A 288,358-nucleotide genomic window follows, 5' to 3' on the forward strand; every position below is an offset into this window, starting at 1 on the left:
TAGAATTTTGTATCTCTAAAATTTTCTTTTCATGTAAGTCTAATTCAGTCCAATGTGGTTCAAATTCAAAATGTAAACTTCTTTGACAATTTTTGTTTTTGCATAACTGTCAAGGAATATTAGCTAAATAAGCTGCAATAAGACAAAAGCAGTGAGCATAATAAAACTCATTTCAAGATAAATCATATAAACTGATCATAAGGAATGTTTTAAACTGAAACTATTATTTCTATTAAGGTTTATTCTCTACCGAAAAGGGCTTTTTAATAATAACATGTTGTTCAGTATGTGAAAAAGAGTGAAAAAGATCAAATTAAAATCTTCACAGACTATTTGGTTTTCTTTCTGAATGTCTTCTGGGAAGGAAACTTCAAGAATATATATGGTTTTTCCATTAATACAAAGTCAAACATACAAATTAAATCTGAAAAATAAAGCATTCACAAACTTTGTTTAGATAAAACCAACCTATTCGATGCTTTTAATTATCTAGTTTAATTTTGTTTTATTTTTTAGTTCAATAAGGAACATGATATAGTACACCTTAATCGATCTTAATAGAGAAGCCAAAGTTATAGTAAACGTTGATAATTTTTATTTGATCAAATGTTAAAAGAAAAATTTGATAATTCAACATGCCAGTTAGAGTAATATGATGAAAAATATGTGAAAAATATAGACAAATTGAAAACATACCACAGTGAGGTAAATGAGACACATTTTCCAAATTAACATCAATTAAACATCTCCTTTAAGGAAATTTATTAGGCTGATAAGTCTATGTAGGATTTAATCTTTAAGAGAAAAGATTGAGAGCATCATTAGTTTTCTTTATATCTATCTGGTCATATTCCTTGACAAAATTCTCATAGCCTTGCTATAATATTTAATATAATTTTATGTTAATAAATTATGTTACTTGTACTATCTAATAAATTTATAATATTTAGAATTTTATATTAAATTTACATATATACATTTAGTATAAAATATAATAAGTAAATTATATATAAATTAATGAGTGTGTTATCATTTCAGAACTTAATCTCTATAACACTAAAGTGTTTCTAACCCAAAGACAGGAACATATATAAATTTTGAACAAGAGATCCTATTGGTATACAAGGGGACAGAGTCCTTGGAGTACTAGAACTTCTACTTCTCTTATCAAGGGAGTAGAAACATCCTTAGGAAAATTAAAATCTTATCTATTTCACATATATATCAATATGATTAGCAGGAACAAGCAAGTATCAATCCCTTCTAGAAAAGAAATGAGTGGATTCATTAAAACTTGAGCCAAAGTATCAACTGTTACACATAGATCCAAATATAGTGACTCTTGGCAAAAAAAGAGCACACAGCAAGAGACAGAGCTGGTGGACGGACACCTGATAGCATTGCCATAGTAATCTGAGCTGAAGTTTTACTTGTTGTGGAGACAGATACACTGAAAATCTAGGCAGCAAACGAATCGTATTACCTCAATTTTTAGAAAGTTCTTAGATTTTAAATCTCCTGATATGTCTCTTCGTTTGTTAGTTTTACTTTTTATTGTAGAATTTTCAAACATACACAAACTAGAAAGAATAGTACAATCAACTCCCAATGTATCCATTACCCAGCCTCAGCAATTATCATCATTAATATAATTTTAAAGTTTTAGACATAGTTTTAAACAAAGATAAGTTTTGTATGTGACAAAATGTTTTTTCAGGTTATATAAAGGAAAGTGGGTTTTCATTCATCCATGTTGCACTTAAAGATTTGGTAAAAAAGAGAGCACTTGGCAGATTTTTTTCAAACCAAAACTGTCTGGACAAATAAATCTTTGTGAGACCTCCATAAATTAAAACTGAGCATATTCAGAAATTCACTTTTACTAGCTCAACCACAGATTAGACAGACTCTCAGGGGCTCATTCCACTAGCAATAAAACTCACTAGACGCTGATGAAAAACCCAGAAGTTCAATTTGTTAATTTATAATGAAGGGTGCTTATGAAGCAATCTGAAATGTTCAGCTCATTTTACTTCCAGGAAAATCTAATTGAAAAATAAAATTTAAGTTAAAAGTTTGCTCATCAAGAATAGAATCAGAGTAAAAGAGGGAGATAAGATTAAGGAGAACCGCATTCTGTTGGGGACATCTGACGAGGCAACCCCTTGCTGGGAGATTCCTTCTCAGATGACTTCGGGTCCTCATAATATACCATCCCCAGGCCTGATCGACAAACGCTAACAAGAGCTTACTTTCAAATTCTTCTTTGTTAAAGTTCTTAATTTCCATTTTTAAAAATTACTAAAACATTTCACTATGAAGATAGCCAATTTCTAAGACTGTAGCTTACCTACCTGGGTAACATTTAAAATTAATGTCTTCCATTTGGAGGAAAAACTCCTAGGCCCCTTGCTGACCTTTAGAAAGCAATCTACTTAGAATCTGTTGACTCTTGGACATACTGTCTACTATCCCTGAGGTCATTTAGATTTTAACACTGGCAAAACATAAATATGTACAGATTTTTCCTGTTTTTCCAGCTTTCAGAGAATGGACTTTGGCTTTCTTTTTCTTTTTCTTTTTTGTATTGTTAAAGACAGACTGGCCTCTCACCCAATCTCCACAAATGGTTTCCAAAGACTCAAAATTGTCGCTTAGATTTTCAACTTGAACGTTAGGAAAAAGTTTTTTCCATCTTTTTGCAAGCCTGTTGCTTCTGTTAATATTCGTTTCTCTATAAGATTAATAAAACACTGTTCCTCCTTCGTGCATGCACTTGCTACCAACTTATCACTACTATGTTAGCTTTTCAAAGGATTAAGGATTGAAACAATCTCGAGTTCTCAGATTATAGGATTAAAATTTCTGTTTCATTAGCTCTCTTTCATACTAACAAAGGAGTAAATGAGACACTTTAGTCAACAGAGCCAGAAGTTTCATGATTTCCTTCATTTGTTCTATGCGGCTTCCTTTTTAACCCAACCCTAGCCAGTCCATAAGAATTAGACTTAAACAGCCTGTCAACTGACATGAATTCTTAAAAATCAATTCCAACCAAAAAAAAATAATAATATTAGAGAGCATTTCATTGTACCCTTATGGATTGCCAACACATTCTGATTCTGTCATTTGTAAGGAGCAGTCGCCTCCTCTGCTAGTGTCTTCTAAAATAGTTGACTAGTAAACCATGTAGTGACAAATGGTAGGGATGCTGAAGAATTTTCTTGCTGTAGAATTTAGGTGTCTGAAACAATAACACTTGATATCTTATATGCAAATACTCTCTTGGGTGTAAGTAATTTTACCAAAAATAATGTACTTCTTAGTTTTGAAGTTGAAATAATACACTCGTTAGTTCCACAAAGTCTAAAGCAATCTGTTTTTTTTTTCTTCAGACTTATTTGTGTTTATTTTCTTATCTATATGGATTACAACCATATGGATTTACTTTGAAGAGTGCCTGCAAAATGACAGCAAAATTATTTGACAATATAGGAGCATAATATGTTTAACTCAGAGTGGCCTACATATTGAACATAAATGTAATGCTTACTATTCTTCATATTTCTTGCCTTAAAAAACAGTAAGTTCCACTGTGTGAGTGCTAGAATACTACTTTCTTACAAATGGAACCTTGCAAGTAGTCCTGTATAACATGAAGAAAGATCTTTAGGTGTAATTTGTAGACAAATTTGCTATTGTATTATGTGGTTATAACAACTGATTATAACTTTTAAGGCTTTTATTGAAATGCACTTCACTTTGATTATTAAAGATTTTAACTATGATTGTGTTCTTGTGGAGTGAAGCAATCGAAAGGGGATAGTAGACAGTAAGGAAAAAGAATGTAAGAGAGAAGGCAAGGAAAACAAAGGAGAAAGGACAAGGAAACTGAAAAGGGAAGTATGGAATGTGAGGGAAAGGCAGAAAGGAAGAAAAGAGAGGATGAGAAAGAGAAATTCTGAGAGAGTAATGAATAGTTTGGTTGACTCTCGTAGTAGTGTGATTATTACTGGCAACAGAACCCCAAGCACCATTCATCAAATAAAAGACTGCAATGTAACCACAAAGATAAATATTCAGTTCCCATCATGTCCTTTTTATGCTCAAGTTAACTTTGGCTCCTGTTAGTTATTTATTCCATTACTGTTACCAAAAGCTGTTAATCTTTTCTTTATTTCTCTCTCTCCTTTTAATCTTAAGGCAGTGAGATTCCTTGTCCTCTACTGTCATAAAGCCAGAAAAGAGCAAACAGATGTTTAGGTGAAAGAATATTAAGATTTCAGGAACCCTTTGACCCCAAGCCATATCATCACGTCATCTGAGCTAACAGTGCTCCTCTACTAAGCCTCTGTAATGCAGAGCTTTTGTAAGTAATATCCTCTTTTACAAGAGAGGAAGCTGTACTTTAAATGCCTTGCCTATGGCTCCCCAGTGAGGGAATAAAAGTCAGAAATAGAACCCAGAGCTCCTGACGTCAGATTCAATGTTCTTTCCACTTCACGATGTCTAAAAATATAAACAAATAAAAAAAAAACTCCCCAAAGCAAATAACACCATATTCATTTCCATGTTGTAAATTACATCTTGAAAGCCTGAAGTAAGATTGATTTTTTAATTCTAGCTTTTTAAATATACACCTGAATTTATAACAAATTGATCAATTTAAATATCTTTTGCTAAACAAAATTTTCTTAATTTTCACATTGAGTTTAATAATCTAGTAATATGTTATAATAATAGTTTCAAACTGTAAGACTGCTTCAAAAGTTATTTTCTATCATTGTTAAATAAAAAAGTCTTTAGCTAAAATGAGATCTTTTCCTGGTTTTATTTATATATTTGAATTACTTCATTATATCCCATCAGTGCTGTCTCTACAAATCTGTCTTGTTGACTAGATCTCAGTTTAAATGTCACGTCCCTGGGGTAGCCTTCTGTGACTCTTCAGAGTAAGTTATCCACCCCCACACTCTGCATTTATATTTTTATAGCACCTGCACTTTCCCTTCAGAGCCCTCGTTGTGATAGTAATTATATAGTTATTTGAGTAATTACTGTTATTTTATTTAGATCATTGGCTTTCTTTCTTTCTTTCTTTCTTTCTTTCTTTCTTTCTTTCTTTCTTTCTTTCTTATTTATTTTTTATGGTGACATTGGTTAACTAAATCCAACGTTTTGAATAATTATTGTTTAACATCACTGTTGCCTTTCAGATCATAATTCCATGAAGGCAGAATTTGTTTATCTCGTTCACTATTACAGCTTCAGCACCTGACAGCGATTGACACATAGTAGGTGTTCAATAAATATTTAATTAATAAGTGAATAGATGTGTTTCTCGGTATAACCTCATAAGTTTTTATTTCTCTGGAGTATGAAAAATAACAAATAACTATGGCTCTCTTTATTGTGTACCTCCTGTGTGCAATGCACAAGGTTAGGTGTTTTATATGCATATTCTTACAACGACCCTGTGAAGTTGCTATGATTTTAAATCACACTGCAGGTGAAGACAATAAAGTTTAGAAAGATTAAATAACCTGTCCAAAGTTACCTAGCTAGTGGTCAAAGTTTGGCTGATATAGAAATTTAGGAAATAAAAAATGGAAGAAAAAAATTATGTCTTTTTCCCCAAAAAGTAACCTCTCTTAATTATTTACTAATGTTATACCAAGAGTGGAAAGAAGTGGGAAAGGGAAACCCCCACTTTTCCCAATAATCACTCAGCATCCAATTCTTCTACTTTGATTCCTGTTTAACAGATCCCAATTTTAGTGCATCTGCTTTGATGTCTATGGGTTTAATTAAAAGATTTCAAATTTTTCATTCCCATGTCCACGTATTACCTATATAGTTATTTTAAATAATATCTGAATTTCTATGGCTTCAAAGAGACAAATGGTATTTTTGCTGTTTGTTTTTTCTAAGACTACAAAGGAAAACAGAAAAGGAAGCAATAAAAGAGAATGAAGTTATAGGGAGAGCAAAGAGGGCTCCAAGGAACCAAAGAAGGTGTTGTGCATTTTGTAACAGTAACATACAAAATTTATCAAAATCTGTGATTTCTGCTCTCGCTTCGGAACATCAGCATTCCCTCAGGAAGATAACTCGTATATCATTTTTGAAAAATAGTTTCAAAAATATTATTTCTGTTTAATTTGAAATCAGTTTGGTTAAGAACCCAGGGGTTTTCCATAAACATTTTATGGGCTGAGAGGCTCCAACTTTATATCTATGAAGTTAATCTCTTACTATTAATCCATTTTGTAGAAGGGCCTAGCTCACACTCTTGATCTTTTATTATCATAGTCTTCAATAAGATCTGTGGCTTTCATATGGTTTGGCCTTTTTTGCCTCTGAAATCTGTAATAAAGTGTTATGACTATTAAGCAAGATATCGTATCATTGAATTGCTTGTATTATTTATCACTTGTAAAGTTAGTATATAGTGCAATTGCATTTGCTCACATAAAGAAGCGATTTTCACATATACCCAGAGGTTCTTAAATTAATGACAAAAAAATACAATCATTGATCAACTAAACCAAACTTTTCTTTTTCTTCAGACTGATTCCTTCTTTTGAGGCCTGCCGAAGAATTCCAAGCGATACCCACAACTTGATCTCTAAAAGCTGCAAGAGCCCTTGAGATAAGAACAGGAAAACCTTGTTAGAAGAGAGGTAATGTGCTGTGCAGTAGAAAGTACGTATATATATGACCAAACTTGAGGGTTTTTTCACATGAAATTATTAAAGTACTTTAAGATAATATAGCTAAGAATCTTTTCATTGTAAATCTACCATGCCACTAAATAAATTTTCCTTTTATTTCCTTTGAAATTTGTAAACAAGCTTGTAATGAAAGCTATACATATCGTAACAGAGATACTCAATAATAAAAGCTTTTCTATATGTTCCATTTATTGTGTTGCACTCCCTAGTGACTGTAAAATAATACAGTATAGAATCCAAACTTGAATGAAAGCATCATTTCAGAAATTAGACAACATGGCATATAAGCCGAAAGAAAATGGGATTTACTGAGTGTCTATTGTATGCTTTGCTGAGGGAGAAACCCTTAGTTTTGTTACACAGTTTCGTCAAAACCTCAGACATTTCCCAGGTTAAGGAATAGTCTACATAAGCCACAACCAGGAGAAAGATGGATTAAAGAAGACATTCAAGCTAACCTCACTCCAAATGAGAGTACTGAATAAATACAGCAGAACTTAGCTTTAATAAAGCCTATTATTAAATAAATTTTGACATGAAACCAATTGACAAGTCCACGAATATAACAATTGTTTCCAGAAAATAGTCTGGTATTTTTAAATTAACATTTAAGCCTATTATGGGTAATCCCCATGGATTTTTTCAACTGTGGCAGGCTCACTTCCCACCAGTACTATCACTATTTCCACTTTAAACAGATTTCATTATATTTTGAACTCAAGACAAAGTTTACAACCCAGATTTTGGTAAATCCATTCTTTCTGATCCCGGTGCCTTTAAACCCAAGGGTTTCAAAATATTATGTGTCATATGTCAATATCTGATTACTAGATTAAATTACTAGCATATTTGAGGTTTATATTATTTTTCTTAGTAAGTGAGGACCACTTGAGTGTGTGTAACCTGCCAACAACGATCAAATCAAGACATCTTTTCATTAACGCAGCCTTAGATATTTTAGCCTGAAGCCTTAAATTTATTTCAACATCATCTATATTTCACTAGAAACAATAAACAGAGTAAAAATTTTCTTTTAATTGCTGTTTTACCTGACTAGTAGATATCATCTTACCAAATGAATGATGGGACCAGAATAATGAATTAAATTGTTACATACCCTGGGAGAGAACTAAGATTTGTTGGTGGTGATTTTGAATCTCATATTTCCTTTGTTTAAATTGGAGAATGTAAAAAGTGATTTCAGTTTTTCTTTCTTAGTTATATGATATATTCTTGTACATATAAATAGATCAAAATCATCTATTAAAAATGTTGTGCAGTTAAGAAAGATCATCATCTCTATCATAAAGAACAGAAACAAACTCTTAGAGAATCAGGCTCCACCCTGTAATTTTAAAAAGACCTTTGAAGATGTCCATAGCTTTGGCAGTGTTCCAGAGCCAGCTGGATCAGAGTGATGCAGTTGAATATATAACTCTACAGCCATGAAGTCTTGTGAAATCCACTGTAGTGTCTGGAGCAAATGAATGTGTGATTAATGCTAATGAACCCAACCTTCCATTGGGAGACATCTGTCAAGATTTCCTGAAGAATAAGATAATGCATCTAAAAAAAAAAAAATAGATCGATTGTCTCTGAAACACTTAAAAGTTAACACTGGTTTCTTTGTTTATTAACATATAATTAATCACCCAGTCTAGTGTATTACATTATTGATAACATAGTGAAAACCATTACTGGACTTCTTCAGTTATTTTTGGTTAGCTCTTTCTTTGCATCTCTGATGGAGAGAAACAACAGATATTTCCAGTTGATTTGTGCTTGGTGACCACGGTTTAATGAAATAGGAAGGAGGACTTCAGATAGCTAAAGATGTTGAAGGTCCGTTCATTCATTCAAAAAATATTTATTGAGTGCCTACTCTATGGCAGGATCTGTTCTAAGGATAAAACTTTTGTGATAAACTAAGTCTGTACCCTCATGGAGTTAACATTTTAGTGTGTCAGATAAGCAACAAAACAGGTATTTACATTATTTTCAAGTGGTGATAAATGATATAAAGATGCACAAGAGCCTTTTGAGGAGGTGACACTTAAGCAGACTGTTGAGTGATATAAAAAAGTAAGCCACACAAATATCTGAGAAAAGCATTTCAGGCAGTGTAAAAAGCAAAAAACAAACAATATCTTTAGAAGAAAATGCATTCAATTTGTTTTCAGAGCAACAAGAAAGCAAGTTTTGCTGGAGTTAAAAGAACTAAAGGGAAAGAAGTTAGATATGAGATCACAGAAGTAGCCAAAGGTCAGTTTTGTAGTTCATGGAGAAGTCTGTATTTCATTCCAATATCCAGAAAATCACTGGAGGGCGTTTAACAGAGATTAGACATAATTCTATAAACACAGACTTAAAAAGATAAAAGTAGAATCATTGAGATCAGTTAAGAGAGGGATGATGGCTTGAATCTAGGTGTAGTAGTAGTGAATATGGCAAGAAATTGTGGAATACTGTAAATATTTGGGAAGTGGATTTGAAGATATTTGCTTGTCACTTAAATACGAAGTTTAATGTTTTTTGGTTTTTGTTTTTTTTAAAGGAGGCATCAAGAATGAGTAACTTTGAGCATATGAAAGAATGAGAGGCTGTTTACTGAGATGGAGAGGGGTCAAGGAAAATGGGAGAGCAAAGGTTTTTAAGGGGAAATCATGGCGATGCTTGATGACATAAATATATATATAATAATTAGAAATAAGAAATCTCCAAATCTTAGGTGCTACAGCATAAAGATCACATGTATATAAAAGTCCGAAGACTTTAATATGACCTATGTTTCTAGAAGGGAATAGGCATGGGTATTGGGAAGACATGCATTCAATACTCTTTTTTATACATTTCTGTGCTTGTTCAAAACTTTTGTAAAATTTTGTTTGTATATTATTTTTATTTTTAAAAAATTTTATGTTGCAATTATTTAATAAGATTAAATAGTTGAATGAGAGATCACATAGTGAGCAGGCAGAAGAAAAAGTCAAGTCAACTGTATTTACCTGCTTAGAGATGTTTTAAAACTATTCAACCTTCTAAACCTTTAATGAGACTTAGAAGCCAACAGGTGCATCTTCAGCTCCCCCTTCTAGCTTTACATTTGGCACTAATGTCAATTTGTTCCTTAGTTTAAAGTTTACTTTCTTTCCCCAGTTACGCCTTACACTGCTCCACTTGTAGTATGATATGCCCTGCCTCAGGCTCTAAAATGGTTTATACACATCTATCTCAAAAGCATTTGTCATCTGTCCTAATCCAGTGACTGCTCAGGACCAAACCAGTTGGCCTCAATTAGCTAAATGAAGCCCATTTGTTTGCTCTTTGGAGCTATGTAGCAAATACAAGGGTATTCCAACTTGCTGTATTACCTGATGCTTTCAGCATGAAATCAGTTAGCATACTAGCTGTCATGAAGTCACTGTTTCTGTTTAGATAAGGGAATAGCCAAATCTCTCAGGGATATTTTAACAGACTCCTATAGAGAAGGGATTAGGGCCTCTATTAATACACTCAGTCCTGAGATTCCTGGAACATGGGTTATTCTACTGAGCTTTTCCCCTCACATTCTTCCAATGAGTTATCCTTCTTTCCACACTGGGGTCTTATTTCAATGGCGTTCACTAGCTCATTTTTAATGTCAACTTGCTATTTTTAAAATGTGATTGTCAAATCATTAATTCATTTCAATGCCAGTTTTATTGAGGGGTAATTGTAAATAAATGTTACATTCAACGAGTCTTTACAAATGCATACAGTTATATAACCCCCATCACAATCAAGATATACAATAATTGCATCACCCTCCAAACCCCCCGGCAAAGTTCCTTCACTGCCCCTTTGTAGTCAATCCTCTTCTTGAGCCTCCAGCTTCTAGCAACCACTGATCTGCTTTCTGTTGCTATAATTTTGCCTTGGCTTTTCTGGAACTTCATATAAATGGAATCATATAGTATGTAGTTTTTTCTGGATGGCTCCTTTCCCTTAGCATAATACTTTTGAGATTCACTCATGTCTTAACATGTAAAAGTAGTTTATTCCTTCTGTTGTGGTATTTTCTTGTATGGATATACATATGTTATTCATTCATTTACCAATTGTTGGATGTTTGAGTAGTTTATAGCTTATATAAGCTTATAAAAAGTTAATAAACTTGGTTACAAGTTTTTGTGTGAACGGATGTTTCATCTCATTTGAGTAAATACCAAGAAATAGAATGGCTGAGTTGGGTTTAAATCTACCTTTTTACGGTTTGTTTTCTATATGTCTCATTTGTTTCTCATTTCTCCACTACCCTTTTCATGAATTCTTTTGCATTAATTATTTTTAGTATTCTATTTATCACCACTATCTATTTGTTTACTAGCTTCGGCTTTTTATTTTTTCATGGTTTCTTGAAGGGTGTACAATACACATGTTTTTAAACTTACCACAGAGTTTATTCAAATAATATTATACTGTTTGTCACATAAGAAATTGAGAACAGTATTCCTTTATCTCCTCCTCCTTTATGCTATATTTATAATATATCTTATTTCTACATATATTATACACTTTACATCATTATTTTTGCTATAAATAGTCAATATTCTTTTAAAGAAATTTAAAATATAAAAAAATACCTTTTATAATTTCAAATCTTGTAACCATTTCTGTGGATCTTATTTTTTTGTCTGAATCTCAATTTCCATCTGGTATTATTTTTCTTTTGTTCTTCTTTTGGCCCTTTTTGTAGTGTGGGTCTGCTTACAATGAATTTTTTTGGCTTTAATTTGTCTGAAAATGTCTTTATGTCACTTTCATTTAAAAAAAGATTTTCACAAAGTATCAATCCTAGGTTGGTAGGTTTGTTTTTTTTTCTTTCAGTACTTCAAAGATGTTATTCCATGTCTTTTGGCTTGCGCAATTTCTGACAATTAAGTTTCTGTTATCCTTCTTATCTTTGTTTCCCTGTATTTTCTGCTTTTTTTCTCTCTTAAGCTATCTTCAAGATTTTAGTCTTCATCAGTACTTTTCAGCAGTGCATTTCTGATGTGCTGTGGAGTAGTCTTTATGTTTCTCTTGCTTGGGGTTTGTTGATGTTCTTTCATCTATGGGTTTATATTTTTAATTAACTTTGGAAATTTCTCACCCATTGTTTCTTCAAACAGTTTTCTGCACTTCTCTTCCCATTCTGGGACTCCTTATACATGTAATAAATTAGTACTAAAGTTGGGTTTCTAGAATTTTTATTATATGACTAAACTGAGATAGGAATATCCATTGATGAGCTCTTAAATATTTAAGTTGATCACTTGAAAATTAAAGCTCAAAGTCATTTTTCATTATGACCATCCAAGACCTTTAATCTCAATTAGTAAGTTATAACATAAGGTAATGTAAATAATGTCTTCACAGTTTACAGAAATAATAAAGAAAAATTCTCTCATTTTCTTAATGGAAAAATCCAAAGATCTTAAAAAAGAATCTTAGTTCTTTATGAGAACACATAAATAAAGTACTATATTATTCAGGATTCTCCAGAGAAACAGAACTAATAGGGTGTGTGTGTGTGTGTGTGTGTGTGTGTGTGTGTGTGTTATGAATTTATTATACGGAATTGCTTTACATGATTATAGAGGCTAACAAGTCCTAAGATGTGGGTGGAGCTGGTAAGCTAGAAACTCAGGAGAGTTGACGGTATAGTTCCAGTCCAGGGGCTAGCAGGCTGGAGAAGCAGGAAGATTCGACGTCCCAGTCAGATAGGAGGAATTTTCTCATACTCCTGGGAGAATCAGCTTTTTTTCCCTCCCCTAGTCAAGCCTTTGACTGATTGAATGAGGCCCATCCAGATTAGGTAGGGCAATCTGCTTTACTCAGCCTACTTATTTAAATGTTAAGTTCATCCAAAAATACCCTCACAGAAAGATGCAGAATAATGTTTGATCAAATGTCTTGATACCCTGTGGCTCAGTTAAGTTGATACATAAAATTATTCCAAGTATGATGAGTAGAGTTGTTGGTCACATTTTCTCCGGTCGAGCGTCCCTGTGTTGAAATGGTAGTGCAGTGCAGAAGTTATAGCATGCGCTAAGTCAAAATGCTTGTGTTAGAATCCTCTTTTAATAATGTATTTCCTCGGTGACCTTAGATAAGCTATCACTACATGCTTCTGATTCTTGATTAGTACATTAGGGATAATAACAGTCTCTACTTTATACTATTATTACTACTACGAAGGGTAAATGAGATATCATATGTAAAGTACCTAGAAGAATTACTAGTACATTGTGAGAACTTACCAATAATACACTATATTACACAAAATTCATGGAAATAAAATGCTTTTTAAAAATCATTGTTCTATATATTTTTCTTTTACGCTTGATTTTTTGAGTTTCATACAATGATCCATAATTTTTCACTTGCTCCAATAGTTTTTCCTTCTAAGTGTCCATAACACATATAATAAAACTCTTCTAAAACATTTCGACTTATTTATAACACAAGTATATCTTATATGTACATTGACCAACCAGAATTGAGAGGCTATTATCTGTCATCAAAAGAATTCAGAGAAAAATTAGACATGTTCTTTTTTTCTCAAAAAATCCTTAGCCTGATTGAGGAAATAAATTAATATATAGTACTTGAAAAAAAATTAGAAAACAATTCAATACATTATTAAAGTACAAGGGTGCAAGAATTCCAGCCTTTCCCTCCTTCTCTTCATCTAAAACTGGATTTGAGGTTTTGTTTATGTAGAGGGGAATGGGTAAAGCAGACAGTTTAAAAACAGCAAAAAAAAAAAAAAAAAAAGCCAGACAAGCTGGTAAATTAACACAATAAAGAAGAGGGAGAGGGTAGAAGAAAAGAAGTGGGGGAAAAAATTATTTTAATTAATTATCCGGATTAAGTGGGTGGTGGTGAAAAAAAGGTCTAGAGAAGCTACAAAGTGTAGGGTAGTCATGGGTGGGCTGGCCATGTGCCTTTACAACTTATCCCATCTTTTCCTGCTTTATGGCTCACCTCTTGTTTCATCCTACTCTTTGATTTTACTGAAGGCTGAGCTCAAGTTTTGATGTTTTGATTCTCTTGTGTTTGTCCCCTCATTTCTTTGAACAGACTCTTAGCTGGACTCCCTCCTGGCTCAGTGCAGTCGCTGCTCTGTGTTACTGCATGAACCATCTCTGGTGTGACCCCAGAAATGAGCTGCCTTATATGGCCCCTCCTCTGGGACCAGCCCAGGCTGAGATGGAAGTTGAGTGCCTATGTCTCACCTTCTAAGCCCTGGGCTCCAGATGTGTTGGGCGTCAGAGAGTAAGAACAAACATTAGTTGGTGTTAGTTACTTATAATAGTAATATAATAACACCTTACATTAATTGTTAACTGTGGCTTACAGTTAGAATTGTTTTCTTATATATTACTATAAGACATACAGTACTTAGGATGATTAAAGGGGAGAAAAGCCAAAGGGCACAAGATTATAATAGTCAATTGGTGAGTTACAAAGGCTTGTAAAAGGAACTGCTCTGAGTGGAAATTGGTGTGTGTCAGAGAGATGCTTATAAAGAGAATCAGTAAAGTCTAGTAACCACAAGGATAATATAACTAGGGGTAGTTAACTGTGACTTTGAGGTCTTACAATGGGTAATGGCCAGACAGTGATATAACTGTCAATGTGAAGGCAGAGGGTGGTAGATTTTGTGGAGACTAGAATTGATACGACAAAGTTTATTATTGCCATGGTCAGCTTGACTCGATGGTGATATCTTGCCAAATAGGGATTATGCTGCAGATAGAAAACAAGACAAGTAGAATTATTTGAAGACCTTTTTAAATGTTTGCTGAAACCACAAGATGAGAATTAGTCCCTGAGTTAAGGGAAGCTGAAAACAATTTAATTACAACAATGCAATGCCTCTAAAGAGACATCTAAACAATTCCTGATTTATGAAGTGCTACATGAAGACTTATAAAAAAAAGATATGATGGTTTCTAAAATTCCCACACAGGGAAGAAAGTAAAGTTAATTCTAAGTTGACCTTTTGCTGATACTGTCACTTTAAGATGTTTCTGGACTTCTTGGTTGAGGACAGTTTGTTTATATAAGAGAAACGACCATAGACCTTCACCTACTGTGTGAACGAATGTTTATTTTTTATTCGGATTTCAGGAACAAACTTTAGCTCATGACTAATAATGTTTCCTACAAAGTTCAATAATCTAGGTCAGGGGAGGATCAATTTCACAAACTAGGAAAAATCAAATGTTCTGCCAAATCAGGACCAACTTTTATGAAATGCTAATATTGATTCAGTGCATTAGTGGACTGAGTAACTTCTGTGTTAATTAAAGTAAAATTTTCAAGAGTTTAAATTTTCCACTCAGAAACCACTCAGGTGCTTTCTGATGGTACCAATTTTATAATAAAGAATCAGTTGCTGAGTTTAACTTTGAGTTATTTTAGTGATAAAGGAAATTCATAAAGGAATATCTATTTTAGATTTTCAAAATGACATTTATGACATGCCCTTACATGCAAATATCTCTATTGGGTACTTTTACTAAGGGGGTAAGATTTTTTTTTTTTTAAATACCATTCTTTTACAGTATAAACAGGAAAGATTTGGAGTGGGTGGATTAGTCAGAGCATGAAACAGGGGAAAGCGTTTGGGAATGGAGACTTATTATGAGAGTCTGAAGTGAAATAAATGACATTTCTTGGCTTGGTTCCCAGTATTGTTTGCTGGACGCAGTTTGCGTGTGAAACAATCAGTATTCACACCCGACAGGATTGTTTTCTAATTAATTTGTAGTGCATTTAAGTTTGTATGTGACGGTGCTTTTGAAATTAAAATTTCGAAGGGCTTGTTAGCCTTTGGTATTCTTGCCAGAAGCAAACGTAAAGAACAGAAACTACACTGATGAGCCTCACTACTTTCCTCTTGTCATCTATATAAAATGAATGGGTTTCTCCAAAAGCAAACCAGCAACTTTCACTTATTCTATTTTGAAGACTAACAAAGCTCACTCTAAATTATCAAATGTGCCCTAAAATAATTGGCAGCAAGTTATAAAATAATGTTCTTCAACTGAGTCTATGTCACTTGAGTAGTGTTTCCAAATCATAAAGCTAATTTTCCACATCCCTGGCCTACAATCTTATTAAATGAGGCTACATAAAAAAATGGAGAAAATAAATTACATCCAGCTGTGATCATTCTGCATACCTCTGCATAACCCTGGAGATGTTTATGAAGCTCAGAGGTTTCAAAGAACATGTTATGAAAATCACTGCAAACTCTTTCTTGTTTACATTGAAATTCCCAGTATTAATTTGAAACTGCAGTAACTGTGAGGAAAACAGGAAAAGGGGCCTTTTGTCAACATCTAATATCTTTTGTAGCTTTCGGTAGCAAAGTATCACAAGACATGACATGGATCATTTGTTGAAAGAATTTTAAGAAGGATGTTTTTACATTAAAATTTAGTGTATTCTCTAAAATTTCTAGCTAAGATTACCTCTATTGTTGTAACTAGTAAGCAATTGTGAGTGTAGAGGAATAAAGACAATTGGAATATAAGAGATACTTGCAGGTTTAATAGATAAAAATTTCTATTAGCAAGGACAAAAATGCACACTTTAAGACATGGGAGAATATTGTCTGTGTCTAAAGAAAATACAAATGATGTTGCTTTCGAAAATCAAAAAGACTAAAAAGAAGACTTTAAGTTAGGCCTTGTTCCTACTCCTGGGCTCTGGTCTGTCTTCTTGTTCCTCGTTTCATTCCTGAATTTAGGCTTAAACGAAGGGCTAAAGTCATTCTTCTGAGGGAGTTGAAACACATGACACTTTGAGAAGCTTTACAATGTTTAAATTTATAACCAGTTAAGTAATTGTCCAACTAATTGGTTTTTCATGTACATGAATATTTATCTTTCATAGTAAGTTAGGAGTCCTCATGATCAGATGGTCATTAAATGTTGCCAACTAAAGTCTTAGTTTCTTTTTAGCTCTTTCTCAAATTAATGTGGGAGAAGGCTATCAGAGGTCGCAAAGCCTCCTCTTCATTATCGTGGATGCTGCTGCATTAAGAAAAACTGCCGTGACCAAGTACCATATTCCTTACATGGACTCGGATAGAGTGCTCCTCAGAGATCTGTGCTTGGGAGTATTGTGCCAGCTCAGCGTTGGCTGTTCCCAAGGGAAAAAATTGTGAAACTTCACAAACCTGAGTTAGGATTAGACATCATAGCTGCCAAGTCATAGTTCATGGTCAAGTGCCGACAGTTGACACACAGGGAAGCCTATATCAGGATGAAGAACATCTTATTGAGATGGATTACCAGCGTCAGAGGTAAAGTCCCCCCCTCCCAACACACCACACCCACTGAAATGTTTTTTTCCTAAAAAAGAAATTGACTGGACGTGGAAATTTGAAATGTAAAAGGGAAAGTTTCAAGGATAAGGTAAAAAATTCCACACCTTGGAACATTTAAAACGATGAATGATAATAAAATTCGGGACAAAGAAAATCTAGGATATAAAAATGGAAAAAAGTTAGAAAATTATAGAAAAATACACAATATAACAAACAAAATAATTTGTTAAATTTAAATATTGCTATAATTCTTTCTATTTGTGCTTTTTAGGTATTAACTAAGTTTGAAATATTTTTAACGATAGTCAATATAATATTTTTACTGGCAGCTTAAATTTTTGGCTAAACTTCCTAGAACTATTTATGGACATTTTCCTTCTCCTGCCTATAAAAATACATCACTGGAGTATTTTTAACAGCAAAGCCTGGACGAGACAGTCTACTTTCTTGACTTGTCAAATACTTGTGGCTGCTTCTAAGTAGCTTCATTTGTAAGCCCTTGGTTGTGGTCCCCCCATCCCATACCGGCATCATTTTCATTTATTTTTTAAATGTAGTAGTGCATACATTAAGAATATACTACATATGGCTAAAACTTCACTTTACATAATTTCATACCACTCAGGCATTTTGGTTGCTTCCAGAAATAATTTTTAGATTAAGTGATTCTGCTTTCTCTTTGATACAAACCAAAGCTGCTGCTATAATTTTTTTCTTCAAGCTTTAACACAATTTATAAGTAATAATAAATGGGAATCAAAAAAAGAAATATTACCTTATCTTTTTTATAAAATGAGCTATGGGCGAGGGGGTGTTTTGAGAGATTATGAAATGCCATTCTCTGTCTCCAAGGGGGAATGTACTCATATAGATCAGAAATGGCAAATAAGTTTCATTGCATGTGCCGATCAATTCTCGATCAATTGCTAGTGGCCACTTGGAGAATCATATCGACAGGGGTTCGCAGATTTAGTTCAGGCTCAGCAAGAAAGAGCGTTGTGATTTTTGAAATCTTTGAGCATTTTTCCCCCCAAAATGTTAATGAATGTAGAGGAGTTATGGTTGTATTTGGCAAGAAGAAATGTTCTAGTCAGGAGATATACACAGAGATGCATATCTCCACTCACTGAAAAGACATTTGGAAGAACTGTTAGTTTAGTGGTAACTAAGTAATCAAACTCCGTGGTGAGCTCAATTGAGCTTTGGGAATGAAACTTGATAACGGGAGAAGAGAAGGAGTAGTAATTTGTGGACAGGAGACACTAGAAGGCTTCCTAAAATGTAAAATTCTTTTGACAGATTTTGGCCCTCTAGGTTGCCAATGTCTTATCTAGGTCACTGACGAAAATATCAAACAGAACCAGGCCTTGGTTTGACACCTGCTAAACATTATTTATGTGTTAAGACTGACATCAAACCATTTGCAACCACTCTATTTATAACTTTCCTGAGCACGCTTCTGAGTTTCCATATATAGAGTGTAGTAGTGCTCTTGGTACTTAGCTGATAGCTTTGCCTGAATGTATAGTTCTCTGAATTGGCATAGGAACTATCTTTCAATGACTCTATGTTCTTTTATAATTTGGGAGTAGTGGAAATTATAGGAAATGAAGATGGAGAGGTTTGCATTTTAGCTCTGGCTAACCCTAGTTAATTGTGTAATTTTGTACAAATTGCTTCATCTCTCTCTGGACTTCAGAAAATGAAGATTAGCCCAGATCAGCATTTCCCAACCTATGGTCCTCAAATTCTAGAGGATTCTATGTACTATCAAGGGCCCACAAAAGCATATTCAGCCCAGAATTATCTGACTGAGTGCCACCAAAACATGTGAGATATTGTAGAGTTACAATGTTCCAAAGAGGACTTTGGAAAAAGGAGAGAAACACTGGCGTAGGTTATGGATAAACTTCTCTCTCTCTCTCTCTCTCTCTCTCTCTCTGTTAGCTTTTGACTCATAGGCCCCTTGTTCTACATTTGCCAAAAGTAAGAATATTTATAAACTTGTTAGTGCAGAAAGATATAGATATATGAATATAAATATAGATATAGCTTTGGATATGGATGTGGAAACACATACATTCATTAAAAAAGTAAGAATATTTGACAAGAGTAAGAAGAATCACTTCTATTTTACAGTAAAATAACCTTGAGGTATAGAAAACTATAATCAATTAATAACCTCCATATTGCATGATGGCTTCTTAATGCTGTCTTTTAAGTAAGTTTGTTTTTTTAAGTTTAGTACCATATACTCTTTATTTTATTTGGTAACTTTCCCTGATAATAATTAAACAAGCATGGATATGTGATTATGTATTTGATTTAATTAAAATGTCCTTCAGTTGACAAATTCCAATAAGAAGCAGGAGCTGAATATACAATAAGTTACTTTTATAAAAGACGCAATTTAACTTTTCCCAGAATTGAGTGGTGGAATTTTACTGTCAGCTAACATGAGCTATGGAATCCTGGCTCTCTGCAGAGCTACATGATGCCAGATACTCTTTTAATAGTGCCAGGAGATAGTTTATCTATGATGTCAAAACTCGCAGGACATTTGAGCTGAGAATGCATGTTACGTACTCAGTAGGACACCGAAGAAAGTTGCTCAGGTCATATAGACAAACTGTACTTGGAACTGATGTCTTTGAGAGATCAAGCTTCCATTGATATTTTTAAAACTTTAACCTTTGTAAGTCTTCACAGGTAGAACACATGTAGGGAGCTATATTCACACTTATGTCAGGTGTGTATTCATTGATGAATGCCAAGAACTGTGGCATTTCTTAACCGTATGCAGAAAGATACACTTTCTAAGAGTTGGTGAGGTTTAAAAAAGAAATCTAACCAGAAAATATGGTGTTTCCAACCTAAAAGTGGAAGTTGAGTGGGATTATACAAAAATTCAGTGATGCTCTTCTTTCAGAACCCCGGACCTTATGTTGTAGGTAAGGGGGAACACTAAGGGTTTATTTTAAGAGGTTTATAAACTTATGTAGGCAAAGATCCTTAATTGTTTACTGACTAAATAACATATTTTTCCTATTTCTACTGATATCTTTTAAATATACATTTTTGTGACTAATACAATATTAATTCATTAAATTGTATTACTGAAGTTATAGAATCTTTTTAGTAGCTTTTAATGTAATATTTATATATTTAATCTACTAATTTTAAGAGTCAAGAGTTATCACATGGGGGTTATGAAATTTTGTTTGAAAAGGGCCCTCACTTTGAAAAGGTAGGGAACCACTATCTTAATGGAATTTAGGTAGAGTGACAGGCTGGTGGAAAGCTATTTTTGGCAAAGAGGCTGTCTTGAAACTTCCTGTGTGCTAAGATAAAGGGCAAAGTGTGCCTTGAGAAGAAGCAATCTTAACTAGCATTCAACAGGCCATATATTAAATTTTACTTGTAAGAATAATGCTTAGTGTGAGAAATGATTTCTCTACCAAATCGAAGGTATCACTTTATTTTTGCTAAACCAAAATAACAATAAAAACAACAGAGTATAAATGTTTTATTCTATCTCACACTCCTAGGTATTATACCTCTATATTCCTGGGATTTCAAAGTTAGTGAAACTGCATAACAGATATTTGCTGTGGGAGGAAAAACTTATCACGTATTAGCTGGAAGAAATCCCAAACAACTGTAGATACAGAAATTTGTGCTTACGTGAAACTTCAATTATGGCAACTGCGGTGGGGCGGCTACCGCCCTCTAGTGGTGCCTTCTCTCTCTCACCTCAAGTGCCTTAGACATTTCCCTGGGAAGTTTCCTCTTCTTTATTCAGAGTATGACCATTAAGAAAAGCAAAGTTTGCTATATAGTGCCAATATGATCTTTATATCCCCAAAGGTTTCATCTCCCTTGTTGAAAGGCACACACTCATACATATTTTTATATATTAATGGGTTTTGTTTGTTGCTATCATAGATTTTTACATATAACAAAAATATTTGTTGAATATCTGTTATGAAAATATCTACATGCAAAAGAAATTCCCTGAAGAAACTTTTAATAGGGGAGGATCTGTAAAAATATGAAATTTATGGTAATTTTTTTTACCATAAAAGCAAAAAGTAATAATGTTTTACTTACTAGAAAAATAATTCTTTGATCTTATGTGCTTGACTTATTGGTCATTGAGATGAGATAATTTTCAGTGTTATCAAATTTTTGAGAAGAAAAGGATATGCTACAGGAGTTATAATATTAAAATTGCCATAGGTACGCGTGATGGAAGAGGATGAAGAAGGGGGAGGAGTGCACCTTTGTTTTAGCAGTGTCCCTTATTTACTCCTGTGCTTTAGCTGTCATATTTATTTGTTGCCCTGCTTGTAAGAAGATGAAAGGCCAGGAAGCTATCACTGATCGTTTTCTTTCCCTTTCCAGGTTATTCAAAGAACATCATGGGACTAATTGTTATTGCAATGCTGCGTTTAGTAATGAGCACATTGTCTTGTACATGAGTGTTCAGAAATATCTGGCTTCTCAGTGGACCTCATGACTTCAGATTCCTTGCTGTCTAAGGATAACATTGTATGTTAAGAACAGGAATAGACGGTTTAGAATCATTTCTATAACCATGTTCTATAAACACGCAAGTAAAGGCGTATAGTTTGTACTAAATATTGCATTTGATTATGAACTCACACATTTGTTACAGGACTATGGAATGGCAGTCTGATAATACTGAAAAATATTAAATACATCCCTAAAGATTTTAAAAAGTTTTCCCATGTTTAGAATAAGTCTCTTTTAAATTTCAGTAGATATACTGAAATTTTAAAAACTTAAAAAAAATTTTTTTAATTGGAACATAACCTATAAAAATATTTGAAAGAATATTGACTTAGAGGTTAGCCTGACTTTGAATGCCCTCATGTAAAATTTGAGAAATTTGGTTGATTTTATAGGACAAATATGACATATCATGATATCATGTAAAAACTATTTCATGTTGACATTGACTACATTGACATAAGTATGATATTCAGAGCAGCGCTGTACTCCGTCTTGGTTAGGCTCTATTCTGGGTATCAGAGTTTAACGATATCAACAAATTACAGAGTATTCAGAAACAGGAAATGTTTGAAGCTATATAGAGAACAGCTAAACATCCGGGGCAAAATACTAAAGGTGCAGTTATTTAGCTCTTTTCAAATATATGTAACACTATGATGTAGAAGGAGAAAGAATGGGAGAGGAAACAGACATTAAGCCTAAATCCGTAGTTCAATAATTTCACAGTTTTCTATATAAAATATATTTCAAAGTTACAACTTCTTTTCATTTAATATGTCTCCTAGATTTGCCCTGGTCTCTTTATTCTCAATGGTAGTACTTTAATTTGGATTACTGTAATAAATAGGTATCTGGTTTTTTGCACTCACTCTTGACCTTATCCATCTTAATGCTATTACTAAATGATTCTCCTTAAAATGTTGTTGATGTCATGGAGCTACCACAATTCTGAACCATGGCTAAGCTCTAAATACCCCCATTTATAATCTATGCTGATTTTACCTATTTAATCTTGTTTTCTATTATTTTTAATGGGCCATCTATTCAACTTAAGTTTGTTCCTTCACTATCCTACATATATGTCATGGTGTCAGCTCCATGCCTTTTCTTAAATTATATCCCTCATTTACCCACTGCTAATGCTCTGCCCATAGCTTCCTCCCTATGCATCCAATTTCTATTCAATCTTGACCAGCCATCACATGCCATTCTTTCTTTGGGTCTTCTTAAACTATTCTAGTCCCATAATAATTTTGTATCATAATTCCTGTAGTGTATTTCACCTATCCTTTAGTAGTTGATTTTTTAGTAAAGTGTAATTATAAAATAATACTTAATCCATGATATTACACATCGATCTCCTTCTAGTCAAACTGTTGGGATAGATTGTTACAGTGATGACCCTAATTTATTCATATTTCCTTGTATCTGTGCCCTTGGACAAATTCTCATATGATGACTCTGAACTTGGCCATTCTATGTAATTTGACCTAACAGGCAATAAACAAATGCAATATAAAAGAGACTTGAAAACTGTTGTGCACTGGGAATTCCCTTCTTTTGCTGCTCTTGGTAACCCTGAAACCAAACATGTGAAAGAATGAAGGCTATCCTGATGGAGACATGAGGCCCAGTTATTCCCACTCCCTAGTTCAGGGTCAGTACCAACCAACAACCAGTATAAAATTCCAGATACATGAGTATGGCTATCTGAAAACAATTAGCCCCCAGCCAATACTGCAGTTACAAAACTGAGCCCAGGCAAGACCAAGAGAAGAAATGGCCATCTGACATTGCCAGCTGGCATTGCCAACAAACAGAATTGCTAGCTAAAAAAAATAAAATAAAAAAAAAATAAAATGTTGTTTAAACTCATTGCATTGAAGGGTGGTTTATTTCGCAGCAAAGCTAATGGATATAATGGTTATTTATTAGCCAGTTGTCACTTGGGTATTAGATCTGCTTTAGCATTATACAGTGAGTTATTTGAGAGCAAGAACCATGAAATCTTTTCTAAAATCTTTAGTTTAGATAGTGCTAGATACACAATCTGCATTGCATAGACAATTTGCTTAAAATTTTCTTCTAATAATTTTAATATTGTTTTATTGGTACCATAAGGATGAGATTACTAATCTTTATACACAATGGCTTGCCTGAATTTTCTAATTTTAGTTAGGATAAAAAAAATTATTAAATATAGAATTCATGATAAGTATAATCCTGGATTGAACTTTAGATTTTTAAAAAATTTCTATAAACAATAGTACTGAGACAAATTCCAAGATCTGAATGTGGACTGTATATTAGATAATTTATCAATGTAAAATTTCTTAAATTTTATGATTTTATTGTGGTTATATTGAAGAATGATTCAACAAAAAAAAAACTCCTATAAAATTTACTACTAATAAGTAACAAAATTACTACTAAGAAGAGTATGAAGGGAGGGGAAAGAAGAAGTAGAAAAAGAGTCAGAGAGAACAGGATAAGGCAAAATGCTAAGCATCCAGTGAATCTTAGGTAAAAGTTAAAAGGAGATTCATTATACTGTTCTTGTATCTTTTTGGTATATTTGGATTTTTTTTTTTCAAAATAGAAAGTAAGAAATAAGGAGTTCCTTATTCACCAAGTAATTTAGACATTTTATTTTATAAAAGATGTAGATCACTTGTTTAAAATGGAAGGTCTATTGGACACTAAGAAGGAGCTGCCAGTTCCTCCGTCAACTTCACTGTCATCATTCATTATCCTCAGGAATGTGTTCTTTAGTCTGTGATGAGAGATCGGGGAGGGAAAGTGAGAAGTGTCCAATTGATGTGGTAGGTTGTATGGCCAGGAAACTACTTGGGACTCTTCAGGCTTACTAAGTCTTCTAATATATGCAAAATCGACAACTAGATTCTAAGAAGAAATTACTTCCAACATTATTCCTAAAAATATTGTAATATTAACATATTTCACTCTAAGAGCATGTCTCACTGCATTGGAGAGCTGTTTACTTTGCAATTAGTAACTGATAAAAGAGGAGAGCAAATACACTGCAATATTTTTCTTTGGGTAGAAGACCCAGAACTGAAACCTAAACCACTCAGTGATGTAAATGTTCAGAGTACTTTACTATGAGCTATGAAATCCTCAGGAATTTACCACAGTGACCCCTGTTAAAATTTCTCTGAAATTCCCTGACTTCTTTACTATTACATATGTGTGCAAATAAGAAAAACCACCATTTTCTGGATAAACTCTAGAATGCTACAGTATAATTTGAAATATTTACTATTTCAGGGAAATTTTTTACAGCAGGAACTTTAATCTTTAGCTACAAGCTGTTAAAAATACTGTTTTATTAAAATACACAACTAAAACAAGCAAAACAGTCTAAAATTAAACTCCACATGCTTAGTTCGTAATGCTGTAAGATGGTGAATTCTTTAGGCATTTTAGGTATTGATTTAAAAATCTTTTTCAAAGTATTGATTTTTGTTAAGAAGTACAGCTAAAAAATGTGAACTAATTTCATGCATATGATAAGTTGGGCAAAGTTAAAAATAGTGTCCCTTTTCCTAGATATCCTTAAATGAATGCATGAAATTCAAAGATAGAAATATAAAGCTTTGCTGTAATTCACACTATTTGGGGATAAGGGATAAATACATAGCTTGGTAATCAAATTATTAGTTAAATAAAGATCAAAAAGAAAATTCTGGCTGAAATAGAACTTTCTTTAACGGTATGCTATACTTCCCATTGCTGATGAAAAATATGGCCACAGATAAGATAAAATCTTCCTGTTCCCTCTCTATCTACCCAGTGTACTAAGTGCAAAGGCAAATGGCTCTCAAAGTTCCGGAATTGCTACTCAGCATCAGTTAACAAATCATGATCAGAACACACTTTCCTGAGAACTCTCTTAACATAGGCAAGTCCAAAGCATGCAGCTCTAGTAAGCATAACAGTATACAAAGTACACAAAGAGTAATATTCTCTTAAGAAGAAAAAGTTTCCCATTTAGATTTTAAAAAACATTTGCCCTTTAACTTGAACCGGGGTAAAGAGGGGGAAAATGTTTATCTTGAAATGCTCAAAATCAAATTTTTTATGTGTTTCGTGGGGTTTTTCTTGTATAAATGAGATAACTGGGTCATAATACTTGTTATTTTAAAATATGTTTCACCCTTTCCAACTGAGCTCAAGTGCCATACAATTAACTTGTTCCTGGTTCAGCTCCATTCCTTAGCACTCTGTCCTGTCACTGAGATGGAAGTGGCGTGGGTATGCCTTGGTTTATTTTTATTTATCACAGATGTATGACCAGAAATGACAGATGGGGCTAATGCTAGTTAGGATTTAGATGAAAGTCTTAAGCTCCGGGCTTGTGTATAAACTTAAAGAACAAAGAGTTAGCTCTTTATTAACATCCCCTTTTCCTTTGCTAATCAATTCTTATTAATTAACCATAAATATACTTAGCAACTGGCAAAGGCAAATTATCTTCTCTTACCTACTAAATAAGAACTTCTAAATAATTGTAAACTTCCAAATAAATGAAGCTTAGTACATTCTTGTATTTATTATTGAGGGAGCTTCCCTACTCTGCCACCATTCAGCCTGAATCATTAAGTTTTAATGTCTTATATTTACTTAAGAAAGAGGCAATCCATTATCCTGCGCAAATTCATTCATATCTTACTTAGAGGTATACCATCTTTTAAATGAAAGAATACAAGTTCATTAATCTCAATTGGTTAAATTTTATAAAAGTCAAGATTAAGTACAAGGTGCTATGAAAGCATATAGAAGAGCCAACAATCAACCTCAAAGAAATTTTCCAGAGAAAGAAATTTCTGAGCTAAAAACTGAAGGACCAGAAGTGAGGGGGGAAGAATGAGGCAAGGGAAAGATGGAAAAGTATTTTAGTGAGAGGTACCAGCATGAGCAAGACCCCAAAGATTAGAGACAGCAAGATGTGAGCCTTCATCCTGGGGTGGAATGAGAAGACATGGGATTGTCCATCTCAAATATTGATGGTAAATCCCTTCCTTGTTAGGTTTTGGAGCTTTACCCTGAAGGCAATTTGTAGCCACTGTAGATTTTTAAAAGTAGGATGCAAACAATGTAGAAATCACTCTGCGCTTGGAAATGGATCAGAGCAATGAAATACTGTTAGAAATATAGCAGTCAAAAATCCATGTATAACTTTTGACTCCCCCAAAATTTCCCTCAGCATCTTCAGGGGATTTGTTCCAGGACCCCCATGGAATCAACATCCAGGGGTGCTCAAGTCCCCCATATAAAATGATGTAGAACAATGCATACAGTTGTCTTTCCACATCCATGGATGCCCAACTGGAATAAAAAATTCTGTTTTTGATCTGTAGTTGGTTGAATCTGAAGATGTGAAACCTAGGGGTATGGAGGGACTATCTGCATATTTATTGGGAAAAGATCTGCATACAAATGAACCAGGGAAGTTCATGCCCATGATGCTCCAAGGTCGACTAGACAGTTAAGAAGCTGTTGCAATGATCCAAGCAAGAATGATAAAAATTAAAATCAAGAAACAGAGAGAAGTTTACAGATTTGAGATTTCAAAAGTGGACTCTAAAACACTTGGTAATTATTTGAATATAGAAAGAGATGCTCACAATTCATACCAGGGCAACTGGTGGATGGTAGACATATTAATAACGATATATGTGGATTTGGAGAACAGGTGAGAAATTCATGTTCCAGATAAAGAATTGAAAGTCATCAGCATATAGAGTGTAAACAAAACCCTGAACATGTGTGAAACCTTCTGGGGGCTATGTAAGTAACAAGAGAAGGCCTGATACATAACCATATGGGAAACCAACGTTAAGGGAATGAACTGAGCAAGACAAAACTGTAAAGCAAACTGAGATGGAATACTCAAAGAAATATGAGAAAAAGCTAGGTTCCATGGTGACAAGAAAATCAACAGAAGCCAGTGTCACCAATGTCAGCATCATATGGGGTTAAGTAGTATAAACACAGATGGGTATCTTCATGCTTATTAATGGCCCATATTTTGAAGATACTGCTTCTCCAGCTCGCAGTACCTTTCCTTTCCTTTCCTTTCCCCGACCACCTACTTGGCCACTTCTAAAAAAAAAACAATATTGGAAGATTTAAAAAATATATTCCATTAGCGAATGTTTCAGTAACGATTCTGCAATATGTGTATTATGAATTTTTTTAAAAATAATAATTATAGTGTTATTTTCATTTCAGTGACCCATTTTACCTCCCTCTCCAGATCTCAAATTATAATCAGAGACATTTTATTGCCCAGTGCTAGTAAAAAGTGGTACTTGACCTAAACAACCAGAATATTTTAATTTTATGGACGCTGTATTTTGAATCCATCATATTTTCTTCTAGAAAATCAAGAAATGTGTGGTTTAACTCCAGCATTTGTGTAAGAACTTAAGATTTCCAGATATTCGTTTCATCCTTGCCTACACCATACTACCCTACTTTTTCTTGCACTGATTTAAATTTCTGATTTATTTTATAGTCTGTCATATGCACTTATTTTGCTAAGTGTCAGTTATCTTTAATAAAGATGTTGTATGTGTGTATATGCATCTAAATACATACATATGTAATTAAATTCCATTTTGTCATTGCAAATCTGTGAGATAATAATCATGTCCATTTTACAAATAAGGAAACTGAAGTCTATACCTTGCTGTATATTTCATATGAACTACTTTCTAGAGAGAAGTACATTCTTATTTCAGTAATCAACTTACACTTATTTCAGTAACAGTAAATATTTAATAGAAATGTTTTCCACTTAGTACTTTGATTTGAGTAATTCCTTCAGGAAAGGTGAAGACACTAAGCAGACTATCGGTGGTAAATTATTTGCCCTCCATTCCATCTCTACTTCTCACTTCTGCAATCGGCCCTGAAATTGCTGCTCTACCTTTGGCACAAACTCCTCTTTTCCAAGCTTTGTCTCCATTAGCCTTATTGTCACTGTGCTGCTTCCTAGGAGCCCAGTGGGGTGGTACATGTGATTCTTCCAGATCCTACAGACTTCACTCTCTCGAGGCAAGATTGGAATCCTTTCTGCTTCTCATTACATCTCCTAGATTTTTACCCACCCAATCTCTTATAAAAGCAATCTTACTTCTTTGAGGCTTATGCCATTTAGCCTCTACAGCCTGCTAATTTTCTTTGTCATTGTCATCTGTCATTTGACCATTCTCTTTTGTTCATCAAAACCTTCAGCACCGGACTCACAGTCTTTGCTCAGCTCCAATCCTGTCATCATTTCAGATGGCTTCAATATCCACAGTGTCCTTTCAACACTCTGACTTCTTATTTCCTTACCCTCCTCATTGCTACGGCCTTTTCTGCTCTACCTCAGCTACTTCTTCCCATGAGCACACTCTGGAACTTTTAATCATCAAAATCATTGATTTTCCAAATTAATGATTGAGCACTCTCACTACCATCTCTCATCTTTCTGGCTTGATTCTTCAACTACTTTCACCTTGACAATTTCTTGATCTCTTTGGACCCTCTAATGAGAGACAAGTCCCCATATCTATATCATCCCCTCATTTTTAAATTTTTTTCCCTATTCGGTTTATCTCCCATGCTCTATAATTTTAAGAACAATTTTTTTAATCTTATCTCTTCTATCTGGCAGAAACCGCTGCGGTGTTAGCGCAACTCTACTTTTTCCATTTCCTTATCTGGATGACAGAACAATTGTGAAAAAAAAATCACAAGACACCATATCAGTACCACCGGAAATTTATGATCACCAGCTTCAACTGGGCTCTCAGTATAACCCAGAAATTCTACTGTTTCCCAAGACAACTTTCTTATTTCCTTAACTATTTCACACTTCTCTAGTCTCCTAAATTTCTTAGACTATTATCTCATCTTTCCTTTCCACCAAATAAAATCAAAACAATTTTCCAGTTCCTTCCCAACTCACACTTACTCTCCTCATTCTTGCCTGATGCATCTGAGGAAAATCTTCATCTCTTGCTCTGACCGGTTTTCCATCTGTGCTCAGGAATCCTTCCCTTGCCTTTCGAGGACCTTCAGAATGGATTCTTCCTCCTCCCTACTGTCTCTTCAGCTTCTCTGCTCTTAATGAGGTTTTCTTGTCACCATTTCAATTTAATCTAATCATTCTCAGCTTTCAAAAAATGCCTTTCACTACATGATACATTTTAACATTAACATTTTCAGTTTCATTGATAGTATTACTATTGATAAAATCTATAAAAAGTTTTGAGGTACAGACTCATCAACTGTACTTTTCCCCTGTACACTTGAATGTAATTATTTTCCAAAATATTTTCAAGGTTAACTCTGTACTGCCAGCAGGTGGCTCTGTGTTGAAAAGGGAAAAAGGAAGCATATGAATTATAAGAGCAAGCAAGATTTGGACCCAGATTCTTGTCATTTACTACTTATTCTGTTTCTACCTTAATAGTTACCACCTGAAAGCTGTTTATTACCCAGAGCTGAGTACTCATGAAGAAAGAAATAAGTAAAACACTAAAATGATATTTTCTCAAAATTTCAAATGAATTTCAGACCTATAATGAGTGTTGTTTTTTTAAAGTATTTTATTTATTTGTACTTTTTATTTTATTTTATTTATTTTATTTTATTTTTTTTATTTATTGATACAACCCAAAAGATAAATGGGAAAGAAATGACAAGTACATTAAAAGGAACTATTGCCTTACATTAGTTTTCTGGGGCTGGGGCAAAAAGGCTTTGAGTACCACTCAATGTCCAACAAATACATATATTATAAAATACGAATAAAACAAACATCTGTGTATACCACCCATCCCAACAAATAGAACATTATCTAGCTCTTGAAGGCTATGTGAACAATTTTCCATTTCTCCCAGAGGTAATACTGTTTTGATTTTGATGTTTGTAATTTTTCTCACTTCCTTTCTTTTCAGTATAGTTTTGCTACACATATTACTCCTAGATATATATTGTTTAACTTTGGTGTAAATGATACCATACTATGTAATTCTTCTGTGACTTACTTTATCATCAACATTTATATTTGTGAATTTCATTCATTTTGAGATATGTATTCCAGTGTATAATATACCGGAAGGTATTATTTCCATCATATTTGATTAACAAAGAACTTAGATAAAGCAAAGGCAAGAAGAATATAAAATGAATGTTGGATAAAGAAGGTATAAATACAAATTTTGGCCTTCGATCAGTTGAAGAAATGGGGATTATTGTACTTATTTATATTTCATCCTGCCTTATCATACATATGTTGTGTGTATATATAACCAATTACATTTTTCTTCCTTTTCCGCTTCCCTCTATTGTTTTATTTGGTGTGGTTGGTAGTGGTTAACTTTACAAATGAGTCTATATGGAATAGGGTATCAAGATGCTATTGTGAATGAAACTAGCAGAAGAATGAACTGTCAAAAACTGCAAAGGGTGTGAGACTGACCCGACTTGCAAGTTAACCTGTCAAAGTTTCATGGATGCTAGCACAAGAAACAAGACTCCTGGGTCACAGATGAAGGACAGTTTATTATTCACTCCAATAGCAGTAGCCAGAGAATCGGCATATTTTTGATGTTTGTTCCCTGAACCCCAGTTTCCACAGGGCATCTCCAAGAGGGTCAGATAATACCAGCACATGCAATGGGTTGTGTTTCAGAAAGGAACTTGAATCTTTTAAAATGAGCAGAAAGCATGTTTGCTCTAGCAGAAATCGTATATAGTGAACAGACACCAAGGCAGTTCACTGTATAAACGTTCCTGAAATGAATGGACATTAAAGATGAGAAACGTTGTGCTAAATTCTGACCCTGACCCATGGCATATAGCAGAGGTGTTTAGGTACCTCTGAGTTAGTACGTATTACTAATGTATACTTGAGTGCTAATGGTATATCTATATCCACTAAGAACCTCTTTCTCCCTTTAGACATCAAAACACTTTCACTTAATGTCATTTATAGCAAAAAATGCAGCCCAGAATCACATGTCATGCCTCTTTAGTTTCTTTTGATTTGGAATTACCTTTGATCTTTCCTTGACTTTCATGAACTTCACACTTTTGAATAGTACACCAGTTATTTTTTAGAATATTCTGCTTTTTTTTTTTAATCTCTCTCATGATTAATTTCTGGTATCTTTGGCAGAATCATGACGGAAGTGACGCTACGGTCTTCTGACTGGAAGGGAAGGGAAGGATAAGGGAAGAGAAAGAGGCAAGTATTAGTTTTGTAGAGTTTGGTGGGCAGAGAATGTGTTTCCTGAGACAAGGAGTTCTAGGTAAACTTCTCCCACAGAGTTTCCGAGATCTAGTTCTGACTTCTCCAATTACTAAACATGTGCCCTTGGGCAAATTATTTGACTTATTTGGGTTATACTTTATAAAACAGGAATTTACTAAGTTCTCAGAAACATTCCTAAGGTAATAGGTATGGAAAGTTCTTATAGCCAATACTCAACATGACATTTTTGTATAGGCAAAAAAGATTCCCTATTAATGTCCTAAATTATATAAAAGTTCATTTGTTAAAAGAGTAACAACTGTAGTCAATATATGTCGTCTCCTTAGAAAATTTATTATTGGAAATTAGATGTTTAATTTTTCCTGCATACATATGCATGAATAATAAGCCTCACACTTACTTGCCTTGTCTGAGTTACTCAGATAAGAAGAGTAAATACACAGTGCTAAATTCTAACGCCTAGGGACACAAAATAGTTATCTTCTTTTCTTTCAAATGAAAAATAAAGGCTTAAGTACATGCAAACTGAAGATGAAACACCATTTCTTATAATGCTGTGAGTCACTCACATGCCTCTGTTTTGTTGTCAGTTGTAAATATCTCCACTATGTGAAAATAGACTGAGGGTCTCTAGCTGTAGAGTGATAACAATCCTGGAGCAAAAACTGTCAGCTCTCTTAACACCTCCTAGTGAGTGAAGTGTTTAATTGTCTGGAAGTCCCACAGGCTGAACTACTTTTAGAGACCAGTGAAAATAGGCCACATATATTTTTAAATGAAGTGAAGAAAATGTTTTTAACTTCCATAGAAAACATGTGGAGTAAAATTCTTGATGACTGAGATATCACTTCTCAAAGAAACAAAACAACTCCCCTTCCCAGCTCCCCGCCCCAAAACAGAAGAGATGGAAATCTGCTTGAGTGAAAATGTCTCATCAGATTATATTAACTAATAAAGACAGGATTTGAGTTATCACCTATTCTCTGCATCTCCGTAGTTGTCTGTAGATGGTAAAGCAATTTACGTTCTTAAGAGATATCCAGGGAATGGTATTCTATAATGCCTCTCAGGAATTCGTTTAGTACTTTACAATCTTTGCTGTCAGGAAACTATTCTTCACATTTAACATATATCCCAGAAGCCAAAGTTTAGACCTATTTCCTTTGGTTCAGTCCTCAGTAGAGATGGAGAACAGCTGGTCACAATCTGCATAATATTCCTTTATAAATTAGAAGGCCGAGGTCATCCCACAGTCTTCTCTTCTACTGGATAATGATCCCATTCATTTAACCTGTCCTCTTATCACCTATTTGCAAACCCTCAATTATTTTAATTCATGCCTGTGAATTCTGAGTTTTTCATGTCTCTTATAAACTGTGTACAAGACACTTTAATATTTGTACCAGCATTGAGAGTAATTCCTTTTCTCTGTTCAAACTATGGCCTTAAAGTCTTTGTATCATATGCACTTCTAAACAATATTATGCATTTCTAATACATTATTTGTATTCTCTGTGATTTCTATCTCCTTTTTACCTAAGCCACACATTCTTTAATTAGTGTATTGTTTCTTCTGTATTAGATCACTTTATTAATGTGAATCTTTTAACTGAATTTCATTTTTTTCTGACTAGGATAAAAATCTGATTATAGTGCCAAATATCTAATTACTCTAATTTGAAATTACTTATGATTTTAATGTTTATGTTCTACATTCCATTAATATGATCATCAAATAAAATGTGAAAAAATAACTAGATTCAATTTAAACTCTACAAATAATTTGGCTTATAGGTCAATGTTACCATTGAGGACTGCTTTTGTTTTTGTTTTTGTTTTGTTTTGTTTTGTTTCTGGGAAAATATTTCCATTGAGCAATAATATTAGCTAAGAAATCTTTGGGGCAGCACATATACTAAGTCTGTTTAGGATGTTGAACTGTATTGATGCTGTATTGAGTTCATTTTTCAGGCATCATTTTCTTTGCCTTCTGTAGACAGACCACAAATGACCCGCCGTGAGCTTGTGCCATTTGGCTTTAGTGCATGCTGACCTGTTCTGTAGCATGATTTTGTTGGAGTATCTGATTCCTTTGCATGCCACCAAACTACAGCTATGAGGCACAAAATTCTTACCATAACCACAAAAAGCAGTATATGCAGAAAGCTCACTTACAGTTGACTAGAAACCGACTGAAAAAAGGAACTGATATTCATGCAAGATTGCATTTTTCTGGGACCATGATTTCCATTCCTACAGTAATCCTATTCTAGTCAAGATAAATTATACCTATCTTACCAGTTCTGCCATTCCGGTCTGCAAAAATCTATATTGGTCCCACAGGATATTTTTTCCCAAAGTCATATTGCTTATTCTTTTGTTATTCCTAAGGTATTTGTTAATTGATTTTCTAATAATTAAATTTAACTATTTAGAGGGAATAGTTGTTATATTTTTAAGCCTATAATCTCTAAGGGGCCTTTGGAAGAAAGAGCCTCTTACTGTTTTCAAGAAGACAGGCACTAAATTGGCTCTTACAGAATTTACAATTAACAAAGAAATACTAAAGATTGTTAGTTAAAAACTAAGGCAATAAATCAATTCTTTATTTTATCTTTTAAAAAAATGTATAACTACATAGTATAAAACTTGAGTAATTCTCCATTCTTTTTCAAAATCAGACTTACAGAGAATGTCCTTTTTAAAGTAGGTTGTGATTTAGGTAATACTTCTTCATTGCTCTGAGTTGAAAAATAGTCTGTATCTTTTAGTGTTCATTCAGAACTGTGTTTTACAAAACAACTTAAAAGTTTCCAAATTTAAAAATGTTGAATTAAAAAAACGGAAACCATAATTTAAAGCTAAAGTATTTTATTCAGACATGTCTCATTTGAACATATAGTTCCCTTATGAAATCAAAAATCATTGTAATGGTTTTCAAAATTTTTTGTGTATCCCCTAAAGAATTTTTCATTCATTTATTCAACAAATATTTTTTGAGCACCTTCTACAGACTGGTACTATTCTACGTTTTGGGATAAATCAGTAAACAAAATAAATCAAGACTCTTTTGGAGCTTTCAGTCTAGAAACAGATAATAAGCACAACTGAATTAAATAGTACGTTAGAAGGTGACATGTGCCATGGGAAATATAAAAAATAAAAGAGAAAAAGGGAAGTCGGGAATATAAAAGTAGAAGAAAAAAATTGGGTAGTTTGTCATATTAATAAGATTTGAGCAATGCCTTAAAAGAGAGGAGAAGATGGCCAAGTGTGGGAAGAGCATTTCAGAAAAAGGGAACAGCCTATGCAAAAGCCCTAATGTAGGGACCTGCCAGGCATGCTCATGGAGGCCAATGTTTCTGGAGTCTGGCAAAGGGGGGAGAGGAGGGGTAAAGAGGAATTCAGAAAAGCAATGAGAGGCCAGAAACTGAGGGCGCCTGGCAGCCATTATAAAGACTAGTTTTAACTCTGCATAAGATCGGGGAATGAGCACTGGAGGATTTTAAGCAAAGAAACAAGATGATCTCAACTACATTGTTCATGGATCATTCTGGCTGCTTTGTTGAGAATAGACTGTATGGCAGCAAAGGTAGAAGTAGGGAGACCTCTAAAGAGGCAATCGAATAATAATAACTGAAAAATAATGGTGTCTCAGAACAGGATATTGAAAAGTGGTCTAATTATGGTTTTTTTTGAAGATGAGTCACAATTTCTAGATGCGTTGAATATGTAACATGAGAGAAATAAAAGAGTAAAGGATGGTTTGGCTTTTGATATAAATATATATACATATATATGTTTATGTGTGTGTGTATATATAACATAAAAATCTATAGATAAGCCTGAAGTTCAGGAGAGTAGACTGGGTTGGAAATATACATTTGAGAGTTGTTGGTAATGTGCACTCTGTTATTTAAGGCCACAAGATTGAATGAGATCACAAAGGCTCTTGGTGTTGAGAACAGTAGCAGATGAAGGACTGAGCCATGTGGTAGACCAACATTATAAACTTGGGCTGAAGAGGAAGAAAAAACAAAGGAGATTGAGAAAGAAAGACTAGTGAGGGAAGAGAAACACCAAGAGTGAAAGTTTTTATATAAAACTTTATATCAAGGAGAAAAGATCAATCAACTATACTAAATCCTGCAAGTAAGATGAAGAAGAATTGATCATTGGATTTAGCAATCGTGAAAATCATTAGTGAACTCTATAATACACTTTGGATGTAATGATGAATGAAAGTCTAATTTCGTAGCATTTAACATATTAAGGAGAGAATGGGAGGAGTCAGAGAAAGCAAGTATAGACAATTTTTTGAGGCATTTTATTAAAAATGAGAGCAAAAAGAAGGATGGTAGTTTTCAGAGCAAGTATGGTTAAAAGAGGATATTTTTAAGACATGAAAAATAACAGCATGTTTGGATACTGATAGAAAATATTTGGCAGAGAGTGAAAAATTGATAATGTAGGAAGGGGCGGAATTGCCATTCTCAGTGCTTCAGTAGGGAGAGAGAGGGTGGGATCTTTGTCCAAGTAGAAGACAGTTACCGTAGCATGACAGTTATCTATACCAACAAGTGGAAAAGCAGAGTATATGGTTACATTTATCTGTGGTGGTGGGAGACTGTGGAGATGCTGCAATTATTGGACATGACAAAGTCTAGTCTGTGATCCTAGAAATTAATGGCTAGGGTAGGGTGAAGCACAAGATCATTGGAGGAGAAGAATTTAAAAACCAGAATTTGCTGACTAGATGAAATCAAGTAATGTCACCTATAGTATGCAATACTGATACTCTCTTTGCTTTGCTCTCATTGTACTCTCCCACGGATGAAATATATTTTTGTCACCAATAATTAGGGGAGAGGAAAAAATGATTATTAAACTAAAATAGTCATCACTCTTGCTACTCTTATTCTAAAATATGCCTACATTCGGAACATTCCAACGTGGGCAAAATTACCCCATTTCTAACACCAGGCACAGAAATATATACAAGACATGGAAATACATAAACTCACTGTAGATTTATGGAGCTTTGTTTAAATGAGGTTTCACTGATAGCAAATTTTGAACTTTTCCTATATTTGGCACTTTCAGAGATGTTTACACATAAAATGTGCATAGTAAAATTTGGAATAGCTGAACTGTTCACCTCACTTTTATACAGTAAAAGGGAGGTGGGAGAGGAAAATTGGCACGACGTCTTGAGCACAGTCATATTTTAGGGAAGATCAGTTTTAAGGAAAAAGACATATAAAAACTGAGAATAAGGAAATTGATTCCCTTAAAACTTTCCATGTGCACACCTCCCATGAAAAGTTCTTGTACGCTCTAGTTTGTAGACTACTGATAGAGACAATTGAAAATTTAAAATAATCTGGTTCATTAACATTCTGTCTGGGAAAAAAACTATTGCAGTTCAACATAATCAAGATAAATATTTAGTTCAATTAAAGCAGAGGGCAAATGAAACAAAACAACTTAGAACTCTTCAGAAAGGAAATGAAGAACTGTGTTATCTTTTAGAGAACATTTCCACTTGGCATTCATTCTTGAACTTTTAGGACACTGTATGGCACTGAACAGTAGATCTAGGAATGGCAATAAACTCATTCACCAGAGTAGGGCAGACTCAAGAAAACCCACCTCAATTGTAGCAGTTGACAACACAAATTTAGATTCGCAGGAGAGGCCTGTATTCATGATATTCAACTGTCTTCAAATACGGTTCAAGCAAATGCCAAAAGGGCATTAGTACAAACGGAGGCACCTGAATCTCCCAACAGGCCAATGGAGCCTACAACAGAAACTGAAACAAGGCTATTTAGAATCTGAGTCATACAGATAATCACCATCAAGGAAACTTATTCATGGGAATCTGAGCCTCCAGTCAACAAAACCAATAATCTGTAACTTGACTGAGAACTTACCTCCGCATCTATTACCTAGATATGCTGGTCTTCAGAAAGAAAGGATGCCAACTCTCACTGATAAAGAGAAATATCTAGTGCAGATAATTTATTTCAATGAAAATAGAAATTTCTGGACATCGCAGGACATCTCTGCTGTCAGCCAGATGCACTCTTCCTCTGATTGTCCTCTGTTAATGGGTCTAATGCACATTTCACTTGAAAGTAACTGGTGGGGAACAGACAGTGGCAAAAGCAACGATGAGTTCAGCAACGGTTTGACATTTTACTACTTTTAAGAGCATCTATGTAAAACAGAATTATTAATACATATATTTGCTTTATTTATTTATTCTGAATAAAGTTAGCATTTAATGTGCATGTAAACTACTTCCTTGGTTTCAAAATTTCCAGCAGTCATATGGACTAGAGACTGAAAGCCATTGTTCTAATCCAATTCCTTCCTACCTTCTTGTATTATCTTGCTTCGAGAAAGCCCCATTCTCCAATGATCAATCTTAAAGTATGCCATTTATATTCATGATTCTTACTCTGAAGTTTTTATTTTAGAAAGATAATACAACATTTATGAAAACATAATTCTAAGGATGTGTGCATTAAAAGTGTTTTTTCAAGAGTGTCAAAAAAACCTATAAAGATTACTCTGATAATGAGTGCTTTAAAAAATCAGAATATAAATTGGTTTGAATGGCACAATATATAAAAATAAGTATTTCTTCAGCTAAAGCTACAGTCTCATAAAAATGTTTTCCTTTATAGAAAAGAGCAAAGTTATAAATAAAGTACTGAAGGGAAAAATGATTACCAGCATTTTCTCATCTTGAAGCACCACCAGAGAGCTATAAAAGTTTCTTTTGTGCTTATCCAAGCATTGGTAAGAATGTTCGTGATTGGAAAAATTCATTTCCAAATACTTTTATATGTTTGTTTTGCCATATGTTTAAAACTAGGCTTCTAACTATCTCCCTGGATACACCAGTGCACTCACAACAGTGCTTATTTCCAAAAGAATCTTGGAGAAATATAAGAAAAATAACAATAAATGAAACACATGCGTATGTGGTTTTCAAATGCAGACAGATTTAATATCTATTGAAGTGCTTGGTTTATTCTCCTTTTCTTAAAACATTCAGAATCATTTTAATTGTAAAAAAATTAAAAACAACATTTAATCATGTGTATTAGCAGTAAGACATGTATGATAGTCCACAAAGTATCTAAGGTTAATTTACAAGTAGTGTTTACACAGGAAAACCTGTCGTGGAGTGCTGAACAGAGATTCTCATTTCCTTCCAGCTGCCGATCTTGAGCCATTTCTTTCTCTTATCCCTCCTTCTCTCTCCTACCCTCCATTAGCCCTTCATATTTATCCTGTGAGTACCACTTTACTGTAGAGTCTGCGGCAAGAGATGCGTGAGGGCAAAGAAAGAAGGGAAGCTACTCTCGAACAGCTTCTCTTGTCCTCCTCCCCATTCCACCACTGGGCTCATCTTATTTGCAGGCTCTCTAGGACTAGTCTAAGATCTACTGCCTCATCCAGAAGTCTGCATCAAGTCCTACTGCATAACTTCCACTTTCACTCCAGGAGTGAAATGCTTAGGATGGCTTTCCTTTTTAGAAAAAGAAAAATGTGATGAAAAATTCTCAATTTTTCTTTGAAATATAACGATCTCACTTTAATTCAATATGAGCAGTACATAAAATGCCAACATTTTCACTAAAGTGGTCTATATTTTCTTATAGTGTAAGTAAATGCAAATAAAGAAGAGGCAGAGAAAGGAGTCTTCTTTACAAAAAAATAAAGTATGTATGTGGGGGGAACATGACTGTCGAAATTTGTAAAGTTGTAGATGAGTTAGAATAATCACTTCAAATAAAATAAGGGATGAATAAGTTTATCTGGAGATAATTTTTCCCACCTTCATTTCTTCCTTTCTTCCTTCTTTGTCTTAACAAATATTTATAGAGATATACTATAACCCAGGCGCCGTGCTCTGTTCTAGGTTTATAAAGTTAAGAAGAAAAGAATTATGCTATATTGGTCAAGACAAAATTTTCAATAACTTAACACAATAATTATTTATTTCTTGCTTATGTCAAAGTCTGACTAGGTGTTTCGGATGTGCTAATTCAGAGCTCCTTGTCTCCTTGGAGTCCAACCCTGCATACTCCACATTTAGCATGCTCATAAGCAAAGAGAGCAAAGGAGGAGAGGCTAGCACAGGATGTGTTTTGCCCAGGCTAGAAGTGGTGCACATTATTTCTACTAGTCCACTAGCCAGAATGCATCTCGTAGCTCTAGTGCAATTACAAGAGAGGCTGAGGAAAGTAAACTCCCCAAATGAACTGGAAGAGAAAGTGAGATTGCCAGAGACTAGCTAGTGTCTGCTACATATGCCCTCAAGAAATTTGTGATGATATAATCATAAGACAATGCAAAGCATAGTTCCTGGCACCTAATATTGCTTTCTGTAACTATTTGTTGGATGAAAAAGTGAATTCAGAGATTTACTAGATGATAGCGTGTATTGAGGGGAGATGGAGAAAAAATAATGGGAATAGTGTAAAAACAAAGTTAGATAGGTTTTTAATGTTTTTAAATGGGGGACTTTCTTGGAAATTTGTCAGATAATCCATTGTCTTAACTCCTCTTTGCATTACCAGAGGTAGCTGTAGGGTACTATAATAGCGACAGTTACATTGCACTTATTATTGTCATGCATTGCTATGAATGCTTTCTATATATTGAACTCATGTAATCTTCACAACAATCTCATGAAAATATTATCATTTCCATAGAAATAAGGAAACAGATACAGATGAGTTAGGTAACTTCCCACTCACACTTCAGTCATTGTGACTATAAAAACACTTTCCCATATTTCCAAATGTCACATAAGGATAGAGAACTAATTTAGTTCACAGTGACTAAATATTCTACTATCATCTGGCTTTCATTATTGCAGTTGAGAACTCAGTAATCTGTATATTAAGATGAGCTCACCCCTTCTAAGATCTTCCCTTTGGTATTTTGAAACTTCACTACACTGTGACAAGGAGTATATTTCTTTTTATATATTCTTCATTGGATTCATTAGTCTTCTGAATCCTGAGGAATGATATCTTTAATTTATGGAAAATTTTTAGCAATTATCTTTTAAATTTATTTTTAAAATTTTATTTTTTAATTATAGTTTACATACAATATTATAGTAGTTTTAGGTGTACAACATAGTAATGAGGCATTTATATACCTTATGAAGTGATCACCACAATAATTCTAGTACCCACCTGGCACCATACATAGTTATTATAATATTATTGACTACTTTCCCTATGTTGTAATTTATACACTTGACTATTTTGTAACTACCAATTTGTACTTCTTAATGCCTTCGCCGTTTTCACCCAACACCCTCCCTATCTGGCAAACATCAATTTGTTCTCTGTATCTGAGTCTGTTCCTTTTTATTCATTTATTCATTTTGATTTTTAGACTTCACATCAGTGATATCATATGGTATTTGTATTTCTCTGTCTGACTCATTTAACTTAGCATGTTACCCTCTAGGCCTATCCATGTTGTTATAAATGGAAATATTTCATTCTTTTTTTTTTTTAATCAGCCTTTATCTCTTTAAATTTCCTCTCCCATTCTCTGCATTTTCTCTTAGTGAAACTTCATTATGTATATATAGGTTTCTCTCCTTCTATCCTTTACGTCTTCATCTTTTCTGTCATATTCTTGTGTCTCTAGTTTACATTTTGGTAATTGCTTTAGCTCTGTTATTTTCCAGTTTACTAATTATCCCTTCAGCCATTTTCAGCCTGCTATTCAGCCAAAACATTGAATTTCTAATGTCGATATTACATTTTTTATTTTTTGAAATTCATTTTGGTACTGTTTACATATTTTCTTAATCAATTTTGATAATCATTTGTTTTTTCATTATACTTTCAATGAATTATTTTGTATCTTTAAACATACTTATTTCAGTCTCCTTTGTTATTGAGTCTAATATTTGTAATTTTTAAGATATAAATATTATTGCTTGTTGTTTCTATTGATTCTCACTCACAGTGTCTTGTTTTCATGTGTATTTGGTAATTTTTTTATTTTGACCTGATTTCCCTTGGAACTTTATCTGTGAGAATTCTTTGACATCGAAATTTAATGTGCTTTTTTTCAGAGAGCACTACAACTTGGAATTGCTTTAAATTAAATTTTTGATCTGTTTTTTTGGGGGGTTTGGGGGTGGAGGTGAAAAAGTGAATGTGAATTTTAGGCAATAAACCCAGGTTAGTGCAGGCCTGAGATTAGAAATTATTAGAACTTTTCTTTTTCGTTCTTCTCAGAATATGGCAGGTATCTCTGTAAAGATGGTTAATTTTTTCCTAATTCATCTAAGAATATTTTTCCTTTAAGTGTCCATACTTTATGCCAAGGTCTCAGGTCTAAGTTTCCAACCTGGAAAGGGCCCCAGCTTTTTCTCTTTCCCACATGGGTGGTCCATTAAAACCCAGGGCTCACTTTCCAACTTCTTGTTGTTTTTGGCCTCTGAAGATTCCTTAATTCCCCTGCCAGCAGTAATCAGTAATCCTTTTGAAAAATATTTTGTACAATTTTGTTAGGTGTGTCTTACTAGGAAGGATTTCTCCAAACATCAAACTGTCATATTTCCAGAAACAAAAGTTAAGACTGGATATCTTAATCAGGGACAAGACCTTAAAGTCTTTGCATGCTGTACATTGTATGACCCTCTGATGTGAACTGATGAGTTTTACAATATATTTTAAACAATTGTAAGTGGAAAACTCGTGAAAAGATTTCTGCAAAGGAACCATGAATAGAAAATAGTAAAGTGTAAGCATAGACGGACAAAAGAATATCACAAAGCTGACTTTTCCCCTGTCCATCTTTGACAACTATGTTAAACAAATGATAATGTAATTGGATATGAGAGGTAGTCTAATAAAATTAGTCAAACATTCAAGAAGGCCATTTGAGACATGAATTTAAACCAGAATGATTAGCCATAAGTTCCGTACTGAGAGAGAATTAAACTTTAAGATATTAAATAATTACAGCATATGCTTACATACTTTTATGTAAAGGAAATAGACATTTGCATGCTTAATTTTTTTTTTGGACATCTCTGCTATAATCAACTACCTTACCTTTTTGTAGGCAATAAAAAGATGCCAAAGGTTTTAAGCCAAAGAATAACATGGTTATATTGTTATTTAAAAAGGTTAATCTAATTGCAAAATTTAGATTGAACCTGAAGGAGCAAGACTAGAGGTAGGAGACTGGTTTCTTCTTCTTCTTCTTCTTCTTCTTCTTCTTCTTCTTCTTCTTCTTCTTCTTCTTCTTCTTCTTCTTCTTCTTCTTCTTCTTCTTCTTCTTCTTCTTCTATTATTAGTTTCAAGTATACAGTACATTGGTTAGACATTTATATAGTTTATAAAATGATCTCCCTAATTGCTCTTTCTCTCCTCTGGCTCTCCACCTAGCCAAGTGCTTTCCCTATGCTGCGCTCCCCATCCCAATGACCAACTATCAACTACTAATTTGTACTTCTTTAACCTTTTATTCCATTCTTCCAGCCCTCCAATCCACTTCACCTCTGGCTGTCCCCAGATCATCTTCTATATTTGTGAATCTGTGTTTGATTAGTTTGTTCTTTTTGTTCCTTAGATTCCACGTATAAGTGAAATCATCTGGTATTTATCTCTCTCTGTCTGACTTATTTCACTCAGCATAATAATCTCTGGAGCCATCCATGTTGTTGCGAATGGTAGGATTTCATTTCTTGTAATGGCTGAGTAATATTCCTTTGTATATATGAACCATACTTCTTTATCCAATCTCTGTTGATGGCCATTTAGGTTGCTTCCATATCCTGGCTATTGTAAATTGTGTTGCCATGAACACATGAACACAGAGGTGCATAGGTCTTTATGAATTATTGTTTTGGTTTTCTTTGGATAAATATACAGAAGTGCAATTGCTGGGTCAAAAGGTAGATCCATTTTTAAATTTTTGAGAAACGTCCAGATTGTTTTCCACAGTGGCTGTACCAATTTGCAATCCCACCAACAGTGTATGAGTGTTCCTTTTCCTCCACATTTCACCAATACTCGTTCTTTGATTTATTGATTATTGCCATTCTGACAGGTTTTAGGTAATATCTCATTGTGATTTCTCTGATGATTAGTGACCTTGCGCATCTTTCCATAGTCTATTAACCGTCTGTATTTCTTCTTTGGAGAAATATCTGTTCAGGTATTCTGACCACTTTTAAATTAGATTGTTTGTTTTTTTGTTGTTGAGCTGTTGAGTTCTTTATATATTTTAGATATTAACCTCTTATCAGATGTATCATAAGTAAATATCTTCTCCTATTTAGTAGGATGTCTTTGTTTTGTTGATGGTTTCCTTTGTACGCAAAACCTTTTTAATTTGATATAGTACCATTGGTTTATTTTTTCTTTCATTTTCCTTGCCCGAGGAGCAATGTCAGAAAAAAAAATTGGTGTTAGCAATATCAGAGAGTTTACTGCCTATGTTTTCTTCTAGAAGTTTTATGGTTTTGGGCCTTACATTTAAGCCTTTAATCTGTTTTGAGTCTATTCTTATGTACGGTGCAATAAGGTGGTTCAGTTTCTTTTCTTCCTTCCTTCCTTCCTTCCTTCCTTCCTTCCTTCCTTCCTTCCTTCCTTCCTTTCTTTCTTTCTTTCTTTCTTTCTTCTTTTTGCATATATCTGTCCAACTTTCTCAGCACCATTTATTGAAGAGACTGTCTTTACCTCATTGTATATTCTTACCTCTCACCTTTGTCATATATTAAGTGAGAGTACAAGTGTGGATTTATTTCTGGGGTCTCTATTATGTTCCATTGATCAACTATCTGTTTTTTTATGCCAGTACTATGCTGTTTTGATTACTGTAGCCTTATAGCATAGTTTGATTCAGTAGTGTTATACCTCCAACTTTGTTCTTTCTCAAGATTGCCATGGCTGTTGGAAGTTTTTTATGGTTCTATATAAATTTTGGGATTATTTGTTCTCACTTTCTGAAAAATGCCAATGGTATTTTGATAGGAAATGTATTAAAGAAGACTGGTTTCTAATGATCTGACTTAATGTTCAAGACAGCTTCTTTGTTTTGTGTCCTCAAATATACCTTGATGGGAATTCCCACCAAACCTAAAAAGTCAGATTGACAGTTACACTGAAATTATCATTAATCATGGTGTGCCAATGATGTGGCTTCCCTAATATGTCTTTTAAATCATGACCTAAAATAATTTATATCAAAAAATTAACTATGCTTCATAATCATGAGCAAAAACAATTAATCAAATATTTTAAAGTTCAAACATAACTTCAGAAAAATTATTATCAGCAGGCCCAAGACACAGGATATTCTAATTAATTAATGTTAACTGCACTTTAAAGTTATAATTGCTGCAGGCATTGTACTAATTAAGAAAAGAAAATTTCAAGCAGAAAATTTAGTAGGTTTTTTTTTTTTCTTTTTTTTTTGGTTCCTGTATGGTATGTTTCATATTCACTCACAAAATACCTTATTCTTATTCTTTTCTTTCGAGGAGATTCAAGTCAGGAAATTAAGGACAAGTTTACCATATTTGTTCTCATTGCAGTGAGGTAAACAATTATAAGTTCAACATCACAGTATCAGGCCTTCTTCCCCATTATGCTTTTTTCTCCAGAGCAACCCAGAAGAGATGTGAGGTTACATTGCTTTTTATCACCACAGTGTTCAGAGACTGAAGATGTTGCTAGGAATCTCTGTCTTTTCTCCAGATCAATAGCTATAACTGATAGAAGGCTTAGAATTGGAGAGAGAAGAAAAAGTAATATTACTAAAAGAAACTGAATCTAGAATTGGGTTAAAAAAAAAAGATGATAAAAAATAAAGGGGCATTAAAGAGGTCTTGGCTTGACTAAGCCTGTGTAACATGGAGACAAGGAAGGTGGCCACATTCTTGGTTAGTCATTAGGTGTTTTGGAACACTAAAAATTAGCAAAAGCAAACACAACCAACTAAGGCAATCAAGAGGATGATTAACTCCTCTGCGTGCGCATGTGCACGCACACAGACACACACACAAAATGTCAGTGATTCTCAGTCAATTAAATACACCCAAATGTGTAGATCCAGGGCATAAAAGTTAAGTGTTAGTTCTACAAAAGAGTGATGCTATAAAGCAAAACTTTGGACTACCCAGAAAATCAATAAAAGTAGAAAGGAAATGTCCAAGGGTCTAATAATGGCCCTTACTTTGGAAGCCAAACTGGTTACTGTATCTTAATGTATTGGCTAAGTGTATTAATGTGAGCATATGATTTCCCCCCCTAATATCACCTGCTAAGAGTTATGCCCTTTGTATGTTCTGTGGCTGGGTTTTCTTTATGGGGAACAAAAAATGAATGTTTTAATCATCATTTCCTTCTAACATGTGGGCAAAAACCATATTTCATTTATATCTTTATCACTAGAGATTGGCACAGAGCCTGACACACAGGAGTAGTGCTTTATAATTTGCCTTTAATGAATTATAACTTTTTCCATTATAATATTTCTCTCAGCCAAAACAATTATTCAATAGATATATTAACCAATTATTTATAAAAAGTAAGTATTTTGTAAAGGAGAGACCCTTTAAGGTCTCCATGCAGACATGAGGAAAATAAGGACCTTACCAAATTCTAGCAGTTGATATGTATAAAAGGAAGAGGTCTGGTATGTTTAACTTAACTGCATAACAGTTTTTTTAAAAGATGGAAATAACAAAAGTCAACATTCATTACACAACTGATGATGAAAAAAGCATTTTATTGTCTTTCCTATTTCTACTTTCTAAATGGTGACCTTGTAGAAATTATTCTTTCTGTGCTTTGATCCTCTCATGTATAAAATGCAGATTATGTATGAAAATCTGCATGAAAACTTTTGTTTCTATGAAAGTAAGGCAACTAAATAACAAATTATTATATCTCAGTGTCTTTGAGTTTCTAGTTATTGTGATTAAAAATTCAAAGTGCTATTTTGTGTTTAATAATCTGATTTATTCATAATTTATTCAAAGTAAGTGTTCACAATTATTTTTATTGAGAAACAAATAACTTATTAACTACAAAAAGTGAATAAAATAAATATTATAATAGCATTAATTTCCTGGGGTGGTTGTGAGGATCAAATGAGAAAATACATTTGAAATATTTATAATATTATCTAACATGTAATAGACAATTAATAAATGTTAGTTACTACTGTTATTCCTGAAACAATGGTTTAGATGAACTCACCAATGACCACATTATTTATTAGGTTCAAATGCCAGAAGAAACTTCTAAGCCAGTTTGTACTTTATTATTTATGCAAATTATTTTTTCAAGGACGCTGGGAGTATAACTTCAGAACACTGTATCAAATTAACTTTCCCCAGAGAGAACTGACTACCCATCATGCTCTTGACAAAACTGCATAATAGAACCTATGATTCTTTCCTTCTCTCGACTCTTTACATGTTCCTCACTTTCTTAGTAAACTTTTGACATCTGAGAGACAAGGATGGGCTCTGTTTTGACTCACCTCTGAATTCTCAGAGCCTGTCACAATACCTGGCACTTTATAAATGCTCACTGTATGTTTATTGAATGCATTATTGACAAATTGCCACATTTCTATCTCTTTTTTGAATAGTCTTCTGAGCACCAGATTCCCTGAAGCATATACCAACTAGATGTCTCTACTCAAATGCCTCACAATCACCTCAAGATGAACCTTTTAGTGTGCTCCTTATTCTGCATTTTTGACTTGGTGTCATGCAACAACACATTCTCCTACCAGGGCACTCTTTCTAAAATGCAATCCAATCACAATGCTTCTTTGTATAAAATCCTTCAATGTCATCTCGAAAGATTTGGCTAAAATTTTAATCCTTTAGTATGGCATAGGAAGCATTTATTTTTTTTCTTCTATCTCTATCCAGCCTCCTCTTTCCCATGTTCCACCTTACCCAGACATCTTGAGAGAGTTGCCATCTCTGACCATGTCCTCTACTCTCAAAGATCTGGGACTTGTAAATGGTGCTCTCATGCTTGGGATAGTCTTCCTTTCTCTTTATCTAGTCAGCTCTAAGATTCTGTATCATCTCCTTTCAGAACCATTTTCTAGTCTTTTCTTTTGGATTTCATGTACCTTTCTGTGCTCTCCTTAACACATACTCAGTTTTATCATTGTCTTTTTAATTTCCCCACACCCACTGTAAGACGGTGAGTTCTTGAGGGCAGAGAGGAAAGAGCACTAAATGGAGAATAGGGAGAATTAGTTTCTATTCTCAGCCTTGCCTCCAATTCTCAGCTCCATCAGAGACAAATTAGAAATGATGCTGGACCTCAGATTTCGTTTGATTTATTACAGTGCTCTTCTAAATTATCTTTATATGGAATCTCAATAATCCCATAGGAAATGCTTTAAAATATATTTGTGATATCTTTTATTCTATCACATTTCTACAAAAGCTGATTTCCATATGGCCAAGTCGCTTTAGCAATCCTTACTGACTGCTAGTCATAATTGACAAAATGGATACCCAGCAACTCAGAGCAAAGCAACTGAATCAGGAATATTCTTCTACCCTCGCCATATAATTTTTACTAAGTAAAATAAGTACTGTAAAGGCCAAAAAACTCAAAACAAAACAACCAAGGGTCTTTTAATATACAAGTATAAGGTGTAAATAGGTAAATCCAAGAAAGGAAGTAACTGCCGGTAGAAAATTTATCAAAATGTGCCTGTGTTACAGATTGAGGATTAAAAACAACACCTTTAAAGACAGACTACCTAGATTCAAATCCTAACTCTTTCAATTATTAACTGTAAGTGTGGGCAACTTATGAGCCTTACTTTTCTTAGTATCAAATAAAGATAATAATAACACATACACCACAGTGGTGTTGTGAGGATTAAATAAATTAATTTGTATGAAGTGCTTATAAAATGCCTGGTGCCAATAAGTTATGTAGGCTATGAGTATTATTAAGGGAAAATAAAGGACGATAACTTAATCAAACCATAAAATGTGGCCACTGTATTTCAAAACAAAAAGTCAAACATGATTCCTGAAGAATTAATTTATTTGATTAAAGATCATTAGATAGTAATTGAGCAATTAACTAGAATCATCATCAATGGTGGTATTCTGCATGGTATGCCATTAATTAAATATATGCCATAATCTACACTGGAGAAGAATATAAGATATTTCTTTGGGGGAAAGAAACCCATTAAGTATCACTGATGAAGAATTGAAAGATGACTTTTCCAACAAGCCTTTTGAATTTATTTGGATAGTAATCTCTTTACATATGAGCAAATTAAACACACATTTAAATTAATAAAAATACCCATAATCAGCTGGAATTATATTGTTCATAACAGAATGTTGCTCAAATAAAAACAAAATGAACCCAAAAATTTCAGTAGTGAGTAGTTAAACTTACTGCAGAATAGCTTATGTCCTATCATGAAAAAATCTGGGAAAACAACATCCTGAGTTTATTATGGATATAAATCTGGATCAGTTTTACATTAAAAATACATAGCCATTTGGCTTAAGAATCCTACTTGAGATATTTGACAATAATCTCCTGATCATAGGACCATCGACTCTGTATAAAGCATCGATCCCAATGAACTAGAACATAATTTGAGCTGTGTACATACCTTGGCCTAAAGATGAACACTGAGCCATTAGCCAGTTTTCCATACAAATATTTTTCATATGATTTGGACATCAGAAAAGGCAGTCCAACATGTTTCAATTAAAAGCAGTCATATGGTATCTCTGGAGGAATGATTTCTGGCAAATATAAGTACAAATATTGAACACATATGCTAGAAAGGCAATAAGCATTTTCTTGGAGCTAGGGATATGACTTTTAATTCAAAACTGATCTCAATTTGACTGTGTATTTATTTACTTATTTTAATGAATCTGTAAGGACACGAGTTATATTTTATGTATTCAATAAATGTTATCCCTCAAAACTAAGCCAATTACACTCAGAAAGATTTTGGCAGTGACTTAAGAAACACTGGTTTGGTGGTCACTCAAGGCTTAAACCAAATAACAAACAATGAAAGTTCAAGCTCAATTTGGAGAATATTTTTGAGTGGGTTTTATTCAGGATGAATGTTTTTTTTTTTAATTTATTTTGGTGAAGTATATATAACATAAAATTTACCATTTTAGCCCTTTTTAAGTATACAGTTCAGTGACAGAAGTACATCCACATAGTTGGGCCACCTCACCATGATGCATCCCCAGAAATTTTTCATCATCCCAATGGACGAGTAGCTTCAGAATATATACAGGTTTGGCTTTTTTTCCAAATTGACTTCCTAGAAATGTTTTTTTGGAGAAACTTTTGGATTATTTCACAGTTTCTTAAAAGAATGTGTATCTGAGTTCACCATACGAGTTCAATTAGTTCAAATGCATGCTTTGCTCTTTTTGTTTGTTAATTTTCTGCTTGGGAGCACTAGAAAATAGTCCTGCTGAGAATAAGACATAAAGCAGGCCTGATGGGCAGAAAGTTGCCTTAGATTTTATTTTCACCCACTGTAAAACAGTGTAAGAATAAAAAATAGTAATAGCATTTACACACATGAACCATTAGCATTCTACTTTATCAAATAATTTTTGTAGCTACTATTACAGGAGTCCTCTTTTAAAAGAAAGTTTACTTTAGAATTTTATTGTATTGTCATCTAATTTTTAAAGAAATTAAAATATTTTCTTGGGTGCCTTACTGTACTTAATAGAATTATTGGTCCTGCAGTCAGCCAGTAAGATTATAGGTGTATTTGCTAGGCTTCTGGGAAACCTAGTAAAAGGTTTGTTGGCAAAAGACTTTTTGGATTACACCTGAGCCGATATTTTCAATCAGAAGAGGAAATCTGGGAGCAGCTGGGAGCCTGAGAATGGAGTGAACCTAGAGGAAGCGGAGCTGAGGAGTAGACGTGATCTCAGCACTGAATCTAACGGCCTCTCAAGCAGAACTTCTCATGGACCCACACAGTTCCTTTTCCCCATAAGCCTGTGTGGTTTAGGGTTTCTGGTAAAGAGGGCGCTCACTGAAACCAAACTGCTAAATTAAAAACTTTAAAAAAACTTAAAAACTGAACAAATACTTTGCTTGTGTTGTTACTATGGGCCCAGGTAGATTCACACAGACACGTAATACTAAAGAGGAGCCTTCATAATTCTATTTAGCCTTTGCAATCACACTGGTTTCCTCAGATTCGTTTTCTTATTTCTCCAGTCCATACTGACCAGTGATTGGTCACACACACACACACACACACAAAATATACTCCTGTTACATCACTACTTAAAATCCTTCAGTGATTCCTCACTGCCTTGAGGCATAAACTCCCTAGAATTTTAGTCTGGTGTGTTAGGTCCTCTCAGACAGGTAGACCTCCACCCTGGTCCCACAAGCCTACCAGGCTTCTGTGGTTTACTAAGTGTGGTTTATTAAGCGTCTTCACTCTTACTTCAGTGTTTTCATTCAATCTTTCCCTCTGCCTGGACTGCTTTTCATCTTCACCATATGGTGAAGTTTGGCTAATTGTGCTCAATAGAGGGCTATCAACTTGGAGTACATATAAACTCAAAAAGAGGGAATCTAAAGGGGTCTCTCATTTGCCCTAAATGATTACTAATGCACTAAAGATGCAAATATGCTTGCCCCCTCAGTCGTGTTTAAATATAAAATCAAGGCTTAATCCTATATGCATACTCAAACAGTCGTAGAACATGGTATTAGCACCTCATGGAGTTCTAAAGGAGAAAGGGATACATAGAGTTTTCCCGAGCCCTTTATTTTCTTTCAGTCAAGCCAGTGAGAACTTTTGTGGGCTGGCCTCTGTCCCACTTCAAGCTATGTACTAATGACCTAGGTCTCTGGCCCTGATCAAGACTAACTTAACCCAAAGGTGTCTTTCTTAGAGTATACTTCCTTCCATCCTTGGCAGTCAAGTACTTTTTCTCTCTGTAATTCTTTAACTTTTAACTAATTGCTACTATTACAGATACTAGCAGATTAAAGAAATAACTTTGAACAAATTTGAGTCTGGTGCAGGCCATATGATTTTCAAATCCAAAAAATAATTCAAAAATAATTCAAAAGCTCTAATTGACTTTCTTCAGTGTCCACTAATACAAACATATTTTACTTGCACAAAATGTTCTCAGTTACTGCTATTCACTCTCCATCCTTGCAACTGCACATGTACGTATTGCAATTTAGCAAGACCAGTTTTTATCCTGCTGTTTTGTTTAGATTATTTTTTTTTCTTGGCTGATTCTTTATTTTCATTTCCCCCATCTTAATGTTCTCAAAGAGAGCTTTCACTCTCAATTTGCATTTTAAATATTAATAAAGTTTTCTTTCTTCTCATTTTTTTTAGTTTAAAGATGTAAATAAATTTCTTTCCACTTCCTAGTGTATTGTCTCATGCATCCCTTGGGTGAATGTACCACACCTTGGGGATCATGATTGTGATGGTCGCCCTTACATGCCAACTTGACTGGGCCACAGGGTATTAGATATTTGGTCAATCACTATTCTGAGTGTTTTTGTGAAGGTGGTTTTGGATGAAATTAACATAAATTGGTGGACTTTGAGTAAAGCATGTTAACCTCCCTAATGTGTTTGGGTTCATCCAATCAATTAAAGGTCCAAATAGAACAAAAAGACCAGCTTCTTTGAGCAAGAGAGAATTCTCCAGCAGATGGCCTTTGAGTTTATCTGTAGCATTGGCTTTTCTTGGCCTCCAGCTTACCGGCTGAACCCATAGACTTTGGACTTTGTAGCCTCCATAATTGCATGAACCAATTCCTTCTAACAATTCTCTCTCTCTCTCTCTCTCTCTCTCACACACACACCCCTTAAAACTCTAGTAATAGAATGACTATTAGATATTTCTTGAAAAAAATGTCAATTATTCTGACTTTGCCTCTTAAATGCTCCACTATATTGGCTGGTTTGCTGGAAGCTGCTACTTATCTTGTCAACCTTGGCAACTACTTGTAGGCAAAGTGTTCATAGGATACATCCTTTCTTGAAAAGAAGCAGTATATTTTATATATGTTTTTATTTATTTTAAAAACTCTCCCCTTCTTGTAATTAGCTGACAAGATCACATCGATAGTTAGAGAAAGCACTCACAACAATATTAGTCACCTATTGCTGTCATACTGCTGCATAACAAAGTGGTGGCCAAAAAAAAAACATTTTAGTATTCTCATTCATAAGTAGACTACAGGGAAGTTGGGCAAGCTCTGTTTCAGGCTTTGTGGGTTTTCATTCTGAGACCACAGGCTATGCAGGACATGTTCTTCTTATGGCAGAACACGGGGCACGAAAGGGAAATCCAAACTGCAAGCATATTTAAAGTCTCTGGTTGTATCATGTCTGCTTGTGTTACACTGGGCACAGGAAATCACACAGCCAAGCCATAAGTCAAATGGTGGAAAAGTACACTCTTAAAAAAAAGACTGTACAATGGTATTTACTATAGAGGAAAAGGAAAAATGCCAAATAAATTGAAGAAAGTTCTTTTGTTCTTTGGCTTTCACCTGAACATTATCATTATATTCAGAGCTAAATTGATTGTTTCACCTATAGCATATAAACATAAATTTTGCACAGTGACATAGTAAATTTGATTTGCCAATAAAGTAACAAATTTATCACCACCAACTTAATGAAGTTCTTTTTCTCACTGAACATATGCTTTTACTTTGGAATGTTAAAAAATATCTCTACAGGAAGGAGAAAATGAGATAGAAACAAAAAGATAAGGGAGAAAAAAAATGAAAAGAGAAAGGTTATCAAGCAATTCCTTTTAAAATGCTTTCTGAATTTCATTGTTGGCCTTTTAAAAGGTTGAATTTTATAGCATTTTATGTAAATTTGTAAACCTAAACACGTAACATGCTTTGTTTAGCAAATATTATGAAACCGGAATGGAAGGGAAAGATGTGCAGCATAATTGATGTGGAGCATTTTCAAGCAGTTTCTAGTAAAAAGTGCCCTGGGTGGTCAACCCTCATAATTTTGAGAGCTTTCCCAACAGGCAGCACCGTGGTGGGTGGCTGAGGAACAGCTTCCCAGCTGCTGCTAACAGGCTATGGAGGCTGGAACATGTTCAGGGACTTTACACCCCTCCTTATCATCATCTGAGTTACATCAGGTGACACTGCACCTCCCTCATTTGCATATTATTTTCACAAAGCATTCTCCCCTCCATATTTTTGTTCTTGATATATTTTTCATTTTATTTAACCTGCCTAAAAATGCTGGATGTGGCAGATGGACAAAAGACATGATGTTCTCGGCTTAGGGAATGCAGTTCACATTAATGCAATGGCTAGATGGAGAGCCAGAGGAGAGAAAGAGCAAGTAGGAGGATCATTTTATAAACTATATAATGTCTAACCAATGCACTGTATATTTGAAACTAATAATAAAATGAAAAAAAGAGATATGATGTAAAGTTTTTCCTTTTAGGTTGTAGAAAAAGCTATGCCCCTCCCCCCCCCCCCCGCCCCATCCCATCAGTTCTCTGGGCCCTATCCCCAACCTCAGCCCAGCTCTCTGGAGAACTGGCTCTGCTCAGCTATATATATCAAGAAAGCAGAAGCTTTTCAGACGTGAATATGCAAATTGTTATTTAGAATACCTTATGAATAGACTACCTGATGGTAAAGGATACAAAAAATATAAGCTCAAATTTAAATGGGTAGAAATCGTACTAAGTACTTTGGCCTCAACATTAGTCAAAGCAAAATTTTTTTCAGGGGATAATGAGTCCAGAACACATTAGGCACAGAGAAAAACAGTCTCAAAGGAAATGACTAACGAAAAAAAGATAAGAAATTCTTGGTAAGATTGATCAACACTGTTAAGCTTAATTTGTGTTTCTAAATTTAATTTTGTATATTTGCAGCTCTAGGAAAAAATATTTGGAAGTATTTAATACCAACCTTTAAATTTCAAGTTTATTAATTAAACAATAAAATAATCAGTAATTCTAAACTTCTAAAGAATGCTCCTTAACACTTCTTTCTTTATCCTGAAAAAATCTTTCCTCTGTGCAGAGTGATTAGAAACCAAATCTTTGTGAAGAGCATATTCAGGTAGTTGTAAGAGCATAGGTTTGTAATCAACAGAGCAGAATTTGAGTACTAGAACCACTACTTAAGACTGTGCAATCTCGGGTAAGCTGCTTAATAACTCTAAGCTTTAATTTTCCCATCTGAGTCTAATAACCTCTGCATTACAGATTTGCTGTGTGCCTTAAAGAGCCCCCCGCCAATTATCATTATTATGAAGTAAGCATATACCAAATATTTGAACTCACTGAAATTTTCTCCCTTTATTTGTTTTTATGAAAATTATTTTCCAAAACTACATATTTATAAGAAAATTATTCAATGATTAGAATATAGTCTCTGTTTCCTCAAGATTTCCCTCCTTTTCTTTTGAAGGCTGAGGGGTTGGTCGGTGGGCAGTGGGGATTGAGAAAACAGTAGGTCAACAGGGTCAACAGTGATTTCTCTGCTGACTTTTACCTAATCCTTGGTTTTGGGTCCTGAATCTCAAGCCCACTTTTGTGGGCCTTGGGGCCATGGTATCTCATGGGTTCCTTATGGTTATTGGAATGTCATGTCCACAGTATATATTCTTCTCCCTACCTTTAGGAAAACTTGGGTTATAACTTTGACTACTGTTTTGATCTAGTGCTGCTCCTCCACTTGCTTTCTGTCTGCCAAAATGTTTTTTGAAATGTTTCTTATATTGTCAATGCTTCCCTTTTCTCTGACTACATTTCACATACTTTTACTGCCTTTTTAATGGAGTTTGGGGATATTACCGTGTGCTGTTAATGTCAGGTTTATCCAGCTACTTTGGAAAGGACAAATTTGGAAATTTAAACAGTAGGATTTAAACAAGATATAAATAATAAAAAAGAAAAAGCAATTCTTAAAATGTTAAATAAAGGATATGTAAGAACTGTGACTTTTCAGTTTCTGGAAGTCAACCCATACATTTAATTTGAGCATTTCCATAATATATTCTTAAGATAATGCAGGAAAAAGTTTAAATTCTTTTTTTTTTTAAAGCACTTTTGGGGTAAATTTTTCTATCCTTATTTTTTGAATTTATCAACATGGCTTAATAAATAAGATCCAAAGAATGAGAACTAAAACTAAGCACTCAACTGGTTTAAATTCGAACTTCACTTTTGGAAGTTCAAAGGTGTTAAAAGGTGCCTTTGACTTTGATAAAAGATAAAAAATGCCTTTGATTAAAAAAAGAAAAAAATATGTAATGCTCTGCATCTGCTAAAACTGAAAAAATGAGCCATGAACGGCAGCTTAACCTTAGCAGCTGACACATATCAGAACCCTGTTTTGCTTGAGCTGTGTAACTGAAGAGACAGTGATGTAGCTCAGAGCATACTTCTCTCTAGCGGGCTGTTTTAAAACAGCCAACAAGTAGAAATTAAAAATTAAAGTAGAATTACCACTACATTCAAAGAAATAAAAGATTTGATTCTGAACATTTACAAAAATATAGTAGCCTATTAACATGAAGTTTAAGTCAATATTGCATAATTTCATGTGAATTTCTATTTATTTGCAGAAAAGGAAGCTCCGTTTTCAAATTGGGCTCAACGAAATCTCGGCAATTGGTAAATTAATCTCCATTAATCTAAGGTCTGTTCCTTGGTCTGGCTTTTTTGGAAATTGAATGAGGTCATTCAATATTTCATGAGCCACTAAAAAATCCAAACTGATTTTGTTAGAACATACTAAGAAATACATTTGTCAAATAGGCCACGAAGTTCTTGTCAGTTGTTCAGCAAACCCTCTTTCCAAATGTTGTATTGAATTATAGAGAACAGGGTCATTTCAACAAAGAGCATAATCAATAGGAGGATAAATCTTCACAGGAAAAGTAACACTTGCACCTGTAATAACAGCATCTTTTATCTTCATGGTGGAAACTTAAAAAATTGTCTTACAAAGTTTTTTCTTTTCAAGTATTCTTACCTGATACCAAGAAGCACATGTCATCAAAACAAATATTTATAGGAGATATCTTAAAGTGCTGGTACCAGCATTCAATACATGTTGGTTGCATGAATCTTGAGTGATAAGCTCAAGTTAATTACTCTTTCATGTGTATACTTTTCTTCCTTTATTAAACAGAAGTATTTGATTGAGGCAGGTTCTCTTTGAAAGAACATAAAACTTTGAGAGGAAACCAAATGGATTTTGAGGAAGGAAGGGGATGGTCAAAGCCACCGAGCCAAACAAAGATGCTGTGATTACAGCACTGCTGTGTCTAATTAACACTTGTTACATGGGCCATAGGACCCATGATAATATTTAAGAAGCATTCAACTCTTTACATAATTACATTAACACATCATTTTTCAGTTGGTGTTCGCGGATGACAACTTTTTAATCATTTATATAGATTCCTCTAATATCCAGGCCTAGTGATAGTTCTGGGTCTTTCCCCCAGACTATTGTGATTCATCCTAATTGAAGCCCACAACTTCCCATGAGCTATTGAAACTGTTTCCATCAACGAAATGTACATACTGCCAGAAAACATACCATTTCCAGCCTTCATGGACTAGGTCCCAGAATGTTGGAAATAGCTGATATTTTCTCTCCATATGGCTCAGACTCATGATGAACCAAAGTACTCATGTAACAAAATTGTATCTTAGAGTCCAGAAAAATTATTTTTTGGCATAATGTTGTTCATTGTTTTGTTTTGTTTTTTTGGATTTTTTTTTTACTTTGGTGTAAATGAAAACTGCTTCTTCTTTGCTTTAACAAATTGTATTTTTTTATATATTCTTGTATAAGTGTGCTCTAAAGAATCGAAGCTTTATCTAATTTCTGTAGTCATCTCTTAGAATTTTCCTTTCACTAGAGCTAGGTTGTCCTTATAGGCACAGGACAGCAGATGTTACTTGTGTCAACAGAAACAAGATTTTCTTTGTTCTAAGCAATTTCCTTTTTTTTTTTTTTTTTTTTTTTTTTTTTGCATTTCAGGCCAGTCTGAAATAATTCTGCCAGAAATCCTACATGTCTGATATGAAGGCATACAAAATTAATTTCTCAAGTAAAATGGTGAAAAAAGCCTGCTTAGGAGAAAGAATTTAGAGCAGAAATTTACTTGATATGTATAGTGAGACTAAAGAAAGTTGAATAATCCTAAGAAATAGTGTCAATAAATGGCAGAAGCCTAATAGAGTAAGAAACATAGATGTGAATCTTCTCCTTGCTGGTTTTGAGACTTTGGCAAATTAAAACATTGAGTGAGTACCAGGAACACAATCCGCACAAATATCAGCATTTGCTATTATTAGTTCCCTACAGTCCTGGAATTTTTCTGATACATTCTTATTCCCCCAAAATCTTCTCTTTCTTCAGAGTAATATATTTTCAAAATATGTAAAAAATACAAATAAATCATTTTAATAGATATATTTTGGTTGCTTGCTTTTTGATAACATCTAGGAAAGTACTTCGATCTCACCAAAAATCTCCTTTAAATTACACTTTTGTCTGCATTAGTTTTAGTGTCTGTAAAAAAATAAGTTCATCCTGTGACCTGGGATTATTAGAGTGTGGCCATCCAGTGATCTGAGTATCTTAAGTCTTTGTTGCTAGATTTGGGGTCAAAGATAATTTATGCCCCTATAATATTCAATCCATGAACTCTGTGTGCCTTTGAACTTAGTTATCATTCACGTTATCATGTAAGACAGAGAAATGTCTTCAGGGGAAAGTTATGTCTTTGAATAATAGAACAGAAAGTGACATCAGAGGTAACTAGGTAAACTCTTACATTCCAAGAACTGAGTTTGGGAGAGGAAATGAAACTTTCAGGTAACAGGATAAGGTAAAGGCAGAGGTGGGATTTAATGCATGTTTTTTTCCGCCTATGATGCATATTATAATAATACAGAGGGGACAGTAATGAATTCTGGAAAAATCTTGAAAGCAATTTACTCTATTTTAATGTTTATTTTTCCATTTTTGGCAGAAGAATAAACATAAAATCTCATGAATAAGATTTAAATGTTTGAGAATTTTTGCATCCAGAAATGCTTTCATGACATTCCCTAGTCAGTTACATGACCATATTCAAGTATATAAACATTACTGTGATGTTATTGTGTGGGTATTAAATGAGATAACATATGACAAGCACTTTGTTCAATGCTTGCCCATGGGTAGCAGTTAACGAATATTAGCTATTTATATTACCATGATTTGCTTATATCTGGGAATCCTCTTTTAACCAAAAAGCTAGGCAGAAAAACCTTTATTCGCAACCTTGGAAATAATTACTGTTTCATTCTTCACAGTACCTGAAGAGTCAGGGAAGAAAAATAGTGCTGTCACCATTGAAACCTGGGAAAACATAGACACTAAAGATTTACAGGCACTTTTCAATTACCCAAATAAATTAGAAGCAGAAAGAGAAAAATATTCTTCATTTCCTGCCTTCTCCATCCTGGGTTTAAATACTTTAGTTTTAGATCTTTATAGTTTCTCAACTAACTGTGAAAAAGACATTGCGATGTTGAGTAAAGGAAATTCTGTGGGCTTCTCCTGGAGACTTCCTTTATCTTCCATCAGCAGAACAGCCAGAAAAATAGAATGGGTTTGTTTGAATACTTCCCCTTTACTAAAATAAATAATTAAAGAGGAACTAACATGTGGACTATTTTAAAACTATTTTATTTGTTTTTTCATTATTAAAGAAATATGCAATAACCACTAATATTTATCAAACAGTAATTTCTTGCCAACTAATGCACTGAGCGCACTAGCTTGTGCATCCAAAATTCCTGAGCAATTTTCCTATATCTCTATTTCCTCATCATAAATGGGGATTAAAAATGATTCAGGTAAGGGCAACGAGATGTTTTAAAAATGTAAGTTAAAACTCAGTGAAAGATAATAGATATAATGTGTTAGTTCTGTATGGCTCCCATTCCATTTGCACTTCATTTTGACTTACACATATCTTTTGGGCACATAAAAGGCTGTAATTATGTCTTCTTAATTAAACTTCGTACTGACTAATATATTCATTTCCATTTCTTTTGTTTACAATAAATAAATATAAACACATTTTTAAAAGTTTAAAGTGTTTAGAAATAGGAAATACACACAATTAATCAGTTGCTTTTGCTGCCTATGAGTGTAATTTTCTAAAAGTTGAAAACCAGCCTGTCATTAAAATGTTTCATGGATAATCTGCTGGCCTAATAATGCATGGGCAGGTGTTTTCCTGGGTCTTTTCACTGAGTTGTCCTATTATTATAGCTGGAATTAATTTCTATACTAAGGAGCGGTAAAATAAATTCCTAAAACATTTAGGCATTTGTTACTAATCTGTATAAGGATTGTCAAGAAGCTCTATTGGAATCTTCCACTCCAGATTTACTTTAAACAGGCCCTTCTGAGAAGTGACTATAAATAAAATACACCAGCAGCAATGAGAATTTAAAGAGTCCTTGTAAAAATGTGAATTGTGGGGAAATATGAATTGAGGCCATTCATTTATCAAATACATATTATTGCCTTTGATGCGCCCGGCACTCCTCTCGATACTGATGACACAATAGTAAACTAAACGATGAAGTGTCTTGCACTTTTGGAGCACACATTCTACTGAGGGAAGGTGCAAACAAAATACACTATGTTGTTAGACACTGTGACAAAGAAACACACTGCAGATAAAGGATGAGACTGTTGGGGGAGGGTCTGGGTGAGGAAGTGGTGAGACAAGGATTCTCCACGCAGACCTCATGAAGTGAGGAACCAAACCAAGAGTGTGTCTGTAAGAGGATTTACTTGCACCGATGTTGTCTCATTCTCCAGGAGCCTGTGTGTAAGATTTTAAAAATAAATGAACATGTAGTGTAACCGTACACAAACTTCATTTCTTTAATATAGATTTTTCTGATCCGAGCTGGTTTTGCCCAGATAATGGCACCATGATCTACTTGCTTTTTCCACCCTCTACCTTTGTATGCTTGCTCCTTTAATCATTAAGCCTTAGGGTATATGATTTATCGAGCCTCAGGTCTATAACCATGGGGACGATAAGTTTTTGTTGTATTAAGGATAACAGCCTTAGATTTGTTTCAGCTCCAGGCCTAGTGAGACAGAACAACCTCATCAGACACAGGACCAGATAGGATGGTGCCAGACTGATTCCAGAACTGATCAATTATCACAACTCCTTTCGTTTCCATGACGACTGGTTTTCCCCTATCTAACCCATACTCCAAAGACACCTGGGGTGTCAGGTTGTTAAGAGCATGAGCTCTCCTGTGTCTCCAGGACCTGCAGCTCCCTGGAATAGATCTTTACTTTCTTTGCTGCAAACCTGCACATCTCTCTCCTTTGACTCACACACTGGCAAATAGACCCCTTTTGTTCCATAACAGTAGCAATAGGCATACTTCACATCTATAACTTGGACTTTACCAACTGTATGCAAATATGTTAGGTTATGCATACACCAAGATCCCATAAAACACCAAGAATAACCAGAAGTCTTTGAGGCTTAAACTGTTTGGCAGTCATATTTCATCTAAGAAGTGAAGAAAGAGAGTTACAAGGAAGTAAGTCGCTTCTCTCATTGGCTCGTGATTGTCAGTTAACTCATCATGTAAACCCAAGATGCAGTCACATACAAAGACGTAGAAGATACTAGACACTCCACAGAGACGCAGCACAAGTAAGTGATATGACTGAACTCTATAAAGAAACAAGATAGTCTTCACTCTTTAGGTTTTATGTTTATAGCTGTCATATTCTGTGTGTGACTGAGAGACTGTCTTGTGACTTATTTACACATTTCGCTACTCAGATCTTGTGTCAGTTGGAGACTGTGTTAGTGGCTGAGTGGAGATCAAATGGTAATTTCTAAGAGAAACGTAGGTACAAGAGATTTTAAAAGATTTAAAGAGATTTTAAAAAGAGCTTTGAGTGGCTTTTAACGGCGAAAACACAGTCAATACCAGAGGAAGAATTCAGTCCTAATTAGGGTTTGTTACTTGTTCCAGAATTTTCCCAACTGATGTTTTTACAATATGTGAAGCAGTAGAGAATTTCATAGTTCTTCACTTTCTTTTTCTTTTTTTTTTTACTTTAAAGTTCAGGAATTTTACTCTTCTTTACCACCATGTAAAATAGGTATTATTATTATTAGAAGAAAGAGGGAAGTTGGACATGATGGGTGACTTTGCTGTGTCTCTGTGGGAAAGAATGAAACATTCTTAGCTTAGTGATGAGCACATAGTGAGTGCTTATTAAATTTTGGCCATTGCTATTACTATTAGTCCTCTCAATCAGGACGAGGACCAGGATGAGGCAAGTGAGGTGAGTGAGGCACCTAGGACACAAAATCTAAGAGGGTACTCACTCTTGGGTTGTACAAATGCCAATCCTGTACCTGTAGGAGACTGAATACTTCGTTGCGAGGAAGGGGCTCTTTTTGGCAAGCAAAGAAAAAAAAGTTCAGAAACTTTATTTGTAATATTTTCTATCTCTTTAAGGCTCATTTTGTTGAAGCATCCCCATGTTTTGTCAAGAATTGCATTTTATCATCATTTAGTTTCAAACATCATTAAAGACATTTACCTCAGGGTAGAAATTTGAACTCACAGCTACCAAAGGCTGTTTTAATTTTTCCTCTAGCTTTGGATTTAATGTGAGGCAACCATTTAAAATGAATATTTAGTTGATCTTTGATAAGAAAATAGATATCTTGCCTTGCTAATTCAAAGTTAAACATCCAGTGTTTGACTAAAGTCCATAACTTACTCAATTAACAAAGATCTTTAAATTTCTCTGTCATCCTACAATTTATCTACAACCTGACAACTTTTCCAGAACCGAACTGGAAATGTTCAGGGGTGCTGTGAATGAGGGAAATCAGTATTCTTTAGCGCCAGCTGTTAGCAGATAATACAGTGTTGTTAATGTCAATATACACAAGAATTTCCTATATAGACAATAACATCTCAGGTGATTGCTGCCTGAATCAAGCTGTTGCATTTCAAAACATTATTGTCTGTTCAGTGAGAGTCCATACATTATACTCTATTTATTACAGGGCAAGTTTGCATGTAGCAAAAAATCATGAGCAAATTCGTAGGTAATCTTTGTTTTTATACTTTAAACTCATGGGAATATATTAAACTAAATCTGGAACTCCCAATTTCCTTTTATTTAGTAATAAGTAAGACTTTATGTAGAACAACACTTTCATGAATAAAATAAATTAGTATTAATAGCACTTTGGTTCTGGATTATTGTAAAATGGTTAATAATTCTTTATGTATAAGTTTCCTATCCATCAAAATTACTCCAAAAATTCCATCCCTGTTTCAGCTATCTACTGAAATCTTTAACGTGCATGACATAGAAACTGAACATTAGCCTCCCTTGCTAGAGAGATAAGTTTAAATTGATGTCACTTTTCTGACACAAACAGTAGAATTTTTGAAAGTATGTTTCACTCTTCTCTTACAGCAATATACAGAAGAGAGTATTGGTTTAGTTAAATGAAATGGTTTTATTATGATAGTTTATATTTTATCAGACTACTACTACTGCAAACTATCAAACTACTACACTAAAATGTATCATTGTTATATTAAGTAAAAAGAGTTACAAACCTAAGAAAAAGAAAGAACTTTTCAAAACACCATTATATTCCATGTAAAAGATTTAATTTCAAAACCAGTTTAGCATGTATAAAAGCTAAATCTTGATTGGCATTTAATGGCTACATTCATATGAGTTCACATGTGAAAGTTTCTATCCATGGTATTTATTAGTCATTACTCATATGTTTTTTTTGAGAAACTGTGTATCTTATTTTTCAAACAGAATTCTAAGACGGCTTGTTATTTGTCTGCTGAATTAGGAACTTCACATGACTTTCTTTGGAGCGGAAGGGAGCCAGTGGTTAGTTTTAGGTGCAGCTTTCCCTATATGGGATTCTTAACACAGAATGACAGTGGAAGGGCTTAGAAATGAAGCTAACAGAAAATAAAAGACTAGCATGACATTGCAATTTGCCTAGGCCAGTCAAATCATGTTTAGGTCTCTAATCCATTTGGATGTTATTTGCATGTTTTATGTAAAGTTGGGGTCAAATTAAGTATATTTTTCCTCTTTTGTCTCAGAAGCATTTTCCTCTGGTCCCTTCATGTTCTCACTGTAATGTCATGTCTGTCGGGTATCTGAGATTCTGTTTTCTAGATGTTATGCACTTCTGTATGTCTGAACAGTCCTGAACAAAGATCACATGACCTGAATACAAGGTTTTTAAAGTAAGTCTTGCTGTCTGGTAGGTCAAGTCCTCGCCTCTTCTCTTGATTTGTCTTGGCTAATTTTGTCCTTAGTATTTCCATTTGAAATTTAGGATCAGGTTTATAGGTAGACTGTCTTAGATTTTGAATATAGACAATAACTTTTGATTGCAAATAAGGACAGTTTTTTATCTTTTTCCACTCCTTACATATGTCATTTATTGTCTTATCTTACTAAAGTAACTAGGTCATCCAGGACTACGTTGAAAAGTAATAGTGAGGTTCTTTTAATTCCTGACATTAAATAAAATGCTTCCATTGGTTCTCCATTATGTCCGATGTTTGTTCTAAATTTTTTGTAGAGCTCTACTAGGTTTAGGGAGTTTTCCTCTATTCTCAGTTTGCTAAGCATTTTTTAAGAGTTTTGATCACAAATGAATGATTAATTTTATGGGTTTTTTAAAAAAAAATCATTTATATGCATCTACTGAGATCATATGACTTATGGTTTTTCCCTTATAATCTGTTAATGTAGTATATTATATAGATAGGTGTATTGTTGTTGAAACATCTTGCATTCGCGGGATAAACCCTATCTTGTCATTATATTTTATTTCTTTTTATACACTACTAAAATTGAATAGCTAATAAGTTATTTAGGTTGTTTATATCTATGTTTATAAGTAAGATTAGTTTATAACTTTCCTCTTTTAATATCTTTGATCTTTTTCCATTTTTCTGTTCTCCGAAACTACTTATAAGAGACAGGATTACCTTTCCCTTGAAGATTAACTAAAATTCACCTGTAAAACCACCTGGGCCTGGTGTCTCTGATGGGTGTAACTAATTACCAATTTGGTTTCTTTATTTGTTATTGTTAAATGCAGGCTTTCAGTTTCATTTTGATTTGTGTAAGTTTATATCTTTCTCAAAAATTTCCCATCTAAGGATTTGGATTTAGTGACATTAAATTATTCGTAGTGTTAGCTTATGATTTTTAATGACCTGCTTTTTTTGCTGTTGTGACCTTTTTTGTATGTAATATTAATTATTTGTGACTTTTCACATATTTTTCTCTTTATCAGTTTTACTAGAGGTTTGCAATTTGACCTTTTAAAAAAATGTATAGAAATATCCTAGTTTCAGGCAGTACGTTCCTCCAGTCACCATCTTGTGTGCAGGATTTCATTCTCCTTTATTCTGAAGGAGCTAAACTCCTGCTGGGCACCACCTCTCTCAGAATTTGGAGTATTGCTCACTGAATTTTGTTCCTGTTTATTTTGGCCCAAAGTTTATCTTTCTTTTAATCCTAACTATAGATTTCCTTTTTATATTTAGTTTTTAATTTTTTTTTTTTTTTTTTTTTTTTTTTGTGCTTGCAGCAGGATAGGTTTATCAAAGAACATGATCTTGAGGATTTGAGTCCAACCAAATCACAAAACTGAACTATCTCCTCTACTAAGCTGGGAACTCTCTCCTTTCCTCTCTCCCTTTTTCTCTTTTCTTTTCTTTTTCACCTCTTACTATGTGTCAAACACTGTATTGGTACTTTACACACAGTATTTTCCTTACCATTTTACAGGCGAGGAGACTAAAGCTAGGACCAGGTGAATGCCCAAGACCATTCATGTAGCAAGTGGCAAGAGTGACTCCAAAATCGCACATTCCCTTCACCGTCCACATTCTCTGCCCTTGAACTTATTCCTCACTGCATCCCTTCTCAGGGCGTGGGATATGTTTTACCTTCCTCCTTTTAGTCCATCATCCTCACAAAATAAAGGCATTAATAAAGTGAGATTATTATAACAGAGATATAATACTAAATGCAATAAAAGGGGAGAATATATTCTCCTAGACACTATCTTCTACACATATCTTCAGCCCTTATTGTAAATTTCTTTAACTATTTTAATTGGCCATATAAATATTTACCTAATGTTAGTTTTTATGCAAAAGCTTTATAAAATATAGAAAGGACTGTTAGAATCAGTAAATATTTCCAACTACATTTACATCTACTTATTTTTTCTTGTTATAAAAATGTGCACATATACTCTGAAAAACAAAAATCTTCAAGTTTGGGACTTTGTAGCTGTAACAATAAAGAAACCAGACTTTGCTCCATAGAAAATGTAATTATACAAGTGACTACAGGAATGTAATGGCAAGTACAGCTTCGTTAATAAGTTACAATTGTTGAAAGTGTGGTCTAGAAGATAAGCATTTGTCAGATGTTCATGAGCCTGAGCCAAATCTCAGATTTAAAGATATATTTACAGAGAAATATAGATAACTATCAACCAGTGCTAATAATTATTAAATATCTTCTTTACTTGAGTAAAATGCAATATAAAATAGCATGATTTTGCAAATTAGCAACAAACAATTCCTTTGTTTTCACACAGAATTCAGGAGTTAGGCACTGAGAGTTATGTGGCATTTCATCAAATGAGAAATGGTTATATGTTTAATTTTTTAATGTTAACCATAATTGACATATATGAATCTATATAGATATTTTTATAAGAAAAAATATATGATTTCATTATTGTGACCTATAACAAAAATCAATTTTAAATGCTTTATAAACAGAAACTGCAACTAAAAATGATACTTTCCCCACTCTGAAGAATTTTTTTTGTTCTTTTGAGGTTTAAAGCAAATAGATCAGGTACTATAACAATCGTGCTTTATATTTGCCAGATAAGAATTTCCCCTTTATTATGATTATGTAAAATGTTTTTTTTTTCAGAAGGAAACTTACTACTTTACTATTTTATTTACCATTTTTTATGCAGTCAATATTTCCCACTTTTTATTTATAAGTTTAATATTTTTAAGGAACTTGAAAAGTCTCATTGTTCTGACGAGCACTTTATTTAGTCCCCCAAATTTGAACTCCCTGTGTGCATATTTCTCCCCCAAAGGAATTTAGGACTGTAAATCTTGGAATTTTCATTAGTTTAGTCTAGTGAATTCTTCTCTCTACTGAGAACATTTCCTCTCATATTGATATGTGTGGCATGTACCACATTTCACTTGGGTGGTGACTGGACTGGATAGCAGGAATGGGAGAGAGCCCAGAATGATTGGAGTAACTCTCCGTTCCTAACAAGGAGAACCACCTGCATGCCACAACATCCAGACATAGAAAACCCAGGTCCCAATAAATGGATTTGTTAGGAATCACCTTCACCATCATTTCCTGGATCCTCAGGGTATCTAGATAGGCAATCTGACAGTTATTTCCAGTCATCCTCTCCACAGATAGACACCATGAAGGCATGAACTTGAAATATGAACGTGGCGATCGAGCTTTTTATGATTCGTTTGATCTTTCTTGTGATGTGATTTCAGATGGGACTTTGTTTGCGGCTTAAGCCCAAATTTTCTTTTATCCATTAATATCTTTGAAAGACATCCTTAGTAGAGAATAAAATATTTAAACTTGCCACTTCAAATAAATTGTTATTTATGATTTTTATTTATGTAATTATTATAATTATTATTTATTTTTAGTGTTCTGTATTCACAGTTTATTATTCACTATAAAACCATTTTAAAGTTGTTATTAATAGCTAATAATTATTAAGTGTGTAGCATTGTGCTATACGCTTACATGTATTACCTCATTAAATCTCCACATCCATATTAGTATCTTTATTTATAAAAAGTGTGCTTTGAAATTCAGTGAGATTTTGTTGGCTAACCCAAAGATACACAGTAACTAAATGGAAAACTGAATTTCAAATGAAAATGTTTCTTGCTCAGTCACCTAAATATTATAAAATTACAATACGGTGCTTAAAATAATTATTTATTAAAAACAGAAATGAAATAATACAAATCACAGAAAACACAAAATTAAAATGACATATATCTAACCAATATAGCTAGTATTAGCAAATGCTCCGAAATGTAAGAAAAGTTTGCAGTTTTTCTTCCTTGCTCCTCTACAGAGGGAATGGAAGAATATGTTCACCACTGTCCCATCTCAGCAGAGGTCCCCAAGATCAGGTTTGTTTGTATGGTGCAAGCACCCCTATAAACCCGGCAGCACGGATCAGTAAGAAAGAAAAAAGCAATGTTTCCCTAAGCCTTTGATTCCTAGAGGGAAAAGCCATGGGAGAGGGAAGAGAGGAAAAGACAGGTTGGCAAGGCTGTCTCATGTTCCTCTTGTTGTATCCTGCTTTTGCAATCCTTACCCAGCTGTCCTCACGAACTCAGCTATATCAGCAAAACAAACAACAATCCAAATGTCAAATACCATCTATTACAAGTGACTAAAGGCAGACAAAAACGTCTTAAAATGAAAAGTTTTTGACTCCATCTTCTGAAGGTAGTTGTGCAGATAACTTCTTACTCTAAAGTCTTTTTATGAATAAAATTTGAATTTGGTTATTTCTCTGGAATGTTCCAGCTAGTTCTTAAAAAGAGAGTCATGATCTTATTTCAAGTCATTCCCATATGTTATTAGAGTTGTGATTTATAATTCTGGTTTTAAAATATCCTCTAATACCTCTGGTTATCTCAAAAGATGTCATAAAGTTTTCAAAATGTCCCCAAAGAAAAATGTTGAAAAATTTCTAGAGGGCTGTAAAAATAATTCCTCCATTTTCCTCTTTCCAGACTTATACCATGCCAAACTATAAACTCACTTATTTTAATATGAGGGGGAGAGCAGAAATTATTCGTTATATATTTGCATATTTCGACATAAAATATGAAGACCACAGAATAGAACAAGCTGATTGGCCTGAAATCAAACCAAGTAAGTAGTACAAATAAAAGTTGACGAAAATGTAGGTAAAATATGTTTCCAGAATTTTTGTCTTTCCTCAGGAAAATAAAAAATAAAGTTCTTTTTTAATCTCATGTAGCTTTATATTGAGAAGTAGCAGTCAGACAAATTAAATAAATGCTATGTGACCCAGAGAATTTCCTGTTCGAGGTGAAAATACAAACATCACAGAAAGAAAATAAAAAGATAAACCAATATGAAGTTTTGTCAGAAGAGTTGAAATGGGGGAATACTGAAGTCAATATTCTTAAAATTGGAAATGGATAAACTTGCTACAGATATCTTATAATGTTTTGTTGAGCAGATCAGCTATACCACTCTAATAGAAAACCAAACTCAAATGGCTTGAATAATAAGGAAACAAATTGTACCATATAACTGAAAATCCAGAAGTAGAACAGTTTTCAAAGGCTGGGTATATCCATTTTTCCTTCTCTGTGTGCTGGCTGCATCATGAGGCTGGTAACAATATGTGTGCTACAATTCCAGCCTCACAGCATTGAACAGCAATATTGAGAGGATATATGAGAAAGGGTAAGTGAAAGAGACTGCTTCCTTAAGTGTTCTCAGAAGAATGAAGAAAAACTGTTCCAGAAGACCTCGGCAAATTTCTCGTGTCTTACTGGCTCAAATTGGGTCAAATGTCCATTTCTGAGTCAGTCACTGGCAAAGGAGATGAGATGGACCTTAGAACCATCTAGTTTCCCTTGAATTTGGGGGATGGAATGAATTTTCATTATGCATGTGACTATATGAGAGATGGGTGGATATACAAACAAAATTGGAATCTGTTTGATTAGAGGAAAGAGCAAATGGAAAAACCCAATCAAAACATGATACTTAGCACTTACGACAATGAGGAAGAATTAGAAATATTATTATATTAAACAAACAACAGTGTGGGGTTCCCAGTAAATTGTAAGTCATCCTCTAGATGCTTGCCACATTGCCTAGAAATACTAACTAAATATTAATTATATATCTAAACTTCACATATTGATGACTGGATTATTACAAATTCACATAAAGATAAAGTTAAAGAAAACAACCCTTGACTTGAAGACTCTCTGCAGATTCTATTTTAATTTCTCTAGCATGCCTATATGAAATGCATTTTTGATTCTATTTTATATTGAGATAACTGAAACACACAGAGTTTAGGTCATTTTTCCAGGTTCATAGCCCTAGCATGGCAGAGTTGATTTTCAAACACAGGTCAGTTTAATACCAAGGGCCAAGTTTTTTGCACTAGAGAATGCCAACAACAATAGTACCATGATAGATGGTGTATTAGCAATAAATATTGTTATATGCCTTTTGGAAGCATGAGTTCCTTAAAAGTCTTTGCCCTTGAAATTATTCTTTTTTCTTATGAGAGAATTCTTCTCTGGTGTGACAGAATATTTTATTTTTCTGTTTGCAAGAAACTTTGCCATTAAAATCCAAACATTTCTCCTGATATCAGAATTTGTATATGGGTTTTTAATTCTGCGAACCTAAAATAGGTGAACATTAATTTTGCCCACTAATTAAGTTGAGATGAATAGCAAGTTGTGAAGATGCTACATATAACAAATTCTGCCTTTTAGTTTTTAGATATAAGTTCTTTGAATGCCTTATAACTTATTCTACCTTAATTTTTATTATGTTATTGAAAATGGAATTGCTGCATTTTCTTAGTATTTTTATATAGTTGAAGGGATCTTAAAATTCAATATGGTCAGGATATAGTTTCAAATACTTTAACAGAGATCCAACACATAAATGATTAAAGAGGATAAAAATTTATATCTTTTGTGTAAAAGCCCAATTATATACACTATAATTGTTTTTTTAATGCGTATGGGAAAACAATTAAAATATTAAAGTAGTTCTAATTATGTGGTAGAATTATTTCTATTTATCTGCAATTGAGAATTTTTTATGACAAATATTACTGCTTTCTGACAAAAATATAATAGGTTTAAATAACAAAACAGAGTAGAAATTACAGATAAAATATTAATATAACATCTGCTATGAATCTGTCTTATATTTGTACAAATGTGCTTGCTGCCTTACTATAGACTTCAAATAGTCCCTCATCAAAAAAAGAATTTTGCCAAAATTCTTACTATAACTCAATATATGTCAAACTTTCCATATTTCTCAGATTATGGTTTTAAAGAATAATTAATGTGATCCTTGATTGAGGCCACCAAAATTAAGATTTAAAAGAAAGGGTTCTTTTTGTTTGTTTGTTTGTTTTTTAGAAATTAAGTAGTAAGTATACATAAATGTATGAAAATATATAGTGTAATACAGGGTATCACTGTTAACCTGGATTTTAGACTTTGTACTGTCACTAACTATAGCAGATCTTCTTGTAACAAGCAACTGGTTTTTTTTTTTAAACTTATAAAATGTAAAGATTCCACTAGAGGGTGCTTAACATCCCTTTTAGAATAAATAGTCAAGGCTCCAGTCAGGATGGCAGTACAGGTAAATGCTGTGCTTGCTTCCATTTACAACCACATTAAAATTACAATTAAACTACAGAACAACCACCATTGAGAATACCTGAGGTCTAACTGAACAGAAGTTCTATAACTAAAGACATACATAAAAGCCACCTCAGGACTGGTAGGAGGGGCAGAGACATGGAATGGGCTGGTCCCACACTCCCACATAGCGGTTAAAAATTGGGAGGAATGTCTTGGCTCCAGAGGTCTCCCTTGAGGCATAAAGGGTCCTAACTAACCCCACGCTAGGATCCCCAGCCTAGGTTTCCAGTGCCAGTAAGAGAAGTCTCCACTACTTCTAGCCATGAAAACCAGCAAAGATTGTGGCTGAGTAAGTTCCAGGCACTCTTCTTAAAAGGCCCACACACAAACTTACTCACTGATGGATTCATTCATCACTCTAAGCTCCAAAGCTGGTGCAGCAGCTCGAAAGATGCCAGGGACATGTTGGGAAGAGCTAGCATGTATGGATTCAGGGAAAGGGCTGGAGAAGCAGCTTTTTCTAAGACAGAAATGCTGGCAGAAGCCATTGTTCCTTTGTTGAACCCTCCTCCCCTCGCAGCATGCAGATGCAGGTGGCTGCCATATTTGAGTTTCTATCAACCTAGCTAACAACTGGTTGTCCTGCCCTGCTGATTCCATAAGCCCATGCCCCACTCAACTTAAGGACTCACCCAAGATGCTTCCAGTGGCTTTTCTATACAAATGGCCTGTCTTGGCTCATGCTGAACTTTCCTAAAATCTGTCACAGATTTGCAAACACCAAACAAGCAGCATCTGGCCTTAATGTGCCCTGCACCTCTCGCTAAGCAACCCCAAGCCCGGCACTAGCAGTAGCCAACCTCAGTTCACACCTTAGCCCCTCCGAGGCACCTCCAAGTCAGCACAAATGGGAACCATCTGCAGATCACTTTGTAGCTCCTGTGGAAGACACAGGCAGTGACCTCAGCCTGCAACAGAGCCCTTCCCAAGAGGCCCCTGAATAAAGACAACTGGTGGCCACCTTTAGACCACACTAGGGCACCATCCATTCACCTCCGCAAAAGCCACTCCTAAAGGGCAGACTGGAAAGGCATCAGAGCCCTGCTAAAGCAAATTCTGCTCTGCATGGTCAGCCCATGCACAATAGGTCCTCCACTGGTCATGGCCAGTCCTCACAACCAATCTGCCTGAGGGTCAGTCCCTCCCATTGGCGTGCAAACAGCAACCAAGGCTCAATTGTAACACGGGGGCACACAGAAGTCACACAAGGGATAACCATCATTGAGAATCACCTGGGTGACCAGGTGACCAGAGAGACTGTGTGACTGGGTCTCAGAGGACACGTACTACATAAGGTCATTTTACTAAGACTGGGAGACATAGCAGCATTACCTAATATATAGAAACAAACACAAGTAGAAGCCAAAATGGAGAGACAAAGAAACATGTCTCAAATGAAAGAACAGAACAAAGCTCCAGAAAAATAACTGAACAATATGGAGACAAGCAAACTACCAGATGCGGAATTCAAAACAATGGTTGTAAGGATGCTCAATTATTTTAATGAGAACTTCAACAAAAAGATAGGAAATATAAAAAATAACCAGGCAGAAATGAAGAACGCAATAACTGAAATAAAGAATATATTAGAGAGAATCAACAATAGATTAGATGAAGCAGAAAATCAAATCAACGATTTGGAAAATAAGGTAGTAGAAAATGCCCAATCAGAACAATAACAAGAAAAAAGGAGGGGATAGTTTAAAGGACCTCTGGGACAAGATCAAGTGCAACAACATCAAGAGTACCAGAAAGAAAGAAGAGAGAGCAAGGGATTGAAAACCTATTTGAAGAAATAATGATGGAAAATTTCCTTAAGAAAATAGGCATACCAGCTCAGGAAGCACAGAGAGTCCCAAACAAGATGAACCCAAACAGATCCACACCAAGACACATCATAATTAAAATGCCAAAGGTAAAAGACAGAGAATCTTAAAAGCAGCAAGAGAAAAGCAATTAGTTACCTACAAGGGAGCTGCCATAAGACCGACCGTCAGCTGATTTCTCAGCAGAAACTTTGCAAGCCAGAAAGGATTAGCATAAAATATTCAAGGGCCTATAACCAAGATTATTCTATTCAGCAAAGCTATCATTTAGAATCAAAGGACAGATAGCTTTCCGGACAAGAAAAAGCTAAAGGAGTTCATCACCACCAAACCAGTACTATAAGAAATGTTAAAGGGACTTTTCTAAGAAGAAAAAACTATGAAATGGTAGTAAGTACATATCTATCAACAATTTACATGTAAATGGATTAATGCTCCAATTAAAAGACATAGGATGAGATACGGATCAGAAAACAAAACCCTTACATGTGCTGCCTGCAAGAGACTCACTTCAGATCGAAAGATACACACAGACTGAAACTAAGGGAGGAAAAAAGATATTCCACGAAAATGGAAACAAACAAAAAGTTAGGGTAGCAATACTTATACTTGACAAAATAAACTTTAAACGAAGGCTGTAACAAGAGACAAAGAAGCATACAGTAATTCCACCTCTGGGTATTTATCAGAAGAAACCCGAAACACTACTTTGAAGGGACATGTGCATCCATGTGTTCATTGCAGCATTATTTACAGTAGCCAAGAAAAGGAGGCAACCTAGGTGTCCATCAGCAAATAAATGGAGAAGAAGTGGTACATGTATACAATGGAATGTTATTCAGTCACACTCAGAAAAATGAAATCTTGCCATCTACAGGAACATGGATGGACCTAGAGGGTATTGTGCTGACTGGAGTAAGTCAGACAGAGAAAGAAAATATCATATGATTCTACTTATATGTGGAATCTAGAGAACAGGATGAATGAACAAACAAAAGAGAAACAAGCTCATAGATACAGAGAGCATTTTGATGGCTGTCAGATTGCAGGGGTAGGGGTGGGTGAATGGGGGAGGGGATTAAGAAGTACAAATTGGTAGTTATAAAATAGTCATGGGGATGTAGAGTATGGCATGGGGAATATAGTCAGTATATTGTAATAACTATGTATAGTGTCAGAAGAATATTGGATTTATCGGAGTGATCACTTCAGAAGTTATATAAATGTCTAAGCACAGTGCTGTACACCTGAAACTAATATAATGTATGTCAACTGTAATCAAAAAAATAAAAATAAAATTTTTAAAGAATAAATTTTCAAGAATTCCATGACTTTAAAAATCAAGCCTTATTTCCACAATTATCAGTAAAAATGTAGTATTATAACTCTTAATTTTGTTATAGAAGTTGACTCTTTGCTCATTTTGTTTTAAGCAATTCCATTTGGCAAAATCCCCATTTTGGAAGTCAATGGACTTACTCTTCATCAGAGCCTAGCAATAGCAAGATACTTGACCAAAAACACAGGTAATGTATTTACTGTTTTAAGATCTTTTGATAACTGAATAAAAACATAATATATATATATGTAGTATTCATTAGATAACTTTATTATTGAACACTATAGTACAAAGAAGAATGGAATTAAGTACTAGAGAGGTATAAATGTACCATCTGTACCAATTTAACTTTCTATGAGTTTCTTAGACAATTAATTTTATTTTATATTATCCACTGCCCCTCTTACTTTACACCTCCTTGTCTCCAATCTCTTATTGGAATTTAGCCGAAAAAGCAGACAAGTAGGTCTGAAATCAGACTTTTGCTAGCATGTGTATCATAAGTGATCGGAGAAGATTAACAGAAAATACATATAGCATATGAAGTTTGAAATTCCTTAGACTATTTAAATCATGTATTCAGTGTTCTTTATCCTAATCACACTGGGAAAAAAAAAACAAACTAAGAAGGTTGTCTTCTTTGCTTCCACAGAGTGCCATCTGAGGCATCCTGAGTTGTTAGTTGGCTTCTGGATTGTTTTATAAACACCTGCACCTATAGCATTGATGAGGAGAAATTTAAAAAACTGTTAGTTCTTGTTTTTGCTGGATGACATTTCTCTCGTCCTTGTTCCTTTGTCTTCTCTCTCCCCTCACTGCTCTAACACTCTTTTTGAGTAAAAAGCTGTGATTGGCTTCCTTTATAGTCCCCTTTTTCCTAATCAATCTGCAGAATCATTATGGCACCCTTCCAAACCTATCACTCTCCATGCCTACCACAACCACAATGATCCGACCATACACACAGGGTTAGCTCACAAATAAAATGGGCCATAATTACTAGCCCTTTATTTTTTAATCAAAGTAATGTATGTACATTAAATATATAAAAATTTCTGTTGCGCTAACACATATTTCAACAAATAAAATTCTTTGGAAGCTTAGATGAGATGGAGACTACTTCTGACTCCATGGAAATTTGAATTTGAAGTGAAAATGACATTTGAATTGAGCCTTAAAGGATACCTATAATTTAAAGAGGAACTTGAACTTGGATAGTGTTTCTCAAATGTTATGTGTATCAGGATCACTTGTAGGCTCATTAAAACAAAGATTGCTCAGCCTTGACTCCAGAAATTATGATTCAGTAGGTCTTGGTTAGGGCCCAAGAATTTCCATTCTTAACAGTTTCCTAGATGATGCTGATACAGCTGGCCCATGGACCTTACTTTGAGACTCTCTGGGCTTGAACATTCCCAGAAGAGAGAAAACGGCATAAGAAAAATAAAAGAACTCATTTACACAGGGACGGAAGAAGGAAGGAAGGAAAGGAGGAATTTCTTAACTAGCAATACCCTTTTCAATCTGTGTTCTTCGGTCAGCCATAAGTGCCATGAAGATAAGGAATTTATCTCTTTCGTTCATTGCTATAGCCCCAGTTGGGGTTGATCTACAGTTGAAGCCCAGTAATTATTTGTTGAATGAATAAAGAAGGAAGAGCCAGTTTGAGGTAGGATGTGATAACTCCATTTTCGATTTGTTAAAGGAGGTTCAGGAGACAAAAGGATATACAGAGAACTACCCAAAAGGAGGCTGAGAAAATGGGCCTGGAATTTAGGACTAAAAGTGTTGATAAAGAGTCATCTGCATAAAATTAATAGTAGTATGGAATGTTGAGCATGGAAGTCAAAGTAGGGATGAAAATGGATGAAGGGAACTTAATGAAACATTTGGAGGGACTTTTCAAGATCAGAAGAATCAACCTCTGAACACCACACACACAAAATATAGCTTACAGAAGAACTCTAGATCACTAAGACATTTTATTTTCCTTTAACAGCTTTGCTGAAGTCTGATTTATACACAATTCACTCACTGTCGGTATACAGGTCCTTGATTTTTAGTAAATTCACACAGTTATATAAAAGCAATCTATTTTAGAATGCTTCCACACTAAAGAGTTTTAAATTGACACCAATGAGAAAATATGTAGGGAGATTAATGATTTCTTAGCAAAATGATGGTCAATGAATGGCAAGAAAAAACATCTCTATTATTTTAAAATTATAGTTTCCAGGATGAAAACAAATGCTCCTGACAAAAATGATCTGTAAAAATGAAAATGATTCTTTTTACAAAATAAATGAAAATGTATATACAGGTTTTTTATCGTAGTACTACATATATTAGTAAAAGATTAGAAGCAAACCTAATCAGTTGAGGTTAAATAAATTGGGGATATTTCTACTTAAAGGGATCCCATGGAACTGAAAAAGAACAAAGATGCCCTTATGGGACTTGTAAGGAAAGATCTCTAGGATACATGTAAGAATTGCATTATTCTTATTTTCATAAATAAACAATGGAAGAATACAAAAGAAACGAATAAAAGTAGCTACCAATATGGTAGTACATAAGGAGCAAAATGAGGTGAATGGGGGCAGGAATGAAAGCCAGTTTTTATTGGATACTGTTTTATATTGTTTTGAATTTTTGAACCATATGAATATATTGCTTATTAAAATTAATGTTTTAATATAGCAAATTAAATTGAACATGTTTGTGAGCATAAAATGATCTCTCTTTATTCCACAGATTTGGCTGGAAAAACAGAACTGGAACAATGTCAAGTTGATGCTATCGTGGACACATTGGATGATTTCATTTCACGTTTTCCTTGGGACGAGGAAAAACAAGATAAAAAGGTAATAGAATCAGTTTGCTATCACTTTTACTAATCAAATGCACTTGGCAGACATTGAAAGTCCCTTTTATCAAAGTTAGACAAACATATAGTTTTAAAATACCAAATTATATTAAAAAGTTTAAAGCATAGTACAGTGATTCTCTGCTCTACTTCTTCACAATAATCTTTCAGATGCAACCCTCTTTTTAACCCTTTTAGCTATTTCTTTAGGATTTATACTTCTCCCTATTTCTATAAGTTATATAAACATGACTTACTTTGATTCACTAATTTTAGATACTATGGACTTATTATAGTAATAAGAATTAAACTCTTATATAGGCATCCTCTCTGGTTCCTGTTCCCCCAAACCCCCAATATAGTGATATTAAAAATGTTTTGGTAAAATCAATATTCAGTGATTATGTTAGTATGTCCATGCAAATGTCATACAGAACTGTGCATTTTGGTATGTTTTGATTATATTTCCTTTATCACGTTTCTTCTTCAAAGTTAGTAAATGCCCTTTTTCATTTGCTTTATTCTTTTTATTTTTATTGTTTTCTTTTTATTGTTATTGTTATACCTTCCCACAGAAGCCAATAGTCTACCAATATGATTTTTCCACAAGGTCAATGATATGATAGTCTATTATTTCCATTATTTTCTTGGAGATATCTATCCAGAGACTTCCATTCTCCTCTGTATAACTGTCTCATTTTTCTGCGCTGCTGTCATCATCAAACTCCCCGTTACTGCCATTCCAGGGATCTTTCTCTTGAGTTGGAGCCTTGTCTCCTAGATGCTATCTTCTGTCTTTATTTCCTCCTTTGTTTCTTTGAGGATGCATCCTCCAATATTCTAAAGTTAAAATGAAGGCTCGTTGACAGGAGATATGATGGTGACAGATGGTATGGACATGCCTCTCTTCTGTGTCTCTGGTTTGCTTGCCCTAGACACCTGGTGCCCAGTTGTCAATACAGAATCTTTATTATCATCTCAAATGCTTCTTTTGATCCTTTCTTAGCTTAATTCTCCTGGTTTCTGTTCTTGTTTTTGTGAAGCAATCCTCCAATAGCTTATTGAACATAGGAAAAAGTTGGGAGCTTTATCTGTCTAAAAATGGTTTGATTTCATCTTCATACTTGTTTCATCATTTGACTGGGTATAGAGTTTTATGTTGAAAGTAATTTTTCTTCAGTATTTGGAAAACATTTATGTATGGTCTTCTAGCTGTTGAAAAGACTGAATCCAATCTGATTACTGACCTTTTATATGTGATCTATTTTTTTTCCCTCTCTGAAAGTTGGTAGACCACTTGTCCCTAGAGTTCTAAAATTTTACAGTGGTTAGTCTTAGTATGATCTTTTTATCCACTGCTATCTCATTTTTGGGTCCTTTAAAACCTGGAAGCTGCGTTCTTTAATTCTAGAAAATTTTCTTTACATTTTATAGGTAATTCCTCCCCTTTTCTTTTCTTTGATCCATTATATTAGAATTCCTGTTATTCAGATATTGGATCTTTTCTCTATGCCTTATCTCTTCTTCTTCTTCTTCTTCTTCTTTTTTTTTTTTTGCATTACTTGCAGGAAGAATTCGTCAACTTTATTCAACAGCCCTTCTCTTGATTTCTAAATGTCTGATATTGTGTTTTTAAATTTATAAAGGCTCTTTTTCTATGATATTCTGTTTTTTTAAAAAATGTTATTTTATATTTATTTAGTGTATACAATATCATCTCCTGGCCTATGACATGTTTGTTAAAAGATGCTATTTTTTTCCCATCTTTGTTTTGGTCTCTGTCTTCCTCTAGAAGTCAGACCATCCTTTATAATTCATGATGAAGAGTAGAGAAATTAAAAAGCTTACTTAAAGCTCTCAGCATGTGGATGGGGTTTGTTGATTTTGAACATCACTAGGCCACGTAGAGGGCAGGGTACTTTGCACTATCACTATCACTATCTTCAGGTATCTCCTCTCACATTTGAAAGAGCCCTAGAGAAGACTTTCAGTCTCCTGCCCAGAGACACAAAGGCCTGGCTGCCAGTGTTCCCGCCAACAAGCAAAAAAAGGCTGAGTCTCGGAATGTGACAATCAATAACACATATTCATTTAACCCCCCTATTTTTAATAAATTATGTATGACAGCTTCCAACCCAGAGACCATCTGCGTCACCCTCTCCAGCCTTTTGCTAAGGATAGGGAAGAGGCAGGTGTCTAGCAGTATAAAATGAAGGAAGAAATCTTAAAGTGACTTTTTTCATGGGTTTTCACCAATCCTCATTTTATCTCCTCCCTTACCTCCTTACCCCTAATTCTAGATATATTCTGGCATTTCCTCAACTATTTGAGGGTTTTATAGGGTTTTTGATTTTCTCTTTGCAGGTACTGTTCATCTATCTGCTTTCCAGCTTCAAACTCCTCTCTAGTTTTCCACTTCTTTGTGGGTTCTATCTTTGCAAAAATATGCATTTACTGTGGTTTTGGGATTTAAAAAATGTGTATGTCAAATCTGCCTTCTTTGCCCTGAATTATAAATATACCCCCTTAGTTATTCTCTATTATAGACCCTAGGTGGTTTCTCTTAGGGCACTCATCAAAACCTTTTTTTAAAAAATATATTTACTTGTTTGTCTCCTCCAGTAGAATGTGTTATGGGAGTAGGAATCACATCTGCATTATTCACTGGTGTACCCTCACACTTATCACAGAGCCTCATATTTAGTAGGCACTAAATACTTGTTGAATGAGTGATAGGTAGAGCAAAATTTATCAAAAACCATGTGCAGGCGCTGCTCTAACCCTTTTACATGAATTATCTCGGTCAGTTCCCCCTTAATCCCATGAGATAAGTGCTTTTTATTGTCACGCTCACTTTGCAGGTGAAGAATCTGAGAAATAGAGTAGTTACATAATTGCCCAAGTCACACAAGCGGACCCACTGCAGAACTCATAGCCTCACCCGATACACATACTTTCTGAAACCCAAATTAGTGACTAATTCCCAAAACATCCCTTTAGGGAGAAATGGTTGTTATGACTTTTTTTCCAGATGAAGAAATTAAGATTCATGTAGTGGAAGTCACTTGCCTAAGGTTATTTAGCTAGTAAGTGGCACACTAGGAATTCCAATCCTAGTCACTCTGACTCAGACTCCATGTTCTTAACCACTGGGTATAATGCCACAGTACCAGCAGCTGTTTACAACAGCTATGCACAGATACTATGTACTTGTTATAACTTAAGGCCTGCATCCAAAAGCTACAGCGTAGAACGGATAGCAGTCTTTCTAACTTACTTAAGAATATTTATTCTAAATATTATTTATTTATGAGGACCTTCTGATTTAAATAGAGATATTTAAATGTAAAAATATGCACATTTACTGCTTCCTTGACATAAATATGGGCAGACACACATACACACACACACAAACACACACATGTACCACTAACCAGGACAAAGTCTTAAATAAAAGCTCAGTTTTGATGATAGAGATACTGCCCAATGTGAGGCTAAAATCATGATTCTCGTGATTGTCACTTAACTCCTTATCAATAGTTCAATTTCTTTGTCTATTAAGTAGGGAGATCATAAAATCTACTTTGAAGTATGCTAGGAGGATTCAATGGTAGCACAAGTATTTATGGCCGGGTAGAGGTGTTTGATAAATATTAGTTACTATAATTAATACAGTGTTATTATTTTGTCCAGTGCTCATTGTTTTTCCTTTTATTTGTCAAACATGGCATGTATATTTTATATTTCTTTATAAATTCAGGACAAATAGATACATAAATCCCTGATTTAGAGAAGAAAGTATATAAAGCTTTTAGTTCCACATGCCACCTACCCCACTGATTGGCAGTCTGTCAGCTTGTGGGCTCGCCCTTCTCTATTTTCTCTATTTTGACTGAAGCTCCATAACAGAGGCCACCTGACAGAGGAAAACATTCTTTGAACATTTTTAAGAGCAATACTATACCTTCGTATTAGAATAACAATGTTCTTACAAACCACCTACCTCAAAAAAAAAAAAAAAAGTTTCACAGGACATAATCCAAGTTCATGAATAAATCATATTAAGGGAGAACATGTTGCAGAAATACTGCAGATAGTTACGGACTGATTAATAAGCAGAACCTGGCTAGTATACAATGGAAAATGCATGGGGTTTTTTTTGGTAATTCTTTGCTTAGTTTCCTTGTAGTGGGTTGCAATGCTGCCACCTTGTGGTCAGGTAAAAGTCAAAAGCAGAACATTGATGCAGCAATGATAAATGGAGAATGAAAATAGCCCTCTTATTATATGTGCTTTAAAAATCTATCAAGTACACATAATTATAAATATTTTAGGATTGGTTGCTAAAAGTTCTATTTCTAATTTTTAAAATTTAATTTAAAATTTAATTTAAAAGGCAAAATATGTCTCTGTACATTGGTCACCTTGATAATCCTTAAAATTACCTCTACTATTTCTTTGATTCTGTCATGTATCTGTTTCAGTTCCCTCATCTGAAGAACAAGTTTAGGCGTGAGATGGAGGATGAGCCAAACTGAAGGAATGCTAGGGGCCCATTTCCAATACTAAATGATTTTGGTAGTATGGATTTAAAAATAATGCTTTGAAGAAATATATAATCTTCTTTAATTCCTCTAAAAGCCATTTTATGGAATATATAGCAATGACTTCTAACAGAGTGAAAAAAAAAAAAAAACCCTGCCTTACAGTTCTCTGGAGGAGGAAGTAGGACATTTCTGAGTACACCAACTATAAGAATGGTCATCTAGGATTCATCAGGAAATGCATTTTAAAAGCTACACATTTGCAAAAAAAAAAAAAAAACAATGTATAATCAAATTTCATCTTATGTTATTTTGGTGAATTTTCTAAAATGACTCAAATACTAATGATTATGCTGTTCAGGTATGTACATTTCATTAGACTAAGATGATTCACAAACATGTAAAGAGAACTTGGACTAAAGGAGAAGTCAATAGCAAAGAGATAAGATTTTCATTTGATATTTCATATACACAAGCATTGATGTATCTTAGTTGTGGAAATGCACATTAGAAAAGGTAACAAAATTACCCAGGTAAGCAAACAGGAGTTTTTGGAAAGCCATCCAGCAGCTATATCCTGTTCTGTTCAACTCCCTCTTGTTTCTGGCTATTCTGGGACAGCCAAATTGACTGTTACCTTTCCAATTGATGCTGAGCTCAGCTGAGCTGTGGAAAGTGCCACACAGCTCAAGGCCCATTGACTCAGCTCACAGATTCTGTGTAAGGAGCAGAAGGACTTACACTGTTTTTATTTAAAACTATGAACACATTAGCCATAGAGAGGTACAAAAGTGATATATAACAGTGGAGAGACTATGAAGTCAAAATAATCACAAGCTTTCCAAGCTTGTCAACATTTGCCAAGTTTGTTAAATCTGGCAAATGTTTGTAAATATGCAATGATGCTTTTGTAAACTGTACTCTACAAATATAAGGCATTATGTTTTAGTAATCTATATTACCTAGCTAAGTCATCATGACAACAGAAAGTAAATCAGCAAATTGGTGAGATTGTTATCAACTACCCAACTTACCTTAACAAAGACTGAATTTTATTACTGTACCTTGGAGATACTGTGGATTCAGTTCCATTCAGACCACTGCAATGAAGAGAATATTGCAATAAGCGAGTAGCAAAATTTTTGGTTTTCCAGTGCATATAAAAATTATGTTTACATTATATCGTAGTCTATTAAGTGTGCAATAGTATATGTCTTAAAAAAGTACATACCTTAATTTAAAAATGCTTTATTGCTAAAAATCGTTAACCATCATCTGAGACTTCAGTGTGTCATAATTTTTTTGCTGGTAGAGGGTCTTGCCTCAGTGTTGTTGACTGCTGACTGATCAGGGTGGTGGTTGGTGAAGGTTGGGTGGCTGTGGCAATTTCTTAAAATAAGACAACAGTGCAGTTTGCCCCTTAGATTGACTCTTCCTTTCACTTGAACACTTAGAGGCCATTGTAAGGTTATTAACTGACCTCACTTTAATATTGTCGTATCTCAGGGAACAGGGAGGCCCGAAAAGAGGGAGAGAGACCAGGGAACGGCCAGTTCGTGGAACAGTTAGAACACACACAGAATTTATCAGTTAGTTTTTAGTCTTACATAGGCATGGTTCAGGACACTCCAGAACAATTACAATAGTAATATCAAAGATCACAGGTTACCATAACAAATATAATAAAAAACATTTGAAATATTGTGAGAATACTGAAAGATGACAGATATGACGTGAGCAAATGTGCCACAGACTTGCTCAATATAAGGTTGCAACAAACTTTCAATTTGTAAAAAATGTACTATCTGTGAAGAGAAATAAAGCAATGCACAATAAAATGATGTATGCTTGTATATGTCATTTATGAATATTAATGAATGATATATATACATATAATATTTTTTAGTTCGAATTACATTTCATATCCAACATACAAACCAGACTATATTTTCACATATAAAAGAAATACTTCTTACCAAGAAACAGGCCAGGAATAAATTATTTGGTCTTCAGAGCCTCAAGTAAAAGCACAAGGAATATTATTTGGTTTGTAATGTTATCTTACATAATATATCAAAAGGAGACACCTAGATGATGGGTTTTATAGATGATATTCAAGGTAGACAAGTCTCATACTAAGGTACAATATCAAGCCAAAGAGAAAATCTATAAAAACCTGAGAGCATACTGGTTCATTAGAAATTATTTCCATTAAGTACAATGGTGAAATGAAATGCTGCCACATTGGGGATGGAAAGTACAGTATATGAAACATAGTCACAGTATTATAAAAACTATATGTGGTGTCGGATGGGTACTAGATTTAGTGGGGTGATCATTTCATAAGGCATGTAAATGTCTAACCACTATGTACACCTGAAACTAATGTAATACTTATGTCAACTGTAATTTAAAATATTAAAAGATTAAAAAAAGAAAGACTGTCAAACTGGAGGAAACTAGCCTTACAAAATAAAATTAACTTCTTTAACTTCAGTTATATTATTTAACTTTAAAGGAAGAGAGGCTAAAAAAGGAATAATTTTTAAAATGGAAAACATAATAGAATCATTTTTATTAACAAAAATTAAGATAAAAATCATTAAAAGATTTTGCTAGTAAAATATTCAGTCATTATGTACAAAGAAACTATAAGAACTGGTGACCAAAGTATTTTATTTTTTAATTCACAAGTAACAAAGGAGTGAATAAAATTATTCATCCCTTTGATGAATAAAGAGATCCGATTCTCTGTAATGTCACACATTTGAAAAAAAAAAAACTAACCAACAACACAAAGCTACTTTTTTCTTTCAGAACTCACGTAGGAAAATGATGAGAAAAACCTACTTCTTCCTCAAATCATATTATTTATTTTTCTTATTATTATCCTTAAAGTATCTTTTTCTCCCTCTCCTAGGAGCAGATGTTTAATGAGCTACTTACATTTGATGCACCTCGTCTTCTGCAAGATTTGGACACATACTTAGGGGAAAAAGAATGGTTTATTGGTAACTCTGTGAGTGTGCTTTACATCTTAAAAAGTACAAGTAAATATCTATCTGCCTCTCTATCATCCATCTATCTATCTATCTATCTATCTATCTATCTATCTATCTATCTATCTACCTACCAAGATAAATTTATTGTAAGAAGGGAGTAGTTTAGAGAGCAGGAATAAAAGCTAAGCTTCTTTGAATTAACCCTTTTTGGTGGACTTAACTTTGGAAACATAAACGAAAATATTTTGTATAACTATATAACAACAAAAACATGTTAAAAAGCTATCACTACAAAGCAAAAGCAAAGTGAAACAAATGAACCTGTGTCAAACTGGTGCACGGAGTATGCAGAGAAGTGCCTATGTACTCTGTTAGTGAAGAACTATTTTAGGAAATATCAACATTTGCAAAACAGTATTTTGACTATATGTCTCATTACAGATATTCTCTTGACAAAAATTAAAAATCATGCACCATTTTTTTTGTAATTATGTTGTTAGCGGTACTGCATACAGTGCTATTGTTTTTTTCCTGATATTATTATATTTATATTGTGGAGAAAAGCAGTAAGAAATTACGTGGATGTCACTGAGAACTAGGATCTTCAGTGTGGGAGAAAGACGACAGAGATCTAAGATCAATGATGTTAAGTAAAGATCCTATTCCTGAATGTGAACTAGATGTAACAGTATAAATTCAGGGTGTTTATCTTAGGATAAAGTAAAATGCATTTTGTGTTTATTTTTCTGGAAACAATGAACAATCCAATTGAGCTGGACACCCCCCCTAAGACTCAGATTCTGATCTCCAAATATTAAAAAGGAACAAGGGCTTCTTGGAGAAATGGCTCGTTCTCAGTTTGGGACAGGAAATGTAAAAGATGAGCTGGGAATGCCTTGTCATACCAGATGCAAATAACTTATCAGAGACAAGCGGGATTGTGTCAAAAAGACTCAGAAGTCAACCTTAAGAGACTCCCACTGGTCAAAGATGGGACAATTCAAACTTCAATAAGAATATTAACAGTAATGGGTTGAAACAAATCAAAATGAATGAATCCATTAGTTTCTGACAACCACCACTACCACAATCAAACACACACACACACACACACACACACACACACACACACACACAAAGAAAAAAGATAAAATTGATAACTTTCATTGATAACTTTCATCGATAACTTTCAGAAGATGCCATGGAGCCAAATTATTATTCTGAAAACTATTCAAAACAAACAAAAAAAAAGCTGAAGGTTTGAATAAAGCATTTATTTTGCCTTTCCTATGCCAGTTGTATCTCAAGATAATAAAAACTGATGGACAAAGTTTATCTTCATAAAAATTCCAGTTAATAAGGAGAGAATAAAATAAACTATTAGCATTTTCCAAACCCTGAAGAATTAATGGACCCATGCATTGAGTATCAATAATTGTTAATATCATAAAAAGTGAGACAACCAGGTATTACAGACCTACTGAGAGAAGGGCATGCCACCACTATAAAGTAGTTCTGTCAAAACACCCAAACCTTAAATCCATTTGGATGCAGTGGTAGGTCAGGGTCCCCGTCTTCAAGGAGACTGCATTCCAGAACACAAGACACAGTCTACTTTCTTGTGGTCCTCTTGTGACTTATTCTGATCACTGTCTGCTGAGTCCTTCTGGGTGACAGAAGCAAACTTCCCACATCTTCATTCATAACTTTCTACTTCACCCACACTCCTTCATTTCTTCCCATTGACTCAATATAGCCTTTCCTAAAATGTTCCTCTCCCTGCTCTATAGAACAATTTCCAAGGATTTAATATGTTTCTTTTTCTCTTCTTTTTTCTATTAAAATTTCTTCATAAACTTTCTCCTGAGTCCATCTCTTGGCACTCTTTCTCTTCTTCACAGTGTTCCACACACACACTGGTGTTTCATTTTTCAGACACAAGTCCTATTCCTAACAGCCTTTACACTTGCTGCTTCCTCTGCCCAGATTGTTTAATCCCCAAATTGCTGCACATCTGGATCCAATATCATTCAAGCCTCGCCTTAAATATCACCCCTTAAAGATCTTCACTGCCTACCTAAGAATCCCTCTCATAACTTCACTTTTTCTTCATCACCCCTATCAGTTTACATGTTTATCTTCTTGCTTCCAAAATAAAAACTGCATCAGAGAAGGGGCTTGCATACCATTTTGCTCACCAGTTAATCCTAGCACCTAGACCTGTATGTAGCACACAGTAGGTGCTCCATAAATGTGTTGACTCAACTCTGAATCCTATAATACACTCTCTTGGTTGACAAGGGTTTAGTAAGCAATCATAAAACACTAGCAATAAGCATTATTAAATTCCATATAAAAAGAAAACTGATTGTCCACATTTAAACTTCACTCTGTGATTTCCATATGGAGCCAAAGTAACATCATCCAGATTAGTACCTAATCACAAAGGGGAAAAAAAGTATACAAAGGAGGACCAGGCTGTTATCAGCCTAATACAGTGGTCTATCTTAGGGTTCCACTCATGATTGGACACCCAAACATAATGTCCTCTGATGTGATGCAATATAATGTTAGCCAGAAATATTTAACTTGAAACTATGAATTCTTTAGGATAAGGAACAAGGTAAACAACAGGATGAGATAGTCACTCAAGTCCTGAAGACAGGTATTGTATAGGACTGGTGTGGAATATTCAATAATTCAGTGACATGAAAAAAAAAGGGTGCTTATTCTGAATTGAGTTAAAGGACACAACCAGATGAAATGCACACTCCCAGAATGTATTCTGCTTATCTTATTAAGAATATTCTTGGAATAGATGGAAAAGTATCAATTGGATATTAGATAAAATAAAAATGGGGAGAGAGAAAAAATAGCGTAGATGATAGAGGCTCTATTCATCCCTCTGGAGACCAAATCAAAGTTGTGATGGAAACAAGGAACAGCAGAAAGGAATAATTGCCTGGGATCTAGAGGAACAAGCTATACAACTAGGGAGAAGGTAGAAGGTAGGACGGCGCAAGGACGTGGGGCTGCCCGGTCTTGAGCGGCTAAGATGGAGGCTGGAGCAGCGTCAGAGCCCTCTTAAAGGGGCCGCGTCCATGAGCAAATTTTCATGACAACGAACTTGCTAGGTCTGAGCATCACTGACAATTCAGTTGCATGCAGGGTGTACCAGAAACTTACAGGGAGACATTATCAGAGCGAGGGCTTAGGAGAGACTCGCTATGTATAGAAGTGCCTGTGATATCCACAGTTCCCTGTTGAGCCCTCCCCCATCCCAGTGCACCTGACATGGCCCCACCATAGCCCTGAAATCATCAAACTGGATAACAGAGGTCGCTCTGCCCAAGCCACATCCAGGTGTATCCTCGGCAACTCAGGTGCTCCTTGCTGAGACTCACACTAGTGAATCTCGGTTTCTGGCATTGCCTTTTGAGGCAACTACAAGCACAGCATCTGTGGATTGTTTGCTGAATCTGTACAGGTGGCCCCAGAGGGGCAGAGGCTTGGGCTAAGTTTGGCCTACAGCTGAACCACTCTCAGGATTGTGCCACTGGACATCTACTTCACAAATCCACACTAATAAGACCAGGAGACTTAGGAACTTCGCTTAGTACATAGAAACAGACACAGAAAGGCAACCAAAATGGGAAGACAAAGAGCAGAAACCATATGAGAGATGAGAACAGAGATCCAGATATAATGGAGTCAAGTAACCTAACAGATGCAGAGTTCAAAACACTGGTTATAAAGATGCTCATTGAACTTTTGGGAAATTTAGATAAATTCAGTGAGAATTTCAACAAAGAGATAAAAAGCATAAAAATCGAAATGGAAATTATAAAAGGGAACAGGTTTAATTGAAGAACATATCTGAGATGAAAAGTGTATTAAATGGAATAAACAATGGAATAAACAAAGTGAATAAAGAAGAGGATCAAATGCCCTATCTAGAGGACAGGAAAGCCAATCAGGACACTCAATCAGAATGGCAAGAAAAAAGATGCCAAGACTATAAAAATAATTTAGGGAAGATATGGGACACTATTAAGGCTCCAAATATTCATCTGATCGGTGTAATTGAAGAGAATCAAGATGTTGAACAGCTGTTTGAAGAAATAATGATAGAAAATGTCCCTAACCTGGTGAAGAAAATGAACATAAAACTCAAGGAAGCTCAGAGAATTCCAAAAATCAGTGATCCAAAGAGCCCCACACCAAGACACATCATAATTACAATGACAAAGATTAAATACAAAGAATATTAGAAGCAACAAGAGAAAAACAGAGACTTATAAGGGAACACCCATAAGACTGACAGCTGATTTCTCAAGAGAAACTATGCAGGACAGAAGGGCTTGGCAAAAAATATTCAACAGGATGAAGACCCAGGGTATATAACCAAGAATAATTTATCCAGCAAAGCTATCATTTAGACTTGAAGACAGATAAAGAGCTTCCTAGATAAAAATAAGCTAAAGGAATTTATCACCACCAAGCAAACCAGTATTATAGGAAATGTTGGAGAGACGTCTTTAAGAAGAAAAACGTGTCAAAAACAGAAAGAATGGCAACAATTCCATTCCTATCAATAAATACCTTAAATGGAAAAGAATTAAGTGCTCCAACCAAAAGATAGAGTGGCTGAAAGGATAAGAAAACAATGAAAAGGAAGGGGATGGAAAAAGATATGCTTTGACGGACCTAGAAGGTATTTGTCAGACAGAGAAAGATAAACACTATATGATTTCACTTATATGCGGAGTCTAAGTAATAAAAATAACTAATCGAAAACAGACTCACAAATATAATGGATAATTTGGTGTCAGACAGAGGAGAGGGAGATTTAGGGGGGTGGAAGAATGTGTTGAAGAGTTAAAGAAGTACAAATTAGTAGCTGATGGTCACAGGGATGGGGAGCATGGCATAGAGAACGTAGTTAGCATTAATATGTTGGCTAAGGTCAGGGGAGAAAGGGAGCAATTGGGGGAATCGTTTTATGAACTATATAGATGTCTAACCAATGCACTGTATACTTGAAATGAAATTTTAAACATTTTTTAAAAAGATGAAAATGTAGTCAAGTGGAAATTAATCATTATAAGAATACATACTGTAAGATCTCAGTAAAAATGCAGATTTAGAGAAAAATACCTTATACAGAGAGGCGTTAGTAAGTTCTGGGTGTCCGAGTATGGTGTTACATGTAATTTTCTATTATGTACACATCCCACTTATATAATAACAAAAGATTATTCTGAATTTTAAAATGATTTTAGATTAAGAAGTTATATCTTTTATGTTCAAATGGGAATTATTGTTTCCTCTAAATTAGGTAACTTGGGCAGATTTCTACTGGGAAATTTGCAGTACTACACTTTTGGTCTTTAAACCTGACTTGCTGGACATCCATCCCAGGCTGGTGACATTACAGAAGAAAGTCCAAGCGATTCCTGCCATTGCTGACTGGATACAACGAAGGCCCCAAACCCGAATCTAGGTGATGCCTGCTGCCTGGACTCTGTTCTTCACAGCATTGCTCCCATAGGATAAGAAGCCACATATCAGCATGCCATAGTACACATACTACCCTCATTTGCTCTATCATTTGCTTTTGCCATATTCTGCTGATAGAAAGAAGGGAAGGAGGGAGGGAGAGAGGAAGGAAAAGAGGGAGGAAAGGAGGAAAGGAGGAAGAAAAGAAGAAAGGAGGGAGGGAAGGAGGGAGGGAGGGAGGGAAGGAGGGAAGGAAGGAAGGAAATAGAAAAAGAAAGGAAGAAAAAAGCCTTTAGTTGCTGGTATTTTTTTTTTCATCAACTGAAAAAAAATATTTTACAATACAGGCAGGCTTCGTTTTGCACTGGTTATGACATGCATAAGTTTGTCACAAGTTTATTAAATAACACATTTTCCTCCAAAATGGTTTGGACTTCAGTTACCATGGTGTATTAACTATAATTGTGTAAAGTATAAACTTTGCTGCTATTCAGTCCAAAAATCACTAAGTAAATAAGGCACACAGCATGACCGATGACCAATGTCATTCTTTCAAAATCTGTTAGTGATTGGTTACTGCATGTTATACACACACACACACACACACACACGCACGCACACAAAATGAAGTGTAGAGTGGCATTGCCTACTTGTTTCTGTGATAAACCCACTTGACATTGCATGAAAACGGGTAATTGAAAAAAGAGAACTTACTAGCAAAGATTTAAGTGCAACAAAGAAATGAAAAGTGATAATGAAGTGAAATTCAAATTGAACAAAAATGGAAAGAGTTGACTGAGAGTTTTGACACTGCTGCAGTTTAAAAGGCTCTGGTTAGTTATGCTGCTAGAAGAACCTGGTGAAGGCGAACTTACCAACATAAATGAGGAAGGTGGTTGTAACAAATTAGATGAAGATATCCCAGAAGAAGTGAGACTGGTGTAAAACTTCATATGAAAGGAGAGAAAAAAATGAGAAGCCAAGCCATAGACTAGGAGAAAATATTTGCAAAAGACCTACTGATAAAGGACTATTATTCAAAATATACAAAATTCAACAAAATAAAAAAACTGATTACAAAAATGAACAAAAGAACTGAGCGGATACCTCATCAAAGATATATAATGGCAAATTAGCATGTAAAGCTGCTCAACATCATTATGCCACTAGGGATTTTCAAATAAATACAATGAGATACCATTACATACCTATTTAAAACATCAATACCAAAGGTTAGCATAGATGTAGAGCAACAGGAACTTTTATTCATTGCGGATAGAAATACAAAATTGTAGACACCTTGGAAGAGAGCTTGGCAGTTTCTTAGAAAACTAAATATACTCTTACATCATGATCCAGTAATCACTTTGGTAGTTACTCATTGGAGTTGGAAACATATCTACACAAAAAGCTGCACATGGGTATTTTTGGCAGCTTTATTGTAATTTCCAAAGTTGGAAGCAACCAAGACACCCTTAAGACAGTGAGTGGGTAAGTAAACTGTGGTACATCCAAACAAGACTGTTAACCAGCACTAAAAAGCAATGATGTAAGGTGAACGAGGGAGGGGGGGGGATTTAAATCATTTCTTCAGATAAACAAAACAAATAAAATAACATTAAGTTAAATTAAAAAGCAATGATCTAGCAAGCCATGAAGAAACACGGGAGAAACTTAAATGCATATTACTAAGTGAAAAACAGCCAAGCTGCATACTATACGATTCCAGCCACTTAGCACTCTGGAAAAGGCAAAACTGAAAACGGTAGATCAGTGGTTGCCAGGGACTAAGGGGGAGGGACAGATGAATAGGTATCGAGGATTTTTAAGGCAGTAAAACTATTCTGTATATTATATTGCTGTATTCATTTGTCAAACCCATCAAATGTATACCACCACCAATGGACCCTAATGTAAGCTATGGACTTTGGGTGATTAAGTGCCAATGCAGGTTCATGTACTGTAACAAATGTAACATTGTGGAGTGGGATGTTGATAGTGGGAAAGGCTGTGCATAAATGGGGGCAGGGTATATGGGCACTCTGTACTTTCTGCTCCATTTTGCTATAAATCTCAAACTCCTCTAAAAAATAAGTCTATTAAAAGAGAAATTTTTAATCACTTTCCCCAGAGACTAATATTATTTTGCAAATTTCAACCTGCAGTCATCTTTACGGCCCCACACTACCACAGAAAGAAAAATTGCCTGTATAAAAAAATCACTTAGACAGAAATCTTTCAAATAACTGTATAGTTACCCTTAACTCATTTTAAACCATAATTGTATTACTGAAATATCAAATTCCAGTTCAATTTACATGTTAACATTAATATCAGATTGTCTAACTCAGGATGTCATTATATATGGAAACAGACTAATTAAATAGATGCTCTTACACTTGAAATGCAAGGCAGAGGAAGAAACATAGTTGAGCAGACAAAAATGGGGAGAGTGTAGGGCAGGAAAAAAGTAAAGGAAAAGGAAAGCCCAGACAAGTATCTTATTTAAGGTGCTTCTTTCCTCCCAAAAACGTTCTAGGAAATGGAGAAAAAAATGTGAAATAGTTTATACATTAAAGATTACACAGGAAAAAACAAAGTGTATTTCACAAATATTTTGCTTCTCTGCGTAATATTTTATCATTTGTGGCTATTAATAAATGATAATAGGTTAAAAGTGAATCTCATTGCAAAGTACTCTGTCATCAAAGCGGTCTAAAGAAAAGAAGTATCTTTCACAAATATTCAAATAATGCTCTAAATAATAAAGGTAATGACTTTTCTTCCATCTTATGCGTGTTCATTTTCTTGCACACACTTATATTCTGACAAGTTTTAATAAAAATAAAATACAATGCTTATCTAAAATTATGACAATTCGAAATAAGATAACCAGTCTGTTATTTACAAAAATCATAAATATGAAATGCAGCCACAGAAGGTTTCATAAGGAAATATTTCAGTTCAATCATAGGATTAACACAACCTTTACGTTATCATTTTTCACTGAAAAACAGCATATTCCATCATCGTATCCTGTACCCAAATTAAATGTCTCCTTACTGAGCAATTGAGAGAATATGAATCAGAACAGTAATTGAGTTGCATATTATATTTATAATCAGAAAAAAACACATACTTTTTGGGAAGAGGAGGAGTTAAAACATTCAATTTCTTAATTTTATGGACCATTTAAATGTCTTCCTCAAGGTCACACAAATGTAAACCAAATCTCCTGATACTTCTATCTTACTACTTATACAATAACACCAACTAGGAACAATATTAGTCAATGTTTCAATATAAATATCATACTGGCATAAAGTTACAAGTTTATGGGGTCAAGAATACAGTTATGAAAACACATAAGGCCTTCTATTTCTGTGTGACTTGCACTAAAAAAGTAAAAGTTGCTTCAGTTGGTCAAGATATTATCCCAACAACTACAGCCTCATATGCTCTCTTCACTAATAATGGGTTACGATGTTTACTGATATCAGTTCAATGAAGGGACTAATAAGAACAGATCCTAAGTAACAAACTCTAGTTTATAGAGAAACAGACAATATTAAACACATAATATGGCTTCATTTGTGTTCAATACTATTATCTTTTTAAGGGTAAAGGAAGAGTTAGAAACTATTAAGAAGGGTGTGAAAATAGAACTTATGATCACAAATATTTTTATTAAGCCCAAGACATAATAAAGCATTACAGGGAGAGCCCAACTACATTTCATTAGCGATAAAAATACAAATTTAACAACAACAAAAGAAATAGCCTATCATTGAAGATACATTAATACAGAAAAGTTACAAGAAATCTATTATAAGATTTTAAAAGGGAATATTCCCAACAATGTGAACAAATGATTTGGGTACTGTGATATAGGTGGAGGTAGTATTAATAAATGCAGATTCCTTTTAGCCCCATTATACTAAAATATATGGAATATGTTCAATATACCTTCAAGATTGGTTAAATCTACTGAGTCATGAATTTTCAGAGTCTATTATATCAGAAGAATCACTATAAGAGTTACTTACATACACCTTCTAATTCCAGATGATTAAATTACCTTAGCATCTTAGCAAGTCAGGATGCCTTGAAATGATAATCTCCAATAATTAACAAAGCTTTGCTTTATAAATAAGTTTATTTATAATGATATTTACATAATAAAAACAAAACACATGAAACTCACGAGTTATACAAAGAAACTGATGTATAATAAAAACAGCAATATAGACTGACAGGCAAAAATTTAAAGAAAGATTTAATAAAGAGTTAAATATCCAGTAGACAACTTCACTTCTAAATTTTACTTTGTCACCCACACTGAATTAGAATTGAACAATGGCTCTCTCTTCGGGAGGTCCTGTACTGGAAATTCTGGAAACTGGTAATTCATATTTTGATAACAATATAAAGTCAATGATCTATTTCCACACAGCACCTAATGCTACCTTAATATGAAGTTACATTTTGTCTGCCTTGGAGTGAAACTGCCTGTTAATCTGTTCTGCCAGGCTAGAAAAATGTCACCAACATTTCGCTGATATGTGGAGATGTGGCAGGAATAAACTACTATTTAGCGAGTAGAGAGAACTGGAGCAGAAGTAACTGGGCAACAGTTTTGAGAAAAGCAAAAGCTAGGGGAAGAAAATCAATGAAAACATGCACAAGAATAAGCAGAGTAATAAGCACAAGTAGTGCAGGTGGGAAATGAACAGAAGGAAGTAATCCATGGAGCAAGATAAGGGCATCTTTAGTTCTATTCACTGGAAAACAACTTAGTGCCTAGCCAAAAAAATTCGTTTTAACAAAAGTACTTGGGAGGACCTGGGGACATTAGTATATGGAATGCCACCTTTAAATTCAGGTTGAGTTCTTGCTGGCAGTGGTGAACATCTGCTTCAAATAGCAACAAAACGAAAGCTATATAATCTATACAGCTGCATTCTTTAAACTAACATAATAAAAAAGAACTTCAAATGAGACAAGCAAAAACAAGACACAAGCATTGTCAAATAAGGCACATGTAAAAATCTACACACGTTATCCAGTGAAAGACAATATATATATATTTGGAGGTAGAAATAATTACAAAAATACTGACATTTCTAAAGCATTAGCATATTTGTTACAAACAATCACCAACTAATCCCCATTCAGAAAACTGTTTTGTAAAATGATTATTCAACATTGTTAGGACTACATATTTGTGATTTTTTTTAAATTTCACATGTGAGCATCGGGAGAATTAGGTTAGTGGCAAAAAAGTTGTCCATACCATGAGAAATGTAATATGGAAATTATAAAAAGTTATAAATGTTCATAAACCCCATGGTCACCATAATGTAAATGTCCTTGAGTGCACCAAGTTGATATTTCCTCATCAATCAGGAATTCACAAGTCTTACTTCACAGGCCCATTGACGTTTTTAGTAACGTGGCTATGTCTGCGGGCATGCTTCCTTCATCACCTGCAGGTCAGAAAGTCGAGTTAAGTTTAGTAAAAATACTTTATGAACTATATTCTCTCTCTTCAATTTTCTCTACCTTTGGGGAATTCCTAATCATCTTCCAAGGAACAGTTTGCTTCAGTGTCACTCCCTATTAGAAATCTTTCTAAATCCCTATGTATATTAAGGCTACTTTCTCTGCTCATGTTCATACTGAACTGCACAGCAATCTATAGGGTATGTTTCTGATTTGATACAGAGGTATATAAAGAAACACAGATATAACTTGGATCATATCCTATTAATATCCACATAGCATTTACTGAAGTTTGTGAAATAAAAACATTTATGTAACAACCTGAACAGTGAAAACAAAGACCACAAAGTTCCTAAGTCCTAACCAAACATAAATCAGTCCATCCACATTCTGATTTCCAGTCCAAAGATACAATCACTGACTCAGATTTAACTGACGTAGAAACAAAATTTTGAGTATAGCATATAAGTTGAGGATTATAGTACCTGCTATAAGTTACCTTTTCCCAATGTCTGTCTCATTTTCCAATTAAATGGGACCCCAGTCTTTAGATGCTTATCCAGGAATTATTCAAGATTTTTTAAGATGTGAAAACATCTTATGTCAAGATGCATAGAATCTAGTCATCCTTGATTAAATCTGGTTAATCACTCAGATTGTTTTTAGATGAACTGATTTATCAGTATACAATGACAATGGCAGAGTTGGCAATTCATAAATATTTGCACATTTGTAGCTATGATTAATTTTATAAATTACATGTGGCTAAAATGTAGCAGAACTCTTCACTTCTCTCTCTCACCATCTATCCCAGTTATAATTTGAAATTATGAGAGTACTTTTATCTACGCTTCTTTCAGTAAAAATCATATACACAAGAATACAAACTACTGCATAAACTCTCAGGGAATTCACTGATACCCTTGCCTCCAAGCTTGTCCGAGATCTGAAAATAGCCTATGAAATCTAAATTGACACTCGTCCTAAATTAACTGACACCATGAATAATTGGACAAATCCATAAAACAGGATGACAACAAGAATACAAATATATAAGACTCCCCAAAATTCGATATTACTAGGAATGTAGGAAGAGGACAAAAGAAGGAAAAGGGTGAGGAGACTCTTCTAAATTTAAAAATACTAAAATAATAACAATAAAATGCAGTGTGTGAACTTTAACTGGGTCCTGATGTTTTTGTTTTTTTTACAAAAAACTACGCAAAGTATTGAGATGATCGGGAAAAATCCAGGTGTGGACAATATATGATAATATTTGAAATTACTGTTAATTCTCTTGGATGTAATAATAGTACTATGGAAAGTTCTAGAAACACAAAAATCTAACAAACATCTGAGAAAAATTATGGTCTTTAATCTTTCATAGTTTCATGGAAATGGGGGCATACATACAACATAAAGTGCATACAAGCTATATTACAAATACACCTTTTATTTACAGAGGAAAAGGACCTCACTGTGAGAGATGAAAAGAAGCATATACAAGTACTCTCATCAAGCCACTGTCAAATTTAAATGAAACCAGGGGCTAAGCTGAAGACAAAATCATTATACATAGTTTAGAGATTAAATAAAAGACATTATTGTATTCTTAGCCTAACCCAATAAAACACTTACTGGGAAAAAGTGATATTTAATAGCATTAATAAGATAGAGGAAAATTTCCTACAGAAGGGGAGAGTGGTAACTGGGGGGAGGGAGGAATTCTTCATAACTAAACATTTTAAAGCTAATGGTCTGAGAGCACCACTGAAATAAGTTGCTATTGTAACAGATACACTGGACATGAAAATAACAGGTAAATTTTCAGACCAAACAAATTTATATAAGTACAAATAATTTACATAAATTATGATTAAAAGTGATTGAACACACCCATCACCAGTGTTCTTATCTGAAATACCAATAAAATGCCATGGAGAAAAAAGTGGGGGGGCATTAAACAAAAGAGAAAGGACAGAAGAAAAAGACAATGGTGGAGAGAGAGAACTGTCAACAAATTTTGGAAGATGAAAAGCAGACAGAAAAATGAAAACTGACTTTAGCAGTTTTCCACAGTGCAGGCAGGTAGGAAATTCCCATACTTCATGCTCAGAACTCCCTTCCCTGCTAAAGCTCAGGACACAGAGGTTAAGGGTGTTTCTGAAAGGTGCGGAAGATATGGAGCTAAACGCAGAGTGCAGCGACAGACACCTAAAGCCTTCCCAACAGAGCCAGTCAGGTTTACTCATTGCAAAATTTGAATTAAAGGAATGCTGGGTGTGGTGATTAAATGGAGGAGTGTGAAGCTGTAGCAGGAATAGGAAAATTAACTATTTAAATGTGACAACAATCTCCCTGCCATCCCGATTCCTCTCAGCTCTGAGAATGTCGTCAATAGGCTTATATTACCTCTCCCACCACCCTTACCTCACAAGAGTGGAGAACATCATTTTGGGGAAATAAAGTAGCCCATGAGAAACGATCTCTCATTTTATCAAGATAGTTAAAGATAGTTGGAAGTCTGACAATCAAACAGCTGCGATTAACTATGAATGTTCTATTTAAAGGCTTACTATTAGAATAAAATCTATATATCTGGATATTTGCTAGCACTGCTAAAAGAATTTAACCTAGGTATTTGATTATTTTACCAAATTTAAAAAGTTACCCTAATAAAATAATCAGGAAAAAAACACTTCCCAGTAAAATCTGCAGTGTTCACTCTTTCATGTTTGCTGGATAATATGAAGTTGGCAAGTTGCCCCCTCCACATGAAGCCTAGTAATTGCTGTTAATTGCTTAAGTTATGATTATCCTACTCAATCTCACCCTTAAAAGTCTAACTCGGGTGTTTCTTACTCAGCTAAACTTCCTCTAATGCCTGTCATCCCTAGCTGGCACAGCACCCTAAAATAAATGCTATATAGGAAGAACATATAATGTCATCATCTCTTTCTCTCTCTGAAGACAGATTAAAATGTACTGATCTCTTTATAGTATGAAATGCCTAACAAAATACTGAAACAGTAAATATTCAATGGAAGTCTGCTGAATTGAAATGAACTAGTTATCAGTATTAGGAATATCCTTATTCATTAGAACAATGATAAAATTGCTTATTTTCAATTAAATTTAACATTAAATAATCAAATGGAGAAGACTGCACGATAACTTGTCTGTAAAAGATACCCTATCTTTTTTATTGCGACCTACATAAAATAACTGGTAGCGCACTTAGAAAAAAAAAGGGCCAGTGTGTCACCCCTCTATAGGAAGAGGCTTTTGTTTGCCTTTTTGTATCTTTTGAAAATTGAACTATGTGAATGTATATATTTTCAAATATATATATGCTTAAATTTTTTTAACTTATAAAACTTTAAAATTCTTTTCAAAAAGGTGGAGTGTTTTCTTATTTGAGTTTTTTCTAGACCCAACTACTTCGATGTGAAATTATTAAATTTTGAAAACTTCAATTTATTGTACTCTAGTACAATAAATATTTGCTAGTCAAATGAAATTAATGTAAATGTTAAGAGTTCTTAATAAGTTAATGCTATGCCATCTATTTTAAATCTCTTGACCCATAAATATTACTTTTGTAGTAAGTAAACCATAAAATTGTGGATAAAATTATAGACTCAATTTTAATTTATGTCTGGAAGGTTTTGGTGTCAGAGATATGAGATGAAATAGAGAATTTTCCAAAATCAAAGTGTTAACATAAATTCTGGCAAAATGATCTTAGTCACTGCAGCACTTTTGAAATGCGTATGCTTACCTTCTCCCATGCCATTCCTAAATTGTTTGCCAGTTAAGGGCTCAGACTATCTTTGTTATCCTAATTTAATGACTTTTCGCATGAATAAATATTAAAATTTCTGCTTATAAATAACTTACCTTCATCTACTGTGGTCATATCTTGTTCTAGTTTCAATTTCTGTTGGTTAATTTTTAGCATGGATTCTTCAATTGTCCCTTGGCTTATTAATTTTATAACTAGTACTTCTCTAAAAAAAATAAAAGATACATCCATTGGTTACTAAATACAAAATTATTTGGATACATATGAACAATATAAATCATCTCAGAGTTCAATAAAAATTTGAAGTTTTTATTAAAAATATATCCATAAATTTAAATTCTCCTTTTGTTCAAACTACTTGAGATTGATATTTTGAGCATGTCACTTTTAAAAATCCTTTCTTAATTGATCTAAGAGAAGAAAGATATCTGTACTTGAAAAATTACTGATAAAACAATATTACAACAAACAGTTCTATTACAGCCATGCCACCCTGAACAAGCCCAATCCCATCTAAACTCAGAAGCTAAGCAAGGTCGGGCTTGGTTAGTACTTGGAAGGGAGACCACCTAGGAAGATCAAGTACTGTAGATGCAAAAAATAAAAATTAAGAGGTTATAAGCTGGCACGGTCCTTGCAATCTGTGAAGTCAACCAAGGGTTGCCTTGCCTAAAACAAACAAACAAACAAACAAAACAAAACAGTTCTAGATTCAGATAGGTTTGTATTTTTAAAATAAATATGCATTGCCTATCAGGTTCGAAGAAATAATTCAGTACAAAATATAAGTGTGGTAAAAGTACAAAGATTAAAGTTTTAGTCCCACAACAGGTACTGATAAATGTTTGGTTCATAAAGGAATATATCAATGTCTCTTGGAAATACAGTAAAATGCTCCACAAAGAAAACATTGTCGGCTGCTTACATGTGAAAGCAGAATTGCATTGTAGGTTATTTTTTCACCTCTATACGGTCCTGTGACCAATGTCAAAATCAAACTTCGTCTGAAATATCTACGACTCAAATTATTTCTTAAAAGGTAACAGGATAGCAATAGTATGTATATTACTAAGTCTAATTGGCTCTCAAATGGTTTTAATTACTAATCTTTTTCAAATGGGTTGGATCATGGATAATACTTCCTTTTCGTTAGCTGCAGAATTATTTGGGATGGGGGTGGGAAGTTATTTTGTTTTAATTACTAGTAAATGAATAGGTTACATAGTGACATTCATATTCAACACTGCTGGTATGAAATACAACAGCAGCCATACTTTGGTAAAAATATAAAAAGGCAGGACATCCAATAGACTATATTCTAATATTTTATACAAATTAACTTGCCTTAAAAATAAATTTCAACTGAAAACACTTACTTAGTCTGGCCTACTCTATGGCATCTATCCTCTGCTTGTTTGTCATTGTAAGGATTACAGTCAATATCGTGAAGTATAACAACATTTGCTGAAGTCAGGTTTATTCCTAAGCCACCAGCTTTCGTTGACAGCAGAAACACAAAGATATCCATATCGGTATTAAACTCATCAATTAGATGAATCCTATAAGATAAATATGTTAGGTTAAATCTTACTAAAAGGTATATAATTAAAACGGAAAACGATCATATGACATGAAACATAAACTTGGAGATGTAATATATGCTCTTTGTATTATAGTTACTTTACCTGCAGCTATTTTATTGCAAGACCATCCCAAGTCACCAACTTATTTTCTATACCATTTACCTCTCTAAGTCTTACTTTATTCAACTCTTCAGATTTGATTAACTCTTAAAGGATTACTTTGTCCTCTGTTTAATGACTTCTGGCTCATCTAAATTCTTCATATGTTTTTTCAACCTTTAAACTCAGAAGTCTCTGTCAGCTGCTACTGGTAGACAATATACCTGTGAACTTAAGGATCTTGAAATCAAACTGTATCTCTGTAATCTCTTTTAGCATGACTTCTACCTTACTATAATACAGGAGAAAAAATTCACTCTAGCCAATAGAAAAAAAAAAAAAATAAACCAAGATATAACAGTTTGAACACACAAGAAAAAGCATCTTTATTTTTTTAAAACAACTTTTTTGACCTTTGGAAATTAAAAAATTAAACAGCCAAACTTACTTAATTACATTTAGAATATGAGAAGCCCAAGATTTTAAAACAATCTTAGTTTAAAGATAAAGGGCTTTAGATCTTGAATAATTTCAAAAAGAAAAATACTGGTAAGTACATAATAGCTGTTTCAAAATATATTTATATGGTATTCAGAAAATGCTCTTCATCTTGAGGTAATAATTTGAAGTAACCATGCATAAGACTCAAAAGCAAAACAATTCTATCAAATGCTCTAGATATTTAAAATTCTAACATTTACTCTTATTTGAGGATAGAGAGAGTTTATGAAACTAAAGTATACCAACCTTTCAGAAATCTGAGTTTTTCCATCTAATCTGAGGTACCTATGCTGATGATGTTTTAAGAGAACCTCTAAAATATCCAGCATCATGGTAAACTGGCTAAATAACACAACTCTATCACCCTGTGAAAATACATATATGAATTAGACACATGGAAAATAAAATTATAAGTATCTAATGATCAATTGCTTCTTTAATAAAAATCAAGCAATCATAGCTAAGGCAAAATTCTCATTTTAGATTACATGTAAATAAATGACCTTAATTTCTAAACTTCAGACCTAAAATTTAATGCTCAGTTTTGATTTTTAAGGACAGTTCAATGGATAATACTATTTGAATTGTGATCTTATAAATTTAAGCTATTTTACACATAAATTGCAGAATTAAATAACTATTTAACATAGTAACTTCAAAATACTACCTCTGAAGCAATCGGATTGTCACCTGTAAAATAATGATTTTTTTAAAACATCAATATAGATGTATTCTACTAATTTCTAATCTTTTTTTTGAGGGTTGACAGAGGAAAAGTAATCAGTAAAATATATGCCCAAATACAGTGGACTCCCCTTATTCATGGGGGATACATTTCAACCACCCAGTGGATGCCTGAAAACAGATAATACTGAACCCTACATATACATACTATGTTTTTTTCCCCTAGACATATGTATTTTTTCACTTAAAAGAAGCACTTTACGGCTTCTCTTTGGCATATCCTAATTGCCAACATCACTACTACTGAATGTTGGGGCCATTAATAAGTAAAATAAGGGTTACCTGAACACAAGCACTGTGATACTGTGACAGTCAATCTGATAACTGAGAGGGCTACTAAAAGACTAACAGCTAGATAGTGTATACAGTGTAGATATGGACAAAGGGGTGATTCAGGACGGGAATGGGAAAGCACAAGATTTCATCATCGAACTCAGAGTTGTTTATTTCTGGAATTTTCCATTTAATATTTTAGGATCACATCTGAGTGTGATCCAAGGAAAGTGAAAGAGCAGCTAAGGGGACATTATTACATATCCAAAAATTGCTCACAACACTAGTTTCTACAAGAATAAAGAATAAACATAGGTTAAAACTTCAAGAAATTAAATCATGCCAGAATTGTTTTAAAGAAGTTTAACTTATTGGGAAAATATAAAAGGAGTGGCATTCTTCTTTAATACCTTCTGTTTAAATTCAGACAAGATGCGTCCTAAAGCTCGGAATTTTCCAGAATCTAAAATCAAGTCCATGTCTAACTGGAAGTTATTAATGTGCCGATATTGTTTACAAAGTACATGTAATTCAAAGTCTGTCATAACCTCCATATCTTCAAAGATCAGGTCAGGGTTAGCTTCACAATGTGTAGGTTCCTCAAAGCAAAACAAGACAAAACAATACACGCACTTCAAAATGAAGATAATTTATAATATGATCAGAACAATCTACTAAAATTGTTCACATCTGATAAAATATCTAAATCACAGAACATTTAGTGTAACAGATTTAGCAAAGAAACTTTATATTCATTTTTTTTAGGTAAAATAAAGGGAGAAAAGTACTTACATTTTCGAGTTAACATATTAAAATATGTACAGATGAAATAATGTGGGGAATTTAGTTCAAAATAATCCTGAGGAGAGATCTAGATGGAACAAGAGTAGTGTTATCCTGTATACCGTTAGCGGGACTGCAAATAGCCAATGGATGGAGATGCCTCGAAAAACTAAAAATTGAACTACCATAAAACCCAGTAATTCCACTTCTGGGTATATTCCAAAGAAAATGAAAACACCAATTCAAAAAGATAAATACACCTCTGTGTTCATTGAAGCGTTATTTATAATAACCAAGATATGGAGTAACCTGAATATCCTCAACAGATGAATGAATTAAAAAGATATGTGCAATGGAATATTACGTAGCAATAAAAAGAATGAAATCTTGCCATCTGCAACAACATGGATGGACCTAGAGGGTATTATGCTAAGTGAAATAAATCAAACAGAGAAAGACAAATATATGGTTTCACTGATATGTGAACACTAAAAAAATAAAACAAAGGAACAAACAAAACAAAAAGGGACTCACAGAAACAGAGACCAAAGGGATAGCTGACAGAGGGGAGGGAGATAGGGCGATGGGGAAAAAAAGTGAAGGGGAATATAGTCAATAATAATATGTTAAGTTTGCATGGTGACAGGTTATTAGAATTAGTGGGATGATCACATTGCAATGTATAAAAATGTCAAATCACTCTACTGTACACCTGAAACAAATACAATATTAAATACCAGCTATACTTAAACAAATAAATAAATAAGAACAAGGAGTAGTGTCATTCCGGATGATAACTGTGCAAAATGTGTGAAGGTTATATGTGCAGAGAATTTCATTACACAACTTTCTTTACATTTACAAGTTTGAAATTTTTCATAAGTTTTAAAACATATTAAAAACTTTTTTTAAAGCAAGTGGTTCAACACAAAGACCTATAAGGAGAAATAAGGGAGAATGAGGCAAAAATAAAGAATAATGGCTAAAACTATAGACAAAGTACAACAACAAGAAATAAAATGAAGAAAATAATTGGAGAAAAATGACTCACTACCCAAGCCATAAAATCTGAGGAATTTTTTGGTATAATTAAACAAATTAAGAAGTATATTATGAGGTCTAGAGCAAGAGTTAACTTTTTTTTTTTTTTTAATAAAGGTCCAGATAGTAAATATTTTAGGCTCTGTAGGCAAAATGGGCTGTTTTGCAAACAACTCTACCTTTGTTTTAAGACAGCAGTCTCAGACAATACAGAGACAAAAGGGTATGGCTGTATTAGAATAGAACTTTATTTATAAAAATAGACACTGATTGGCTCTAAAGCCATAATTGCTGACTTCTGGTGTAAAGTGTCAGTCCTTCTTGGCTCTTATGTGCCTAAAATTATCTTGAAATCTGTCTTAAAAATGTTTTCCTTAAATATGTGGTTGAAGGGTTAATATACTCATTAGGTTCGATGGTCTGAATTCTAACCTCATGTTTAATCGTGTTAATAAAGCACAGTGCTAGTGTAAGATGAAATCCTTACCTTTAGCATTAGCTGAGACATTTCCTTGAGTTTTTCAGCTGTGTAATATTGGCGATGTAATAAAGGATGATTGGCCATTTTTCTCAATTGCATCATGACATTGCACATTTCTGTGTTTTTTTCTGTGATCCAAAGAGTACATATTAGAAAAACAAACAAACTGATCATTGTTTGTTGAAATATCTTAATGCAAACAAAAAGTTTTAAAATTATTTCTTCAAATTCTGACTAATTTTTTAAATGTAAATCCCACTATAATATGATTAAACAAAATGCAGCCCCAATACAGGATTATTTTTCACATAACATTGTGAAAATCAGATTATACCCAAGTTATTGATAGATTTTTTCAATCTGTTGAAAAGACCCAAATAGAGTTGTTCCTGTTCCTCTGACATTGTACACAACTCAATCTGATCTTTCTTAGGGGGCAGCTGCTTGAGAACCTGAGAAAGGAAAACAGTTTAAGTAAATCATTCAAACAAAGAGGAAAACAGATTTTTAAAAAAACAATCGTAATAAAAAAAATGCAGATAAGAGTTACCTCATCTTTTACTCTTCTGAGAATAAATGGTTTTATAATTTGTTTTGCATGTGCTATTCTTTCCTTTTCATATATACTTTGCTCATCTGCTGATTTCTAAGTAAAACAGGAGGAACATCGTTTCAGAAATTATTCATTTAAATGATCACAATAACAATATTATACAACATGAAAATCTCCCTCACTACAATATGAGTTATCTTCCACAGAAACTCAATTTATTCTAGATAGAACTTCACATTGGAATTCTGGGCTATAATTACTTCTTAGAGCTCCATATGTACTTTCAGGTTTTGTAAGATGTAATCATGTATTCTACTGAGGTAATAAAATTGAACTGTACTAGGTTAGTTTTCAGAAGTCACTGACTGATGAGTCATTACTGATTACCTACACAACTATCATGGAAAAGTGTGTATGAGAGAGAGAGAGACAGAGAAAAGGGGCATGGGAGAAGAGGTAAGAGGAGAGAGAGAGAGAAGAGGGGAGGGAGGAGAAGAAAAGAGGGAGAGAATTTGTGTTTATTTGTGGAAAACAGCCCTGAAAGAAAGCTAGTACAGGGTATGCAAATCATGTGGTCTAAAAAACGGGGATAGTGCTGGAGCACGTTTCCTTTCCACCAAAGACAGAACTGTGTTCCCCCGGGCTGGGGCGGAAACTGAAACACTGATGACATCCCACTGGTGTCACTGCACTGGAGTGGACCGAACAGAGTGGAGCAGAGGTGTCCAGCCAGGCAGGAGCCTCATCCCACGGCACCTCACAGTCATGTTACGCTGCTTCATAACTGAGCTGTAATGAGCTGTTGTTCCACAACCATGCTGTTCTCACGGCTATGCTGTATCACACTTGGGACGTTTGCACTGAATAAAGTTTCTGTTTCCACCACTCCCCCTTTCCTTACCCCCCAAAGATGAGGACAGTTCTAGCTAAAACCTGTTCATTTTGGAGAATTAAAGAAGTAGAATTTTATTTTAAATGTGAAGGAGACCTCTACATTCTCTGATCTGCTAGGACACCAAGTGAGAAAGAATATATTAGTAAAAGTTTAAAAGGCAGTTAATTTGCAGTGGAAGAATAACACAAAATTCTTGCAAAATATGTGATATGGGAGAAAGTTAAGAATCAATATAAACACTGCTATACTAGAAAATATGGGAGTTCTTGACGAGTATACTATGCTTTTTCTAAGCAACAGGAAGAAAATAAGATTTTCTTCTAAATAGGAATTCTTTACTGTAACTTTTAGAAAGTACTTTATATTTATGAACTTTTATTTCAAAGCATATGTTCAGTATAGGAATTTTCTGGATATTCAACTTTTGCCCAGTTCTATAGTTTACCTATAAAGAAATGCTACTAATTTACCTGATTTTAATAAAGAAGCCACAATGATCAGAGATTTTCCTTACATATTACATATCTCAGCTCTCCACTAATTTAAAATTGCCGCTCTTCAGAAAATTAGGATATTTTAAAGACCAAAACTTTTAGACACTAATTTCGGAAGTCCAATTCATTTCCCATTGTATTCAGGCTGACTACCTAATTCATCTATCAACTGATAAAATTTATTGCATAGTGTGTATGCACCATGAAAACAAGAAAAAGACAAAACAGAAGAATGATCCAGGTAAAATACAAAGGAAACATTTGGGGAAAAATGTACATTTATGCTTACTGTCTTAGAAGAAAACATTCTTCGTATTTCACTGGTGCTACTACTAAACATGTGTGGCATAACAAAATTCAACAGCGACATGAGTTCTAACAGATTATTCTGTACAGGTGTGCCTGTGAGCAGCAAACGGTTATTTGCCTGTGAATGAAAGTAAAGTTAAAATTACTTTAAAAAAAAAAAAATTAGAGCCACATCTTTCTTTACCCTCCTCAGTGGAAGAGAAAAAAATTAAAACCATTATTAATAATGTGACATTCTGTGATCAAAGATTAGCAATTTAGAAAAATTATCATCTATTGTGCTTTAAGGTAGAGTGAATAAAACTAATGGTTTCATTTTCTAAGTAGGTAACTTACATCCTTAGATTACTTTTATGAGGTAATGAAAGTAGATTACATTTGATATCCATAGTTTTTCATACAGGACAGGAGGGGAGAGTAAACAGAGGTTCATGAACTACAAATCATTTTTTCATCTTTAATGTGTTATAGAAAATAGCAAAGAACAAAGTGGAAGAGGCCAAATGGGTCACAAAGTATGAAATTTAGCCCTTTACAGAAAAAGTTTGTTGACCCTAATATAAAATACTATATAGATTAAAATACATAATTTAAAATTTTAAAATTGGAGAAATTCACAAAGCACTTTCTTACATTAATTGTCATAAGGTGCTGGTAGCGAATGGAGCCCATATTCTTCAGCATATGGCCCTCATCGAAAATTGCATAATTAAGTTTTAGTCGTCGAAAGAGACTGCGATCATCAGAACTGCTGATTGCACAATTATACCTGTTACCAAAAAAAAGAATAGAAAATCTCTGAAGTTATATCTTTAAGGGCCTGGGCGCTAATCATATTTAATGCTTCGTAAAATTAATTTTATTTACACATTTCTAATAGCCAGTATGTAAAAGATACCACTAGACACAGTTAGTACTCAAATACAGATGTATTTGTATCTAATAATTAATGATATACATGTAACCAAGTTATGAAAGCTGCCATGTGTAGTTAAAAGAAAATTTAAATGTTACGATGTAATCAGACAACTTCTACACACCTAAAAAGAGACCAACTTTACTACAATTCATGTAATCTGCACTTGGTATACTCTTTGCTTCAGGAATTATTATATTTTAATAAGTAACAGAAAAAAAAGAACATTAAGCTAAGACATTTCTGTAGAGAACATAAGACTACTATATTAAATCAGTAGAGGAAATCCAAGAATTAACAGTTCAGAGCAGCTAGTAGTACAAGACTACATATATAAATGGAATACAGTTTATTAAGAATTTTGAATGCATTCTTTTAATCATGGCCTCCTACAGAAGTAGTGAAGAGAAATAATAATCAATTACTGACAGTTAATATGAAGCTTGAAATAATCTATATAATAAACACAACATGAGTTCTCTGATATTTATGCCAGTAATGACTAAGTTATTCAGTTCTATTTTCCATCCCAATTTCTGTTCTAACTTTAATTTTTCAGAGAGCAAGATTTCATTGTATTTACTATTCTTATTTACAAGTTAGAAATATTAAAAACCACCTTGATGGAATATTTTACATGTTACTTTATAATTATTTTTAAAAATGCCTTTTTTATTAAGGAAACTATTTAAGAATATTGGTATACAACACTATAATGTTACTTATATTAGTTTCAGGTGTACAACAGTGATTCAACATTTTTACACCTAGTAATGAGATCACCTAATTCTAGCAATCATCTGTCACCATGCAAACTTATCACATTATTATTTATATCCTCCTTCACCCTTTTTAACCCATACCCCTATCCCTTTGGTCTGTTTGAGTCTGCTTGTTTCTTTTTTTCAGATTCCACATATAAGTAAAACCATATGGTATTTATCTTTCTCTGATTTCACTTAGCATAGTGAAATAAATAGAACCCTTTAAGTCCATACATGTTGTTGCAAATGGCGATTTCGTTATTTAATATTACTGCATAATATCCCATTGTACACATAAACCACATCTTCTTTATCCATTTACTTATCAGTAGACTCCTAGGTTGCTTCCATATCTTGGCTATTGTAAATAATGCTACAGTCAACATAGGCATACATCTTTTTGTATTAACTGTTTTCTTTTTCTTTGGATAAATACCCAGAAGTGGAATTTATGAGTCACAGAGTAGATCTACTTTCAGTTTTTTTGAGGTATCTCCATACTATTTTCCATAGCAGCTGCACCAATTTGCAGTTCCACCAGCAGTATACAAGGGTCTCTTTTTCTCCACATCCTTGCCAAACACATTATTTGTTGATTTTTTGATAATAGCCATTCTAACTGATGTGAAGTGGTATATCACTGTGGTTTTGGTTTGCATTTCCCTGATGATTAGCGATACTGAGCTTCTTTTCATATGTCTGTTGGCCCATCTGTGTGTCTTTTTCAGAGAAATGTCTTTTCATGTTCTCTGCCTACTTTTGATTCTTTATTTCTTTGTTACTGAGTTGTATGAGTTCAAAGGTTACTTTAACTGAAGAATGTTATTTTAGTGGACATAACCTTTTTATAATCACTGTCAGTGAGTCACCTGATGTACTAGCGAAAAACTGCTATCTTGGTGTTATACACCAAAATGAAAAATGCCTGAATCCTCATCATAAGTTAGTCCATTACTTTAGTTGCACAGTTCTTAGCATACTTTCCTTTATAGTACTAATATTTTTAAAATATTTTTTAAAACTTCGAGGGCCGCATAAAACTTCTTTCCAAAAAATTTTTTTTCTTAATACTTACGTGGTCACAATTACATTGTATTCTTCGTATTTACTATGAATGTTATATCTTATCTGTTTACGTTCTTCTTGAGAACCTAGAATTTAAAAGTAATATATACTTATTGATTTTACTTATTGTACTTATTTGTACATGTTAGGACTATAAAGAAATTTCCACGGTTAAAAGCAAAATGACATATTCTTACCATAGTAACAGAGCACCTTTAAAGTGGGGCACCATAAATTAACTTCCCTTAACCAGTTATCTATGAAACAAAAGAGATATTAACTTGTATCTGCTAAAGCAGGGTAGTATCTGTGTGCAGTAAAATGAACACTTTATAAAATTTAACAAGTTTTGCCCAAAAATTATTTTTATAAAATAATGCAAGGTGATTTCAAAAATCACCTTGACAATTTTACTCCTAATGATTACTATGATTTTGAGGTCTTGAGGTAGCATCAAAATAAAGGGCAAAGAACCATCTATTATATTTACAGATGACTACTAATTTCTAATTTAAAGAGACTTTTTTGGGGGTTACATTTATACATACATACACTCTCATACTCTATTTGACATCCAATGAATTGAACAAGAATGAGATAGTAATTCGAGTGGGGATAAAGTGCATACTTTCTGACTCAGTAAATGTCTAATTATAAATTTAAATGAATTTAGTTTCTCTCAGTTACTCATTAAAACAATTTACAAGTATTAAGAAAACAAAACAATTTTATCAAATGGTTCTTGATCTATAATAATTGATATATCTGAGTTATTTTCTTTAAAAAAAGACTTCTAGTACAGTCACATGCACACACACATCAACAGCTTTTCTCCTATGTAAAATTGTATACAGTCAAATATGGTTGTCCACAGTATCACAAACCTATAGTTGATGCTGGAACAACAATCAAATGAGGACCTTTATTACCCTCCTGATACAGGTATGCCAGGAATGCAATGGCTTGAATTGTTTTTCCTAGGCCCTAAAAATAAAAGTTCAAAACAATATATGAAATGTAAAAACAAACAAAAAACCCCAAATATTGAAAAATACAAAAGGAAAAGAAAATATTTCCGGTTTTATTTGATTCCCCACAATGCAACTTCTATAAGAATTGCCACTATGTTTTCATTTCTCAATGGCAGATAAAGCAAATCTCCAAATGAAACTTCAACTTAGCAAAATGTAGTAACTGCTAATTAATGTGACATACATTAATACAGAAGACCTTTGCTTTGCACATAAAGGATGTAATTTTGGTAACTGTTTATATAAAGCAATATTTAATACATACTGGATGGACTGAGGTCGATGTTCCAATGACTAACTCGAGTTGAACATATGCTTATCCTATTACCAAGCAATTCCACTCCTAAGAACATATTCAAGAGATATGAGAGCATATGTCCACAAAAAGACTTCAGTTAGAATGTTTATAGTTTTACTGTAGCAGCCAAAACCTGGAAATAACCTAAATTTTCATCAACAGGAGAATGGCTAAACAAGTTGTAATATATTTATACCATGGACTACTACACGGCAAAAAAAAAAAAAAAACATGTAAAAACACAGATGAATCTCAGTAATGGCGTTGCATCAAAAAATCCAGAAACAAATAGTAATACTCAATGTTCTATTTATATAAAGTTCAAATTCAGAAAAAATTATCATGGTCATAGGCATCACAATGGTAGTGGTAATGATTGAAAAGAAGCATGAGGGAACCTTCTGGGGTAATGAAAATGTTGACCTGGGAGGTGGTCACAGGGGTGATCACATATGTAAAAAGTCACTAAACTGAACATCTGTACATTTTATTGCAAGTAAATTATACATCAATAAAGTGAGTTTTTGTTTTGTTTTAAGGTTACTGAGGAGGTTTAGCTCCTCAGGGTAGCTAAACATTACTATCTGTTAAGAACTGAATCCTCCCTCCCAAATTCATGTGTTAAAACCCCAACTCCCAATGTGACTATTTTAGAGATAGGGTCTTTAAGGAGGTAATTAAGGTTAAATGAGATCAAAAGGGTAGGGACCCAATCTTCATCTTAAAAGAAGAGAAACACTAAGAATGTATGCAAACAAGAGAAAAAGCCATGTGAAGACATACAGCAAAAAGGCTGCCATCTACAAATTACAGAGTGACCTCAGGAGAAAATCAATCTCCCAACACCTTGATCTTAGACTTTTAGCCTCCAGAGCTTTCAGAAATTAATTTGTTCTTAAAGCTTTAATATTGTCTTTAATATTGTTATAGCAAACTTAGCAGACTAAGACACTAACTTATCATAAATATTGCCCTTTATAGGTTACAGAAAATTTCACATAATGTATCTCATTTGATACCGAATATAATCTTGATGTAGAAATTACCTATATTTTATTAATATTGGCTCTGAGATATTAGGTTATTTGGTAAGGAGCAAACAGCCCATGAAAAACAAAGTTGGGACACAAAACCCAAATTTGATTCCCAAGTCTAGTTTTCCCACAACTGTAATGTTCTACATTCTGTATCTAATTTCTCTAACTATTTAGAAATCTTGTATATATTTTTCACTTTTCTATCAAACAAAGAGCATCTTTGCTTTAATGGCAATATGATATATGGAAATAGTCAAATACTAAAGACTACTAGAAGCTAACCAGAAAATAAAGATCACTGTCACTGTTAATTTTTATTTTGGAAATCTAATACACAATGTAATATGTATGTATTCAATTAACATTTTCTCCACTGAACATGATTCATTTTTAATAAGCACTTTTCAAAAAAAGTATAGCTGTAAGACGGTAGGTTAAGGTTAAATGTCAAGTTTCTATGTGACAGTATTGAACTACTGGCTGTAATAAACTTTCCAAGTTTAGTTCAAGCAAATGTGATTTGGAAAAAAACCAGAAACTCAAGAGATATTTAATACAAATAAAATGGCTAAAATGATGTTGATGAGGTTGCTGATAAATGTGTGAATTTATTTACTGACAAGGAGAGGTATCTATGATAAATTTTAAGGGAAGCTACAGAAAAGCAAATACAGTACAATCTCATTTAGTATTTTACATATATATACACATATATTAGACATACTTATTCATTTGATAATCACATAGACAATAAACCTATATGTATTGGGGGCTAGCGAAGAGGCTAGAGCTAAGACAAGGAAGCAGAAAACTGGAAGGGGTAAAAGGGGTTAAAGATACTGAGGTGAGAGCTTAAACTACAAAGTCAAGGGAAATTATCATTTTTAAATGACAGCAAGGATGCCTTTTAATGACAAATCCTAGAAATAGAATACTACTTACCATTTCATCTGCCAAAATGCCATTTAGTCCATGTTTATGTACCAATGCCAACCAATTCAAACCAACCTTCTGATAGGGCTTGAGTGATAAACTAATAAAGAGAGAGTTACCAATTATTAAAGATTTATACTATTAGTTTTCACTACTAGTTTTCTGACATGAGGTTTAGGTTTACAATACACACAAAACTGAAATACCTAGGTCTAGTCTTACCTTTTAACTTACTGTTATGAGACATTTATACGTAAGAAAATGAGCCCCAAACATAGTATTTTTTTCATCTTGTCAAATTTTATTCTGTATTTGTTGATTTATTTCTTCTGGCAATAGGATAAAAAAAAATATTCCCAGATTCGGTCATAATGTAATGCCACCAAATTAACTAATTCCAAAAGTGACCGGAGTATTAACTATGATAACATATTACTACTAAGCTATTATTTATACTAGAAAATTGTATTATACTGATTTGAATTTTAACACATTATGGAACTTAAACAGGACAAAAACGAAAGCATAATTTGCTACTTTGCCAGGCTAATTTAATAAATAATGAACATTTTCTGAATGAATGCCGATCACCTCTAATGTCAGTGGTACATATAATTCTGAAGCATGTGTGTGTATTTATGTTTGAATTATGTAGAAATGTAAATTTGATAGACATCAACAAACATCAATAAGTAGAAAGTAGCAGACAAGTATTAAAAATCTTATATAATTTGCAACCTAGTAAAACAGACAATCCCTGAGAATAACTTATTTAGAAGGAAAATATGGGGGTTTATAATGGATAAAAGCGACAGCGTTTTCTAAAAGTTCAACTGTTTAAAAGCTAATAACAGTTATTTACTGACGTCTATTATACGTAGGTATACAAAGATATCATTTTCAAATATCACCTCATTTAATCTTTCAACATCCTATAAAGGTAGCTGATATCATCATTTTAACATGAAAAAACCTGAGGCTTAATTTGCTTGACTGTTGCATAGCTACAAAGTGTATGGCTAAAGTTTTAACTCAGGAAGTCTATTTCACTTGTAAGCTATTCTCACACTCATAAGGACAGCATACACTCCATTTAACATGAAAATCTAGGACAAGGCCATGTCTCCCATTCTCCAGCTTTTAACCTGATCCTTTAATTTCCTGTTACACATGTTCTATTTGCCTACAAGGAAGGGGTCTGGACATAGCTATGGCAGTAATCAATGGTTAAGGGGTCAGATTCTGAAATCAAGAAACCTTAATTAGAACAGGAGTAAAAAGGTAGGGTAGAATGATAGCCATTTTAAATCAGAATCTATGTTTCAATTGTGGGGTAGGCAATCTATAAAATATAAAACATTTTTCATTAGAAAAAATTAAAGGTATAGGTAGGAAAGAAATCAGTATTGCTGAAGTCTTTACTATTCATTTTTCAAAATGTCCTCCTTCTTGGCCAAAATAATGCCTATGCCACTACAAAAATAATAATAACGCAACATATTAAGATATTTAACTTCCAGATACAAATAAATTCTTTTACTACAGTAGTGGTGACAATAAATGCTAGTGCTGAAACGTTTATCATTTGAGATACTATGCTATGGGCTTTACATGCATTATTACTTCATTTAGTCTACATGATAAAGTAGATACTATTCTTATCCCCATTTCACAGGCGAGAAGTTCCCTGGGACTCAATGAAGTAACCTGCCCAAGGTCATACAGCTATTTAAATCCATGTGTGCAGTGGCAGAGCCAGCATCCAACCTGGGTCTGATCCAGCTGTCAGCCCCTAACAACTAAACAGTAAAGATTAAAGAATTCTCTCTCTGATCCCGCTCACTCTTTGGTCAAAACTGAGTTTTCTATTATTTTTGAATACTTTACAATGTCTTAGTCACCCCACATGCATAAGGTTCACATTCTATGAAAATGATGAAACTTGATGAGACAGGCGTATTACATCACTTATAAATGTATCCAAGTGCCAACATGCTATCCCAATGTAAATCACAGAGCCAAGAAATCTTCTTAACAAAGAAAAATTACTGAATTTCTCCATTACCAACACATGTTGAGAAACAAGTCTAACTATTAAAATATTCTTCACTAAACATAAAACATAAAAATGAGGAAATTTTGAGAAGCATCTACTATAAAGAATTTTTCATCCAAATAAAATTATTTCATCCATAATCAAAATGCAGCTCTGGAAGCTGTTTTCATCAGGACATTAAATAAGTTTGTTATATTATTTCTTTTATAAAGTCTTTCTCTATGTGTATTTGCTCTTCTGATAGATTTAACTAAATTAAAAGTAATTTTCTGTTGCTAAGTATCACAATAGTGCTCCCTATCAGATTCCCTCTTCTGAATATAAAAGGATCAATGAAAATGTAGTTTGGACAAAGAGTTTTAAATCCAATTCACTTGTTATGACTAATTTTTTTAAATGGGGCAGTTCTGATCTTTTTTTGGGAGGGCTATAATATTTAGGTGCTATCTAATCATATTTTCATTTATTTTGATATTCTATAGTTTTCTAAGATTTTCATGTCTGCATAGGTAGAATGCATAATTTGCCAGGGTTACCCAAATAATAAAAACTACAGACAAGGCATTCTGAATTAGTTAAGTATTCTCTTCTCAATCGAGGACTATAAATATCTTTAAACTGAAAGTTTTCTTATCTCCAAGAAAAAAATTATTTAAAAATTTTCTGAGATCATGAAATAAATGAGGCAGTACATTGTTTTGAAGTTATTTGTTTTATTGGAGGGTGTGCGTGTCCATCCAGAGTTACTATGATTTCTTTTCATAATGAAAATTAAATTGGGTTTAAATCTGGGATCAGAAAAACTGGCATTGAAATAATTTTTTGAAAGGTAAGAAAGTCTTGAAACAAACAACAGGAGTACATACGACATGGTAAATTTGAGTTTAAAATGCAGAAATACAGAGCTAGAAAGACTGGTTTGAAGTGATTCATGTGAAACAGATTAGGGATACTAGCTGACCAAAAGTTTACATTCCTGAAGTGTGACAAGGCTGCTGAAAATACTACAACATTGTCTTGTGCTAATACTAGTATTCTAACTTCTGAAATATTTGTATCATAGTACTTGGAGTTAGTCAAACCACATCTGCAAGATTGCTTTGCATTCAGACCAGTCTCAAATGGTTTCATAGGAACTGTTTAGGAAGAGGACAGGGAATCATTCTGTCAAACTGAGGGAGAATAAAATCAGAAGAACCCTGTTAGATTTAGTCCAGAAAAGACAGAACACACATGATTAAGTATATTTGATACTGAACATCTGAAAAATCTTTTCAGTTAAAACTGTTTAAAGCTATTAAGTAAATTGGTAAAGCTTGAGAGTTGGGTACATCTATGTAGGAATAATACAGGATAAACACTGAATTTTTTTCTCTTTATTCTCATTATATATTTTAACTTTAGGTAATTTTAGTTTTCACATTTTTAAAATAAAGATCATGAATGTAATGGTTTTGAGACACATGAGAAATTTTATTTTTCCCTGCAAAGATCATAATGTTAACGAAGAGTTATATGTCTGTATTTCCATTATCTCTAAAAGGCGATTTTTCTTCTAATTCATATAAATTTGTAATAGGAAAATAAAGTTAATATTAATTGTACTTCAAAGTAAACTTTTCTACAAAGAGTTTGTTAAGAGAAAGCATGACAACTTATCAGCATAGTCTAACATTTTCCTCTGTGCTAATAAATTTTTTCCCGAGGCAAGGAAACTACTTTAAATATCTATTTACTAAGCAGCCATGATGCCCGGCCAGTATAACAAAATTGCTTGTCCAATTCTAAACATGGCTAAAAACGAAAACCAAGACAACAAATTTCACCCCCTAAAAGTGCATCTAAATAAACTCTAAAGAGACTATATATACAGATTTTTTAGAAGTTGTACTTTGGACTAAATCCAATAAGCACTTTAAAAACCCCTACTTTTCTCATCTATTAAATATTTCATTTAAAAATCCTCAGTCTAATGGAAAGTTTATTACCTGATCATACTATTTACAAGTAACAGGACTTTGTAAATGTTGGTTTGAGAGATAAAATTTTTAAGTGATGCAATAAAGCACTTGATTTTTTAAAATCCAAATTATGATAAAGTAGACTCAACTGGGTAAGTCTTGTAGAGTGAAGAACTCCCCATATCCAATGCTGTAGAACAAGAAGGAGCAGATCCAACTACACTTTTAGGAGATGAATTTGCTGACATGGCCATAGTTCTTTCTATGCAACAGAGAAAAGAGCTTCTTTGTGGGAACTGCATCACGTTTCCCTACACCATCCCATAGCACCCTAGAAGGGCACAGAAAAGATTGTAGCTTACTATTAAAGGCCAGTAACCACACCTTGATTTTTAATTAACCAATGATCAGCAAATATGCTGGGATCATGAACTTAGAAAACTATCAGAAGTAAATAAAATCACCAACTAAGGTAATGAATTTTACTGAGATCCTAGAGCTAATTTTATTAAACCTATCAGAAATATTCTGAACAGATGTAACTCATTTTAAAAGTAGCGTAACACTGCATAGTGTGGACAGACCATAATTCATTCTATTTTCTGATTGTGGGAACTTGAATTGTTTCCATGTTTTTGCCACTACAAATACTACCATAGTAAACAAGTTTATACCCTTTTGTAAAAAAGGCAGTATTCTGAACAGTTCTGAATCTCCAAATTACTTAAAAATAAACTTTTAAAAGAAGTTCAAAACAATCTCCCCCATCCCAATATCCCAATACCGTGCAAAATGGGGGTATTCACAATTATAAAATCCTGTTTTAACATGTACTGGCTGTTGAACCAATGTTTTCAAGAAAATAGTTTAGTGTCCATTTGTTGCAAGAATTATGAAAAGGTATTTACTGAAAGTAACAGTTTTAGGGAATATACTTTTTAAAAATGCTTTTTATAATTTTTCCTTATGTAATCTATTTAATGAAAGTATCCTTTTCATTTTGATGTGTTTCTATCCCAAAAAGAGACTTAAAAATCTGGACTTCTGAAATTATTTGAAACATTTTATTGCAGATACAGGATATTTTAATAATTTTATTAATGATTAAAAAGCTAATATTTATGAGTTGAGCTAAGACAGAAATTTTTACATTGATGCAATTAAACAGCTGACTTTTTGAAGTATCAAATTAAAGGCGTAGCTAAAACCACCTTTTTGGTTTCTGTGATTATATATGAAATTATCTGTCATCAGACAAGGAAAACAAAGGACGTAGGAAATCGTGACATTTCCTCAATTTATGATAGGATGAAATAAAATATCCTGATTGTGGGGAGGAAAAAAAAAAATCAACGATAAATTATTCATATATCACTTATGTGCCATTAAAGAAAACCTTGGGTTTTCCTTTAACATTAGTTTTCATCACTTCGACATTTAAGTTTCCTAGACATGATACAGAAATAAATTCAGAAATTTTATATAATTAAGATAAAATAATGCATAAGTATGTACAATAAATATTACCTTTGGTTCAGAATGGAGGGTTGGTCTATGTTCCATCCACCTCCATTTCCAGTGAGCATGGTAACTTGTTTTGTCAATTTATTAGAAATGTCTTCGCATTTGTTCATAAGCCTTATAACTACATCCCTTTCTTGGATCAGTGTTTTACAGTTCCATATCAAATCTTCTGACAAGCCATTAGTTTTGGACATCTTTGTGAACTAAGACAAAAAGAAAAACAATTTAACAGTTCAGATCTAGTAAGCAAGAAGCCGTCTCAATTTTAAGAAGAAAAAATGATTGTTAATTTAAACTTTTACTAATGACCTTAATCAAGTGCTAACAGGACTTGATTCTTCACGTTTACATTTAAATTTCCATGTTCAGTATGATAATCCTACTGTCACCTCAAACTTATTACACTGAAATAACATATCTTTCCCCCAAAATGCACAATCCCAGGCATGTCACTTTGACCCAGGTAGCTGTTCTCTTATAGAAGAAACTCTAAAGTAATTGTTAATGTCTCTTAACAAGTTGTCTTCAAAATCTCAGATTCACTTTTTTTACCAAAGGTAACAGTACCAAATGTAGTAATTGCACGCCTCATCTCTTGCCTCTGTTTTGTAACTTCCTATGACTATGACACATTACTAATAAGATTAATTTTACTAAAACATACTTTTCCCTATCATCAAAGTACAATTGCTTAAGCTTGCAAAACTCCAAATATTATTTGTCACTTGATATTTTACTCCTAAACTGAGATTATTACTTGGAAAGATACTGTAAAAGAACTGTTTCGATCTAGAGAAGATCAATTTATTACATCAAAATCTAAAGAGATATGCTAACATTACAAAAAAGACACAAACAGGGAGTACTAGTAGAAACATTTAATCTTCTAATTATAACTTCACAGAAAATACTGGGCTAGAGGAACATGTTTATGTTAAACTGTACCAGGAAGGTATAATCAGTCCAGACTGGGAAGCTATGAAACAATGATCCAGTTTTTTCACCAATGTTATTATAGGAAAAGAAACAGGAATAGATGGATGAGGAACCCACAGATTAAAGAGTTAAAAAGACCTATAAAGCAATCACACCATGTGGACCTTATTCTGGATCCTAATTCTAAATAACTGTGAAAAAAAATTTACATTATTTATGAGAAACTAGAAATTTGAACACTAAATATTTTCTAATATTAAGGAATTACTGATGATTCTTATTAGGTGTGACAATGTTACTGCAGTTTTGTTGGGGGATTAAAAACCTTTTTGAGATATATATTTCAATGAAGTCTGAGATTTGCTTTAAAATAGTATGAGTTGGAAGAAAGTGGATGAGAGTATAGATGAAATAAGATCAGACATAAGCTGTAACTGAAGCTCATGATTAGCACATGAGGGTTCATTACACTAGTCTGATTTTTACATTTGAAATTCTTGTAGGGGAAATGAAGGTAAGTGAAAAATTTAAGTGTCATTTGAAAATGTTACAACAGTTGGAATTGATTACTAAGATTTGTAACTGAACTCTCGACGTTTTCGTTAATTTTTGAAGCCTAATTTCAAATTTTAACTCCCTAGGGCTTCACACTCTTCCTATCTCTCTCTCCTATACAAGCCAACCAACATTAGGGATGATCCCAATTACTGCTGCTAGTTTAGAATTCAAATTTACTTGATAGTGATACACTGTCCATGAATGTAAAACATCAGTAAACAGATTTCCAAGGAGAAAGTTTTAATAAACGATTAATCTGTTAAGATTAGTTGTTATAAGTGACAGTGAATCCAAAACATCACGGGTTTAAATAAAACGTAAATGTATTTCTCTCTTGTGTAAATGAAGACCCAAGGAAGCAGTTCAGATTGGGTATAGAAGTTCAAAAATCAAGAATTCTAGTGTAATACTTGAACTAGAATATCCTCGATATGCGGTTTCCACCATCACAATGACATCTTGACCAAAAGAAAGAAGAAATCCTTTAAGGATTTTCCAAAAATCTCAGTATTTTTTGTTTATATCCCACTGGACGATTACTACAAGACAAGCTAAAAAATGCTGTATTAATATTTTGTGGGTAATGTAACCAGCAATAAATTGTTTCAAAGCCCTGAGGGGGTTAAAAAAAGATAAAAATGGTTTGATCCAACAAAGTTTGATTCAATATAAACTGTTCTGTTACAGTTTTCTGAAGACTAAAAGCATTTAACAATACTGTAAGTTACTTCGCCAAAAAGATTTCAGAAATACAAAGTACTCTGTAAATGCAGGATCTACTAGTAAATTTAAAGTCACTGATAAGCATAGAAAATATGATCCTGTTCGCATAAATATCAAATATTTACATATGCATAAATGGATGAAATAAAGTACTTAGTGGCGGATATTTCTGGAAGAATATTGACTATACTTTCTCTTTGTTCTTGGCAAGTACTTTTTAAATTTTAGACAAGGAAAATAAATCATTCTTTTAAAAAATGATATATTTTTCCAGGGAGAAAGAAAATAAAATTGCCTCTTGCTGGATAATTACATGAATAAAAGAACACCAATATGACCTTGATTACTACGATTAAAAGCTCACGTATCACTCTAAGAAAATGTTCCCTTAAAAATAACCACAAACTGAAGTACCTCTCTCTTGCCACAATGTGTCACTCTTACAGTGCAAATATTTTTGAATTTTTATAAGGAGGAAACTGTTTAAAAGCAGATTTAATTCCCCAACAAGTAATAGTCTTGAGGACAGAGTACAAACTTATAAAAATTAAAACAAAGCCTGAATTCTGTCATTTTATACACAAATTAATGGAAGCCACCTATCAGGAAGGAAGTAGTGGGCATTACAATGCTTTAAAGTGACAGATTCAGACATATATTTTATAACCACTGAAAAAACAAAGCACAAAAGAAACCTGTGGTCTAAGTTACTAGGAGATAGATGGCAACAGCACAACAAGGAACAGAAATGAACTCAACTCGGGTTGCTTGGTTAACTATCAAGGAAAACTTTATCTACTACATTGATCTAAATGTTAAGAAGTAGTTGCATATATGAAGTTTTTAGGTTAAACTATTTATGAATGAGTTTTACTTGATTTAGTCAGTATACATTACTATTCTGATTAAAGTATAAAGATGTAATATAAGATCACCACAGACATTAACAAACAGCATCTCCACCTTACTTTGCAAAAGGCTAATAGAAAATTCACTAAGTAGTTGGTGAACTGATGCCATCAAATGTGTGAAATTTGGCAATAAAAATCCCAATTTTACCACATTAACAGTACATGTTTGAAAACTAGTGACATTTTTAGTTGGCTACATTTCCAGAACCACATGATTTAATGATGTGGTTCCTTATATCAAGCATGTACTTCACTGCTATTAAGCAGAAAAATAAGTAAAATGGAAAAATTATAAAGAAAACTTGACAAACAATATTTAGTTTTAATTCAAAGGAAAAAAAATGGGTATAAAGCTTCAAACATAAACAACCCCCTATATTTTGTTAAATAACTAATTTATCCTCACATGAGGATGATTAAAATACATGAGAAAGTCCTTAAGAATAATGTTTAACTTTTAAAATTTTGTTATAAAAATCAGTGCTAAAATAATTTTCACATTCAAACTATTTTTATAAAACAAGACAATGAAATACTAATGACTTCATTTACCTACCAATGTGCTGTAGAGACTTCAGTTTTAACAAAAATAATTACAATTTATGCATGAAATTGATTTGTTGGCTCAGTATGCATTTTTTTAATGAAATATTAATGAATTTTAAACTTATACCAAATTCCAAACCCTTAAGACTAAATAAGCTTCAACAATAATGTTGAGAGTTACTAGACATTTGCACGTTGTTCTCAATACATAATGCACCTTGTAACTGTCATTAAAGTATGACTGAGTGACAATTAAAATTTCAACTAATGCTCATCTAAATACAGTACCTATGAAAACAAAAGTAAATGCTTTTGTTTCATTTTGAAGTTATTTACAAGTACATTATCAAACTTCTCTGATTAATAGGGAAGGAGTAAATTGTATAGCTTTTAACCAAAATATCTGCCTTTTCTTTTTATAATTTTAAGTTATTAAATTGCTCTATAAGTCAAGTCATATTTAAAATTGTAAAGTAATTGAAAGTAGAAGCTTAAAGTTCTAAGCGAATTAAAACTCAAAGCTTCTATCACTGATTTTGCTAGTTTTAACTGTTCTTTCCCAAAACCTCTTCATTTATCTATTTTTTTTTTCAGGACAACAAAGCCCTATCGTCACTGAACTCCAGTAGCAAGTTTACGTCTTAACTGTTACATAAATAATCAACATTTACACTTAAATGCACAGCTAGTAAAAAAGAGAGTCTCTGTGTTCAACTTTGAGAAAGGGGACAAGGTTTAACTGGGTAACACATAATCTGCAAATTCATGTTAAGACTAATTTAAACGATGCCAATTAATTAGTAGGGGAATATGCTTTCTACATGTTATGTTGCCGAATATTTCTAAAAGCATTTGGCACATATAACTCTGGTTTAATTTACTGTTACTATAAGATATTTGGGCAAGTAGTTGCAGTGACTAAACATACTATTGCAGATAACTGCATTCCTTATTAAATAAATAAGAATCCCAACAAGCCTGAGCAACCCGATTCTGCAATAACATAGGAGACCATTAAGATTAAAAGAAAGAAGAAAAGGAAGGAAAGAAGAACAAGAAAGCCCTTCAGCAAATACTTTTACAAATAAATCACTCTGGCAAAGCTGAACAAGTTTTGAAAGGGGCCTGCTTTGACAGATGTTCTCTAGAAAAGCAAAGGCCTCAGGCAAAACGGATGGTTTTATTTTATTTTTTTTAGCTAGGAAATACTAGTAATTTTGTTTCTATATTTTTCAAATATTTTAATTTTTCAAAAAATGCTTTTACAATTACTGTTAAGGGCCCTCCTATACCACCACTTTAAGACACTTATCAAAGGAACTTATGTTCATATAGGTTTGTCATAAGTATAAAATTAATCACAAAAGCAACTTTACTCTCTAAAGTTAAGGAATAGAACTTTCTAAAAATTTATAAAATATCAAGTCAGTTAATCCTCTAACAGAGTAAAAAATAATCTATATTGCATTCACAATAGGGCCTATATACAATTCATGCTACAAAAGCCCACATTCTCACAAAAGTCAAAGTAAATGTAAAAGAGTTCTTGTATTTCTCCGTATGAATAAGATTTGCTATTGACATTTATAAAGTTCAAAATACAGGTATTTTTGACAAAACTTGTTTATAGGAAATCAAATTCCAGAAAATGATCATGCAGAGTGTACTTACCAGTACTTATGCTTTCCCTTCACCTAACGCTTGAATTCTAGGCTTCCACATACTTTTCTATCTTTCCAATTAAAAATGCTGCAGCCTGCTACACTCCATAAAATGGCTGCGTTGTTTAACCAAGAAAAACATGTTAGAGATTGAGCTGTCACTTTTAAAGGAAAAAGAAAATAAACAATTGCTTCTTTTGTGGTGAAGCACAAAACACTTAGGCTGGCATTTAGAATCATGGAGCTCCCCTGGACGTTGCTATTGCTCTTCAAGTACTTGTAGTAAAATTTCTGCCACATTCTTGCTTTCTGCATGGTGTCTCAGCAGCAACAGATCAGAACAGGCTAGCAAACAACTCCTTCCTAAATGTAAGGCTCTAATTTCTTCTTCTGCAGTGAAATGAACCAAGTTTCTATGCAAAAGAATGAGTGACAGTATGCCTAGCCAATCCGCTTGGGTTTTTTCAGGAAAATCACCCCTTAATTCATTCGAAATTAGGTCATATGACACTATTTGAAATACTATTGGCTTACAATGAAAGTAAAGTTTGACTCTACACAGGATAAGGCCACCCATCTATGCTTCCCTGGTCTGAAGACACCTTGACTATAAGCGGTACTGTGAATTACACACACACACACAAGGGGGGAAAAAAAAGAATGTAGCCTTACCAGAGCTTCCCAACTATTAAAGGGCCGGAGTTCTGTTATCTTCTGAGCCTTTTTCTGAGAACACTGAGGAATCAAAGTAAGTTCAGCAACTGAAGCGTCTTGAAGGAAGTGAAGAATTTTACCTTTATAGCCATCCTCCATCACTTCCTCACCACTACTATAGTCCTCATCTAGTGAACTACCGACATCAGAACCTGAATCATACTCAGAGTCTTCAATGACTCTTTTAGGATTAAATACATTTTTTTTACGTTTCTTGTTAAAACCATTTTGTGGTTTCATGGAACATTTCTGTTTTAATTTTGTTTTAGTTACACTTTTAGCATAATTTTGACTCCTTGAAGAAACTTCTTTTCCATTTGGAAACTCACTTTGTGAAGCATATTGCATATCTGTGTGCAAATAAAGACAAAAATAACTAAATTAGAAGATATAAATTAAATATAAAGATGAACGACTTCAAATAAGATAATTAAAATATTTAAACATATAATTTCCTTTTGTATACAGAATCCAACTATAATTTATTGTTAAATCTTGATACACTCTAAAGAGAAACAGTGAAGTAGAATTTGAAATGATACAATAGTTGAAATAATTAGTTCCAAAAATGATAATTTTTTCAAAGTGGATTAAATATAAATCTCCATTTTCTAACAAAGGTCCTGAAAATGTAAATGGCAGCTGCATATCCACAAGATGTACCAGATGTTACTTAGCAGCCCCATCCCTATGTCAGTACTGATGGGAACAGTGAAAAAACAATGCTCACCATAAGTTAAAACCCTCCATATTATAATTAATTTTCCTCTCACCATCCCCAACTAGTTTATCATTACTTATCTAAATATATTATTAAAAGGCATCACTACTTTATCACTGATTAATGTATCATATTCCATAGATTTCTAAGATGCCTGTGATTGTACCAGTAAGAAAATACGTACTAATTAATCTTTAACACAATACTTATTTAGAATGTTTTTGTTTTACTTACTTGAAGAGCTTTTAGACTAACACACTGATTATCATACACCTTCATTCTTGTGCATGTATAAAAAATATAAGCAAAATAAATTGGATAAGGTATCCCTCGAATTTCTTCACATTCATAATCTATTTCTCCTAAATCATTTTTCAGACTCAGAATTTGTGATGTTGGCAGCTTTTTCTCCACACAATATCATCTCTGTGCCATCAAAAGCATTTGTAGTACAGCCTTTCTTAAAAGAATTCATTTAATAACAACAATAACAAAAACAGAAAAAACTAATGCCAATTACAAAGAGCTAGTGTACTTAATTCTTGCTTAAGGATGTTACTAATCATGTGTGATTCAACTCTTCCCCACTACTTCTCATTTACATTTGGTTCCTATGGTTAAGAGCGTTCCACGATGGGATCACGGACTTTCTTCCATATCAGTGATTCCCACCTTGTTACGTTTCTGATACTGGGGCTTCTGTCATTCATGCAAGTGCAGGCTAGGACATCTATATTACAGTGATTATCAGCAAATACAGTGATTTATCAGAAATCCTAAAATCCATCCTGGCAGCTGTTAAAATATAAAAAATGTTTCTTTTGTAGTCAATAAAACATGGTAGTTTAAAAGTAGCTCTAACTATCAAAAAAAGTTAACCAAATAGAAAAAGGTATTTGTTTCATTTTACACTGCCATAAAGAATAGGCCAAACCATGTGAGAACTGGTCATTTAAAAAAATTTTACATGGTTATTTCCAAATTTTTTTGCAATCCCTTTCTCTAATTATTAGAAAATAGTTTTACATCTTCTTACATACTAAAATAAAGAATGGGAAGAATGCGTTTTCTATAATAATAGCACAGCTTAGATAATTACCTTGGTCTTCTGCAAACACCTTTAAAGATTCTAAAGCTTCTGAGTACATCCATTCATGTTCCTTGAGTACATCCCTTAGTTCCTAGAAATTAGTTATTGATCTCTGTTAAAATCTAAAATTAGAACTCAAAGAAAACTTTTATGCTTTTAAAAATAAGCAAATCACTTACACTTAATAGAATGTATCTGATTATTTTACACCTGTTTTTATGATATTTATAAATGTTTTCTCTTTATGTAATTTCACCTCCACAAACATATATCTTCAAAGGAAAGGATGCTCGACTTTTTTTGCATTTAAACTTTCCCTATGAAGTGCTCTGAATACTAGAGGATCAAAAAATGTTTGCTCAATTAAATTTCAATATGAAGCTAGGTTGTTTTTTTTTTTTTTTTTTACAAACTGCCAACTTCAAAACAGTTTCAACAGGTGTAAAGAATCAGTAAAGGGCAAGATTTTGTATTCAGCTCACCAGAAGTAAGCAGATATATGATCTGTACATATACCTGAATAATTCAAATGTAAGTATAAATGTATTCCAAATGTTAAATAATGTGTTTCTCTATACAATTATATACATGATTAAACAGTGGTCCTTGTGGCACTGGCGCACTTGGCTTGGGTCTTTACTGACACTGAAAGTATTCTCGCTATCTAATATAGAATATTAACACACCAAAATTCAGTATTATACTTTAAAATTCTTTATGAGAAATTTACAGAAAAACAATATGAAAAAAAGCTAAAATAACTGACCTGAGGTTATAGCTTTCTAAATGATTTTACGTTTTATACATGAGTTCACAATTATTAATATAGTTACATTGGTCATAATTATGGTTATAACGCTGTATAAACATATTTTTAATAAGAAAAGATTTAATTAGAAAAATGCAAAATGCATCCAAAACTTTTACATGGTTAATCTCTAACGCTCTTTTGTAATACAAACATTTAGTACCCAATGTAAATTTCTGAACATTACTCACCTGTTTATCAAAATTGGGAAATTCCTTTTGTAATTTCAATACAATACTTTCCTGCTTTTCCCAATTATTGCTAGATTCGGCAGACTCATTTGATTCCTCTCCCTGATGTGGAGGGGAAAAAAGAACCAATTTAAGACGTCATCAATAACCACAGTCCCAAGACATATTACATTCTGTATTTTGACTTGATTTGGAAGTTATCACATTCAGAAGAATCCACAAATGTTTTTTTGTTCATGTAACAACTGACAAATTTATGCCTTTAAGGATAAAAAATATTTCTGGTTTGAGACCAATGAAAGACCTTGACTGCCTATCTAATAACTCAACTCACACTTCATTCATACAGTGCTCAAAATGAGATAAGTTTGCTTTAAAAACTGGGATGTTTCTCAAATTAAGTCAAAAAACTCAAGTATATTTCAGGTAAATTAAAATATCTCCAAGCTAATAAAAAAATCAAATATATCATCTGTGCTGTTTCATACTCCCCTATATATTTCAAATACTGAGAAAAAAGTTTGCTTTTACTTCAGTCTTGATTCATAGAACGGCTTAAATATTAATTGCTCAGCCACAACATAAAAGTGACACAATGATTAAAAAAAAATAAAAAAACTTATGTGAAACTAAATGTATAAGTTAAACAGTAATCAGGGAATAATTGTGGCTGCTCATACACATAATCTCTTTCCTTTTTCTCTGTCATCACTTGAAGAAACTGGTAAATATTCCATATTTAAGCAAAAAAAAGATTCACTGGGTTCATGCCTAAGAAAAATGGTATATTTTAGTCAATCAAAAGGCATTAACCTACTTTGCTTTGATCTATACCACATGGTATACAAACAAGATAGAGGAAAATACAGTTCATACTTTCTCTTCTACCTCCTTTCTTATCCAACATCTAATGCTATTTTTTTCTTTCACTACCTAAGATAAAAATAACTAAATTGAGTGATACTTCTCTTGCACACAGGAATAGGATGAGGTTCCCAAGAGACAAATAAAATGCTATGGAAGTCTGGAGTAGAAAGAAGAAAACTGCATGTGTTTTTGTAACAGTAATGGCCCATTTGGGCTGGAGCATAGAGACCATGGATAGGCTATAAGGCTGAAAAGGAAACCAGAGGTAATATTGCATAAGTCCTGGAGGGCTAAACTGAGGTCCTTATTCATTCACAAGCAGCAGGATTTTGAGCAGAAGATAATAAAACACAAAGATTTGGAGAAAGCACTTCAAAGCCCTCAAAAATTCAGACTGCCATCCTCACTTTATAACTGAAGACACTGTAACTGAAGAACAAGCCTTTTAGAGGTTACAGGTAGATAATAACCAGCTAAGATAGGAACAGAAACTTAGGTATCTAACAGATAAAATTCAGAGACAGACAGCAGACTGGTGGTTGTTGCCAGGAGGTGAGGGGAGAAGAAAATAAGAAGAAACTGCTTAAAGGTATAGCATACTATTATGGGGTAATGAAGACGTTTTAGAACTAGACAAGAATGGTAGTTGCACGACATTGTGAACACACTAAATGACGTTGAATTGCTAATTCTAAAATGGTTAATTTTATGCTATGTGAATTTTACCTCGATAAAAAAAAAAAGTTAAAATATTTACAAAACAGAAAATCTTTTAGGAATCAAATATTTGATAGCACAAATTAAACATTCAGTACTGTTCCTATCTCTTGCTGTTTGCTCTTGGATCCCACACTTCTGCCAGCTCTGTTAATCCCTGAGACTGAAAATACTTATGTGGTCCAGTAGTTACACTAGAGATTTATAAACACCAGGTGATTCGGAAATGGGGCCAAATCTGTCCCTGTGGGTCTAGAGGTTATGAGTCAGTCTTGTGGTTATTTTACTGGTTCAAGAAAGCAGGCCTGGAACACACACGTTTGGCACTGGCAGAAATCTTGTATTAGTTCCTTGACTCATGGAGTAGGGGCCCATTATTGTAGGAAACACCAAATCTACATCCCTAGAATTGCCCCTTTCGAGCAGTAGTAGCAGCAGCAGCATCCCTGAAGGAACTGCAGAAATTTACACCACCATTCCATCACAATGTAATGTACTTCCTTGGCCCAGACAAAAGCTGAATGAGTCTTGGAAAGTTATTTTAGGTTAACATAAACAAACAGGTGATGACCCCAACTATAGCTGCTGTACCAGATGTGGTTATCTTTATTGGAGCAGATCAATATAACTATGCAGTTATCAAATCTGGCAGATGACTTTTCTTCCCTATCCCAATGAGAAAGAACAAAATGAAGCAATTTGTTTTCATCTAGGCAGATCAGTGATAGATACACCTTCACTGTCTTTAGGACTATGGTAACTCTTCTTCTGCTCTCCTTCATAATAAAGTACTCAAGGCTTTGATAGATTTGCACAGTCCACAGAATATCACTTTGTTCTTCTACACTGAAGACATCACATTGACTGGAATTGATAAGCAGGAAGAAATGGCTGTTTTAGATGGCCTTAGTAAGATACATACATACATGTCAGAGTGGGAAATAACCACCTTCAAATTCTGGGGCCCACCACTTGCAAGATTTTTGGGAGGTTCAATATGGAACATGTTACAAATTAAACTCTTAGGGGAAAAAAGAAGACAAATGGCTGCACATTGCCTGAATCTGAAAGAAGTACAACACTTGGTTGTCCTCTTTGGAGGTAAGGCATACTTCATTAGGGTGTGTGCTACTCTACTGTTTACGAAGTAGCCCTTAAGACTGAGTTATGAATGGAACCCCAATTGAGAAGGCTCTGTAGTGGGTTCAGGGTGTAGCAGGTTCAGGGTGCTCTGTTGCTTGGGCTTCATGACAAGCAAACAGATGCAACAATTCTCAAAGAATCTATGGCTAATAAGGAAGCTCTATCAAGTCTCTGGCAAGCCCCAACAGGAAAATCACAGCACAGACCCACATGGTTTTGAAGCAAGGTCAAGTCTGCTTCTGCCGACAACTACAGTCTGTTCTGCTATAACTTGACATATGTATTTCCAAAATTACTGTGCTGTGCAAAGTCATGAAAATAAAAACTACAGTGTTGAAAACAATCTAGTCAGAGGTACAATATTCAAAAATTTCATCAATGACACATTAGAAAAAGAGAAAGGGACCTTTTAAAAAAGGACAGCACAATTTTACACTTATTAAATGGCTAAGACATACATTAATACTACAATAAATATGACACAATAAATATGAACTGAAGTTTGCTTGGGGATGTTCGCATTGGAAGGGTTGCAGCTTGTGAGTTACTAGGAAGTGGCAGAAGGAGGGTTATCTGAAAATGAACACAAAGCTCAAATACCAGCTATGGAAGGGCATCTATCGCTCACTGTACTTTTGTTATCTTCGCCATACTGGCTGAAACTATAAATGATAAATTAAAAAATAAACAAATACATAAAACAAATTTCTGCTGCTTTGCTAGCCACCCCCCCCCCTTTCATATTAAAATTGCCTGTATGGTTCCCAATTCAAACGAATGTCATGCAAGACTCTCCTACCACATTCAGTAGTAAACCAGTATTTTCAGACCAGTATACGTTTTTAATAGCATTTAAAACACCTGATAACTTGCTGTGTTACATTGTCATTGTGAAGGTTTTAGTTTTCATTGTCATCTTCATCACCTCTTGCACCTATATGGCCATCAGCAGCAACCTGTTTCAAGTCTTCTACGGCTAAATAAGGACAGGACTCTAGAAACTCTTCAACATCTTCATTTTTTAACTCCTCAAATCCAACCTGTTTTCTTAAATCAACACGGCTTGTTATGAATTTTAAATTTTCTCTCAAGTACCTAAAGCTAATATAAAATAATGCTGAATGTCAACTCTAATTTAAAAATAAAAATTTTTTTAAATTTCTCTGAAGGATCAAATCGCAAATCCAAGAGAATTTTCTACCACACGTAACTTAACATTTGTATCACTACAGGCTTCTACAATAGTAGCATGGCCATTCTGATGTTAAATATTTCCAACATTCCATAACCATACCCACATCCTCACCCTGAATACTAGCAATTAGCATATTAAATGTTCATTTTAAATAGTAAGCCATAAATGTTATCACTTTTATCAAGGGGCTCTATCAGAGAGGTGGTTTTTGGAGGCAAAAAAGAAAAAAAAAGAAAAAAACATTTGAGGTGAGTTCAGCTTTTGTAGAAATAAGCTTAATGCATTATAAGAATTGTAAAAGCTAAGTTTTTTCATTTTGGAGTTTTGTTTTTGTAATAATTCTCTGTAACAGAGCAAACTAGCAAAATTAAGTAAAAATATCAATGCAGATTTGGGAAGTCAATTCACATTTGCTATACTGTTGTAAACTCTAAAGCTGACTTTAACTATTTCTTTTAAAAGGCTCAGTTTGGCAAGTGATAAACTACTACTGATTGTAGTTTCAAGTCTCTACAAGGCACTGATACTGAACATCACAGTAATGCCTTAAATCCTAGAGTATGTTTTCTCTTTCAGATTTGGGTCCTTTGAGATACACATTTATAACAAATACCTGTTTCATCAAATTTGAGAATTTAATTCAATGTATAGCCACCTTTCTTCAGTTGACTTTTGTATCACCACTGGAAAATTATTTTGCAGCTTTCCCAACTGTGTGCATGGCTTTGTGTGCCAGTTGATGGCTTATAAGTTTGTCAAAACCACTAAAGCAACCACTACTGTCACCAAAAGGAGCTACTTTTGTAGGATACAGTGATTTCCATTTAAAGTCTTTGTATATAAAGATCCATGTGTAAAAGGTTGTTCTTGATTTTTTCACTCTTTGACCTTTAATCCAAATGCTCAACAACTTTTCCTTTTCTTCTGTTTCTTTATACTTGTTCTTATTGACTTGACAGCATTTGAAGGTGGTCCAGCCATGCACTTTTATTTTTATGACAATGTAGATTCTTTTATGTCTATTGCTCAACATCACGTTTTCATTTCTTCCAAACGTTTGTTTCAAGCTTCTCCTCAATACTTAAAACTTTCCTTTTGCATGCACCAGAATGTTTAGACATGTTTAGGATGATGAGTGAGTACCTTTCTAAAACAGTAAAGTTTGAAACATGAAAGAATAGTAAAACAACTCTGTGGAATAACAAACATGGTGAAATGGAAATGAGGCAGTTAGTAGATATTCTGAGGTATGTGTGTGTTATGTATTCTTATGTGGTATAGTTCAGCTGGGTACAGCTTTGTGTGTTCATCTAGTATTTGTCATAGACAAAACTGCACATAGACAATGCAAAACTCAGGATATACTCAAACTGTTCTTACATATTTACTACATTGAAACAATTCACATTTTTAAAACAGAATGGACTGATCTCTTTTTATGAAACAATTGTTGGTTTGATAAAGGGTCCTGATAGGAGCAAAATGGTTGACCATGGAACATCAAGTGGCCATGAGACTTGAGCTGTTATGTGATTTGGGTATCTGATCCACCAAGCCTAAAACAGCATGAGCAGCAGCAAGTGGAAATGGTGTATTTGAGACGGGACTTGAGCAGGTTCAGAAGGTACAAGTAAGTTGTAGTACAAACAGTATGGTACAAATAATTCTCAGACGCCCATGGTACTTAATTCTGCTTTACTGCTGCCTCCTCTTCAACTAGTATCTGAGGCACTTTGGGAAATTCTTCATGATTAGAGAAAGTGAGGGGGAAATTCTGAACACTGTTTACATAACTGTGAGAAGCTGAAAGTGAACAACCGCTATAACATAATCCCATTTAAGAGAATAACCCTTGCACAACTTGTTGTACATCTTGCTGTCTATTTTGTATAGAAAGAAAGAGCCAGAGGTATAGATCAATGTTATATTATGGACGGTAGCTAAGGAGAACATGAGTGATAGATCAGTGACCAGAAGTCTAGGGAAGAGGTGCATTGTTGAACTTCTCAGAAGTTTTTCTGAGAATAGAATGTAAGGATAACAGTGTTCCATGTGGATGTTCAGCAAAGGGCATTTATTGTAGAGTTTTTTAATAACTAGGTAGACAAGAAGATCTATTCTGTGAACACCACTAAGATCACAGCCACTTGGACACTTGCTCAATGGGTCTATATACGAATGACCATTGCAACAAGGATTGAGGCTGTGCATACAGATCAATAAGACTTTTCCACACCATGATTTATCTGGCTATTGCTACTATTGAGTTCTCAACATGCCAAGAGCAGAGGCCTATAATGAGTTCCCATAATAGCACCATTACTTGGGAGATTCAGCCACCTGTCCAGTAGGAAGTTGATTACTTTGGATCCCTTTCATCATGGAAAAGACTGCAACAGAAACTTGCTCTAAGTATGAAGTTACCTTCCCTATCCATCTCCTTCTGCCTACACCAAATGAGTTGAATTGTCCCTCCAAAATTCACGTCCCCAGTACCTCAGGATGTGACCTATTTGGAGATAGGATAGTTACAAAGTAATCAAGTAAAAATAAGTTCATTAGGATGAGCTCCTTATCTAATGACTGGTATCCTTAAAAGGGGAAGTTTGGCGAAAGATATGCACATAGGGAGCACACAATGTGAAGATGAGATGGAGGTCTATAAGCCAAGAAACGCTAAAGTTGTCAGCAAACCACCAGAATAAAGGGACTGAGAAGTACAAATTAGTAGCTACAGAACAGTGTGGGGATGAAGAGTACAGCATAGGAAATATAGTCAATATTACTGTAACGGCTGTGTGTAGTGCCAGATGGGTGCTAGAGTAAGCAGGGGAATCATTTTATATATTATATAAATGTCTAACCATTGGACTGTATACCTAAAAACAAACAAATAAAAAACAACCCACCAGAATCCAAGAGAGAGGGATGCAACAAGCCTCAGAAAGAATTAACCCTTCTAACACCATTATCTTGGGACTTCTAGCCTCCAGAATTGTGAAATAATATATTTCTGCTATTTAAGCCACCCAGTTTGGGGTACTTTTATGGCAGCCCTAGGAACCCTGATTCACATTCACAGTACACTGTGATATAACAGTGTTTCTGACCAGTGAGCTAATTTTGCTGGAAGAAATGAACATAAATGGATTCATGCCCAAGGAGTTCACTGGTTTTAACATATGCCTCAACAACTAGAAGCAGATGACTTACAGACAGTAGTATCACTTAGTGAAAGTTCAGCATGTGAATTTCTAACACCCTGATATGTCGTTCAACAGGATGTATAAGCAAGGCAAATGTTCTGAATCAGCAATCCACATGATGTTATTTCTCCCATAGCCATTACACATAGGTTTGTAAACTAAAATATGGGCCTAGACTCTCACACCAGGGGTCCTTAGCATCACAACCTAAGCTCCACCTCAGATCATCAGGGATTAGATTCTCATTTGAGTACCGGTCCCTGGTGCCAAAAAGGTTGGGGACGGCTGGACTAAATCACGAGCAAAAAAAGACTGTGTTAGTTGTGGTGATTTTTTTTGATTTTGATTACCAAGAACAAATTGTGATGTCTAAATGCAGAGACAGGGAGGGCTAATATCTGGATTCACTGGGAGGCCTCTTAGTAGTTCTATTCATAAAGTAAAAAATCAATAGAAAACTAGAGTAACTCAATAAAAATATAATAACTATTATTTTTAGATAACCAGTTGAATATCAAAGGAGCCATCTAAAAGAGTAATAAGTAGTTGCCATTGGAAAGGAGGAAATGTTGCTGGTGGTGGTGACAGCTGTTTTTCATAAGTACTGAATAATCATATGTAAGTATAACTTTCATTAAAAATTTTAATTTTAAAGTATATTTAAAAGTATGTTATATACCACTAAAATGTTTATTATGTTAATTTCATAACTCAGAAAAAAAGCAATTAATACCACATAAATTTTTTTAAGAAAGCAAAAACAGTCACAAATGAAATACAAACACAGAGTTTCTGACTTGTGAGAGAAAAGTAAGAAGATTCAGTTAGGTAGATTTTCAGGTCTGATATCCACACACTCAACAAATTCTGTGCTTAAGCAGCTCATTTTTTACTGCAATTCAAATGTAACTTACATGATCTAGTCTTTTCTTTTTTATGGACTGATCATCATTAAATTCATCTTCCTCATATGGCTCTGAAGAAGAAGATAATTTTCTTTTTCTGGGTCCACCACCTTCTAAAACAGAGAAGGACACTCGAAGTTTGCATAGATATTGTAAGTACCCTTAATGCAAATAAAAGCAAAAATGTTATTGTAATAACTACATTTGCAAGACAGTTCTCTTGACAACAGCGCCAATGTTATTTCTTCTACATACCATGTGTACTCAATACATGTCAACAGAATGGAAGAAAAAGTAAACAGAGACTCTTTGGTCCTTCGAAAGTTAAAATCACTGTAATAAGGTATTTGTAAACCATCACATTTAATGCTAAAATTGTGCATCACTAAATTGATGAGTAGTTCTTCAGAACAATAATGGGAAGAAAGGTTTCTCCCCAGTAACTAAGGGTTCAGCGGTGAAAAAAGTTGAGTCCCATCAGTGTAGCTTATCTGAATAGCATCACTGACACCTGTAATTGTCTACTATGTACCACGCTTTGCAGAAGACTTTTATAAACTGTTGTTTCATTTCCTTCCCCCAAAAAAAACAAAAAGCAGGTAATATTCTCATTTAGCAAATGAGGAACTAAAATATAGGTAGCTCAAGCAAATAATGCTCTTAATCTAGCAGGAGAGCATAACACAAGAGCCTAACAGTAACAGGAAATTTGCATATTCTGTCAAGACTGAACGAATAACAAACTCCATCTACATATTTTCAAAAACTTATGTTACATTATTTATCCTTTGTATACATTTACCTATTTCTTAAGTACTTTTGCTTTCAGAGAGCAAATTCCTTAGACATATTGCTGTGCTAATATGAAAACACCTGCTAAAGCTGACAAAGGTTTAAGATTTCAGTATTAATTTTATCAGGATCCTATGCAGTTGAAAATAAAAGTTATAGAAATACAATATTCAAAATACAAACATGACAGTTTTTAAGTTGCAAGCCTGAAAACTTCATGTAATGACTTATAACAAAATAAACTGAATGCCACTACCTTTTAAAGTAATTAATGTTAGTATGCTTACATTTTTCTCTCTCAATTTATTTCATAAAATAAATGTATATTTATGCATATGCCAAATAATTTCCGGCATCCAGTTTAAGAAAGGGGAACTATAACCACCTCAACATTCATGTATTTGCTAGGGTTATGTGAGCACTGTTAGTAATATTCTAAGTCTGAAAAAAGCTTCAAATTAAATGATTTATGCCATGTCACCTAGACATGTTTCTTTCCTAAAAAAGCAAGAGCTTTGTTTTATCAGTGAAGAAATTCTTCAGCCTTTAATATGTGTTTATACAGCTTTTTTTGCGATTGTTAACGTTAATGGCACCAAATCTTTACATATATATAAAATATCTAAAGGCAAAAATTTGCAATTCAATGTGGGAGAAAACTATAATTTTAGTACAAAAGGTTATGTAAGCACACAATGCTTACTTACTATCTCTAAATCTATTTATAATTATTAATGAAAATTTTTCTATAAGTCTAAAGAAAAATTATTATTCTACACTAAATATCACTTCCAAATTAAGTGTCTCATCTTTAACTGGGAGCATCATCACTTTCAAGGGAACAAAACAAAGATATACTCCATTTTCCAGGTAAATGTAAATTTCATGTAAATTCAATATTTAAAAATAAAACATGAAACTGCAGAAAGAAAATATGAACAAAGAATACAAACATGTAGTTTAACAACAACAACAAAGATGCTCAACTTAATAATAAAAGATAGGTAAAATAAATAAAGGATACTTTTTTTTTTCATCCTAAGATTAAAAATGGTACATGAACCATGGGCAAATAGGCACTTTGAACACTAAGAATTGTAATAGCCTTTCTGGAAGGCAATCTAAATAGCACCTCTCAGAATTTTAGGTGTATGTATCTTTTAGTCCAATTCCTTTTCTAGGAATTTATTCCACAGAATTGATGGAAATGTTTATTTAATGTTTTACTTATTCTTACACATGGAGAGAAGTGAAAAAAAAAAATAGCTAGGGAGACTACAACAACATCAATATTCATATTTTTACCTTTTAAAAGAGTAAAAACTTTGGATATTATTTTAACTTAGGGTTCATAAACTTCCAGAAAGCAATGCCTAAAAGATACCCTTATTGTTTAATGTGCAACATTATATTTTCTACAGAAGATCAATTTGTGGTAAAACCAATGTTCAACATCATGATTTATGTAACTGTCTCGTACAGGTATTTTAAAAGGCCTTTTGTTGAAAATTGTCCTAAAATATCCAAAATTATTTCCTGTCTTAATGTGTCATAGTTTGAAGGTTATCTTATTTTGGTGAGACAAAGCCACAATTCTATACATTACTCAAAAGTGTACAGTGCTAAAGGTGAAGAGGACTGATGACTGACTGTCTGATCCATTCCAAGATATACCGTGAAAGTTCACATAAAAAACAAGACAACCCACAGTTTTTCTTTCCTTGTAACTTGCCACTTGACTTTTTTTTTTTTTTTAAAAAAAGAAATAGTATAGTACAGAAGCATAGTACAGAATGAGAAGGAAAAAATCAGCTGAAGTTCAAATTTAATGAGGACAGATGTAAACTCCATTAGGACAAATGCTTTGCCCATTTTGTTTCCTTATGCATCCTCATACCTAAAATAGCATCTGGCACCTAGTAGTAAGTGTACAATAAATATCTGTTAAGCTAATGAGTAAGATGAATTGTTCAAGAAAAAACATAAAGATTAGACACTACTGTCAAATAAATTTATTCTACATTTTCAATGTAAAGACTATGGAATACTGAGATAATTATGAGAACGAAAAAGAATACGTAAAATTTCCCATACCATTCTGCAACTCAACAAATGTTTATTAAGACTACTATTTTTTAGGAACTTTTACAATTAGTACTAAGAATATGATAATGAGGAAGACAGTTAACCATTTCCTATACCATTTTCTATCATTAAATGGCCTTTAAGAATAAGTAGCTGCTAACATTTGCTATGTACTATGTGCTACATATTACAGTAATAAATTCACATTGACTATCAATTCTTCACAACCACCTATGAGTTCAGTACCATTATTATACTGTTTTAGTGTTAAAGAAACAGAGGCGCAGAAGAGTTAGGCAACACTGCCCAAGGTCACACTACTAATAAGTGGGAAAAACGGAAGAATTTTAACATTCTGTGTAGGCAGCACCCACACAACACAATACTGTTTCTTTGCTCATATTAAAGATTTAAAATATTTCATATGAATGAAATAATATCAACTTTGGAATCTATTCCAATACAATTACTTTATGGAGGTAAAAAATGAGGTAGATAATTGTTGAACAGGATGACAAGGCTATGGGAATATACATATTTTCTATTTTTGTATATTGCAGGTTTCAAAAAAGGTTAAAAAGGTAAAAAAATCCACTCAGGGAAATGGGCATTTATTCATATGTTATTACTGAAAGAATAAATTGACAAACTTTAAAAAGTAACACAGAAATACCTATTAAAATTTAAAATGTGCATGCCCTTGAATCAGCATCCTTGTTTGAAATTTAGCCTACAGATATGACATAAACATTTACTTCTAAGGCTACTTACTTTAGTACTATAACAAAATAATGGAAACATAAATACTAATCCTATGAGTAGTCCAGAGGAATATTATGAAGCCATTTTTTAAATGGATAGATTGTACTGATAACTTATCCATGATAAATCATGAAATGACGTTTTTAAATGCAAACCAAGAGTGACATCAGCATCATGGCAGACTAAGAAAAATCTTTTGGTCTGTCTTCCTGAAGTTACAAGTTGGACAACTATAATTCGACAAATTATTTCCTGTTCAACCAACATGTCTGAGAGATGTACACATTGAGACATCTGAAGGTGGGCATACTGGGAGAGCAGGAGAGGCAGGACAGGCAAAAAGACAAAGACGGGAACCACAGACGCAGTCAAGCACTCACTGCACTCACTGCAGCCACAGGGAACACAGTAGCAGTGGAGGGTCATGTTGCAACCTCTTACACAGTAGACAGAGGGGCAGAGGCAGCATTCTGCCTGCACGGCTGGTACACATTGAGGCTGAGCCCAGGAATGGAGCAGAGAAACAGTACAGAGGATGGTGCCTGCTGTGGAACAGCTGTCATGACTAGGGAAAAAAAAAAGGCGCAGATGCACAAATCTATACCCCCTTGCCACCCTCCCATAGCCCAATGGTTCCTAGCAGACTGGTAGCAATGGAGGCATGTCATGAAAGGGCAGAAGAAACATTCCGGCTAAAGTGGCCTATACTCTCTATGGCTAAACCCAGTGGGAAAAACAAAGCCAAAGGTGCACAAACCTGCCTCCCCGCTGTCCCCCCATCTCCACTTCTCCTCCACCAATCACAGCAGAACCTGGTAGAGGCAGATGGGATACCTCAGATAATAAAATAGGCCAGTGGCTTCTGGTTACAAGAAAGCAGCATTGGGAATTCAAGGCCCAGAGCCCTTTCACCCACCACACACCACCATGGGAGTGGTTCCCTGAAGACCAAGGTGACTCAGCTATAAAGGGGACACCCATCTCCTCAGGAAATATAGGGCATTTTCCACAAGAAAGGTGATATCACCCCACAGAGATACTGAACTCCCAGCAGTGCAGCTAAGAGATAACAAAAACTTGCTCTATACCACCATCTACTGGAAAACAAAAGAAACACCTCTACTTAACATCTTGCTAAATGATTAAAAACATGTACTTTAAAAAGATTTCAGTTCCTCAAATGCCCAGATAGAGAAATAATCCATCAAGTACTATGAACAACCAAGGTAACAAAGTAATTCAGAAAGAAAATGAAAAATCTCCAGAAAATAAACTCAAAGGCATGGAATACTGATTTAAATGACAGAGAATTTAATATTTCATAATTTAATAGTTATGAAAAAAACTCAATAAGATGCAAGAAAACTCAGAATGGCAGTTCTGTGAGCTCAAGAATAAAATCAAAAAACAAAAGGAGTACTGTACCACAGAGATTGCATCTATAAAAAAAGACCAAACAAAAATTCTGGAGCTGAATAACTCAATAAACAAGATGAAGAATTTATGAGAGCTTAGCAAATAGAACAGACCAGATGGAGGAATGAATTAGTGATCTTTGAAGACAGAAATGTAGAAATGACTCTGGTGAAAGAAAATAATTTAGAGTTTAAAAAAAAAAAATGAATTCTATGAGAACTATCTGACTCCATTAGAAAGAACATTAAAATAATAAATATACCCAAAGGAAGAGAGAGAAATAAGGAAACAGAGAACCTGTTTGAATAATAGATGAAAACTTGATAAATCTATGTAAAGAGCTGGACCTCTGAAACCAAGAAGCTAATAGAATACTTAATTATCTCAATGTAAAAAAGGCACATTATATTACAGCTGTTGAAAGTTAATGACAAAAAATTCTCAAGAAAGCAAGGGAAGAGAAGACTGTAACATATAAAGGAAATTCATTAGATTATCATCAATTTTTTTTCAGCAGAAACTCTACAAACTATGAGAGTGGAACCAAATATTCAAAATATTGAAAGGAGGGATTACCAGCCAAGAATAATATATCCAGCAAAATTATCCTCTAGATATGAAGAAGAAAGCTTTTCCAGACAAACAAAAGTTGTGGCAATTTATTACAAGACCTCTATTACAAGAAATGTTTAAATGAACTCTTCAACCTAAAACGAAGACAAAAGAATACAAAACTGTAAGATGATGACAAACAGACAGAAGCAGAAATTGCAACTCTTATTCAAAGTAAAGATTAAACACTTTCCTATAACATAAGGTTAAGAGAGTAAAAGCATTAAGCAAAAAGACTATAGCTTCCACAATTTGGAAATGTACACAAAAGATAATAGGGATAATTTGTGACCACAGAAACATAAGAGGGGAGAGAGATAAGGACTGAACTTGTACAGGTTAAGGAACATAAGATACAATCAGAAGAAAGAGGACTATTGTATGTATAAGACTTTTGCAAAAAAAAATAAAAATAAAAAGTTTTTTTGCACAAACCCAATGGGAATCGCAAAACAAAAATCTACAACTGTGACACATAACAAAAAAGAAATGAAGGAAAAAAATCATAGAATACCACCAAACTAAAATAGCAGACAGAAATACAAGGGAAAAAAAAAAAAACAAAGACACAGAGCAACCAGAAAACAAAAGATAATATGGTTATGGAAGTCCCCCCAAATCAATAATCACCTGATATGTAATGCACTGAATTCACCAATTAAAAGACATAGAGTACTACAGCCATGCCACCCTGAACAATCCCGATCTCGTCTGACCTTGGAAGCTAAGCAGGGTTGGGCCTGGTTAGTACCTGGATGGGAGACCATCTAGAAATACTATAGACATTAAAAAAATAAATTAATAAAAGACAAAGAGTAGCAGGATGGATTAAAAAACAAGACCCAATTATGTTGCCTTCAGAAGACCCATCTCAACTACAAAGACAAACACCCAAAGAGAAGAGGTGAAAGACTATATTCCAATTAAATGGCATCCAAAAAAAGCAGTGTAGCTGTACTTATATCTGACAAAACAGATTTCAAGATAAAAAAGGTAACAAGAAACAAAGATGAACATTTTATAATGATAAAAGAAACAAAACATCAAGAAAACTAACATTAATATCTATGTACCCAACCAGGGAGCACCAAAATATATAAAGCGATTATTAATGGATCTAAAGGGAGAAAATGACAAAAATACAATTATAGTAGGGGATCTAACTACCCCATTGATGGCAATGGATCATCCATTCAGAAAACCAATAAAAAAAATAGTAGCCTTAAAAAATAAATATATACTAGCCTTAAGTGACACTTTAGCCCAAATGGACATAATCAGTATTTACAGAGCTATCCATCTTCAAACAACAGAATATACATTCTTCTCTAGTGCACATGAAACATTCTCAAGGATAAACCATACGTTAGGGCAAAAAATTAGTCTCAATAAATTTAAGATTGGAATCACATCAAGCACATTCTGGCTACAATGGTATGAAACTGGAACTTAACTGCGAAAAGCAAGCTGGAAAACTACATATGTGGAGATTAAACAACATGCTACTGAAGAACTACTGGATCAAAGAAGAAATAAAAGAAGAGATCAAAAGATACATAGAGATAAATGAGAATGACAATATGACATGGTAAAATCTGCAAGATTTAGCAAAAGCCATGCTAAGAGGGAAGTTCATAGAGTTATATGACTACCTCGACCACCTACCATTTCAACTTAAAGAGTTTGAAAAAGGACAAACGAAGCCCAAAGTCAGCAGAAGAAAGGAAATAATCAAAATTAGAGCAGAATTAAATAAATAGAGAACAAAAGACAACTGAAAAAAATTAATGAAAGAAGCTGATTCTTTAAAAATATGAATGAAATTAACAAACCTCTAGCTGGACTCACTAATGAAAAAAGAGAAAAGGCTCAAAAAAATAAAATCAGAAATGAGAGAAGTTTCAATAGAAGCTATAGAAATAAAGGATTATACAAGAATACCAAAAAAAAAAAAAAAAACATGAAAGGCTATACAACACCAAATTTATAACCCAGGAATAATAATCAAATTCTTAGAAATACATAACCTTTCTAGATTAAACCATGAAAAACTGGAAAACCAAAATAGGTGAATTGACTGTAAGAAAACTGAAAGTCATCAAAAACCTCCAACAAAAGTCCAAGATCAGATGGCTTCACTAGTGAATTCTATCAGCTATCCTAAAAAGATTTAATACCTATCCTTCTCAAACTCTTCCGAAAAATTGAAGTAGGAGTACTTCCAAACTCATTTTATGAGCTCAGCATTATTACCCTGATACCAAGACCTGACAAGGACAATACAAAAAAGAAAATTATATGCCAATATTTCTAATGAACACAGTTGTAAAAAACAATAAACAATACTAGTATCTTGAATATTAAATAGCACATTAAAAAGATAATACATCACAAATAAGTTGGGTACACTCCAGGGATGCAAGGATGGTTCAACATCCACAAATCAATCAATGTGATACACCATATTAAAAAAATTAAAGATAAAAGTAAAATGCTCATATCGGTAGGTGCAGAAGAAGCGTCTGACAAGATACGACATTCATTTATGATTAAAACACACAAAATGGGTAGAGAAGGAAAGTACCTCAACATAATAAAGGCCATGTATGACAAACCCTCAGCTAATATCATACTCAACAGTGAAAACCTGAAAGCTTTTCCTCTAAGGTGAAGAACAAGACAAGGATGCCCACTTTCACCACTGTTACTCAATATAGTACAGAAGTCCTAACCAGAACAATCAGGTAAGAGAAAAAAATTAAAGACATACAAATGGGAAACAAAGAAGTAAAACTGTCACTTTCTGCAGATAACATGATTCTTTATATAGAAAACCTTAAAGATTGCACCAAGTGACTTAGAAACAATAAAGAAATATAGTAAAGTTGCAGGATACAAAATCAATGTACAAAAATCCATTGTGTTCCTATACACTAACAATAAAATATCAGAAAAAGAAATGAAGGAACTATATACTGAAAACTACAAGACCTTGAAAGAAACTGAAGACAAAGAAATGGAAAGCTCTTTCGTGTTCATGGATTAGAAGAATCAACATGGCCATATTACATAAAGTAATATACAGATTTAATGCAATCCCCATCAAAATTCCAATGGTATTTTTTAAAGACATAGAATAAAAAATGATCAAATTTGTATGGAATTACTAAAGACACCAAATAGCCAAAGCAATCCAGAGAAAAAAGGACAAAGCCAGAAGTATCACACTTTCTGACTTCAAATTACACTACAAAGCCACAATAATTAAAACAGTACGGTATTGGCAGAAAAAGACAGACAAATCAATGCAACAGAACTGAATGCCCAGAAATACACCCACAGATACACGGGCAACTAAGTTTTGACAAAGGGGCCAAAAACATATATGAAGAAAGGAAAGCCTCTTCAATAAATGGTGGAAAAACTGGGACACCACATGCAAAAGAATTAAACTAGATTTCTATCAAACAACATACATAAAAATTAACTCGAAATGGATTAAAGACTTAAATATAAGACCTGAAAAAATAAAATACATAGGAGAAAACATAGGTACTAAACTTATGGACCTTGATCTCAGAAAGGTTTTTGTGAACTTGGCAAAAGTGAAAGTAAAAGAAAAAATAAGACTGTATCAACTAAAAATCTTCTGCACAGCAAGAGAAATCATCAACAAAATAAAAAGACAACCAACCAAATGGGAGAAGATATTTGCAAACAATACCTTCAGTAAGTGGCTAATATCCAAAATATATAAAGAATTCACAGAACTCAACAACAAAAAAAACAACAAATCCAATTAAAAAATGGGCGGACAAGGTGAACAGACACTTCTCCCAAGAAGCTATACAAAGACCAATAGATATATGTAAATATAATTCCAAATTCACTAGCTATAGGAAAAATGCACGTCAAATACACAATGAAATACCACTTCACACCTGTTAGAACGGCTATTATGAGTAAGACCAGAAATGACAAGTGCTGGAGAAGATGCAGAGAAAAAGGAACTCTCGTACATTGCTAGTAGAATGTAAGCTGATATGGCCATTATGTAAAATAATATGGAGGTTCCTCAACAAAATTAAGAACGGAATTACCACATGACCCAGAACTCCCTCTTCTGGGTATCTACCCCCTAAATTTAAAAACATTTATTTGTAAAGACATATGTACCCCCATGTTCACTGTAGCATTATTCATGGTAGCCAAAACATGGAAAAACCCAAGTGTTTTTCAACAGATAACTGGATAAAGAAGATGTGGTACATATACACAATGGAATACTACTGAGCCATAAAAATGAAATATTGCCATTTGCAACAACATGGATGAATCTCAAGAGTATCATGTTAAGTGAAGTGAGTCACATGGAAAAGGGTAAGAACCATATGATTTCACTCATATGGGGAAAAGAATGAAATAAACAAATTCACAGACACGAACAACAGTATGGCAGTTACCAGAGGGTAAAGGGAGTCAAATATATGGTGAGGGAAGGAGATTAGACTTTGAGTGGTGAGCACATAATGCAGTACAGAATATAGATGATGTCTTATAGACTTGAACACTTGAAACTTACATAATGTTATTAACCAGTGTTACACAAATAAATTGAACTTTAAAAAAATGAAAACCAACGGTATAATTACATTTCATAACCTAAAGTGTACGTGTTGTATGATGGTATGTATTAAGTATTTGAAAAGTTGAGAATGATACAAAGCAAATTTAACAATGGTTAATAGAGTATGGGTTTGCTTTCATTCCTTAAATATTTTGGGGTAGTGGGATTACAGGTTATTTTTACTTGCTTGGTATGTACGAATTTAAAAAAAATAGCATTAACTAAAAAAAAAAATTGGAAGTGTTTTTACACTGCAAGCTTCTTCAAATGCACTTATTTTGTATCTCAAGCCTGGAAGATAGTATAAATATTTACTAAAGGAAGGAATGCTGATTACCAGCTAGGACTTTCCACAAGACATTATATTCCTACTGACTCAGATTTGTAGACCTGTAAATAAAACCACAATGCAATTAGAAAAGACATTTAAGAAAAGAAATATGCCTTCCAAAGCTTCACTGTTTTAAGATTTGATCTGTAGAAAACAAGCAAAATTACCATTGAAAGCTGTTCCCTTCCTTTCTGGAGGGGAAAAAAATCAACACAGAAAACTGGTTCCCAAATAGCTTTATGACCTCAGGTAAGCCATTTAACCTTTCCTAAGATTCAATTTCTTTGACTAAAAAAACTGAAGTTAGTTATACTTCATAAGGTTCCTATAAGAATTCATGAAGGTACTTGGTAAACTGTAGAGCAATATTAAAAATGAGAAATTATATCACTAATAAATCAACATGGCTTAAAACTCAATCAGGCGTACCTGCATCACCGAACATCAGCAACGCAGCAGCAATTGCCCCATCCATCGTGCTGGTTGATTCAATCAACTAACAGAATGAAAAAAGATTGTTTTAAAACAACACTTTAAGATTTCGCAAAGTTACCAAAATATTAAAGAACAAATATATTAAATATATACGATGAGAAAGCATGTATGTCATAAAGTCCTATAATAAGTTTTCAGAAAACCTGGTTTATCTAAAAGTCTAAACTTATCTAAGCGTCCTAACACGTTATCAGATTTACTCATCACTATAAAGAAAAATTATCTTTATAATTTTAAAATTTGACTTAAAAAATAGTCAAATATATGCAGCATATTCTAGGTTTTTGTTATCTTAATTACAAAGTTGTACACTGAAGCCTTAAAAACTTCCTACTTACCTGTCCAGGTACTGAGGGGAGGAGGAAGGGAGAGAGGGGCACTGATATAGACATTTACATCATTCCTTTTTTACTGACATTTAGCAGTGGACACTAGCATACCATAATATTGCAGTCATTTTTAAAAACCTAATATTCCTAAAATGAGTGGGATAAAGCAAACTGAATTGCTTCAATTTGTTCAATAATATATTCATATTACATAATTAACATTTTCAATACAACATTTTTTATACTGTTCTTTAACACTCTGGAATTCAGAAGAAAGTAAATATACCAAATTTTCCTTTTAATAAGTTTCCTATATTTCCAATTAGTTACTAGTTTTAAAAACATCTTATTTTTTAAAATAGGCTATTTTTGTATTAAATAGGCAAATCAGAGTGCTCTCTTCTATATTAGTTTTCTTTCTACACTAGTTTTCTTGGAACACTATATTCTGTAAGCCCTTCTTCCTTTTAAAAATAACCAAAGCATATTCTTAACACGTCTAAGACACTAAATTTGTAATTTATAACTTCTCAAATTCTTTCATGTGGGTCTAAAAGCCTCTGTAAAGTAATTTATAAATGTCACCTTTAACGTCTTGAAATGATAGGGATCATCTGAAATCCAGATTATCTCAAGAGAGTGCTATGCTTTGGAGTGATATGCTAAACTCCAAAAATTTCAGGTACCGATTAATGAAAAATACATAGAAATTCTGTGTATCAAGCCTGTTTTTCGATTGTAATTACAAAATTAGAGATAAAGGAAAACAATCCCCTTGGACTACATGAAAAATTGGCAACAAGTTAAAAAGTATTTTTAAACCGAGACTATTTCTCTGAATATTTTAGTACTCTATCATGTTTATTCTGTTCGAGCTCTTTTCAACACTGTAAGTAGCCCCTATACCTACTACTGGCTGCATTTCTTTACTTTTTACTAAGAAAAATATCACACCGGGAAACAAATAACACTATTAGCATGTATACCCAAGATAACGCTAAAGTTTCATTTAACTAAGAAGGTATCAAAATGATTTTGGGGGGAAAAAGATTCATGTTAAAAATAACAGAGTAGAAATAATTTAACCTATACTTAAAGAGTTCAAACCAGCAGGTCCAGACCACCTTCTGTTCTTATTTGTTTTGTTTACCCTGAACAGTATTTTGTTTTTCTTTAAATTAGTTACCATAAAAAGGAATGAAGTACTTATATAACATGAACTTCAAAACTTTATACTAAGTGAAAAGCCAGGGGTGGTTCCATAGTGTAGTGGTTAGCACGTCTGCTTTACATGCAGAAGGTCCTGGATTCATGCCCCAGGTGGAGCCACGGACCATATCCAGATGCACCAGGCCTGGGTGCACCCATCCCAGGTGAACGCCAAGAGCCTGTGGGAGGAGATGCCCCACCTTCAGAGATCCAGTTCTTAAGGGGAAGAGGCAACACACATAGGTCAGGGGTGGAAGTTCCGGGGGAGGGAGGGGCGCAGAATTAAAGAGGGTGGGGGGAAAGTGAAAAGCCAGGCACAAAAGATTAAATGATCCCATATATGAAATGTCCAGAATAGGTATATCTACAAATCCAGAGATTAGTGGTTGCCTAGGGCTGGGGGAGGGAAATGGTTTAGCGATTGCTAATGCATAAAAGGTTTCTTTTTTGAAAGATTAAAATGCTCTATAATTAGATTACAGTGATGGCTGTACACTCTGTAAATATACTAAAAACTACTAAATTATACACTTTAAATAGGTAATCTTTAAAACATGTAAATTATATCTGAATAAAGCTATTAAATTGATGACCAACACTAAATAAAAACCCAGCCTTTTCACTTTATTTGAAAAATTAGAATATCTGGTAAAAATGGGCTATCAATGATATAAAATGGCCATACCTTGCTGAAGCTAAGAAGCTGCTACTCCTTTTAGAAAAAAACATGTACTTTATGGTATGCTGATGTCTACCATTAAACATCAATAGCAACCCCTTGTCATTATGAGGGCGGTGGGAGAAATAAAAGCCTTCTGACATTTTTGAGTTTCTAGTGGGAGATGGGGGGGACTGTCCCTATTTCTGAACCATTTAAGCACAGAATAATTCAAAAGCTATGTGAGATACTGATGGAATAACTTAAGACTCTAAATTTCTGACATTTATCTTAAATATAATATAAAAGTTAATAATTTTCTTTAAACATAAAATATCTTTAGAAAAATGACTATCCACACAGCACTGGAGAGAGGAGAGATTTTAATCATTACAGCTATAATAACCAATTACTATAAAAGGGTATAACCTTTAGTAAATCATTGTCACTTCTTTGTGGGAAAAGTTCCTTCAAGGTCTGAAGTTTAGCATCTTTAAGATCTTCCAATTCCGAAAGGTCTTCCAATTCTGAAATATCATCATTATTTCTACCTGCCATGGCAGGAAGGCCTTGGGACTCTTCATCTTCAGATGGCTCAGAACTAAAAATATTTTCATAGAAAAAAATATTTTGATGTATTACTGGTTATTTTATTATAATGTTTTATATGTGTATATGTAATGTACATATATATATAGCACATCTAAAGTTCTCTTCAATATAAAATCTATATCTGTCAAAGATTAGATCATTTTTTTTTTCATTTCAGTATGTTTCTGTATATAAATCTACATTACCAAAGTAAGCATACTTTGAAAACATCTCAAATTATCTGGGCTGGTATGAAAAAGAACAACAAAATACCTGGTATGTATTTTAAGATATATACACATTTATTGCACGCTCACTTCTTTGTCCTACTCTTTTTCAACCTATAATCTGCGTATCAGATGAGTGTTGCAATGCTGCTCCTGAAAAATTACGAAGCCTACATTAATATAAAGGTAAAAGAATTTTGATAGCTTAAGTGATTTGAGTCTAAGTGTTAAAATTGGATGCATCCCATTCACCGTCAGAATCTCTGCCAGGAACAAAACATTTCTTTAGCAGACAGGGAGCATTTATTCCATATGAGGTTTAATTCTACAACAATTAATTTTAACCCTGTTCCACTTCAGTTTAATATTCAACCTATATAAAAGATATTCGGGGCAAATTTTACCCATCTTTCTCCCAAACAAACAAAAACAAATCTCACTTTGAAATTTTGATTTTCTATCATGGTATGTATTCTTGGAGATTAGAGAATGCAAACTTTGCTATGTAGCTAGCTCTATTTTTTGACAGCTCTCTTACAGACATAGCCAGAAATCTGTATTTTAATAATTTCCCTATACCTAGTCAAGCTAGATCAGCTGTACCTATTAGGGCATTTGCGGGAATATGTATTTTAAGCTTCTAGGTTGACTTCTTGAACCTTGTTCTGACAAACTGCTTTAAGGTATTACAAGGTAAAATCAATCTTTTCCTTTGTCACTATGCCTCTCCTTCAATATATGAAGACAATTACATGTATCTCCCTTTCCATTACACCCAGACTTCTCATTCCTGATGTACTCAACTCTGAACTCTCACTCTGCCTCACTATGTTCGCAAATCCTACTTAATTCTATCTCATAGTTCATTGAGAAAAGCATTCAGGCTGGAATCCTTTTACAATGCCTGCTCTGGATAACCACTTTTAAAGGTCCTTATTCTTCTGCAGCACAATGTTAAGCTAGTGGTCAGACTCATGACCACTCAGTGGGACAAACTCAAGTGCCTCCTGAAGTAATAAGTTATTAGTGCTGACCAGGAATTTGATTATGCATTTAATGTCCAGTTCACAGGAATACAATTGATAAAGAAAAATTCAATACCATCGTGAGGAAACAATCAGAAAAATCTATTTTCTCTATGAAAAGACCTGACCTCTTCAATAAGTTAAAATATTTTTAATAGAGAAGAAGTGAGTGAACTATTTATGATCAAAAAGGAGTTGAGTCATAACATCCAAATGCAGTGGACATTCCCTTATTGGGATCCTGGTTTGAAAACCCAGCTACAAAATACAATAAATCCAAATATAAACTGGGAATGATATTAAGAGAATTGTTCACTGATAACAGTATTTTTCTGCAGGGGAGGAAATATAATCAAGTAGTTTGGGGAGAGATGTTAGGATGGCTGTAATTAACACTTTAATACATTTCAATCAATAATAATAGATAAAGCAATGAAACATAAAATGTTAATTGGTGCACATGGGTGTTCAAATTATACTATTTTATCTTATTGTTTGCCTGAAGCTTTAATAATAAAATAAAAAAATATACAAGAACAAGAGTTGACTACTGTGATCTTTTATCTGGTCTCAGATAAAGCTATTCTCTCTGCTGAAGGCAAAGTCCCCTCTCAGTGCTAAGGGATTCCAGCCCTCTCTACTTCCTACAAGGATTCTGCTTTAACTATCAAGTATCTTCTCTCCCGAAATTTTCTCTCCCCCTTAGCTCTTTCTCCTAACCCTGCAACATGCTCAAGACTACATTAAATCAATGAATTCAATGTGCCAGAGGTTCTAGGTACTGTGGACAGCAGTGAAATAAGCAAATTTTCTCCTTCACAAATTTTATAAGACTCATTTTCTATTCTCTCATTTCCTATATAGTTTTCAACTCATTATTTTATATCTTCTGTCCCACCACTTTGGCAAAACTATCCTAAGGGCAATAAGAATCTCTAAAATGTCAAATGTGATTAAAACAAACAAACAAACAAAAACCACACCTTTCATTGGTTATCTTTATCTATTTCTCTGTGGTCCCATACACTGCTGACACATCTCTTTGAAAATCTGGTCCTACCCCTACCTCAACCCAGGCATTCTGCAACCTTACTACATCTGATTTTCCCTTTATCTCTGCCTGTCCTTAAACTCTACAGGTTTTTCTTCCTTTGTCCAACTCAGAAAGCTGTCAGGTTTCTCCTATAAGCTACCATTTTCCCTTTTTTAATGATTAAGTAATCTATGGAGAGATACTTTGAGACCAGCTAATAATCTATTCCTTACCAGACTTTGAACAGTTTTAACTTCTGTTAATGATTTTTGCCTGAATGAGTTATTACAATGATAGTTGCAAAATGGTGGTTTTCTAACTAGCATTCTAGCATACTTAAATTACATGGTATTCTACTGTGAAGAAGAGTTTTCTCTTTTTTCCCCATTTGTTCATATTTATACGGTACGGTAACTATGAAAATAGAATCATGGATGCTCTCAAAGTATATGCAGAATGAATAAAGAAGAGTTTTCCTTCTTTTCCCCATTCATTCATTATACCACTTCTTATCATTTACACAAGTACCAGCCTAGTCTGAGCCTCCATCATTTCTTCCCTGGGTTACTGAAATAATATTCATGCTTCTGCTACTGTTTCCCGACAGCTTCAAAGACCTTTTAAACATGTAAGTAAGATAAGTTTACTCCTCTGCTTCACATACTTCATTAGCTCACCATCTCGTTTACAATGAAAGCCAAACAGGCTTAACATGATTAAGCTCCTCCTCTTCCCCACTCCTTACCTTGTGATCTCAGAACCTTCATTCTGCATCATTTGCCACCGCCCCGCCCCACTTTCCTCCAAAATGCCAGGTGTAATACTACTTCAGGAGCATGTAACAGGCTATTCCAAATGCCTGGAATATATGCCCAGCCTCCCTTTCCACGGTGTTCACTTTCTTATCCCCTTCAGGTTTTTGCTCAAGCCTCGTCTCAAGGCCTTTACCAACTGTGCTCTTTAGAAACCATTCCCCTACCCCTGGCCCTGAACTCCATACTTCCTTTCCCTTTTTGCCCACAATATCTATTATTTGACATATGGCATTTTTTTAATTTTATCTTTCTACCTGACCACAATACAACCTCCATGCTATCTCACAGAATGTGCCCCAAAAATGTTAAAATGGGACTCAAGAATAAACCATAAAGCAACTATAGATAATCAAGGCACTTGTGAAAATAATTTTTCTTTTAATGGAAGATTGGTTAAAAAAATTAAATATCTGCTCTCAGTAAACTTACTGAAAATCTGTTACACAGAAACACAAACACACACACACACACACATACACCTCTACATTTCTAAGTTAGGAAAAAAATAACTAAAATGTAGTAGCGAAAAAAGCAAAAAAAAAAAAAAAGGGGAAGTCACTAAATTTCAAATTAAGTACCTTTTCTCAAAAAACCACCAAACATGCAAATATAATAAATTTGTTAAGCTGCTTACACTATAATCACTGTGTCTTTGTTGAATTTTGTCTCTTGAACTGTACTGGAACAGTTTGGGGAAACAACATCTTCACTGTCAGAAGACAAATCAATATACTGTATTCCTCCTTCATTCTTGAAATATGATATACTCGATTTTCTTTCATTTACAGGAGCTTCTGGAACACTAGAATCTTCTGCAAAAGAAAAAAAAAAGGAAGGAGAAAGGCATTTAGAGTAATCCGAAAATAAAACAAATTTGTTTTTGATAATTAGATTCATGTGCTAAAAATATTTCACTTCATTCACTGTTTCCATTCTAAAACCAAAAATTTCTACCACTTTTTAAAGAAAAAATTACTTGTCAACCAGGGCTGGTTAAATGGTTTTCCATTTCAAAGGTTATTTACTAGTGAGAACCTAGTGAAAATTGCAAAACAGAGGTTTGTGTTTTATATTATTGTCTCTTAGCCAAGTTCCTTAATCCTCTTAGACTCAGTGTCCTCACTTATAAAACAAACAGTAGTAACCAAAGGGCTAATGTGCACATAAAATTAGATGATCTGTTAAGCATATATTTCATCATTGGCACTTAGACAGTATCCAATAAACATTACCTGTTATGCAATGGTGATATTATGGGCTGAATTATGTCTCCTTCAAAATTTATATGTTGAAGTTCCAAACCCCAGTATCTCAGAATGTAATGTATTTGGAGACAAGGCCTTCAATGAGGCGATTAAGTCAAAATAAGGCCACTAGAGTGGGACCCTAATCCAATATGACTCCTAATCCAATATGACTGTGTCCTTATTAAGAGACAGACCCTAAAGATGTGCCTACATGGAGGAAAGGCCATGTGAGGACACAATAAGAAGGTAGCCATCTGCAACCAAGGAGAAAAGTTTCAGAAGAAGCCAAATGTGCTAACACTTTGATCTTGCACTTCTAGCCTCCACATCTGTGAAAAAATAAATGTCTATTGCTTAAGTACCCAGTCGGTGGTATTTTGTTACGTCAGCCCTCATAAACTAAAAAGATGATATGATTTGTCCAAAACATGAGTAAAGTATTCTACTAAGGTCTCCTTGCTCCAAAGTCTGAGTTCCAAAATTCTCCCTTCTTCCAGAAAAACCACCATTCTCCCTTATACTTCAGAAGGAAGAGATCAGCTTAAAGAACTCATATTAAAGTAGTCAGCGCCATAGTCTAGTGAAGATATTTTACTTATCTTCAATGACCACATGACTCTTTAATTCAAAGGTGTTGATTTAAAAAACAATTGCTGCCATTATCTATTTTCTAGGTGAGTGCCAAGCCCTGAAATGAAACACATTTTTAATCTTCATAATAACCCGTGGGGCACACATTATATCACTATTTTACAGATAAAACCAGGTTTAGAGAAAGCAACTTGTATAAAGTCATATAGGAGAAAGAAGCAGATCTGAAATCCAACCCCCAAAGTCTAAACCCTTATATTCTAAAACTGTTAGCCTCTCACTATGAGGCTCATGAGCCATAACCATAGTTAACATTAACTAACCAAGGCCTTCATAACTACTGCTCACCTGGCTGGGCACTAAAACAATGACATTTCTTTACTTCTTACAATGAAGTCCTATCAACATTATTAAAAAGCAAATCACATTCTTTCTAAAACAACCATTTTATAAATGTTGAGTGTGCCCTGGGTTAAGACCTCTGCATTAGCACAAATCACAGCTATGTTAACTGTCATATATAGGGAGATATTTATAAATGCTGACAATTATATAAACCAATAAAATTATAGCCCAACTCCTGTTAAATAACTATAAAGATACTATGGAGTCTGCGTTTATAAAGTGTCTCTCTGATACACCACAAATCATATTTAAAACTAAAAAGTTAATCTTTACTGTGTCAAAAATCTGACCTAAAGCTAATGCATATAGCTTGATTACTTCAAAAACGTCCTGCTTTCTTGTATTTTAAATGGGCTATGACAAAATAATTTAGACTGTTTTCTTTTCCTCAAAAAGCCTCTATATAAAATAAAGAACAACCTTTTCAAGCCTAGCCATTTAAATGCCAAAGTACTGGGGGGAGGGATCTAAAAAGCCTTTGAGTATTAAGAGGACTAGAGTTTCTTGAATTATAAATTAATCTTTTCTTTCATTTTCTTCCCCTACTTTATATATAGTACGAAATATATTGTAAAGATCTATAAATTTTTAAAAGTAAGGTTTAGTATGCTTAGTTAATAAGACAGAAAAAAATAAAGGAGACGTCTGGCTCACTCTCCACCATGTATTCAATTAGAGCTTTTAATTTAGCTTTTACTGGATAGACAACATACACCATCAAAATATATACATTTAACATATATACTGCACTAAACCAGCAGTATTCCCATAGATTGACTGGCAAGTGACTAACAGAGGACAGAGGAAGTGGTCTGATAATATGAGGGATAAGGGAAGGTTTTAATATAATACATCGTTTCTCAACCTCAGGACCCCTTTGTGCTCTTAAAATTTGAGTCCCCCAAAAAGTTTTTGCTTATATCTATATCCTATTAAGAGAACAGAACTGAGAAAAAGTTTCAACTTTATTTACTACACAAATGCTTTACATGTTAACATATTTTTATGAAAACTATATCCTTTCTTCCCACCCTCGACCTCACCCAAATTCAGTGAGAAGAGCAGCACTGTCTCACATTTGTGAAAATCTCTGGTTTAATAGAAGACGGCTGCGTTCTCTTATCTGTTTCTGCAATTCATCTGTTGTAGTATACTGTTTTTGTTTAGGTTTATGAAAACAATCATGCCTTATGCAGTTATATAATCAGGGAGGAAGTATTTTCATAGCCTTTTTACATTACCATGGATATTCCTCTTTGATACTAAGCCCAAATTTGACAGGTGCTAATTTTTTAAGGTTAACTGCAGTTTGGGAATTGGAAACCATATGAATAAACTTCTGCACTGTTACATTAAAAACCACTGGTCTACTTGCACTGTAATGTACCTTTAACCTCTGCATTATTTTGTAACATTGTATGTACTGATCACTTGGAAGATATTGGTTCACTCCCTTTTTAATGCAGATGTGCCAAATGTTGACACATTTAAAAATATTTTATTTAAAAAAATAAGATTCATTAATATCACCACTGATCTCTAAATACCAGGAGAGTGTCAAACTCATAGTCATGAATACTAGTTTTCCGAAATCCAAACATTCCTGTGAAAAGTAGAATTTTATCACTAGCAGTAAATACTGTCACTTGTTTTCCCTGATATCACTGTTCATTTTTCAGGAACTGTCTGATAAATACCTCTGTCTGCAAAACTATAATTCATCAGTCAGTTATTCTTTCAAATAAAAATGGTGTTCTGGGAAAAACTGACAAGTTCATTTCATAACTCAAAGCCAACTGCTCAAATGCTTTCCCTTGAGATAACCATCATACTTTGGTACGCAGCAAAGGGTAGTTCACATTTTGTTTCATAAAATATTATGAAAGTGCCTACTGATAAGCTGAGGTTTACTAAAACCAACAATTTTTACTGCTTCATCAAGGACATTCTTAAGTGAAACTGGCATTAAAAATTTTTTAAGACTACAATGACTACTATAACAGTTTGGAGTCTTGGCTTTGCTTGTGCTACGGCACCAGCAGTTTTACTGTATACTATTGCTTTTGCATCATCGGTAAAAATATCGACATGTAAGAAAAGACAATCTTACATTCTAAAATTTTCTAGTATGCTTGTACCCATTTTCATATCTAAGACTACCATGAAACAAAAGCATTCAAACCCGCCAGTGATTTCAACTTTCAAAGCAGTCCAGGATCAAGGACTACTCAAAAACAAAAATGAAAATCACTACTGGGAGTTTACGAGTTCACACAGAAATAGTCTAAATCAATTTGATAATCTGTAAATAAAGTGATTTCCCAAAGGAAAATGAAAACACATAAACCTCTATACCTATCTGCACTTACAAAAATGTGCCATTTTTGATAGTCTAATTGTGTTGCTCTACATGGTTCAATTTTCTAACATGGCAACTGACTTTCAAGGCAGTTCCTTTGAATACCAAGTAAAACACATCATATATTTGCCCCTTTAAAAGAGTTATTATCAAAGCAATAGACTGTAAAGTCTGCAGTTTTTAATTTAAATATCATAGAAGAAAGTGAAATAACTTTGGCATGTAATAAAAGCTACATTAAGCTTTTAAACAAAGAATATATTGAATATTAAAGAGCAGTATGGAACACATCACTTTTAAGATGAATAAAAAACATTTCAGGCTTAAACCAAAGGAAAAGATAAATAGAAAAAAAATGTAAAGGAAAAGTAAGTCATGCTATTGGACAAAGCTAAAGTGTTAAACCTACAAATATTTTGTAATAACAGAATTCATATCTAAAATAAAAATATCACATATATTTCAGCTGCATACTAATGAGATGCATAACACTGCAGGATATATAAGGCAAGAAGCTCATGAGGCTTTAACTCTCTTCTCTAACTCCACAGAGAATAGAGCACAAATACCATTAAGATATAGAACAGTGTTTTTGAAACATTTTTAATCAGGATTCAGTGTAAGAGACACATTTTAGATTATGACCATGAACACACAAATTGTTAGACATATATAACTAAACATAAGTTTCAGAGGCTTTACTGTGTGACACTTTGATAATTTTCTATTTATTTTACTCCATTAAAAAACTAGTCATATGTATTTAGCTAGGATCCAAGAAATTGACTTTATGATACAGTGTTTGCAATTCACAGTGAAAAAAATGATATAATAAAATTCATCTATTATTAGATTATACACTATACTTAGATTATATTATGCCTTCTTTTCACGTACTCTTAGAACTTTTACAGGAATTGTGTATTAGACCACAAGAAAAATTCAGTAAATTCACCAAAAAGTAAATACTACAGACCACATTCTCGTCACAAATCAGTGAAATTAGAAATAACTGTAATAAAAATACTGAAGCAAAATTTCAACAACTTGGAAATTTAAAGAAAGAAAAACGATAGAAACCACTTATTTGAAATTTCAGGTCAAACAAGGAGGAAAAAAACAAAACCATATCAAAATCTACTCTACATTATATATATGTAAAACTACAAGAATTAAAATAATGTGATTAACTAATGTAAGATTAAAGAAACAGATTAATGGCCCAGAAGATTCAAATACATGGGAATTTAGATTGTGATGATAATGTTTCAAATATAAGAAAAAAGACTTGTCAATAAATTGTCCTGGGACAACTGTCTAGTAAATGACAGCGAGGGAAGGAGAAAACTCCATCACCCTTTCTTTAGTCCTTATAACAAAATAAATTCCAAATGAGACTTAAGGTTCAAGAAAACCCCAAAGCCCAACTTATATCCACTAGTTTAGCTATCAAAAAAAAACCAAAACAAACAATAAAACCAACAGAAAATAACAAGTGTTGAAAAGGATGTGGAGAAAGTAGAACACTGTTGGTGGGAACATAAAATTGTACAGCTGCTGTGGAAACATGGTGGTTTCTTATATGATCTAGCAATTCCATTTCTGGATATATATCGAAAAGAACCAAAAGCAAGGTCTCAAAAATGTGTCTGTACACTTGTTTAATAGCAGCATTAGTCACAGTAGCCAAAAGGTAGAAGCAATCCAAGTACCCACCCATAGATGAATGGATAAACAATATGTAGTGCATATACAATGGAGTACTTTTCAGCCCTAAAAAGGGAATTCTGACATGCTACAATTTGGGCAGGCCTTGAGGGCATTATACAAAGTGAAATAAGCCAGTCACAAAAAGAGAAATCCTGTCTGATTCTACTTTTATAATATACCTTGAGTAGTCAAATTCAGAGACAGGAAGTTCAAGGATAACTGCCAGCAGCTGACAGTAGGAGGTAATTATAAAATGGGTTATGGTTTCAGTTCTGCAAGATGAAGAGTTCTGAAGACTGGTTGTACAATAACGAATGTACTTAATACTCCTTAACCTGTACAATTAGAACAGTTATGACGGCAATTTTTTTTTCTCAATCATCAAACAGTTGTTTTGCTCCTATGGAAGCTTTTTTTTTTTTTTTTTTACACTTAGAGCATTTTTTAAATTTAGTTTCAAGTATACAGTACATTAGACATCTATATAGTTCATAAAACAATCCCAATTGCTCCCTCCCTCCCTCCCAACCTTCCACCTAGCCAACGTATTAATGATGCTAACTGCATTCCCTATGCTGTGCTCCACATCCCTGTGACCATCTATTGGCTACTCATTTGTACTTCTTTATCCCTTCACCCCATTCTCCCAGCCTCCCAAATACCCCTCCCCTGTCCGACACCAAACTGTCCACTATATTTGTGAATGTTTTTGATTAAATTGTTCTTTTTATGCCTTAGATTCCGCGTATAAGTGAAATCATATAGTGTTTATTTTTCTCTGACTTAAATATCTTCTAGGTCCATCAAAGCAATACCTTTTTCCATCCCCTCCCTTTTCAAATGTAGCGATCTTATTTTCTTACCTTTTCAGCCACTCTATCTTTTGGTTGGAACACTTAATTCTTTTCCATTTAAGGTACTTATTAATAGAAATGTAGTTGTTACCATTCTTTATTCCTGTTTTTGATAAATATTTTTTTCTTCTTAAAGAAGTCCCTCCAATATCTCCTATAATACTAGCTTGCTTGGTGATGATAAATTCTTTTAGCTTATTTTTGTCTGGGAAGCTCTTCATCTGTCCTTCAACTCTAAAAGATAGCTTTGCTGGATAAAGTATTCTTGGTTGTATATCCTGGGTCTTCATCCTGTCAAATATTTTTTGCCAAGCCCTTTCTTATGGGTATTCCCTTCTATGTAATTATTTGTTTTTCCCTTGCTGCTTTTAATATTCTTTGTATTTAACTTTTGGTATTTTAATTATGATGTGTCTTGGTGTGGGCCTCTTTGGATCCCTGATTTTTGGAATTCTCTGAGCTTCCTTGGGTTTTATGTCTATTTCCTTCACCAGGTTAGGGAAGTTTCCCATCATTATTTCTTCAAACAGCCGTTCAACATCTTAATTTTCTTGTTATGCCGAAAAGACAAATATCTGGAGCCTTAATAGTGTCCCACATCCTCCTTAAATTATTTTTATAGTCATAGCATCTTTTTTCTTGCCGTTCTGTGTGAGTGTCCTGATTGGCTTTCCTGTCAATTAGATAGGGCATTTGATCCTCTTCTTTATTCACTGTTTATTCCTTTGTTTATTCCATTTAATGTACTTCTCATCTCAGATGAGTTCTCCAATTCCGACTGGTTCCCTTTTATAATTTCCATTTTCATTTTTAGGTTTTATCTTTGTTGAAGTTCTCTACACTTCCCAAAAGTTCACTGAGCATCTTTATAACCAGTGCTTAGAACTTTGCATCTGTTATATTACTTGACTCCATTATATCCAAATCTCTGTTCTATTCTCTCATATGGTTTCTGCTTCTTTGTCTTCCCATTTTGGCTGCCTCTCCATGTCTGTTTCTATGTACTAAGTAAAGCTTCTAAGTCTCCCAGTCTTTATTAGTGTGGATTTGTGAAGTAGGTGTCCAGTGGCACAGTCCTGAGGGGAAATTTAGCCCAAGCCTCTGCCCCTTTGGGGCCGCCAGTTAAGATTCAGCAAGCAATCCACAGATGCTGTGCTTATTGTTGCCTCAAAAGGCTACACCAGAAATCGAGACCAGCTGCTTCCAACAGTGTGAATCTCAGCAAGGGACACCCTACTCGCTGAGGCTATACTAGGCTGTGGCATGGGTGGAGCCGCGAGTTGCAAGAGGCGGGGTTTCAGGGAATCCTCTGGGTGGAGCAACCTCTGTTATCCAGTTTGATGGCATCAAGGCTACGGCGAGGTGGGCGGAGGGGAGAGGAGCAGAGGGCGGAGGCAGAGGGCTCAACAGGAAACAATGGATACGGCCAGCACTTCTGTACCGATTGAGTCTCTCCTTGGCCCTCACTCCAACAATGTCTCTCTGTAAGTCCCTGGTGCCCCCTGTGCGCGGCCGAATAGGCACTGGTGCTCCGAGCAAGCAGGTCCGTCACCGGGAAAATTTGCTTGTGGGCACGGCCCCTTTAAGAGGCTTCTGCAGCTGCCGCTGTTGCAGCCTCCATCTCACTCAGCCGCTCAGGACATGGCGGCCAGGCGGCGTCCTCACCCTGTCCTACCTTCTGCAGTTGCAGGGTGCTTTTCTGGACTTCTCCCTAGTTGTACGGTTAGCTTGTTCCTCTAGATCCCAGGGGATTTTTTCTTGCTGCTGTTCCTTGTTTCCATCACAACTTTAATTTGGTGGCCAGAAGGATATCAGAGGCTCTATCATCTGTGCCATTTTTTTTCTCATCATGGTAAATTTTATGTTATGTATATTTTACTACGATTAAAAATAAAGTTAATACAAATGTGCTAGAAGAAAATATGCACGAAAATATGCGGTAGTAAGAAACACCTGTCTGATTAGTACTTAAAAGCCATAAAGAAAAGAATGAACAAATTGGCCACATAAAAATATAAAATTTCTCTATGGCAAACAACAAACAGGGAATTAAAAGAATAAAATTAAAAAAGTTCACAAAAATTTAGTCTAGTATAAAAAGCAAACATATGAATATCAAGCTATAGTCTGGTACAAACAGGTAAAACTTCTGTGTAGGGGGATTTGGCAAATACTAAAATATTTTACTCCCTCAAATCAGACACTTCTATTTCTAGAAATTTTCCCACAAGACTGTACACATGCACAAAGGACAGTCACTATAGCATTCTTTTGATAGCAAAAATATGAAGACGCAAACCAAAATAACTAATGGTCTATTAATAGGAATCTACATGAACTACAATATATCTATACAAGACACCGCAGTCATTAAAAAAATTGAGTTATAGGATATTTTACACGGACTTACAAGAAGTGTTAAAAAATCAACTTTTTAATCAACAGCAATTTGCATTACAATATTTATGTAATATACTATTTTAGCTTAAAAATAAAATTAAAAACCTGGAATATACACTGGCAGGAAAATAATGTGAAAGAATAAACATCAAAACTAAAGGATTACAGCAGATTCCCTTCATTACAATATTGTATTTTATTTGGATAACATTTTATTTTGAAAAATATCTAAGTATGTAACATAAAAAGGTAGAGAAGGAAAACCCACCCAAAACTGTACATTTTAAATGTACTTAAAATTTTTACTTTTACTCATTGTACTTGCTATTACAACAATTCAGCACTAACCCATTTACCAAGTACTGCTTTTCAACTAACACTACATCAGCAGACATTAAGAAGCCAGGATGACTATACAATGCTATAGTGATAATTTACACTTTGGCCACACGCACCTGAAAGGCACTGAGTATCATACAATGGTAACAGAATCATGATGCTAAAATGATACATTCAAAGTATCATTCATTTTACTGTTTGCAGGGACTTCAGAGAACCTCTAGGCAAAGGAAGTGAAGTCCAAAACCACTGATGTCATACCCAAGATCATGTAACATATGTGGCAGAGCAATGCCTCTGAAAATATTTATAACTGGTAGTATTTAAAATTTTTCTCACTTATTGACAAACTGTTACTTTCAACAGGACAATGGCAACCACTTTACATGATAATCTATTTCGTGAAGAAAAAATTCATGAGCATATACTAAACATTCTAACCTCAATATAATCTATGAGCTCATCTATTTTTATTTCTTACAATACCTTCCCCCACCCCAGGAAAACCATCTCTACAAATAAGCTCAATTTTCAACAATCCTGAAACATCTTTTGACATTGCTTCCCTGTCAAACTATTTCTCTCTTTCCTTTTTTAAAGAGTAGTCACCTCTTTACCTTTCTACTAAAGGTCAACATTAATTTTTAATTTCCATAGAAAGTGGTCTCTGATCAGCTCCTATCAAACCTGACTTTTCTACATTTGATACTGCTCGCTATACACAAAATTGGAAACTCTTCTTTCTTTAGCTTCCAGGACACTATCATGTTTATGACTATTGTAGTCATCCTTTATTATCAGTGGTCTCCAATTTTTTTGGCACCAGGGACCAGTGCTCTTTTGAGACTCTAATGCCTGATGAGCTGAGGTGGAGCTGAGGCGGTGATGCTGATGCTAGGGGGGAGCGGCTGCAAGCACAGATGAAACTTCATTCGCTTGCCTGCCACTCACCTCCTGCTGTGTGGCCTGGTTTCTAACAGGCCACAGACAGGTAGTGGTCTGTGGCCCCGGGGATTGGGGACCTCTGCTTTACATATTATTGTTTTCCTTTCCTTCGACCATCATTAAATGCTGATGTTTCTTGCTTTGGACATTTTTGGTAACTACCACAACGATTCCAAAGTTGATTTCTCATGTTCCAACCACTCTCTGAGCCCCAAACTGTGATGTACGATGCTCTATTAGACCTTGCTACTGAAATCAAGAGGTAATTCAAACTCAGCATGTTTTAATATTTTCCTGCTAATTGTGCTGCCTAATCAGTTGATACTGTCAATCACCCAGCTGTCTGAGCAAAGAACACTTACCTTTAAACTCTACCAAACACCATGAAACACATGTCATAACAAAACTTCCCTAAAGTGCCTCCTGTCATCCATACTGTCATTTCCCTATATTTAGGCTTCAAATGCAATAGCTTCATTAATGGCTTTCTCATACTGAAATGCTCTACAGTGTGTATCAAATAAAGTCAATTCTCACTTGCATCATATATATGGCCCCGAAAACTTGGCGGGTTTTAGTTCTTTTCAGCTTCATCTATACTGCCCTAAACCTCCTCTTCCAAAGGTAAATTCCCCCTTTTCATACACAAAGCACAGACTCTTCAAGGCAACATATATTTTCATGCCTTGTTCACAAAATAAACAATGATTCATTGGTTAGTGTCCACTCAAAATCATTTCTCTGTATCTTCCCCCATGAGTTACCACATTGTACTCTTTTGACTATATATATACATGTCCTCTCCCCTTGGTGCTCCTTGAGAATCAGTCTAATAAGGGAGACACAAAAACATAATGTAATTAGGTAGTGACAAATACTACACAGAGAAAGAGTAAAGCGGGTATAGAGAAGAATTGCTACTTCAGAGTGATCAAGGGAAGGCCTTCTAAAAAAAGTAACATTTCACTAAGCTCTAATGAAATGAAGAAGCTGCGAGTCATATGTATACAATTAGCAGGACCTTGGAGGCAGAAAAGCACATAGAAAGAAGGAAAGATTGCACTGTGCTTGGCGTATTCACAGATTTAGACCCTAACACTCTATTATTGTAAATACACAAATATAACATTATCCTACGATGGCAGAATATGAAGTTACCATATGATGATAAAGGAAGTAAGGTCAATACTCATATCCCATTGATAATTCTTCCAATCTCATATCCAGTCTGATCTTAAAAACAACTTCACCATCATGTCTTCTCCACAGCCCAAGGCCCAACACTCAATTCAGAATCAGCATCCCCCATGCAAATTCGTCTCTGGTCTACTCCAACATGCTAGTTTGGGACAGCACTTTAGAGTCTTACTTCAATCTTTAAAGGCATGCCCAATGGCTTATAATGGGTATTTTATATCTATTCAGATGTATAAAACTCTGGTTTTTTAAATTATCTAAAATTATCATTCATTTTATTTTGTTTTAAAACCTTGCTCTTTTTTACTTTGAAAACTCACACATTTCTTTCGTCTCCACTTCTACTGTCGTCATTGTTTGGGTTATAAACGCCCCCTAAATGATTTCTCTCCCTTCAAACTCTACCCTCTCTATATAGTACTCACAACTGCTAGGCTGATTTTTTAAAAAACATTCTTTCACCGCAGTACCAAAATGGAAGTAAAAACTTAGCCTTAGTTTTAAAAATTCTCCAAATTCATAGTATCATTTGCAATCATCTTTTCTTAAAGCAAAGTTCTCTGTTCCTAATAGAATAAATTCTCACCAGTCCCAGAACAAACTTAATTTGTATATTTTCCAGTGTCATCACATGATTGCTGAGGCCGACCTCAGTTTCCAAGGAATTTATGTACCAAAAAGAATTCCCAATAAAAAGAAAAGGAATGAAGTCTCCTCAGACAGATAAAAAGTAAAGCTGAAAAGTATCTTCTGATTTGAAAAGGCAATTAAGAATTTTACATTACTAATATTGATAAACAACTAAAACACTCCATTTAGTTCCAGTTTACAAAGTGCTTTTATGTTACAGAACTATAAACTGTGGATCTCAGATTTTAAGTGACTTGTCCAATGTCCCATTTAACCAAAAAGAAGCAGAGGCTTCTAAGGATTCAAAATCCCTTGCCCACAACCCCGCCCTCCCGGCTCTTCCCCACCTTAACTACATTAAGAAACAGATTAATGTATTCATTGTTAAAGTAGTAAAATACCTGGGGGTTTAGACATAAACTATAGCATGTTAAAATCAAGTTATCTGTAGAAAGAATAAACACAGGGATAACACTCCTATGTTTAACATCCTTCAGTGCTTCCCCACAGAATTCAGACAAGTTCAAAACTCTTTAGATAAAGCCTTTCAAAATCTGACTCCTAATTACCACTTAATCCAACCTACCAAATTATTCAACCATGTTTCAATTACCAAAGTATTTAAAAAGGTCATTCTAATGATAAATTACAGGGACTCTGCCATCACTGTTACATTTAAATAGAAAAGTAGCAAATAAAATAGAGATACCAAGTGTTAAGACCTATGTATTACCAATCTTGTCAGGGCCACGTTAATTTAAAAGCTGTTTGTGAAATACTGACTTTTGCATTAAAAAAGGTATTACTGAAATAAACATTAAAATAAAACATCTAATATCCCTTTAACCCTTCATAAGAAACTGTATAATGTGTGCAATTAAGCTTATGCTCAGGAATTAAGAGTGCTTGGATTTGAGCTCTGGTTCTACAAACTTGTTAACCCCCCTGGGACTCCTTTCTACAAAATGTGGATAATATCTCAAATTGTGTAAATTAAATGAAAGAATGTGAAGCACTAAGCACTATGCCTAAACATGGTACAAATTCAAATGCATTCTAATTTTTAATTGTTTAAAGAATACAGATTAAAATGGAAATGTTAATTTTTGGCTTCTCAAATCCTATTGTCAGTGACAACCTGCTAGAGGTTAAAAATGGTTCAGTCACCATGAAGACTACCAATTACTCTTCTGCATTATGGGAATTTCTAGGAAGTAGTGGCAAAATCTGAATGTGATCTGATCTTCATTTGTTCAGACGCTGTCTTCAGAAAACTTAAATTAAGTCTAGCTCACCGGAGGTGACCAATATTTTTTGGAGAAACACTGGAATCAATGTAAACGTCTGGCCAAATAATTAGGTGCTAAATAACTAGGCAATTCACAGGACTGAATCTGCTAGTTCCTCCTCCAGTAGCAACCATTCTGACTTAAAGATGACCTAAATTCTGGTTTCAAGGTTTCAACTTCTATCATTGGGCCATATTCCAAGGACTCACATAAAATGGAAACAGTTATGGATGGCGCCTATGGCAGTTCCAAAACTGTATTTCAAAGGGTATGGTGGGAAACAATGCATCAATATATATAACATCAAGAATAAAAATTAGAATCTCTTCATCTTTTAAAAATATCTCTTGATGCCACATCAATCTGCAACATTGTAACTCACCTGTTTTTTCAGTTATATCTGAATCAGGGGTGCCTGCCCTGCTAACTTCCCCTTCAGCATTCTCCTCTTCAGCACTAAGAGAAATTGGTGAAGAAGGGCCAGGCTGGGAGGGTTGAGGGGTTGCTTCAGGCGCTTCCTCAATCTTACTCCTTTTTTCAAAGCGAAAACGGTCCAGGTTGAAAAGATTCATATTGGTAGAAACCACCACCCTCTGGGGTTGGGAATTTTAAATGAACTATCTGCACGGAGAAAACAAAAGAGAAAAGGAGGCCATGAAAACAATATAAAATACAAAACCATATCAGTTCATTCCCAAAGCAATTAAGAGCCCGCAAAAAATATGCCAGTGGCTCAGGATGACTATTATGGCTGCGCTTAATTATTAGGCCACAATGATCAGAAGTGGACAGGGGTATCTTTGTTCAATCTTTCCACTGCTCTTTTTACTCCCCTTCGTTCCGCGCCCCCCCCCCCTTTCCTCAAACCACAAGCTGACCCTCGTGCAACCTCCTCTTACCCCAGCACGCGCAGGCACGTTCCCCACTCCAACCCCCCTGCGGGCAGCGCGCCCGCCCACAGTGAAAGGCTCCTTGCACCACCGTGCTGCCTGCCTCGAGAAAGGACGTGCCAGGGCCCGCGCCTCGACACTGCGGGGACACAAAGGGGCCAAAGCAGGGGAGCGGCGGAGGCCGTGCTGGCGGGCACCCGCCCGGAAGTTGACGCGGCGCGATCCCAGCTGAAAGGAAGCTGATAGGATCAAGAAAACACAGGGAAGGCTCAGACGTGGAGAGTGTGCCGCCGCATCTCTTTTAGTGCTCGCTCGCTCGCTCTCTTTATTCGTTCAGTACTTACAGCCTTGCAGTCTCAGTGCGTTACAACAAAGGTGGAAAAGGGAGAAATAATTCCTGGAGTGGGGCGACGGGAGCCGGGCCGGGACCTTCCAAAACAGCACGGAGAAACCCAATGAGCGCGCAGTGATGACGCAACACGCAGCCTAGGCTGTTTTCTTCTCTAGCACGCGCGAGAGGAAAATGTCTAGGCGCGCGCTGTTGTCATGGTAACTCGTACCCGCCTCTGTCTGGGAAGGGCAATTATGGCCTGTTTCTCCAGGTTAGAGTTGTTAAATAGAACAGTAATAAATAGCACAATGACAATAAGTAGCACAATGTATAATGTTTGATACGTTACAATCTATAGTTGCTGTAACATACAGACAGTATAATAATGTACTAAATGCTTTACATATATAATATGAACCCTTACAAGAAACCTATTTTTAGGAACCTGAGGCCTGCAGATTTTAAGTAGTTTATTAGTAAGGAGTTAAAACCCAGGTATGCTGAGCTTCAAAGTATATGAACTGCCTCCCCGCTGTTGACTGAATTGTTCTTAGAATGGAGTATGACAATTCCCCTAACTTGATGGAAATATTACTTTAAGAATATTTGCTCCCGTTCTTTTAACATTAGACTAAGACAGTTTACTGAGTTACAATTTGATCCTCTTGTTACAAAGGCATTACTATAAATTATTATTCTGCCAAATATATTGGTGGTTGTAAACTTAAATTGGCATTGTTTTATAAGCCAGTGTTTTGAATTGCAACATGAACCCATAGATTTATCAGATGTGAGCACTCTTGTAAAACAAGTGTCTGGACCCAGAAATTTCAGGATCAAAGCCTGAAAGATTGGGATTTTTATTATGCCTATTTTTGATACCCCATGACATGCACTATTTTTTTTTTTGCACTCCTATGAAATGATGTGATCAAAGGATACATCAACTTATAAATTGTAAATTATTTTTGGTGATGAAGAATATTTGCTTTAAGATCTCTTACCAACTTGCAAATATACAAAACAGTATTAACTGTAGTCACCATGCTGTACTTGTAATTTAAAAAAGAATATTTGTTTTGTATTAAGAAAGATCTAACATTGAAAATGGATTCCACTAGGTGAATGACTGGGCAAAGACCTGAATACCATACGTCTGATTATTTAAACATAAATACAGCTAATGAAATGTAAAAATAAAATATATTCTGTTGTCCTATTTTGAAAATGACCTAGATAACAAGGTTGAATTTAGAATTCCTATGCGTCAGACAAGGAAAATAGGTTGGCCCATGTATTCTGCCTTACCTGTATTACCTCTTTCTACTCTGATCCCAAATCTCTGACCCCACTTAGGGTTGCCACATTTGTAAAAATAAATAAATAAATAAAAATAAGATTCTCTGTTAAATTTGAATTTTAGATTTTAGATAAATAATACTTTTTTAGAATAAGTATGTCTCGTGCAATATTTGGAACTTACTTATACTAAAAAATTATTTGTTATCTGTCTGATATTCAGTTTAACAAGGTTTCTTTTATTTTACTTAGCAAACCTACCCATACTTGACTGCTTGGTCACCTCTTGGGCCGAGGAGCCTTTTGCTATATGTTGGATCTAAGGATATAGATACTAGAAGCACTGTTGGTCTTCAGTAGAAAAGACTTAGGGAAAAATCACTGTTAACTTTATTGGAGCTGTGCAAACAGGGAATTTCAGAGACCAAGTACTCAAAACCATTGTCTAAAAAGTTAAGGCACATGTTCTGTGTGAACATGTCTTCTTGGTCCCACAGATTCCTGGCCTTTTGGGGTTGGACATGCATGGGAAAGAGCAATACTGAGCCCTCTATGGTACTAGGTCCGGTATAGGAACCACTCTTGCCTAGTTCTAAGGGTGAGGTGGTTCTACAGCATTCATTGACCTGGGAGAATTGGAATGATCTATGATTGGGATTTATCTTGATGGTGGATCAGAAGATTAAATATGTGTATAGCAAAGAATCACAGACCATCATAACAAAGTATCACAGACTGGTTGGCTTATACGACAGAAATTCATTTTCTCTCAACTCTAAAGGCTACAAATCCAATAACAAGGTGTTGGCAGGGTTGGTTTTTTCTAAGGGCTATGAAGAAAGAATCTGTTCCAAGCTTCATTCCTTGACTTATTGATGGATGTTTTCTCCTTATGTCTTTACATAGTCTTTTCTCTTTGCTTGTCTGTATCTTAGAAGGATACCAGTCTTAATGGATTAGGGCCCACCCTAATGACCGTATTTTAACTTAGCTTTCTAAAGGCTCCATCTCCAAGTAAAGTCACGTTCTGAGATATGGGGGTTAGAACCTCAACATATGAATTTTAGGGGGTACACCATTCAGCCCATAATAGAAGACAAGAGAGTGGAAGGATTCTTTACATGGACACCGATATCTTCTAGAATCAGAGCAGGAATTAGGACTGAAAACCAGTCCTCCGATTTTTCTTCCTTCTGACCCCAAATATCGTCATTCTCCAAAGTCTTTGGTCCTCTACTTATCTCACTCTGCTCTTTCCCAGAGTGGACTGATTATAGTGGTGATTAAATATGTTTGCCAAATCTTACTCAGCTATAGATTTAAAGGGGGTTAATCTTACCATTTATAAAGTATAGTTCATTAAACCTAACAATTTTTTAAGTGACCTTTAATTATTGATATGAAAGAATAATTTGAAAACATTGGGTGCAGATGAAAAAGATGAAATCAATGAGATTTAAAGAAATAATAAAAATAGGAGTCATAGAACTGAGAAACAACTTTGATTAATTAATATAATCATAGAAAAGAAAACACATGCACAAAATGAACAGAATAAATAATGAAAAAGATGATAGAAAATGTTTATGAATTCTTTCATTTGCAAGTGGAAGAACGCACTGAATTTAAGGCAGAATCAATTAAAAGAGACTGTTAACTCAAAATATCCTGAAAATTTTTTTTTTAATTTTGGGAATTTAAAAAATGTCTTGCAAGTATTTTTTTTTTTAATCTGGGAAAAAACCTACAGCCTACAAAGGAGCAAAGAAAAAAAAATCGGTCAAAATTTGTTCATTACACTAAATACCAATAGGAAATGAGGCAACATCTACAAAGTTGTGGTGGGAAAGTACTGTGACTCAAGAATTTTTTAGATCACATATATGTCATGTCATTCATTTATGGAAGAATAAACAATTTCAAACTTTTAATTCCTGAAAAGTATATTTCTTTAAAGCATTTCTAAAGACATAAATCCAGATGACAAGATCAAAAATGAGGGTTACAAGAACAGAGAATTCATGGTGTAAAAGTATATTGTTGAAACTAAAACAGGAGTTAATAATTATAAATGTGGTGTAATAGTCAGCTTTTTGTTGCATAGCAAACAACCACGAAATTTGAGTTGCATAAAACAATAACCTTGATTGGCTAGTGTGGTGCAATTTCAGGTTACAAAGCCTGTCTGCACATAGTACATGCTAAATAAATATAGTTGAGTAAATGAATGATATTAATAACTACATAAAATATCCATATAGATAAACACCAACCATTTAGATAAACACAAATAAATTTTAAAATAAATCGACTATCTTCAAAATGATACATCCTATAGAAGAACAACATAAACCAGAATTTCAAAAAATTTTAGAAAAGTGGTGACATAACTAAAGAAAGGAATAGAAGTAAGAGGAAAAAAATCTTGGAAATGAAGTTGAACCTAAATGTAACACATAGATAAACAAACCTAACAGAAAATGCCTTAAGAGAAATAGAGGGTGAAAGGGGAAGGGGGGGAACGAAACTGAAAATAGAAAGGTATATAGATTTCAAAAGAAAAAAAAATGAATATTGAAGATAATCAAAGAAGATACAACATAATTTCAATAGGAGTCGCTACAAAAGGAAACCAAAACAAAGGAGTAGAAGAGATAACTAGAAACAGTAATTCAAAAAACATTTTCTGAAAAATATAAAGATGTGAAACTATGTATTGAAAGGACACATCATATCAACTCAGTTATCCAACACCAAGACATATTCTAGGAAAACATAGACTTTAAAGAAAAATTTTAGAAGTTCCTTGAACTCTTAGACAAAAGCAAATAACCTATAAGGGAAGGAAAATTGTAGCCAGTCTTCATGCCAGAAAGAAATAAGGTATAATATTTAGGAAGTTTCAGGAAATAAAATGTAATCCAAGTATTTTATGTTGAGCGAAAGTGCCTTTCAAATACAAAGTCACAAATAAATTATTAACATGTAAGAACTCTGTGAAAATTGTTTTCCTAAGCACTCCTGAAGAATATATTAGAGAATGAGCTGCATATAAACCAAAATGTTTATAGAGAAAATGATGAAAGACAGATATTGAGCATTAACTGTATAGTTTGTAGACCAAAGATAGTATGAGGTTTAAAAGGAAATATTTTATTATATAATGCTTATATGGTCTGTCAATGCACACTTGTTAAAATAGAAAGAGAATGGTAGGAACATGTGCAAAAAAAAATTTTTAACGTTTCAGTAATTATATTGGAGTAAGTGTATTAGTATTGTTATTCTGAGTGTTAGGAATATATTATTGGATAATATTGGAATATATTACTGAATAACTATAATTTCCTGTTTTTTCGAGAACAAGGATTCTCAAGTAAAAGAAGTTATAGATGTGATAGAGGTTATGGTGCAAATCCTAGAGCGCAGAATGGTCTTTTATTGCTATCGAATTAGAAATATTAGTAAGAACTTAGGAGGTTTGATATGTGTGTACACACACACACACAGAGGCACATACTATATACATACATGTATAACGTGTGTGCGCGCGTGTGTGTGTGTGTGTGTGTCCACTGAAAAGGCCTAGGAATTGACTAGCCCAATATACATACATCTCCACCTCCAAGATCATGGTCTTTAAATATCATTTATCATTAAAGTGTTAGGTCCGCGGGGGGCCAGCCCAATACCTACCTGGAGGCTTCCCAGTTTGACATCCGAATCTGGACAAGGGCCCACCCTAAAGCCCTAGCGCCACCACCCTATTTTAGATGCTCAACTGACATTCCCCCTTTCTATATGCTACCCCCACATAATCCTATAAAAACTACGCCCTCCCATCCCAGGGCATGACTTCTCTGGCTCCTTCGGGACCAGTGAACCTCGCCCAGGAGCTCTCTCCCAATAAAGACTTTCTTTTAAAACTTCTCTCAACATGTCACGCATTTACCTTACTTAAAGGAAATCAGGACTTCTTAGAAAAGGACAGATTCCAATCTGGAACAGGAAATGTTCAGGATGAGCCTGGAACATTGTCCCAATCCAAAAAGAAAAGAAGTTATTTATCTAAGACAGGGGTCCCCAACTCTCGGGCTATGGACTAGTACCTGTCCATGGCCTGTTAGGAACTCTGCTGCACAGTAGGAGGTGAGCAGCAGGCAAGCTAGCGAAGCTTCATCTGTATTTGCAGCCTCTCCCCAGCACTCACATCACTTCCTCAGCCCCACTTCAAATCATCAGGCATTAGATTTTCATAGGAGCACAGGTGCCTGGTGCCAAAAAAGGTTGAGGACTGCTGATTTAAGACCTCTAACATCATGTCAAAAGATCTAGTAATCAATTTGAAGAGGCTCCCACTATTGGCCAAAGATAGGGCAATTTGAACTTCAAAAAGATTAAAAATTGCAATTTTTCAAAAGCCATTAAATATGTTTAAATCCATGAGCTCTATATGGTATTAAAAAAAAACAAACCTGATTGTCTTTGGAAAATAAAAGGAATACAATTCATTATCATGAAAACTGGTAAGCAGAGGAAAAGAATCTAGCTTTTATCCTGCTGTTAGTTTGTGTAGGGTTCTACTAGGTAATCAAACCATAGATAAAAGAAAGTGTCTCTTTATAAAAGTATTCCAACTATAAAGCATATGAGAAAAAAAATGATAAAATTTGACTCAGCAAGCTTGGGCCAAATTCCTGACCTACAAAATCATGAGATACAATAAAATGGCTGTTGTTTTAAACCACTAAATTTTGGGAATAGTTTGTTATGCACTAACAGGTAATCGGAACATATCCACATTTCTATCTCAAGTGTATCGATATTTCAAGTTCAAATTAAAATGTTCCTTATTTCTCCATAATTTAATACCTTGATGCAGCAACTGTCTGAAAAATCGTAGGCTCATTTCCTATTTACCTCTAGTTTGGGGTAGCTGAGTTCAAGCACCATCTTTTAATAGGCTTTGTTTAAGTATCTTCACACTTTCTGCCTTCTTTTCCAGAAGAATTATCTCCCACAATAATATCCAATTCCTCTTTCTCACTAGTATAAATGAGATTGGATGTACTTCTTTAGCAATATACACTTAATTATAGAAAAGTATTCTTATTCCTAACTTGTGTGAAGGTGTTTTTGTGATTCGACATGGTAATTAAAATGAAATTCTTCGATAAATAAAAAATAAAAGAAGTTCCTAGAATAAAGACTATAAAATAGAACTTTATTAATAGGGCTATTCAAATGTGGTGACTAAAATTTCAGAAATTATTGCTTCAAGGGTCCCTGTCAGTGCAGAATTCACCTTTTAAATTAAAATAAATATTTATATGAAACTGCTGTAATGGTTAATTTTATGTGTCAACTTGACTGAGCTAAGGGAGCTGGTAAAACATTATTTCTGGATGTGTCTGTAAGGGTGTCTCAGGAAGAGATTAGCATTTGAATTGGTAGATTGAGTAAAGAAGATTGCCCTCAACTATGTGGTTGGGCTTTATCCAGTTCATTAAGGGCTTAAATAGAACAAAAAGGTGGAAGGAGGGCGAATTACTCTTTCTGCTTCAGGTGGGACATCTATCCTCACGTAACTTCAGACATCAGCACACCTGTTCTTAGGCCTTTGGCCTTGAGTCTTGGACTGGAACTATATACCACTGGACTTCTTGGATGCCTAGCTTGCAGAGAGACTTCTCGGCTTCCAAAATTGAGTGAGCCAATCTCTCATGATAAATCTTTTTCTTTATACTTATATATATCCTATTGGTTCTGTTTTTCCATGGAACCCTAATAGAGCTGCTGTTAATTAATCCAATTAATTACCCGTTAGTTTTGAAATGGGCTTAGTGAAAATGTTTGATAGAATCCTCAAATTCTTCATTTAAATAAGAGGAAAAACTGTGGGAATTTTTTTTAAATTTATTTTTTCCTTATGTTTACTAAAATGAAATCATAAAACAATTCAAGTAAGGAGTGACCCTTTCAAATATGAATTGAATTTAATAAGAAACTATAATAATAATAATAATAATAATAATAATAAAACAGCAACGGAGATTAAAGATGGGGTTTGAAAACCTAGATTCCTTCTTAACTTAATATCTTAAAAACATAAACCACACCTGGTTGGTAATGGAAACTGGTGTAATCTTACCTCCCACACATGAATATGAAATGAAAAAGACAAGATACAAAATCAAAAAATTAAAGATATCTTTCTTCTTTGGTAATAAGAAACTAAGCCAAATACTATCAAATTGTAAGCAAATAATTATTTTCTCAGAGTAATCTTAATATGAGGAGCCAGAGGGATAGTCCTGAACCTCTTTTGAGAATCTGATTTTTAAGAAGCTATGGAATGCCTTCCAGAAAACTGTACATGCACATGACAGATTGTACATGATATCAGGGGATTTGTGGAACCCTTAATGCTCCATAAACTTTACATTAGAAATCCCAACAAAGAGGTTTTCAGTCTTCACAACTGGTGGAATCCATGGTGATTTAAAAGGAATGCGCCTTTTAAAACTTAAAATTCTAGTAACTGCCATTAATAATTTAGGGGATTAAGAATTATGGACTATTTTCATCCTTTTGATAATTACTTGCTATATTTTGCTAACTACCATAATTGCATTTCTGGAAAAAGGTAGGATTTAAATTCTAAATATAGCATACAATGTTTGGTTTTTTAGTAACTTCCTATTAAAGAGCGTATCTTATGTTGTATCTTTCCTTACTTGATTTTTTCACTCTATTTCTTCCCCTTTACTACTTACGTGTGTCTTAGAATTGTCCTGGTATTCTCAACTAGAAACTCTAATTTACAGACACAAGATCTTACACTTTTCTCCTAGTGTTCTTGCAATTCAGTTTCCTTATGACATTGTTTCATTACCATTTTGTTGTCTACGCCCATGGTGTCAGTATGATTCTTGATACATTGAACCATTTAACTCATACATTCAGGTCTAAATTTTACTACCACTGTGCTTGTGGCATCTCATTTGTGTTGTAGTAATTCTTACCTTGAAAATTATCCTTATGTATCTGCCATTTTGCAAATGTAATGTTTCATTGTCTATTTAATTTAAAGTAGATCATTGTAATCCATCCTTTATGTACATTTTTTTCTTCTTGAATTGGTCTTTATAAAGGGATTGCAAAAGAAAATAAGTTATTCCTTTCCTTCAGCCACTTCAAATTCTATGAACATTAGACATAATTCAAAATTATTTTTACTGTCAAATCGACTTAGATTTAGTAAAAACACAGTTCTGGGGATAAGATAAATTACATGTTAACATTTTACATTTGTCTGCAATATATGTTCATCGTGGGCTATTCTTACTTAGGTATTTGATATTATAAATGCCTTACATTGTACATGTCTATATTCTTCTTGAAAGTAGAAGCATTACTGAACCAAAAACATGGGCTTTTGGAGAGCTATAATGAAGAAAAAGAACTCTTCATAAGAAAGTAATTAGGACGTGGTTCCATACGTAGCAGTTAGCACATCTGCTTTACATGCAGAAGGTCCTGGGTTCATGCCCTAGTGGAGCCACAGTCCATGGTCTATGGCCATGTCACCCTGAACAAGACTGTTGTCTGATCTCCGATGCTAAACAGGGTCAGGAGGGGTTAGTACTTGGATGAGTGACCACATAGGAAGACCAGATGCTATAGGCATAAATAATTAATAATAAGAATAAAAATAAATTAAACACAAGGACCTTTAAAAAAAAAGTAATCAAAGTTATAAAGTTATTATGAAACTAAAGACATCTGTTTTTAAATCCCAGCTCTTGTGTTTACTAGCTGTGTGATATTCTCTTAATTTCCTCATCTGTGATATAGAGAAAATAGTACCTACACTAAAGGGTTTTTATGTATTAAATTTGAGATAATTCATGCTTAGAGCAGGGCCTGGTGTAATTAATATCAAATAAATATTTTTAGAGTAGAATTCATCTTACCTAGAGGTTAGGCTTCCAGGAAGCAAATTATGTGAAAAGTAGCTTTTAATTAAATTCTATAATTCTGTAAATCAATTCTATAAATAAATCATAAATTACAGTGTACATAGATCTGTATATAGCACAAGTCTTATTAATTTATTAATTATTGTTGTGTGCCTACTATGTGCCAAGGACTATGAGAGGTACTGGAAAATATAAGAACAAAGACTGAGATGATTCATCTCCTCAAATAGTGTAAAGTCTGTCAGTGAGACAATTAACCATAAATTACAAAATAGTACACCATATGCTGTGATACTGACGGTATGTAGTACTTTTATAATTTTGGTGGAGAAAACCAGGGCAGCAGTGACAGAGTCCTGAAGGATGAGTAGAAGTAAATCGGTAAAGGAGGTAAAATGGTGACAAGGGAAGAGAGGCTGAAGTCCTTTAGAGGTTGTTAAGGGAGTTTATACTTAATCCTCAGGGCAGAGGAAAGGATCAAAGGCTTTTAAACAGCTAATTGTTAAGAGAGTTGACTCCGGTGTTTATCAACATTGAATTGAAGTATAGTAAGACTGAAAGCCTATATTTACAAAAGAATGACAGCTAATAAATGTATAGTAATAACAAAATTGGAAAACTACTACTTGGCAGCTTTAAAGTAATTTAAGCAAGAATTATTACTGGATGATAGTAAAACAAGTGGGTGAAAGGATGATGAGGAATAAGATGGTCACAAGGTATTCAAGTTTTCATCCCACAGATAAATTACTAATTACAAAGGGAAATGTGTATCCTCACAATGGGGAGATCTGGTGAACTTGACATTATATGCCTCCCGATATAATGCAATAAGAAGTTGTTATGGGCTGAATTGTGTCTCCCCAAAATTCATAGGTTGATATTCTAACCCCTAGTATCTCAATATTTAGAGATAGAGCCTTTAAAGAGGTAATTAAGATAAAATGAGGTTATATGGGTGGACCCTAATTCAATATGACTGGTGTCTTTATAAGAAATGGTGATTAGCACACAGAGCATGCAGAAGAAAGACCATGTGAAGACAGGAAAAAAAAAAAAAAGTCATATACAAACCAAGGAGAGAGGCCCTTGTTAAGAGTGGAAAATTTTCCAGTAAGCCAGCATTAAGGATTTACTTCTGATTCTGTTAACCAGGGTGTGGTAAATCTGCTCAAAGATATGCTAACGGCCAACTTCTGATTCTGTTAACCAGGGTGTGGTTCTAGGTTTTATAAACTGCCTCTTTTGGGAGCTGGGGGCTGATCTTTTCTAACGCTGCATGGTAGAGAGTCAGTTGCCAGCTGGCTAATAAAGACTCGCAATTCATCTCAATTGGCTCCGCGGGTCTTAGATTTGATCACACCACAACAGCCCTCAGAAGTCAACTTTAATGAAAACTTTTTTTTGGACTTCTAGCTTCCAGAATTGTGAGAAAATAAACTTCTGTTATTTGAACTATCCAGTACCACTCTGTGGTTATTCTGTTGTGGCAACTCTAGCAAACTAATACGGAACTACAAATTTTTGTTAAATATTCTTGCCAAAAAATGTTTAAAATAATCTAGTTAGGTCTCTATCTTTTTTCCAAACTACAGGATATATAGGAAATATAGGAACAAGTTAAACAACACTATATGGAAACAAGCTGACAAAATCAGAATGTGGAACATTTTATGATAATTCACCTGGACTTTTCAAATAAGTCAAAGTTATAAAATAAAAGCAAAACATCTTGGGGGGGGTATTTTAATTGAAAAGAGATTAGAGAAACCTGATAGCAAATGCATTATGTTAACATTGATAGGATCTTACATGGAAATGGAAGGTATTTTCATTATCTAAAAGATATTTTAGGGACAATTGAGGAAATTTAAATATGGACTATACATTAGATAGTACTGTGGAATTTTTATTAATTTTCTTAGGTATAATGATGGTAACTTGTAAGGTAAACACGTGACACGCTGAAAGAAGTTTTAAAAGCAAGCCTTTATTGGGAGAGTGCTCCCGGGCGAGGTTCTCTGGTCCAGAGAGGAGAGGGGCTAGAGGAGTCGCACCCAGGGATGGGAGGGCGTAGTTTTTATAGGGTTATGTGGGGGTAGGGTATAGAATGGGGAATGTCAGTTGAGCATCTGGATTAGGATAGTGGTGGATTAGGGGGTTAGGGCGGTGCCAGGGTTTTAGGGTGGGCCCTTGTCTGAATTCCGATGTCAAACTGGGAAGCCTCCAGGCAGACCCTCAGCAACCTAACAGTACTGTGTCTATGTAGGATAATATCTTAATCAGGATATTCACAGTAAAACATTTAGGAATAAAAATATCTGCAAATTATTTTCTAAATTTAGGGAGAAAAATTTACAGATGTATAGACAGAGAAAGAGAGATGCTTAATGCAAATGTAGAAAAATGTTAACTGGTGAGTCAAAGTGAGAGAGATATAAGAGCTAGATTATTTTTATATTTTTTAATGTAAGAATTTTAGGAGGGGAAAATAAGTAGACTTAAGGTCTAGTGAAGTTCAGATAGGCTGTTTTAATAGTTCAAGTGAGAAGCAGCAGTTATCTAGACCAGGATAGTAGTAGTGGAGATGGAGAAAAGAGGATAGATTTTGAAACAAAATTATAAAATAGAATTGGCAGTATTTGTTGAGAGTTTGAGACGTGGTAGGGAAAGTTGGCTTGGGGAGAGGAGAGTTCTGGAATGGACAATGATGTAGATGTTTGCTCTCCTAGGAAAGGGAATTAAGGATGATGATATCAATTTTGGATGATGACAACCACCAATCAGGATTTCTGGACCTACAAAGCTGTCATGAGGACCATATCATGGTGTTGACTTGTTTGAAAGGCCACCTATTTTTCTCCAGGTGATATTTTAATGTAGCTCATAATTAACAGTAAAACCAAGAACTATGCTAGGCTAGGCACTGACAAATACATTACATGTACAACTGTCAAAACAGTCCAGTGAATTAATTATTTGGTGTATTTTTTTTCTCTGAGCCTTAGTTCCTCACTATAAAATAGAAATAATACTTAGTCATATTATAATAAAATTCAGGAAAGTAGGAATCATGTTATATCCCTGATGCCTACTATAATGCCTGTATATATAATAAGCACTTGATAAATAATATGTTGAACTGAATACAACATCTCTGAAATTTCCCCATGTTTACTTCTTCTATCAATAGACAGATTTGTGTTATGACCAGTTGTAACAAAGTTATCGACTTGTCCATACCCTAGGATAAGAATCCAAGATAAAAATAATAGAACATATTATGTTTATAAAGGACATACAGTTTCATTTAACCTTGACTATATTCACAAAGATGTTATTTTTACATGTTATAAATGAAGAAATTTGCTCTTGGAAAAATTAAATGGCAGTGACTTAGCCCACGTTTTAGCTGGTAAGAGGCAGAATTAAGACTGTAAAACAGACATGGGTGTTTTCTGCTGCCTCATGGTGCTGTAGAAAATGCCGAGTTAAAAATCTGAGCAATAAATGAAATAACTGAATTTTATGTGAACCTAGACATTGCTCCAGGTATTAAACACTTACATTCTACACATATTTCAAGTTTCATTTTTAATTTTAGGTTTGTGGATTTTCTGAGCAGAGATTGAAATTCATAAGGGGTGAGATGGGTACTGTGTGTACAGTTCTAAGACAAATTCGAACTTAAGCCTTTGTAGAGGGAAAGATAGGTTAGTAATCCATCACAACTCTTAACTCAGCATCAGTTTTATTTGTTGTCAGATTAACACCGTTTTAAAGGTATATAAGGGTAACTCTCTACACAGATAATTGTCAAACACAAGTAAGATCAGAAATCTGATGTGATGAATACAACAGACAAAATACAGTTTTACAAGTTCAATTTGGCTCCACTTGAAATTTCTACAGCTCACTCACTCTCTCCTCTTAATATCAATGTAAGATACTTCTGAGACTGACTAGAAAAGCACTTTCAGGTTAGTGTCCTAGAAAAGATTACTTTATATTTGAGATTTGTGAAGTTTTATTTGTGCTAAGCATTACCCTGGTTTGAGATGGTACTTTCAAAAAGTACACTACTAGAAGGGAAATTAAGTTTCAGATAAATGTGTCATCATGTCTTTCTTTCATTCATGTTCAGTCTCCTATTCCTATATATTTTTTTACAGTATGTGTTTATTGAGATATAATTTACATAGTTAAATTCGCCCTTATAGGCATACAGTTTGATGAGTTTCGACAAAGATGTACGCCCACCACCGCAATGGAGATACACAACATTTTCATCACCACAGAAACCTCCCTCTTGTCCTCCTATTATCAGTTTCTCCCTTCTTCTCCAGTTACCAATTTGATTTTTGTCCCACTAGTTTTGTGTTTTATAGGCTAGTTACAATGCTTAGTCCTAGACATACAGAGGCAATAAGATCTAGTCCCCGCAAGGGAAGGACCTTGTCAAAGGGTGGAGATAGACTTGTTAACAGACTACTACCACATTGTAAATACTATTTCTTTTCATTTAGAATCAGAATAAAGTTGTATTTAAAAAAAAATACAAATGACATACTTTGATAAGCACAGAAAACATACAACTAATTTTGTGGATATTTGGAAATGCTACAATAAGGAGATGGTAATTAAATTGGGTCCTGAAAGGAAGAGTTGAATGGAATGAACAAAGAAGATGTGATGAGACTTTCTGGCTGCAAACAATAGCTACACATAGATACTAAGTTGTGAATGTTTCCATGTCTTCTGAAAAGGAAGTGAAGATGAGTGTGAATGAGGTCCACCTGTTCAATGTGTATATAAAAAATGCTCAACATTCCAATCCTCATGCATTTGCACCTCAGCTTTAGGCATCTAGGACACATTTCCTAGATTCCTGACCTAATGAGATAATCTACCATTAATGCTTTGTCAGTGGCTATATCTGCCATATATTTTTGTATTTTAAATTTGATTTTTAATTGCACAATGAAAGGCTTGAGTTTAAATATCAGTAAACCATCAAGGAGTTTAATCGAATTTGAAAATTTGAAGCATCAACAAGTAGATAAGGGGACAGTTTTTGTATTGGAGAGCATTTCTTGGTTCTATAGAAAGCATACTTAACGACCACTTCTGTGTAACACAGAAGTCTTAATTTGGTGTCAGTTTATTTCTTCTTGTCTTCCTTTCTTCCACTTATTTCCTGTTTTAGTTACAAATGCTTTTGCTGTAAGAAACAGAAAAACTAACAGTGGCTTAAACCATAAGTCCATTTAAGGTTTTCTTTCACAAGTCTACTGGTTGTTGGTCTCAGTATTGGTCATAATATCATCAAGGACCCAGCCTTTTCTAGCTTTTCCTCCCTCTTCATTAGCAACATTCTAAGCATTTCATCCACATATTGTCATCCTGTGGTTGTTTGCCAGAGAACTGCATGTTTCCAATCATCACATTGACATCAGGCAAGAAGAGAGAAGGGACAGTGCACTCTTTCACATATTTGCATATTAGAAATACACTCAGAAGGTTATCCCTGTCAGTTCATTTAACAGGACTGGGTCACACGTCTATTCTTGGATCAAAGGGAGGCCAGGAAAATGAGAACCTGGTTTTCCTAGCTCTGTAGTAGAAGGGATTGGGGTTAGGATGGGGGGGAGGGAAAGGGGTTGGGGGCGGGGCGGTTGGGTTAGAAATGCTTTTATGTTGCTAATCAATAGTGTTTGCCATATATTTCAACAGCTTTTAAATTCCTATTTACTAAAGGAAATTACTAGCCTTAAATTAAATAATTGAATGCTCTCTGTGTCTGAAATATCTCTTCTGGTCCCATCTTTTTCTACCAAAATCATTTGATTCTTCAACAGTATTTTCAAATGACACACCTATTTTCCTCAGTTGGACAATACCCCTCACACCTTCAATTGCTTTAATCTGCACACCTCTTGCTTTAATCTGCACAGCCTGGTATGCCAGTCATTAATCCATTCTTAAGTGATTCTCAGTCACCCCTCAGAGACTCTAAACTGCATGACAAAGCCTACTGAAGAGCTCTTAGAGATAGATGCCCTATAAATATTTTAGGAGCAAAGGAATGAACGACAAGCTAAGACTGAAACTCTCCAAGTTTAACTGAATTAAATGAGAATAATTAAGAAATATATAAATGTACTTTTAACATTTCAATATACAAACACCTTTCGTATTTAGAGTTGATTTTTGGGATTAAATTACAGGGGAAAATGGGGATCAAATATAACATTAAATATGAGCTCTTAATAAAAATTCTGGGAAAGATGTGTTAACAGCATAATCCCAAATCTATTTTTGTCATATTCAGCCTACATGTTAAACTATTAAGTGTACTTAGTCATTTGATGAAGGATTTCAAAAGTGAGGGGGGAAAATTATTATTCCAACAATGATTTGTCATTACAGGTCTGAACTGCCAGAGGCACCAAGCCACCCAAAATCTATATAGAATGAGTCACAAACCCAACAGGTCTTTACTGTGCCTGAATTCCAGTTCCTAATCACAAAGTTAACTATGAACTTGACAATGTTTTTAGATAAAAGAACTGATTCTGCAAGGGACATTTTGTTTCACACATTTGTATATACTTAGGAAAGAGTCATATAATGTATTCAACTGACAAAAAATAATTCACTAATTCGCTAATGTTCATTCATATTCTAAATAAGCTTTAAAGCAATAAAAATTTTTAGAGTCAGTTTTAAAGCATTTATCTCCTCAAAAAATTTTATATTCTCTGCAATATAAGAAAGGAGCAGTTAGGCCAATGAATGGATTCTATTACGATGCATGATAGGTACACAAATATTTGTTGAGTGGATCCATTGGCTCAAATGGTTATCCGGAAATCTAGATTCTAATCCCAGCTTGAGCAGTATGAGAGTAGGTAAAGCACTTAACCTAACACTTGACTATTGTGTAAATTATGTGATATGTTAGAAAGTGATATTTTCCTTTGAAAAGAAAAAGATAAAGCAAGATTGAGATGATCCAGAGTGAGGATGGATGCTTATGTGAGTGCATATGCTTTTGACATATATGAGCCTCCAGCAAAATAACTATCGTTATTATTACTTTGGTTCTCAAATGTAAATGAAAACCTTAGGTTGATTGATTCCTATGCTTGAAATATATTTGTGTTCCATTTCAGGATCTCATGACTAATTGACTTTTTTGCAAACTCCTTAGAGTTCTTCTAAATTTCATAAAGTTATTGTGCTTCTGTGTTGCTTAAGAACTTTTTGTTTTTATGGTCCTTGTGATTTCTATAAAACTATCTGATTAAATAATGTAGGGATTATCAAATTGATTTTTAAAATACTTATTTGTTTAAAATAACAAACTCAAAATAAAAATTTTAGTATTTTTAAGGAAAAATTTGTAATACTATGAGATAATAGTTTTCTATTGGGCCAGTTTTCTTTAAACCTTATCTTTGTGGTCATTGATTCATGATTGTTTTAAGTTTTTTTTAACAAATATAGGCACACAGCCCTGTTCTAACACATTCCTGTTTGAAATTGACGTAGTTATCATTATTATCTTAGAAAAAACATTTGCAGCACATGTGTTAAGACCTGTCCCCATAGATTGTTGAGTATCATTAAAAGTAGGTGTTCTGCATTGCTGTAAATTGTAAACTAGAATCCAGACTGTCAGTCCCAGATCAGTTTCTACATGAATATTAATTTTTTTATGCACAGATCCCATGCTCAGACGTGCTAGTGTGCAGTTTGGGTGTTTCTTGTTGAATTTTAGATGTTCAGCTTATTGTTGTTTCAAGGTGAGATCTGGGGATGTCTCTCATTCTGCCATGTTTCTCCAAATCTCCCATGAATATTAATTTTTTTAAAAATGAAAGAAGTAAAAAAAAAGAAAAGTCCTCAAATGTTTAAACTTACTTAGCATTCTATAATAGAGAGCGCAAGAAAGGGTACACACACACACACACACACACACACATACACACGCATATATATAATGATTATCATTTCTGTAGTAATCTTACAAATGCTTTGCTTGCACAAGTATCTAGATTCCAGCAAAGTAAAATGTACAATAGTCTTAAACGTCCTAATAGAATAATCAGACACTCTTCTCATCTTCTATTTATTTCGGTTGGTGTAAATTGTACTTTCATGAATCCCAGAAGCTTTGATAGAAAAATTTCAATAATTTAAAATATATGTGTATTATTTACTTATGGACACATAACAAATTCTTTTCCAAACACAACAGGTTAAAACTTAAAAACATTTATTATTTCATACCATTTCTAAGGATAGAGAATCTGGGAGTGACTAAGCTGGGCAGTTCTGGCTCAAGGTCTCTCATGAGAGAGCAGTTAAGTTTTTAACTGAGGCTGCAGTCATCTTAAAATAACTAGGACTGGAGGATCCACTTCCAGATTCACTCATGTATTTGGTTATTTGCAGGCTTTAGATCCTTACTAGAGAAACTGACGATGGCAGTTAGCATCTCCTAGGGCAAGTGCCCCCAAAAAGAGTGATAGGAGTTTAATAACCACATATCATGCCACCGTTTCTGCTGAATTCCATTGGTCACACAGACTAGTTCTAGTGCAATGTGGGAGGGAACCATCCATGGGTTGAGAACCAAGAGGCAGGGGTCATTGTGGGGCCAGCTGGGAACATTAGTACCACAATGTATTTAACTATTAGTCACCAATCCACCCAGCTGAATGCCAGATTAGAGTCTAGTGACTTTATACCAAATTTTTTTTGATGAAATATTTAGATAACAATTATTTCTAACCATGTTTACCAAGAGACCCGCTTTGAATCGGCTTTTCCCTAGCAGAAAGATTGTAATATAACTTTGACACGTTCATCATTACATTGACTGAAAAATCTTTAAAAAATAATCCTAAAGATGAAAAATAAATAAATTTATAAACTGAAGAAACAAGTGTGCTAAAGAATTAGAAACACTCTAATAGAACAATTGCCATAAGGATGATTGGAAAGGTGGTTTAAACTCTAATATTAAAATAGGTACTTGGATCAAGTGCATTCACAGCTGTGTTTTATCTGACTTTTAAAGGATGCATTAATTTTTTTAATTTAAAAATTTACAGATATTAAAAATATATTGAAAAAAAATGATGACAGAGGAGAATGTGACTGGAGCAGCCACATAAGGAACTTTTGGGAGTGTTGGTAATGTTCTATTTCTTGACCACAGTGATTGATAGTTGTTTTTTTTTTTTTAACTATTTTTAAACTGGATATATGTATGTATGTACATATATAGATAAATATATAACTTATACTCTCTCATACTTTTATTCAACCAATATTTATTTAGTTCCTTCCATGTAGGAGACACCATTCCAAGCACTTGGGATGCTTCAGTAAATAAAACAAAGTTCTGTCCTTATGGAGCTTACATTGCAGTGGGAAAGGATCAGTAATAATAAACATGACAATAAATTATATCTTAGAAGGTGATAAGTCTATGGAAAAAATAAGATAGAGTAATTAGGAGGAACAAGGAATGCTAGGATTAAGTTCTCATTGTTAAAATGAGATTTTATCAAACACTGGAAGTCCAGGTGATAAACCAGGAGAATATCAGCAGAAGGAATAGCTAGTGAAAGGCCTTAAATTAGGAATAGGACTGCTATTTTAGGGAAGAGAAAGGTGACCAGTGTAACTGGAGTAGAGTGAGCCTCAAGAAGAGAAATTGGAAAAGAAGTTAGAGCAGTAACTGGGCCAGATCATGTAGGGTCTTGTAGGCCACTGTAGTTTTTGGCTTCTCAACTGTGTGTAATAGAGAGACATTGGTGACAAGAAGTTCCATGATCTGACTTATCGGATTGCAGTATTGAGAATAAATAGAAAGGTAGAAGCATGAAGACCGTTTAGGAGGCTACTGTAGTAATCTAGGCAAGAGACGTTGGATTGAACCAGGGTGGTAGCAGAGTAGATAGTGAGAAGTAGATGGATTATAGATATGTTATAAAAGTAGAGCTAACAGAATACCTTGACAGAGTGAATGTGGGGTGTGACAGAAAGAAGAATGAAGGATGCCTCAATGTTTTGGATCTAAACAACTGAAGTATGGAGTTGCTAGCAACTGAAATGAAGAAGGCTGAGGTTTTGTTTTATTTTTTAAATGATAAATACAAGTAAAAAGTTTACAAAACAATATATATATAATATCCATTTTTGTACAATTATAATTGTATGTACACAAATATTTAAGGTATTTTATGAAAGGGTAGTCTAAAACAAGAGGCCATTGTTGGAAGATCCCTCAAGTATCATCATGAAGTAGAAATGCTTAGGTGCAGAATAGTGATTATGTTAGACTTATGTGTCAACAACAGGGTGGGGAAAAACAAAATATATTTGTATTTGCTTGTATGTGCATGAAATACCTTTGTTAATTTACTTCAAAATCGATGCCATTAGTTGCTAGAAGGGAAACTAACGGGACAGGGGACAGGAGTAAAATGGGGGTTGTTTTACTGCGTACTGTTGTGTACCTGCTCAACATTGAACCATGTACATGTATTATCTGTTCAGAATTAATTAATTAATTAGCATATATAAATATAATATATATTTTTGGTAGAAATCAAAGGAAGGATGTATACTCATATGTTGATATAAATGTGAATTATACGTCTTCTTTTTTTTTTTAGTAATGCGGTATGACAACATGAATTAAAAATAAAAATACATATATATTTCAACTCAGTAATTCCATTACTTGGGATTGATAAATTTTAGAACTAAAAATAGAGTAAGGTAGAATATAGTAAAAGAATGTTTGTCGCAGTATTGAAAATAAGATGAGTGCTTGCATGCCACGAATACAAGATGTAGGAAAGTTTCTCTGTAATTACATTTTTGCAAAACCATACATCTTCACTTATATATGTATGTGTATATTAGTATATGTGTGTAGATGTTTAGATATGTTTGCATATAATGACATGAACACAGAAACAAAAATGGGAGGCTATCTTAACGAGAAGTAGAGGTTAGCATAGTGGATAGAGTATGGACTGTAGAGACAGACTGCCTGGGTTCAAATGTGTCCCTGGCACTTGCCAGCCATGTGACCTTGTCAAGCTATTTTTTCTTTCAGTTCCTCAGTTTCCTCATTTATTACATGTGGACAGTTGTGTCTACCATATGGGATTGTCATGAGGGTTAAATAAGTTAAAATTATAAAGCACTCTGAACAGTTCCTGGTAATCGTAAATCTTTAAGGTGTTAGTTTGGGGATTATTATGTTGTAACCTTGACTGTTACTGCAAGATGAGGGAAAGGCATGGGAGTGGCAGCAAAAACAAAAACAAAACAATCAGTAATAGGGAAAAAAACCAGTGAGTTTATAATTTAATTGATATATTTCTGTAAAATTAATAAGTAAATATGGCTATATATACAAAAAATATTTGGTGCTCTCTCTAGTAAATATGATTTATAAGTGTAACAAGAAAAAAATAGAAGTCATATACATTAAAAGTAATTAACATATATTAATATATGTTATATAATAGTTGTAAAAGGCAAGGCATGTGCTACAAAAATTAGAATTCTGGGGAGGAGGGAGGGAGGGAGGTAGATGGAGTAGAAAGGGTCAAAATATGTGGTGACAGAAAGAAATCTAACTACAATCAGTGAACATGCAATGCAATATATATGTGTGCCTTACTGTCAAACTGTACACCTGAAACTTACTGGATTTCATTAACCAATGTTGCCATACAAAAATAAAAATAAAAATTTTGTGTATGCAACTAGAAACACCTTAGATTTCCGTAATTAGGTGACTGGAATTGTGAAGAAAGCAGTACATTAGTAAGGTAGTAGAGTCATTCAAATGTGAATACATATATTCACATTTATTTAAAAATCATGGCTAATCTGAGATTCCTACTGGGAGTTGGTTGGTGGGGTTCTTTTTACTGGATTCTTTTGTTTTGTATGGTCAAATGTGTACTTGCATAAGAATATAGCAAGGAAATGGAAATCAATGAGAAAGTCAATTTACTCAGGTCAGATTCTGTGGTAAATGTTCTTGGTATTATTTTCAAACATAGATAAATATGTACATACATACATTAATGCACATACATATATGATGAGATGTCATAGTTTTAAAAAATAGGATTATGGAAATCTTCATCTGTATTTTTAAATTCTTGTCAGAATTACACCTGGAATACTTTCCATGTCAATATCTCTAATTTATTATTTTAAATAATATTCCATAGTACACATGTATCATTATTTCTCTAAAGAAGAACATTCCAGAGTGAGAGATTCCCATGAAAATTGATTGCTTTATAACAGATGAGACTTTTTATTGCATTGGGATAGTTCTTTTTCAAGTGGAAAAATGTCAATTATTTGGAAATAATAGCGTAAGTCCATAGGTATCATGATTATAAAGATTTTGGAGGTTGCCTGGTTTTGAGAATCATCTTAGAGGAAAAAAAACAAATCTTAATCTTTCTAAAACACTGGTCTCATCTTGTTTTTTTTTTTTTTTTTTTTTTTTCAAAGCTTGAAACTCTTCTAAGACTTCCCATTGCCCTTAGAAAATCCAAATTTCTTAAAACGGCTTACTAGGCATTTCAAAACCTGTTTAGTTCTCTCCAGCCATATCTCCTCCTTTGAACTCAATTCTTAAGACATTCTGAACTGTGGGAGTTTGATGTCACTTATTTCTGAACCTTTTTATACACTTTTTTTTCCTTTGAACTACCCTACTTATTGCTTCTCCAATTTCTGTTCATTTTTCAAGTCTCAACTTTGACATCACCTTTGAAATGTCCTAATCTGACTCCTACACCTGTTGAGGTCTCCTTGCTAAGTACTGTCACAATGCCCACATTATTGTAATTATTTATTCAATGATTCATTTTATTTTTTCTGGACTCTTCCCTTTGAGAGATTGTGTCTGTCTGTTGCATATTCCAAGTGCCTGACACATAAGAAGTGTTCAGGAAATTGCTGAGTGAATGAATGCATAAAAGCAAAGGCTGATAAGAAAGAAGAGTTTAAGTAAGGCTGATTGGAAACTCAGTTTGACCCTAGGGTGTAGCAGTAAAAAGCCCCCCAAGAGATGAGATGATCTGTCAAAATGGCTAAGAGACATTTTGAAGTTAATGTTTAACAATCTATGTTGAAACATTTTGTTAATTTTTGTTGAAATGATTCAGCAGTGTTTTATAATTAAAACAACCAATAATTGTAAAATTTTGTTAAGTATGGACCAGAGGCCAAAGCATTAAAGTCACATTAAAATATAAGTATAAAGCAAAATTCAATACAAGTGGTTTTAAAGCACTTAAATTATGGAAGTACAAGTACCATGAAATAAGTTTAACTCAGTTTTCAAAATAACATGCTTCCAAGAAAAAAGGACCAGAATGTATTGTATCAAAATATCATAATACTTTAAAATAATTTTCCTAAATTGATTTGCTATCTTCTCATGATATGATTAATGATAATTTTTAATAGAGGATATAGGTTCTCTAATATTATCATTACACATTATTAAATTGTTAATAACTATCATATTATTGAAATGTTAGTACATTTTAGTTCTATTAAACTTTGAATGAATAAAATTTTTAAACATAGCTTTATACATAATTCATACAATTTACATACTTTAAAGCATATGATTCAATGTTTTAGCATATTCACAAAGTTTTGCAAGGATCACCCAAATCTAATTTTAGAACATTTTCTTCTCCCTTAAAAGAAACACTGTCCATTTCTTGTCAGTTTCCATTGCCCCCTCCCCTCTTTCCTCCAGCCTCTAGGCACCACTAATCCATTTTACATCTCTACAGATTTGCCTATTCTGGAAATTTTATATAAATGGAATCATACAATATGTTAATTTCTGGCTTTCACTCAGCAAATTGCATTTTAAAGTTTATTCATATAGGGCGGAGGGGGAAAGGAGGAGGCAGACAGGGGAGAAAATTTTAAATTATTTCTTCGAGTAAAAAAATAATTAAATAAAAATAAATAAAAAATAAAGTTTCTCTGTATCGTAGTGTGTGTGAGTATTTCATTTATTTTTATCGTCAAATCGTTGTTCAGTTATACCACATTTTATTTATCCATTTGTCAATTGTTGGACTGAATAAACTTTAAAAAGCATGTTTGAATAAATTACCCAAATCTTCAGCTATGAAAGAGTTTACTGTGTGAGCAGACACATCTATAATAACAAATTAAACAAAATCAGTTGTATGTTAAAATACTCTTTGGTCTAGGTTGGTTCAAAAGAATTTGTGTAATAAAAATTTCTAGGCAGAATATTTTTCCCACAAAATCTGTAATTCTGTGGTTTCTAAAATATGCCACTTTTCCTCACAGGGTCAATGTGAGGATTAAGTGATTTAATAGGATGACCTGTTTATAAAGCTTTTAGGTTCAGATTAGAGGCCAGAGTCATCCTATCCTTTTAGCTGATTCAGACTATCCCACCATTTCTACTATTAACTGCCAAATCCCCCACTTCCTTGATTCCTTTTTACTTGTGTTCTTTGGGTTCACTCCAGATCTCATGTCTTTCTATACTCAGCCACTATGAACCTTCTCCAAAAGCATGGCTGTTTGACCCTGCTAGAGAAGGTTCCACGTTGTGCTGACTGGTGCCTCCAGAAACATTTTACCTTCAATATTCCCAGGGGGATCATTAATAACGGAAAGTTCTTTAACAGTCTTTGGATGATTTTCTTTCTTTTTGGCATATATTTCAAACATATTTAGCCATCTTCAAATGCTCTAATTCCCGTTATCAATCACAATGAATTACATTCAACATAGGACCTCGCTAAGAGAAAATTCTGCTGATTAAGGAAGAATTCACATATCACTTAATCTACATTTAAATGCACTCTTGTAGTTCCGTGTTCTTGATCTGCGCTCTTGATTTCAATCTCTTTAAAGATCTTGTTCTTTCTCTGTACCTTCATCACCTTCTTACCTATTCACTCCCTTAAGCTCTTTTAAAAAGTTTACATGGCAGAGTAGCTCTCTATTTACTAGACGTGATGCTTCCCAATTCATGAATCATTCAATAAAGCCAATTAGACTTAAAAATTTTTTTTAAAGTTTACATGGATTACGTTTTATTTTCTCCTGTTTACTCTTCGAACCATCACGTTTAGGAATCATTTCTCCCAAAGCCATATGTAACCTACCTTCATCTCCCTCTCATTTCTCACTTTTCCAGGTTGGGCACAGAGCAGTTAGTCTGTGCTTCCATAACTCCCATCTGTGTATTTTCTCCACTGCACCATAAGACAAGACTCTCTGGTGACAGGATCTGTGTCTTGTTCATCTTTGAATCCCCAGAGACTTCATTGTTCTTGGCACATAGTTGCTCAATGGAACTTGGGGTTGAGGAGAGGAAGTTGCCAAATCGAAAGTGATGCTTAGCCTACCCTAGATTAAATTTGTAATGTAAGATGTTATTAATAGAAATATTTTAGAAATATGCTATATGAAAAGTTCCTAGAGAATTGTCAGTGCCTTTGCTGTCCATGATATGTCTCTATTTATCAGCGTTCTGGTGCTACCTTGCTTTATTTATTTTATTTTATTTTATTTTATTTTAATTAATTAATTTTATTTATTTTATTTTGTTGCAGCACATTCAAATCTAAGACCCACGGAGCCAATTGAGATTAATTATGAGCCTTTATTAGCCAGCTGGCAACTAACTCTCCCTACTAGAGAATCAGCCCTGAGCTTCTAGAGGAGGCAGCTTATAAAGCCTAAAACACCGTCAAACAAGCAAGGTGGTTTACAGAAGCAGAAATTAGCCATTACTATATCTTCGCACAGGACATCTTCTAGAACTACACCCTGGTTAAACATTAAGCAGATTATAGAAACAGAAGTTGGCTATTATCTTCTAGTACAAAGATATATTGTTTCTGGGGGACTCTTAAATCTTATAGCAAACAGGGCCTGGTAGACAGTTCTGTTATCTACATCCTGGTGGCAATGTTGTTTGCTTTTTTTCTTCTTGAGAGCTGGTGCTTGAAGATATCACTCTGTCTTATCTTTGTGACTAGCTTACTGGAGAATTTTCCAGTTTTACAATTTTATTTTATTATTATTATTTTTTTTGCCTTACTTGATTTTAGACAATAGTATAGTACTATCAGTCATAATTTTAGTTATTTTTAAAAATATATTGGTTACAACTTTACTTTTTAAATTTGAAGTTTATCTAGATGAATAGTTTTCAATTGAGGATTCACATCACTTATCTATGGAGTTCTATGAATATATAGATGATTAAGACTTCAGACTTATGGAATCATTTAATTTGATATTCTTAATAGGTCTTTATATATTCTGAATATATGCTTTGCGTATTCATGATATATTATGCCTCAGAATTATTACATATTATATCCAAAGATTTTACTTGTAAAAATTATGTTCTGCCATCTTTATAAATTAGATATTGTGGATGAAAAAGCAGTTTTACAAAAAGATCAACCTCACAGGATGATCTGATCATAAATCCCTAACTGGGTTGGTCTTGGTGAGTAGTCATGCTCTAGGTATATAATGTTTTTAGTAAAAGTTTTATTTTTGCTGAAGCAAGCCTGTTCATTGTTCTTGTGCATTAGGTTAACACATCAGAGGTAATAATCCTCAAATATATAACCACCCTCAAGACAGCACATAATCTTAACTATCCTGCAATCCAGTCCCCTCCTCGCTTTCTCTCACTTTCATGTAATCTTCCTGAGGTTCCCACTTAAACTTCACATGCATAAAAGAAACTGCAAAACTCATTTTCCAAGAGCATTTTAGATCTTGCTTCTTAGCAATTGTCATCGGTTTGGGCTCAGAAAAACTCATAAAATTCTTTACAGGTGTCGTTGTTTCTTCATTGACAATGTAATATCCACTCTTTGAAAATAAGTCAGTTATTATGTTTATAGATATTTAGTCTAAAAGCTTTTTTTTTTGATTTGCTTTATTATTTTGTGCATATCACAGAAACGACCAAATTTACTTGTCAGTTGCACTATTGTCATAAGGCATTTCACTTCAGAAAATTATCAGTAACAATTTAACCATAGCCATTTTATACCTACAGACAGTTTTTAATTTTTCTTTAAGAGTTCTGTGTAAGTTCTTACAATCAGCTACAGTCCCGAATACCAGTGCTCTGTGGAAAAAGACAATAACAGGTTTTAGGATTTTTGTTGTTGTTGTTGTTGTTGTTGTTGTTGTTTTTGATACAGGTGCCAGCACTGAGCTGATTGAGAAGGGAAAGTAGTTTTGGTGGTGAGATGCCTAGTTGAAAGAATGCACAAAGGGTATCTATGTCAGAGAACAATAGTGGCATATTGCCATACGTGCGTGATACAATAAGATGAATCATGCTTATGTGAACTGGGCACAGGTGCCCTACTACATTAATGTAATATTCTAAATCCGGGATCCTATTCCAAGCTGCGAGCCTGGATCATAGCTAAGCCTGGGCTCCAAACAGGCTTCTGATGGCACCTCTTAAAACAACTTTGAAACTATCCCGGTGTACTAATGTTGTAGCCTCCAGCCACTGAAAGACACACGGATCACCAGAATGCAGTGAGTTACAGGAAACACACTCTTTATTTAAGCAGCTGGGTCTGCCAGGGGTATACAGACCCCTAATTAGCAGCCCTAAAATGTAGAGGTACAGGGTTTTTAAACCCCAAATGCCATTCTTCATTCTGTCTAAATACAAAGGTCTATTTTTCTTCTATTCACTACCTGTCAACTAACAGGTCAGGTGCGTAAGTGGGGGTACAGAAGCAGAAAGCTTATTGTTAGTCTGTTATGTTCCTATGGGTGACAGCCTATGTTCCCATGGACATAGCCAAGCAGTAATTTTCCAGCCAGCACACTAAGTCAGGATTTCCAGAACTTGTCAAACAGATGGGCCCATGAGACGGCTAACCTAAGACTGAGCGGTACAAGAATTAATTATCTAGGACTCAATGAACTAATGAGACATGATTGTGGGTTTTGTTTGGAATATTGTTTATGTTTCAATGTTTTATTTTTTGCATATATAAAGAACTTACTCTTCTCCTAAGCTGTAACTGTTATAGAACAGAAAGAGTTCGTCCACCAGGCACTTGCACAGTCAAACCCTAAACAATTGAGATTTGCAGTGGAGAAATATTGGCTATTTAATTGATGAATTGTGCCATCCAGAGAATGAGAAGCTAATGCTCAAAAGCCCACACTCCCCAATGGCATTTAGGTTACAAGTTTTATAGGGCAAAATCACAAAACACTATGGCTTAAAGGTTTGGAGTCATGCTGGAAGCTGATTGGTCAGAGCTGAGGTAAGGGTAATGAATCATGTCTTCAGGTCTTGAGGACAGTTTTGAGATCTTTTCTGGCATTCTTCTGTTAAGGAGGGAAAATTTTCAAGTGAGCCAACTTCTGCTTCTGTAATCTGCTTGTTTGATGCTAACCAGGGTGTGGTTCTAGGCTTTATAAACTGCCTCTTTTGAGAGCTCAGGGCTGATCTCCTCTAATCCTGCATGGTAGAGAGTCAGTCCCTAGCCAGCTAATACAGTCTCACAATTCATCTCAATTGGCTCCGTGGGTTTTAGATTTAATCGCACCACAACACTTCTGTCCAGTCTCATGGGAAAGTAGTCAAGAGGTCGTTCCTTAAAGCTCAGGAACTGAAACATAACTAGATCAAGATGTTGTGTTTGGTGTGCCAGAGATCCAGACAGTGTAACTACTAGTCAGGTCTGGGCTACAGTCTTCTGTCTCAGGGGTTGCTAATGATCTTGGGGAATGACTAGGTATATATACAGAGGAATATGTTTTCTACAGCTAGGATTTAAAGTGAAATTTAATCAAAGTCATAAGGACTCTTTTAATGCATAATAATTGAGTAGACTCTGCTTTTTAAAACAAATGAAATATTTGTAAATGATCTTTTTTCCCCTGTCTGGCCCCTCTAGAATTTGGGTAGTATTAAGTCTTCTTATTTTAATAGCAATATAGTCATTTGCATAGGTTCAAAAAGAATCTGCCTTCCTTGTTACCACTACATAATTGGCAGCGTTGGTCATGCAACTCAGACCTTGCTCAGAATATCATTTAATCTCTATGACCAGGCACTTTTAAGGAACTAAGATTGACTTTATACAGCAATGCTTATAAAACCTAGTACCTGGTTTACAGTATTCCCTGACATACAGGTGAATAAGGAAGATTACTTCTCGGCAAGCCCAGGAAACAGGACATTTTGGGGATCTTGAAGAGAGGAATTACCCCAGATTTATAGGTACTTTAGGTGAAATCAATAGCAGGGTCTTGGCTTGGCTTCCTAGCCTCAAGAAGCATTTAAAAGTCTAATCTGAGATTTCTTATGAAAACTTACAGCAAAGCAAATTCAAGGAAGCCTAGTTGGTAAATTGCCTTTGTCAATACTCCTATGTAATTAACTAGAATAGATCTAATTAAATCAGTTTTATTTTGTAATCAAGAATAATCTTTCTTTGTGATTATTTTTGAAAAAAAAGTGGGTGATTATAGAGAAAATTTTGTATTTAATGAAAACTGCATCATTTATGACACACCCTTACCAGTTATCAAATTCAAGCCTAGTTCAAAGTCTTTTAGCTCTTTTGCATATTTCTTCATAAATTACAGGTAACTGATGGGTATACAAAGTTTGTCTTATCTAGTAGAGATTTAAATGACTTCCACCCCTGCTCTGTGGAAGAAACAATTTTGGTACCTACCTATGAATTGCACTAGATTTAGTTAGGTTGCTGAAGTTGTCAATCCTTATCAAATTTTAAATTCCACAATTTCCTTTAATATCTGACAGTAGCCATTCAAGCTGTTTCTATTGTTCTCCCATTTGCCTGACTTGGCATAATGAACCAAAATTTGACTGCCAAAATCCCCAGGACTCTAGGCTGCCTTACAGCTGACCCTTTCCATAGGATTGGAAAAAGTGCTACAAACTAAAGCCTGATGACTTGATAAAAAACCTTGAAGAACTCACCACTGTAACAGCAAATATGTAGGCCAGGTTTCTCCTGGTCAAGTCATTGTCTAGAACACTAATGAAGTCCAGGGAAATGCTTGGGTCAAGGATGCTTTTAATAAGATGTAATCAAGACTGTGGATAACATCACCAAGAGCATTAACTTCCTGGCTTCTTAAGAGCATGACATTGAACAAGCATTGCTGCATAACCAAAAGGTTCTCAACAACCTTTTAGAATCCACTGGGCTGGTTTAACACTTGGCTCTTCACTTTAATACAAACTTGTATACTACTATTATTTCTCTTTTCCTTTTAAGCATCCCTCTTTTAAGATGCATACATTTTTAGGGCCTCAAGGACCCTAAATTAATTGGCATTCACCATCGCCTCTCAACAGATGGTTTAACTGATTTTATAGGAACAATACCAATAAGAATTTTTTGAGATACTACTTTTTAGACCTTGCTTTATCTCACCCCAATGTTTACATTCGGCTCCTCGAGTTATTCAGGATAAATGATATTAATTTGTCTTGAGTAATTGTAATTATCTTGACAATCTTGATCTTCATCTGAACCCTCTGTTTCTGGAAAGTGGTGTAGTTGGGATGCTTTCTTTCTACTCTTTTTTCTTCCAAGGAATGGCTAACTATAAAAGACTATCCTGCTTTCACATATTCCTATGTAAGACCTATCTCCCTCCTTTCTCAATAACTCACTCATTTATCTGCCTCTATAAAACTCTAGCCCCACTTCCTTTTCCTTGAGGTGGTACTTGTTAACCAACGTTCTCCCTATTACAATGGCCCGAATGAAACCATCTCTCTAATTGTCAGGTACATTTTATCTTTCACACTAGGGTTAATTGTGTGGGTTTGACATCAAAATTGTGGTTGACCTAAAATGTGGCTTTAAAGCACAGGACAGCTACAGTTCTATTTAATCAGAAAGGCAGCCCATTAGCTTAAAAAAATGTTGATTTACCTTTATTATTTTGGGTTGTAGGATCTGTACCAAACAAAGAGGAATAGTAGTACAAATATAATATTTTTATTCCTAAAATAAAGTAGACCCTGAGAATCCAAAGTGCTGCATGTCTGCCTTGAGATTTTTAAAAAAGAAATCAAACACAAAAACTTATTTAAAAAACATACATAAATTGGATGCCAGTATGTCCTCACCAATTCTGTTATGTTGAGTAACTATCTGCTATAAAATGTAATTGTAGAAACTGTAATTGAAGCTGATTAATTTTGAGACATTAAAAATTTCACTAAAAATCTTCTTTGAATTGGAACATAAGAGAACTACCAATAGATGGAAAACAAGTATATCTAGAACCTCCACATGTTTTTGAGAGTTGCCACATAGACCCTCTTGCCTCATCGTTGTTATCAACAAAATAATTTATGCTGCCTGCTTCTATTTGGATTTCTGATCACGTGGCCATAAACAGAAAAAACTTGTATATATCTGAACTAGATAGTAGCCAACAGATGTGAATCAGAACCAGCTGCAGGTGCTAAGTCTAAGGTTCTGTAGACTGGTATTGCTTAATGTCTAATTTCTGCAAGATAGATAACCCTAAGTATCTGCAATATTTTAGACGTCCTCTAAGGACGGAATAAGAAATTAAAGAGCAATGATAGCTTATCAAGTAGAAGGAAACCCAGAAATAGGGTGAGCCTGGTGTTGTTATTAATGCATGTGTCCCGGAGATAGGATATGAACTACTAGCTTGTGGAAGGCACCAAGTGTTTGTTGATAGTCACTACTGCTATTGTCTTCTCAAATGAGATTAGAAATAATGTGAAAAATGGGAGGCAGCCTGGAGATTGTAGAGTCAGGTAGAAGACGGCCAGGAAGCATTTCAGCTCCACAGAGACCAAACTAGATCTTTGAATTTGAGTGAAAATAATAGGATTATCTGAGAGAGACATCTAAAAGGTAAGCAAAACTTTTAATGAACCTATTCTTAAACAAAGATGGGGCAGGTGTGTGGGGGGGCAGAGTTTATGAGAAAATAATCTCTATTGCTTTAACAGAATGAAAGGAAATGTATAGTACAACATGGGAAAAAACAAATCACAATGTCAAAGACATAAATGAATCAGTACCACTTCAGTGTGCTAAGTAGTGTTTAAAGAATAGGAAGCGGTACAGTGTTGTTGCGGAAGAGAGGCAGAAGGAATCAGACGGGAGTGCAATTTTAGCCTTTTTCTTTCCTAGTGGTACTTTTTCTTTACATTTAAGCTAGCAGAATTGACCTCTTATGCCCGCCCTTTGAATTTTGAGTGTTGGTAATGCTTCTGACCAACTGTTGCAGGAAAGAGTTCAATATAATCTAAATTATATTTTTCAGTGTTGTGCTTTCTAGTCTATGGAAATTGATGAAGCACTTAGAACAGAGCAAGTATTCTAAACAGTTTTTAAATTGAAATATGTTCTCAAGAGGCAGGAGAATTCATATTGAGATGGTTTTCTTATCTGTGCTGATTTTCTTAAAACTTTATAGACTATAGGACTTTTTTTTATTACATGGGATTTTCTTAAGTAACTTGGATTTCAAATATTTCTGTCTATATCTTATATGTGGTAGTCCCTGTAAAAGGCATTTCAAAATTGCATTTCATAGCCTAAAAATAATTTCAGACAATTTTTATAAATTAGAAGACTTTATCCTTTGTATTTATCTAAACTTATAAAGTAATTCTTAAACTATAGTAATTGTGACCATTTAAAAAACTATTTCCCCAAACAACATATTTAGGCTGATATATTATATTACAAACATGTTTATAATATATGTGTTCAATAATAATAACTAGTCTGAAATGATCTGTAAGACTGAAATATGTAATGGAAGTGTTATCTTAAATATCCAACTACTGTAATCGAACATTATTTTTTCCACATCTACCCTTTACATTCATATCTATTAAGATTAAGTTTGGTAAAGTGCATAATTAAAATGTACCTTAGAGATGTTTTAAATTAATTAGAAAAGTTCATATCTATTTCTCTTTTGAACTTTTTTAGTCTATTCTATTGTAACTCGTTAAGTACTGTTTAAATTTGGAACAGGTATAGACCATGCCTGTATGCTCAGGGCTTATCTTTACTGTGTAACACAGGACTTGGCACTTGGGAACCTGAAAAATATTTGGCAAATAAATATTTCCAAAACAGGAAAGGGAGAAAACAACAACAACAACAACAACAACAACAACAAAACAAACCAAACGAAAAACATCTGAATACCTCTGAAAGGCAGGAATCTTGACTTTTTTTTCTTTCTTATTTACTTTCTTCCTCCCCCTCCTTTTCCTTTCCTTTGTTTTCTCTAAAGGAATATATATTAAGTGATCAGGATTATAACTAAAATAATTTTGCGAATGAAATTCCTGTCCACCTAAACATGAACTTTTACTAAATTTGTACATAATCTAATAAAAAATAAGAGAAGTTTTAGGCATTCCACTCAACGTTAGAAGAATCAGAGACTTTTAAGAAACAGCACACATTCAAAACAGAGCACATTAATATATACATTTCTAAAACCAGTGCTTAGTCCATTTTTCTGTTTCCGCCCCCTCCACCTCGGCCATGTCCCTTACCTACAAGGGACATGTTCCAAGATCCTCAGTGGATTCCAGAAACCGTAGGTAGTACTAAGCCCTATATATACTCTGTTTTTTCCTATACATACATGATAAAATTCGATTTATAAATTAGGCGCAGTATGATATTAACAATAACTAATAATAAAATAGAACAATTATAACAATATAATGTAATAAAAGTTATACGTAGTGAAGGTGGCCTCTCTCTCAAAATATTGTACTATGGTCACCTTTTCACTTAAAGGAGGAAGTTTTAGACTTCTTTTTGCATATCCAAATTGCCAGCATCACTAATCTTGTGCTTTGGGGACATTAAGTAAGATAAGGGTTACCTGAATAGAAACACTACAACAGTCTATCTGATAACCGAGGTGGCTACTAAGTGACTAATGGGCTAAGCAGCAGGAAAAAACAAGATGTTATCACACAACCCAGAATGGTGCATAATCTTCAAACTTACGAATTATTGATTTCTGGAATTTTTATTTTAATATTTCAGACTGAGGTTGGCCGTGGGTAACAAACTGCAGAAAGCAAAACTGTGGTTAAGGGGAGACTACTGTATTACTGCCTTCTAGCTGGAAGATAGTTGAGTTTTTAATGTCTGGAAGGAGAATACTCACACTTTTATTTAAAATATTGAATTTACTGAAGTTGTAAATTTCAAATATAATCACAAATGTTATATTTTTATTTTCTTAGGTACTTCAAACAACCAATCGAGGAAAACTTACAAACTCAACAGATCTTTGTAAGCATTTAAACACTATTTACAAATCCCATGAGTTTAAATTTAGAGGTTTACTATTGGATTTTCTTTTAAAATTTGAAATAATGTTTACAAACAAAGTATTTTACAATTTTCAAATTAAAATCACAAATCTAATATTAGTCAAATTCATTTACACATGTCAAATTAAATCCATAAATCTAATGATACTTAAACATTTCATATTAAATCACATGTTCAATATGTTAGTTTATTAGGGATGTAATATTGCATACCCACTATTGCCCAGGCCTGAGACAACAGCTTAGGACTTGGGAACTTTACACAATTAAGGATTCTAAAGGGACCTGGACATTACTGGATAATTTCCCCCTCAAGACCCAGGTTAAAATTAATTTTTACAGTAACGTGCCTTTCACACCCAAAATTACAGCAAATTTCTTTACGACCTGATTCGATACCAAACCTATTATATATCTTGTTTTTTTTTTTTAATGTGCTTATTGACTATTTTTCTATAGTCATTTATTGACAAAGATCACTTACTACTTCAGATGTACATGTTTATTAATTCCTCAGTACCACCTTTGGAATGCCCTGCTGGACATTCCAGAAGGAAAGATCTGGAAGTATTTGTTCAATATTTTCTGGAGTTGCTCCAGGAAGTGAGCAGGAATTGCACAGCTTGGCATCAGACTCTCGGCAGCAAATTTTCTCAACGTTTTGGGACTCATTCTTCCTGCAAAGTACAGGTTTAGGACATTCTTGGTTAAATGTTCATTTTTATATTCCCTAAATATATCCCTTGTAATAGGCGTGTTGGTTGCCTAAACATATTCTTTTATTTTTATCCTTCTAATGCCAGTGGATCTAAATAACATTTAAAGAAACTAAAGATCCAGTTACCCAAAGTTGACAGTCATCATAGACAACATGCCATTGGAAGAGCAGATGATGTTTTTCAGACTAAGGAAGATACCGTTAAGTGGCTTCTATCTATTTTATTCCGTTTGAAGTATACAGCATTTAAGTGATTACAATCAACTGAATAATTTGGGGCAATAGAGATTAATTTAATCCTTATATTGTGCTTAAAATCAAATGGGATAATTCTTGTGCAAGTGCTTTATATATTATAAAGTGGTATGACAATTCGTACCACTTAAATTTAAACATTTATTGAGATTTACTATAGGCTAGGCATTGTGTTGACTATTTATATAGTTTATAACATTAAATCCTGTGGTTTCCAAAGCTAGTTGCCCAGCGTAGATTCCCAGTGAACAGATTTGCCTTCTACCAAGACTACTTTGTTAGTAAGAGGGGTGAATATGGGAACATTAGAGGCAAGGAGATTACCTCCTAGACTATTTCTCACTCTAGGTGAGACATAAAATGGATATTATCAATGACAATGGGGATTGGGATAATAAGATTCAGGAGTAGTTTAATATAATATATACAATCATGTTAAAGATGAAACTAAATGAGACAAATTTAACAAGGCTATTTATTTATAAATTTGTAGCAAGATAATCCTCTGCCATCACTTTAATTTCATCAGGCTTTCAATGGTGTTAGGTTTGAGTTTACCCAGTGAAAAAAATGATCTCTGATTGCCGGACATTTACTGAAACTGAAATTTTGAAGCAAGGAGATTTTAATTGGTTCTCAGGTACATTTGTCCATAAGAGGGTACATAGTTTGAGGTCATTTTAAAAGAGGAAGGATTGATTATTAAATGTTAAGTGTGGAGAGTTGTTCATGACTGATCATTTCCTGAAGCAAGTTGGGGTTGACAGGGTGCTTTCTGGTAGTCGAATCATCTTATTGTGGTCCTTATGGGCAGTGGCTGCCATGGTAGGCAGTTTTGCAGTGATTTAATAGGATCAGAAAATGTTTATTCATTCCTTTCACTCTGGGGGGAAGAAATCCTCAAAAATTTTAGTAGATGAGAGAACTCAGTAAATGTCATTGAGCATCATGGTATTACTATTTGTAATTGCCTAACTCAAGTCATATTTCTTGGAGGAAGATTTTTAAAGATAGCCATCATTTGCATTTGTATACAAATGTGCATGAGATACATATTGCTACACAGTTAATTCTCCAAGTCACAAGTAAGACCAATGTTAATCTTAAATAATTCATCATCTGTTGTGGAGTTTTATGTAGAGCTCCAAGAGCAAAAATATTTTCAGATCCAAGTTAGTAAGCATGCACAGTGCACAAGATTCTCTACTAATATATTGCAAAAAGGAATGGAAAAGACAAGAGTATTTTAAAAACACGCTTTGAAAGAAAATGGAACCTCTTTAATCTTACATGTGCCTTAAATTGGTGTCATGTGCTTTGTCTCGGTAAAGCAAATTTTTCCATAAAAGAAATCTTGGCTAGAAAATATACCTGGTAAATCACAGCCTTCTAAAAGCTGCTGGAGATAAGGGAAAAAATTAGTAATGTAACTGCCCATCTAATTAATTCTGGGCACTATTAGCAACAAATTTTTTGCTTTTTTTGGCATGAGGTTTTTCTCTGTCACTAATCCCATCTCAACTCATTTCAAGAAGATTCCTTTAGTTGGATAGGCAAGAAAATGTTCATTGCCTCCTTTATGTAACTTAGTGTCTCTACTTAAATAAAATGCCCTAAGGAAGAAGAAATTGCAGAAGAGGTAGGAAGGGTGAGACAAGAACAGAGCTAAAAGGACTTAGTTGTAACAGGCATATACGTGAGAACCTTTACAACCTAAGAACTTCTGGAGGGTGGGGTGGGGTCATCCTGGGATTAATTATGAAGGGATCCTGTCACCTTTGAGCTTGAGCATTTTTTCTACCTGTGTTTCTGCAACAAAGAAGCTATTGTACTTCAAAACAAGTTCCAAACAATGGCAAGGAAGCCAGACAAAGGGGGCCAGAGCAGTGGTTGCTTACTAAAAATTTCAGTTGCATTTTCAAGATAATTGGCTTAATTACATGCCCAAACTAAGTTGTGGCAATTTTAAGAGCACCACAGTTAACAGTGATTTTTAAAAAAACTCTGTAATTAGTTCTTTGTTCTTTCCTTCTTTCCTGTAACTACATCTCTGAGGGAATAACCAGGGCCTGAAATGTTATGGGTCATTTTATGAATGACTTTGTGAAACTAAAGGCACTTTTGACTCAGGGATGGTAAGAGATATTTGAAATTAGGAATATATAGTCACTCTGGATATGCTAGGTAAGAGCTAAATATAATAAATTATAAGATAATTAGTTTGTATTTTACATAATACTCCAGATTAAGGCAGTTTAATGAGTAGTTAGAAGCAGGGTCAGACTGCTGAGATTTATTGCTCAATTTTGTCACTAAGAATGTAATCTTAAGAAGAACAAATAAAAACTACCTATAACCCCTCTATTTAAGAAAGTATTTACAGTAAAGGATAAAAGTAACCTGAACTCCATTAACCACTCTGTATTTGATTTGTATCCTTTTAAACTTTTTCTCTAAAGTTATACACACCAGTAGGTAATAGACACATTGGTAATGCCAAAATATTGGTTTGCAACTTTTTAAAAATCGTTTAATGATCTAATATTGAACATTTTCTAGGTTAGTACATAAAAGTTTATCTCACGAAAGAGGTGATTACAGTATTTCTTCCTCTTATTAACTATTGGTCTATTTAATGAGAATCTAGGTTTCCATTATTTTGCTATTATGTTAGTATAGTGAATATCCTTATACATAAATATTAAAGTTATTTCTGTAGGTTAGATTTCAAAGTTGGCTAATGAATCCAAGAGTATGCATATTTAAAAAATTTAATGATGTAATTGACATAAAACATTAGTTTCAGGTGTACAACATAATTTGATATTTGTATATATTATATCTGGGAGGAACAAACTTTCCTCTACCCTCGAGGTTCTTTTGGCTGGTCTCATAATCAAATAGACATGAGACAGAACAGTAAGGAAAAAAAATAACCAAATTTAATGCATACATATGTATGGGAACCCCTCATACATGAGAGAGTCGGAGACAACACATACAAGGGAGGTTCAGAGAAAGAAAGGGAACATGGGTGCACAGAAATTGTGAACTAAGGATAAGGTAAGGTGCCTTGGAGCTTCAAAGGGTCATCATAGAATGATAAGAGCAAATGTTTAGTAAACAGAAACTTGTCCTTCCCTATAGATAGGTTAAACGTGGTTATCTTTGATAATCTCTTATTATGGGCAAGGACCTGATTTCAAGTTCTTCTAGGTAGTTAAAGGTGGGGGTGGGCGGAGCATAAGTTTCTCTTGAGCAGGAAGCTAAAATTTCTTTTAGCTCGAATATGCATACCTCTGAGGCACATCTTGGAGTGGCTCATTCTGGATCCCCACAGTTGCAAAATGATCACCATAAATCAGGTTCATGTCCATCACCACATAATTTTTTTTTCTTGTGATGAAAACTTTTAAATTTATTCTTTTAGCAACTTTCAAAAATATAATAAAATATTATTAACTCTAGTCACCATGCTAATGCTATCTATACATTATGTCCCTAGGACTTATTTATTTTTTAACTTGAAGTTTATACATTTTGTTCACCTTCTTCTATCTCTCTCTCCCTTCTGCCACACACACACACACACACACACACACACACACACACACACACACACACACCTGTTCTCTGTATCTATGAGTTCAGGATTGGCTCCTTTTCTTAAGGCTCCACATATATGTGAGATCATATGATATTTATCTTTCTCTGTCTACTTATTTCACTTAGCATAATGTCCTCAAGATATATCTATATTGTTGCAAATGGCAAGATTTTCCATAATATGGCCAAATAATACTCTAGTGTGTGTACGTGTGTGTGTGTGTGTGTGTGTGTGTATGTGTGTGTATCTCACATTTTCTTTACCCATTCATTTAGGTTGCTTCCATGTCTTGGCTATTGTAAATAACAGTGCAGTGAACATGAGAGTGCATATATCTTTTTGAGCTGGTAATTTTGTTTTCTTTGGATAAAAACCCAGCAGAGGAGTTGCTGGATCATATGTTATTTTTATTTTTATTTTTTGGAGGAACCTCCATACTGTTTTCCATAATGGTTGTAGCACTTTACATTTCCACCAATAGTGCACAAGGATTCCCTTTTATTAGCATCCTCACCAACTCTCTTCTAATAACCATTCTATCAGGCTTGAGATGATATGATGATATCATTGTGGTTTTATTTTTACTTCTCTGATGATTAGGGTTGTTGAGCACTTTTTTATGTGCCTGTTGCCCATCTGTTTATTTTTTGGAAAAATGTCTATTCAAATCCTCTGCTCGTTTTTAAACCAGATTGTGGTTATTTGGTGTTGTGTTGTGGGAGCTCTTTATATATTTTGAATAGTAATTCTGTATCAGATATATGATTTGCAAATATTTTCTCTAGTTTGGTAGGTTGCCTTTTCATATTGTTGATGGTTTCCTTTGCTGTGAAGACTTTTAATTTTAATAGTTACTTCCACATTAATTTAAAAAGGTTTTGATAATTTATGCTTTCGTTAATAGTGTGTGAGAGAATGTCCACTTCCTCAATCCGTATGAATATTTTTTACCTTTTTCTTAGGAAAAATTTCAAATATATATAAAATAGTGTAACAAACTCCCATGGACACAACATTTAGTTTTAGCAATTATCAACTTCATTTTTATCTCCTCTTGTCCAATTATTTTGAACCTATTTCAAACATGACATGTCCCTATGTAAACCAACTTTTATAAACCTTCATGTCACTCCAATTCTGCTTTCTTATAACATTATATAAACACGATGGTATTCTCTGTTCTATTCTCATCCCTAAAGTGAGATAATAAGAAAATAGAACTTTTAAGAGGTACCCTGTAAGATTTCAGAATAGAAATGAAGGTTGAATGCACTTAAAAAAAAAAAAAAAAAAAAGGCCAGAATGGAGTCACTTTTGCTAAGCCAAGTCACCAAACCAAAACTTAAAAACCTAATTGCTGTCTCAGCCTCTCCCAGTAGTGGAATTTTAAACCAACCAGTGGAATTTCCTTATCAATATTAGTGCGGTAATCTGCATGATAAACCCCCTTCCATTTCCTAAGCCCCAAAGGTAGGTGATCTGGCCTGAAGTAACCATTTTTATTTTGCTAATAATCTCGTCCCACTCAGTTCTGCCTATAAAAACCTTCCATTTTATACAACTCCTTGAGGTATCCTTCTAGCTGCTAGGTGGGATGCTGCCCTATTCATGAATCGGTCTATGAAATTAATTAGAACTTTAAATTTACTGGGTTGGAATTTCTTTAAGGTTTTTGTTTGTTTGTTCGTTTGTTTGTTTTACTCCCAGGCTCATTTTTGCATTGGTTAACAGTCACTGGTCCCCATAACATGTTACTTTCTTTGACGTTGCTGTTCTTGGAAAGAGAGACACTTTAATGAATGAGAAATAAGCTCCTACTCTATGATGAGATACATCATTGAGGAGCCAAAGAAGAACCGCTATTGTAAGAGAGCACCCTGGTGATGTTATTATGTGCATCCTGCTTATTTATCGATGTTCTTTAGCTCTCGAGCATAAAATAAAGGTGGAACCCGGTAGCAGCCAAACCATGATCTTTGATAAAAACAAATGAAACATTGTTAACATCTCTGCCTTTGCTGGTCATACCCATCCCAAAGGAAGTAGTCCAGAGATTACCTTTTTCTACCAAGGTGGAGAGATTAGGTGATACCAGAAATTGGAGCCACTAATTTCTTTATCCCTTCACTTCCAACCAACACGCCTATTTTAAAAATGGAGGGGTGAAGGGTGGGTAATTACTTTTAATTTAATTAGCCTAATCCAATCTCCATACAATAATAAGATCTTTTTGAAAGACAAATTAAATTTTGTTATTTAACTGAAGCCAGTCAAAGGCTTCACATTGCCCTTAGGATTAAAACTCATATATCCTCAAGAGGCTTACAAGGCTTGGTCTACCATTTCGCTTTCATTGCCCTATCTTTCCCCATTTTGCTCACTCTGCTCTAACCACAGTGGGCTTTTCCAAGGTCCTCACAAGCTTTCAGCTCTTTCTTCACTCAGGACACTACTCCTTTGCTCTGGGCCACTCTTCCCATGTCTCACCACAATAGTAGCCCTTTATACTTGAGTCTTCAGTTTAAATGTCACCAAGAGGCCTTTGGAGGCATCCCATTTAAATTAGACCCCCTCTTTTTACTCTTTGTCACCTCCATCTTTCCCCCATAGCACTCATTCTGTAATGATTATATAGTTATGTATTGGTTTTAAATTTTAATGTTTCCTCCTACTTATTCCTCGGAACCCAGCAGAACACCTTGCCTCTAATGTGAACTTGGTACTTAAAAAAAAAAAATGAATAATTAAATGAAGTAAGTTTTAAACTAAGACCACAAGAATTACTAGGACTTAGCTAGGCAAAGGAAGTGTGTAGGAAGCGGGGATGGGAAAGCTTTCTGCATAGAGCTTTGTGGAAACTTTCAAGGAGAAAAAACCCATCTGAAATGAGTGTTGTGAATATCAATTAGAAATTTTCTTTACTCTATTCCATTAAACAAGGAAAATTTACATATATATATTTTATACATACATATATACAGTTTATACATACATACATACATACATACATACATACATACATTTTATATATATATTTAACAGAACTGTGTTTTTCCGATACATCGCTATATTTGGTTTTTAAGCCTGGATCATTAGAGGTGTAGAAAAATGAGCTAGATAAAAATCTTAGTGAAATTAGTATTGGGGTGATTCTGTTATATGCAGGTGTTGGTTAAGGTGATTCACTCCAAGAAGAATGCAGGGAGTAAAAATCAGGATAAGTGGGCTACTGATATAATCTGTTACTTTGTTCAATAAAGGAAAACAAATCACTTTTAAAAGTGTATTATGTTTTGAACTCCAAAATTTTTTCTATGCTTTTTTGTTAGTGAAGTTGTTAGCAGATTAAGGATAATGACCTTCAGATAATCATCGACTAATCACAATTTTAAGAGCAAGTATTTTGACAAAGAATGTGAAAAAAAGTCTCACAAACATATTGTTATTGGAAGGCACCTTTTGCTAAAATATTTTACTTTGTAGCTACCCCAAATCTGAAAGGTCTGTTTTTTTGTAGAATTAAGTCAACATAAAAGAGAACATAGATTTGAAGGCAAGTTAGTCCATAATTTAAGTCCCAGGCTCATAAGTCACTGTGGAAATTGTATAATTTTTTTTAACAACTTGATTGAGATATAATTTACATATCATAAAATCTACTCATTTTAAATAAATAATTAAATGAATTTTTAGTAAATTTACATAGTTATGAAACCATGACAACCCAATTTTATAGCATTCCTATCAACCCCCCTCCCCCCCCCCCCCAATCCCCATTCCCTGAGACCAGGTAAGAAATAATTAAAAATTTTTTTTGGGGGGGGGGCGGTCTCTATAAGGTATGCTTTTTCTGGGCATTTCAAATAGACAAACCTACAGTTTGTGGCTTCTTTCTTTCAGTTAGCAAAATGTTTTTAGGTTCATTCATTTCAGTAGTTTGGTTCTTTTTATTGCAGAGTAAAATCGTAATATATAGGCATACCACATATTTTTTATCCATTCACCAATTGGTGATCGTTTGAAATTTTCCACTTTTGTCAGTTATGAATAATGCAACTATAAACATTCATGTCTTTGTGTGGACATGTGTTTTCGTTTCTCAGGGGTATGTACTTCAAAATAGAAATATAAAGTTGTAGGGTAAATTTATATTTAAGTTTTAAAGAAACATCCAAACTTTCTAAATGACTACAGTTTGAGGGTTCTAGTTTCTCTGTATCCACTTCAGCTCTTATAACTGTTTTTGTCTTTTTTATTATAGCATCTTACTGGATGTGAAGTGATTTTATTTTATTTTTTAATCTTTTAAAATATTTTTCATTTTTTAACGGTGGCATTGGTTAATTAAATCCAATAAGTTTCAGCTGTACACTTTAACAGTAAGGCATACATGTATTTACACTGTGTGTTCACCTCCCATAGTTAGATTTCTTTCTGTCGCCACATATTTGACCCCCTTTACCCCATCTACCTCCCCCCTCCCTCCACCCTCTGCTAACCACTAGTCTTTTGTCCATGTTCATGAGTCTCTGTTTATCCTGTTCATTTGTTGCTGTTAAGTTTATATTTTACATATAAATGACATCATGTGATTTTCAACTTTTACTGTCTGGCTTATTTCACTTAGCATAATTATCTTGAGGTCCATCCATGTTGTTGCAAATGGCAGTATTTCATCTCTTCTTATGGCTGAGTAATATTCCACTGTATCTATGTACCACAGCTTCTTTAGCCAATCATCTATTGTAGAACACTTTGGTTGCTTCTATGTCCTGACCACCATGAAGAATGATGCTATGAACATTGGTGTGCAAATATCTTTTCAGATATGGGTTTTCAAGTCTTTGGGGTAAATACCCAGTAGAGGGACTGCTGGATCATGAAGTGATTTTAATTTGCATTTTCCTAATGGCTAATTGACTTTATTCATATGTATGTTGCTCATTCATATATTTTCTTTGAAATAGTTATTCAGGTCTTTTGCCCATTTTTTAATTGGTTTATTTCTCTTTTTATCACTGAGGTGCACAAATGCTTTAAAAAAATCACATATGTATAGTTTGAATAGGATTCTCTTATTAGATACATGATTTAAAAATACTGTCTCTCAATTTGTGGTTTGTCTTACAATTTTCTTAATGATATCTTTTGAACTGCAACATTTTAAAATTTGATATTCAATTATCGAATGTTTAATGCTTTTGGCGTTGTAAGAAATCTTTGCCCAACCCAAAGTCATGAAAGTTTTTCTCATAATAATTTTTCATAAGAGTTTAGTTTATGCATAGCTAGTTTATTTTGAGGTCTAAGATCCGTTTTGAGTTAAATTTTGTGTAATGTGGGAGTTCTTATTTAAAATTCACTGTTTTGCATGAGAACATCCAATTTTTGAGAGATTATCCTGTCCCCATGGAACTTTCCTGGCACCTTGGTCTACAACCAACTAACCATAAATTTAATAGTTTATTTTTGGATTTTCAACTTAATTCAATTGATCTGTGTGTCTCTCCTCACGCTGTTTTAGCTGCGAGCCCCTGAAAGACACACAGACCACCAGAAATCAATGAGTTATAGGAAATGCACTCTTTATTCAGCCAGCTGGGTCTGCCAGGGGTACGCAGACCCCAAATTAAGCAGTCCTGAAATGTAGAGGTACAGGGTTTTTAAGCCCTAAACCCCATTCTTCATTCTGTCTGAATACAAAAGTCTATTTTTCTTCTGTTTACTAACTGTCAACCCACAGGTTGGTTGTGCAAGCGGGGATACAGAAGTAGAAAGCTTATTGTTAGAATGTTATGTTCCCATGGGCGATAGCCAAGCAGTAATTTTCCAGCCAACACAATGCCAACCAACACTACCTTGATTATAGAAAATTTTGAAATGGAATAGTATGAGTTTTGTTCTATTTCAAGATATTTTTTGCTGTTCTGGATCATTTGCATTTCTGTATAAATTTTAGAATCAGCTTATCAATGTTCACAAAAAAAGGTTGCTGGAATTTTGATCAGGATTATATTGAATCTACAGATCAATTTTGGGAGAACTGCTATGTTTATAATATTGCTTCAGTTGATGAATAGGGAACACCACTTATTTAGCTCTTTATTTCTTTCAGCAATGTTCGGTAGTTTTCAGTTGTACAAGACTTGAACTTCTTTCCTTAAATTAATTCCTAGATATTAGATGTTTTGGATGCTACTGTGAATAGAATTGTTATTCCTGAAGCCCAATAATTACGTCTGTCTACTTGTACACTCTGGCCAAAAAATGCAAGCACAGGCATTTGTAGTAAAGAAAGGAATTAGTTTATTAGAAGTGGCCAATCCAGAGACGGGTGAGCTTGTTCTTTGAAAATCCTAACTTCCCAATGGCATGTAAGTTACAGGTTATATAGGGCAAAATCACAAGACACCATGGGTTAAGGTTTAGGGTGTGCTAACAGCTGATTGGTCAGAGGTGAGAGAAGGGTAATAAATCATTTCTTCAGGTCTTGAGAACAACTCAGAGGTCAGCTCCAGTATCCAGAACTCAGAACTGGTTTCAAGGAGAGGTAGTCAAGGGGGTTGTCCTGCCTTAAGGTTTAGGAGCTGAAACATAAATTCGATGAAGATGTCATCTTTGGCCTTTCCGGGGCTTACCTTGTGAGCATTAGTCAGAACTAGGCTACTGTCTTCTGTTGTCTCAGGGGTCAAGGATCATCAAGGTGAGAGAGAAGGTCAAGTAGGTGAAGTGTCCTAAGAAAGAGAAGCGAAGAAGGAAAAAAATGTTTGAAAACTACAGTTTAAATCAAATCAGAATTACAAGAACTCTCCATTTTATTTTTTTTTTAATTTCATTTTGGACTGTTCATTTCTAGTATTTAGAAGTACAACAGATTTTCGTATGTATGTCAATATTGTGTCCCATAACATTGTTGGTCTTATCAGTTCTCATAGTTTTGTTGTGGATTCTTTGAAATTTTCTACATATCAGATAATGTCTCCTGTGAATGAATACAGTTTTTTACTTCTTCCTTTCTCCTGTAGATACTATTTATTTATTTGTTTGTTTGCTGCCTGATATTTTAATCTGTTCAGGCTGCTATAAGAAAATTGCCATAAACTTGGTGGCTTAAATATCAGTTTATTTCTTATAGTTCTGGAGGCTGGGAGGGCTAACTATCGAGGTATCAGCAGATTAAGTGTCTGGTGAAGACTAGTTTCCTGGTTCATAGGCAGCCATTTTCTCTTTATCTTCACATGGTAGGAGAGCAAGGTTGCTCTCTGTGGTCTTTTTTTTATAAGGGCACTGATTCCCAAAAAACTACCTCCCAAAAAAAGCCACCTCCAAATATTATCACAATGGAGATTACGTTATAACATATGAATTTTGAGGGACACCAACATTTGGTCTATACCTTGGTCTCCAACCCCGGGACAGCAGACCTGGTACTGGACCATGGCCTCTTATGAATCGGGCTGTACAGCAGGAGGAGAGTGTCAGTTGAGTGAGCGAAGCTTCATGTATTGGCAGCCGCTCCCCAGCACTAGTATCACGGCCTCAGCTCCACCTCAGGTTATCAGGCATTAGATCTCATAGGCAGACTAGCCCCTGGTGTCAAAACGGTTGGAGACTACTGATTTATAACACTTGATTACCCTATCAACAGTGTTGCACAGTAGTGAGAGCAGATATCTTTACCTCGTTCTTAGGGGGAAAGCATTCAGCCTTTCATCATTAAGTATGATGTTAGCTATAAGTATTTTCTTTTTTCCTCCCTGTTTAATCTCCACCCCCGCTCCCACTTCCACCTCTGACCTACAGATGTTGCTGTCTCTCTCTCTCTTTTTTTTTTAAGAACTGGATCTCTGAAGGCGGGCCATCTCCTCCCATGTGCTTGTGGTGTGCCCGGGGCCTGGGGCACCTGGGTATGGTCTGTGGCTCCACCTGGGGCACACACCCAGGACCTTCTGCATGTAAAGCAGACGTGCTAACCACTACACTAAGGAGCCACCCCAAGCTGTAGGTTTTTCATGGATTTCTTTTATCAGGTTAAAAAAAGTTTTCTTCTATTCCTGGCTATTGAGAGGATTTTTGTTTATTTGTTTTTGTTTTTATTGTAAATGGAATTTGTCAAGTGCCTTTCCTGCATCTATTAAGAGGATCATGTGTGTTTTGTTCTTAAATCTATTAAAAAGATAGCATATTAATTGCTATTTAGATGCTAAGCCAACCTTGCATTTCAGGTTTTAAATCCCACTTGCTCATGGTATATTCTATTTTTATGTTTCTGGATTTGGTTTGCTAATATGTTGTTGAAAACTTTCATGTATATATTCATGAGGGATATTGGTTTGTAGTTTTCTTGTGATATCTTTGTCTGGCTTTGGTATCAGGGTAATATTGGTTTCATAAAATGAGTTGGAAGGTGTTCTCTTCTTTGTCTTTGGGAAGGAATGGTATTATTTCTTTAGATGTTTGGTAGAATCCATCAGTGAAACTATCTAGGCTTGAGCCTAGATGTGGGAAGATTTTGAATTACTGATTCAACTTCATTATTTGTTGTAGGTATGTTCAGGTTTTCTATTAATAGTATATTTGTCTTTTTTTAGGAATTTGTCCATTTCATCTTAGTTGTTCAATCTGTTGGCATAGAGTTATTGAGAGTATTCCCTTATAATAATTTTAATTTCTGTGGTTATATCCTTTTTTCATTATCGATTTTGATAATTTGTGATTCCTCTTCTTCTTGGTCAACTTTTATTCTTTTCTAATATGGAGATAATATTTATCTCATAGGGCGACCTGTATTATTTATTTTTCTATTTTCTAAATTATGAAAGGTTGGTATTATTTTTCAATTGTTTGGCAAACTTCTCAGTGAGGCCATCCAGGTCTGTGCTTCTCTTTGTGTGAAGATTTTTAACGACTGGTTCAACTTTTTCGTTTGTTAGGTCTATTTAGTTTTTCTATCTCCTTCCTAATACACACATTTATAGCTGTACATTTCCTCCTAAACATTGATTTTGCGCCATTTCATAAACTGTGATATGTTGTAGTTTCACTTTTATTTATCTCAAAATATGTTATAATTTTCCTCGTGATTTCTTCTTTGACCAATGGACAATTTAGAGATACATTTAAAATTTCTAAATATTTATAGATTTCCTTTTCTTTCTTTTTTATTTTCTGTTTTGACATCTAATTTTATTCCTTTATGGTCAGAAAACATATTTTGCATGATGTCAGTCCTTTTAAATTTGAGACTTGCTTTATGGTCTAACGTATAGTTGATCCTGGAAAATGTTCTATGTGCATTCGAGAATTATTCTACTCTTTTTGGCTGAAGAAAACTACAGATGTCAGTTCAGTTAAGTTGGTTAATAGTATTATCTAGATCTTCTATATCTATGTTGATTGTCTATCTAGTTGCTCTACCCGTTATTATTCAGAATGTGATATTGAAGCCTCCACTGTTATTCTCGAATTGTCTATTTCTCCCTATAATTCTCTTTTTAATTACTTTTTGCTTCATATATTTTGGGGCTCAGTTGTTAGATGCATATATGTTCATAATTGTTATATCTTCCTGATGAATTGAGCCTTTTATTTTAAAATGTCACTTTGTCTCTACTAATACTTTTGTCTTAAAGTCCGTTCTGTCTGATATTAGGATACACACTATACCTCTCATGATTATTAATTGCATGTTATATCTTTTTTTAAAATTATTTTTTAACTTTAAAACTATCTGTGTCTTTGAAACTAAAATGTGTCCTTTGTAGACAGCACCGAATTGGATCTCTCTCTCTCTTGTTATCAGTAAAATTTTGTTTACCTTTTGTAAAATATAAAAATTATAAATTTCATAGGGCCATTGTGAAGATTATGTTGGACAGTTGGAAAGCTTATTGAAACACTGTTGGTGGGTCCCACTTCTCGTGTTTCAGATTCAGTAGTTCTGATATGGGTCAGACAAATTGCATTTCTGACAAGCACCCTGCAAGACTGGTAGCCACAGCTTGAAAATCGGTGACATAAGAGTACTTTAAAACACCTAAAGCAGTCTGAGTACCTCATTATTGTTGCTTCTATTTACTTCCTTTATTACTTGAAGTTCATTTATTCTTTGAATAACCTACTCTGTTGGGATACTTTTGGTGTTGCCTTTAATATATTAATACTTATGTTTTTAGGTCTGTTAAAAATAAAAATCCCACTTGTAAAGCAATCAGGGACATATCAATTAGCAAAAGAGAAAATTTATGAAAAATAAATAATCTTTTTTAGTATGACATTTCTGTAATTTGAGCTCTGTAATTCCTCATATTAGATCATATCACTAAAATTAACATTACTACAGAAGATAGAACTAAATCAATTAACCATTAAACAGCAAAACATTTTCATTGTGGGAAAAATAATGGTGAATATTACAAAGGTTGATGTTACAGTATCAATGGTGATATAGCAGATTTGATATTTTGAACTTTTATGTTTAATATAACTTACTAATTTTCAAATACCTCTGAAAAATAATACACTTATAATAACCCAAACCTTTAATAACCTACAACTGGAAAACTTCCAAACCTTTATATGAGAGCTGTTTTTAAAGGAAAAGGTAAATCTCCCTTTAATCCAATGCCTTTGAAAGGTTATAAGTGGTTCACTACTCTTTTAAAAAAGTTAAAACATAATACATGAATATGTTGGATTAAACACATTTTTTCTTGTTACAAGTTGGTACAGAGCCTTGTCATTTTACTATTTTCATTCTCAATATTAATCTATAGCAACAAGCTGATTCTGCAAGAGGGCATGTTTTGTTGCTTATTTTCTCAAATGTAAAAATAAATCAAAAGGACATTATCAACATCTATATTGTATGATAGTAATGCTTGTAATTTTGAAGAATTTACTCAAAATCGAGGTTGTAGTTTAGTTCTGATTTATACACTTACCATATATTTTTACTAGATTCTTATTCCCAATTACTATTATTAGCATTACCAATGTTAGTTTTTAAATTTTCAGAAGTTAAACAGACATATTTAAGAGCTAGGATTGCTAGTTAATACCTTACTTTGCCATTTCCTGATTGTGTGTCCGGGCAATTAACCATTTTGTGCCTCATTTTTCTCTTAATTAAAATAAGAACAAAATAGAGTCCATTTTGTAGGATCGTTGTGAGGATCAAATGAAGTGATGTATATATACCAGTTAAGTTAAAGCTGTGTTTACCATTTTGTAAGATTCTATAAGTCTTAGCTATTATACTTGCTGATGAAAGTAGCAATACTAATATAGCACTACCTTGTATTTGTGTAGTGCTTTAGACATTATGGGAAATTTTCACATTTAATACTAGTAGGAATTCTGTTATAATTAATACTGAACCAGATATGTACATGGAATGTATTTGTGTTGAGTTGTATTTTGCCGTGACTGTTTGTATAGTACAGTGCTGAAATGTCCATACCAGGGCAATCTTTCCCTTTCTCTGAGGTTGCAAAGCAACTCCATTCATTTTTCTCCTCCTCTCCTTTTCTTTTCCCTCTTTTTTTTCAAACTTTTACTAAACTTTTTACTAAGAAAAAAATTTTTTAAAGAAAAATATTGCACTAAAAATTCACTGATTCTTTCCATTTCATTCTCTCATTCATGTCCTGAAAGGTGTGGAAGGAATATTATATGCTAAGGGATATCATTATACAAGAAAGGAGAGCCTTCCACTTAAGAAATAATGTTGCACACTTTATAAGCTACTGCATAATTTTGAGAGTGAGTTATCTTTTAAGAAATGGATACGGGGTATTGCCAAATTTACAAAAGTCTCATGAAACAAAGTATGGATGATTATTATCTACCTTGGAAATAAAGAAGCAAAAAAGCTTCCAAATATATAAATGTTTTATTTCAATATTTTTAAATTACTAAGATCTTAACTTTGGAAGTACATAATTTTCTTCATGGATTTACAGGTATTTAACAATGGATGGGTAGATACCAAGTTAAGTGTGAACTGTAGGATTCAAACATATCACAGGAACATAATTACTTCAGTTCCCTCAGCTGAACCTACAACTAGTCTCTATTACTTTGATTGGCCATTGGATAATTTCATAAGAATTTTAATTTAATAGTGTTACATGATGTCCACTAGGGTTACCGAACAATGAACAGAAGTAAATGCTTCTCTCAAGTGGCAAAAACCTAAGCCATTTCAGACTGCCCACCTGAAATTCATAAATTATTCTTCAAAATTTTCTCTTGCTAACAGGCCATCTCTATCAGGATATACAATTAATCTATGGAAACATCGAAGAATCAGTAGTAGGCAAATAATATTTTAGAGCAAAGCAAAAGGTTCTCTAAAATCTTTGATACCTTGAAAGTTTAGTCAATTCACAGAAAGTCACTAAACTATTTTAAAATTGTTCATCTTTTAATAAATACCAAGTTGCACACTTCTAAGTCTTTTTTTAAAGAACACTTGACTGATTTGACAAGAGAACAAAGGTGAATTATGAGATATGACTCAATAATGTAGTAAGTTAATATATTTTGGATCATGATGAATATTCAGAAGTAAATTTTTACTGGAACCATGTTTTATTTGTCAGTACACAACTGAAATCAACAAAGCTTGAAAATTGTTTGCAATGTCTAGTTTAAAATACTTTATTTTGAAAATATTGTTTTCCGATATGAAGTAAACATCTATTTTAGAACTCTATAAATTTGAAGTTTAATATTTCTGTTATTACTTGAAATCTCTGACTTGTAAAAGATTTTCATGATATAAAGCAATATATTTGCATACTGTTCTTAAAGAATTTCACATTTTGTGAAACTTAATATTCTAAGAAAAATAAAAAGGATTTTATTTAATGTAAATATAATTTAATGATCTCAGATTCTAATATTTTTCAGAATAAAAGGTAAGCACACAAATAAGAATAACTTTGTAGAACTACAGATTTCTAAACTTTTTTATATGAGCAGCTCGAATTTTATTGCCAAGTTAGTATAAAAATATCACACCTAATATGCAAGAGGAAAACATGGCTTATTTAAAACAACAACAACGACAACAACAAAACATTTAAACCCAAAGATCTATATCATATCTATTTCCTTGCCAAATACAGGAAGGTACTGCAGAAACGAAATGTCCACTAGATGCCACACTTCCTTTGCAGAGTAAAGCAGTACTTTGACTTCTGGCAAGCTTTATACAGATGAAATTGTATCTGGTAAGAGGACCCAAACTCAATTGTCTTTTTCCTTATATTCTCTTTCTGATGTCACTCCCCCATTGATATGCCTAATCATCCAAAATTTGCATAGTAGTATCTTGTAAAGTTCTATTGAAATCCTTCTGCAGAAATACAGGGAGCTTATATTTACTGATTGTGAAAATCAAGGCATTTTGGAACTTTTTTCCTATGGCATCAAAAAGATGGTTTCATTTAGCTTTTATTTATTTAACTCTTTAAAATTACATGCTCCTTTTCACATATATATATATTTCTTATTTCTCTTTTTTTAAATAAATGTTTATTCTGTTTCTCAATAAAAAAAAAACAGAAAAAAATAATTCTAAAAAATATAGTTTAGCTTTTTAGAGAATTATATTGACCGAAACTATATTGATTGACTTATCTTTAGGGTCGCCGATATTTTATTGTATTTTCAAAGCTTATTAAAACTTAAAAAATAAAGATCTTTCAGTTTTCTTTGAGATTTTTGATAGGCTGAATTTAATAATTAAATGAATAGAATTCAGTAAGTAAAGACGTATACTCTCTTACAAGTTCCCACTGTATGCTATGAGACAAACTCAACAGGACGACTGAGTATTCAGAATACTTATATTCCGCTTGAGCCACAATATTTGATATACCTGTAAACTGTCAATTCTGGCATCATTCGTTGATATAAAATAAATAACATACCTTAATCAGATAATAGTGTGGGGCCAGTCCTATTGTCTTCCTCCAGATTACCAGTCACCTGAGCAATTCTTCCTTCGGACAGTTATAACTTTAAGGCATTGTGTTTCCTTGTTCTCAAAATCTTTTGAGGATCTGATCGCTATATCTGATCATTAAGGAATACAGTAAAAATTTTTAAATCAACTTAAATTTACTTTAGTTGCCGGAGTAACTCGTGAATTTATCAGTTGGGCTGGAATTTTTTTTTTTTCTAAATTGATATGTTTTGAGGATTTATTTTCAAATAAATCACTTTCAAACCTGTATAAAAGTTTCTTTCTCGATAACTGACATGATTGACTAAATTTACTGGCCAATTTGTTGAAGAAAGTAATAAATTCTATAGGGGAGAAAAAAACAAACAAGCAAATCTTCAAACTAAACAACAAACAAACAAATTAATGAAACTGCTTCGAGTTGTCAATCTAGAAAATCTGTATATCTGTAAATATCAAAGTAAATTCCTGTTGTTTCACATTTTTTCCTAGTAATTATTTCCCATGTACATGGCACCTATTGTTAAAGATTCCACTCACTGGGAAATGCACACATAAGTTTCTAAAGTAAACTAGAGGAAATAGATCAACCAAAATGTGACTTCGTAAAAAGGCTCACATAAACAAAGCAAGAAAACAATGTTTGGCACCTGTTAGAAGTTGCTCTAGGAATAGATTGCTGTTAATTCTAGTTTCTTTATGATTGCTATTAAGAGTATGCACTGAAAGCCAAAGGGTTATTTATAGGTGAAGGAAATCCAGAAACTAGGTCTTCAAGAAGGATTCTTTTCCCTCATCTGAATGACGCGCTATTTCGGTAAAGACACTGTAATTTATTTCCATTGAGTTCTATAAGTAAACAGACTCTGCCTTAAAGACAAACTCTACCTTTACCCCTCCTTTTTGATAAGGGAATTGCACCTCTATCAGGAATCACATAGAAAAAAAATTGTCAGGCAGTTAACATACGTAACTGAGCATTGGGAATATAGTTTGCATCATTTTAGGCACTGTGGAGAGAAATAAATTCCTCAAGAATTTCTTTTTCAGGTGTCAAAAAAAAAAAAAAATGGAGCCCGTTTGAAATGGAGGTGGGGCTGCTATGCCAGCGGAACTGCTTTGCATGCCTTATGCCTCAAATCTTTGGAATATTAAAACAGGGCAAAAGAACCTTTGGACTAGACCTGAAGCAACATTATTTACAAAGAGATCAAGAAAGGAGTTATGACTACTGGACTGAAAATTGAAACATTGTTTAGAATTAACATCACTATATTATATTATCTTCATCATTAGAAAGACCTTCTTTCTATTGATGTAATTGTTCCCCTTCCCTTTCTCATAAATACCCATTGCCTTTGTCTCCTACTGGGAACATTGTTTGGGTCTCTGCCTGAATCAGTGCTTCCTGAAGCTGTACTTATTGCCTCTCACTTTGAATGGCCTTTTATTTTTATGTTAACACAAGTAAGAGCTTAGCTAAACTAGTGCACGTTGATGAAAATCGGAATGTATTCAGATCTGGATCCTGCTAAAAATTAGATCAAGGGTATAGGAGGGGCAGCCTCATGCATCTTCAGGTGGAATGTTATTTCTTAAGCAATCGATAAGATCTTAAAGAATTAACTCTAACAGCAAATATATTCGTTGTTCAAATCCTCAAACGATATGGAAGTATTAATATATCTAAACAAAAGGATTCAAGTTGGAGTGTAATATGTTGTGTTGGTATTTTTTCTACTAAGTACATATTGTAGAAGGAATTTCTTAGTAAAGATTTGAATAATTATAATTATTAGAAGAATAATACATATGACCTATTATGTATGCACATCCCCTCTCAGGCCTTTGAGCACAAATGGAAGAACATAGAATCTCATAAAAGCCTTTATATCTCTCTTGGAGATAAGAAAGGCCTGAATCTTAGGCACTCAGATGCTTTTTTGGGATTGCTGGGTCAGGGCATCCCTTTCTCTGCCTTCTCTCTTCTATGCTCACACTCTCTCTCACCCTCCACCAGTAAGTAGGATTAACCACGAAACAGTATATACTCTTTTTACAAAAGTGGTGAAAAAACTGAGAAGTCTTTGGAAGATCACTGCTTAAATTTAACATCTGACTGATCCTCAAAGTTACTCTCCAAGATAAATTCCTTTTTTTCCACAATCTTCTGATTCCATGTCCACCTTCAAGTCTAGCCTGGAGCAGGTAGTAGCATTGAGCATACCTGTCCAGGCTTAACTTTTAAAGAAGCTCCTCTAAGGTGGCCATAACAGGAGCCACTGTGTATGAGGTGGGGTGGGGGTGGGGGGTGGATAAAATGATCCTGGAAAGTGCATTTGTGTTAAGGTGCTCGTAAGCCTTTTACATCGTATATTTCTTATAATATTGTTATTTATCTTTCAGTAGTAAAGAAAATTAAATTGAAATTATTTTCATATGACATAATTTATGCATATTATAGATACTATCTTTTCATATTTATAGTTATAAGGATTTATGCTGAAAGCAAATTTTACTTTTAAAATTTATTATAGATTTAAACAAACAAATGGGACATCAAACCAAAAAGTTTTTGTACAGCAAAGAAACCATCAACAAAACGAGACAACTGATTGAGAGAAGATATTTGCTAATGATACATCTGATAAGGGGTTAATATCTTAAATATATAAAGAACATATACAACTCAAAAAGAAAAAACCAAACAATCCAATTAAAAAATGGGCAGAAAACGTGAACAGATACTTCTCCAAAGAGGAAATACAGATGGCTAATAGACATATGAAAAGATGTTCAAGGTCATTAATCATCAGAGAAATGCAAATTAAAACCACAATGAGCTATCGCCTCACACCCGTCAGAATGGCTATCATCAATAAATCAAAAAACAACAAGAATTGACAAAGATGAGGAGAAAAGGGAACCCTCATACATTGTTGGTGGGATTACAAATTGGTACACTATGGAAAACAGTATGGAGGTTTCTCAAAAAATTAAAAATGGATATACCTTTTGACCCAGCAATAGCACTTCTGAGTATTTAGCCAAAGAAAACCAAAACAATAATTCGTACAGATCTATGCACTTCAGTATTCATGGCAAAACAATTCGCAAAAACCAAGATATGGAAGCAACCTAAATGCCCATCAACCAACAATTGGATAATAAAATTATGGTTCATATGTACAATGGAATATTACTCAGCCATTAAAAGAAATGAAATCCTACCATTTGCAGTGACATGGATAGGCCTAGAGGTTATTATGCTGAGTGAAATAAGTCAGATAGAAAAAGATAGATACTATATGATTTCACTTATATGTGGTATCTAAGGAACAAAAAGAACAAACTATTCAAAAACAAAGTCACAAATACAGTGGACAATTTGGTGATAGACAGAGGGGGATGAGGGGGCTAAGAGAATGGGGCGAAGGGTTAAAGAAGTACAAATTAATAGTTGATAGACGGTCACGGTGATAGTGAGCATGGCATAGGGAATGCAGTTAGCATTTATATGAGTGCTTCCTTCAGCGACACATATACTAAAATTCGAATGATACAGAGAAGATTAACATGGCCCCTGCACATTAATATGATGGCTAGGTGGAAGGCCAGGGGAGGGAGGGAGCAATTGGGGGGATTGTTTTATGAACTATATAAATGTCAAACCAATGTACTGTATGCTTGAAACTAATTTAAATAAATAAATTTTTAAAAACTGAAGACATGAAAAAAATTATTATAGATTTTAAAAGTAATACATACATGTAAACAGTTTAAATAAGAGATAGTATATAGAAACTGAAAATATTTCTCTTCATTTTGATCCCTGTACAAAAATAACAAATATCATGCTTTGTAAATATATATATAAATTTTATTCTCTGTATATTTCACTATAGTGTAGTAAATTATAAATATATATCATATATGTAATATAAATTATAAATTATAAACATATATATTATAAATATGTACACAAATTTTATGTTATGTAGACTTTATGTTATGTATGTTTTACTATAATATTGCAGTAAAACAAAAAAAATTCACCATTTTAGCCATTTTTAAGTGTACAGTTTACTGACATTAAATACATTCATTTTGTTGTGCAAACATCACCACTAACCATCTCCAGAACTTTAAAGTCATCCCATACTAAAATTCTACAGCCATTAACTAACTCTCCTCTCAATCCCTGGTAACCACTGTTCTACTTTCTGTCTCTATGAATTTGATTCATGTAAGGGGAATCGTACAATGTTTGTCCTTTTGTTTATGGCTTATTTCACTTAACATAATGTTTTCAAGCTTCATGTTGTAATGTGTATCAGATATAAACATATTATAAACAAAAAAAAAATATATCACTCAAAAAAATTTTTTTTAAGGTGAGAACTTGCCAAGAAGGCGACAGTTTAATTATATGACCTCCTCTGTTCCCTTCTAGGCCAGTGATTTCAGCATTATGAAGTATCTTTCATAGTCTATTACAAATTGAATTGTGATATAAATGGTATATAAACTTCTCAATAAATACTGCTTTAATAAATCCTAAGTTTAAAAGAGGAAATGCTCCATCACCAGGGAGAAAGGGCTCAAGTTCTGGTTCAAGATTTAAAAACCGACTTTGATTCGTCTTGGATAGAAATGTATATATGTGTATATGTGTATGTGGATTTCTGTAGCTGCATATATATGCACTTTATGAAATGTTTGTTATGAGCCCATTAAATACTCCTGTTTTAGTCTCCTATTATTTACCAAATTGTAATTATGTAGTAATCTGTGTGATTACTTTCTTTCTTCTGCTAGACTATGAGCTCTAAGAGGAGAAGGCGGATGGATATTTTTATTTTCTTTACTGCTGGGTCCCTAGGTCTAGGACAGTGCTTGTTACATAGAACGAATGAATGCCAATCACTGAGATAGATGCTCTACATATTTATGTCATTTGGTCCTCCGAATGATTCTGAAGTCGATATTATTATATCCATTTTCTTTTATAAGTGAGGAAGCTAGGATCCAGTAAAGTATATCATTTGTGTGCGATTCCTCAGCTAACAAGTAGCAGAGCCTGATTCAAACGTAGGCTCGACTAACTCCAATGCTGATCACCCCTTTGCTTTTCTATGTTGCCTTGACTTCGAATTAAGCACAATGTTGTGAATCTTAACAAAAAGTTTTAAGAAGTGCAAGTGAATTTTTTACAGCAGACTTTGGGAGATATTTTTAGCTTACATTTTGACCACAAGAGTATATGCTTTTTTGTAATTATGATTATTTCAAGAAATTAATAAAGTTGCAATGGATATCGGCTCCTCAAGAAAACTACAAAATCTTTATCAGTATCTTGGAATGTTTCCTTGTTTTCCAGTCTATTTGGAAGTGTGTATCAGTTAAACTGTACTCAAATCTAAAAGGAATAATATCATTTATTTTCTAGAACAAAATATGATGCTGGGACTTAACTGTACTTTTATTGCTATGTTACTAATTAATTTATTTTTTAATTTTGAAAATTTTCTAACCTAGAGAAAAACTAAGGGAACAATTCGATGGTCGACCTTATTTCCCTTCTCTAATTTCACCATTTAATAATTTTTAAAATAATTTCTTCTGTATTTATTCTTGTCACACTTCCGTAAAGAAGTGTGTTGCATCTTCGCCTCCACTTCTGCCTGCATTTTGAGTAACACTATGGACTCAAATTTTTTTCGCTTTTTTATTTGTTATAATTATTTATGATATTTATATTGTGTCAAATTTGGCAAATGGGAGCCTCTTCAAGTTGGCACTTGTTTCCTTTTTACATAACTTCATTATTCTTTGAGTATTTCTTTGTTTTCTGGCACAAATGTTCCAGGTTTATCTTCTATACTTTCCCTGCCACAGACCTGAAGTAATTTCTACAAAGTGGGAGTAAATATTTGAATTCATCAGAATGTCTCAGAGTATTAGACTTGTAATAATTTTAATATACTTCTAAAATTATTATTAGGAGATGACTACCTTGGTTTTAGAGAATTGTGATGCTTAGAATACAGTCACAGTTGAAATATTCATCTCGATAGTCTATGCAAACTTATGTTTAGATTTTAATTATTAATAATTATTGATTGTTGTATTTTTTAATTTTAAGAAGGTGTGAAAAAATAATAAATAAATAAATTTAAAAGTGAAATAAATTATAGTTATTTGAACCAAATCTTTTTTTGCCTACTTCTTTCCTCTGATGGGATGGATAGTGTACATGTGACAAGGGGATTGAGTCTAATGCCGAGTGAATATGGTTAGGTAAATGCAAGGTACAAATATTCTGTAAAAGAAATAAATAAGCAGTTTTGTGGATTTAAAATTGGTCTAATGCATAGAGAAATATGAATGTAAGCAAGAATGGGACTGTACCTCCAAAACTTTGGTAGGGTTACATTTATAAGGCATCAGACCCAACATGTTCAAAGAGACCAGAAAACAGAAAAAAAAAACCCACTATTCATTAGCAAACATTGAATGCTAATATTAATATTAAAATAGTTTATTATTGTTGGTTTTATCACCAAATTTATTGTGCAAAATAACTACATCAATGTGAAAACAAGACTCTTTTAGACCATGAGGTATGTTATAATGCTGTTAAAATAAAATGGTAAGACATTGGTACAAAGACAGGTGTATATATTATGTAATGGTTTAGGTAGCCTATAAAATGGGAAGCATATATGATCTTTATTTTGTCTCATTACTAATTATTGTTTATCTTTAATTGATTATTCCTCTAACTCCCTCTCATTTATTTGATGTATTTGTCATGTATCTCCTCTTTGATTTGAGACTACCAAAACAAAAACATTAAATATATAAAATTAAGAGTTAGAACTAGCACTAGAAAAATATTGATATAAACTTAAGAATAAAGGGGAATCTCTATCCACTATATGCACACAATAAAAGATCCATTTAAATCTGGCTGCTCCATAGCAGCCAAAGGAAAAGAGAGATAAAGTCAATTATATGTTTCTTCTCAAAAAAAAAAAAAATAGAATATTTCGTAGCAAGTTTTTGAAAAAATTCCTCATATGAGGCTCCTAAAAGGGTTCATAGACTATAGTTTGGACGATGATTTCATTATTTACACAAAAAATAAAGAAACAGCTTTCAAAAGACTATATCTTACATCATTTTTCATTAAAAGCAAATGACACAACAAAAGAAGAGAAATAGTACATCTGATAAATGTAACAGTTAAGAGGATCATGGCATAAAACATGTTCCATGCATGTACATTAATTTTGAGTATTTTAATTCTCTCAACTAGTGGTTCTGTTTAGGTAGACAAAATTCTAAGATTTCTACTCTTTGGTGTACACATTCTGAATATTCCCTTCACCTTGCATGTGAACTGGAATTTGGGGATATGATATGTCACTCCTGTGATTATATGGTAGAGGGGATTTTGCAGATGTAATTAAGACTCTAGTTAATCAAAAGAGGCATTACTTGGGGGTGAGACTGACCTACTCAGATAAGCCTTCAAAATAGATGAAGAGCTTTTTCTCATGGTTTTGAAGAAGCAAATTGCCATATTTGGGAGACAGGCATATGTCAGGCAACCATGGAATGCTTCTAGGAGCTGAGAATGGCTTCCCTTGACAACCAGCATGAAAGCAGGACCTCAGTCCTGACACTGCAAGGAACTGCAAGGAAGTCTGATGATAACCAGTGAGCTTGGAAAAGACTCTGAATCTTTGATGAGATTGCAATCCTACCAACAGTGCATGAGGGTTCTCCTTTTTTTCCACATCCTCACCATCACTTGTTGATTTATTGATGATAGCCATTCTAACAAGTGTGAGGTGATATCACATTGTGGTTTAAATTTGCATTTCTCTGATGGTTAGTGACCTTGAGCATCTTTTCATGTGTCTACAGGCCATCTCTATGTCCTCTTTGGAGAAATGCTTATTCAGGTCATCTGCTCATTTTTTAAATTGAATTGTTTGGGTTTTTTTTGTTGTTGTTGTTGTTGAGTTGTATGAGTTCTTTATATATTTTGGGTATTAACTCCTTACCAGATGTATCATAAGTGAATATCTTCTCCCATTCAGTAGGTCGTCTTTTCATTTTGTTAATGGTTTCCTTTGCTGTATGAAAACTTCTTAGTTTGATGTAGTCCTATGTGTTCATTTTTCTTTTGTTTCCCTTGTCTGAGGAGATATATCACAACAAAAATATTGCTAATAGCAACATCAGAGAGTATGCTGCTTGTTTTCTTCTAGGAGTTTTATGGTCTTAGGTCTTACATTTAAGTTTTTAATTCATTTGAGTTCATTCTTATAAGAAGATGATCTAGTTTTATTTTTTTGCATGTATCTGCCCCGTTTTCTTAACACCATTTATTGGATAGACTATTTTTACCCCATTGTATATTCTTGCCCCCTCTATCATAGGTTAATTGACCATATAGGTGTGAGTTTATTTCTGGACTCTATTCTGTTTCATTGATCTATGTGTCTGTTTTTATACTAATATCATGGTGTTTTGATTACTATGGCCTTGCAGTATAGTTTGATATCTGGTAAAATGATATGTTCAACTTTGTTCTTCTTTCTCAAGATTCCTGTGGCTATTTTGGGTCTTTTGTGGTTCCATATAAATTTTAGAATTATTTGTTCTAGTTCTGTGGAAAATGCCATTGATATTTTGATAGGGATTGCATTAAATCTATCAATAGCTTTGAGTAGTATGAACATATTAACAAATTTTAATTCTTCCTATTCATGAGCACAGTATATGCTTCCATTTATTTGTATCTTCTTCACTTTCTTCAGTGTCTATATTATAAATGGGAAAAATTATGATTAAGTTGCTTTCAGTTTATACTGTCCTGGGTCACTGACACTTTTGGGATGTCTTTAATGCACAGCTGAAACTACAGAGAAATGCTACTCAGTGTACATAATCCAAGTTTTGAATATCTTTTCAGACTTAATCTGTTAATAGAAGTTAAGAGAAGAAAGATGATATAGAGATCATCATTGCAAATGTAATCTTTGTTTGTTTCCCACTTAAAAGATCCAAGCAAACTATTCAAGTGGGATAAGCAGTCCTGGGACAAGATAAATCACATATTGTTTACTCAGGGTGGTATAACGACAGATAGATTATAACTTCTGTTATTTAATTTCTGTTTCTGCCATGGATGTTTTTGGATAGAGCATGAAGATAAACACAAAAATTCTGATTTCAGGGTAGGAAATGATCTTGCAGTAGATTACAGAAATGGTTACAAATTCTTTCTATATCTCTGTATACCTCTTTTTATTTTACAGTGTGACTTTACATAGTCTTTCATTAAAAAGAAGGTATCTGTTTTTTCATTGCTTGAATCTGGGCCTTGAACCATGGGAGAGTAGCAAATATAAAAGAAATAGAGACTTTGTTCGTTGGGACTTGCCTCTCTGTTTGCTCTTAGGAATTCTATATCTATTAAAACGTAAATGAATCAGGGGAAGGCTGGCTTATTTGTGGTTCACTTAACTTGTTGCTTTAGGTGATAGCTAGCCAGTTGCCACACATGAGTGAAGGCTTAAACAATAGTTTATCACAGGTATCTGTAGGATGGTTAATTCATACTGGTTTGCTCAGAAATTTCCCAGTTGTAGCACTGAGAGTACTATGTCCCAGGCAAACTAAGATGGTTGATTATCTTAAAAATGTGATTGAACCCAGCTGAGACTAGCTCAACTCAGATTTATAATCCACAAAATCATGAGCTAATACGTGATTGGTTAAGTCACTGAGTTTTGCATAGCTTGTTATACAGCAGAAGCTGATACAGACTTTTAGAGACTCATCTAGTTCATTTAACTCATTTCTGAGAAGAGAAAATTGAGATTCAGAGAGAGAGATAAAATGATATACCCAAGTTCACTTATCTGGTAAGTCTTAAATTTGTCAATAAAAACAAATCAAAGCCAAAGTTAAGAAATGCCAGGAGATATCTTCCAAGGGATAATATTTGAATAATAGTGTATCAAAAAATCCACATTGATGAATATCCAATTGTTTATATAAACATGGAGAGTTGTATAATGCAGTGTTTAAGACCAAAGGATTTGAAGTCAGGCAAATATGAGTCCAAATTCTCCTAGATCATTATGGACCTTAGGCAATTTACTTAGCCTATCTAATCACTAGTTTTCTCATTTGTGAAATGGGCATATTTGTGCCCACCTAATAGGTTTTATAATGTGAGAATTAATTTAATATTGTAATGTAAAGTATTGTATTCCGTGCCTGGTACATAGTAAGGACATCGTATATGGTATTTACATAAATATATAGGTCATGGAATCACTAAAATACTCAAATTTGTGGTGTTTCAATATCTGTTTTTGGAAAATTCTAGTAGTGACCTTGGATCGAGTCTTTTTCATCATTGCCTTAAATAGAATATAAACTTAGAAGCAGAGAGCCTAAATTTAGTAATTTTCTGCCTCATTCTCCCTTATTTCTATAAATGCCAGAAACATTTGCAGTTGCAATATCAGAAACTATGGTTAAGTAATTCCATTTTTAAGAATCTCTTTTCTGTTGATAGCCATTTGAAAAGAAAAATACTTTATATATAGACCTTAATTAAAAACTGCCTCACTTTTATTTGCAACTATTAGTCATTTTATTATATGAGAGAATTCAGATAATTGTAAAAGAATATGACTGAGGGCATTAATAAGAAAATATTCAACATTAGCAAAACTTGCTTTAAAACTCTTTAAAGGGTAAAAGGTAACTCAAAAGCTAAAGGATGCTAAAATATTCTGATTAAACCTATCCTCACAATGAGTGCCAAGGGGGTACAGTTGAGAGGCGGAAATCCATTCAGGTAACTGAAAAAAAAAAAAAGAAAAAAAAAGACACCAGCTGTAGATAGAAAAAAGAAACATTACAGAAAAAGCATCTTAAACTTCTCCGTACTGTAGTTTTTGTGAATGACCATTGTAATGTCTCTGGTATGGGAGCACATTAAGAAGAAAAGACAAGATCAACACCGTGACCACACCACAAGCCTCAGGAAAGGCATTGTCAGTTTATTGTTTGAAGGCACATTGTTTAACATTTCACTGAGGAAAATATCCCTTGGTATTTTAAGGACAGAGTTGCATCTCTAAGGCTTCCTCTGCTTACAGTTTTCTTCTCATAAATTTCATGGTTAACAACCAACTTTAATTAAGTGATATCTCTGTAGGCATCTAATTTAAATAATCAACATGTAAAATCTATATAGAGCTTTTTAAAAATAGAAATATGATCTCTGACTCTGACATTAGCCTGTTTTCATACTGTAGAATAAGATTGTATTTAAGAACATTCTAGATGTTATTTCTTCTTGGTAAATAAAATTTTACTAGAAGATAATATGATTAGGTTTTAATTAGAGTGTAAATTAAGTTCTTTGTAATACAGTTAATATTCTTTAACAAAATGGTTGCCAAGTAAGTTAAAACAAATAAATAAGTTCATTTACATTTTTATTTTTAAGGTAGTCATAAAAGAACATTAATTAAACCTTGTATATGCAAAATGAATTGCTTGGCGTTTCAAAGGTACATAAGTGAGTACATACTTGTACAAAGGAAAGCTTTCTATTTATTTATAGGACAGGTCTGAGGCACAATAGCTGCATTACCAGCTTCTCCAAGTAGTCCCACCAGGGAGCCTTCATTTTTCCCTGGTGAGACCAGAATAAGTTGGTAGTTCAAATTCCATTGCCCATTCAGTCTCCTGAGACTTCAAACAAGGGAGCCAATTATGATGGTGGGTGCTGAGTTGTAGACTTGTGTCCACCATTAATCAGACTGAGTTTGCCTCAAGTTCATATTATAAACTCCAGTGAATGACACTCAGGTGGCATGGCTTTCAGTCAGGCCCTCATAGACTGAGTTTGAACTGATGAACTGACATTCTGCAAGTGAAAGCTTGTTACTAGTCCCCTGAGTTTATCAAAAGCCACCAATTACATCGCTGGTGGACTACCTTATGCATCAGCTAACATTCAGTTTTACATTGCCTTTTAAAGAGCAGGGCTTGATGTTAGTAAAAAAGATAAGAAGTCTAAGCAATTTAACAAAGATGACTAAATGATAGCATGTTTTTTTGTGATATTATTTGATTAGATGAGTAAGTAAAAATAATTATCAACAATCTTACTTAAAAATCATATTTATTTGACTTAACTGGATGATATATATGTTTAGAAATGATCTAAACACTTGAAAATATTTACCTAAGAGAAAGAAAATTGTAAATTTAGAGACTTAAGAGAAATCACATTTTAATTTGGTAAACATGGTTAGGTTATTATGTTTATTTGCTGTTATCGACAAGCAATCTTTTATGAATTAGTAGGTTTTACCCAGAGATGCTGCATACCATAGAGGAGCATATTAAATACTGAGTAAATGGCTTCCCTTTTAAAAGGAATAGGAATAAGAAGATCTTATTCTAAACTCCTCAACAATTTATATTAAAACTTTTTAACTTTGATTTCAAAAAAGAGAGAGAGAGAGAAAGAGAGAGAGCAAGAGAGGTCTGGGTTCACAGTATAAATTATACTAAAAAATAAATTTGTATAGTTTTTAACATTTTATTCTTGTAAAGCTTATCAGTGATCAAAACCTTTCAATGGTTTGTTTTACTTTTGCCCCTATGTATGTGTATTTTATATACTGATGACTCTTTTAATCTTGTAAGAAGCAAATCCAGCAATGAATCACATTCTTTGAGTGAATAATTCAGTCCTTGACGCCAACCTCTGAGGGGGAATATTGTGGTCATGCTGTCTGAACAGTGTGGTAGCTATGGCTACCTATATAATTCTTCGCAATGAAAAAAAAAGTGACAATGACATTAAATTTAATCAGGTTCCCCTTTTCTGTGGTTCCCACTGGGATGAGCCACTAGTGTCTTGCCTTAAATATTCAAAGGCCTTCCTGAGTAGTTTGCATGTGTTCATATACTGGGACAATGTCCTGCTAATACAGAACAATAGATCTGTCATATATTCCTCCTGCAAGTAGATGTGAGTCTAAAGTTACTAAGTGTAAGGTTTAAGGGCTGTCTTCTCAGTGACCATCTTAAGTCTTAACAAATGGCAGTAAGGTTATGTACATAGACACTAAAGTGAACTTGATTATCTGAGTTAGAAATTCAGATAGGTCAAAGAACTATGTTTGCTAAATAATAGTAAACCTGCCTAGCTGCCTAGCATTATTTTCAGTCACACTTCATCTGATATGAAAGACACAGTATGTGGCTGAAAACTTTGTAAACACATAGCTTAACAAATGTTTAAGGACAGCAGCCAATATTTATGCCCCAGTACTTCTGCAGAATACTCAAGTGTATATCACTTTCTTTTAAATCATAGATGAGAAATTGTAAGGTATGTTATCTATCCATTGTGCATCCTTAGGAGGATGATAAGATAACTTTTAAGGTTCAAAAGATGACAAACAAAAAAGATGTTCATTATAATCATGTGTCTGCAACAGATCTGTGCCATTCCTTTAAAATATTTCTGATTGTTCATAATATTATTATTGGAGAAACTGAGGAAAGGGAAATGTAAATTAATTTCTTTTCTCTTTCTCAGGTAGGCAAAACCAACCAAACGAATAAAGACTACCCAACGAAACATTATTTCAGGAAAGAACTTGAGAGTAATTAACTGTATATGACATTTTCTACTGTCTAAGGGCTAAGAGTAACCCTGTCTTGGGTTACATTTAATTCTTTCATATTTGATACTAAAAACCGACGCTGGCACTCTTTGGATAGCCTTAATATATTTATATGGCATATTATAAATCTAATAGTAATATTTAAGTGGTATACCATAGCTATAATAAAATGAAAGGTGAATTTCACAGTTCTTTCAGACCTAAAAAGATGCTTGCATAATTCTACTTGCTAACTTTTTTCTATTATATATAAATAAAATCTATTACATATAAATAAAATAGAGGTGAAAATGGAGTCTGTGGTAAATACTGAACATTTCTTTGTTTTTCTTCTACTTGTTTGTCTCTTTTATTGAGTCTTAGATTCTATTGAAATCTTTGGGTTCTTTGTCTCATAGATATGCATGTATACTTCTATTAACATCAGTTTCATTGCATGAAAATTGTTAGTTCATTGTACAATTGAAAGGAAAATTGATTCCTTTATAGTTCTGTTTTCTTTCATTAAGTAGGTGTTTGAAGATGGACAACTTAAAATTGTTTCTAATGTCAAGATCATAGTCAAAGAAGTGAGCTTATCATAAATCTATAAGAAATTCTTCCTATAATGACATATCATTGACCTCAGAGTCATGGAAGAGTTCAAGGTCAACCAGTGAGACACTCACAGTGGTCAAGTATTTTTGACTGACTGACACTTGTTTTTTTAACCTTTGAAAATGTGATTTCATGTTTATCAAACTTTGACATAAAGCATTGTGTGCAATGTAAAAATAGGGACCTTATGCTATGGCTTTCTAATATAAATTTGACAGACAATATATTGGCATCCTCTTTAGGACAGATCAGTGTCAAGGGGGCAGGAGGTCAGGAATGAGCAGCCTTATTGAAAAGGTTTCAGTCAGAGAAGACAGGTTCCACAGGAAAACTGCCTTTCTAAATGGTCCCATTTGTAGACCTAAGACATTGCAACTCAACTCTCTCTACTCTTCTTATTGTTTGGCAACAGGAGATAGAACAATCAGTAACCTATGGACATATGCTAAAGATGACATGAGATCATTGTTCAGTGTACAATGGAAAGGAATCCAGAGTAGTTTTATGTGGGTGCTGGGACTGATTTTAGAAAAAAATAGTAGGAAAAGTTTGTCTTTATAACTTTTTATGCCTCATCACTTATTTTTTCTTTCTTATGATTATTCTTGATGTTTCTTGCATTTTGCTAGTAAGGTGTTAGCTGCTAATTGCTTAATGTCAGACCTATTCCAGAAAATCTGAACTGTCTTGAAGTCTATTATTTCTATCTTTAAACTGCACAGTTCATACAAGGCTATTTACCCTCTCTTTTCTCTCTTTCCTACTCAGTACTTATTTTGATTACAGGAACCAAAGTTCGAAAAAAAATGTGCTTGTTTATCTCATTTGCCAATGGGTTTGTTTGCATGGAATACTTGAATCTGAAAAGGTTGATAATGAAGAACTGGAATGCTACTTAAGAAACTTACTAGCCTTTGTATTAGGTTTGGTGATCATTGGTACTTATTATATTTCGAAGAAATCACATTAAAAATTATTTTGTTTTGAAAAAGCAACCTTTTGGAAAGGCTCCCCTTAAATAATACATGTTCCTTGAAAGAAAAATAATCAAAACATAGGATATCTTAATATATATAACCTTGTTATATAAAGAATTCAACTGTGGACATTCAGACTACAATCATTATTTTGCTATTATAAATTATACTGTGATCAATGCCTTGTATTAGAATCTCTTGTTGTTGCTGCTCAGCCACCTGTGAGTTGAAGACATCATATTTTATTCTTAAATGTATTAGTATGTCTCCCAAGACTCCTACAAAATCTCAATATTATTTCCCCAAGACTTTAAAATTAATATAATAATAGTTTCTAAAATGTAATCCATATTCAAATTTTCTCAATTGTCCCCCAAATGCCCTTTATATAACTAAATAACCTCCTACTTTCTTATTTTATTTTATTATTAGTTTCAAGTACACGGTACATTTATTAAACCTTTGTATGGCTTATGAAACGATCTCCATGATTACCCTGCTTTCCTCTGGTTCTATACCTAGCCATTACATTACTGCTGTCTGCATTCCCTAGGGCGTGTTCCTCACCCCTGTGACCATCTATTAGCTACTGGTTCGCATTTTTTTAATCTTTCACCACTTTCTTCCAGCTCCTCCACTTCCTCCCCTCTGACCATCACTAGATAGACCTCTATATTTGTGGATCTGTTTTCTATTAGTTTGTTCTTTTTATTCCTTAGATTCCACATATAAGTGAAATCATACCGTATTTATCTTTCTCTGGCTTATTTCACTCAGCATAATACCCTCCAGGTCTATTCATGTCATCACAAATGGTGGGATTTCATTTTTTTTTTTTTATGGCTGAGTAATATCACATTGTGTATATGAACCTTAATTTCTTTATCCAATATCTGTTGATGGGCATTTAAGTTGCTCCCATATCTTGGCTATTGTAAATTGTGCTGCCATAAACATAGGGTTACGTAGATCTTAACAAATTATTGTTTAGATTTTCTTTGGATAAATACTCAGAAGTGCAATTGTTGGGTCAAAAGGTAGAACCATTTTTAATTTGGGGGGAACTTCTAGACTGTTTTCCATAGTGGCTGTACCAATTTGTAATCTCATCAACAGTGTATAAGGGTTTCCCCTTTTTCCACATCCTCAAAAACACTTGTTCTTTGATTTATTGATATTAGCCATTCTGACAGATATGAGGTGATAGCTCGTTTTGGTTTTAATTTGCATTTCTCTGATGATTAGTGACCTTGAGTATATTTTTATACGTTTCTTGGCCATCTGTATTTCCTCTTTGGAGAAATGTTTATTCAAGTCTTCTGTCCATTTTTTAATTGGATTGTTTGTTTTGTTGTTGAGTTGCACGAGTTCTTTATATATTTTAGATATTAACTCCTTACCAGATGTATCATAAGTGAATATCTTCTCCCATTCAGTAGGTTGTCTTTTAATTGTGTTGATGGTTTCCTTTGTGAACAAAAACTTTTCAGTTTGATGTAGTCCCATTTGTTTATTTTTCCTTTTGTTTCTCTTGCCTGAAGAGATATATCTGAAAAGAAATTACTAGTAGCAATATCGGAGAGATTACTGCCTATACTTTCTTCTCGAAGTTTTATGGTTTTGGGTCTTACATTTAAATTTTTAATCCATTTTGAGTGTATTCTTGTATACAGTGTAAGAAGGTGGTCCAGATTCTTTTTTTTTTTTTTGCATGTTTCTGTCCAATTTTCCCAACACCATTTATTGACAATTCTTTTACTCTATTGTATATTCTTGCCTCCTCTGTCATATATTAAATGAGGGTATAGTTGTGGTTTTATTTCTGGGTCTCTATTCTGTTCCGTTGATCAATATATGTTTTTATGCCAGTACCATGCTCTTTTGATTACTATAGCCTTGCAGTATAGTTTGATATATCAGGTAGTGTGATACCTCCAACTTTTTCTTCTTTCTCAAGATTGCTGTGGCCATTCTGGATCTTTTATGGTTCCATATAAATTTTAGGATTATTTGTTCTTGCTCTATGCAAAACGCCACTGATATTTTGATAGGGATTGCACTGAATCTATAGATTGCTTTGGGTAGTATAGCCATTTTAATGATGTTAATTCTTCTACCCATGAGCACAGAATATGTTTCCATTTATTTATATCTTCTTCAATTTCTTTTTTCAATAACATACTTTTCTGAGAACAGGTTTTTTACCTCTTTGGTTAATTTGATTCCTAGGTATTTTACTTTTTTTGATACAATTGTAAGTGGGATTGTTTTCTTAATTTCTCTTTTTGAAAGTTCATTATTGGTGTATAAAAGCGCAACTGACTTTTGTGTCTTGCTACTTTACTGAAATCATTGTTAAGGGTTCTCTCTATATAGTATCATATCATCTGCAGATAATGAGAGTTTTACCTCCTCCTTTCTAATTCAGATACCTTTTATTTCTCTTTCTTGCCTGATTGCTGTGGCTACGACTTCTAATACAATGTTTCTTCTCTCTTTTTCAATCCAGGGGCCAATTTGGGATTGCACATTGCGTATTATTATCATGCTTCCACTGTTTTTTGGTTTTTGTTTTATCGTACTCTTTTGAAGATTTTTGAAGAGTTCATGCCGATTATCTTATAGAATGTTCCATAATCCAGATATTTATGATTATTTTCTCATGATTAAATTCATTTTTTGACAAGGAAACAACATAGGTTATATTGGGTAGATTCATGAAGAAATTATACTTTTTTTGGTTATGTACAATAGGCATATATTCACCTATTTTGAATTACCTAATCAAAATTTAAAAATAATTCTATGTCAATTAGAATGAAAAATATTTTAATTTATATTTTGTTAACTATAGATGAAGTAAAGCATCATTTAGTTTTTTATTTGTTTGTTTGTTTGTTTGTTTAAGGCAAAGCAACCCTTGGTTGACCTCACAGATTGTAAGGACCTTGTCAGCTTACAATCCCTTATTTTTTATTTTTTACACCTACAGCACCTGGTCTTTCTAGGTGGTCTCCCATCCAAGTACTAATCAGGCCCGACCTTGCTTAGCTTCCAAGATCAGAGAGGATCGAGCTAGTTCAGAGTGGATGGCCATAGACCATTATTTAGTTTTTTAATTAATATTTTATCTTGTGAATTTTTTATTTCTTTTAGCCATCAAATAACTTAGTTTATTAATGTATTTACATCAGTTTTATCAAATTTAATGCAAATATTTCTGAAGGGATCCTCTTGTCATTTTAAGTATAAAATTGAAAATAAACCACAAAATAAACTCTCTTTGTCTTCTTTTTTTTGTAGCTAATAGTTGGCTTCTAGGTGGTTCCTTAGAATATTGAGTGAGCAGTTTCACATGTGTATGCCTCATATGGCTTCAGCTAGCATTTTCTAGTTTATGCTTGGCTTTCTTTTAGCTTTAATCATCAGGTACCTACAAAATGTGTTCAATGATACACAAACATTAACTGTCTTACTGACCAAATATCTTTACGATGAAGAATGTTGTTAGTTAAAATAGAAAAGTTCTTAGAATTTCACCATGTCAACACATGATATGCACAGGTACATTTTCAGAGCTTAAAACTGTAAATAAATTTCAGACATTAATAGCAGGTAGGCAAATTTGCTGGGCAGAGAGATAAAGATAAGCTGCAATCCACTACATGTAAGGCTGATCTCCAGTACAATCTAAATTAATTAACAGGTTTTTACTGTAGGATATGGAGACTAGCAGAAAGAGTAGTCTATAGTCTCCACCCTAAAAAGGACACTCTTGCTTCTCTGAAGATGAAGAGTTGTGTAGCTGGTCTAGTAATGGCTTTAGGGGACCTACAATATTTAACTGAATATTAATGCAACTTATTTTATAATAGATGTTAGTAGATTATTAGTAGTTACTAGACATTAGGAAGATGTTCAGTTGAAATTGGAAAGAGATCAGATTGTGACTACCAGACCATCCAAGATGTTCCCTAAAGTGGCAAATATTTTGACAAATCTTGTCCTTAACTTTTCAGGCTCAAACATATGATTTTGTCAATATTTAAAGAGTAAGGACATATCTGTAGTAGATTACTTCTCAACATTGTTGCCCTTCTCTGAATAGGGATAATGTATTGCCACCTTATTGAATTTGGTTGAGGTGAAGGGATTTGCCTTGCTGATATCACTTTTGGGTAGTGAGGTTTCATGTTCTCTTTCTCTTGTGCTACAACTACAACTTATGATATTCCCAGTAGGACCTGTTCTGTAATGCTGGGATTACAGAGTGAAGATCACAAGATCAGATGCTTGTGTTACAATTACTGAGGTTTTGAGAGGTTGTTTATCTCACAATAGATTAGCTTATTCTGATGGATAAAATCTCTCACGGTTGTATTAGTGTTAACCAAGACTGACATGTATACCAAGAGACAAATTTTGCTATATAAAATAGGAATAGAATCGATGTAAACCAGAATTCTTCCATGAGCATGGCCACTATGTTCTTACATTGAGGTAGAGCCACAGTGGGAAGTTAAATTATAGACTCAATATCCTTTTTGATCCTGAATTTTTGTTTTTTGAGAGTGATCTTTGTTTCAGAGAATAGCCATAATGAAAATGTAATGTATATGTATAGGGGGTAACAATTTGCAATCTCAGAAAAATGACTATGAGTGGAAAAGCAGTTGTCTACTTTCTACTTTCCTGCCTGAAAACAGCAGGAATTTTTTTCTCACCCTTCCATTTGTGAAAACATTCAGAGATTTTAAAAATATTTTTTTGTGATATTTGATGTTATTTTAATTATATCAAGAACATCTTCATTCTATAATATCGTACAGTTTTTCTTCTCTGATGATTTAGAATATTGTCTTTTAGCTCAAATGTAATTTCCATCTAGCTAATCAAGTTTTGACAAAGATCAAGGTAATATTTTAAAATAAGGAGTAGAATGGAATCTTAGACATTTTCTCTACCATCTTTGAAACTATTTTCATAAAGTTTAAATTTTTGGTTGAAAAGTAAATAATTCTGGCAAACTACTCAAGCGTCTTATAGTCTCTCAAAAATGCCAAAAAACAACTACAAAATCGTCACATTATTTTTATACATATAGATTTATAGATTTGTCTTTTTTGACTAGGTAGCTTTGTAATGTCTTAATGATTTTTTATTTTGATTTGTTAACTGGGTCTCAAACATAAACTTGTAGAATTCATTTAAGGAGAGAAGTTTCTTCCCTAAAGAGTATAATTAGAATGAAACCTTTTGAGCTTCTTGGATTCACTAGGAGACATTAAAGTTTGAATACCCAATAGAAAGTAATTTAGAAATATAAACTCATGTGTCTATTTGCATATTATATTTTGCCGAAGATATCAAATATCTAAAATATTTAATTAAAAAAATCTACCTACGCAGGTTAAGGGTACCCATAACATTAATATGAAGGAAAATCTGCTTAGTATTCTTTATCCAGTCTTCGATTATAGACACAGAGAAAGTTTATTAGATGATAAGCATTTTTTCTTTCCACCCAGTGGACATTTGCCAATTTGGGGGGCAGTTAAGCATCCCAGATAGCACTTGAATCTCCTTATTGTAGAATCTCCCTTGTTTGTGCACTTGTTGAGAGACAACTCATTTCCCATTGTGGAAACTGAAGTGGTCAGTTTTTCTTCTTCCTGGGGCAGCCAAGGGGCAGACATGTGATTTAGACCTGACCAATAAGATACTTTCTCTCTCTCTCTCTCCCTCTCTCTCTCTTTCTCTCTCTCTCTCTCTCTCTCTCTCTCTCTCTCTCTCTCTCTCTCTCTCTCAGGACTTTGGAATATTGAATGAAAGACACGAAGGGTACCAGAAAGTTATTTACTGCATCTGTGGCAATCTACTGATTAAAACTTCTTGTTTAGGGACCATTGTAGTGGGTTTTTTTTTTTAAACCTTACCCTCAGAAGCCCCCACCTCCTATTTAAAAAGCTGATTCTTAAGCCCCTATTATTCTATGACTCTCCTGATTTGCTTCCAGTACACCATCTTCTGCTAAAGTTAGTCATAGCCAGTTTCTATGGCTTGTAACTGAAGACAATGACAAAAGTTAAAGGTTTGTAAGTTTACATGATAATCTGAAGATGTAACACTAAGATTTCTAAGGTTTAGGTGATTACAAATGAATGCAGTAAAGCAACAAGGAGATATCAAATTTTAGCTCATCAAATTAGCAAGAGTTGAAATAACAAAACTTCATGCTAAAAAGAGAAGGGCAAACTTTCTCATGTATTGTTGGTAGGATATAAATTGATAATACTGATCTATACTACTGTTTAGTATATAAATCAACATTTAAAATGAGCATATCCTTTGATTTAGCAATCCTGCTACAAGTACTGACTTCTAAAAAGGTAATTGCCCTTATTAGAAAATATATATGTACAAGGATGTTCATTGAAGCAGTTAGGAGAGCATAACACTGGTAAAAAGCCAAATGTCCACCAATAAGCTACTGCATAAATAAATGGTAGTGTAGCTATACAATATTGTATTTTGTAGTCATTAAAATACATAGAAACATCTATATTTGTTGACAGAGAAAAATATGACATTTAAAAATACTTTTGATTTTAGCATAATTTTAGATTTATTTTAAAATGTGCTAATATTTGTATGATATCTCATGGAACTCTGAATAGCCAAAAAAGTCTTGAATAAAGAACAAAATTGGAGGTCTTACACTTTCCAATTTTGAAACTTATTATGAAACTATAATAAACAGTGTAGTACTGGCATAAAGACAGACATATAGACCATTGAAACAGATTAGCCTAAATATAAACTCTCACATTTATATATGATTAAATGATTTTCAACAAGCATGCCAAGACCATTCAATAGAAAAAGGATAGTCTCTTCAACAAATGATGTTAGTAAAACTGGATATCCACATACAAAAGAATTAAGTTGGACCTTACCTAACACCATATATAAAAATTAACTCAAATGGATCAAAGTTTAATTTAAACTTGAGACTTAAATTTGAAATAGAATTATCATATGAACCACTTATGGATATATATACCCCCCAAAATTGAAAGCAAAACCTCAAAGAGATATTTGCACACCTATGTTCATAGCAGCACTATTCACAACAGCCAAGAAGTGGAAATAACCCATGTGTTCATGAATGAATGGATAAACAAAATATGACACATCTATATCTATATCATCTATATCTATATCTAATTTATCTATATCTATATCTTTATACATATCTATATCTATACCTACATCTATATCTATCAATCTATCTATATCTATATCTATATCTATATCTATATCTATATCTATATCTATCTATCTCTATATCTATCTATATAATCTATATCTATATCTATCTATCTCTATCTCTATCTCTATCTCTATCTCTATCTCTCTCTCTATCTCTATATCATATATCTATGTCTATGTCTATCTATATACACACACACAAACACATACACACACACACACACACAATTCAGCCTTAAAAAGAAAGGAAACTGATGTATGGACTGAATGTTTGTGTTCCCCACAAATTCATCTGTTGAAATTCTAATTCTTAATGCAATGGTATTAGTAAGTGGGGCCTTCGGGAGTTAATTAGGTTTATAGGAGGTCATGAGAATAGAGACCCTATGATGAAATTAGTGTTCCTATAAGAAGAGGAAGAGAGAAGAGCTCTTTCTCTCCACCAGTCTGTGGCCTTTGGCTTCTCATTCAATGCACAGTAGGTGTAAATTAATATATCACAGCACAGCTTTTCCGAGGGCTATAACTAGACTGTGTCTATAGCTGGTTTGTAGTGGGGAAAATTCTCTTCTAAAAGAGCCACCACTTTGTGCTTGTGTCCAAAATTTAAAGATTTCCTTCTTGGATGTACCACATATTTCACAGCTTCTACTTCATAAAGCTTTTAAGAGAAGTATTAGAGAAGTACAAGGATTTCGGGTAAGAAATTGTTTATTTCTATTTCTACATTGCTAATAATTAGGAAGCTAATATTTTATCACAAAAGTTTGATAAATATATATTTTTGGGAGACATTAGAATAAGATCTGATAAACATTTCAAAGTTATTTTTGGAGCAGAAAAATGTTAAAAAGTTTTAAAATTCATATTTTGAAAAAATAATATGACTTGAGATAATCATTAAAAATTAATGACCATTTTTTATTTTTTAAAAACATTTCTTTAATGATTACATTAGCTGTACTATCCAAGCTAGTTTTAACACACCTAAGATTCTGGAAATTAGATTGTACAGTTATTCCCTCCATTACAAATCCAGTACTATGTGATTCCACAGTTAGTGCCCAAACCAGAAACTCAGCAACTGTAAAAGTTAGTTAACATTTCCAATGGCAAGAATAATGTGGAAGAATACATGATCCAAGGCTTCTGATGTGATGGCTAACTGTGGATGAAATGGTAGTTGTTTTCAGGGTAATATACTTTATAGTCATGGCATAATGCTGCAAGGTAAAGTTATGGGAAAAGAGTTATTGTTATACATTGTTCATGGGAGTATTGGTTAGTGTACTTATAAGGTAATTTGACAATATTTCTCAAAAATTAGAATACATATGCCTTTGGTCCAGCAATTCCATCCCTAAAGATTTATCCCACTTGAACTGACATGCAAAAATATATGTGTATGGATGCTCATTTCAGCAGACTGTAGTGTAAGAACCAGAAGCAACTTAATATATATAAATAGGGATTGTTAAGTAAATTACAGTACAATCAAGCATGAACCAACATTTAACTATTCCAGAGAATGAAGTTTTATGTGTCAACATGGAAGATTTCCCAATACATATTTTTATGGGAGAAAGGATACTGAGGAACAGCAGGCATATTATGTTTCTCACATGCATACATAAAATAAATATGTGTACATGTATTTGTATTCTTGTATATGTCCCCAAAATTTCTATAATAAGATCCAAAAAACTATTAATTTTCACCTCCAGAGAGTGAGATGAGGTTGGAGTAGAGGGAGATACTTATTTTTATTTTACTACAATTAGTCTTTTTGAATGTATAAAATGAGTCACATGCATATGCTGTTTTTATAATAAACAATGACATTAAAAATAAAATTTAGTTATTTTTATAGACCCTCAACTTATTAATAATGGAACTAAGGAGAAACATAATAACATAGGTTAACTGATAGCCTAATATTTTTCAAATATGCTACTTCCAAAGAATGGCTTAGGTTAAACTGATACTTGCTTATTTTCTGTAATCTCTGATTTTATTTCTTTTCATTTGGTTTGATTAAATTTTTTATTTAGTTTTGATTTTTTTTAAGAGAGTAGTCGTTTGTTCTGATCATTACCTTACTAAATAATACTATTTTACTAAAGAAGTCTTATATTAGCTATAACCAAATTTAGCAGGAATGATTTAGTATTTTTCCATCATGTTGTTACAAAACAGTAAATCACACAGAAGCCACAGGCAAATTTCATTCTGGCAAATTCTCCATTATGAATAGAAGGAGTTGGGGGCGGGAGTAGGGTTGGGGAAGAGTTGCCACAGGATTTGCTGACAGCTACCTTGATGCGAATCATGGACTCCTGTCTTTCCTTATTGTACTTAGTCTCTGAGGTATACAAGCTTTCTCAGAAAGTTCATACCAAGGAGATTCTCTTCTTTGTTGTCCAATTGCATGGATGTTTTTAGAACCACTTTTAGTTCAGAAGAAGAGGCTTATTTGTTTTATGCAATTTTTATTAGAGAAATATTTATATTTTAGAAAATGTTGCAAAGTACAAAGAAGCAAATATCAATCCTTTTACCTATTAATCAAAGATTCATGATTCTAACTTCCAGAGTATTATATTACTATTTATATTTTAGTGCATTTTAAGAAACAGAGCTGTATTACCTGTATCATTTTTTAGTCTTTTTGTTTAAATTATCATTTGTATTTTCTCTCATTGTGAAAAGCTTTCATTAAATGTACTTTTTCATGGATGTTCAATATTTTATTCTGAATTTATATTTTGTACAACCATTCATCTACATTTGGATATTTAAATTAATCCCATTTAAAAGTGTTTAGCCATTATAAAGAATGCCACTACAAACCTCTTTAATAATTCTCTTCTACGGTTCTGATTATAATTTTTTTTTCTTTTCCTTTTTAAGTTTTTGTGCATATTTTAGAATAAAGAAGCCCTCCCAAGTTTTTTTTTTAATTACTAGAAGTGTTACATATGTACTCAAATAGGCAAACTAGCTATCTCAGATTAATTGAAAAGTATTCAGAGATTTCAAGGGTAGCTTGGAATATAACTATTTGCAGCCATTATCTTTGTGTATCTTTGAATAATTAACAAAAAATGCAAGAAAAAAATTAGATATTTAGTTTGAAATGACTATAGTTCTCATGAATAGTCATTAGTTCATCATAATTCTCATTAATTAGCTTTATAAAAATACATTTAAGTATAATCCTGATTTGTTGTTTAATAAATTGTTTCACTTCAGATTTCATTTTAAAGTAAGGGTTCTATTGCTTACAAAGAAGTGAAGGACCATTAAAAAGATTTGACCATCAAATGATAGCACACAGGGTTAATAAAGAATCCTGTCTCATTTGCATTATTTATTTACCTCCTGTCACATAAAAGGGGGATGGAGTCATCACTCAGTTTATACACAGGGAGATTATCTTCTTTGTATATAGACAGTCTTCACTTTGCACAGCAGTGTGGGACAGCAAAAATAACTGTGCAAACCATCTTGAAATCAATAAGAAAAAGTTATGATTGTTCTGTGATTATCAAACAATTTTGCCAAAACATTAAAAACTCTCCTGTTTTTTATATATGTAAATACATGATTACACATGTATAGGGACATATGAATAATAGTAAAGCTGATATTTACTACACTTAATGTAACACATTAGAAATACTAAGAATTAATGTGTTTTCTTTGTAAAACCTTACTAAGTATAGTTGGAGCAATGCTTATCTTCTGATCGTATGATTTACAATAAGGAGCGAACATCCTTTCCATGTGTTGGTGAATTGCTGTACTTTTTTTCTTTTTAAGTTTAGTTCAGCTTCCAACATTTTATCCTGTGCATTTCAATGTAGAGAATACTTTTTGAGAATTCGTTTTTTGTGAGACTTTTTGCCGGAGATGCTTCCTCTAGGATATCTTTATTACAACCATTTTCTCCATTTATGGTTTACCTTTGCTAAGTTCCTCCTACTGGACTCTCTAGTGGTGAATGTCCACAATCACATGGTCAACTCTTTATTCCTGCTATAATTGCACTTAGGTTTGATTTCAATTTCACTATCAGAATTTTCACTTTATTTTTTAATTTTACTTTTTTTTTTCTGCACTTTCATCTTTGTTGGGAAATTCCCTCTTTTGGTTATCCATTTTGGTGAAATATCACTTGAGTTTGTTACTAGGAGTCTTGGACACAACACAACTGTATACTTTACTGCTTGTACTTGAAATAAATAACATGCTTAATGATTGATTATCAACATACTTTGAAAGAATTGACATGGTTGCTCACTGATCATTATGCACATCTGTTATTTATGCAGAGGTTTGTGAACTGAAAATTAGAGAAGTTTGTACTTTGGGCAGTTACTAACATTGAATACCCTGGGAAATTGAAATTTTAATCACTGTTGGGGGACACATGTTATTTAACCAGTTCATGGCAACTGAAATCATGTATGTGGGAATCATACAAAGTCAAGACTGCCTGTATTCTCGGCTTAAACTGGAGCATAATAAATTCTCTGAGTTTCTGTTACTGGAGTTAAATGAATTAATAATATTCGGAAAACAAAGAGAATGTGTAAATATCTTGTTTAGTTTGCATGTCCATGTTATTTTCTGACACAAGATCAAACATTTTTATTTTTTTGTAAACTATTATAATCTTGTTTTATGCATCCCTACTATTATTATTTTGTAAATATTAACTATTAAGCATATAGCATTGAGAAAAATTCCAACAATACCAAGATGTTTTTATACTTTCAATATCTATGTATTTAGTTAGAGCAAAGTGTAGCATTTTAAAAAACTTTTTATTTAGAAATAACTACAGATTCATAGGACATTGGAAAGGGAGGTCCTATGCACCCTTCACACCAATTCCCCCAGTGGTTACATCTTATATAACTATAGCACAATATCAAAATCAAGAACAAGACATTGGTATTACAAATGTATACATTACCATTATTTTCATCACAAGTGTGGTTTTATATAACCACCATTCAAAATACAGAACTATTCCATCACCACAAAGGTCTCCTTCATGCTGCCACTATATTGTCACACCCAACTCTCCTCCTCTTCCCTCCCATCCCTTACCCTAGGCAACAACTAATCTGCAATTCTGTCTTTTCAAAAATGACCAAAAATTTGTTCTTTTAAAATTCTAAATAGTATCCTATGATTATGTTTTTGTGTGTATTCAATGTCTGTATGAATATTATTTTATTCTTTTGAAACACTTAGAAAGCAGCATTATGATCTGAGATTCATCCATATTGATCATTGCTAATCTATTTCATAATCAGCCTGTAGTTATAGTTTTAAACATTCGATCTGAGAACCTTTTAACTAGTAATTTAAATCTATTTATACTTATTACCATAACCGGAGTAATTTTATTTATTATATTATCTTACATTTATTTTTTTATTTACTTTTTTCTTACTTCTTGTCTCTCTTCTCTTGGTTACTATTGGAATGATTGAATTTATAATTTTTAAAAATTCTTTTTCTGAAGTTATAAATTTTTTCTATTCTAATGAGTATCTCAAAAATTTTAATATGCATTCTTGTTCTTAAAAGTCTTTAAGTTAATACGCATCTTTATGTTTTTGTAAACTTTCAGAATTTTAGAATACATTTATTAAATCCTCCCTCAAATTTTCATGTGTTTTATTTCCGTCATTGGTTTTGCCTATTCCCCCTCTAGTAGTCATTACTGTTATTGCTTATATAGATTTACATTTACTAATTTTTATTCTCCATTGTTTCTTAAGTTCAACTTTATTCTTACCAAAGCTTACTTATTATTAATTTATCAGTGTGGTTTGTAAGTGGTAAAAATACATGGTGTATTTATTTGTTAGCTCTTAAATCTTCGTAATCTAGCTTAGGTCTCATTATTTCTATGACATTGATTATTTGAAGATAGCAGACCAGTTGGTTTGAGACTGATCTGTTGTTCTCAAATTTGTTTGATTTTGTGGTGTCATTTAACTTATTTCTCTAGTCCTTGTATTTCCTGTTGTTTGTTCATCCCTACCTTTGAGTGATATTCAAGCTGGTTATAGAATTCTAGGGTGACCATTATTTTTCTTAAGCATTATTCTCTAGCTTCTGTTTTTGGCTGATTATAAAAGTCTATTGGCAGTCTAATTCTCATTCCTTTGCTGATTATCTTTTCCTTTGGTTGCTTTTAATATTTTCTTTCTGTTCTTATGTTTTATTGTGTCAGCAAGAGGTATTTTTGATTAGATTTATGTTTGTTATTGTACTTTGGGCTCTTTGTGATTGTTAAATCAAATGATTCTTGTCATTAATTACAGAAAATTATCAAACATCATCTCATTGAATATACTTCTAATTTACTTTTTCTTTCTATTCTCTCCTTCTGGGACTGCTATAGCTTATATGTTGGATTTTTTTCCCCCATGTTTCTTCTGTTCTTTTTCATATTTCCTATTCCTTCACTTCTCTTACTACATTACCCCTAGGTAGTTTCCTCAGAGCTATCTTCTAGTCCTCTAACCTAAACCTCCATTTGCTCTATTTAATTCATTTTTTACATTTTTAAGTCCGAAACTTTTTTTCTAATTTTCTTTTTTCTATTTATTTTTTATACCTTGATTTTTATAATGTTCTGTTCTTTTCTTATAGTTTTTGTTCTTTTTATTATCTCCTTAATAATTTAAAATGTGCTTATTTTATAGTTTTTTAAAAATATATCTTATTGCCAAAAGCTCTGGGTTCTAATCCCTCTGTTTACTGTATCATTTAATGTATTCATGTTGATGTATTTCCTCTTAGGATTCATACTTTGAAGTTCAGATCATCTTTATTGGCGATTGGATGTGTGTTTATCCAGGGCCAGAGAATAATGCTGAAGGAAAATAACTGTTATTATAGAAGTCTGTAATGCCAATGCAGAGTAGCTTTGCATTTTCCCCTACTAGGTGTTTCAAATTTAATAGTTGAGAATGAATTTTTATGCCTTTTTTTTTTTTTTTTTTGGCTTAAGGATTCCTATGCCATGAGATAACACAGGTCAAATCTTCACTTTCTCAAATGGATTTTTATTTTTTTAAGTCTTGCAGAGTTGGTCGGAAGAGTTTCCTTTTTTGTCACTTGAATTTTGGGGTGGAATCCTTATATTCAAGAAATAGCCTTTTTGGGGTCCAAATTTAAGGGAAAGTCTCATTTCTACCTCTTTATAGTGCATGGGTTCAAGGCCACATCTCTTATCCCTGTGTAGAAATTGAAACCTTAGCCTCTGCCCCCTAGGTCATATAACTTGCCCACATCTCTCTAATTCCACTTGTCTTATAAGCTGCTTGTTTTGGCTCTTCTTTGGCACTTGGATATTTCTCTCTTTTTTTTTTATTTGACCCCAGCTATATATTTGTCTTTCTGTTATATTTGTACTTAGCATTTTAATATTTTTTAATACTTTGAAGTTATATTTAAAAAAAAGTTTTAGCATCAGCTAGCATGTTCAAAGTCAGCCAAATATTCTAAGTATATGGAAACATTGAGATTATCAAAAAATTTATTTTTCATTGATATGCTTGACATTTCAAAACAAAATTTCAAGAGTGATATAAAACTTTATTTCATAAATACTATAAAATGGGAAATATGCAAAATATAAAATAAATTGGGAAAACAAAGGCCATGGATGTTAAAAATAAGATGCTGAATTCACAAAATATAGTTCTTGCTATTCTAATTCCAATAAATTAAAAGTGATTAAATTATACATTACAACTGTAAATATTTCTTTTAATCAAACGTTGAGTGGGAGGTGGGAGGTAATGATAGAGACAAAGATAGCTTTAGGAATCTTATCATAACTTTGAATTTCAATTGTTTCTTTCTTGACTTTAAGGCAGTGTTTTATTTCTGGTGTCAGAAATGCACGTTCAATGGAAAGAAGTTTTTCCATTTTTCCCTTCCTGTGGAGACACTGGTGCATGAAGAAGGGGAAAGAGCGCAATGGTATGAACTACTTCTTTTTTAAGAAAATGTAAGTCCAGACTAATAAAGCTGCTTTCCCAAATATAACAATATCTCAGCTTCTGTCACTACATAGTGGGAGGGGTCTAGGGATAACAAGAGATGACTTAATCTCTTAAGAATCTTGTTTAAAAAAATAAACCTTTTTTTCAAGTAGAATGTAGTATGGAAATTTTTATTAGTGAGAAAATATCTCCAAACACTTAATTTTGAGAGATAATGTAGGTAAGAATTTAATAGCACCTATTTTAAAGTTAGAATCATTGAGTTTGAACCCAAGCCCTACTACCTACTCACTCTGTTGCTGTTGGACAAAAAACAAAAATTGTCTGACTCCCAGTTTACTTATGAAAATGACAATAATAATACCAAACTCCCCTGCTTCTAGTGAGAATTTCAATTGTTTCGAATGAAACTTTCATAAAATTAAAGATGCACTTAGCACAGTGTCTGCATGTAATGACCACTAATACACAATAGCTACTATTATAAAATCAACACAGAGATCTCAGAACCACTTGAGATGAAAAGGCTCCAAAAGAAAGGAAGTGTGAGTGGCTCATTCCTTACCTAACTAGCTCAAATGCTGGGATTTCTAAGGCACAACAAATGAAGGAAATAGTATCCTCAAAGCTTGAAAATATTGTGGTGGAAATTTTTCTATCATGCGAGCCCCAATTTATAGAAAACTAAACCTTATTTAAGAAGAAAAGAGCAATATTACTTTTTATGAATGAGTCTGGTAGAAATACTTTTATTTGCTCAGTTAGAAATAGTTTTATTCTCTAATACTTATTTAGAAAAAAAAATTATAATAGGAAGAAGTTTTCAGGCAACCATAAATCTCCTTTTTTTTCCTTTAATCAAAAAGTTCCAAGTCCAGACACTTTTCGTAATAATTAGAAAGCATATTTCTTATGAGTAAAAAATTCTATTCCTTGCTTTTAGTTTACCTACCCATTTTTTTCTAAGCAAATTTGCATCTTCTGTCATATGCTAGGGAAAAACTTACAATTCTCTTATTCTTTTGAAAAGACAGTAGTGACATTGAGTCACCTGAGTTCCATCTCTGGGCAACAGTGACAAATGGTCACTTGCAGTGCAAAGAGCAAGTGCTGAGAGTGTGAGGTCAGCTACTTTACATGACATCTAATGTGACTGTCATTTCTCAGGGTCCCCAGCCAAAGGCAAGGTGGCGACATGGTGTACCCATCACTAAGGTGCCATGTCTGGCATGTAAATGGAGCTCAGTAATTCCAGGGGAGCCAAGTTATTAGAGTCTAATTGCTATTGTCTGATAAATTCTTTTGAGGTCTTTGTGTGTTGGTTCACTTAAATATTCACTGTATCCAGCTAGAAGCAGTTATTAAAAATGTAATTGTTTTATAAATTTTTATTTTTCAATTCCCAAACACCCTCATGAATTAATAAACAGATAAAATAAGAATATTCATCAATAATGCAAGATTTTCTGTGGCATTGGGGGAGTGTAACCTTAACTATATTGTTGATCAGAAACTCTGGGGAAATAACATATCTTCTGTAATACACTCCCATCTTGAATATTCTGGATCATGTTTAGCTGGAGACTTTTACTTTGAACAAAAATGTTTTTATTCATCTCTTTTTTTTTTTTCCAATAGAGTTTATTCGAACTGATCATCATCCTAAGTTTATTTCCGGTTATTACTTTCCTGCTTGCCTTTCCAAAGCTTTCTACGAATACACAGCAGACTTTAAAATAGCAAGGTTATTTTTGTTCAAAATGATGATCTTTTTCTCAAATGGGAAAATAGAACATAACCTTCCCAAGGCAGTTAAATGTTCCTCAAAATATGGGCCCACAGTCAACAAATGGGGAAATATAAAACTTCTCTAAAGGGGTGAGTGCTTCCTTAAGTGACCTGATTGACAGCTCTAGGCTTGCCCAGTGACACTGTCATTTGAGGGAACCTATACTTTTTTCCCAGGTTTTCTGAAATGTCCCTGGTGTCATAAGGGGACAAACCCCTGTGGTACTGCCAGGCCCCTCTCTGTCAGAGGGCTAAGACCTGGATTAATTCATTGCAGTGCAGTTTAATTAAACTGCACCAGAGTTGTTTCCTTGGTAAAATAAGTGTGGGAAGAGAATGTGTATCAAAAGGGACATGCCCCTTACTGTGTGCGCTTTATTGTTACACCACAGCTAATATATTGTGGGAATTCCCATGGAGTCAATGATAAACTGTATTATCGAGCTCCATAAAATAGGCATTCTACTAGTGCAGGTTACTGTAGCTCACAATTCTATTAATCCTTCTAATTTATTATATTATAGCTGTATGTGAGGTCTCATAAATTTATTATACCTCTTTCATCTAAAAAAACCCACACACACCATGGTTGTTTCTCTTCTCAAATAAAAGCCCTTATTATTTGTTGTGTCTGTCTCTAAAAATGTAATAGCCACTTGTAAGAAAATGTAATTACTGGCTGAGAAATGTAAACTGCATTTGACATGTCTTCTACTCTAAAATTAAAAAATTCTATTAAACCTTGCTATACGAGTACAAATAGTGGTGCATGAAGACCCATTGGATTTTTATTTTTCAGTTTTTTGGCAATAAGTTCATAAAAATGATGTCCTTATAATTTTCACTGTTTTTATCATTTTGTTTATGGAATTTACTTATAATACAGTACTCTTTCCTCTTTATCATTTACATCGGAGGCCAGTAGAAGGGCAGCAATAACATCTGCTTTGCTCATTTCTATATGCCAAGTACTGTGCCTGGAACATATTAAAGGTTCAATAAACATATGTTAAAAAATGAGAAGGCGAATGAAATAGAAAATTCTGTGATTTCTTTGTGTAAATCTTCATATAAGTTTTACTTGTATATTTATTAACATGTTTATTATAACTTATTTTTTATCAGCTGCATTTGCCCAAAGATTTGATTTACTGCTTAAAAGGATAACATCTAAAATATGCAGAAATAAGTTCATGAAGTTATGAAATTTTAGTAGGTTACATATCCACTTAGTTGTAAAAACCTTGATGCCTCAAAATAAGCTACCTCTTGGGTATTAAGAATAAGCCAGAGATTTTGTAGTCTGGCCCTCATGTGATAAGAAGAAATATAAAATACATAATATTTCATATCTATTACTGATCAGAATCATACCTATGAGGTTTGTAAATAAACTGGGATGAGTGTAGAAATATTTGAATTTCAATTAGGCATCCTCATTTTGTTATCCTGAAGTAAAAGGCAAGTGTTGATTATCTAAGGAAGACAGGACATGAATAGAACTCTAACTACTTTAAGTTACTATCTCAGACCGTAGGTGAGAAATGAAAATGACCAAAAGTCATTTTGGCAACTCTTGCTTTAGCACATTCAGTATAAAGGGAAAGGATGATTAGTTTCAGTATAAGTGGTCAGGAATTACAAAAAGAATGAAGATAATTGATATTATCAGAATATTATTAGAAACTTGAGAGATCAACTCAAGCTTAAAAACGGAATTACTGCTTTATTTAAGAATCATTTCCGTTATGGCACAATTGGGGTGACAATAATGAAGTTGGCTAATTTTTCTGGTGTCAGCTAAATTTCCCGTGTTCCTGTTTTGCAAATGCAGACAAATCTTCCCTTTGATACCATTTTTCCCTATTATTAGAAAAAAAAGTCTTAAAATAGGTGCTATAAATGTACCCAGAACTGACAACATGGGTAGTCCCAGCGACAACACTTGCTTCAGCTTGGTCTTGGATGCCAGGGCAAATGTATAGGTTATATCTTGTCACCAGAAAGATCCAGGTTGTTCACTGGTTACCAGGAGTTATATGGCATAGTAGAAGGGAAGGACTTTTGGAATCCATCACTGCTAGATGTGAATATTAGCTCTGCCTCTTAGTAACTGTGCAAATAAAAGAAAATTACTTAATTTTTCTGAGTTTTCATAATAGAATTTTAATAAAAATTATTCTATGTGGTATACACTATGTGCTTAGCATAGTTCCTGGCGTGTAGTAAGTTATCTCTCTCTCTCTCTCTCTACACACACACACACACACACACACACACACACACACACACACACGTATATATATAATTATTTAGTTATTATATATAATCATTGAATTATTATATATATAATTATTTAATTATAATACATAATCATTATTATCTTTGCTCCTAAGGTGTATAGCATAATATGGCAAATTTTCCTACAGATATTTAAATAAAATAAGTTTCTTATTATTGAATTCTTAATTCTTTTTTACACTTCAATTTGCACATTATATCTCCAAAAACAATGAATTAAAATGTAGCTTATAAGGAGAGCAATACTGCAATTAATCTGTTCTGAGGATTTGATTCTCTTCCTTCTTTATTCACTTGCTGCATTTTTGAAAGGGACCAACTTCTGCAAATGAGAGGTGTATGTTTAGATCACTATACCACTCTTAACTTGCACATTCAAATACTGCACAAAGGAAAATGTGTTCCACTCATTCTCTACCACAGAGTTAATGTTCTCCGAGAAATAAATCTGAGTAGCTTCTAGGACTTTATAGTAGGAGGGATTTGAGATTTCATCTAGTCTGCATCTTTTGTTTGATTAGCATCTCTCCTACTTGGCCTAATTATAATTTGTGCAAGCACTGTATCAAGTGTGGTGCATGGATTATCTTTACAGTAAATATAAGAAAAAGGAGAATTATTACTTCTGACTGATAGATTGGGACACAGAAGTTTTGAAAGGCTATATAACTTGCTCCAGATCATACATGTAGCAAATAGTAAAGCTGGGATTGAAAAGGTGGTAATTACTCCAAGTCTGTGCTTCTCACTGCTTTGCATTATGTGCACCCACCCCTACCCTCCCTTAGCCCCCATGTAGACCCTCTAGTTTTCTAGACAGTGACTGGTCAATACAAGCTTTTGGTCAACTCATGGCAGATATAAAGTTTAGGTTGATTGGCCTCAGGCATGGGGGAGGGATAAGTTTCTTTAAAACCACTGTCCTAACAGTTACATGAAGATGAGACTCCTCACTCTTGGATCACATACACATTTAAGTTCTTAACACTATAAACCAAATGTGTAACATGAATGATTTCTTACATATTTTGAAATGTTGCTTTAAATTTTTTCAAAGAACAAAATAGAGTCTGATAATACATGAAAAAATAAGTAAACACTTAAATGACTTTATAGACTAATTTTAATAAAAATATTTAGAAACGACAGTCTTTATAAATTGTAAGCACAAAGATTGTTTCTATATTGGCAAAATTAACATTTTAATTTTGGCATAAAAATTATAATAAAGTGAAATTAAAAGTATTTTCTACGTTATGTTTCATTTTGATGATAGAAAAATAGAATTAATATAAATACATTTAAGAATTTTAACATAGTCTATTAATGTCATGCAAATTATCACTCTGGTTGTTTAGGAATATAGGTAAGAAAAACATTTCCTTCTAGATTGAGATAAAAGAGCATTTTTGGACACAATGATTTGACACAGCAATTTACATATATTATCACTGAGAAGTAAACAAAGCATTTTTTATATTTCAGGAGTATTATGTGAGCTTCAGTAGATATATGTCAGGTATTATGTGGAGTAATACAAGATTTAAAAAAATGATTATGTACAACTAGAGTAGCTGTTAATAGAACTGTATTAAAAATAGCAGACATTTCTGCTTCTAATTCTTGCTCAATTACTAGCATATTTACAATCCTTGTAAACTTAACTTCTAAATCTCAGGATTTTCATCCGTAAAAAAGAAGATATCTATCCAATAAAATTCCTGACATATACTTGGTACTCAAAAAAAGTAGCTTGCCATAATAATTGTAATACGTGACATTTTCCCAATTTTGAAGTGAATGAAATTAATAAATATCAAATTAATATTTTAATTTCAACATTAATTTTTATATAGCATGAAGGAATAAAGTTTGATATAAAAGAGCTTTAAAACATGCAATTATTAGGAGGGAGAGGTCATGCTAGAGCAAAGCAAAACAGCACACTATAGAAAGAATAATTATTCTTAGAAATGAAAGAAATATAGCTTTAGCACTATTTCTTTATTTGCCAAAGTAACAATTTTGCTTTCTGTAGTTAATGAGCAAATTGATGGCCTTCCCTGCATTTTGTCAAATCAAGGAGGCCTACATCACTTAGTGTTTGCCATTCTGTTATTTTATATCTTAGCTGGCCTTTGATTTGCTGTATATTGCTAGATTCTTAGCAACATTGCAGTTGCAGTTTAGGTGTCTGCAGTCTTAGGACTTTTTATGTGACTCATATCAAAACTCTGTAAACTCTTGCCTTCTTCTGGTACATAACCCAGAGTAAGAGTGAGCATCTCAAGATTAGAGAGCCCAGGAGAAGAGTAACGTGATCTTTGACCTGCTTGTGACATACTGTATAAAGATTTTGGGAAATGCTGTCTAGGGTAATCCATCATCGAGCAATTTGGTATAACCTTGATGACCCTGTTCTTCTAGCACAAGTATAATCCTGGTGCAGACAGTTTTGAAAAATTTGCATTTACCTTTTAAAGGCATATACCCTAAAAGCAATAAAAATACAAAATGTAAGTTTGTCAAGTAAATTAAGGAGTAGATGATGTGAATGTGTTGCTTTGTGTTACAGGTGCTCAGTAGCTGTTGATGTCTGCAGACCCCAGGACCAACTTTTTCAAGCCAGTCAACCAGTCAACCTTGCAAGTGACTGTATTTCTCGATTGTTAATACAAGTGTGACAGTCATACACAGCTCTGTATATACTTTATAGCTGCATAATATTCATAATAGTTTTATATTTTGATTTAAAAGATATTTAGAACAAATTAAAAAAAAAAATGAATCTCGGTTCAATTAAGTAAAAGCAAGAAACAAAAATCAAGCCAAGGCATAGAAACCTTTGCCATGTATTAAGTGATCAGTGAGAAGAGGTAGCTATAATTAAAATCCTTGGGAAAAGACAAAAGTTTTATGCGATCTGAAGAGAAACCAGAGTATTCCATTCCTACTGCCTTAGTTTAACACACATTCAGGTCTCACTTCATTGACTGAAATTGTGTTCTCATTGGTATATTGGAGTCCAGCTTGATTCTCCTCCGATTAATTTCCTAACCTGTGGCATAATCCATCTTTCTAAAGGACTAATCTGATCCAGTTATGTCTCTACTTTAAAATCAAAACAAAACAAAACTGACCAAACCACAAACGAACAAAAATCTTTAGTACTTCACCACTAGGCCACTGACTGAAGTCCCAACTCATATCAATATCTTAACCACTATAGGCTCAGTTTTCACTATTGCTACTTCATGCTCTGGCCAGATTAAATTTTTAATTCTTCAGAAGTGCTATGTTTACTCTTTCACTTCCAAGCTTTGCATTATCTCAACCTGGACATTTTATCCCATCTTTTCGTTTTTCAGGTTTCAATCTCAAAGTTGTACTTTGCCAAAAGACACCACTCCCCAAGATTGGGTTGGATACCCTGTATATACCTCCATAGTATCTCATATAGGCATTATTGTATCTACTTTACAAAAAAGGAAACAAAAACTCCAAATGTCTGACTTGTCGAGTGTTATCTTTTAAATATTAGTGCCACCCATCATTCCACAGTAGCTTCTCATATGCTTTATTTTACCTCGATAAATATGAACTTAAATAGTTTCGTGTGGCTTCATTCCTCTATTTCATTTCATATTCCCCATTCATAGATTAACTTTGTGTTTGTGTCTACCTGGAAAATTCTCATTCATTTTTCATGACCCGGTTGCAGAAGGTGAAGCATTCTCTGGTCCGCCTTCCCTCTTCAGGCTCACTACGTTACTTAGTTCTTACCAGTATTGTGAGGCTTAATGGTCTCATAAAATGTCCTATTATATATTTATCTCTCCTGTTAGGCAGTGAGCTTCCTGAAGGCAGCATTTAGCACAATCACTTCCATATCTTCTGGTACTCAGTATAGTGCCCAGTACATAGCAGGTTCAGTATTTTAAACTGAATCATAGAAGCACATGTTAATAATACCTGCATGTTCATTTCTCATATTTTCTTTCCACAACAGCATGTAACTTCTCCATTTTTTCATCAGGATAAAGTGTGACCTCTTTACCCCCCAAAAAACTTTGCATAAGTTGTCACAGCTTCTAATTTCATGATCTTGCCATTGGAGCTATCAAAGTTCAAGCTGATGCATTAAAGTTTGATTTCAGAGTTTTCTCTCTTCATACACCAAAAATATGAGATTGCAGGGATAAATAGAGGCCTCTCATATCTTCTCTCTCTCTCTCTCTCTCTCTCTCTTGCAATCTCTCTCTCTCTCAAAACTTTCATTCAATCTGAAGAAGTGAGAGCAATATGACTTAAGGAGGGTAGTAGAGAATGAGGAAGAACATTTTAATTTTCTTTAGAAGGTAGAGCAAGTTAACCAGAGTAACCTAGTTTTTGTGATTAAAAGATGTGATGTGAGAACTTCCCTTTCTCTACATGCTCTTTGTAACTTCCCATCTCCGTTTTTGGAAATTGCCCTCCAGTGAGGCCATGGAGTCAGAGGGAGCTGCGCTGAGGGAGAAGCCACTGCAGCAGCTCTAGTAGCAGATGGGGCACATTGTCCCTCTGTGCTGTCTGGATACAGACATACACAACTGCTCTCAACTCCATGGTTTATAATGTGCTACAGCAGCTAATTTTTTGCACTGATGTAAAATCAAGTTGTCCTTGTGTACAGTGGCATGAAAATTCGATGGCTTCAAGTCCCAAAATAATTGTAGAACTTCTGCCTAAGTAGTCTTTCAAATCTCCCTTTCCTGTATTTTTCTTTTCTTCACCATTGCCAGCAAAGAATAATAACAAATCTTTGATATTTTCTTGGAGCTGGGGGAAATAACATGAATTAGGAGCCAGAGAATCTTGGGTTAGAATCTTTTCTCCACTATTTATTAGTGATATAAATTCAGAAAAATGCACAGTCATTCTGAAACAGTTTTCTCACTCGAAAATGGATCGAATACCAATCACCTCACAGTGATTGAAAGAAAGAAAAGAAACAGAGGCAATGCCAATGCACTCCTGACAGATCTAGCTCAGCAAGTGTTAGTTTCTTTTCCCCTTTTACTCTCTCCTTTTTTTTTTTTGTCTATCTCTTCATTCAATTGTTAATGATTTGTGAAATTCCCAAAGTAGAGGGAATAAAAGTGAAGAGAAATGCAAGGTAGCCAGGTAATAGTCCCATTACTCACTGGGAGTGGGATATACTTAGATAGTGAGTAATGTTCTGATTTTCTCTATAACATTTATCATTGAACCTTATAACAAGATTGAAGTTTTTAAAATAGTTGGTGGAGCTTCATTGGTATAGTTCATGCTGTTCTCTGGAAATCACTAACACAAACAAAGGCATTTAAATTCTTTCTGTTCTGTTCATGATTGTCAATCTTGGCTGTACTTAAGAATTACCTGGAGCACTTGCAATTTTTTTTTTTTAAGTTATAAAGTTATTTTAAAGTTTCTAAAGAGATACTGGGGCACTGACTGAGACTTATTAAATTAGGATCTCTGGGTATGAGGCCTTGGCATAAGTATTAGAACAAAATATTCTAGGTTATTGTAGTCATGGTTGCAAACCTTGGCCTAAATCATAATGTCACTATGATGTTCACGCCATGTTGGATTGGGGAGTCATAAAATATAATAGTAGTTGTATAAAGTGACTTTTCCATTTAGTCAGAAATGGAAAAGAGCTATCAGATAACGGCCTATCCTCCTGGGACCCTCCTGGATTGTGTCTAGTGCCCAGATAGAGGATAACATGCTCCTCCCAGCCCAAAGGCCATCCTCCTAAGTACTCACTTGGCAGGCATCCTGGAAAATGGTAGTGTTGTAAGGGCTAAGTTACTCTTCTCAGAGATCTCTATTGGACATGATAAAGAAAAGAAAAACACTCAAAGCACAAACTGTATACAATTCAATGTACATTTTAAAAAGGATGTCCTGGTGAGTATTTATATAGTGGGTCAGATTTTCATTCTGTGAGATTCAAAAGAAGAAAAGAGCTCTTTGAGTTGAGAATCTAACTTATTGTTTTTAGTGATGGCATTTAGAGACAAGTGATCCAATAGCCATTACTTTTGAAGATCGTGATTTTATAAGCAATGGAAGTTTCATGTGTCAGTAATCCATGTCGCACTGGTGTAAGGTTATTGTTAATCATTATTTCAAAATTCTTTAACACTGTTATTTATTGAAAATAAATCTGACATAAGCCTTTGCCCAAAACAGAGACCTCTCTTTTTGTAATTACAGGAAGCAAACATCTTTGTTAATGTATTGACAACAGAAGGCAAAACATGAAAAGAATGCAGCCTTTTTCTGGGACTCAGGTGACTGATTTATATCTTCAAAGGTTTGTCAAATGAATATAATTATTAATTTAAAATGTTATTGCATTTTCTCAAAGAATAATTCCAAATTGTTTCAACAATGAAAGCCTTGATAGATGGGAGATCACCTAGGAAGACCAGGTGCTGTAGGCGTAAAAAAATAAAAAATAAGGGGTTGTAAACTGATAAGGTCCTTGTAATCTGTGAGGTCAACCAAGGGTTGCCTCACCTAAACAAAACAAAACAAAACAAAACAAAACAAAACAAAACAAAACAAAACAAAACAAAACAAACAAAACAAAACAAAACAAAACAAAACAACAAAAGAACCCCAAAGCCTTGATATATCACACACCTTTATCAATTTAGAGTATTTTTTCTTTCTTTCTTTTTCTTTTCTTTTCTTTCCTTTCTTTTTTTTTTCTTTCTTTCTTTTTTTTTTTTTTTTTTTTTCACAGAAACCTCATCACAAAAACCAATTAGGAATAAAGCATACTTTTTCACAGGCTGATTATTTACCAAACTGATGTTGTCAGGAAGAGTTCAACAATCTTCAGATGGTATATAAAAATCAATCATATCTTTTCTAAGGCTAGTTGTTTCTGAAACAAGTTTTATATAATTTTGTTTTAGAAGGACGCTGATCCTCAATCACTTTTCATTTACAAAAGAATAAATTAAAAAATCCCCCATGAGACATTTTATATACTCAAATGTTGATAACTTTTAATATTTTTTTAATATTTTCTCTTCTTTACTTTTGCTCGGTATATACCTGAAATTTGATGGCCAAATGCTATTGTCAGTTCAAAAGGCCTTGACTGCTACTTTGTCTTGGGTGATCTCTTGGTCTTTCTGAGCCATGACTCAGAGCAAGAGGTAATTTGGTGGAGACTCTGCTGTCCTCCCAATAGGGGGAGAAGCCTCTGTCCTGAAAAGTGGATTCTCAGCCTGTGTACCATGTCAGGAACAGAAACATAGTGGCTGCAACTCACCATCTGGTTTAGGATACCTGGAACTGAATGTCACACACAGTTAGTATCGGGCTGAGCTTCCTTGTCATAGCCCTGGGTTTCAGTCTGAATAAAAGTTTTCACTGCATAGCCAAAATCTGGACAGCTTAGACCTATCTAAAGGAAAATACTCCAACTTACAAAATATAGACGTAAATTCTTGTTAAAAAGATGATTAGATTTGTAAGATGTATTGCTCTATAGTTCATAAATTTATTACTGTATTTTTCCACAGTTAATAACTTTTCCACTCGGAAAGTGATTCTTTCAAAATGTACTTTAATTTATTCATGTTGTCTCTCATTTCAGAAAGAATTCTAGGTGCCTTAAAGAAAACGCAGTGAGAAAAATAAAATGTAAACATGAATGGATAAAAAAAAGAAGCTGTAATGCACATAGGATAATAATCTATATATAAATTCAAGGTAACAGTTTATTCAAATTCAAATAAAATCAGAAAATTATCATATTACATTTTGCTTATGAAACAAAAATGATTTGGACTTATTTTATTACAATATTTTAAATGAAATAATATCACTGTTGTATACTTAATAATAGTATATAAAATTAGAGTGGTCTTTATATTGTCTCGCTTTTCCAGGACATAGAGAAAGCCACAGCATAGAGAAGGTATCATATTGGTTTAAGTTTAACAGAATTTTCTTAATGAGTATGTTAATTATAGTAAAAAAATTTAAGAACATGGGACCATTCTGCAATATAAGTGCTTTCAAGATTCCTATGCATTTTTATATTGAAATAAAAATACATGGATTCAATATATCTATAGTTACGCATTTCATATTAATTATTATACATGTGCACATATTTCAAATAAAAAAATTATGTTGGCAGTAAAGAATTAAGGAGAAAATGTGACAGCATCACCATGGTGAGTACCTTTGAGAGCACTTCACAAATTTGAATGTTGCTCAAAGATAAAAACAAAAACAGAAATAAAAAATAAAATTAAAACCAAATAACATGAATACTATTTTTATGGCGTATATACTACTTTTAAGTTTAAAATTTTATTTTATAGAAATAAGCAACTCTATTTCTCATTAATGCCAAGAAACTAGAATGAAAACTTGTCCCCAGTGAAAAATCTTAGCAGAAAGAGTGACAGTAAAATGAGGATTCAATTTTACCTTTTACCAGATTGCTAATCTACTTATTTGCTGTTTTTTTTTTATTATTTTTGTCATCACACACTTTGTTCTTTTAAGTAAAACATAATTTAGAGTAGGTGTAGTCACAACGAATGAGAGAAATACATGTGTATGGAATTCCAGTAGGTAGAGTTATTTCTTTGTTGTTGGGTTCAAGAAGTAACAATAAATTCTTATGGCACAAATATTATAAATATATATGCCAGCTGTGAAATATAAAGCATTTAAGTATTACAGTAGATGACTGCTTTTAAAAAAAATACAGGTTAGATAACTGTTAATAATAATAATAATTTAAAAAACCATAGTGAACATTTCTATATATACCTTCTGGAGAGCCTATGAAGTATACATGAAATAAACACTTAAGTGAGAATATAAAACATGATTCTGGGCAGTTCTAAATACCAAAGGGACCTCTAAGATCAGCATTTGTGCTAAATACCCCATGACCCACTGGGCTAGAAGAAAGGGCTTATCTTAAATGACCCTCTTCAGCCTCAGTTATTTTATTTTTATTTTTATTTTTATAGTTTATACATCAAAACAAACAAGTTCCTTCTAGGGACATGGGAATCAGTTACTCAGCGACTGAGCAGCTTTGAATTCTGTTTCACAGGAGGCTCTAATTGGAAGGCTTTTTTTTTTTTAAACCTGCCGTAACTAGGCACAGACATTATAATATCAAAGCCAATTATCTCTGAAATGTTGAATAAAAAATCAGAATAGTTAGTGTAAAAAAAGTGCAAGATTCTCAGGACAATTTGACTTATGATTGAGAGAAAAATGAATTCATTTGTTTTTGTAAGCAAATATCTTTCAAATGTCTAATCGGTGTTGTATTTAGGAGGTAAAATGAGAAAACGTTGATTTCACCAGTATAAAAAAGAACAGTGATATCACTAGCTACTCATTTCATGCGGAAGGCTAAAACCTGAATAGTAGGCATTTAAAAGATGATTTCTGAACATTACATTGTACTACAAATATTGTATGGCTGAAGAAGAACTTGATTTCACTAGACATGTTAATTTTAAGCAGAGATGAAAAACACCAATTTCAATTCATCATAAATGCAGGAAAAATGTCTATAATTTCTTCTATTTTATAAAATATCTTAATTTAAATGTTAGGACAAAAAAAGATTATGTCATGGAATGCTTTCTGATTGTACTTCTATGCAAAAACAAGAAAGAGAAATTATAGATAAATTAAAAAAGAAGAGAAACATGAAAACAACCAGTATATTGGCAAAACAGTTGTAAAGCGTCCTCCATTATATGTTTTTTTTTTTTTTTTTTTTAACTTGAGTAGTAGAACTGGCTACTCTCTAAGAAAACAAAGATGGAAGCTCTCAAGAAAAAGACACCTATTGAAGGAATGTGGCAGGGAATTGTGTCTGACATGATACTTAACAGCATGGGATGTTTTAACGGAATGGTGGAGGCAACAAATACAGCTAGGCAGGGCTACTAGGACAGGCCACATTAATTCTCACTAGCAGATTGTCTTTCACTATGAGTTTGAATGAAAAGGAAATATGGGATACATATTTAATTATTGAAATGTGAGAATAGTTAAGGGGCAAAGGCATCTAGTAGTAATTCACTTAAAGTGAGGTAGCCCTGTGGAATGAAAAGGGAAAATGAATATTTCACTTGATTCTAACACATTTAATCTGTCTTTCAACTACTACACAAAGATAATAATTTCAGACAATAGAACATTCTGTTTTAGTCTCTGATTAGGCCTTGCCATTAGATTTTTTTCCCCCTAGGGTTAACAAGAATCAGTCAAAGAAGTAATTTCCTATGAAAAAGAAATCCTATCAGGCCCATGTCTGGGTCTATGGAGCTGATAGATCGCTTCTTTTTTTATAGAGCCAAATCATTTTTTTGTAGGAATCATCTTTCAAGTGTATAAATTTCAGTTTGAAAATTATTTCTTGCAATATTTGCTTTCAGTAATTCTTTTTAAAACATTAATTAGCTGAATAAGTCCACCAAGGGAAACAAAGTGTTTCTGCAAAATAATACGATAATTTATATAGAAAATGTGCTTGAATACTGAAAAGAAATAAAAGAAACAAAAGGATCACAAAGGAAATAACCGTTATAGCTATTCAGAATATGGGATAAAATATACTTATACTTTCTTCTGTTTGATCTAATGTATCTAATTTTTCATCCCATTTACCCTTTGTATCCCTCTATCTTCTCTCAGGTTAGACAGTGTCTCCTCTGTTTATTTGTTACAAAGATTTCAGTTGTGATTCACAGTTTATAATAAATGCTGACAGCTCACAGAAAAAACTTTCAATGACTGAGATAAGTTTCAATATTAACAAAAAGTAAGCCTTTTCTTGCTAGTATGTTTTTGAGCAACATTAAGAATACAGTTAATCCTCTTTCTTATAGGCCGACAGATTTTTATTGTTGTGATATTTATATTTTGATCATTTGAATTTGTATCATGCATTTGTAAGTATAGTAATTCAATCAAATGGAAAGATGGGGCATGTTAAGATAAATGTAAATATCCTAAACTAGGCTGTGAAAAATGGCTTTTGCCTAGTTGAAATGAAGTTAATAATATTTTTTAGCAAGAATGAAATTTAGATTAATTATTATTCAGAGGTGTTCTTTCAGTTGTTTTGTTTGTTGTGGTAACAGATTTGTAATAATGCAAATACATTGGTTATCACATTCGATGATAAGATGCATTGATAATGTACAAGAGTAGTTGTATAAAAAGGAGAAAATACTGAATGTGGAATTCCATGATCTAGGTTTGGATCCTGATTTGCCAATTATATCTAGTAAGGTCTTGTAGAGTAAGCCAGTTTACCTGTCTTGACTCCATTTTTCCAGTATGTTTAGTGGGGATAGTATTTTATACTTATTTAGTATAAGTATACTTAGATAGTATTTTATATTTTGTGTGTATTATCATAATGCACATGAAATAATTATTATGAATTTTACCATGTGGGAGTTGAATTTATGCCTTGGCACTCACATACCCAAAAGAGCACTCCCAAATCAAAATGTAGCATTTGGAGAGTTGCTTCTAAGCTTAGCAGCAATGACATATGTAATAGTAGATGTGGCTGAAAAATTATTAAGAATTAATAATATCCACATTTAAAGTGAATTATTGCTTCTACTTAGGAGAAAGAAGACACAGAAGGAAAGAAAGAGGCTAATTTTGTTCCTTATACATCTATAGACAAAATCTGGTGAGGAACATCTGATCTGAACTGAATTCCTTTTAGTTTCCTCTTGTGGGAAATTACATTTAAAATTCTTTATAGAAGAAAAACTCAATTTTAAGTTTTACATAGAAAACATGTTAAAAACTTCTATAAGTTTACACTCTCTCTTCTTTTTGCACTTATTAATTTGTTTTATAATTAATTTTCACATATTTGGCATTTCCATCAGACTATAAATTATTCTCTGGAGATAGGAATAGATAGAAAAAAGGAAAGAAGAAGGAAAGAAAAGGAAGAAGAGAAAGAAAGAAGGAAAGAAAGAGAGGAAGATGCCTCTGCCTCATTAATTTAGTAAACATTTATTGAGTACCTTTTAAGTGTTGAGTCTAATAAATAAATAAAATCAATGTCTACTTAGTTTTAACAACAACAACAACAACAACAACAACAACAACAAAAAGACCCCAATTTCAAAGAATCTTGTCTAGCAGGACATACTGGTAAATGAAATAAGAGGCAGCTAGTTCAAATGCGGACAGATAAAGATATAGAGAGCGTTTGGGGAATGACACTTAAAGAGGATTTCCTTGGGAAGTAAAATTTGAGATAATAGCTAAGTGAACTAAAGTGTTCAAGTTGTGAAACTTTGGACTGGGTAAAAATTAGTCTAAAAGCACAGAGGCAAGAAATGAGATCATAAGTTCTCTCTAGGTCAAGCTATGGAGTCTGAACTTTATTTTTAAAGTTTCAAATAAACTACTAAAAGAATTCGATTTGAGGAGTGACATAATTGAAATTGAACTGTAGAAACATTAGTTTGTCTTCAGAGTGAATAATTAGACTGAGGGAAGTGGGAATGGGGGAGCTGAGAGGGAGGGTAAGGAGGCTAATTACAGAGGGAATATACAGTGATTAGAGTAAGAAGAGATGAAATAAAGAGATAGTAGTAAAAATGCAGAATGATATATAGATTCGAGAGTGAGCAAGGAGGTAGAAAATATGGGACCTGAAGATTGGTGAGCTGTCAAGTGGTGTAAAAGAATCTATGATTACTACTAAGATTTTGGCTTAAATAAATGTGTCATGGTGCCAGTTATCAAGGGGGGAAAATCCCATAAAGAGATTTTAGGGAAAAGATGGTGAGTTGAGTTTGGGATCAACTCATATTGAATCAAAATGAGTTTAAGATGCTTGTGGGACATCCAGGAGATATGAATTGGATGTGAGTCTACAGTTTTACTGTCCAATAGCAATACAATACATCATTTATATAAGTTTAAAATTTCTTATAGTCACTAGAAACACTTATATATAGATTTTTGTATGGATATGTTTTTATTTCTCTGGGATGAATACCCAGGAGTGAAATTTCTGGGTCACATGATAAATATACCTTTGGTTTTCAAAGAAACTGCCGAACTGTTTTCCAGAGTGGCCGTACCATTTTGTCTTGCCACCAGCAATGTATGAGAGTTATATTTAATTGATCAGCATCCTTGTCAACAATTGGTATGGTCAGCTTTTCTGTGTGTGTGTGTGTGTGTATGTGTGTGTGTGTGTGTGAGTAAATATTTTTAAAAATTTTTTTTAATGTATTGGCTATAGTTGGCATACAATAATATACTAGTTTCAGGTGTATAACATGGTGATTAGACATTTATGTAACTTATAAAGTGATCAAAATAAATCTAGTGCTCATCCGACATCATTCGGTTATTACAATATTATTGATTATATTCTTTATGCTATACTTTATATCCCCATGATGATTTTGTGGCTACCAATTTGTACTCCTTAATTCCTTCACTTTTTCACCCACTCACACCCCTCTTTTATCTGGCAACTATCAAAATGTTCTCTGTATCTATGAGTTTGTTCTTGTTTTGTTTGTTTGTTTATTTTGTTCTTTAGATTCTACATATAAGTGATATTATATGGCATTTGTCTTTTTCTGTCTGACTTACTCTACTCAGCACATACCTTTTAGTCCATTCATGTTATTACAGATGGCAAGATTTCATTCTTGTTTTACAGCTGAGTGATATTCCATTCCATGTAATACCACCTCTTTATCGATTTATCTATTAGTGGACACCTAGGTTACCTCTATATCTTAGCTATTGTAAATAATGCTGCAGTGAACATATGGATTCACCTGTACTCTCAAAGTAGTGTTTTGGGTTTCTTCAGATAAATATCCAGAAGCAGGATTATTGAATCTTTCATTGTCTCTTGTTATAGCCTTTGTTTTAAAGTCTACTTTGACTGAAATAAGTATTGCTACCCTAGCTATTTTCTTTTCTATTTTCATGAAATAACTTTTTCTATCCCTCTACTTTTGGTCTGTGTGTATCTTTTAATCTGAATTAAGTTTCTTGTAGACAGCATATGGAAGGGTTTTGTTATTTTATCTGTTCAGCCATCCTATCATATGAGTGGAGCATTTAATCTATTTACATTTAAAGTAATCATTGTTAGATATATATAATTATTGCCCTTTTATTATTCATATATTTTAATCTTTCTTCTTCTTCTTTTTCTTAAAGAAGTTCCTCTGACATTCTTGTAATACTGGTTTGGTGTTGAAGAACTCCTTTAGCTTTTTCTTGTCTGAGAAATTCTTTATCTGTCCCTCCATTCTAAATTATAGCTTTGCTGGATAGGGTAATCTTAATTGTAGGCCCTTGCTTTTCATTTCTTTGAATATTTCTTGCTAATTCTTTTCTGGTATGAAAAGGTTCTGTTGAGAAATCAGCTGACAGTTTTATGGGAGCTCCCTTGTAGATAACTAACTGCTTTTCTTGCAGTTATGGGAGCTCCCTTGTAGATAACTAACTGCTTTTCTTGCTGCTTTTAGGATTCTCTCTTTGTCTTTAGTTTTGACATTTTAATTATGATGTGTCTTGATGTGGGCCTTTTTGGGTTCATCTTGTTTGGGGATCTCTGTGCTTACTGGGCTAGTATATCTATTATCATTATTAATTATTTCTTTGCCAGGTTAGGGAAGTTTTACATCATTATTTCTTCAAATACATTTTCAATTTCTTGCTTTGTCTCTTCTTCTGGTACCCCTATGATGCAAATATTGGTACACTTGATGTTATCCCAGAGGCCCCTTACACTATCCTAATTTTTTTGGATTATTTTTTCTTATTATTTGTTTTCTACTATCTTATCTTCTAAATTGCTCATCAAATGATTGTAAAACAATCTCTGTGGTTATTAACTAGTTAAACTCATATTCAATATCATATGTTGCTAGGATGAGGCAAAAGATAAGATCTGAGTCTTAGATCTTTAACAACAATGCATGTTAGATGATGACTAGAGAGAAGGATTAGTTGCAAGCTGGATCTGAGCTTAGGCTTGGGCATGAAAGGAACAGTCTTCCACTGCTTTGGAAGTGCTGGGGGCTCCCTGAATTCTGGTGCAAATTGCAAGGGTTTCATTCAAGGAAGGGTATGATGTGGACATAAAACTACTTTTTAGACAGTCGAAGATTGATCCCCTTCTATAGCCAGGAACACTAAACTGTCCTACATCATCCATTTCTTTTAGCCCCAAGTGGTCCCGTGTATACACAGAGTGGTCTCCTGTAAGGAAATGGTTTCTTTGTCTTGGACACTTCTGTAAAATTCAAACCACTCAGAATCCCTTGAGTCAACAGTGTAATCATTGAAGAATTTCACCATCATGAACTTCTTCAGGGCCATTAGGTTCTTGAAGGATTCATTGACACCACTCTCCTGGTTAATATCTGCCAAGAAGATGCTGTGGTTGTGGTACATGTCCTTGTCTATGGGGTTGTGCCAGTATTCTGCTTGCACCGGGCATTCTTGAACAGCTTTGTTGTAAGCCCCAGCTCTCTCCTGGTTACTGAGGGAGTCCAAAAACCCCTTGTTGTCCCCAGCTGAAATCAGAATGATCATGGAAGGCGGTGGCATATCTGAGGCACTGCCCTCTCAATTCTCCGTGGTTCTACAAAGCCACAGAGTTTTCAGGATTTTCCTCTGATATATCCAAACATAAATCTTTATTCTTTTATAGAAAACAATGTAAGTTCCATACAGCTTTTTACATGAAGACATTTTAGAGCAGTTTCCATTCCAAGACAGGTTAAGATCCCAAAAAGAATTAGAGGAGTGGATGTCTCTCTCAGGGTCTTCCCACTATCTAGAGATAACATATAAATTTCAGGTATTTTATTCCATGCTTTTTTTGATGGCACCTATGCTTAAAGGATTATAACAGTTGTTTCCCATCCCATGCCAGATCACCAGAAGCAGTGGCATTGGCATATCAGTATGCCCCAGTGCCAGAACAGTGCAAGCCCCCAGCTAAGGTGTAATTTTGACATGATTGTGAGAGGAGGCAAGTACAGCGTTTGTCCACTCCACCATATTGACTAGAAGCCTGGTCGTTTTTTTTTTTCTTAAGTCATCTGATAGGTGTGTAGTGACATCTTATTATAGATTTAATTTGCATTTCCTTAGTGGCTAATGATGTTGAGCATCTTGTTTTGTGCTTATTAGCCATCATGCAACATCTTTGGTAAAACGTTTTATTATTATTATTATTAATATTATTTTTGGCCTATTTTGGAAGGCGAGCTGTTCGTGTTTTTATTCTTGTGTTTTGAAAGTTTTTATATATTATGGGTACAAATTCTTTGTTGAATATATGATTTGCAAATATTTTTTTCTATCTCTAGTTTGTCTTTTCATTGTCTCAGTAGTGTCTTTCACAGAGGCAAAGTTTTACATTTTGATGAAGTTCATTTTGGGTTGTGATTTTGATGTAACAACTAATAACTCTTTCCCTAATTCGAGGTCATGAAGATTATCTTCTGTATTTCTTTTAAGAAATTTTATAATTTTATGTTTGACATATATAGATCTCTGACCCATTTTGAGTTAAGTTATGAGGTTCAGATTAAGATTCATTTTTCTGCATATGGATATTCAATGGTTTCAACATCATTTTTCTCAACCGTATTAAATTGCCTTTGTATTATTGTAAAAAAATTAATTTGGTGTATTTTATGTCGTTTTCTTTCTGGACTCTCTATTTTTTCTAATAATTTATGTGTCCATCCCTTCACCAATCTCACATTTTCTTGATAATCGTAGCTTCATAGAAGTCTTAAAATTGGATAGTGTGACTCTTCCAACTATATTCCTTAAAAAGTTTTTTAGATTCTTCTAGGGTATGTTGTCATAAAGCTTATATTCTATAGAGAGGAGGATAGACAATACATTGAACTTATAATATAATTTTAGATAATAATAAATGCTATGAGAAAAGTCAATCATTTAATAATAGTGACTGTAGGGGAGATTCATGTTTGATAAGATATTTAGTGATGCATTTCTTGATATAGAGATGAAACTTGAAGAGTACACTAGGCAGAAAGAAAAGCAATTTCAAAGGCTTTGGAATTGGGAAGCATTTTGGTGAACTTGAAGAATACAAAAAAGGCCAATCAGGGTGGCTGGATCACAGTGAGGAGTGGGAGGAGTGGGATGTTCCAGGCTTGGAGAGATAGACTAGGATAGGTTATAAAAGGCCATTTAGGCAAGGAAAGATGTTTGCAATTTTTCTAAGTGCAAAGGGAAGCCACTGGTGAGTTTTGAGGGACTTAAAATTATTTCATTTTATTTCATTTACATTATAGAAAGTTTACTTGAAATGCCGTATGGAGAATAGATTTTGAGGGCTCTAGAAAACAACAGAGAAATTTTAGAAGCTACTGCATTACTATCAGAAAAAGGTGGTAGCGGCAGAGCTGAAAAGAAGTGGAATGATAAAGGGGATGTTTTAGAGGTAGAGCTGACTAGACTTGATGCTTAATTTCTTAATTAAGTATGTGGGTAGGTGATGTAGGTTGTGTAAGAGATAGGGGGGAGTCCAAGATGTCTTCTAGGAATTTTGCTTGAACAAAGAGATACAAGTTTAAGAGTTCAGGGGGAGAGTTTAGAGCTAGAGATTCAAAATAGAGAGTCAACAGAACATAGGTAATAAAGTCATGAGACTAGATGAGATCTCAGCAGAGAGTCTAGGTAAAGAAATGAAGGAGGCCCACCACTGAGTCAGCAAAAGAGGCTGAGAAGAGAGTCCATTTTAATAGGTGAAAAACATGGTCATTGTTATAACATGGAATTAAAGATAATAAAGTATTTTACAAAAAAAAAGAACTTGCTGCAAGGTTAAGTTGGATGAAAACAGAGAAATGACTATTAGTTTCATGTTGTGGAGATTATTATGACCTTGACAAGTACAATTTCAGTGGTTGGAGGGGAGATAAACTTGTCTGGGTGGTATGAAAGGGAGTCAGCAATTTAGGCATCTCTTGATAAGTTTTGCTGTGAAGGGATCGTAAAAATGAGGTAATAACTGGTAACATGAAGTCAAAGGAGGGGTTTTTTAAACGGATAGTTTGTATGTTTATGTTTATTGGGATGATTCAGTAAACAGAGAGTCTGATGATACATGGAGAGCCACAGGATAATTGCAGGCTTAAATTTCTTGAATATGGGAAGAGGGGATAAAATCCAGAAAGTAAGTGTGGTGGGGCGGAGAGGCTTAGGCACTGGGAAACTTTTTTTTCCATTGTAATAAGAAAAAGACAGAGAATATGAGTGTGGATACAGATAAGTTAATAAAATTGGTGGTAGGAAGTTGAGGGAGTTCCCATCTGATTGCTACTCTTTTCTCAGGGAAGAATGAGGCGAGTTCATGAGCTGTATAAGGGAGGGGGTTTTGAAGGTTTGAAGAGAAAGAAGATCTGAAACTTGTCTCAAATAATGGGAAATGCAACAAGATTTCTGGGTACTGGCGAGTGCTCTTCTAAAATTAGTGGTCATAAATTTAGAGAAAGATCAATCTACATGGTTGTTGATTTTCTCCAAGAACATTTATCTTCTGGGGAAGAAATGGAGAAAAGGTGGACAGTTGAGTTTAACCAGAGTTGGAGTGTGATTAAATTGAAAAGATGGACAAGAGTTCATTGTAATTATAATGATCATTCATGGAATCCAGACTGGGAAAGGTAAGAAATGAGAATGTGAGATGATGGGAATGGAAAACCATTCATTTCTCTCCACTTGGTTGAATAATTGCTGGCACTGAAGGTGGAGAAAGGGGAGGGGCCGAGGAGATACATGTCAAAAGGATAGGAGCTTGACATTTGAGATTTTTTTTTTCTCCTGTGATATATTTATTAGTGATGTCAAGGTCCAAAGTTATGGCATTGGACATGAATAAATGGAGTTAGGTAAAGGAAAAGATCTAAGAAGGGAGAAGGCAGGGGATTAAGAAAACCAGGATTTTTCATGAAATGCTTCCTAGGGGAGATAATATCATGAACAATTCTGTCCAAAACTGAAATAGTCACTGTTGCCCTACAACAGAATCATCTCTTCCTCCATCATTTTCATCACTGAAATTGGTACTCGGGGCTTTAGCCATGTCTTAGAGCAGTGCTATTTGAAGCATGTTGCACATAGTAGTGCTTGCATCATGTTACTTGTTCATATCTACTTCTCTAAGACAGAATTCCCAGTGGAAAGTTTACTAGTTGTAGCCCTCAAAATATAACCACAAAAGAGATAATTTCAAATTTTCAAACCCCAAAAGTCGTAAGATATGCTGTATAAAAATAAGGAATTGGGACCAATCTTCAACTTTTCTCTAGGGGAATTGAGTATTTAACACATTCTAATTTTGAGTACGTACCTGGCTATGCTAGGTGTAGCAAAGGGTATTTATTAGAGTAGGCCTTGAATTAGTGCTGGAAAAAAAGGTTTTTGTTGAAATTACAGTCTGTGAAGATCAGTAAAGTTATCTGACATTTTTGAAAGTTCTTGAGATTCCTTTTCTGGCTCCCAATATAATATAGAGAAATAAAATAATATTAAAATATGGGACATTAAAGTATTGTGGATTTAGTAGCAGTTTTCGAAATCTACCAATCTACAAATCTACAAATCAGAGTTAGAATGTTCCCTGTTTGGTAAGATTTAATACAAGTTTTATACAGATGCTCCTCTACTTATATGAATCCATGGTAAGTTGCAAATATTGTAAGTTGAACGTGCATTTAATATTACATTAAAGAGTATCAGTTGTTTGCCCTGGCGATCAAGAGCCTGACTAGGAACGTGCATTTAATATTACATTAAAGAGTATCAGTTGTTTGCCCTGGTGATCAAGAGCCTGACCAGGAGTTGTTTGCCCTGGTGATCAAGAGCCTGACTAGGTGATCAAGAGCCTGACTTGCCACTGCCAGTGTAATGAGAAGCTACTCTACTACATGTCACTAGCCCAGGAAAAGATCAAAATTCAAAATTTGAAGTACAATTTCTACTGAACAATTATTCCTTTCACACTATTGCAAAGTTAAACCATTGTAAGTCAGGGGACTGTCTGTAATGCTTTTTCTCTACAGAAAAGATTCTCAGGCACTGACAAAACTGCTTTATATATTCATTCACTCAACAAATAATTATCGTAGGCCTACTGGGGGACGAATGTGAACAAAGCTAAAGATCCTGCACCTAGGGCTGTACATTCTGGTGGGAGGAGGCAGACAATACAAACACAAATACAAATTTAGTATATTAGAGCTGCTGCTAATTGCTCTGCAGAAAAAGAAGGAGGGTAAGGAGAAAAGGGTGGGAAATAGGAAGGGAGTATTCTTTTTTTTCTAGGGTGTTCTGGGTAGGCTTCTGATGAGGTGACATTTGAGAAGAGACACAAGGAACTGAGAGAAAACACAAGTTCTAGATGGAACTTCAGAGGTTAGCATTTTTATGTTCAACTCTACCAGCTTCTGGTTGGGCTTCCTACCTTTTTCAAAATATGTCCTGCTGTCCCACTTGAAACTTCAGCTTGGCTTCCAGTGCTCTACTCTGGCTCTTGCTGGTCCTGCAGCTCTAACACCAAATCCTATAGGGAGCCACTCTTGGCTCCCTGTACCAGGAGTGAAACTGAATTCTCCCCACTTTGTCCTTCTTTTGAACTTCTGTAGAGTTTTATTATAATAACTATAAAATATTATTGTAATACCTATAAAATATTACTTTCTATGTTTATATACCTATCTCCTAATGTTAAGTAGTAAGATACTTGAGAGTAGGAGTGGTATCCTATTCATCTCTGTATTCTCAGTGCTCATCACAAGGCCTGACATATTGTAGATACTGCAATTTTGTGTTAAAAATGGTATTGAAGGCAATAAAAATAAGTGAACTATCAGCCATGAAAAGACATGTAAGAACCTTAAATACACGTTGCTCAAAAGAGATAACGGAAGAAAAGAGTCCGAAAAGGCTATATACTGTATGATTCCAACTATATAACGTTTTGGAAAAAACAAAACTATAGAGACAGTAAAAAAGGTTAATGGCTGCCAGGGGCTGGGAGTGGATAGTGAGGGGAAGAAAGGGAGGAAGATATGAGTAGATGAAGCACAGGGGACTTTTAGGGTGGAAAAACCATTTTGTATGATTACTATAATGATGGATACATGCCATTTTTCATTTGTTAAAACCCATAGAAGTATATATCGAAAGTGAACAATAATGTAAACTATGGACTATAAGTAATAATAATGTATCAATATTGGTTAATCAGGTTTAACAAATCAACCACACTAATACAAGATAGTAATAATAGAGAAAACTGTGTGGCGGGGACGAGAGTTGCTATATGAAATGCTATGTATTATCTACTTAATTATCCTATAAATCTAAAACTACTTAGAAAGTCTATAAATTATTTAAAAATGAGATTTGGCAGTGAAAGCAAGGATTGACATAGGATAGCAGACTGACCACTTTTTAAGGACCACTATAAACTTGATGTAGTTCATAAGCAGCCACCACCCTTCCCTACTCATTTCCTGTCCTATGTGCAATGGGAGGAGCCAGATTAACAAAGTGTTCTGCATCGAGAACATGATGTTCAGACAGACATGGGTTTACATCCTACCTAGCTACGAGATCTTGCTGAGACTCAGTGTGTCCTTCTGTAAGAAGGGCAAATTACTGACCTCAGAGGCTTGTGGTGAGGATTAAATGAGACACATTATCTCAAATGATAGAACAGCGCCTGGCATAAAGGGTACGGCTAAAATATGCTACTCTTCTTCATTTTCCTTTTCAAGAGAGTGTAAAAATGAAATAAAAATCTTAATAAGTAGTGGGAACAATTAGGAGGAATACAAAAGACTGATTACATGTTAGCATAGCGACAAATTCAAATTTTAACTTTTAAAACTGAGGACTAGTTTTCATTACGTTCTGTTAGGTTCCATTTGAATAGGCCTGTATAGTGCTTCTCTGACACAGTTCTACCTTAAGAAAAAACAAACAAACCTTCTATATAATGACAGATGAAGTGACTTTTCTCATGTTGGGTTTTCTCGGGTAATAGATAATATCATGTGTCAAAAGTGAGAAGGTGAGAAGGCAGAATTGGTGAGTTAAGAAATACTGGAAAAGCTTGGAAGTGCCTTGTTAAGGAATGTGGCATTGATAATAATAAATCAAACCTTAATTATTAGGCTACATATCTACATATCTCAGTTTCCTTACAGAAGGTAAGTTACCATGCCCTGTGTTAGTTATCTTTGCATTAATCTCTCCCACAAAGATGCTGTGTGATATTGAGTAGTACGTGCTCAATAAATATTTATTGAACTGAGAATTTATGTAGCTCTTGATGAAAAAGCAGTTATTTTTATAAGGGGAAAAAAGGGAGCTTATCTCTTATATTCTCATTTATCCATACATCAAATATTGGGCTATAGGACATATTTAACACACACATACGCACATACTACACACACACACACACACACACACACACACACATATATAAACATTAAGAACATACTTTTGCACGTTTCTCTTTTTCAGCTTGTTAGTTCGGACAGCTCAGCCAAATATCTGCAGGGTTAAAAACAGTTCAAAGTAGGGTACAAAGAAAAGAAATCCATTTAAAATATCTCGGCTTGACTCTCATCACTCTGTACAAGGTTCAAATGTGGTTTGGATACCAACACGCCAAGCTAAGCTTTGTGCAAGGAAGTAAATGTTAGACTGAAACGGGACACTGAAGCAGGTCATTCTCCTTTTGTTGAGTTTCTCCTTCTTGTCAAACCACCGGGCTGCGTGTTGTCGTTCTTGTTTGTCACTGATAGCCTATCACAAAGCCCCTTCTGTTAGGATGCCGTACCTGAAACTCCCACTAGCCAGCAGAGCATAAACACCAAGGTGGAGCCACCTTCCCCAAACCTGTCACACACAATAGCTACTGCTGTCACAGCAAGACAATTGAGTAGATCTTATGGTGGTATATTTTTTCCCATCATATGCATGACAGAAAGTCTAATGGACCTCGTTCATTTCTTGAGTAGCTTTTAAGGCCCTATAAAATGTCCTGTTATCAGTTCTATCAGTGTTCTTGAGATGTCTACCTGGATGTCAGAGAGCCCCATAGTAGCTGTATTTTCAATTCTCTAATCAGGAGGAAGGTATTAATTAGCTGAAAAATTAGAGAGAAAAATGATTTGCACCCCAAAAGGAAAAGCTAAATACCTATAGTATCTTTGTGATAGTATAATTTACAGCCTTTAAAAATGGAAGGATTGGATGGACTATATTATTTTGTAAATGACTTAACTATGGACCTTAACAAAGAATTCAAAGATCACATCTTGATATGACTTTACACCCAGTTTTGGGATATATTATTCTCTAAGTGTAGTGCTAATTACACCTTGGTATTGTACTGGGAATAAATGTGAGAAAATGGAGAAGAATAATAAAACAACATCAAGAAGTCACGATTTTTAAAATAACCTCTCAGAATTTTAGGTATGTCTTTGTCATTTTCTGACTTAAATGCTGTTGTTAATGGAAAAGACTTTTGGACATGCAGAAGGAAACATTATATCTAATGCAGATGATGCAGTTCACGTTGTAGGGGTTTCTGTAAACTATTTTTGGCTCCTAGTTGTATATTGACTCCTAGAAATAGTTTCTGTTACTTCTAAAACCTTTTTTTTTTTTCTCCCCTGAGATGGTAAATTCTATTTAGGGTTTCTTATTAAGTATGAGGGCTTAGGGCTTTCCTGTCTATGTTGTTATGAACATAATTCTCGGTTCACAAATTTAGCTGTGCAAATTAATCTTGGTCAATCTGTGGTCTCTTGTCATCTTGCAGAGGGTTTAAGTTGAATGAGATCACATAGTCCAAGACATTGGAATGAAGTGCATCTGACCAAGGAATCATTTGTGGAGTTGATGGCATCTTCTCATTTCCCTACATAAGCTGCTAACCTCTTAGATGGTCTTCATTTCTATTTTATGGCCCCTGTCAAATTGGGTGACATTGCCCATCATTCTCCACTGTGCTTTGCTGCGTACAAATCTTTGTGGTGTTTTTAAACTGCATGAGAGGGTAGAAATCTGTGAACCTGTCTGTGGCCTATCTTCTGTGAAGCCTTTCTTCTCTGGCTCCACAGCAACCTGCCCAGGAAGACCTCTGCTCTCATAACCTTCTCTTGATGTTTCATCTTCCCATGCTGGAAACATTTTTTAGTCTTGGGAGAAAGGCCTCCCTAATTCCATCATGATTTTTGCCTTGGAGGAATCTTGCATTGTCTCAAGGCATTAGGCTTTAAAATATCAAAGTTGTAAGATTGATTTGTAACTATTTTTTCATCATGACCCAATCTCTCTTCTGGAATTGAAGAGAATTGCAAGCAGACCATCTGCCTAGACTGGGAAAAGCAAAAGATTATTTATAGATCAAGAATATTATTCTGCCATTGGTTCCACCTTGCTGAGAATAATGCTCACTCATACAATAGAATTTACATAGTATTCATAAAACAGTTTTATATATTTTCTCACACAAAACCCAGGAATTCAAGCAAATTTATATTTCCCTCTTAGACTTTATACTCCTTGATGTCAGGGAAGGTTCGAATCATTTTGTAAATGCTGGACACGTATAGCTGCCAATTATGTTGAGAAGCCATCTTAAATTTATAAATAGAAATCAGGATCAGGTATCTGTGATGCTAAGCTGCATGATTATGCACAAAAACAATTTAAAAATGTTGTGTGCAACTTCAGGTAATGATCCAAGGAATCATGAAGGCACGTACTAGAGAATTGTGAGTTAAGCTTTGGACTAGGGTGGTGCTTCTGAGTTTGGTCTCCAGACCAGCATTATAAGGAACTTACTAGGAATGGAAATAAACCAGATATACTGAGTAAGAAACTCTGGGGATGGGACTTCTATATCTGTGTATTAACAAGCTCTCTATGTGTTTCTGATGGATGTTAAATTTGAGAACCCCTGGACTAGGGGATGGGTAACTTGAATCAAATGAGTGATCCTAGGTGGATGGTTTCACCCTTAGGACTCAGCTTTCTCATTTAGGATTAAGGATTACTTTCTGCTTAAAATATTCCTAGTTTCACTTGGTTTGTTGGTTATAACATATATCCTCAATCTCATCATTTCCCTAAGAAGAATGGGAGTATGTCCGAGTGTTTATATATATTGCACATTTCCTAAGGGGCAATATGCAAGATGGATAAGGGTACAGGTTCTCTGGAAAGACAGACTGGCATCAAATCATCAGCTCTACCTCTTACTGTGTGATAATCTTTGTTATTATTTTTTTTTTAGTCCCTCAGTCTCTTCATCTGTAAAATTATGGTCACACTGTAATACTCCCTATCTCATAGAGTTAGAATGAAATAACATTTATGTAAGAATGAGCTATCACAAATTAGATCTTACAGCAGGGGTTAGCACTGCTTAGTAGCTAATAAGCATTAAAGAGTTCTGGGCTCTGTTTTAAGGTTCAGATCTGAAACAGACATCACCTCTGCACTGATGGAGCTTGTAGCCCTGTGGGAAGAACTAGATATGTAAACTTATAATCCTCGAAGGTATAAAAGGCTCTATAGTAGCACCTAGGAAAGACGAGGACACAATAATGGGACAAAGGGTCTTGAAAAGACAGTTCGAGTGGAGTGAGTAGATCTATCACCATGACTGATGGATGATCAACCGAATGATCTTGATATAATTGTAATGAAAACAGCAATGATTCATACCAGTTGACACTTACTATTTACCAGGCCCAGTTCATTATTTCAGTTCGTCTTCTGAGAAACTCTGAGAGACAGGTATTATCACCATTTTACGAATTAAGAAACCGGGACTTAAAGAGGAAAACTAACTTGTTCATGGAAACAGCTACAGAGGTGGGAGTTCTGACTCGGATCTATATCCTCAGCATCTTATTATGTAAACGAAATTCATGTACAATGTTTTAATCTCTTTTAATAATTTAATTATTTATGTTTCACAAGTTTTAAATAAGAGAAAACAATCCTAAAGAAATGAAATGACTTTACCTAGGGACCCCCCCACCCCCACAGACACACACACACCGCCACACACACATCTATTTTAATACAGGGTTGCAGTTGAAAACCCTGACTTTTCTTCCTTCTCCCTTCCATCTCTGTTTCATTGAATTAACCAACTTCTCACTTATTAAAGCAGGCAAGGAAGGAAGGAAGGAAGGAAAAGATAAAAGGAAGGAAAGAGAGAAAGAACCCAGAAGATGATACAGAAGGAAGCTTACTGTCCTGAGCAAAGAATTTTATAAAGAGAGGATACTTCATAACTGGTATAGAGAGGTAGTTAACATCGGGTGGTGGTGCTGAGCCTTCTCATCCAAGCAAGCCAGAGAACTCCCTTCTGCAAGGGTCAATATCCTCCCACTGCTTTCCTTTATACAGCTTCGACTCTCAGTTATTTGAAACTTCTCCCTGTTTATTCAGCATCTCTTGTCATCCAGAGAGTTTCGATTTATCGAGAAATGTATAAAGAGTCAATTACTCATCACTGTAAAATAATCAGTTTATAAATAATTTCAGCTAAATAATTTCATTTGTATCAGAAAAATACTTTAAAAAGATGATGTAAAAGAAACAAAACAAAGAAAAAAACCATCTAGTCAAGGAGGAAAAAATATAAAAACATAAATGCTTTATTTGGCACAATGTCTTTTTTTTGAGGAAATAAATCTTTCACTATCTTTTTATAAAATCCTGTAGTGGAAAGCATACAAGGCAAAAGAAGCAGTCAAGATTTATAGCTCCTCATGATGTACTGCAATTTATTAAAAAGTATGTACTACCTTTAAAAATGAAGACTAATACTGATTGCCTTCCCTGTTTTGCCCCCAGATGAGAAATATGTAAACACTTTGTATATTTTCCTTTGCTTCTGAGACTGACATGGTACATAGGTCAGTAAAGTTAACAACATTTAAATTGTTAAAAGATTTTTTCTGAGCCTTCTGGGAATGGTAAAACAGGATACAGTCTTTTATTCTCATTTCCCGTCATGAAATGTACTCTCTTCTTTTTGGAACACATGATAGTTGCTCTGCATACAGATAGATCCTAACAATGCTTCTCTGACATTTTAGCCTTTCACCTTCTATGCAGTACAGCCTGTTTGTCCTCTTAAACTTGGCTATTGGGCCAAATGCAAAGGAACCACTGTGTGACTTTTTGCTTATCTTCTGTCCCCAAGCCTACAAAGTTAGTGCTTGAGTGTGTCAGGTATCACCTAGGGACTTAAGAACGAGGCTTTTTATAGTTAACCCAATCCCATGACCCGTACTATACTGCCTTTGATTTGAAGGCAGTTTAGTTAACTACCAAGACTGCCTACTACATTAATCGGAATCAAATTCACCTGAGATGTAGGCACACAATAATTCCTAGTTTTCTGCATAATGGCTTCAGGCATACTCCATTACATGCGGGAATAAGTTTGCCAGTGGGAAACAGCAATGTTTTTCTTCTTGTATATGCTGCTTCAGCAGAGTTGTGTTTGTTTTGTTTTGCTTTGTTTTCTTTTCTTTTTTTTTTTTTTACTTTTTATTTGGAAATAATCTCAACGATTCAGAAAAGTTGCAAGAATAATTCAGATTACATCCCGATACTCATCACTGAGACTCACTTATCATCATTTTACCTCGTTTGATTTATCATTGGCTCCAAATCTCTCTCATTTTCTCTCTCTTTTCATACACATATATTTTGAACCATTCTAGGTTAAGCTACATAGATCATGATCCTTTACCCCCTTAACACTTCTGTGGATATTTCTTAAGATTAGGGATGTTCTCTTACATAATCATAGTTCAGTTAACAACTACAGTTAATTTAAAATTGTTGGAATACTTTTATTAAATCTACCATCTTTGTAATTTAATTTTTAGGAACTGATCTGACTCCTTTTTCCTCCCAAGTGGAGGGTCCAATCTAGAGTGTCATATTGTATTTAGTTGTCATGTCTTTTAGTCTTTTAAATTCAGAACATTTCTAAAAACTTTTTTTTGTCTTTGACATTTTTGAAGACTACAATCTCCTATCTTTTTTTTTTAAAAGAGTGTTCCTCATTTGGCATTTATATGATATTAACTTATGCTTAGATTCTCGTTATGTATTTTTGCTCAGAATACTACATAGGCAATATTATGGCCTTTTTAGGGTATCTCATCTGAAGATGTCCATATACTCATTGGTGACATTAATTATGCTCACCCAGTCAATGTATTGTCTAATTTCTCCACTGCCCAATTATTATTTTCTCCTTACAACTAATAAACAATCTATGGAGAGACACTTTAAGACACTGCAAATAATGTGCTTTTCATCAAAATTTCTCCGCAGATATATTATTCATCGATGATTCTTGCCTGATCAAATCTTTACTATGATGATAACAAAATTTCAATTTTCAAACTCTTGCACTATCTCCTAATTTATCAGTTGGCATTTAATATTTTAATTTAATCTAGAGGACTTCCTTCTCCCATGTTTGTTTATTTATCTATTTATCATTGATATGAACTCATGGATTTCAATTTTTTGGAATTGTTTATAATTTATTAGCATGCTTATTTTGTGTTCAAGTTGTCCTTGATTTGACCAGTGAATACTTTTAAGCTCTCTCCTGAGTCTTTATAACATACTCCAGTATTTATTTATTTATTTTAAGCATTTCCTTACTTCTGGTCTAACAAGATGTTCTAGGCTTATCTTTTATATGTCTCATTCCAGTCCTGGGCTCAGCCATTTTTCCAAGGAGCTCTGATTTCTTTTAATGAGAAATGGTATTAGAGACAAAGATCTGGAATTAGGTATATCAAGAGGGTTATTTTTACTAAGACTCATAAGATGGAAAATATCCTGAGATTTCACTTAATTGAGCTGTGATATCATTAAATCACTTCAACTTTATTCTGAATGTTCAGGAAAGACTTAAAGCTTAGATTTTGAATATTGAAACAGAAATAAATGTATTACTATTTTAGAATGCTTTTTGATGATTTTGGTTAACACTTTGTAAAGCAATATAAGAGGAAGAGTTCCATTTATTATCCTAGATTCACTTCATTGTTATGGTATAGCCAACACTGGAAGCTTGATTATGTCTAGCTCAAGAAAACATGACCACATTTAGAAGTAATGACACTCTCATCACAGGATTATGCCTTGCATGGGTCTTGGAAGTGTCATATTAGTAGGGCAGGACTCCTGTAGCCCAACCTATAATTTTGCAAATTGTACAAAGATTAAATAGGATCCTTTCCATGTTATTTCACCAATTCCTCAGATCCAATTTGACTTACATACACACACTGCTTTTTTAATGGCCAAAGCTTTTAATTTAATTCTCAAAAATTTCTGCTTCAGTAGCAGATTTTCTTCTCTGGAGAGACATTTCAGTAGCTCCCTAAAGGAATTTGGCTTATTTTCAATTTGAATGATTCATTAAAGAGAATTATAAATAAAGGAGCTCTCAACCTCAGTTAATAAGCCAGAATTCCTATATCTGCATCAATACTGTTGATCATTTAAATAAACTTACACTAATTCAGATTACAACAAAACTATAAATACCACCTTAGATTATTAAAACTAAATAGACATTGATTTTGTTTATTTATTAGACATTGATTTTAATATGAAGTATTTTATAAATGGTACAACAATGACAGACTATAAAGAGCTATGAACAATTTGCTGTATAATCATGATGTAAAGTTGATAATCTAAACTAAGATACCACAAATATGAACATATTTATGAAACTACAATTGAATATACATACCCATAATTTCCCATAAAACACAAATATTTGGCCTTCTACTATATGGACAGTTTTCCTTTAATAAATAGTTGAGTTCCCCCAATAAACTGTAAGTCACTGGAAAAAAAAATCAGGGCACATTATATTAAAAAGAGTCCTTTGAAAGGAGTCTTGAAAATGAGGTGACATGTATTTGGGCTTCTTATTTCTGTTGAGATTAATTTGGGAAACTTCTTGAATTAGCCCAAGAATCAAGTATAATCTTGAGTAAAAACTGTACAGTCGTATTAAACATTAACGAGAAACACATATAACTCAAAATTGTGTAAGTTTTAGAGGAAACATAATTTAGATGCTGAAGATTTTGAATTTCAAAAATAGTAAATCTCCTTTAATAAATGTGATGTATGTTATGTTAAAATATTGATATTAGAAGTTTTTAGAATTCTTGTTTACTCAGTATTTTTAATCCCTACTCATTTAGCATTTTAAAATTAAACTTTTGAAATAGAAGCATGTTGAGTTTTTTCCCCCCAATAACAATTTAAATTTTATTTTATTGCTGATCTTCTCCTAAACACATTTATGGCTAATTAGACATTTTAGACAGCTATCATAAATTATTCCATTGCCTTTCTGTACTACTTGAGATTCCACCATCAATAAGTGGTGTCTATTTCTCTATCTCCTTAAGTCTGGGCAGTCTTCCTGACTACTTTGGTGATTAGAATGTGGTAGAAACGATGCACTGCTATTTTCTGGTGTAGCCCCCTTCACTGTCCTGGAAGTTTCTGCTTTCTGCCTCTTAGAAACCATCCACCATGTAGGAATGTAAACTGTCCTGAGATAACCACGCTGTGGGATCCCATACCTCATGGAGAAGCCCCGAAGGATGAGAACTTATGTAAAGAGGAAGAAAGAGAGGTAGACGGAGAGGGAGAAAGTTGCTATGAAGTACCAAAAATGTGAATAAAGAAGGCATCCCCAGCCACCATAGCTGTAGCTGAAGCCAAATTTCTTATCTACAATATTGTGAGCAAATAAAAGTATTGTTTTAATTGACTAAGCTTTAGGCTAGCTTCTTAAGCAACAATACATAACCAAAACATAAATATTGAGCAAATTCAAATTTAATAGGGTGCTTCCAAACTGTAAAGTATGTTTTACCTCTTCCCATATGTCATGGTTGCAAGGCAATGAGCTGGGTACTGGTGATAAAAATTATGAAGAAACAATTTAAATTATTAATTATAAAGAAATAATCCTGTGACGAGAGTGTCATTACTTCTAAATGTGGTCCAGTGAGACACATAAATAACTATCTATAATAAATGTGAATAATGCAATAATAAAGTAATATAAGAATATAGAAGAAATAATTAATTATTATCTCATTAGAAATTAGACATTACAAGGGCAGAAGTTTTTATCTGTTTGGCTCAGAGCAAGTACAAAGAAGAGTGCCTTGTACATAACAGATGCTCAAAAAAATATTTGTTGAATAAAACAGTGGCTGAACTAATGAGAGAGGTGATGGGGGATGTGAACAGTAAGGTTTCAAAATCAGTCCTGAAAAAACTGAGAAAATAGATGATACTTTAGCTAGATCTTGAAGGCGGCCTAAAATTTTTTTATGAGGAGTAGCATGAGAAGAGAGTAGATAAAGCATGAGTAGTAAGTAGAATAGTATATCATATGATATATTGGCAATAAGAATAGTCTGCTATTCATCAATCAGCCCCTAATTTAAAAAATCTTGGCATCCCACACAAAATTATATTAAGAGGTTAGGTAAATCTTGAGTAATTTGGAGGGTTTAGGTGGGATTAATTCCTAGCACCCAGAATCCCAGATGTCTCTCAGACCATGAATAATAGACCCAGAATCAGTTATTTGAAGCCATTGGCCACATTTCACTGAAATTCGAGGTCTTTGAACTTGTTTTATGAGCAATATAGTCTCTAGGTTGGGAATAAATGGGAACCTTACCCTGCTTATCAACTACCATTGACATCTAAAGTAATGTAATATTCATATTTTGTTTTGTATTTGATAAGGTCACAAAGGCCATCAATGTTAATGACAGGAAATTCTTAGTTTTCATTAATTGACTGTGATTTGTTGAAGGATGCTGGAATTCTTCTATGTATCCTTTTGCATTAATTCATTGATTTACTTATTCGTATTTGCGGTGCAATATCTGAAAATATGCCAAAGTAGAATCAATTCTTTAGTTAAAGTTTTTGATTTCTATTAAAATAATAACAACAATAATAATGCAGGAAGAGGAGGAGGAGGAAGACAAGGAGAAGAACAGGAAAATGGAAACATTTAAGCCATTAAAACCATCTTGATCTTATAATGGATCTTAGACAAACCTTTTGTTATATTTTTGAGCACATATTATAAGCCATAATTAAGTGCTTTTGAAGAGCACTGTACCAAGTACTGAGGAGATAGGGGGGAAAGTGGAAAATATGAATTGTGTCTACAGAGTATTTAAAGGTAAATAGTAGACTCAGAGTAAGCCCAATTAAATACACTTAATTACAAATAAAGGAAAGAAATATATATGAAATAAACTATGAATGTACCTACCAAGATAGTGTTAACTTTCATCTATTTCTGTGCCACTCATAGAATTGTTTTAGGAGGGAAGAGTGTCTCCTAAGATAGTTAAGGCAGTCCGCTTCAAATAGTGAAAGGATGGTCTACTTCTGCCACTTCGTAGGAAGTAGTTAAGGACAAAAAAAAGAGACACACCAGTCCAGAAGCAGTTATATTCCCAAATAAAACTCATGCATAAAGTTGGTCAATCAATATTAAATGTTAAGAGAAAATGAATAAAACCTTCATAAGATATTTAGTAAATTTTCATT

The 288,358-nt window shown here is 33.8% G+C and overlaps 3 protein-coding genes and 2 pseudogenes across 5 annotated transcripts; 3 read left to right on the forward strand and 2 right to left on the reverse strand.

Annotated features, from left to right (window-relative positions):
* Nucleotides 1-61,725: 61,725 nt before the first annotated feature.
* HPGDS (hematopoietic prostaglandin D synthase) lies at nt 61,726-90,977 on the forward strand. Its single transcript, XM_016144314.2, has 6 exons — nt 61,726-61,761; nt 68,975-69,116; nt 74,949-75,041; nt 77,609-77,718; nt 85,185-85,283; nt 90,605-90,977. Exons 2-6 carry the CDS (start codon nt 68,984-68,986, stop codon nt 90,767-90,769), a joined length of 600 nt encoding a protein of 199 aa, XP_015999800.2. The 5' UTR covers nt 61,726-61,761; nt 68,975-68,983; the 3' UTR covers nt 90,770-90,977.
* A 3,454-nt stretch (nt 90,978-94,431) lies between these two features.
* On the reverse strand, nt 94,432-168,639 carry SMARCAD1 (SWI/SNF-related, matrix-associated actin-dependent regulator of chromatin, subfamily a, containing DEAD/H box 1). Of its 3 annotated transcripts, none has more exons than XM_016144311.2 (24): nt 168,513-168,639; nt 167,661-167,899; nt 153,947-154,124; nt 150,051-150,222; nt 147,360-147,426; nt 136,315-136,418; nt 128,273-128,374; nt 127,283-127,364; nt 125,421-125,812; nt 119,417-119,616; nt 113,882-113,972; nt 111,458-111,557; nt 110,771-110,830; nt 110,584-110,659; nt 108,462-108,597; nt 107,809-107,946; nt 106,128-106,223; nt 105,912-106,029; nt 105,584-105,705; nt 103,683-103,871; nt 102,502-102,620; nt 101,449-101,631; nt 100,168-100,277; nt 94,432-96,251 (listed from the first exon to the last, which is right to left on the reverse strand). In XM_016144311.2, exons 2-24 carry the CDS (start codon nt 167,848-167,850, stop codon nt 96,190-96,192), a joined length of 3,087 nt encoding a protein of 1,028 aa, XP_015999797.2. In that variant the 5' UTR covers nt 167,851-167,899; nt 168,513-168,639; the 3' UTR covers nt 94,432-96,189. The 3 variants fall into 3 exon arrangements, with proteins under 3 accessions (XP_015999797.2, XP_015999798.2, XP_015999796.2); XM_016144312.2 differs by lacking the exon at nt 168,513-168,639 and adding an exon at nt 168,260-168,406; XM_016144310.2 differs by lacking the exon at nt 168,513-168,639 and adding an exon at nt 168,178-168,406.
* On the forward strand, nt 100,548-100,666 carry LOC118609235 (annotated as a pseudogene).
* Nucleotides 168,640-224,346: 55,707 nt separating the features above from the next.
* LOC118608822 lies at nt 224,347-224,415 on the forward strand (annotated as a pseudogene).
* A 46,052-nt stretch (nt 224,416-270,467) lies between these two features.
* LOC107510628 (palmitoyl-protein thioesterase 1-like) lies at nt 270,468-271,847 on the reverse strand. Its single transcript, XM_036227260.1, has one exon. The coding sequence runs from the start codon at nt 271,214-271,216 to the stop codon at nt 270,827-270,829; it is 390 nt and encodes a 129-aa protein (XP_036083153.1). The 5' UTR covers nt 271,217-271,847; the 3' UTR covers nt 270,468-270,826.
* Nucleotides 271,848-288,358: the final 16,511 nt, after the last annotated feature.

This window comes from Rousettus aegyptiacus, unplaced genomic scaffold (assembly GCF_014176215.1).
Source record: "Rousettus aegyptiacus isolate mRouAeg1 unplaced genomic scaffold, mRouAeg1.p scaffold_m13_p_10, whole genome shotgun sequence".
NCBI lineage: Eukaryota > Metazoa > Chordata > Mammalia > Chiroptera > Pteropodidae > Rousettus > Rousettus aegyptiacus.

Excerpts from the sequence above, each read along its gene's own strand:
- HPGDS (XM_016144314.2), top strand. The coding sequence starts at position 68,984 with ATGCCAAACTATAAACTCACTTATTTTAATATGAGGGGGAGAGCAGAA. Across the intron at positions 69,117-74,948 it reads TTGGCCTGAAATCAAACCAA|CAATTCCATTTGGCAAAATC; the intron begins GTAAGTAGTACA and ends TTTTGTTTTAAG. Across the intron at positions 77,719-85,184 it reads AGGAAAAACAAGATAAAAAG|GAGCAGATGTTTAATGAGCT; the intron begins GTAATAGAATCA and ends TCCCTCTCCTAG.
- SMARCAD1 (XM_016144311.2), bottom strand. The coding sequence starts at position 167,850 with ATGAATCTTTTCAACCTGGACCGTTTTCGCTTTGAAAAAAGGAGTAAG. Across the intron at positions 101,632-102,501 it reads AAAACTCAGATTTCTGAAAG|GATTCATCTAATTGATGAGT; the intron begins GTTGGTATACTT and ends TTTATCTTATAG. Across the intron at positions 100,278-101,448 it reads CATAGAGTAGGCCAGACTAA|AGAAGTACTAGTTATAAAAT; the intron begins GTAAGTGTTTTC and ends TATTTTTTTTAG.
- LOC107510628 (XM_036227260.1), bottom strand. The coding sequence starts at position 271,216 with ATGCCACCGCCTTCCATGATCATTCTGATTTCAGCTGGGGACAACAAG.